The sequence below is a fragment of the Pleuronectes platessa genome, chromosome 12, assembly GCF_947347685.1.
Source record: "Pleuronectes platessa chromosome 12, fPlePla1.1, whole genome shotgun sequence".
Lineage (NCBI taxonomy): Eukaryota > Metazoa > Chordata > Actinopteri > Pleuronectiformes > Pleuronectidae > Pleuronectes > Pleuronectes platessa.
In genome coordinates this window covers 11712875-11956667 of record NC_070637.1, presented here as the reverse complement: position 1 = coordinate 11956667, position 243793 = coordinate 11712875, and the positions used below count along the sequence as shown (strand labels likewise).

At 42.8% G+C, this 243793-nt stretch overlaps 7 protein-coding genes and 1 long non-coding RNA gene across 15 annotated transcripts in view; 4 read left to right on the top strand and 4 right to left on the bottom strand.

The window, feature by feature from the left end:
• Nucleotides 1–222: 222 nt before the first annotated feature.
• mcu (mitochondrial calcium uniporter) lies at nucleotides 223–57345 on the bottom strand. Its single transcript, XM_053436038.1, has 9 exons — nucleotides 57178–57345; nucleotides 33022–33135; nucleotides 9572–9635; nucleotides 7264–7434; nucleotides 6768–6872; nucleotides 6510–6670; nucleotides 5806–6009; nucleotides 4600–4716; nucleotides 223–4430 (listed from the first exon to the last, which is right to left on the bottom strand). Exons 1-9 carry the CDS (start codon nucleotides 57292–57294, stop codon nucleotides 4350–4352), a joined length of 1134 nt encoding a protein of 377 aa, XP_053292013.1. The 5' UTR covers nucleotides 57295–57345; the 3' UTR covers nucleotides 223–4349.
• Nucleotides 57346–63910: 6565 nt separating this feature from the next.
• micu1 (mitochondrial calcium uptake 1) lies at nucleotides 63911–95405 on the top strand. Of its 3 annotated transcripts, XM_053437030.1 has the most exons (13): nucleotides 63911–64024; nucleotides 68922–69091; nucleotides 70702–70897; nucleotides 73634–73796; nucleotides 76342–76385; nucleotides 84965–85036; nucleotides 85699–85813; nucleotides 87360–87442; nucleotides 88038–88238; nucleotides 89498–89635; nucleotides 91097–91205; nucleotides 94229–94318; nucleotides 94527–95405. In XM_053437030.1, the coding sequence occupies exons 2-13, from the start codon at nucleotides 68928–68930 to the stop codon at nucleotides 94685–94687; spliced, it is 1536 nt and encodes a 511-aa protein (XP_053293005.1). In that variant the 5' UTR covers nucleotides 63911–64024; nucleotides 68922–68927; the 3' UTR covers nucleotides 94688–95405. The 3 variants fall into 3 exon arrangements, with proteins under 3 accessions (XP_053293005.1, XP_053293006.1, XP_053293007.1); XM_053437031.1 differs by lacking the exons at nucleotides 63911–64024; nucleotides 84965–85036; XM_053437032.1 differs by lacking the exons at nucleotides 63911–64024; nucleotides 68922–69091; nucleotides 70702–70897; ... (1 more) ...; nucleotides 76342–76385; nucleotides 84965–85036 and adding an exon at nucleotides 85049–85343.
• A 4903-nt stretch (nucleotides 95406–100308) lies between these two features.
• Nucleotides 100309–108562, bottom strand: nolc1 (nucleolar and coiled-body phosphoprotein 1). 2 transcript variants are annotated; one of them, XM_053437029.1, is made up of 15 exons: nucleotides 108421–108562; nucleotides 108071–108126; nucleotides 105922–106076; nucleotides 105714–105832; nucleotides 105463–105607; nucleotides 105238–105359; nucleotides 104983–105088; nucleotides 104443–104574; nucleotides 104261–104365; nucleotides 104135–104163; nucleotides 103147–104104; nucleotides 101782–102933; nucleotides 101565–101686; nucleotides 101385–101468; nucleotides 100309–101294 (listed from the first exon to the last, which is right to left on the bottom strand). In XM_053437029.1, exons 1-15 carry the CDS (start codon nucleotides 108529–108531, stop codon nucleotides 101136–101138), a joined length of 3555 nt encoding a protein of 1184 aa, XP_053293004.1. In that variant the 5' UTR covers nucleotides 108532–108562; the 3' UTR covers nucleotides 100309–101135. The 2 variants fall into 2 exon arrangements, with proteins under 2 accessions (XP_053293004.1, XP_053293003.1); XM_053437028.1 differs by having other exon boundaries at nucleotides 103147–104163.
• A 2452-nt stretch (nucleotides 108563–111014) lies between these two features.
• mrps6 (mitochondrial ribosomal protein S6) lies at nucleotides 111015–112959 on the top strand. 3 transcript variants are annotated; one of them, XR_008341564.1, is made up of 2 exons: nucleotides 111015–112136; nucleotides 112849–112959. XR_008341564.1 is itself a non-coding variant. In XM_053437025.1 (2 exons), the coding sequence occupies exon 1, from the start codon at nucleotides 111178–111180 to the stop codon at nucleotides 111508–111510; it is 333 nt and encodes a 110-aa protein (XP_053293000.1). In that variant the 5' UTR covers nucleotides 111015–111177; the 3' UTR covers nucleotides 111511–111516; nucleotides 112849–112959. The 3 variants fall into 3 exon arrangements, 2 of the variants coding, with proteins under 2 accessions (XP_053293000.1, XP_053293001.1); XM_053437025.1 differs by having other exon boundaries at nucleotides 111015–111516; XM_053437026.1 differs by having other exon boundaries at nucleotides 111015–111534.
• Nucleotides 112960–113942: 983 nt separating this feature from the next.
• On the top strand, nucleotides 113943–122051 carry psap (prosaposin). Its single transcript, XM_053435576.1, has 14 exons — nucleotides 113943–114103; nucleotides 116659–116792; nucleotides 116997–117071; nucleotides 117189–117314; nucleotides 118158–118376; nucleotides 118463–118606; nucleotides 118696–118752; nucleotides 119768–119926; nucleotides 120037–120129; nucleotides 120247–120430; nucleotides 120553–120716; nucleotides 120804–120884; nucleotides 121142–121249; nucleotides 121420–122051. The coding sequence occupies exons 1-14, from the start codon at nucleotides 114070–114072 to the stop codon at nucleotides 121453–121455; spliced, it is 1614 nt and encodes a 537-aa protein (XP_053291551.1). The 5' UTR covers nucleotides 113943–114069; the 3' UTR covers nucleotides 121456–122051.
• On the bottom strand, nucleotides 121631–129151 carry slc29a3 (solute carrier family 29 member 3). Its single transcript, XM_053435578.1, has 7 exons — nucleotides 129012–129151; nucleotides 127936–128046; nucleotides 127108–127542; nucleotides 126288–126370; nucleotides 125785–126011; nucleotides 124267–124429; nucleotides 121631–123660 (listed from the first exon to the last, which is right to left on the bottom strand). The coding sequence occupies exons 3-7, from the start codon at nucleotides 127429–127431 to the stop codon at nucleotides 123033–123035; spliced, it is 1425 nt and encodes a 474-aa protein (XP_053291553.1). The 5' UTR covers nucleotides 127432–127542; nucleotides 127936–128046; nucleotides 129012–129151; the 3' UTR covers nucleotides 121631–123032.
• Nucleotides 129152–174242: 45091 nt separating this feature from the next.
• unc5b (unc-5 netrin receptor B) lies at nucleotides 174243–223728 on the bottom strand. The gene is made up of 18 exons (XM_053436915.1): nucleotides 223678–223728; nucleotides 223265–223361; nucleotides 190732–190962; nucleotides 190225–190368; nucleotides 189629–189732; nucleotides 188508–188688; nucleotides 188233–188400; nucleotides 187679–187843; nucleotides 185067–185099; nucleotides 182563–182757; nucleotides 181794–182162; nucleotides 181590–181677; nucleotides 181184–181358; nucleotides 180861–181100; nucleotides 179084–179233; nucleotides 177808–177972; nucleotides 177531–177709; nucleotides 174243–176947 (listed from the first exon to the last, which is right to left on the bottom strand). Exons 1-18 carry the CDS (start codon nucleotides 223726–223728, stop codon nucleotides 176782–176784), a joined length of 2901 nt encoding a protein of 966 aa, XP_053292890.1. The 3' UTR covers nucleotides 174243–176781.
• Nucleotides 223729–241652: 17924 nt separating this feature from the next.
• Nucleotides 241653–243793, top strand: part of LOC128453001 (uncharacterized) — a 2806-nt gene continuing 665 nt past the window's right edge. For 2 of the 3 annotated variants that reach the window (XR_008341461.1, XR_008341460.1), the window contains exons 1-3: nucleotides 241653–241786; nucleotides 242195–242377; nucleotides 242997–243275. This is a non-coding gene — a long non-coding RNA (uncharacterized LOC128453001). Of the gene's footprint in view, nucleotides 241787–242194; nucleotides 242378–242996 lie in introns of all 3 variants that reach the window. The other variant, XR_008341459.1, reaches the window with a different exon arrangement.

Below are 243793 nucleotides of genomic sequence, written 5' to 3'. Positions count from 1 at the left end.
CCTATTTTTAGACTTTCAGATTTGCAGCCTGCCGCTTCACGTGGCTATTGTACACAGACAGTTTATCTCCACAGGTCTATCTTATAGGATGTCCTGTGCAGGGAGAGCTGGAGGCCAAGGAGAGACGGAGGAGGTGGTCAAGACCTTGAAAAGAAGCATGTTGTAAATATCTGCACTACGTCTATTAATCACAGAGAGAACAACAGAAAACTGCAAGTGGACCACTGTCTCCAAAAACTGGATAAGGATTTTATTGATAATTGAATTACATTTCTCTTTTATACATATTTCATAAATGATACAGGATTTTACATTTTTCTTTTTTGCCAACATTACAGCATCATATGTCAACAGAAGAAAAACTAAAAAGAAGGCGGAGCGAAACAAAAATAAAATAAGAGGTCAGGATGGAGTACAAGATCATTTCAATCCTATATTCAGCTTCACTCTTTAGGCATTTTCAAACATGTCTTAATGTAAGTGCACGCAAACAAGATATTCAAAACATAACACACATTAAAAACAGTAATAATGTGATTTTTGGAGAAGAAAAATAAAGGATGAGGGCGGGTGAAAATGACAGGAGAGGAGGTGTTCCCCGATAAGATGAGAGTGCACCTGACACTTTTCCTTTGGACCCAGATCCAGGACGATAGTAACGGGGGTCAAGGGGACGTAAAGCTTTCACCATCGCTCCTCCACAAGGACGAATAATGATCTTACTGGGGAGTTTAAACGTGCGCTGATGGCGGGTTCACAGGAGTAAATAAGGTGAAGATGGGACTGGGGTTGGATGAGGTTGGAGCAGTTGGTTGGCTGGGATTAATTCAGATTCGGCAGGGCAGCTTCTAAAGACGCCACCCTGTCCACTGCCCTTTATAACTAGGAATCTCTACAAACAACGTTCTTAAATTATCTTTGCAGCTTGTTTTTTTGTTCATTTTTTGGATAAATCATCTTTTTAATTTTTACATAGTTTCCCTTGTAAACATACATTCATGCAACACCCTCTTTATAATAAAGTTTCCCTATATTTGATATATTTTGTTTAAAAAAAAATAAAAGTGAAGAGAACAACAAAAGGAAAATAACGGTGGATTGCATAATGAAAAGGAAAAAGGAGAAGGTGGTGGTGATGGAGAGAAGTGTGGTGTGGAAACAGCAGAGGGGAGGATTGGACTCCAGAGAGAGGCCTCAACTCTCTCACCCGACACAGTACGTCTCCACGGAAACACTGCCGCTGTCGTGTGTGCAAGTTAGCCTGTGTGTATGTGTGTGTGTGTGTGTAAAGTGAATTTTGAGCTAATGATGGCTATGAAGTGGGATGGGCAGGGATTAGGGGCAAAGTATTCATTAATGTGGGAATCTGAATTTTGCCCCTCACCATTGGTCAACCTGGATCCTATATACATGTACGCACAGGCACACACACACACACACAAAGCAAGATTGATTTCCGGTTCCTAACATTCAGATTTAACCCTCCTTTTTATGATGGTGTCTTTTCAAATAAGAGATAACTTTCTTACTGTAGCTGTATTTTGCTATATCGTCGACACCACTTAAAAGGTCCAGTGTGTAAGACTAAAGGGATCTATAGACAGAAATGAAATATAAAATTATCCCAGTGATGTTTTCACTTTAAAAAATGTACGAATTGTTGTTTTCGTTACCCAAGAATGGGCCTTTTGGATTTACATTGGGATCTTCTCTCCATCGAGGCCGCCATTTTTCAAACACGCTTTGAGTTTGGAGTGATGGCTGCCACAGGTTCTCTGTCGTGTTTGGAAGTAGAATGTGATGTGAAAGAAATTCAGCAGCAACATGCAACTTCACCACTAGATCTCACTGAATTCTACCCACTGAACCTTTAAACCATTAATCATCCAAAAGGCACAGTTTCCCTTGGAGATAACACACATACACACAGTAAATGATCGGACCAAATCCTGCCGTGGCATAACTTCTGATTTGACCCCAAACCATGCATTTTATTACTAAAATAAATCCAGAGGTAAACACAAGGATCTCCTCAGCAGGACTCAGCCAACTACTCGCACACACAAACACACAAACACACACACGCGCATGCACACGATCTTGCGTCTGTGTGCAGGGGGGGGGCATCACGTTGTCGTGCTTCCCCTTTGCAGAGGTGATCTACAGCTGCATAACTGGCTTTGACACCATATTATTTTTTGGAGGGCAAATGGGGAGCGGAGCGAGGGCCACCAATCCTTACCCTGAACAGAACACTGAGTGAAGCCGACAACCCCCCCCAAAGAATGGACACCACAAATATATGCTTTGATTTAACTGATCAACGTGGGGGGGTGACACTTCAACTAGATGTGGCAAAGAAAAGTGTCCAATTAAGTACAAAATTGCAATAATGCTCCTACACATTCACAAATTTCTACTGAGGGCATACCACAGCATGCAGTCTACCCTGCCTTGCCATCAAGGGAGCAGGGGGGCATTACAGCAACAGTGGGAGGAGAAAGCTCTGGCTTTATTTTAGGATTGACAAAAAAAGAACCCCTCTATAAAATCAATGCAATGTCGCTTTTTGTTATAGATGTAGCCTTTTGTTATTTCATCTGAAATGAAGATATTGAACTGCAGGCGAATTCCGCTCCTCCTGTAGACTGCAGATTCTCTTTGCTTTTAAAGCCATTCAGTTCTTCAGACCTATTAAACCATAGCATGCCTGTAGGTTTGTCTGAAGCAATAATGTCATTATTTTAACCTCCTTATGGCAGCAGCTACAGACGGGTGACAAATTAAAGGAATTGACTGAAAAACTAGTGGAGAAAAAGGACAACGATGCCCCCGCCCATATGTGTTAGTAAGAAAATCATGTGCAGTGGCCTTCGTGGTCACCACATCTCCACGTCTTCTGAAATAATGGCAATGCACAGTTGCCATACACCTTACGAAGACACTTAATATTGTTTTTCTCTTTAATTTTCCTCCCGTCTATAGTCGTGAAATCACTGCAGGTGAGGTCAGGGATGGGATTGCAGTTCCAATCAAAGCCATTTTCACCCTGATTTGGCTTCGATATTGTTCGCCCCCTATTGGCGGCCATGCACAGGAGCCTGCTACTGTCAAATATATGATGTGTTTGTCAGAAAAGGATATGAAACAGCATACATTATAATGTTCTTCTTCAGTGTGCGTACGTGACGTAGCAAGATGTTTCTTCATGACAGGAGATGCAAACAAGTTTTCACATAAAATGACGTGCTTAAGAGAGCTCCTCCCCCCACTGAAAGAAACTAGCCTCTGGTCATTTGTTTATTTGATTGTATACATATATATATTTATATTCTTCTCATAACAAATATACTATGGCTTTCAAAATAAAAAGTGCCAAAATATTTTTTTCGGAATAAAAGAACACACAGTGATGTTGTTGTCGGTAGAACTTCTCATACTTGCGCAGACGGGGCCCGCTACAGGACGTCAACAGGAAGAGGAAACGAGGCGTGGCCGGGCCTACATCCTGCCGGGTCGAGACAAGCTCCTGACAAAGGTCACACGTGGAAGGACAGCTGTCCGTCACCTGGAGGAGGCTCGGCCCAGGGAGGGAGAGGCAGCAGTTCAGCTACAGGGAGATGATGGTCTCCCTGATGGTGCGACTGCAGTAAGGACGTTTGTGTAAACTTTAACATGTGGGACAGAGAGTCTCCCAGGAGCCTGCCCCGACAGTGAGTAGATGTGTGCGTGTTGACAGTTTGACTGCTCAAGGAAGCGGGGGGCTGTGTCGATCCGCAGCGTGGCCAGGGTCGGTGTCCCAGTGTACCCTGAAAGTCCGCCCTCCTCTCCACACACGCACACACACACACAAACACTCAACAATGCCCCTCTGCATGTCCTCTGTCCTGGAGTGTCTAGAGGTGTGATAATTCCCGATATCCCCCTTGAGTTCCTTACAGGCTGTCCCTCTGGAGACTTGAGGCATTTGGCCAGTTTTATTCCATTATCATCATCGTCGTCGTCCTTCTCGTTATCCTCGACAACCTTCGCCTGTACGAGACCTCACTTCCTTGTATTCTAATCATCCTTCTTTGTCATTTAGCGTTTTTTTTCCTTTACTTGCGATTCCAACTGGAGTTTTCAGTTAGGAAAGCAAAAAGATAAATCAAAAATAAAGAAACAAAAAAAAGAGAGAAAAAACGAACTCCCACAGTCGAGAAAGGGATGGGATTATTGGGTGTGGGAGGGATGGGAGTTAGAAGGGAGGGGGACGAGACTGAGAAATAGCTGAGGGTGAAAGGAGAGGGAGAAGGGTGTTGGACGGCAGGAGGGGGAGGGGCTTGTAGGAGCTGAGATAGGTCGCTCTATCAATTTTTACTGGCGGTGAGCTGCGGGACTGGGAGCTGGAGCTGGAGGGGGTCCCGAAGACGCTTCAGATCCAACTCAACCTGGAGAGGGTGGACAGGAAAGAAATATGAGATGATAATGTGTGTGTGTGTGTGTGTGTGTGTGTGTGTGTGTGTGGAATGGCATGAAAGTAGGTCCATGCGCGGCCGTAACAAATCTAAGTACTGCAATGAGAAATATGTGAATTGAGCTTTGGCCAAACGTCGGTACCTCAGCAATATCTTCCTTCAGCTTGTTGTACTTCTCAACGTCGAAGCGTGTCCTCTTCACCCCCTTGTGGAAGAACAGCAGATACTGTCTGTCTCTAGCGTCGGGGTAAACATACTCCTGCAGATTATAGACAGACACAGACAGAGCACATTGTAAGTGGAGGTAAGTTGATCAGAAAGCCTCGGGCCAAATCACACCGGTGACATCAATCGGTGATTCATAAATGCTGAACTGAATTTGGAAGGTCGACTGTGTCACCAGATCGGCCTTTAAAACAGCTAAAAATAACACAGTTTAGAGCAGGGTGTGGCAAAGAGGGTAACCATTAGATTTCATTACTGTGATGCTTCTTTCTCTGGATGCTACAAGAGATCCGCATAATGATCAATCACATTTTTTGGCACAAAAAAGCATTGAATACACAAGCAGTGTGCCCAAAGGCAGTAAGGTTATTTATGAGATTAATCTTTGAAAAAAAAAAAGAGTCTGCGGTGAAGTCGACAAATTATCTTTTTAATAACCCAAAGGTATTCTCTTTCCTCGGATTTGAGAGGCTGCTAGCAATGAATGTTTGGCCTTTTTGCTTGACTTAAACTGTTCATGGATTATAAAGATTCTTTTCAGTAAATCAGCTAATTCAACTAATCTTTTCAGCTGTAACAACAGCAGTAGATGCAGACTAACGCCACATTACTACGTTTTTGTTTGAGAAAGCGTCAATTATGTTACGGATACGCCTGCTGTCCCAACTGCTCCAGAGTTTTAAAGCCGCTAAAATGGAGAAGTTTGGAAACTCCTGCTGCTGGCCCCATTTTAGTTTGAAAAGGCCGGGGCTGTGTCTGACGTGGACACTCAGAGCTGGTTGCCATCGCTGATTCATAAGGGTCCTATCATGTGAGCCTCTTCTGGAAGAACACAACCGGCATTAGCCTTGACTACCCGTGTAGAACGCAACTTGGATAATCATTAACATGTGTTGCTGATCCTGTTGTCTTCGCTGACAGCTGTGGCCATTTTACAACTGCTTACATGCGCAGGAGACGAGGTGTTATTCGAACAATCTGCTTAAACATATGCCCAGTGTACCAGTAGCGTTTTCAGACTTGTTAATATGGCGGGGAATATAATCATGGACAAAATCATTCTTTTTTTTAAATGTAGGTATAGATAGCATAGATGTAGCTGCAGTATAAGGTTGTGTCTCACCTGACGTGTAAGCACAAAGTAGGCGTACATGGCCATGGCTGTACCATAAGTGATGAAGTAGGTGACGGGCTCCATGATATCCCAGGAGTATTCCCACCAGGTGAGCCGGGCCAGGATGCCAAACTGGGTGGCCATGTACGCCATGCCTCCCCACAGCACCCAGGTGGTACGCCGCTCTGCCCTCTTACCCAACTCTACCCTCACCTACACAAGTCAGGACGATAACAGACAGTCAGACAGAAATAAAGAGAAGGAAATTTGCATTCAGACCCTACATTACGTTTTTTCAGCACCAAAAAGCAGTTCAACCAACAACAGCTGACGACTCTTTTTTTGACTCGCATATTACAATTTAATTCAGCTCAAAATTAACTGTTTGATGTAATCACAAATTGATTTTCTCCTTACAGGGATTACAAATGCATTGTTATGCCGATTCCCCAACTCCATAGCCTCTTGACCATCTCGCCTGATGACTCAATCTGCTGTGACGTCTTTAACCAATAATTTGTAATGGCTAAATAGAACTGAAATCTCAAGATAATGCTGAAATGAACATATGCAGATTGTAAAAGACATTAAAAAGTCTTATCAACTTATCATTTGAAGTTACGTATTCTTTTCTGCATATGGTTGCATGTTTCACTTTTCAATTACGTGTCAAAGTTTCGTTTAACCAACAACAGAAATGCAAGTGGAAAGACCTGTTCTAGGGGGCGGATTTGTGAGTTGAGGTCCTCCAGTCGTCCAATCAGCTCGCGCTCTTTGCTAAGTTGGTGGTCCTCGATGCGCAGGGTGGTGTAGAGCTGCTGCACCAAGAACTTGACGTCATTCAGCCTTTCTCCCTCCTCGTGGGGCAGCAGCTCTGAGGAACAAACGCAAACAAATAATACAGATTTGAACACAATCCACATGTAAAAAATAAATAAATATGTCTGGCTCTGGCAACACTGGGACCTCACCTCTCCTCGGTGGCCGCACGAGGTGTGTGGTGTCATTGATGACGAGTTTAAAATCGTCCAGCAGCAGGATGTCTATTCCCGTGGAGGAGGCGACCCTCGCTCCATCTGGATGGAGAGGGAGGGGGACAAATGGGAGGAAAGGCGGTAAGAGAGATGGAGCGCTGGCGGGCATCCACTTCAAACACCCTTCAACCTCTCTCGATAATCAGGCTTGTTGCTGTCTGATTATCGTGAGAGGTCAAAGCAGATGCACTTAAACACTAAGAGCAAGATTTCAAGTACCAGTTGTTCCCGTATAATGAGCCCTCTGAGCAGAGTGGGGGCTGAGAAATAATTTCATGGTGCATGCATTGGTGTATGAATCTGAATAAAAGCCACAGCTGTGGGAACACCTCATAGCCTCGATATATAAAAACACTTGAAAGCATGTAGAGGAATGCATATGTATGACCTGCTTGGGTAAATGATTATAGTCTGTGAGTGTTTGTGTGCGTACCTATGGAGTAGATGGCTACCCGGTCGATGCCTCGGTCCTCTGCCTGGAGCTGTTGCAGGAAAACTCCCACACAGTCACTGAGAGGTTTGAGGGTGAACTGACAGCGCTCTCGCCTGGAAGGCAAACTGACTGAGATCACCGGCAGTCCGTTCTGATACACCACCGTCACCTCTGTGAGACGGGTCGCAGGCAGGAGGAAAACACAAGTCAAAACCAATGACAAGAAAGAGGAAAACGTAAAATGACAACCTGAGGTCTCAAATGAACCATGGAATCGTGTTTCCATGTACTGCTGCTCCCTCCGAGTATATAAGTATTTAGCATGAATGCATAAGCAGCAGTTTATTGTTTGTTTTGTTTGTGTCAATTTGTCTGGGCTTTTTCTGGATTATTACATTTTGAATATGCGCAGCAGAATCATGAATGGCTTCCAACTTGAACTCTGGAAACTGCCAACTAACCTGAAACGATCCACAACAACGTCACAACAGTTCTACTTCTGCAGCCAATCACAGCTGACATTGGGTGAGAGGCAGGGTCACACCCTGAACTCATCACCAGTCCACCACAGGACTGACATCAGGAGACAAACAATCATTCATGTTCACATTCACATCTAATGGTAGTTTCGAGTCTCCAAATAAACTCATGTGTTTTGACAGTGAATGGAAGCAGGACGGAAACACACAGGCACAGGGGGGACATGCTAACTCTGCACAGAAAGGTTTGAACCCAGAACCACCGTGCTGTGAGCTTATGGTGTCATGCTCAAGTTGACTTTTCTCCAGAAAAAATAAATCAGCTTTAAAGGAGGGTGGTTTGAGACCCAGCAGGGGGCAGTACAGCGGCAGCTCCACCTGCTGGAGGAGTTCAGTGACAGAACAACCAAACTAAGTGCAAGTTCTTAGTCAGCTTACTTTCCTGTCACTGATGTTACCCTGTTGTAAACACCACAAATATATATTCTACAACAAGGCAGGTTAAAACTGTTTCTAATTCAGGAGGTTTTTGTGAATCCTATATATTTATATATCTATATATATATATATATATCATGAGAGATATATATGAACTCTGATTTGTTTCAACTCTGTGTACTTGCTGACGGCATCAAAATAAGCCTTGAGAATACAGAGCAGCTATTTCGATTCGTTGAGCCAACTATTGATATATCTTATTCCGACAGAAAGACACAAAAAAGCTCTAAATAATGCTTTTGTTGTGGGACTTACAATCCAACAGACCTTGAGCTACACATAACAATCCATTCATTGCTTGAAAGGTTTTTCATAACAGCGAATAAAGGAAAAAGAAGGGAAGGACTCAGAGGAGGACAAACAGAAAACATTCCAGTCACGAATTTTGACGTCTACAGTGATTTAGATCTTTTATTTGTCCTTGCTGGGTTTTTTAGCGCCAACATAAGGGCTGTCACTTTGTAAAACCACACAGCAGAGCCAATGATTTGCTCGGTGGCACTTCATTTTTTCCTAGCATGGTAACAATGGTGTGCAATCCAGCTCTACTGGTTTGTAACCAAACAGGTTACAATGATCTTGTACAGCTTATACAATTATCGTGCTGAGTGGCCCCTAATGACAGGGCCATGCATCAACACCTGCGAGCCCACAGAGGAGCGAGATCCAAGCAGCCGCTGTTGCACTCAGCCACCTCTCCCTCCGGCTCAGGACCACTGCAGTGAATCAGCAGATCTCCTCTTGGGCTCGCACCAACAAGTGACGGATCATCGTGTAGCGCGGGCGGCTCAAGCGGGAGTTTCTGGATCGTGTTCAGAGACAAAGGGGCGCAGACATTTCATTGTGCACCGACTTCTTCATTCATTACACTGACAATTTGAAACATTAACCCGAGTGTCTGTGCTGTTCTCCTCCTGCACCTGCTCCCTTTGTCCGGCTTTATCCGAGCATCGCAGGCACACCGTTGAAGGTGTGAGGATATTGGGCCAATCTCGGCTCCAATGCTCCAGCTATTAATGCCCACTTTAAAATCCAATCAGCTTGTACTGTAATGCTGCAGCCGTCTCCTTCCATTCCTCCCCTACCTCTCTATTCCTCTCACTTTTCACACCTCCCCCATTCTCCTGCCTCTCACACAGACGAGCAGATGCTACCCCGAGACAGAGTTCATATAAATGACTACTGGCTGTTAACTCAAAGAGCTTATTCTGTCTGATCGATGCAGAATTCTTTTCTGGTGCAAAAAAGGTTTGTCTTTGATGGTGGCAGGGCCTGGACTTGGGGGTTTGATTTGAAAAGGGAGACACCTGATACGGCTCTTAAGGACTTACCTTCTGGAGCAGTGGAGGAACACAACAGTCTCTGGCCATGCCATGAGGAGCCGCCCCTCCAAACCTGCAGACAGGAAGAGAAACGTGGTAAATGCACTTGTACAGAGCTCCTGCTTATCTAACAGTTCTGTTCTGTCAGCCAGTATGTGACACCAGCCTTATCCATTTACCTCCCTCATTGTTTATGTGAGGCTGACCATTGATCATGTTACAAAATGGCTTACTCTGTTCCAATTTCCCCGAATGCAGATAGCAGCCACACCCAAGAGATTTTCAGATCTAACTGCAGTATAGTCACAGAAATATTCCACGATAGGCTCATGCAGAAACGACCACACACACAAACACACGCACGCACGCACGCATCCAAAAACAGAAACCAGGATGAAGACTCCACAGTGGGAGACACAAGAAGAAAGCAGCCAAATGCAGCTTCAATAACAACAGTGTGGTTAAGCATGAAGTCCCCACACATCTTCTTCACTCTAGACTAGGAGGAGGAGGAGGAGGAGGAGGAGGATGGGAAGAAGACCAACGGCGCAGCAGAGCTTGGGGAAACCCTCCTGTTGTTCATGTGCTTTGCGCATGTTTCGAATTACAGAGCTCGTCTTATTTTCCACTGAGCTGCGGTCGAGCCTTTTATGGCATCAGACACACTGTCACATCTTCTCAGACATCAGGAAATTAAATATGAAGAAAGTGCACGGGGGGGGGGGGGGGGCAAATACATAACTGTTCCGATTAAAGTTTTACTTGTGCGTTCACCTCATAGAACAAAAAAACTGCAACTGATAGATGCACTGTATGAATGTGTGTGTGAATGGGTGAACGGCAAACTGTAATTTAAGGCGCTATGAGTGGTCATCAAGCCCCCAAAAAAAGCCATGCAAACAGTTATCATGCACAAACAAAATATGTCTCTGTTCCTTTGCAGACTGGTTCTAATATTTAACAAGTGCTGCCCACAGCTATGCAACACTGTCTTATTTTGACACTATTCAATGCAGACACATTACTCTCTCCTTTGCGTACACAGCAGCACCACAGAATCACAGGCACGCGTACACGGTTAACCCTGCAGTTTCTGAAGAAATACATCGGACCGCTTTCTCACTATCAACAGACCTCACTGCGTTTTTCCCAGCATGCAGCAGGCCTCAGTGAGATGCACTCGCCCAGCGTACAACTGCTCTAATATCTGATTAATAATATTCACACACTCTCTGACCCTTACAGAGCTGAAGCACAGCAGCAGAGATTCATGAGTCTCACGACGATGATTGTGATTGTGTATTATTTATACACGCCATCACTGCAACCAGATGCTTTTCAATTCAATATCAATGAGATAAGCTACACTGTGGACACCCATCTACCAATCACAGCGTTCACATGCCGGACGGTCGCAAAATGGTCGAAATCAGAGAAGCGAGATCAAGGCGAGGCTGCCAGCGATAAAGTCAGTGGTGTGAATACTAAGAGAAGATTTTCATTTCTCAGGGGGACGGATATCCTGGTTAACAGCAGAAGAAGCTCAAGTATTCAGAAAGCAAAAAAAAATTCCACTGTGTGATTCATGAGACGACCCAGACACAAAGGTCAAGACCTGGGGAATTTGTGATTCATGCGTCATGTTTCAGAATAAAAAATCTCTACAATGCACAGATTTTTTTTAAGGTTAGTTTTGTCTTATACAGATAACTTTCTATAATAACCAGTCACTAACAAAAACCTTACAAGCCTGTATAAAGTTCAAATTTGGAGACTTTGAGTCTGATTTATGGTGAAGTAAAAGCTGTCTTAACTTAACTGCCACAGTCATACGTCATCAAAACAAACTCCGACTTCTTTTTGAAAGGACAGTGGGGGCACCACAGTTTGATTCCCTGTAAACCCAGCGTCAACCTGACAGACACTGCTGCCAATCAACCACTGCTGATTAAATGTCCCGGCTGTCAATAAGAGAATGTGACCGTCAATCAGATCAGTCGTCTAATCCAGCTTCCAGTCCGACAATCCAAACAAGTCTAACTTCTGCAAATGCACAAGGTAGTGATGATGTGGAAAGGGCAAATATTTGGATAAACAAAGTACGAAAGTTAACCACCACTGCAACATGTGACCCTAAAAATCGTAAATTGCAAAAAAGGTTCACACAGCAGAACAAGAGTGACATTAATTGGCAATGAGGTGCTAACCCCCTGTTGTCAGCTCTAGATATTATGAATAGATTACATCTAAATGCAACCCATCACAAGCTCAGTGATTGTCCATATACAGGCCGTGTTAACTTAACTTAACTTAAACCACATATTCAGCAGGTTCGGGTCTATATCTTGATCCGACCCAAATGGCACACTCATAAATATCAGTCCTCTAAACATGCCTGATTTTTTAATATTTCAAATGCCCTATCTCAAAGAGGTAAAGAAAATGAAAAACAAATTCTTAGAATCCATCCCATGATTCAGATACCTCTGGATTCAGATCTGCACTAAAATGTAACGGGTTCTTCCCAGACGCATACCACATCTTTTCCCCAAGTTCTGTGACTGTGACTTCTGCTGTGAACCATAAGGATCACAGGGGGGAAAAGCCTCATCTAAACACCGCCAGGCCAAAGATGACTGAATGTGACAGTAGCTCCATTTAGCGAGTGCTTGTGTCTGTGTGTGTGTGTGTGTCCTAAATGAGAATACTAATTACAGTGCCCTGGCACCAAGAAGAGCCGAAACAGTCGATCGGATGACGTGCTGAGAGAGGCGTTTTGGCTGGTCTGGAATAACTGCACAGTTTGCTGAGAGCGGTCCAGCAAAGCTTTGCCCATTCATTAACTTCAGCTGCTTGAAGCCGGGAGGAAAGATTTCATCGAGATACGCACACCCCACCAAGACGTGGGGCACCATCACAGACGCATGCTAAAGTGTGTGTGTGTACATCCATCTGTGGAGAGACATGTACGTGTGAATGTACCTTTGCAGGTGGTGGTTGCATATGTGTGTGTGTGTGCGTGTGTGTGTCCACCCGTCTGTTCGCCAGCTTGTTTGTCAGCAGTAGTTGCAGAGAGACTGAGAGACCCCCCCACCACCTCCTTTCCCCAACCCCTCCCTCGGCACACAGCCACTGAAACGCTGCCTGAAATATTTAACAGCGAAGCAGCAGTCAATAGCACAGCAACCTTGGAATCAATGTCATACCGCTAAGAGAGAGAGAGAGAGGGAGCGAGAAAAAGGAAGGAGAAGGGGGTATCGAGGATAGCTGGTGGAAGATGGACAGACCAGCCGGAGGAGAGAGAAAAGAGCTGGAGAAGGAGGAGGATGAATGCAAGGATATATGGTGGAGCAGCAGGCGAGCGATAGAGATAAATGAAGGCTGGAGTAAAGAGGTTGTGAGTCACGAGTGCGCTTGCGTTTCCAACCATGTGCTGCGTATACTGTACCCTGCAGCAGACCATCCCTCCCCACTGAAACGTGACTATCGTATGCGCGTGAGAGAGAGAGAGAGAGAGAGAGAGAGAGAGAGAGAGAGAGAGAGAAAAGAGAGAAAAGAGAGAACCGTGAGTATGAGGGGAAAGCAAGGGGGGAGGGCGGAGGGGAGAGGCAGACTTGCCGGGGGAGGATGGTGGGATGGAGGAGAGGGGGACTGCTGATCACTGCAGTAAAGGAATCCCTGGTCTAGAAAGGGGGGTTGCCCCTCAACTTCACCCTCCCCCTCCCCTCCCCTCTCCTCCATTTCTGTCTTCTACTCACAATGAATCCTGATGTGCCGCGTTTTGATCCTCTCTCAATTCTCATCTGCACTGCGCATTAACGTCCTCCGCATTTTACCACGAGCTCACGTGTGCATTTTCTCTTAAATTAATAAACTCCACACTCTCATTTCCAGTATGGTAAATGCACTGCTAGCGGGGACCCTGTAGATGATACGGGTATTATTGTGGGAGAGGAAACTAAATTGGAGATGAAAAAAAAATTGGAGTCCCGAGGGATAGCACAAGGCTTCTTCTTCACAGCTCTAATATAGTAACTGTCTCTCTCTCTATGCTCCAGGGAGAGGTTCTGTGCAGAAGTAACAGTCGGGCTACAAATGAAAGGAAAACCCAACTCCAAAGCCGTTTCTCCAGTGGTCACAAAACCGACTAACACCCACTAACATCTGGCTGGAGAATGGATACAATGTCCGATCACTCCCGGGTCAAATGTCTCTGCAGTGGACACGGACTTTTTTATCCGCTCCAGAATTTGAAGGATGACACACGGGTGAACGCGCTGCTTTGGCAAGACAGACAGTTGAAAGAGCACCTCAGTTTTGGTGCATCTGTGACGTGGAGGATGACGCATCAGGGAAAAGGGCAAACTCCTCTACTGGATATGGGAAAGGAGTCCATCATATTTTTTTAACAGGTTTAGCCATGCTTTAAAACAAACATGTACACCGGCTAATTTTGGGCTAAAAAGAGATAAACGTGTCCTCGTACAAGGTGTCTTATCCACGTGTCTCCAGAGCAGCAGTATCTGGAACGTCTTCCCTTATTTGGTGTTTTAAAGATGGTGGAGGAGAGCACTGTCTAACATGACAGTCCAAAATGTCCCTAGACGTTCAATTAAGTTGAGGTCTGGTGACTGCAAAGGCCAAAGCACATGATTCACCCTCGTGCCCTGTGGATGAGGACACTGTCATCCAGATCCTTCACTCTTTTTTTCAGATTTTCCCTTTAATCCTTCACTCGTCTGTGTATTGATCTTTTGTAAAGATGAATCCTTCTCATACATCACCGCTGCGACAATCCCACACAGACGTGACTGTCTTCATGTTAAAGGGAAGAAAAGGAAAAACCTCAGATTCATACAGTAGAGCCAGGGGAGGAGAGTGAAACTGCTGCATCTCTGTCTACCATCAGTAATCTCCCCTATGTGCCACCGTTTCCTTTTGCTTTGTTTCAGCAGCATAAGGACATTCTTGTCCTCATTTCAGTCCAGTTTACGGATTTTTGCAAGATATAATAGCCTCCTCTTCCTCATCCAAGACAGTCACAGAACCTACTGGTGCAGCTGCTTTGAGATTTGGTTAAAACAAATGTGTTCAGCACAACAAAAGCATAATGAAGTTATTTTTTAGGAGAGGTGTCCATGTGATCAAATGTATGAGATTTGAAAGTAGGGATGACTGAAATAATTAGAAGAGGCTTCGACTGTTGCCATGGTAACTGCCGTCCAACTGAGTGTTTCAAATGCTTCATCTTCGTAAAGAAGGTTATGTTTTCATCGCTGCACATTATGCAGTCAAATTACCAGCACTGACTCAATGAAGATGTTACAGGTTTACAGGTTTCAACAGCCCTACTAAGATGTTCAAAAGGAAAGCTAGGGAATGTGTTGGATAAAGTTGAACGCCAGATATGCTCAAAGGAAACAGATCTAATGAGTCTGGGCAAGTCATCAACTCCCCAAAGTAAAAGTTGAAATTCGATTTTTTTTTTTTACTTTGCAATATCTATTATACAGGCGCAACAGTCCTGACATGACATAGGCTACAGATATACATTTTCACATGCTCTCCCACAACTGGAGAAACCATGTGTCAACTGCTGCTTAGTTTTTTTTCAGCTTGGTTGTTAAGGCTGGATCTAAACGCGAAATGACACAGCAGTTTAAAAAGCTCCGAGCATGAAGTAAAGTGTGTGTGTGTGGGTGTGTGTGTGTGCATGAGGATTAAAGTCGCCGACACGATGTTCATCTTGCAGCGGGGTGAGGGAGGGGAAGCCTCTGTCTTTTATATACACAACGACTGCATCCATCTATGTGGTAATGTGCTGTCTTGGACTGCGGCTACGGACCAGATAATGTGGTTAGTCACACAAAGTCATTCATGAAATCATCCAGGGATAAACACGCTCATATACACCATGTCACTAGAGTGCATACTATATACATCCAATTCTAGGCATGACTGCACACATGCAGCGTAATTATCTTTTAATATTTTACCTACTTTTCAGACACGGTTGGAATGTTTTTTTTCCGCCATTTCATTTTGGGAGAAGTCGTAACGTGTGGAAAGATTTAACGTGAAGAGGCTTGAATCAAGTCCCCAGAGGCCCAGTCGTTTAGGGAAAAGCTACTGTGGAGGATCAGCGTGGCGCTCCATCATGCCACCATGACAGACAAAGGAGGGAGAGGAAGTCAAGATGGGGTCAGCGGGAGATCACTGTGTGAAGGCCGACAGAAGGGATAAATTAACGTGGGGCCAGTCTAGAGGCGGGGACAGACAGATGTGAACGATTCCTGCTTTCGCCCCAAGAAGTGATGGCTGCAGGGAAAGTCTGAATGTGCGATGCGAGAGTGGAAGCGTAAACAAGACACTGACAGCGCATTATATCGCACAACCAATCAGAGCCGTGTTTACTGTATATGACCAACAATTGGCCTTGAAATCCTGCTGACTCCGCTTTGAAGACTACTTCCATGTGGATGTCAGAGTTGGTGATTGAGGTTTATGAGCTATTAAATTGGAAATGCACTGCGTCGACCATCTCATCAGCTGCTGGGAGCAAAATGTGTGGACTACACTCTCGTTCATTAACCCAGTAAGATGTCTGAGCTTCTTCTTGTATCCTTGTGTTTTTATAGGAGATTAAAAGACTGCTGCCTGTGCAGTTTAAAATCTTTGACTCTAATTTACAGTGATGTGCTTTTTTTTCTCGTTTTTTTCCCCTGAGAAATAATTAAATAGCGACTAAATTTGCAAGATTTTATTGTTTACTTGAGACAAAAGCTTACTTTTTACTTCCTTGCATAATCACATATTCTCTTAAATATCTGTTTGGATTGCTGAATCCCCAAAAATGCTAAACATAAATGATTATTTTCAACAACCAGTTAATCTTGATTAAAAAATGTTTGTGTAACTGGTTCATTTTGTTGTTTCAGGGCTGATGCGGATACTGATTTTAGAGGGAAAAACAATTACAACATTGGTATTGGCTGACCCTCTCGATTTTTATTTACAGCTTTAAGCTCTATTGGCAGGATATTTGCATGTGTTACTCAAAGACCGATCTATTGTTTTATGTATTATTTCTCACAATATTCAACAATTCTGACACGAAGATGAATGCCAATTAACTGATTATCGAATTGTTTATTCTTTTTCTGTCGACTGATTTATCGAAAACTGTACTACTACTGTAAAAGCCTGAATTCCCTCACACTGAAGGTAAAGCACAGCAAATGGGACCAAAACCTTCTGGCTCACATCTTATTACTGATGCAGCTGCTATGTAAAGGGCATATTGTGTCAGTGTAGTGGAGCTGATGTCTCTCTCTCTCTCTCTCTCTCTCTCTCTCTCTCTCTCTCTCTCTCTCTCTCTCTCTCTCTCTCTCTCTCTCTCTCTCTCTCTCTCTCTCTCTCTCTCTCTCTCTCTCTCTCTCTCTCTCTCTCTCTCTCTCTCTCTCTCTCTCTCTCTCTCTCTCTCTCTCTCTCTCTCTCTCTCTCTCTCTCTCTCTCTCTCTCTCTCTCTCTCTCTCTCTCTCTCTCTCTCTCTCCCCTCCACTCAGCCTCCTGCAGCCCACACTTCCCCGCCGTGGGGTTAATAAGTTGAAAAGCACAGTAGCAAGCGTTCCGAGCGAGGCACTCCCAACCCCCGGCACCGACACACCCACACTGTCTGTCCCCTGCATTAATACAGACAAAAAAGCAGAAATTCGCCTAGATAAGGTGGGCACTCAGCAATTGCTAGAGAAGAAAGTGGACTTAAGTACAGTGTGACAGTAATCACTCTGTCATTTCTTCTGCCTCAGCCCCAACAAGCTTATGTAACAAAAGAGAGAATGCTGCCATTTCTTTCGACTGTGTTCCTCGCTTGGTAAAAGCCATTAAAAGATATGACATCTGCAGTCACATTCTTCAGCACCACAGTATTAAGTAATCTCTGCTCACAGACACATACTGAGGGGGAAGCCGTGACAGAGCACAGTGCACCCCACGAAAGCCCACACCAATCTGATCTCTCCACTGCAATGCAGAGTTGATAGTGAAAACAACCTTCCCCTGATCAGGCAATTTCAAACATCATGCAGAACCCCTACACCGGTTACATCGAGATATGAATACTTCCGGCTTCATCTTTCATTCCATTTCAGTGAATTGCCTTTCAGACTATGGTCATGCGTGGATTTATTAATGCTGGCTCATGTCTCGCTTAATCCATGGGATAAGACTGAATCCCATTACACGAAGGCTACTTCAGGAGGGCAGGTTTGAGCCCGCATACCCTCATCACCCCTGACACCGCCAACCCCCACCCCTCCCTTGGACCCAGCGACACTGGAACCTGATGCATTATTAAACAGCAGTGCAGGCTTTCACGCCTGAGTTTACAAGACAGCCACCGTGCTTCACAGCTCTGCTCCTCCAAGGATTCAAATCCAGCCGAGGAGCAGAATCTGCATTGCCCCACTGCTCTGGGTCACATTTGAGATCAGAGTGGTGTAGTGTATGTACAGTATGTGTGTGTGGGGTCACTGTGCAGGAACATACAGCTCATACAGCAGATGGCACTCACTGCTTGTGTCAGTGTTAATTTCAGTGCAGGTCACGCGATACTCTTTCCCTCAACTCTAGGAGACTGGATGAAAGTTCTTTTATGGCTGTAATTTTTTCGGTATCCTTCTCATCTTAACTTCCTCTAACCTTATCGTTTTTTTTCAGTCTTTTGAAAGTTATTGAGACCCTGCTGACATTCAGAGACATACAGTACATCTAAGACATGCATTGGTGAACAGCTCGTTGGCCAGCGATTGAGTTGACGGAACACAGAATCCATGCCTGAGATGGGACGTCATTGTGACTGTAGACTAGAGGCACACCCATGTGCTTCTGAGGGATCCTGAAATAAAACAAACTATGCAAATACCAATGGTCCGCCTGCTTCGGCGCAATAACATTTTGGACAGGATGCACGCCGAAATCGATTGTAATAAGCTGGACGCTTGAATATAATCATTTGAACATGTGAGCTAACGCTGGCTGTATCACGTTCTTTATGTGTGTAAGCTAACTGTTTACGTGTTCTCTAATTGGTGTATTACTAGTGAGTTTTTGAGGGTCCATCCATGGTGTACTTTGAAAAGTCTTTATACAGTTAAACAGTTATACTGTGGGGGTAGTCCTGTATTTTGGGATATCTTTCACACCAGATGAAAATAGTGGTGACATTTTTTAATTAGCCTGGTACCTTATATAACTAAATAGGGTTAGCCTGAAGAAATAGCGGCCTGGTGGTTTGCATGAACATGGTGACCTGGGACAGAGTCAAATTCCTGCCCTGAATTATTGTTTCATCCCCTGAAGGAATGCCTGGAAATCCAGCCTCACACACACACCGCCAACACATCAGCCTTGATCTAAGGGTAGAGGCCTGCAGCGCCCTCACATCACACATATTACACACCAATCAATACTGCTGAATAAGCACTGTTCAATGCTGATTATCCTCCCTTTCTTGCTATTCCGACCACCTGCAGCAGAACATGGAGAGACTTGCTGTCCGTCTACTTCCCAACATTAAAGTTATCCAATTTGCAAGGGAGCACAGCTACATTTTGCACCAGCACTTCCCACTGTTATTGGAAGCATTAATTATAGTATCTCACATTCATTCCGTCTAAATCGGTGCAGTGTCCCTCTGTGACCACTTTGCCTCTTGTCCTGCTGAATCTGCTTTTGGCAACTGAGAAAAGACAACATTCTTCCAAGGTTTGTTTTCCCCTTGGTGTCAGAAATAAATGGTCCTTTTTTCGAAGGATTCTTGGGGCCAAAACAATCCCTCGAGGATTCAAAGTCCATGATCATTTTTATCAAAACCCACACAGAAAAAACATTGTGTTCAGAGCAAATGCATCAGTACAAGGTCATCACCAATTTATCTCATCTGTGACGCTGAAGGGCACAAGATGCTCTACTTTCTCCCTTTCCTGCTTCATCTCTTGCCTTGCTTCCAAAATCTGAACCCCTGTTAAGTTCCAGGAAAGAGACAAGTAGACTGTACATAAAGATGGACAACATGACAGCTCGTCAAAGGGGAAGCCAACGAGGCTCGATCACCTCATTGCTGTCTGCGGTATATGTCATTAAACCCACCTCCTCCGTGTTAGTGGATGGGACATGGACATTTCTGTCATTTTAAGGTGTTCTTGTTCTGTTCCCATGTTCAAGGTTGGATATAATTGGTTATATGATGATACATAAATAGGGTGAAACCTCATGGTTGACAGCTAAGACTGACTCCTGGTTTGTTGAGTATGCGTGTCGCCAGCACGGACTCTCCAAAGGACAGCATTGGTGCAAGATACCAGTGTTCCAGTGCAGGATACTTCAGCTGTATTTCTGTATAGTGTGAGGAAGTGAAGATACCTTGTCTCTCTTTAAATAAAATCAATGGGGCAAATATATAAAGTTTGTGCCTTGTGAGTGACTCTTATAACTACTATGGTTAATCAAAATTAAACAAAAAATTTGCATTTGTCGTAGGCTTGGTAGCAAATTTGAGACATATTCAATAGATTGCTGTTAACTTCCATACATTTAAATTTACAATTCTACATCCTTTAAATTTACTGTAAAAAACTTTTTATAAAGACTTCTACAATTCCCAATCGACCACATTCACCTTCCAGCTATTCTCAAGTTTTGAGAATCCGAAAGCTACAAGAGGCGCAGAGATTTTCTCGGGGATAGTTCGCCTGAGAAATTCCCTAATTAACTGTCAGCTGAGACAAAACATGCAGTAAAACTCGATAGTGAAAATGTCAAATTTGAAATTCAAGGCAGCTAGATGACTATTAATCCTGATTGGGGAGCTGCTATTCTTTTGTCCCCACCTCCAAGCTTTTAGTGAGCAATGAGGTAGAGTGGAATTTGCAGTATTGTTTGAGTAATAGGTCAGACCCCTGGCAACACAATGCTTTGACCTGGAGGTATTAAAACTGTCCACCTGGTCAGGATGGATGAGAGGGCATACGGGAAATTGATAAATATCTGGATCGGCCTGGATTTACATTCAAAGGTAATTTGTAGGCGACTCTTTTCATAGAAAAACTTTAACATACTCACATCGTACTGAGAACCATTTGAGGCAGCTGTAATAACCTACAACTTGTTAGTTAATATGACAGCTGCTGCCTTAAATGGTCAAAAAGCAGCATGTTTTACTTAATGTTCCCCTGATGCAGAGCTGACCATGGATGTTTGAATCTCTGAGAGCGTGTATGGTGACATTCTGAGCAGCGATCAGTGTCTCACAGTCTATGAAGCAGCAGCTGTTATTTATGGACCCGAGCCTGGGAATGCTCCCTGTGAGAAACTTTGACAGAGTTCTCCCTCTCATCAAGATGTCTTTCCTCTGCCGCCCCCTCATGCTTTCAATATGACTCGGACTATTAAGTTACACGACTGATACATTCAGATAATGTCACCGAAAATAAGGCTTTCAAAAATGTAGCGGTGTCTGTGTTTATAATTTTCTATATGCCGCAATAATATGAGAAGAAACACTTTAATTTATGTTAACATTTTTGTATTTAAATTGTAAAAATAAATAAATACTTATTTACATTTAAAAAGGTTTGATAACGAGATCTCAGGAATTATTGCCATTTATTATGTGTAATGGCAAATATAAATATATCTATATTAATATATGACAATACATCTGTGTCATACATTTTTTACACTCCAATATCAATATGGGTTAATACACTCCCCAAAATCCTGTGCTCTACTGCAATGTCTACTGCACCATATACCGAGAATATTGGTGCTTTGTTCTCATGAGCTCAGTGGTGAGCTTTCAATGTGCAGCATTAGCCGTCCAGCCTTATGAGTGGATGGTCAGTGGAGAGGACTTGAAACTCTGGTAAACCCAATCAACAACACTTTGCCCTCTTGGCTGTTTCAGCAGGTCTGTCTGAGTTTGACTTTGCAGCGGTCCCCGTAGACATATGGCATGAAGACATGTCAGAGCTCGAACTGGGCGAATTAATGTGACTCAGACACACACTGAAGCAGACGCTGCTGAAGGGAGACTGCGGCACCACAACCGACTCGTACAGAACATTGCAACACACACCTTGTCGTCATGTGGGCATCTGTAGTGAGTCGGTTGATTTATAGCCTCAGATGATGAGGATTTAAAAAAAAAGCATTTAAAAAAAAGTGTATAGACTTTCAAAAATCTTTATGCATGACTAGTCATCGCCTCAACTTAGTCGTTTCCGGTCGCCACTGAGCACCACAGTCACTTTCCCTTCCCAGTGAGGGTGTAGACCGCCATATGCCTCCCCTACAGCAACCAGCTGCTCCTTTGACCTGACACCAAGGTGTTTCAATGGGAGAGCAAAACCAAAGCATGGGAACCAACACTGTGTGCCTAGCGGTGGTTTCTGAGCAGGTATGCAATTTCTGTGTACATGAAAGATGAGGGGAAAGAAAAATGAATGGAGCTGAAAGGGCAGCTGTTAGTTTGAAAAAAAGGAGTGAAAACTAGAGAAATGTTTTTACTTTTTAAGGGCACAGCAGTATAAATGTTCCTTCACAGCAACATTAAATCAATACTCACAGATCTGTGTCACTCCGACGTAGTAAAACCTATATTTATGGTGCCTCGCCGTGTAGAGTACCTTGACTTAGGACTTCAATTTCGCATTCTGACAGAAACTCCAGACAAAGCCATCCATCCATACACAAATAATTGAATTTGTATTTTTCCGTCTATCCTTCGGGAAGTAGCCGAAATAGAGTTGAACATAAATCACAGTAAGACAATTCTAACAGCAAAAACTAAAAAAAATGTTGCTAATACTACATTGTTGGGAACTATGCACACTGTAACATATGCTTCTTCTTTATGAAATGCTCTATATAAGTAAAAGACATGCACATGTAAGGAAATATCAGTGCATTGTCCCAGTTCTACTGACTAATGACAGAGGAAATCTGCACTCAGTGACAGTGTGGTAAAACAAGAAGACACAATTTGTTCATAATTTTTTTTTAAACATTAAGGGGGTAATATCACAAATCTTCTTAGTATTCATACAAATATTAGTCATAGGTAAGTAGAATCAAAAACTGTAGAAGACCAAGGAACCAAACACACTCTCCATGACATTTCATTTTGGTCCTCAGCCTTTTATAGTGTGTGTGTGTATGTGCGTGTGTAAATTTGTTAAGGGAGTTCAAGTGATTATAGTGGGCAGGACTATTTTCTTATAACTAAAGTTGGTAATCCTGGGTAAGCAAGCAAGAGCAGACAACACAATGAAAAACGTATTAAACTAATACATCTAACCCCCTCCCATCGGCCCTCTCATCAAAGCTACGCCCCCAAAACAAATGAACCAGCACTGACAACTGCCAGAAGCCGACTTTTGCAGTGACTCGCTGGCTGGCTCGTGGATATCGTCTCCGCTACGGCAGTTTTATGCCTCTACGGCTAGAGACCGTGGTCATGTGCAGTGAGAGCACCCCTAACCCAGTCACTCAAAAAATGAAATTAATGTTTTGTATCAAACTTTTCACAAGAAATGTGTATGAACACCTTGGACCACAGGAAACTGCCGGAGACGGAACTGAAGGCTGGAGAAAAAGCTAACATAACTTAATGAGACGTGCTGACCTTCCACTTTAATACCAACAGCATCAATAAAGGAGACATCATTTCTACACAGTTTTGAGACAGAGGGGATGGCTTGAATTAACAATAAGAGGAGTTATGAATGAGTTATGGAAGCACATTGCCAGCTGTGCTAGTTTTTAGAGTTCACCAAATTGTCCTGCAGGCAAGTTGCACCTTTCATCTCGTATTAAATGAGGATGCACAGATGAAGTCAATTGTGGACCAAGGCTAAAACCTCAGTTTGGCAAAGCTACAACCGTCTCCACAGCTCTCATTAAAATAGAATCATGTCAGTGTTAAAATAAGACAATGCTGCCTTTCAGTGTAGGGTACTGTATAAGAGTGACAGCCGGTCTCGGGTCCTGTTTGTCAGATTGTTGATAACAGCAAAAGCTTCCGTCCTTGCCAGTCACAACAGGCGTCGAAATTTCACAGATCCTGTGCCGGGGGGGCCGGGTGAGGAGAAGCTCGCTCTCACTCAGTCTGCAGGAACAAGGGCAGAGTCTGTGAACGTCTGTCATTGTGCCAAACTGCAGGGCCGGGGGAATGGAAGTCACTGCAGTCAGATGAGCAGACAGCCCAGCCTTCAGATCGCAAAGGGTTCTGGGAGGAATCTCGCACCCGCCCTGTTATGTGAAGCTCCCTGCTCCACCAAGTCTGGGAGTCATGACACCCACCGCCCTGACCCGCAGACCACACAAAGTCAGCTGATATTAATATTGGATCAGGCTGAATGGCTGATGATGACTTTGTTAAAGAACGTGCCCGTCCTCTAATCTCGCCTCCTGCTCCTCCTCTCATCTCTGCCCTTTCTTCTCCCCTAAATGACACCATGACCCAAAACTAAAGAGAGCCAGTCCGCCTCCGTAATACTCCGACAATGACTCGTCTTCATATCTCTTTGTCCTTGTGACCCCTTTCAAAATATCTTAATCCTCATCTTCATTGTGCCGCCATTCTTCTTCCGTCCCAATGTGAATGTGATTTGACTCTCCCATCTTTCTCGAGGGCCTCCTCCACGGCGCGACACCCCGCTGCCATTGTTTCCCTCTCCCCATCAGCTCAGATTTTGGCACATGAGCTCAGGCAAAGGCACCCAGGTCTCTCCATCACATCTCCTCCCACAGCAGACTAACCACTGCAGCTCTGCCTTCTTCCCGTGGTTTTGCTACCAAGATTATTCAAGTGGTTAAGTTACCTTGAAACAGAAGACATCATGTTCTGTTTTGCAAGAATTCTGAATAACATGAGTGATGATTTATTCAAAGGGTGACATGCTACAAACGAGGCGTCTGTCTGAAAGCAGCTCCTCACGGCGTCACCTCTGACAAGCTGCCAGACACAGCACGGCGCCGGCTTGACCGCGAATGTTAATTGGAACGAAGTGTTTTGATTGATGCATTTTCTTCAAAAAGCTATTTACTGATATACATTTTATTTTTACAGCTTGTCCTTGAAGACAATAACAAGACCTTCACAAAGTAAAAGGGAAATAACACAGCTGAATGTGGAATACGTTATTCGTTTACAAGGTGAAATAAAAATAAATGATGCAAATATACATCTGATAGACTATACTGCATAGATGCCATTAGCGCTACAAGTGTATTTATAGTAATTAGTTGCACTAATCAGAAATCATAAGCCTTGAACATCATCCCTGTGCTCCAATAAATGATATATGGACTTAAGAAGGTCAGACGGTTGACAAGGACGGTTATATTAATGAATGACCATCTTGTTAATAATTAAAATTAAGCTCTTGATTTTCTTGATCCGTCATTAAGAGCAAAAAAACCATTACTGATACAAATAATTGTCGATTATTCAACAGTATATTGATACTGTTAATGTTGAATCTACTGTCAATGTCAGTTTTATCTGCAAACTAAAAGCTGCGTAGTCCTGAATTTCAGCACAAACTGTACAGACAAACAAGCAAGACTCAACAACAAGTGTAAGAGGACCTGAGTGAGGACTTTAAAGTCAATCCACCAGATGCAGTTGATCATTCATTTTAAATTTGTTCTTTTCAGACTATAACTTTTACAAAGTTATGATGAGTTGCTAAACTTATGGCTGGTTACACTCAAATCATGGTTTAAGGCAGGGGTCTTCAATGTTTTTCAGGCCAAGGACCCCCAAACCGGTGGAGAGATGGAGCAGGGAACCCCTACTATATATAGATAGATAGATAGATAGATAGATAGATTACTTTATTCATCCCCGAGGGGAAATTAAGTCGTCATAGCAGCCGGTACATTTGAATACAATAAAATACAATATATTGTATACAATTGTGTTTTATATTAAACTGGGCCTAGTGCCATATATAAGCATAGCTACCCTGTTATTGTGCATTCAATACTAAGCTATTGAAATATTACACAGGTTCATATATTCATGTTTTTAATTTAAACATTTGCACGGTACAGGATGGCCATGCCACTGCCATTTAGAAACATAACTCTTGCATACAAAACTGAGCTATTAAAGTAATTCACAGATTCATGTTTTAATTTGAAACATACATGTAGAAGAGAGAGTGAATCCTCAAGCCATCTATGGATGCCACACATACTCCCACATTAGTGAGATGTCGGACCCTGATGGGTACCACACAACTTATCTAACCTTGGAAGGATGGAGGTTGTCAGGCAGAGGGTCATATCAGCCTCACAATATGTCCGATGCATGTTAATGTGTATTTAAACACATTTAAATTTGTGGGAAAAAAAATAGTTTGAAAATAAATCAAAAATTATAAAAAATATTTAAACAATTGTGTAATCAACCAAACATTTCGCGACCCCCCTGCAGTACCTCCGCGGACCCCTAGGGGTTGCGGACCCCCTGTTGAAGACCTCTGGTTTAAGGTGTAAACATAATCAATGGGTTTGATCAGACAGGAAACCGAGGGGCAGAAACTGTCAGTTAATGTCCTGAAAACTAAATCTGCATTTTTTATATTTATTATTTGATCAGGAAAAGCAAAGCACTGAGTTTGTTTAGTAAAGGAACGTTACTAGGAACTTCCTGCCATTGGTCTGATGGATTGAAAAATCCAAAAATGATACAAATTACTGTAATTTGATCCGGACAAAAAAACACATCTTGTGGTTGGACTTAATTTCGGTCAGTTTGTCCGTACACATGCTTTTATTTGCCTTCTGCCTCCCAACACATTCAACATCTAAGCAACATTGGAATCCAATATCAAATCCAGATCTCCTTTCACCGATATTTCATTTAATCAAAATCTGAGAAGGCTGACACTAGACACACACAAACAGATCAATAATGTAATTAGACACAGAGATGCTATCTGAGCCTCACAGGTAGTTTCGAGCTTTACTAAGCCTAAGCCGATCGTGCTCTGTGTGTCATGAAGGACTAACCGGTCGGATTATGAGGAAACAAACTAAAGGATTTCTTTGTTACTCTGCATCACTTCACTGAAACCCAGGAGGATTGTTCTCCCCACATCAGCAGACAAATGACACTTGAAATCAGACGTAGCGATCAAAACAGACAATGGCATCATAATTAAAAGCCGAGTTAATGAAACCAAAAAAAGTTTTGTTTGTGGTTTTAGACGTTGAGGTACAACAAGGTGATTGATGTTTGTGGAGGGAGAAAAAAAATTCTGTTAACTCCAGTTGTGTGATATTGTTAACAAAGAGTTAGAAAACCGGTTGTAGAAGTGTGTAATCTGTGTGTTTCCTCATTATTCCTCCTCGTCTTCTGTCTTACTTCCACCCATGAAAGATAAAGAAAACTAAAAGGTTCAAAGAAGCATGAAACAATCAGCTCCGTCCAGCTTTTATCCGCTCTGATTATTAGTCCCTGCTTGCGTGAGCCATTGACGTAAACTGTACACACAGGGTTCTTTTTACACATCGCTCATTCAAATAGAGAAGCGGTTACGCAACCTTTAAATGTTAATTACGTAAATGTGATTTCAGGCCGGTCTCAATTTCCAGTGAAAACCTGCCTGAGGTTAAGCAAGAGATATACGAGCTGTGTCGCAACTCGCATGTCAGATGTCCGAGGGTGTGTTTGCTGTGACATGGTTATAATAATAATCACTCAGGTTCAGTGTTCCCTTCAACAGGTACAGCTGAGGTGTGAGAAAGGACTTGTGATCAGATATTTTCCCCTTTGTTTTTATAGAAATCTCCTTCCAGGCGAGAACACAAAACGACTACAAATGCTCCAACAAGCGTGCTGGGCTAGTGGGAGGTTATAAACTGTATATCAACGATCAGACAAATACCAGAGGAGAACATTGTGAGCTCCCTCGATGAGGCATAATACCTTTAACAATACAAGCTTATCTCTTTTTAAATTGTAGCTTTGCTTAACATCTTTTCGTCAAATTATTCACTCTCCACAAACATCAATCACCACCAAACCTAATGATAAGCACAAAGCAAGAGTGGGCATGAAGTAGCGAAGTAAGTTGTGACCTCTTTGTTTCTCAGACGCTCCTTTTTACATGATTCTTTGAATATCTGCACGTTATATCTCTGTTTTGGTGACTTGAATACTTCCTACTGCTAATAGTCACTTTTATCGTTACATATTCAAACACTGGTCCTCTCTTTCGCATTATTACACTTGATATTTTTGCACTTATTTACTTACTCTTTTATATACTAGTATAATCTTTGTTGTTTAAACATTGGCAAGACCTGGCACAAGAATTTCTTTCAGGTTTGATAAAGGGCCATATTATTGTTCTCTTTGCAATGTTCCTATAAATATAAATCATAACTACAACTAGATTTGTTTAAAAAAAAAAAAAAAAAAAAAAAAAGTACAAATGTTATTATTCTAAGGCAAGTTCTGGGGTTATAAGAAGAGACTTTGGTTACTACAGTTTCCGAGCTTGATTTAAAGAGGTTTATTCGCAACTGACATTGTAGATAATGTTGTTTCAACAAGTGTATGACACACTAAATCTAAATATACGATCTTCTGCCTGTTTGAGCCGAATTTGCAGAGTTGTGACTCAGAGAAGAAGTGCGACGTTTGACTCAAATTGTGGCAATTAATGTCACACACTATCTGTGCCTCCTCTTCTACTCCCAAGGGAGTAGTGCCTCAGTTTGGAAACCTCTTAAAACTTGAAAACCTTGTTTCAGAGAATGAAAAGAGTGAAAAGACAGGATGTTACATAGCACTATTAAAAGAAGAATAGCTGCTGATTTGCTCGGAGTGGATATATAAAACACAGGGTGTTTTTATGCTTGACTAAAGCCTTTATGTTTTCGGTTAAGAGCATCTCTGAACTTTGTGGCCACATTACAAACAAGACAGGTTCTCTCCCACACTGTTTACAGTCAATCAGTGTAGATGGAAGACAGGGCACAAACTCTTGCTGACTTGACTCCATAAAAGGAAAAGAAGCGATGGAAACGTGCAGAAAGAGAGAGAGAGAGAGGGAGAGATAGAGGCACTCTGCAGGAAACGTTTACATTAGAACAAAACCGTTCGAGGGGTAAATGGTGTTTGTTAATTCTGCTTGGGCATTTAAATAGAGTTTCCATGGCCGTCTTCCTGGAGAAAACAGCAGCTATTCTTTTGAGAGATTAGCCATCTTAAAACTCCTCACCTCCTCGCCTGTGCACTGAGCTGTTTGCACAAAGCGGCTGACTCTGCTCTTGAACTACATCCACCTGCCAAAGATTAAACAATGTGTGCCGGGAGAGCGTAGATTACTGACAAAAATCACTCAACAGCGATGGAGAAGGGAGCAATAAACACTGGAAAGCTAACATTGTTCTTTCTTTACTTATCTGTGTCTGCTCTTTAAGAGAAACGTTACATGTCAGGGAGGATTCTTTCTCAGGAAGAGGGAGAGATCATCTTGACATGGACAGGCTTTCTGAAGACATGAGAAAGGGAACAGGTTCAAAGTGCCTGTCAAGGGAGACTTGCTTCAGTCTACTTACTGCAGACTGCAGTTGAAACCACCTTCCCTGCCCCTTCTTTGATAATAAATCTTTACCAACTCCCATGACAATTTTTCCTCATTTAATTCTGTCAATGTTATCTTCAGTCCATCCACCAGGGTACCCCGCAGTTTAAACTGCATGAATTTCCAATGAGGAGCCAGCATCTTGTTACCCCCCCATTTAGATTTCTCTCTTCATCCGTCAGCATGACATTTGACAACTTCTCTGCATCTCCACGGCTCCCATCTGTAGAAGCTGAGGCGCAGATGGGTCGAGAGGTCCATGCATGAACAGTGCTGCTGAGAAGGGTGCTGGTGTGTGTGTGTGTGTGTTTGCCCTCTGTGTTATGAGTGTGTGTGTGTGTGTGTGTGTGTGTGTGTGTGTGTGTGTGTGTGTGTGTGTGTGTGTGTGTGTGTGTGTGTGTGTGTGTGTGTGTGTGTGTGTGTGTAGCCATGACCCATCAGGCCTTGTGGGAAGCTGCAGCTAAACTGATGGATGCCAAGGAACAACAGAGGGAGGAGGGGAGAAAGGGAGGGAGTGCTGGCTTAGCTAAGTAGGAGACAAGTGCTTGTACTGCAGCAATGCAGACGTGAGGGAGGGAGATGTCAATGAGATGAAAAGTGTATAAGTGTCACATATCGCAGCGTGGCACATTTAGAGGCGACAAGTCTCGGCAACCTCATGTGAAATCTTCCAAAATATCTGTTCGCTGTCACCGCTCGCCGTGCTGTGGTTGTGACAGTACGCTCCTCGGCCTACCTGGGAGAGGAGAACAAACCCTGGCAGAAAAAACCCTGCTGAGCCTCCCACGCCCCCCCCCCCCTCCCTTGGCCTCTAAACAAACAGCTCTGCCTCCGGACGATCCGTGGCAGGGACTGGGACACTCGTGACTATCGACTGGCTCTCAGCTCCGTTGTTTCACCCCCATGTAAACATGATCTTGCTAGGACGACCCATGGCCCGTCTTATATATATTTCCTCTACACTCATTCCCCCAACCCTCCCTTCACTGCCTCTCAGAGCGGCCCGCTGAAGTAAAATGTAAACACAGTCCGAGGGAAGCCTCTTCTCATTTTTCACTGTACAACCACCACCCCCACCCTGTGCAAACATACGCCTGGCCTTCTCCATTTCATGCAGCCCAATGACACATAAATGCACGCGCACTAACACAATCAAAGCGCACTGAGCACACACTTGCTCCCATGCACGTAAACCACAGAGTACACACGAACACAGAAAGAAGAGGAGACGAGCTAATGCACGGCAGGAGGATTGCAAGCACTCAAGGAACAACTATCCTGTTCTCGTCATAAAATGTTCATCCCCAGAAAGCTTGTTGGTGGGCCAAGCGCATTTCCGGGTGAAAAATATACACACTTAACCTTGAGCTGATCGTTTTAACATAATGCGTCTCCTTTATTGGATTCGAGCTGGACCTTTCTCACAGGAATACCAAGTGCAAAGAGTTGATGTCTGAGGAAGAATCAAGTTGGGGCGGAGATGAAGGACGAAGACGAGTCGTTGTGCCAGATCTTATGACTGGACGTTATGTTCCACTGGAAGGACACTGAAACGACACCTTGAGCTGAGAACAGTGTGACTGTCTTGTTCTGACTCTCAAGAGCCACCATGTAGGAAGAGACTAAACTCACACGTGTGTGACTAGACTCTGATATGAATGTGTACCTTTTTTCATGCAACCTGTCATATGTTCTTTTGGAACAAAATTATGCTACTTTTCTTAATTCATTTTAAATTTTCTCTAATTTCTAAATTAATAAAATATATAAATATATCAAATATTAAGCCTAAATTGCATAATTTTGTCAGAAGTGTTTAACAGCGATACCTTAGCATTGAGAAAGCAATCTTCAGTGAAGATTGATGAAGATTAGGGTTACATCAAAAATCTCCTTCACCGTTTCAACTGCAACTCCAGGCCGAACATTTACTGTGAAATTCAGTCCTTGTCAACACTACTGCAGTAAGAGCATCTCCATCCACACAACACTCATCTTACAAAATGTCTCCTCTCAACACAAGAACACAATAACTACAGACGCTCAAACAATCATGCCAGTAGGTGGCGATAAAGTATGTATCGATAAACAATACATCAAATACCAGAAGAGAAAATTGTGAGCATGCTTGGTGAGCTCAGGCCCAAGTAATATTGGGAGACGCAGACGCCTGTGAATACCGGTAGTGTGGTGCAGTGATGCAAACTTAGCTGCAAATTTGTATGTATGCAAACATGCAGATAATAGAGATAACACAGAAACAATAACAATAAAGGTGTTTGGAAAATCTTACATCTCTCTGACTTAAAACTCTGTTTGTATGTGGACGAGAGCCTTATACACACTCACACAAAAGTGTTGCAAGGTGTCCGTAGCAGTGTGGGCAGGGATGCAATTCATCATAAATCTTGGAATAAGAATGTGACTGCAGATTCCAGGTGTGCTCTATGACGACGTTCGATTTGTCAGCATTACGATGTTCTTCTGTTACGTATCACAACAAATACTACATGACCTTCAAGAATCTGTATAAAAATGTAGAAACAGACAATGAGACAAATCTGGCGGGATCCAAAAACAGATGGCCACAGTCAATCAAATTAATAACTTAGGAAGAAATTCATATGGAATTGATGTCACCCGAATGGGCCCGGCAATGCGCAATAACCCAGAGTCATCTTTTATTTTGTCAGACAACCAAATTCACGCTCAGGGCGTTGAATACCAGACTGTGTAGCTAGTGCTTGCAACATCTGCCAGTCGATTAAGTATATTATGATAGCTTACATGACTCTAACTCAACTGAGCTAATGTTAACTCTCTCTGGCACTACTTGTAAATGTTTTTGGCGTACGCACATAGCTATTAGGTTTCTATTTCACACACACACACACACACACACCATAGTGTTGTGGTGAAAGTACTTGGGGGCATTCCTCTTAATACATTTTCTTTCGCACAGCTTATTTTTCAGTTTTACATTATACGCTTCATTCGCATAATTCCAAATCCATATTTGACGGTTCGGTGGTAGATCTGGCTTCATGTGCCCGCGCAAACAAACCATTTCATGTAAACAACAGCGAATCAAGGCCGCGACACCCCCGGTGGAGAGGTTGCTTTTGAACAGTGAGGCTGTTGGAATACATTTGAATAGATTTGGCTTCATCAAACGGCTGCCGTCCAGTGACCTAACTAATCGTCAAAGGATTCTCTTGCATGTTAATCACCGGTAAACTGAAAATAATAGAGACAACAACAGATTACTCTGGTTCAAAACAGGAAGTAGTGAGGGATGACAATTGGGAATTGGATGACAGCAGTTTTTATTAGAGGATATCAGTAGACAAACACATCTCAACTGAAGCTGCCAACAGAAGATATTCAAATTTATATGTGAGGTTAAGCACTGTTTTATTTTTTAGCTTTTAAAAAGATCACAAGGGAATGAAACTAATAGTTGCTTCTGACATTCTAATAGTAGTTGGGAGTTTCAAGCTACAATTATGCAGGGTTACACTGACTGCCAATAGTTAGTAGGCTGGTATCGATCTGATATATCTAAAACAAGTTGACTTTTAAGTCTGCATTTGGGTGATGAAGGAAGCCGACACTCGCCGCTGGCTATACATTAAGAAGCCCTGGATTCATAGGCCGTCTGAGCTTATAAATATGGATCTAGTTCTGACGCCGTTTGGCAAAGAACTCAATATTGCACAAATGAAACATTTGAAAAATGAATCCATCATTTTCTAAATCCTCTCAGATATACACACTCGCAGTCACACCAACCTGTGGAGACAGGGCCGTGGGAGGCTGGGTGAAGAGTGTGGAGTGGGGTGCTGATCGTAGGCCATGTGCTCTCCTGACGATCTGACGGCTGAGCGGAGCAGACAGTAGATCCTGCTGGAGAACACACACACACACACGTCAGGTTATAGCACATCATCATTAGGGTCAGAGTGGAAACAAAGTGTTCGGGATATCGCAGTGCAAAATGGAAAACGGCACTTAACAGCCACCAATAGGACAGACAGTACATTCCTATGAGCCAGAAAGGGGCTTAAAATAATGAGGCATGAAAGTGGTGATTGTGTTTTATTTTCTATTCCCCTTTAAAAACAGGCCAGTTTCCTCTGTGCAGCAATTCAAACACACCTTGTGGTCGGAGCCGTGCCAAGACCCTGCAAATTATGTGAAATCCTCCATGCCATTCGCTGGGGGGGAATACGTGAGGCGGCCCCTGCTGCTGCACAAGTCAATCGCTGATGAAAGAGCTGACCAGCCTGCTGCTGCTGCTCCACACCTCTACCAAGATCAGCAGGCTTTTTCAACCATCTACTACACCACTGTTTGGTTATCACAAACTGACTTGGTAGAGGAAAAAGAGAGAAATATATTGTGGATCTAATGTGTGCGGATGTAAGCTTTTCTGTGCTTGTTTGTGTGTGTGTGTGTGTGTGTGTGTGTGTGTGTGTGTGTGTGTGTGATTGTGTGTGTTTGTGTGTGATTGTGTGTGTGTGATTGTGTGTGTGTGTGTGTGTGTGTGTGTGTGTGTGTGTGTGTGTGTGTGTGTGTGTGTGTGTGTGTGTGTGTGTGTGTGTGTGTGTGTGGGCAGGTGCACGGCACAGGTCACGGTAGACTGGATTGCCTAAAATACTTTCACCTTCAAAGTTAGTGTGCACTCAGATATTCCCTGCCTCCCAGGGCCAAGGAAAGATTAGATGGAGATAAATTGGGTGACTCTTCCATTATAAACACTCAGAGTACCTTGACCGTTCACACTGAACAACAACCAGTGCACCACATTAACTCCTTGTATTAGACCCCAGTATATGCACTTGTTTAGCTCACAGGGGAGAGTCTCATCACAGACACCTTAACAATATAAGATTTGTACCGAAACACTTCCCAAACCCGCTGTCAGCATTATGCCGTCAGCAATTAAAGCCACAAAGGTCAGACATGAAGATTACGTTTTCAAAACCGTTCACCTTCACCGGCACAGTTAAGAGGCTACAGTGACAAATGAAACAGTTAGGAGCAGAGCTATTAAGACCTCAGGCAAGATATGATTAACTGAGTTTGAAAATGGGCAGGCCGAAAAAATGAAAGTTTTATTGTTTCCACCTTAACTTAAAAACTTTTGCAGATGCTCTTGAGTTTTGGGAGAACTCATGACTGTATTTGAGCTAGATTTTTTAACTCTCAAATTTTTTTACATTGGGATATTGGGTTTGTAACCTTTTCTCAAGAGAATAGTTCATGATCTTGATTGAAAGCAGGATTACACAAAAACAAACAAATAAAGAGTTTAGGAGTTAAAATGTTGGCCATGGCTAGAGAAAGAACCCATTCGATGTTGGAGTGTGCCTAATGGTTGGATGCAGGAAAGCATGCATTGGGCAAGAGGCACCAAAAGAGGCACCGTACATCAAGGAGAGGTCACAGGACTAATATATACACACAACATATATTGTTATAAAAACAGGGTATCGATTGACTATTTGTATTATATAACCAAACACTTAAAAGCACTTAAAATGTGTTGGGACAGTGGAGGGAAGCCCACACGGACATGAGGAGAACATGCAAACACCCACACAGAGGAGGCCCCATGTGGCTGGTGGATTCCAGCAGTGACACGAAGCAGCTAACCACGGAGCCACCGCTCCAGTAAATGTAAACTTTACATTAATTAATCAATGGTAATCTTTGAGAAAGCCTATAATAAGAAGGCTAGCATGAGAAGCACTGGTATGTCTTTAATGACATAACTGCTGTGTCCTTTCTGTGATCAGGGCTCCAATTTGCTGACTGCTTAATACCTTCCTCCTCTACATCTTATTACACACACGATTACCTTTCCTTTAACGACTTTCAGACTTGCTAAATTACATTACTAGCTAGGACACGGGTTGGATTGTGCCTGTGTGCGTTTTTGCCATTGGCAACAGTTAAGAATATATATCTTTACACTTTGGTAAATTAGGTCTGTAGCTTCTCTAAAACAAATAAATTCCATTTCATTCACGATCATCAGACCTGCAGAGGGTTAAGGACCAGTTAGGCTCAAGCACTGCCCATGTTGGAGAATGAATAAATAACCAGCCCTGATAACATTTTCTTTTATGACTCCAATTCTCGGGTTATACAACTATAAGCAAGCAGAAAATGTCTATTGAGGACAGCTAATGAAACAGACTTTCCATTCCCCACAATTATTTTTGACACAGTCTGTTCACCACAGACTGGAGCAGCCTATTATCCCCACAAGGGTCCAATATCACCAACTAACCACACTAATAGTCCCATAAAAGAATGTGCACTAAAGCTGATATCACAGTAAGACCTCGACATTAAGACAGGCATGGACCTTGGTACTCAGATAGCATGTTGCAACAGGATTATTCCACCTTTCCTTATCAATACCAGTCAGGCGTCGGCTCATAGGAGTGGCCGTGTGTGTCAGACTCCAAGGACTATAAAGAGTGTCCACGACCTGCCAAGACAATCTCCATGCGCTCCTGTGGAGGAGGAACAATGTTTGTGGAATTGTTGACGCTGTGACTGAGGCTCGGCCAAGCACCCAAACTGACTCCTTTTCATTCTGGCGGTGATCTCAAGCTGCAGCAATACAGTTACTGAATGATATGCCTGTGAGCTTGAGGTTTGCAGAATAAACTTCAGAACACTAGGAGGAAATCATGCAACTAATGGGGTTTAATGCTCAACCACTAACCCAACATAACGAGGCTCTACAGACAATTGAAACTACAGAACATGGCATTGTTCAGAATAATGAAATCCCCCCTGTTTGAAAGGGGACAGTTAAGCTCTAAGGACCTGTCAATACTGTAAGCACAGACGCACAGAGGAACAGACACACAGAGGAACAGACAGAAAAGTATGTTGCTATAAAAACAAAAAAAGATTTAATGCCATTGTCGTGAATGGTATGATATGGCACAGCCTTACTGGAAACTGAAAATGTTGCTTTTGAAAATTATTCAAGTGTTATGAAAAAAATGTGAGCCCAACCAATATGGATTTGCCAACAACAATAATAGAGAGCAAAATAATTCGCGAAACCAATCGGATCGATTGATAATATTTTTTTAAGAAGTCCTTACCAAATGTAAACAGAATAGGCTTTTTAATGAGATATTTTTCATTTAAACATACAATCTATCCTAAATAAACATAATATTTTGTTCAACATAAATACACATATTTTCTGCCTTGGTTGATCTGTAAAGAAAAGTTAACATATCAGAATATATTGGCAAACATAAGCCGTTACCAATATGTGTGCGAAAGGCTCATATCGGCCGAAATTTATTTTGGATGAATGAAAATAAGACTAATTGTTCTTCTAAACAGATCCCACCATCTGCACTGGTTTATAGGAGTAGTTTCTTAAAGAAGTAGCTGTGACCTCTGCGCACCACAGGGCCTCCGGTCCACTGAGGAAAGGCACCGTCTATTTCTGTTGATTAGATTGCCAGGGGAGAAAACAGCTGCTCGCTCTAGATACCAGCAACAACAAACGGGGCGTGATCATACAGAAAGTACTCCACTTTATTCCTCTGATACACAAAGACTGCAGCTGCTCAAGTCCCTACTAACAGCACCTTTCTTTTTGAATTAAACACACAAAAAAGCAACAAACAGGTGCAGAGACAGACAGACTTGTTTTTTGCATCTAAACCAGTCACTTAAGTGCAGTAAAAAGGGAAACATCCCATATTGTTTCCCATCCTGCAGCAAAACATCTCAAGAAGTCACTGCTGCAGGGTGAGACATGTGTAGCTCTGAGTAGCTCACAGCAGAGTTGGGGAATAAAGTGTTAACGAGAATTTGCAATATATTTTCTCAATTACAAAATAGTTCACTTGATAGCTTTTAATAAAATAAACGGCAACTTCGGTGCCAACACTAACTAATGTGAATGGATACACACTCTGAAGGAGAGCAGTGTGGGAAGGCTGCAAACCCAGAGTAGAGGGAAATGTGAGCACAGACCTTAATAAAAGACAGATTTTTCAAAGGAAAGTTGTGACTTATTAAATTACAAAAATTTGAATAAGAATCTCTGATATGAACATTTTTGCTGTGTGATTTAAAAAAGGAGATTTTTTATATTCATATTTTATTTCATTTATTCTCCAAAAGAATGCAACGGTAATATTGCAGTTTCAAGCTTCGTTAGGTATGAAAAGTCAACAAGATTCCAGTCGTCCAAAACAACACATGGACTCAGAAGAAAAGCATAAAAAACAACGACTGGGTTGAGTGGCAGATTTTTTTCATTTTAGATAAGTCAAGTTTCAAAAGTCCAGCCTTGTCATGCGTGACACATTCAGGGCTCAGGCAGAGAAGTGCTTCATACTCCTTGTCACAGTGAGAAAATAAACAACCTCAAGCTGTCAGCTATTGATTTGCTGATTGACTTAAAGCGCAGCGAGCTATGAGCTTGCTGCTGCTCTGGGACCAGTCCCCTCCAATCACAGACACTTCAAATCCGTGTGGTGCTCCATGCAGCTGGCGACATTCTCAGGTAACTCCGCTTTATCAGTCGTGCTTCACACGTCTGTAGTCTGCAGGATTGTTTTACATAAGCTCGGAGCAAGGGCCAGACTCCAGCTTTTTGTCACCTCTGCACATTTCCTCCACGGCTGAACTGACGAGATCCCCAGCAGCTTTAATTACTGGAAAACGGCTCATCAGCAAGAAGCGGCAGGACTCGGATGTCTCTTTATGCAAGATATCTTGCAGCACAGATTGGCTAATGGTTAAACTTAGATGTCACAGATGCCATTTTAAGTGGGCCTTCGCGGAGGATTGTTCAATTGAAAAGGCCTGTGGGTGTGCTCTGCTAAGGATGCCATCAGACTGTGTGTTTTCAGCCGCCTCCACCTAAGACCTGATTAGCCTCAGCAATTTGATTCTGTACATGATTCCCTACGTGGGAACAGTTGGTAATGTCTTGTATACTCGACAAGGCCGCTGCTCAAGTCAAGTATTTATACTCCATAGAGCAAGAGAGCCACCCAATAAACTACTTAAATGAATGATCCAATAGTCTAACAACACTACTCACCACAGCAATAGCTGAATAAAGTCCAATGGAAATCTGTGTGTAAGCCAAGAAAACAAATTCAAATTTTCTCCCTCATATTCTAAACACAAGTTGTTTACCACTCTATGATGGGCCATGAGATATATATATATAGTAAATTACCGTTATTAAACACGGGTTCCTCAGCGCGGCTTTAACATGCTACTCGGTAAAAGACATGACATGAGCAAAAAGTGAGGCAGATGTCGGAGCATGGCGTGGTTGTGTACGTGTGCGTGTGCATGCGTGTGAGTGCTCATCAAATCAAACCAGTGGAGGAACAAGCAGCTGAGAGATAATTGCAGACTAATTAATGGGAATGCTGTCTGTTCTCAGTTAAGCGAATTAACCACGACAGCTGATGGTAAGTGGAGGGCATCCTACAGAGAGAGGCACCTACGTCACATCCTTTGTGTTCAAACGTACACAGCTACTTAATATTGCATGTTGAACACATACAGAGAATCAGATGTAGAGTCTGTTGTCGAGACGCTTTGTCTTTGTACTGCATGAGGTCATGCCAGCGGGGGCTACAAAGCTTTGACCCTGTTCAGACCTGGTATTAACATCTGTCCTAAGACATCAGATCAATGGATGGGTCAGCATTAAGTTTCTCTGTTCTTATATACCCAGCATTAAAATGCATCATGAATATATCTCCTGTACCACTTGTGATCACTTCCCCATTAGTTTTGGAAATAATCATGGATTTGTTTCCGCAAAGACCAAAATGTGTTATTGAGTAGGCTGTCCTTCATTTGTGGCCCAGGACAGATTTGTGTTCACTGCAGCGAAAAGAATGTGGCCACATGCGTCCCACACCACCTCCCAATGTGGGCTGAGGGTACATGGCGCTGACCACTTGTGAACGTTCAGGGCAGATGTTGATACCACTTCTGCACTGGGTCTTTCTACAGACTTTGCACCAAAGTCACCAACATGTATTGCGTAACTTAAGCAATTCACATTCTGATCTGGCCATCTCTCCGCCTCATCATCCTCTCTCAGCTCTTCCTTCTGCCTTTGCTCATTCACCCTCTCTGCATCTCCCTCGCACAAGAGAGGCAGTCAGGGGTGAGAGGAAGAGAACGGGGGGAGGCTGCAGGCAATCACTGGCCACCAAGAGGATGGATGAAGAGAGTGAGATAGAAGATGGGGGAGAAGAGAGTTAAATCAAATTTCCAACACATTAAGCACACCCTGGTATCCAGTGCCTGCACTTGCAGGGCAGAGAGGAGGGGGGGCTGCTTGCCAATGATAGTCCTTTATAGCTAACGAGAATTGATCCAGTTGCAGGGGTTTCCCCCGACATTCCCAGATGATGAGCAGACAAATGAAGATGGAGGCTCAAGGATAAATAGAAAATAGCCTGTCCAGGTGAGTGAGAGGATAAAGGACTCACACTAATTACATCATAGGCCCAGTCGCACTCCCAGTGGACCAAACTGGCAGCTTCGTCTCTCACGGACATGCAGACATTGTGTGTGTGGATGTTCATGTGTGCAGCTTTTCTGCAGAGCTGGGCAGAGGAGCAACGATGAGCCCCACGCCAAGGTTCTGACAAACCAATATAACCCAGACAGAAGGAGTGAGGGCTGCACGGTCAGTATCGGTTTTTACCATAATTCAACGGGGAAATAAAGAAACACACGCACATGTACGTGACGCAAACACATACTAACCATTTCCCTGTCATGCACTGCTAATGTGGGATACACATAAACACACACGCGCACACACAAACAGGGTCATGAAGGCGAGGAGTGCAGAGAGTGGGGTTGACAGCTTGGCGTCTCCTGCTGCAGCAGAGATGAATGGGCGGGCTGAAAGCTGCCTTCATTCATAATAGAGTACGGCAACAAAGCAGCTTCATCCCCAGGTGTCTCAGGGACTGCAAGAACCGGACAACGGACAAAGAAACAAAAAGGAGAGAAAAGTCCTATATCTTCAATAGAAATATTTTATTTTTGATGTATTACTCTAGGTGTTACCCAAATAAAAGGTTAGAGGGGCAGAGAGAGCCAGACCAAAGTGTCGCTGGCATTGTCGGAGAGTCAGAGTGGCCTGGAAATGTCAGAACAAACACTGCAGAGTTTATCGAACAGTGAAAGCCTTTCGTACATCTAGCTTTTGAAAAAGGATGACCTAAAGCGTTTCACCCAAAAATAAAAATTCACTCTTTATCTACTCACCATTATGCCGATGGCAGTGGGGTGAAGTGTTAGAGTCTACCAAAAACTTTGAGTGTCAGGGGTAAACAGCATTACAGCCAAATCCAATACAATTGCAGTAAATGGCGACCACTTCCCCAAACGTAAAAATACTGCTCCTGTGGTGTCCGTAAGACCCGACATTCAAAACCAACTCAAAACGGCCACCATGTTTAAAACAGGTTTTTGCCTGACTGCAGGAGTTACTACAGGAGGAGGATAACAGCGGACATCTAGGCTAAAAACATAGGTAGATGACGCCGCTTCAAGACGAATTGCAGACTTCACCCACCCCTCCATCAGCATAGTGGTGAGGAGATGAGTGAATTTTCGTTTTTGGGTGAACCATCCCTTTAATAGCTCAAGTTAATGAGAATGAAATGAAGTAGCAATAAGGTATTTTGAAGCAGACAGCCGTGACAAGGTAATAGATGAAGGGTTAACATGAAACGTGAGGAATGTGCTGTTTGTTTTATGTCCTACAAAAGACAGACATCCTCTGAGCCATGGAGATGAAGCTGATGATCAGCAGTACAGAGAGTGGAAGCGTGGGCGTGAGGGGGGGAGAAGCACAGGCACAAAAGAGAGAGAAAGAGAGAGAGAGATGAAGAGAACAAGCGTTAGAAGGAGAGGAAGGACTGTGCAGTAGTGTATGTCTCTTTGTGTCTGTTGGCCTCTGCGTGTGTGTGCAATAATTTCAAAGCATTCGTTCAGATCAGTGAGATCCTCAAATAGCAACTAGCACCCACTGGCGCAGAGCTATATGAATATGTTAAGTTCCAGTATCGGGACAGAAATAGGACACACGTTCAAGAACAACATTCACTGTAAAATGCTACATCTATTTAGAAAAGTATGGCTCACACACTCACTCGGTATCTGAAGGGTCCTAAAGTGGCTCTAATTGTACTAAGGGGGCAACAATCAAAAGAGCATCACGCAGCACTGACAGCTTGACACTATTTTTAACGAGCGATGTCTCCATCTTACAAATATCTTCCTCAGGTACTCGCCATCTTAGGCAGTACAAAGAAATAAACAGACACAAATACATTCATTACTCAGGTGCTGCGTGATTCAGGGTCAATTTACTCTCTGGCTGGACCAGAGAGTAAATTGACAACAGAGTGTGCCACTATAAGCATGTGGGCTTAAACAACTTAAACCATCAATAATTACAGAGGCAATTCAAGGCTGATTGGACACATTATCACCATATTGCATATGCATGCATGTAGATCAGATACATGTATCATTTTCTGCTCACTATTTCGTCTCTTCGTAGATATTAGAGCTCTGCATGTGCTTGGCTTTTCTTCAGACATCTCTGCATCAATGATATCCAAATGTTAAATAATGCACATGAGACTTCAGATCCGCCCCTTCCACACCTGGCCCCGCCCACCAAGTTACAATAGATTAAGCTCCATTACAGATGCATCCTCCATGGCAGGAGTAACAAGGAGTTCAGCAAGTTCAGCATAGAAAATGCTGTGAGTGTTATTGCGTATGTGCGCCTGTGAATAGTAAGCAGCTGCTTACAACAGCCTGCAGCTGAATGAGCACATAGGTTGATGGGCGTGTCCACGCTGTGTTTGTGCAGGTTGACCATCACGCAGGGTTAAAAACTATGAATCCAGATCAATTCTGGAGAAACCGTACGAGTCTGCAGACATGGCATCACTATGCTGTAGCTCAGCTATGACGACAAGTGGAGCCTGTACTGTAACTCTAGCCACGCACATCAATCAAACTTTTATGGCCCTGTCATTTGCCCCTGCTGAAGCTGAGGCTTGCATAGAATACGGTTGCCTGGTTCCCTTACGAATAAGGTTCATATATATCCTATGTATGGTATATTGCTTGTGTATATAACAGGAGAATGAAAGAAGGCAGGTATTTTCCTCTTTTTTTTTTCAATTCATCTCAGCCCTTTTGCTAATTAGAAAACATCCTGCAAACACACAGAAACACAGCAGTCAAATTATGTATACCAGTGTATTCTGTCTTTATTCCTTTCCTAACTAACCATATAAAATCGATTTGCATTCAAGCAGCAATGACTACACTCAACTGGCTCTAGTCTTCGATATAAGGTGTGAAAATCAAAACGCAGTATCACAAGTCTAGTGTCAGTGCCACATGAGTGACGTCCCTACTAATGTTCTGACTGCTGACACTCAATGTTAAACTGCTTCCCCACTAATAGTACCCCTTTTTAAAATCAGATAATACAATAGGCAGATTGAACAAAGTATTTACATTTTAAGGATACAAGATTTTGTAGGTTACGGGGAAACAGGATTCCCACCACTTTCATTGAACGATTCTCCAATGTTATAGAACACGTATCACTTTCACTATGTACTCCTCATATCAGGAAGTGATCACACTGAGCCACAATACTATGGTTCTGTATCTTAGACACTATTAACGCTCTGTGATGCTTTCACTTTTAAAGTTCATCATACGCAAACCACTAAAAACAGCTATACCCTATCGTCACCAAGGATTATATAACATGAAAGCGGTGTAAATTTCCAATTTTGAAGATTATTTAAGTATATTATATTATTAAAAATTTAGTAAATGTATGTGCATGTATTTTATTGTTACACAGTGTTTTGTTTTACACAATTAGGAGAGCAATGATCAAAGGAAAGATCTCACACAGTGAGGCATACATCTTATTAAACATATACAGATTTTCAGTCGGACGCCTAAATGTATTACTGTTGGTATGGGGACTAAAGAAGTGGTGCATCCCTATTCCGGTCCTACACCTTACAATGTTCATGTCACAGGCCCTGATCACAGGTATGCAGGCATATAAAAAAAAAAGTTCCTCTTCCATTTGAAACTACAAAGGTAACCTTGTGGCTTTTGCTTTACCTAAATCATAAATAAACATCATCAACAGACACAACCCACTGCCACTGCCTTACACACACTACATCTCTTTTGATGTGAAGAAACATTTCAGGTGAGCCCAGAATTATAACAGAGTAACAAACACAAATGGCAAATAAGAAACAGATGGCAGAGTTAATGCAATTTCATGACAAATGCAAAATAAGCAAAGGAAAAGATCCAACTTGAACAGTAACAACTCAGTTCACATAATATTTGACTAAAAAATACTTCATATTCAATTTTACGTCAACGGTAAAGTATAAATGTGAAGGAACTCCTCAGAGGCAAATCAATAATTCAAGTCTGGAATGAAAACTGCCTCTCGTGCCATGTGCATCGTAGCATTACAGTTATTCTGAGGAGCGTGCTGAATGATAGAAGGTGAAGAGTGCAGGGCAGTGCAGTGAAGTAGCCTGATAGCTGACTTTCTACTAAGTGTTTGCACAGAGAAATGTGCTGCTTTATCCGGCTAGATAGAGACTGTCCTTAAAAAAAGAAAATTACCACACTGGGCGTTTGTGCACGCAGCTTATTACGACTCAATGTTGCATTTTATTGTTAGGCGGTAGTTGCAGTACTAAATATGACGGGAGGAAAGGAGGACGCCAGGTAATATAAAACCAACCAAAGTTGTTTTTGGGCCTGCAGCTAGAGGTGCACTATTTAAGGCGACGCTCCTATGGGTGGCAACTGAGGCTGTGAGGAAACAAACTGTGAGGTCGTTGAAGTAAAAGGACTTTGTGTAAAGAGCGGAGAAGTCATTTTTGCATAAGGAGCAGAGAACAGGACACAATGTAGTGGATAACCTTCAGTTCTGTTTGAAAAAAAGAACATGTTCAGTGTGAAACATGTTACCCAGGCAACAGCTGCACTAGGACTGCTGAAAAGCTCCAGAAACCTGTCTGTGTCCTTGTATATTTACTTTGAAATGTATCTTCTCAACAAGAAATCTGCATCTCTCCGCATTTCCCATCCCGCTCATATCCGGGTCGGGATATCCACAGAGTTCCCCTAGGACCCGGGCAGAGCCAGTGGAGCGCTCAGCTGATCCGCTCTGATGCTAACCTCAGCTCTTCTGCATCCTCCACACACAGCTTAAATATTTTCCAAGGAAAAACAACAGCCGGGCTTACAACCTGGTACTAGTTTGGCTGAATGAAGAATAACTCACAAACCTTTCTCTGACAGGAAGGTAATGGATTCTGTATATAAGAGAAAAGTTATGGAGCTCAGATGCAGGCAAGATACACAACACTAAGATCATAGAGATTTATATCAGCTTGGGGTTTTCCATACGCAAGTTACTGAGTTGAGTTATTCCAGTGCCACAGGTACAGCAAAGAGCACGTCCACTGTAAGGTCTATACCCTGGAGACAATATTTAAACTGTGTTGTGCACATTAGCAGAACAAGGAAACAAAAACATTCAAATAATTTAATAAAGTTGCCACAGGCTGGTAATGCAGCAACGTATAAATACCTTTAGAGGAACCTAATGGGGCCTGATTACATTGAGACAAACACACTCACATGTCTCATGCAGGCTGCCAGTGGTCCACGTGATTCCAGCATAATAAAAACCCAGAGACACTCTAACTCTCTATGAAAATAGGATTTAAATCTGCATGCGTGTGTCTGTCCACAGAAGTATTTTTACATCATCAGGGGAAGAACCAGTGCAGTGTTTGCTTTGCATGTAACGTGTGTGTAAGCGTGTGTGCGTGTGTCCAAAGCAGAATGTAGATGCTGCTGTATTTGGAGTCGAGTCAGACAGCTGCAGCCAGCAGAGAACAACAAACTTATTTTAATTTGGCTTCCCTGCACTGCTGTAGAAACACTATCCTGGCAACTGGATATGGAATGTAAATACATAGTTCTAGCTCAATCAGACCGGACTCCAGTCCTGCACAATGGCTCCCTGCTCACAGAAGCAGAAGAAGCCCATCGGAGACGGTCTCCATGGAAATGTGTTCTCCAACAAAGTCTCCTCTTCACCATCTCGACCACTCTATTTATAGAATGGTGGCGCTGGCGAGCTGGCAAAGGAGGACTAACAGTATAGTGAGATTGCAAATGTGGAGTATCTCAACCTCTCTGTGCTGCCTCTCAGTCTGCTTGCAGCTTCATTTCAAACCAGAGGCTTTGAACAAGTGTTCACACAAAACAGCTGACAAACAACTCTCCCCCCCCACCTCCTCCTGAGTGAAAGCAGGTTGTGTGTGTGAAGTCTTGGTGTGTATGTGTGTGTGTGTGTCAAGCTTATGCAAAGCCTGCAGGCTATGCGCACATGGCTTATATCAGTGTGAAGACAGCGGGCAGCAGGGTCATGGCTAACCCTCTCTGGCAGAAGGTCGTGGGACTCTGCGGCCCGCTGCTTTATAACTTCCGTGCGCGGAATGAGGATGAGACAACCACAGGCAATTCTGAGGTCAACAGCTTCCTCCTCAATGTCCGTCAACGGAACAGGCGTGAGGCGAGCATGTGCATGCACAATCTCTTGCACAAAAATGAATCAATGGAGATAAGATAGTTTTCATTCGCCTCACAGATCTGCCATAACAACGAAGATCCGGACTCTCATAGCTATAGTGCACCTGCAGCAAAGCCACAGCCTTTTAAATGAGCAAGAGCTGAGTGCACTGTCAGAAGTCAAGGTAAAGTCCTCTCCTGTCATGCTAATTTAGCTAATTAGCATTAGGCTACATGAATGCCATGCTTCTAAATGCCCCACGCCGTAGTTTCACCGTAAGTAGGAGCTCCAGCAAACAGCGCGGCGTTGATTCAATGGCCGAGAACATCTATGGCCTTCCGATTTGATTAGCAGACACACTCGCTCTCATTCATTTTTCATTGAAACACAACTGTATCCGTAAGTGCTGCTGTTGTTATCATTGACTAACCCCTAATTGAATTGATGATGTGATACCACTGTGAGTCAAATGTTTAGTGTCCATTCAATCCAAAAGGTAAGGAAATTTGGCGTCAAGTCAGAGACCTCATCAACAATGGATTAAAGCAGCAAAAGACATTTACATAAGCAATTTATTTATTGCCCCGCTTCCTGTAGGTGCCTTTGAGCCGAGAAGAGATTGTATCTCTCACACATTGTCCCATGTAAGTCCACACATGCAAGAAGACAGAACACCACATTGAAAATGGTCGACGCTGCAGATCCTAGTGTCTCGCGATGTACAGCTGCTTTATGACAAAAAAGAAAAAGTCACATAATGCTTGTAAAAGAATAAAGAAGCTAAATCGTTGTTAAATCATTAACAACGTCCTGTTTCCTATAAAGTCAGACATTTCGATATGATAATAAGGAAGTATGTCCCATGCTAAGCAACATCTTGCAGAGTACACCTCTAATAGGATTATCTGGTCAGAGCCTCCAGTCCACCCAGGAATATAAAACACCATTAAAATGACTGGTCGGTTTGAATGAGGCTCTGAAGCGCTGAGGCAGCAAAAGAAGAGCCCTATCCACCACTGCTGCCCCACCGCATAATATAAGAACCCCTCCCCACAGTCCTGCTCATTCCACATGTCTCCAGCCGTTGATCCACTTGCCCTGATACAGGAGTTAATTAAAAGAGACAAGACGCAAAGCTCAGACCCCTGATTCATTTAAAACTGGCAGTAAAGTAGTCAGAGGAGACGGGCCTCTAATCAACAGCAAAACCATGAGCATCAGACCAAAGACACTTTCCACACACACCAGAAAACTGCACTAAAATAGCATGAGCTTATGAATGGGCTTGTTGTGACCATGTGAGGCTTGTCCCTCTGGTCCAGTTCATCATTACAAATAACACAATGGAACTTGCGGGATTAAAGTCCATTGTTGGAGAAAGGTGTGCATCTCTGTTTTCCATGGTGACTCCCCTGTGTGTGTTTTTGTGTACCTAGGCACAGCTATAAACTGGGTAATTACAGTGCAAACAAATCAGGCGCCAGGCCGAACAGAGAGTCTTGCTTTTCTGGGGCTCATTGACTCGCTGGATGTGCTCAGAGTCTGATCAATCTCGGTTAAGGTTCAGTTCTTGACTTCTGTTTGTGTAATGAGGCTGCCACAAGCATCATTCAGAAAAATACTGACGGCTCATTTGAGACAGAGAGCCGAATGGTATTGGAAAAGCAAGGAAGAAAACAAAACAGAAATGGTGTAGTTTTGTGAGTCAGCATAAACGGTCCTTGAGGCTTCTGGATAATACAAATTTGAATGTACAATGTTGTTTGTGGGTGGCAGACATCCGGTTCTCTTTCATGACCTTTAAGACATCATTTCTCTGAGCAGCTGCCAGGCAACCACTGCTTTCTGTGTGCCTCCTGAGATACATAGGGATTGTGCGTTTAAAGGATGACTGGCATCATTAAAATCTGCTTTCAGACATGCTTTGAAGTCTGCACGTTTTTTCAGAAATTTTCCGGGGGGGGCTGCATGTGAGAGTGCAAATGTCCAAATTAGTCGCCTGTCCAAATCATTCATCCCGCATATTTTCTGGAACTTTTCCTTTCAGCCCCCTGGTTGAATGTCAAGAAAATGAGTGAGCCCATGAGAGAATACAGCAGAAGAATTAACAGCAATCGAGAGGGAGCTGGTGTCGATGTGCTATGCTCTACCCAGACGCCACCCCTCACTTGAATGTTCCGGATACTATCCTGTTGGTGTGAATGCTTATGACCCTGACAGTCTCCTGCTGCATTCTTCAGGTGTCAAAGGCTGTGTCATGTGTGGTGTCATGTCATGTCTGAACATTGCAACAGCTTAAGCAACTTCACCCCCATTATTTTATATATATTTAACCGTGTTTGTTGTACTGTGAAACAGAATGAAACCATGTAGCTTAGACGTTATCATGTGTGTCCTAAAGCGTGGGTACACGATACAAACAGAGCAGGGCCGCCGACTATTCTCCTTAGCAGAACAGAAGCTTGATATGACCTTTAAATTGCATTTGTAGAGAAAATAAGCAATTTTGACAATGTTTAAATATCAACAAATATATCTATTTTAAGTACATTTTATTTTGATATGAAGCATATGTGATGACAAGTTTAATTTCCTCCCATTTTCCTTTAAAGGGATATGTCGAATCTGCACACTTCTTTGACTTGCTACTAAATGAGTGCAACAGCAAAAATCAATGTATGGCGGTTTAAACGGGCTCTACTCTATTGCGATGGCTGTAACCCAAGGTAAAAGGAGCAAAGTGAACAGATGCTAAAGAAAAAACAACAAACGGCAACCTCCTCCGAACCACACCTCCCGGATCCACCACGGACAGAGAATTCCTCTGAAGACAAAATCAAACTCCCTGTAGCCACAATGACCTCCACGCAAGGATGATGTCACAGCTCCCCTGCCACACACCCTGTTTAACCATGACCAACCGAAGCCCACATTTCCCTGGTAACTGCAGATTTCCCTTCCAGCAGTGAAGGGCCCTCGTCTGTCCTCTGCAGCTCAGAGATCGACAGGCTTTGTCAGGGGAGACACTGGCCTGATTGCTCAAATCACCGGTACAAAAAAGGTGTAACCAACTTGAAAATGTCAAGCTCTCTTGCCATTAACCCAGTGCATTGTTCCAGTAGGAACAAAAGGACTACTTATAAATGTGTGTGTGTGTGTGTGTGTGTGTGTGTGTTTGTGGGGGGTATCCAAGCAATTAGAACGTGTAGGTCGGCAGGGGGCACGCTTTGAAAATAATCTGTTAAGTCTGTTAAGGACATTTTATTCTCCTTTCAATGCTTCTCTCAAAAGTCTGCATCTATCTTGTTTTGGTTAAACTGTAACCTAATGGGGCAGAATCGTGTCCTTGAACACCCAGTTATGTATCACTTTTTCCTCAGAGTTTCTAAATGACTTATAAGTAAGAGTTATATACTCATATTCAGTCGTCAGGGATCTTAAATGCTCCTGGTTCACCACCTTCCATGATGTGAATTGGATCATTCATTCAATTTTAGAGAGTGCTACCAAGCACAAAACGTTGAGTGAGCAACTCTATCCATACATCAACAAATTTTGCCTGAAAGAGTGCAATGGTAAGTAGAACTTCTATTTTGAGGAAAACTGTGTTTAACAACTCAACGTTTGCAATAATCCTTTCAGTTGGGCTGGCTGTGACATGGGACTGCTAATGAGAAGCAGATTTGCTCACTCCATCTCTCTTCAATGAAGAGGTGAGACACGACTCATTCATAAACAGTTAGAAGTGATTCCAATTAAGAGCTGCCTGTCTTGACAGCTTTCACTTTCTTCTCTCTTTTTACCCGTCTTACAGCGATGACTCTCCTCTTCCCTGATATGATTGTTTTCTGCTTTTCATGGCACAATCATAATTTATGGAACTGTCAGACTCAATACACTACATTGACTTCAATTCAATAAAACAGCACGATGTAGATAAGCGCACGCATGGTGTGAATACTGGGGAGTTAGGATCCGGAAAATACAGCTTTATCCTTGTATTGATACGAGATGCTCTACACACAATAATCTGATAATGGTTTTTTCTTTCATTAGAATACAAATTATATCTAATCCTGACTTTCCCAAGGCATGTATATCTGCAGTGCAATGGAGTTACATTGCACAGGGTGGCATAATGCATGAAAGACAGGAAAAATTGTCACTACCAACTGTCAATGTCCAAGCCCTCAGCCAGCATCTGACCTACAATCTTGCTTGTATTAATTCAACATGAACATGTATAAACAACAATTCATTGATTCCTTAAGGAGAGTTCAACTTCAGACCGCTCTAACACTTATTGGACAATCTTGTTATTTTTCAGTTCTTTCAAATTGAATTATATGAAAGCAAACAAGGTGTGATCGATAGACAACAGGAAGAAAAAGCTATCTTGAGGAGTAGGGATAATAATTTGGTATTGCTCTAACTTTAAATACAATAAGAGTTTTAAGATTTACAAGGTGTTACTTGAACGAGAGAAAAAGGAGTTTTTCTGTTATTGGTGAAGTTATGAGAGCTGCACCTTCTGCAATGACACTGTGTATTAGCGACGTCCTGTGTCAATATAAAAGATTGTGCATATTTGTATCACATTGTCAGAACCACTTCACCTATATTTAGGAGTGAAATTTGGAGATGCAGCACCTTTAGAGCAGCCAGTGGGTGGACGCCTCCGACAAAAGAAAGGTTGATAATCACACATGAACAGCTTCAGGTACTACATTAGCATATTCATTTGCAATTAGAGCTGCCCTATTTTAAGGCTGGTCTGGCCTGCAGATATTACTGACTCTTTCCCCCTCATGTGGTTCCTCCATTGTACTTTTACTGATTATCTTAAACTTGCCAAGGTTTTATGTAAATATAGATGTAAAAATGTGATAAACAAATATTGCAGTAAATCAAAGGAAGTCCTCAAACAAGAATGTTATGAAGCTGTTGAGATACTGCTAGTATCTGCAAGTTAATGTGTGTATTTGGACAAAATGATAATACCTATAACTGGAAATGCTTTCACATGACTGTCACATTTTTCGATAGATGTGGGCACAGCTGACCTTCTTACAAGCTGGACCTGCCCAGGCTAATTTACAATGCTTATTTGGCCCCAGCATTACAACAGATTTGCTTGGCTGTCATAATAATGAGCCCAATCCCAAACCTAATCCAAGGAAAGGCTGAGTTGCTGATGACCTTCAGATTCTAGCAGCAGACTCACCTGCCCCCCTGGCAGAGTACGCCACCAGCTCCATGTCCCAGAAATGAGAGGGGGTAACCAAGCGGTGCTGCCATCCATCATCACATTACACACATTGGCCTAGTTTAATGTCCTTTGCAGACTTGACTGGAGACACGCTGGGCCACACAGAAACATGGGAAGCAGCTAATTAGTCTATGCCAACAGCAGAGGTTCACCAGTCATTTGCCAAATCAAGGGTGAAATCCCTTCCAGAGTACTAATGAGGCCTTTGTCCATCACAGTAGTCTCATCCATAACAATGCTGCAGCATCTCACAGACCCATTTGGCCCCTTGAAGAAAGCAATAAAATGATAACCGCATATTCGAACAAGGGCACAGATTGTAGAATACTGCAACATTCAGCAAGAGTCTATTGAACCATTTCACCTTCTAGGAAAGTTTTTTTGACCAGAGGGTAAACAGCTGGTGAGCGTGAGAAAGGTTACTGTGCTGAGTAGGAGCTGTAGTGTGATGCACTCAGAGAGCTCGGGGAAATCAGAAGAAGAAAGCACAGGGCAAACAGGACACGCACCAGCATATGTGTGATGGAGGTATACAAGGAAGAACAAAAGGGAGGCTTTCTCCCCCTCTGTGCCAGTGAATTACTTTGAACGAACCTTGTATAGAAAAGTTATACAACAATATAACTATAAAACTCAAATCTGTTTTGGGGCAAGAGTCAAAATACCTGCAGTAGAAGATGCATTGCATACTGTTCAAATAGGACTTCCTTCAGTTGCAGCAATAGTCAAAGCAATTAAAAAGATGTTATGAGTGCCATGACTGTATCACTATACGTCGTCTACACTTTCCTTTGAGGGTCGCAAGGGGGCAGGAGCTAATCGCCATTGACATTGGGTAAGAAATGTGGTACATCCTCCACAGGTCGCCAGCTTATCGCGTAAGATAGATGAATAAGAACACGTTGGAAGAACAAACTTTAGGATAACTAGAGAAAGGTATAAAAAGAAGTATGTAAGGAAGACAATGGCATTAAAAACAGAAGATATCATATAAATACCGATAGGTCTTGTGTTGTTTCTTAAATCTATCAACAAAAGTAGGATGTCTGATGTGTGGTTGGAGTTTGTTCCAGAACGTTGGTGCATAGCAAGAAAAAGCTGCTTCCCCAATCAAATCAAGAGAAGTTGATTAGGGGAGCCAGGTAGTGGGAATTAATTTCCCAGTGATACAATGGCTGATGGGACTAGCATATCTCTCTGTAAAAAGGACAATACCTATTCATTGGGAAATGAAAATGAGACCCATACAAGTAGAGTTGACTGCTCAAAAAAGCAATCCGCACTCAGACATAGCAAGAATTACAAAGATGGAAGGAAAGAACAGCTGCTATTGCAAATGCAAAGAGAGGATAAAATTTACATTAAACTTTACATCAAATGTGCTGAATCATAATATGTATCATTTAACATCTCCAATAGTAGTCGAAACCCCCTGAAAGGTACTTTGCATGACAGAGGGTGCTGCCAGGACCACATTTTGCTATAATCACACACAGAAACACGTCGCACACAGACCCACAAAGTGCAAACAATACCAGCCCCACTGGCTGGTGATTATTCTTGCTACTGCTCACCAGGCTGATCACCATCTGAGCTGACAGGAACTCTGTCAGAAACACACCGACTAAAACCATCAGCATTTCTCATCCCTGCACCAAGACCACAACACACACGTTACTTTGTTTGGCAAGGCAATCCATGACGTTTTCACTTCTCCCTTAAATTTTAGGGAGTGAGAAACGTATTCCTCACCCTTGAGTGAGCATAGTGTTTTTGATTTCAATGTGAGAGTGCAAATATCATAATTGCTCTAGACAATTTCCGGACCTTTTCCTGCCAGCCCTCTAGCAAAAAAATTAATTTTTTTTGTATTAATCATTTGAGGATGAATTGGTGTATGTTTACTGTACGTCCCCAATTCACCTACATTTACACTGATCCTATGTTCACAAATGAGAGCAAACCGCAACACGACAGAGTCACTGCTTTTCTACTAACACACTAGCCTCATTTAGGACAAACCTATCCCCATAGAAACCACAAAAAAACATATCAGGGTCACAGTCTGTGATCCAGTTTTTATTTTAGCAGACACTGAAGTCTTTTCAGAGAGCAAATAAAGTAGATTTGTATCTAGACATTGATCTAACTAAGATAAGATGCCACTGAAAAAGAGTGGACCAACAAGCAAACTCGCCTGGCAACAGAAGATTGGTTGGTTCTCCTCTATTTCCTGTTCATTTCTCTGCAGCCCCCAATTTCAGACTCATTCAAACAGTGAAGTGGGCGCTCAGCAGTGAACTACTAAACTGTCAGTTTACTGGGTATAGATATCAGCTTGGCTTACAGCTGATTTACAATTAAGGATTTCTGAGTGATTATCTGTCTGACACCAGATAGCAAATTATTCATGTATTATTCAACCTTTTCAATAGCAGTATTCTAAATACTATAGGATATCAAATTGCTGATCTTTTTGGTAACTCCATCCCTGTAAGAGGGTTATCTTTTGTGTGATCCCTCTCCAAGTACTCTGAATTTTTTAACAGAGGGTTCTTTTTTTTCCCCCTTATCCACATTAGTTCTTTGTTTTATTTGCTGTGAAGCTACAAAGCGCCTCATAATTGTTCATTTAGCTATTCCAGGCCTAAACGTCCACTGTACTCAATTCAGTCAATATTGTATGCTAATGTGGAAAGTGTAAGCATTTAAGAAGCAGTAACACGGCATAATATATGGACTGAATGGAATGTCCAGGCTTACAAATCAATCATTTTTGTAACTTTACCTTTGACTGATTTTATTCTATCATATCACTTCGCCTCATATAGCCTAGCAAGAGCATATGAAACCCCACAGGAAAACTCAAATCAATTTTGTTACCCACTAAAAAAAACCCTCTAGATTGCACTTCGTGTCCATTAAAATTGCCTCTGTGTACAGATAGTAATCTAATATCTGTGAAAAGATGGAACAGTACAGCCGCGCTGACCAAAGATAATTAAGATTTCACTTCAGTTAAGGTACCAGACACTGTTTGATCAAATCTGGGGATAGACATGCAGGTCACCATTAGAGACCTCTAACATCAGTATTGAAATACCATAACATATTTTCCATACAGGAGGCAAGACTGTCAATCATCCGAATCCAGAGAGAAGAAAGCAATCTATGATGAGGCTAAACTGTATAAATGACAGCTAATAAAACCCGCCATTCATCATTTATTATGGAATGTTTTATCCTCCATAAAATTCAACCATTTAGATCAGAACTTGAGTCAGAAACAATTTTGCTCATATTTAGGATTTCATTAATGAACGTGCCTGTGTGGACCGGTTTACCGATCATTCAACCATCTTATCACCTTTAGCAGACAACAGCCCCAAGCAAACAGTCACTCTCTTATCGCACTAAGCCGGGTAACTTCAGCGGTGAGCCTGTCAAAGCAGCAGGGATAAATTAGTTTAGTCCTACACTGATTGGATTTAAAGCCAGGGGTGGGCTTTGAACTTGTGGCCCCAAAGACAAAAGCCCCCAACTGCTCAGCTTTAATGAACACGTCAGCTTAAATGGAAACAAATAAGTAAACGAAAACCTGATTCGATCTCCATTTCACTCCCAGGTTTGCCGTGAGACTCTGTGCTTTTAAAGCACCAGAGGGAAATGACGACAGTAAACCCAACTTCAGCCTGCAATTCATAAACCTTTTACAATAACTGTGTATTTGCAGTGACTCAACTCTTCCACCACACTTTCAGACAGCAGCATTTAATATGACAGCTGACTCAACAGTTATCTGGTTCAGGTTAAACGTGAGCCTCTGGAGCCCACTGTCTGTTCTGCATTCCTAAGGAGACAACCCATCCGGACTGCACCTTGTTAAAGAAGAAGCAGTGAGTCTGAGTCGCTTACTGCTGTAAATTGGCATATTTGTGCTTTTTGGTAAACATGTCCTACTAACCGGACACAAAATGCTTAGTGGCAACTCAATGGCTAGTGCCCCATTGCAGATGTATAGGCACATGTCTAGAAACAGAGATCCCCCACTGCAGTGAAGAACTCACAAATGAATATAGAGGTTTGGCTGTCACACAGTAACAGACAGGTTCAGGAGCTGCAGCAGCAACGCTCCGATGGACGGAGACACGATACAACACGCAAACAAAACTCCAACTTGAGCAGACTGAAATGAAATGAAAACCTATTAGGGGCAACTCTGCGGAGATACAGCTCACCCTGTTAAATCACTTAAGGTTTAAATAGGCCAAGTTATTTTAGAGAAGGGGAGAACATTTCCTCTCCTCAGGGGTAATGTGTTCTGTTGTAATAGTCCACAGTAGGCAACAGCTACGGGGCCGATGTGTAGACATGTGCACCAAACTGTGTGTCTATTTGGACAGCTGCTTAACCCCCAGACCAGCCTGTTACACAGGAAGGAGAAGCCTCATTTGGTTTCACAAAGTATTGGTGCAAGCACGCGCATGTGTTTGAGTAGGGGAGGGGTCGGAAAATTTCAACAATAGTGAAAGAAAAAGGACAACCAAGAGAAAAAACAGAGAGCAAGACAAAGTAAAACATAAAGGGAAGTGAGCCCTGTTGGCAAAAGAAGACCAAAAACTATCAGAATGACGTTCCTAGCTACAGAGAAAGAGTCATTCTGTTCTGGGCTGCTATGACTTCCTCATTCTTTCGTATTCAGGTCCATCCTGTGCTTCACCTCCCTCCTCAGGCAGCTGCTGTACAATAGCTGAGAGTTTACTCTGCCGAGGGAGCGGGTCACAGAGGCAGGAACGACGTGTGCAACCAGCATTGCGCCGTAGTGACAGTTCTGTATAACCTAATTACCTTGCTGTGATTGTGGGCAATTTTTTTTAGGCTGCGTCTATCGCTACAGTGGCTGTGTGTAAAAAACCTGAATTAGCTTGCAGGAAAACCCAGGATCCCCCCCCCCCCCCTCCCTCCTCCTGAATGGGGAAACACCCACAGGGAGGGGAGCAAAAAACGACAGGCTGGCTGGAGAGTCTGACATCATCCAAGTGTGGGTTTTCCATGTTACAGTGGGGGCACATGCGCGTGTGTGCGTGTGTGTGTGTGTGTGTGTGTGTGTGTGTGTGTGTGTGTGTGTGTGTGTGTGTGTGTGTGACTCTTCTGCTCTCACACAAACAAAACTGTAGTTTTCCTCTGGAGCTCTGCTGGGTAGACATTCATTATTCTGAGTTTCTGATGCTGCACCACACACAAGCACACAGACACACACACACACAGGCTGCAGTTCACACACTGTGTAGAGGCAGAGAGATGAGGGGAACCATCGGTCATGGACTGGCAACCAAACCATCCTGCAGCCCTCCTAAAAAAACAGAAGCCCATGCTCACACCAAACATCCTTATTGCAACAGCACACAAAAAAGAAGACACCCATCCACATCCGTCGGTGACCAGACCTCAAAGCCCATCATCTGCAGCAGACACAGTCCCATCAGCTACAATGGGATCGCATTCAAATGAACTCACAACAATGGGCTCGACAGGGGCTGGATTAATACCCCTGCAAAGTTGAAGGACGAGGGAGGGAACATGGGATGTGGGGCAGAGCTGTGTCTGGAGGCTGGTTACTGTACAGCGCCAGTGGGATGTTGATGGGCTCCAGAAAGCTCTCCACTGGAAAAAAAACTGCATTACCCGTGTGAAAGCTCCACGTCCCGCTGTGAATTAACACAACCACACGGCACCAGGCTGGCCTCATGACTCATCTCGGCGCCTCACCTCTCCGCCGGAGAAGGAAAAGACATGAACGGAGAGAAATCCTGAGGCTAGTTAGCTTTACTTCCTTAGCCAGCCCAGAATGAGGCGCCGCTCTCTGCCTCTCCTTCCCCCCCTGGTCCTGCCCGCCAGCCCGCCCGGTCCCCCACACCTCTCTCCGCCTGGTTGTCGGCGGGGCGCGCACCGTCCTGGGACTTACCGGTCGTATGTGCTGATGTCGCCGCTGTGACGAGACAACAAGTGCGGGGAGGCTGCCGGCCGCCGCTCCGCTGCTCCGGGACAACAGGAGGACCGATCTGCACACTTTCGCAGCCATCTCTGTAGTGAAAAGCTCGCCGGGAAGAAGACTGCTGCGGGCGGACCGAGACGCACCGAAGGGAAGAGGGGAGGGTGGTGGGCGGGTTTGCGGGGCTGGACTACGGCTTCATACACATGCCCAGTGTTGCACCAGTATGCACACAGAAAAAAAGACTTGTGTGCTGGCTGTTCCCAAAGAGCAAACACATGAGCAGACTGCGCTAGACTTACTAACACAGCTCACACCGCTCCAGTGGCTCTATTGAAGGTCACAAAAAGTGTCATCTCATTACAGATGTGTGCAGATGTGCTGTGACAGCTCAATGCAGCACTACTACGTTGTAGTTTGGGAGAAATTAGATAAAGACCCATTGAATCAAAGCTTTCTTTCTGAACAGTATCTCCTCTATAGTCTCTCTACTGACATAATACCAGTGGAAGAACACTGTGAGATAAAGAAATGCTAATGTCATGAACATGGGAGCAACAGAGATAGACTTGAGACCAAGATAACAGATTCCAGATCTGTCATAAAGGAATAAAGGTGAGGATGTTAATCCAACACTACGGACTCTGTATTGTGTTTTTATTGCATAACTAATGCTACAATTGAGAAAAATATATAAATCGTCTTTATTTAAGATAAACAAGTCTTACATTTATGACAATCCAAATATGGATAAGTTAGATAGATTTTAAAAATATAATCTTAGACCAATACACATATAACCAAATTCTACATTATATAACAGTAAGGTGCTGAGGTTCGAGCTCATGCAGCAGTGCAATACTGGTAGGAACAAATGATAGTCAAGGGTGAATATACCTTCTTAACCTTTTCTTTATTATTTGTTAATTTAGCTGAATTCATAAACATTGTCAGGGGTGTAAGTGTACAGTATCATAGTCAATATATTTAAAAAGCACTTTCCCAGTCTTATTGACCATTCAAAGTCACAGTCACCCATTCAGCTCTATCAAACAACATTGATTTCAGTCAGGGGCAATTCTGGGTCCAGCATATTACCTAATGATACCTTTGAATGCCTATTACTGAAAGAGTTCAAGTCAAGTCAACTGAAGGTTTATTTATACAGCATGCTGTCAACCGGCCTTCTGGTCAGTGGACAACCCTGCTGAGCATAGTGTTCATACCTGTCTGCAGCTGTCTGCTGACCTGCTAAGGTATTACTATAGAAAAACGTTGCACTTAGTGAAGAGCTGACATCACCTCAAAGATCTTCAGCTTTATTTGAAAAAGACAGACAAGATAAGACTGGTCTCTCTGATATTTGCCTGCTCCCTGGCCACAGCATCCGTTCCTCAATAACTAGGTCTAATATTAGCTTTGTCTTTCAGTCACTCATGTGACTACATTCCAACAGACCTACAGTATCAAATCAAATTGAACTGCTCTTCAACGACTTCTAAACTGCATGGGCTACTTCCCAATGCACAAGCCTTTTACAGCGATTTGTGTCCCCAAATGGCAGAACATAAGGGCAAGCAAGACAAGTATGAGGTGTTTAGTTTCCTCCAGATGCATTCAACCAGTGCAAATGTCGGTAATGGGTGCGGTAATGGGTATGTTTGGTCAATGAATGTCAAGGAGACTCCCCTCAGTGGAATGGAGCATGTTCCCTGTAATCTTTGACCAAGCCTGTCCTATGATACAGTTTGCAACACCTGTATTTGTCAATGGTGAAACCAGATAACTTTCATTGTAGTAATTCAGCTTCATATCTTAGCTCGAACTAGAAAACAGGAAAAAAATTGAACAAGGGGAATAAATTCAAACAGAGATTTATTTGTTTTGCTGTTGTAGAGTGTCTGCTGTTTGTTTGTGAAATCCAGTAGTAATGTGTCATCGCTACAACTCATCTCGGTTCCTTCTGTACTAGGTGCGGTGCATCTGGCCGAGTGGGCGATGCAATTTAAATGCAAATTCTCAGCCATGGACAAGGACCCGCTCAGGGATTCGAGGGTGCATTGATTCACAAAGGGAATCTTTAGTGTGATTCCAAATACTACCGAGCACCTGCTCACATAAACCTTTACACGCTCATTGTAACTGTACTGTGGGTAAATGGAACACGTCATCTGTCCGGGGTGCATTAGCACTGGAAACAATGTGAGCTGTGGTAAAGTGAAATCAATGAATTTATCAGTGCAATTTAGTTCATAGAGAGAGGCTATACAAATGGTAATTGCCAATACTTTTACAAATGTACATGAGACCTCAATATCTGAGTTATAATGAGAGCTATAGTATACTAGATCATAACAGTAACTGGATTTATCTTATCTACTCACTATCTTTTCATTATATCACCTTGGACTCAGAAAAAAATGTTTATCGAAGTATTAAAATGAAAGTGATCATACAGAATGCCAAAAAGATCTATCCATGTAGGAGCAAATACATGACTTTTAATTATAAAAGATTAAATCAGCAAGCTCACACCATCACAATGACTGGAAGCAGTTCATACTCAATAACAACTTCAAGTACTAGTGACACCCCTACTCTTAAATGAGTCCTTGAATATATTCAATACATGTTTGGGCTTAATTTCAGGCGAAGTTAAGATTCATACAATTCCAATATAATCTCTGCTAACTAGTCTATTCTAATAGTATTCTGCCAACTTAAAAAACTAAACATTATTTAAGAATTACACATTAGCTTTTCAAAACTCTCCAAATGCTTATATCTCAAGGTCAGAGATGGATCAATGGAGCAGAATACAAAAGAAGGCGTGTACACTATCCTTTGTGAGTATGTGTCTGCGTGTCTATGCATGACTGGAACGTTTCATAGCAGCATTCAAGATCCCCTCCCAAAGAGGGTATGCTGAAAACAGGCACGCATGGGTGTGTCGTCTATTTCATCACACCACCAATCAGGTACTACATAATGCAAACACAAACCTATTTAGACAGCATACGGCTCCATTCTTTTCATGCTTACTCATACACATGAAGGCTCACAGACTACACAGAGCAATATGACTGCTGAAACCGGAGCCTGCTTTTGTCTGCAGCTCTTCACCTGAGCCATCTTTCAACATTATATAGTCAGGTACAAGTGGGTCGAATTTCACCAAAGTTTCCCTTCTACACAGCAGTTCAGCTGCGAGCACAAATACTGCTGCTGTTGCTGTAAGGCCCCAAACTCTCCCAATGGATTTGTGTTCTCGATGGAACACTCAGCCGGGAGATGCTGTCATGAACCAAACACAAGTCACAGCAGTGGCATCCCTGTTGTTGTGCACTGAGGAGGCTCCTTTGCAGGCCCGTCTTATCTCCTGCTCCACCTTCGCACTGGCACAATAGCAGGTTTGCTTCAATCACTGTGTGTTGTTATTGTATGGTTTATTGTCACATTGAAACACAACGTCTACATGGTAAACATTTGACTTGTAAACCGAATCTTAAACACAGACTAACCCAAGTGCTGAAGTTAGGAAGTGGGTAGTAGAAACAAGGCATGTGATGTGCTTCAAGAAGGACGCTGCTACTGTTACCTGATCCCTATAGTTTCATGGGCCAGGACACAGAACTCTACACCATGACCTCAGTCACAGATCTAAAAAAAAAACACCTCTGGTTGTGAGCTATATAGTCAACATCTATTACTTCGCAACTATGTAAGAGGGAGTATTTTACATGTGTCATTTACATGTTTTTGAAGCATGTACTTAAAGACATCTGGGTATTGAGAGGCTGATTTGTTCCAGGCTCCAAACTTACAAAAATATTGGACAATTTAAAACAGGCAAAATGTGAACACATGTACATGAGAATGATAAAAGACTGACATGGCATTGTTGATTGAGAAAAACCTCTCTGCAACAGATACATCTCTACTTTCACTATGGATATGTAGCATAGGCTGACGTAACATTTGTTGAGGAGCTATTCAAATTCAATATATAATTTCAATAGTGGGCAATCTCATATTGTGGGGTGCTTGTGATAAATTGCTTGCATTAATGAACCCTGTGCTGGAGGCAGCAGGCACAGTTAAATGGTGTGCCTTATTAAAAAAGGGAGGGGGGGGGGGGGTGGCAGTGGATTGGGAGGGGTAATGGAAATTGCTTTAAGAAAGTATGATGGGAAAAGACAAAGAGATTAGTATAGATAATAATTTCTAACAGAGAAGGTAACCGGAGATATTAGTTGCAGTGTGTGTGTCTCTGTGTGTTTGGTATTAAAGCGGCACATTCGATTAAGCTTCACTTAAAACATTAACTCCTGTGACTTAGCTATGAAACAACTACAAACTGTCAACAAAGAGCTGCCAGAGAACTGACCATGACCCTCTGACCTTTCTGACGACAGGTTAATTTAGTATTGTGATAGTTATATTGATTATCAATATATATCGACAGACTACCCAGATGCTCAGAATGCCCGGATTCTGATCCTGAATACTTCAGGATCACTGAATTATATAATAGCCAACTAATATATCCTGAATTCCACAGGGAAAATCATTAGCAACCATTTGCATCAATTTATATTGCATGACTCATTTTTAATGTTGTGATACATCCCTTTATTATGCATCACACACCAAAAAAAGTTTCAAGATAATTTAATGATCTGTTGCATGGTATAACGCAGGATTGGTGTTTTTCACAATCTGTAGTTTTACATCAGTTAATATACCTCAGAGGGACGACAGTATAAATAATGTGTCTTTGTAAACAGCATGCAAACCAACACAATACACACTGAACAGGAGCCCCAGATACAATATGAGCAAAGAATCGAACCCCTACCTTTCTGACTACATGAATGTGAATTTTTTGGTGTGATTTTATTCATTTTGTTTTATTGTTCAATGCTACCAATAACCTTGAATTAATTTGTTGAAATTTGTTAGTGCACTCCATGTATGTTCTGTTTTTATGTCTGTGGAGCACTTTGTAAAAATGTTCCATTATTATTATTATTATTGTGGTTTCTGTTGTTGTTCTTATTAACAGAATATGTGTCTCCAGTCATTTCACTTTGTCTAAGAGGTCAATATTATCAGATTGGGTCTGAACAATGACAATGCAAATTAGATTTTTTTTTAGGTTCCTGTTAGTGGCTCTACATTAGAGCATTACCTAAATCATTAGGCCACACATCTATTTGAGAGGCTTTGCCACAGAGCTTATTTTGGGGTTTTTAAGGTTATGAATATGAGTGTAGGTATCATAGGTGCAAGAAATAATCATAAATCTATAAATTGATTAAACCATGATGTACTATAGAGGGGGAGCATGGTCCCTTTAGACCGAACTGGTGTTTATACTAAACGTAACAGTCAGTGCTGTGTAGCATTATGAGCAGTCTATCTTCACTTTATTCATAACCCCATTAACATCGATGTACAGTCAAATGAAGCTGAAATCTGAACTGTACTTTCAAAGGATGCGACAAGTCTCTATACTGACACATCCCCAGCCAGCTCAGCTTTTCCTTTTTACATTATGCATTCAGTCCAGCAAATGTATTCCCGCCAACAATTATAACTGGCACATTGCGAAGAGGCAATTTTGTTCTGATACATTTCATTTGGCTGGAGCTCAGTCAAGGCATGCATGACCGACAGCAGAGACTCCCTACGTCCCAGTTTAATTCTGTTATGCTACTGAACTCAGTTTTTTTTCAATCAGAAAGATAATCGCCAAAGCTGTAATCAAAGCATTTAGATTTCAAAATATGCAGATCATTATTAAACAGGGCAGAAAATATCAATAATTATTGCAATATCATTTTCATCAAATGCAATACAGTAAAGCTGCAGTATGTATTGCTTGTCCACTCTGTAAACACTGTGATTTATTAGCAAAGAAGAATGTATACCTTTGAATGTAAACAGTTTTAGTTAAATATGGTATTGTATTTGACTTGCTTTTAATAGTAAGCTCCCTCTACTTTTATTTTAATTGAATTATTGACCGGTTTCTTCTTGTCCTACACATTTCCTTGTTCTGTTGACCATGTGTTAACTGCATATGACAAATAAAAACGTGAAACTTAATAACCAATAATTGTTCAACCCTAGATTTGTCAAATGTTTTGTGTTTTCATTCACTGCTCAAGAAGAACAGTTTAAACGACAACCTTCACACAGGAGCCAAAATCAGCCTGTAAACTTAAATTTATTGTGATAATCATCAATATTGACTGCAGGTGTGAATTTATGTTTGTTTTGATGTAAGTTTTGTTGCCAAAAATACAAAGATGACAGCATTTGGAGATAATGTCAGGGTGCTTTATGAATGTTTTCTTGTAGTGGCTGAGTTTGGTTTCGGGTTTGATATTTTCCTTCTAACTTAGTCAGTAATAAACAATATAACCAGAGAGGACTGGTTTAGACTGAGGTGCTTTGAGGAAGCAATGGTTAATTTATAATACCCAAGTTTTTTTCTCCATATCCTATACAGATGTTTTATCTTTTGGTGAAGACTGATTTAAAACCTTTCTCTCTTATATGTGCTGATGGACGGGGCGTACGAAGTTCCTCATCGATGAGATAACAGAAAAAGAATAATTTCATAGTGTAATGCTCATTTTCTTTCTCCTAGCCAGCGGCTGAGCAGCGCGCGCCGGGCGTGGGGCGCAGATGTTGCCCCGCCCCGCTGCCGAACACGGAACTGCTGTCTGCGGCTCCATCTCTGCAGACTGACTCGCCAACGCAGAAGACGCAGCTACACATTTGGAGCGACGGCGTCTAAGTTGTCATTACTGTGAGTAACCGTGTCTCCTCTTTTCTAATATAGCAGTGCTTCGTCGATATGTAGCAGCTAACTGGGAGCTAACAGTTGTCATTTAATCCTGACGTCCACCACTAGTTCGCTGGCTAGCTAGCGTTAGCTGCCCCACGAACCGATACTGTGACGGCTGGACTCGATAGTCAAGTACGTCACATCATGATAATACGTCATACATGCTGAGGACTGACGGTGAAAACATGTCGGCTGCTGTCGGTGAGCAGACAGCTGACGACAGGCGTTGTTTTACAGAAGTCTGCTGTCAGTTAGCTTAACTTGAGGCTAAAAACAAAACACTGAGGCAGACATGACAACATCCGCATCTTAAACATTATATTTCTGACTTACACACATTCTCCGCTCAACGTTTAGTACTAACTTTTAACGACACTGTTAAATGTTGATGTGACACACGCCAACTCTCCCGAGAAGACTTATTTAATCATGTGTGGTCAGATGTATGAGTGAATGCTGCAAGAACACAAACTTTATCACTGTCTGACAGGTTAGTGTATATTTATTTCAATTTCAATATTTCATTTATTTATTCTGCTATAAAGTAAATTCACCCTGTGTATCTTTTGGAGTGGAAGAAAACCCGAAGACAAACCTTAATTTGTTTAATGACACTTATTATGGACGGTTGACATGATGTCCACACAAGACAATAACAAAAATTATTGTAATCATATGTAATATGTTTTTAATGAAAATTATAGGTAAAGTTGGCTACTTTTCACTGTTGCACTCATAACCTGCTCATATTAAATCTTATTTAAAAAATATCCATTAGAGGTGACACAAATATTTCACCTCACCCTTCTTCATGGTTACGCCCAGTGTCTGCATGTCAGGTATCGAGTGATTTTAAGAGGTGTGGACATTTCTCGATTCTTAGATGCATCATTACAACGACGCAACGCATGGTTTTAACTTCAGTGTTGCAGAAAAAGCTATGCCCAGTTTAACCAGGAAAAAAAATACGAATTCAGCAGGTTTTTTATAAAGATTCTTCAGTTCTAAGTGTGAGTGATTAGCAAACATCAGAGGAGCAGAGTCTCTTGTTGACCAGCGGAGTAATTCCCCTCAGTGCAGTGGCGCTGCCAAGGGGGGCCAGGCAGTACACCTTGAAACAGTAAAGGCTATAATCAGAGTTTGTCCTTTTAATTTTAAGATGCAGCACACAAGTCCAAACTGAATGAATGTCATAACATTACTGTTGTAGTCAGATTTTTGAATTGAAAACCTTATTTAGTAAATTAAGGTACAACAGTTACAATCCATAATACTTTTTAAATAAAAACAGAGTTCATGTTTGTCTGACTGATTGTATTAATTGATGAAAAAGCAGCCATGTGCAGTTAAATAGAAAATTGTGGATGTGAAACATTGAAATTCATCGTTGTGAATCGAATCGTTGACTGCTGAATCGTAATCAAATCGTGAGGCTGGTGAAGATGAACACGTCTTAACCCTAACCCTAACCCTTTACTGTAGAATTTCTGAGAAAATTTATGGTAAAGTTGGCCTCTTTTACATTATGGCACTCATAAACTTCCTCATATATTATTTCTGAAAAATCCTTGAGAGGTGACAGAGATATTTCATCTCACTATTGTTCATGATGACTCCCACTCTCTGCATGTCAGGTTTCAGGATCAATAAATGTATCTCTGTATCTCTTCAGCAGTGGAATCTATATTTTATGTCCCGCCTCCAGCATGCTCTACCCAGATGCCACCCCTCACCTGAACGCTCATGAGAGTTCCCTGTTGTATCCAACACGTCTGGCTGTGGGAATCTCTTGCTACGTTCTTTCTATGCAAAAGGCAAACTTCGTACTCAGTTGTATGGACACTTTCTGAGGTTCATGTCCGAAAGAGGTTTAATTTTCCAAATTGGTGAAGGTTGTTTTCATGAGACACTGAGGGTAGAAGGTTTACATACAAACTTTTCTTCTTCAGCGCTTCTGCTACCCCTGACAATAATACCCACTCTCTGTTTCTGTTTACCGCTCAGAGGCAGAAAACATCCCTGCGCAACGGAAGAACTGCAGAATTTAGCATCTTGGAACTGCCAAGTTTACTATTAGTTTAGAATAATGTATAAGACACAAATTATAATTTATTGGGCCCTTTGCTGTTGAGGTGGCACTCCTTATATTAGATGGGATAAGCCACACAACTGAAATACAGTATTACTGTAAAGTGGGGGAGATTGATAGAGCCGGCTATTGACTAGCTAGGTACCAGGTTAAAACCTGGTTCAATTGAACTTTGTAACCTGATTTTAAGGACTGAATGTGTGAAACGGAACAGCTTGAGACATCAATCTGTTTAATAAAGTTCCATGCCTTATTCTATCAGGAGAGCAGCCTTGTAGTTTAACTCAATTCCTACTTGGCTGATGTTGATGTAGGAGTATTCTTTTATAGAACTCAGTGATCTGTTTCTGTTTTTTACTGGTCCATTACAAAAAATTAAGCTTTTGTTTTCCTCAGCTGTAAAAAATATTTTCTGTACAAGCTACAGGCTCCCGAGCTGGGGATTTTACAGATCATAGGCAATTCTCACTTTGAAAATGATTCATTTAAACTCAATAAGCATATTTCAAAGCTCCAGGCAGACATTAATTGCACTATCCAAAGTTTGGCGGACCTCAGCTTGCAGCTCTGGGCCAAAGTGATCAAGAAAAGTCTATCTGTGTTTTGTGTTTATCCCTTTGCTTCTTGTGTATGATTTAGGCTTGTCTGGCATATGTGTTTGTGTCATGGTTTTGTTGTGGCAGTGATTAAACAAATCTTCTCAGTTGAACATAAAACCCCTAAAAACACTTCAAGCAGAAATTGGCAAATTCCCTTAGTGGTACATTTGAGAAATTATTAAGTAATTACGGCCTCATCCTATGCACTAATATGGGTCATTGTTCTTGTTGTTAGGTACTTTTATTATACAGCTGTATGGACCAATCACTGTCCTCATGTTCTACCATCGTTTGATCTTCTGGTTTGTGTAGTCTTCTTGCAGCTGTTTTTAGGACCAGGCTTCTCAGAAATGTGTAGTTGGTCTCCGTCTCAGTCTGTCAGTTTTCCATCCTGCTGAACAATCAAACATAGACTGACATCTTTTGTCTTTCTGTCGAGTAATTTTATCCAACAGTTTCTGGATTGTTGATAGCGTAAAGACATTTAGCACCTTCAGGCCTCAGTGAGATGAACTCCTCCATCCCGCAGTGTTTTAAAAGTGCACACACATGAGCCACAGATACACAGCAGTAACCCACTTTGCTTAATTGTTAATCATCTTCCCGTGACAATGATTAATTAAGTAACGGCCTGGTTAAAAACGAATTTCTGGAGCTTTACTGCAATGGCGGCAATTAGTTTTACCCTGGCCTTCTGTTGTTTGTTAATTGGGATGTGTGAGGATGTTAAGACATTAACACATAGAAAGTCAAGGGTGGATTTTTCTTTGCCCAAAGTGCAGGTTTGATGACAGGTCCAAAGAGTTAGCTGCAGTTGTTCTAAGCTTTGAGATAAGTGCTAATTAGTTATTGGTCATGTTCTCCAAATCCTTACTTGACAGCACTTCACTGGATTGTGTGCCTGTGTATATGTTATTTTGAGATGATGCATACAGTCCTGTCTGAGTATTGTATGTACTGCTTTAGAGTTTTCCTGATTTTCAGGCTCTGAGCTCTAGAATATTACATTTCCAATAAAATGATTGAGACTGTATTAAAGTGCCAAGTCTCAGCATTGATTGAAGTGAGTGAACATCAACATTGAAAGAACTGTATATGAGATATAGGCCCTTTTCACATATAGTACCCAAATTGCAACGGTTCAAAAGTAATTGGACACTTAACTGAATGTTTTTTGGACAGCTGTGTTTTGTGTTAGTTCATTCACTGAAAAGTGAGTTTTGCCATTTAGTTTGAGGTGGAGTTGTCTGTCAATCTGACAAGTAACTAAGGTAGCCATGCAAGTGAGGAAGAAAATAATGAGAAGTAAATAAACATTGTATTTTCAATTTTTTCCAATTAATCTTTCCAATCTCAGTCTTGTAGAGCCAGGATTTATTCTGTTCATTAAACACAGACCACTGGTGGCACAGGGACAGGTCACACACAGAGGCTTCAGTACATACTGAGAACCAACCAGGGATAACATCATTGATTTAACACAATGAGGAACAGGTGAAAACAGTGTTAGACCATGATCAGCTAATTACTAGAATAAGGTTACGGGGGGACAGGGACACAAATGACAAAAGCACACAGCTGTGCAAACAAAAGCCATAGCACAAAAAGAAAAAAGAAAACCTGTGAACATCATATTGATACTTAGTGCATTTTCAAATTTTTGTAATGATGTGATTTTTAGAGTAGACTTTGTTATTTTATTATCATGAAATAAAATTTCCACTGCGTCATAAATCTGAATGTCCGACATCTAGTTGCTATGTTTACCTATAACATGAATAAAACGTACAATAATACAAAATTGAAAAGATATGTGGTTCAGTTGGAAGAAATTTTGGGCCTCAAATCCCAAAATGATTTTAAACACAATTTCCAGCAAGCAATATCTGATCAAATATGAAACTACAGGCCAACCATTTAAAATGGAAATGCAACCCTGAAAATTTCAAGCGCGTATCATTCATAGTTGCCATTGTTTTCACAATTTTTATCCAACACTTGTTTATCAGGGCTGTAACCCTCCATGTTTCAGAAATTAAAGAAGATACAAGGTAAACAGTTTGCACATTAGTAGTTATACGAAGACAATATTTTTTTGACATGAAATTAACCTGTAGTGTTTTCTAATTGAATAGGGTGTCAGCTTTATGTCTTTTAATTCTTTTTTCAGTGCAGGATGTTCCGCTTGCGGCTGTTGTCCGCTGTTTCGGTGGGGCTAGCGCAGTTGTCCCGACGCTACCACAGTGGGGCAGTGCGAAGGCCTGGCCAGAGGAGGCTGATGCTGGCAGCCCTGGCTGGGGTAACTGGTGTGTCTGCTAGCGCTGGGCTGCTTTGGAAAAGGTAGGTCTTGTACCATGACTACATTTGTGCAATTCTACATACTGTTCAGAAAATAATATGACCTTCTGACACTTACTTTAAGAAATACAAATTGTATCCTTTATTCAGTTTAAGACGATCTGGTTTGCAAACATAAGAACACACACAGAATTATTGGTTGGAGCGTCCAATCCATGACTTCCTATGTCCTCATCTTGGAAATGTCCTTGGGGAAGACACTGACCCGCAAGTTCCCTTGCATGGCGGCTTCACTTCCATTGACGCGTGAGGCGTCCACTCTCATACGTTAAACGATCTCCGTCAAGACGAACATTTTCTGAAGGTTGATCATGGGGGATTGTCGAGTGAAAAACCATGCAGTGTGCTCTGATGCACATCCAAATGACCGGTACACATAGATACCAGGTGTTATGCAGAGGTCTGCCTGCCTGTTGAGAGCCCCTCACATGAACATGCACACTTAAAGCAGAAGGTACAGATGATATTCTGAGCTATGTCTGTCCAAAGAGGATGATTACAACTCTGATGTTTTTTTGACGATCCACTGGTTCATCGAGGCGGCTGGATTTGTCCCAGTCAACAACAGGTCAGAGCAGAGGGATTTTGAGGCAAAAAACACAAATTGAATGCAAAATGAAGAGAAATATGGAGTTTTTTCATATTTTCTGGAGGTTAAAATAAAATTCAGATTTGTAATGGAACCATGGCAGGCCACCGCAGCAGAGGTAATTAATGGGAAATACTTGATTGCTACTGGCTTGCCAGTAAAGCTTCAGTTTTTCACACAGACTAATTCTCCATCTTCAAATACAGTGTTCCTTGCAATAATGTCATGTGACTGTTTTCATTTCTCAGATTGCTTTTTATCTAATTTTTTTTGTATTTTACACTCCACTCTATTGTTTGAAGTGCAGTCTCTAACATTAGCTCAACTCTTGAGCACATACCAGATTCAATTTCCCAACATTACACAATTGTTAGTGAAATCTCCCATTGAAGTTGCTTACCTGCATTTCTGTTGACATCCGAAGCCACCACCCTAGGGGTGTCACATTGTTTTTATGACTATCCCTTACTAAGAAGGCTGGTGTTTAGTTAAGGGCGAAATGGTAAAGAGCGTGTTGACTTGAGGGCTCTATGGGGACACAGTGACTGTGCTGCAGTAGGCAGAGTGATGGATAGTACCTCAGGGCATTTGAGACTGATGGGACGAGACTGTTCCAGGCCTTCACCCCAGGCTTCCCCGTGTGTCTCATTAAACTGAATTATTCAGCCTGCTTCAGACAGACCCGGCTATTTATTATTATTATTACAATTTTCCATTTAGCCAGAAAAATAGTCAAGTTGGGGATGGCATGGTAAACCTCTGCGTATTGCACAGACAAGCAAAATGCAGTGCAGCAGATAATCTCTCTCATTCCTCTTCTTTATCTCTGCTTTGCATCTTACCCACAGCACACAAATACATACAAAATTCTATTCAGCGACCTACTCCCCCTGTTCTACTTGGTACCACTGCAAAACACAGAGACATTGCTATACTTAACCTTCTTGACAGTCAGTATTGAACTATTAATCTTTGTCTAATCTCTTTCTTTGTTTAAAAAAAGAGCTTACGCAGACGCTGGGTCTTCTGTTCGACACTCTGAGCAACCAGGAGGAGAGGAAGCTGATTTTATGAGGGATACAGAGTCTGAGACGGAGTCTGAGAAATCAGTGGAGGCCAGCAACGGAGATAAGGAAGTGAAGGATGAAGGGGCAGAGGGAAAAAAAAAGAAGCCACGCTCTGGATTCCGTGACCGCAAGGTAATCAATAAACAGTAAACATTCTGCCATTTAGACACTCCCCTATTTAATTCACATCCAGAATGGTGTTTTAACACCCTCCTAATCAATGCTAAAAATGCACACGTCAGTATATTTTGACAGAATATTTTACGAAGAAAAACAATTGTAATCAGCGCACGTTTCGCCTTCATAAATAACAGAAATGTACCACCCATACGATTTTATTGCTTTTAATTAGGCCTCGGATGACAGAGGACAAGCAGAGGGAAAAAAGGGTTTGAAAATGATGCCAAGTTTGTAACAACATGGTTTATCATTCTGCATATTGTTGTTGGAGAAGGAAAGGAGGGCATTGAACATTAGATTCATTTTTTTTTCCAAACAACATGATGCAATAGTAAGTCTTACAAATGGGTGCAGATGTTTAAATTGTGCAATCACTCTTGCTGCAGCAGCTATACAGCGCTGAAAGCATAATGTATGTCTAGGAAGCAAACTGTTTTACTGGTTCAAAGCAACATAGGGTTCAGTGGTGTGTTGGTAAAAATTGACTTTTTATGCCAGCTCACTCACTATATAAAAGAAAGAGTCTTGCCTTGCATGTGCTTAATGTGCATCCATACTTCAAACTGGTATTGCCATTGAATGTTCAAGTGTTGATAGAGGTTTGTAAACGCTGGACTCACACAAACAGGTTGCGTTAACGGTGGGCTGCCCGACTCTTGGTGCTGGCACGATCGTCATACAACAATTTCATGCTTGAGAAACATAACGTAGCTGGCTTTTGTGCTAACGTCCCATGCTAGCTATTAATGCAATTCTAAAGAGAAGTGCATGGGAAACAAAATCTGCAGATGAACACACAGCAGGTTAGCCATCTGTTTCTGTTTCCTCTTTCGTATTAATTGGATTTGATTGGATAGGGCTTGTGCTTTAGTGTTTGTTTAAACCCAATCTGATTGGTTGGTGCCTCAGCTGCCGCATGAAATTTGAGCTCTTTGCCAAGCGCAGCAAAAGCAGGGCCATGCATTGCAGTCTGGCAATGCATGAAGTCATCCACTTCAAACTTCAAACTTAAACATTAGCAAGTTTTTAGGATATTAACATTGAGTTTTTGGTTCATTTGTGTTTTTGCAACATTCAGAATCCAATGCAGTAAATGTTATATTCCCTGTGTGTGTTTTAAAATTCCGTGCTTCCACCTCCTTTCTTTTAAACTGATTTACCACTCTCGGGTAAATAACACACACACACACACACACACACACACACACACACAACACACAACAAACAGTTAATGCAATTTTTTTAATGGAAAGAGAGAGAAGGAGCATAAAATGCTGAAAGGTCAAAAGAACAAATTTCAGTCTCAATCATTGTGGTTTATGCCAAGTTTAGTAGCCTGTAAATCTCAGGAGATGAGAGATCATTTCCACAACTTCTCGCCCATACAATGATGGTTGCTTCTTTATCGAACACACTTGTGGGGATTTCTGTAAAGAGCAGGAAAAGCTCTTAATCATAGTTACAAGCTCAAGATAAAAATCTGGTTTGATCAGTCTGTATGGCATTCTCATTGAAGTGGGTGCATCAACTCAAAAAGTTGAAGCTGTAAAATAACGTACCTTTTCATAGGGAGTTTGTTTAGGGTACTCAATCATTCAGCGTCACATAATATAATCACCTGTGCAGACTGCTCGCAGACTGACTGTCAGTCTCCCAGTTATGCTACATTTACTTGAAACTTAATAAAACTGACATGGCTTATGAGTAACAAGGCTGAAAAATTTCGAAAATATTCAAGTACACTAGTGATTCAAATGCCAGTTTAAACATAAAGCAGATTACATAAGGCCGGTTGTTGAGGCCCTGCTCAGACCAGGTATTAAACGCTGCCTCAGGTGATCTGAGGCACAAGTAGAAAGCTCTGTGATTATCGATTCACACCTAACAATTAAAATTGTGTCTCCGCCTGTGTCTTGAGTGACCAATTGTGATAGTATCTCACGTCGTTGCTCTATGTGCAAATACTCATGTACATTGTTTCTATTCGCGGAGACCAGATTATGTTGTTTTTGGCCAGCTGACTATAAAGTTGGTCCTATTGTCAATGTGTTGGTGTGGGAGAGCAGAAGTGAGCAGGGCCCTACTATTTTAGAAACACTAGGCATTCAAACCTGAAATATCTGTCAAGTCTGATAAAACCCATCAGAGGGTGACTGTGTTAACATTTCCAAAAGTCCATATTTCCCCCCGTACATACTGAAACACAACCCTACAGTATTCAAACTTAAACAAATGTTAAAAAAGTCTCAGTTTAAAGGGCTCAAAACTTCTGAATTGTGTGGATGGCATACATAAACATAGCTTAAAAGATGTGTTTAAAATGTTGAAGTGGGAAGCTGTGAAAACTTGAAGTCTCCTTTTATGTTATCCCATCAGTCAGACGGCCCCTGGTAGTTTATTTCCTGTTTTCATAATGAGGTAGGCATATTGAGTCGGGGTTAATATACCTCCCCATCAGAACTGACAACTTGTTATGCTGCTTCCACCTTCTCTATTCTGGTCACTGCTTTTCCCACTCGGCCCTCTCTTTAATCTCTCTCAGGCCATTTTCCTTGCTGCTCACAGGATTTAAATTTTCTTGGATGTTGTTATTTTGGTACAGTGTAGTCCAAGTCTTTGGTCACTTTCTGCACCCTACTGTATATTAAAGTTCTGCTCAATTAATAATGCTTCCTCTCTGGTTTGCAGGTGATGGAGTATGAGAACAGGATAAGGGCTTATTCGACTCCAGACAAGATTTTCCGCTATTTTGCCACCCTGAAGGTCATTGGCGAGCATGGAGATGCTGAGGTATACATGACGCCCCAGGACTTCATACGCTCCATCACTCCAAATGAGAAGCAGCCTGAGAGTGAGTTTCTTTTCTTTCCTGCTACCTTTGCTCTATGATTTCTTAACATTCACTGGCATGGCCCTATATTCTAGTTTCACAATTTTTTAATTATTTCTTAAGAATAAAGTAAATATTTCAGCATATTTTGGCCTAATATGCGCCCTGGAGGCCTTGCATGTTTCATTGTACATGCATGCAGATAGTTTACAGTCATCTCTGTTCATGGTGCGGTGTTTCCAATTAGGAGTGCTGACAGAGATCATATTGCCCCACTGGAGGGGAGATATGACTCCGCTTTCACACGTACCACACACATCGCAGATAAGGACTTAGTATAGTTCATTATTTAACCATCCCACTGACTGTGTTCACAAGTATGCAGGGAGGTGGGGAGAGGGGGGGGGGGGGTCGACAAAACTGTCCAATCACATTGAGTTGAGGGAATCACGACACAGCAGTTGGTGTATCAATTAACAGCTTCAAAACAGAGCAGACCTAGGGCGTCACACATGAAGCAAGTGAGAGATATTTGATCTTGAGCCATGGGAGGATTGGGATGGCAGAGAGCTTAACTTGTCATACACATGTTTCAGTCCAAGTCTTGACTCTATCTGCCAAAATCTTGTTATTCAAAACCAAAATCAAGTTAGATTTATGTGTCATTTTATTATGTGAGTGTGTATTTGCCTCTATCACAGATCTGTGGTTGAATGCTCAGTGTGTAAGAAAGGTTTCATCCTGAGGATTCACAGTCATGGAAACGTAGTTAGCACTTAATACGGACTTAGCAGGGCCTGTCACATACAGGCCTGCCATTCCTGATCACCTCAGCACTTCCATCTGTTAACCAAGCTCATGACTTGGCCCCCATTGGCCTTCCATTCTAAGACCCACTTCATTTCATTGTCTTGTCTTTGACTTTCTACCTGAAATTAAAGTAAAGATCAGCTGAACTCTATTGGATAAGAGAAGCACAGTAAAGCAGATCAAAAAGCCAGGAGAACCTGCAGTCTACTTTATAGGCATGCAATTTTTTCTCCAAGTGGGGTTAACCCACAGACTCCCTGTTCGATTTTAAAAAGTGATGGTCTCAGCTGCTTTTGTTGCTTAAATACTCAGCAAATTGTTCTGTCTGATAAATGATGAATGACCTCCAGACCTGATAAATAACTCAGGAGTGTTGTTTTGAGTTGTCTGTCTGGAATGGATTGGGAGATACAGATATCAAGCACACGAAGCATTCCCCAAATCCAAAAGCCCAGCCTAACAGTGACTGATATTATTGCTGCTTTCAAGTGGTTGTTATGAACTTGTTAATCTAAAATGTGAATTTTATGACTGGGATGTTGCTCTTCACATAAAACATTGCAAAATAGTGAAGGCTAATGGGGATTGACCAGCTGGGCAAAAGTTGAATGCCCTTTTCATATGAAACAGCCTTGGAATTGGTACAGACCTTATTGGCATGGTATTTGTTTCAGGAATGTGGGTTTATGCTCAAAGTTCTAGGCCCAGAATCGCTGTTTATTGTAGTAACTAACATTAATGAATTATTTTTTCTGCAGAGGAATGTGATCGGCTGTTTGTGAAGGTCTTTGATTTGATTAAGTTTTCTATAATGTTGATGAAGCCCAGTTCAAACAGAATTATGATACTCACTAATTACCGTTCAGTTTATTGAGATTATACTCCAACTGTCACTAAATATTAAGACAGTCGGTTTGCGGTGTTGCTACTGCTTCTGTGTGATCAAGAGCCTGTATGATTTTTTTCTCTGAAGAATTACATGTGGATTTATTTTACGGATCCATTTCATAGATGAGAACTGCTGCGTCTCACAGTAGTTTAGGAAATGATCACCTCAACAAGGTTTATTAGCTCGTATTACTTTAGTTTGAGGGTATGGTGGTCTTTTTGAGGCAAAATTCACAACCTATCTTTGAGAGTATATTTGATTAAGTTAAGTAAAAAGTGTGAGTAATCACATTTCTATGTTTTCCTTGCAGGGAGTGGAATGTATTTAGCTAGGAAATAAATCCATGACATTTGCATAGAAAGACCTGCAGTAACACTAACTGGGCAGGAGCAGGAGCCTTAACTAAAAAACTAAACGTACACTTATGAACTGAGTCAGAACAGTTTTTGTTGTGTTAACAGTGGAATATTAATTCATGTTTGCGTACTGTATTTTGCAATGTTAACCTCAGGTGTGCATAAACTAGGCTATGAACTTCTTTTTAAGAAATGTGAAATTAATGTCAGTATCGGCCATGTGAAGCATGTGGTTATCGGTATTTGCCGGAAAAATCCTATCGTGCATCCCTAATTAGAAGAGTCAATTAGGAATGCTGCGGATTGTTTAAATTCAAAACCTGGCAAAATGGGAATGGATGGTTAATGAGTATTATTACTCTACGCCATTGATAACTAGAGGCTCAGTAATGACACCAACTATTTTCAGTGTTTCATGCTCAGCATAACTCTTGATGTCTGTGTAACTAGTCTATCTTTCATTTAATTTGTTATATTAAACCCCTAATCTGTTGGTCTTTCTCTTTTTCAGGTCTAGGTCTTGATCAGTTCATTGTGAAGCGCTATGATGGGAAGGTAAGAAGTGGTGGTTATGATGTTTGTAAAAGCACACATGGTCTATTTAGCAATGATGGAGTTCAGCTGTAGGGAGTTTTGTGATTTAGAGATGTTTTAATCCCAAAGTAAATAAAATGTACCACTTAGCTATTATCTTTTACGGTGTGTTGGAATGCCGATAATATTTTTTTTTGTTGATGTTTCTTAAGTTGACGATGTCTTAAGCTTCCTTCACCACAATATTACAATACCACTCAACTGTACCAATGTCGTTTCAGAAACAATGCTCTCACTTTTCAGCATTTTTCTTAAGCACATAATTTTAAAACTGATCATTTCAACTTAAAATAAAAAAAATTTGGTTGTTAAGTTATCATTTATGAATCTTATCAGAAATGTATCATTTAACTCTGAAATATTGATCTTTCTTTTATACGATTAAGATAATTGCATTTGGACTTGATAATTAGACTTGCTAATACCAGAATACACATCCCAGAGTTTTATCAGTTCTGGCCGTGGATTTCCAGGAAAGAATTAGAAAGTGAGGTTTTGAAGTCAGTTATGATCTATTAGGAAATCCAGTCAAAATCAGTAAACTCACAGTTAACTAACTTCTAAGTGGGCCTTACTTTTCAACACAAAACTAAAATTGAATTCCCTGAGATTGTTGTTAGTAATAAGTAAGTATGATATGTTTAAGTTTATTTTAAATGTTTCTTTTTCTGAATCTCATAGCATAATGAACTTCTTCTATGAAGTATAATATAAATCAAACTGCGAAATTCATTCATCTGTCTGGCTAGAGTGACATGTAAATATATGGATAGATAAAACAGAATCAATTTATGAATTGAAGCAATAACTCAATGTCATAGAAATAAATAAATACTAATCATGGACAGAGGGGTTACAGCAACATAAAAGATGAAAAGAAATTCAAATCATACTCTTAGAAACTTGTAAAAAGTGTAGTTGCCAAGCTGTGTATTTTACTGTCTATTTATTTTACTGTCTTTCTATCTGGAAAGTGAATAACCTGATACCACACTGTGATATTTCCACTACAGGTACAACTTTGATAGAAACAAATTTAATTATATATTATATCAACATTCAAAATTGAAGTGGAATGATGTCGTTTTTAACAGAACATACATTTTAGTTTAATTTTTTTGCAGTAGCTCCTGTTTCTGAACTATTAGTTACTATGAAAGAAAAATAATGAGATAAGTCAGTAATCAGAATATCTTGAATATTTTTTAAATATTGTTATGCTCAGAAAAAGGCTTAGAGAGTCACAAAGAGGGAGATCTTGTGTTATACTAATATATTTTTCTTATGTAAACATTACGATCTGTGGCGGCCTCAAATGGAATTGAAGCAGGGTGTAATTATGGCCCTTGTCTGCTTATGTAAATGTTGTTCCTATCTTCAGGCCTCGTGTTTCTTTTATTTGCCAGGCAAATCCCTGAACACGTGGTTTTCTCTGATACTGAGTTTAGCTTTGGTTGTCCCCTGAGATTTTCCTGCCATGGTCAGAGCGGCCTGAGAGCTCCCCTCCCACACAGGCTCCGTCCAACTCTTTTTGCCCAGAGACACATGCCTCCTCCTCATTGGCTTCATGGGCACCCCTAACTGGTTGGCGGAGGAACGAACCATTACAGTTTCCTGCCAAGAAGCCATGAAATCGAGTTCACATGAAACTTAAAACTGCAATGAATCAGACCTTAATGAAATGGCTGCGGCGAGTATAGTGGCGCAATCTCTGTAGTGTGTAAATCCTGAATTTGATGGAGGGTGTGGTGAAGTGCGAGGGGAGGGTTTCAGCTTGGAGTAAACTATGATGAGGCTAAGGTTTTCCTGCTGAAAGAAGAATAGTATTTATGTGAGCATGACACAAGCTGTCTTACAAGACCTCTATGTCTCACTTCCTGTGGTCTAATTTAAAAATAGCACAGCCAACTGAGAGATTTGTCACATGCATAATGTTTGTTCATAGTTGAGGGTAAGATAAAACTGTATGTGTTATAAACCTCTGGCTACTTCCCTCTCCTCACCCTCTGCTGCTCACACTATTGTTCCAGGTTCAGGTTGTATGTAGGCCAACTTTACATGCTCTGTTTGGTTGTTTAACAACTGTCCATTTTGACTCAACCGGTTTGTTTTATTTTTACTCTCCTGTCCATGGGAACACAGTTATTTAAGGAGCCTTAAATGGGATTTCTCTGACTGCTCAACCAGTTGTTTGACTGCATCTTTTCTCTGTTGTTAATTCACTCCATGTGAGTTCTCCTCCCCACCCTGATCATGATGCGGGCCTGCTTTTAGCTGCCGTAATCTTATGTTGATGTGACCTGACCTTACCATTGTTAACTGTTGATTAATTTGTATCAGCCATTCTCTCTCATTCACATAACAAGTAATCCCTCCATTTTCTCTCTCTTCTCTTCCTCGGTTATAACCATCATCGCCAACTACCCGCCTCCGAAATTCCCACTTTTTCTCCTCCCCCAATCATTTCATCTACTGAACCCCCATTCTTCCCACAAACTCCCGAATCCTCCTTCTCTCTTCCTCCTCTCCTCCCCTGCTGTATCCCTCCCTCTCCCTAATCCCCATCTCCTCCCTGGTTCTGCCCCTCCCTCTCTGCAGGACTTCTGGCAGGTATGGGGTGTGTTCTAAGCAGCATGTGTGCACTTGAATGACAAACTGCACTTCGTAGTCACGACCTACTCCCTCCCTCTCCTTTATATTTCTTACTCTTCCGTCTCTCTTCTTTTAATTTAATTTTAATTTTTTTGAACTTTCTTTATGTTACTCACTCTGTCGCTCTTCTCTTGAAGTATGGATGACCTAGCTATTCACTGTCGTTAGACCCGGGGAACAGCCAAGTAAATAGTTTCTCTGTGTTGACCACATCCCAAATTTAGCAAAGCTGAACCAGAGACATGGCCTCAGTTAACGTATTGTCTTAAAAGCAGATACATGGTTGATCAACGGTTTAGGGCTTAGTAGGTGGCCACTGATAAGCACAGTTATACACTGCCAGATGTCATAATTAAAAAAAGTAGTTGATGAAACGTTAGTGTTATTGTTTTTGTGGTGTTCTCCACCACTACCTTATCTGTTAATTCCATATACCAGAGCTGTTAAATCACTTGTGTCACTCACATATAGAAGTCAAATACCACCTAGACTTCTCTGAATGTGTTTGAGTTTGATTATTTTAGATTTGCTTGCTCCTAGTTTCCAGCGGTGCCCCTAAAGGTTTCTCCAGTGCACTGGAGAAACCTTCAGCGATCAATTGTTGTGATATTTACATTTATTTTGATGAGTGAAGATAAAGTAGCATTGACCTGTTATCTTTATCTACCATAGGATTTGATCTTTAAGCGCGTCTGAATGCTTCTTTCTGTCAACACAGCAAAGGGCAAGTAGAAACATATTCACTGTATAATGACGGGGAGCGTCAGAAACTGAAGTTGACATGCACTCCATTGTGAGCACAAAGAAATGCAAACACAACCTTTGCATTGTTATTGGACAGTGTGCTGGAGCTCTTTGCATAGCTTGTTTGAGGCAGCTGTATGCCATGCCGTCTCTGTTGAATTATTAACAGTGAATACTTTACCTGCACAGGGATAATTAAACACTGCAGCAATGTTACATAATTGACAAACTAGTCAGTGCCCCAAATTGCACTGGCTTACATTAATAGTGGAATTACAAGAAGACTGTAAAGTATTGCAAATCTAGCACTGCTAGAATGAGTCACTTGTCAGGAACTTTATAGGTCAATACTAAATCAGCAGCGCTGTTCCCCTTCCTTCCCTCTGGCTTTTAAATGCACCTTTTTTCCTCATCTGTTCATATCTTCTGAGAAATATCACCTCTAGCTTCCCACTTGCTTTGGCACTCAAGCCTTTACCCCAGCATGCACTGCTCTATTGCCTGTGTCTCACAGAGCAAGTTGTTGGTGGTGGCGCCCCCTCTCTGCGCATGGTGGCATCATAGGGTGGTTTTGGACCCAGGAGATGGCTCTTCTAGCTAACATTGAGGCTGTATTGATGTGCTTGATAGCCTTCACAAATCCATCCTCTGGATTGTTCGGATGTCAATGCTGCATGATTTCTGTAGAGCATGGTTTAGGTAGTACTTGATCTAATATGTGTCGAAACTGTTCCTACATGCTGTGGCCCTCTCTGTATAAAGTCACAGCCTCTGCCACATGACCTGATACGACTGAGAGCAGATACTGACGCTCAGAGCGTGGTGGGGGCTGCTTGAATGGAAACAACATCTTGTTACACCAACTGTTGTTATATTCACTCCTTCTGATTTCGCAGGAAGCTCCCAGAGGCGGCTGCTTGCGCTATTTCTCTTTCTTTTCACTCTGTCTTGTCTTCAACTGTCACAAGATTTATTTTCCCTCCCTGTCTCTTTTGGTGTTACTAAGAAAACTTGCACATAACAACACTTAGACACCAAATTCTTCTCTCCATTTCTTTCTCTCTTCCCTTTCTTCATCAAGAAGAGGTTGGCTTGTCTGTACACCCGGTCAGCAAATTTGGTTCCCCCCATTCCTCAGCGACAAAAATGTGTTTATTGAGCGTTCCACATCATGGCCCATTATTCTCAACGTGCTCCCAGAATAATTATGAGTTATTAAAAGTACACCTGCTCTGCAGCTACCCCTGGGACTAGAGGTGGGAAGCTAATACAATAATGTTCTATTCACCCACACACCTGCCCGCTCAACTACACACTGTGATGTTTTGGTCCCAAGGTGTCATCATGCAGGAGAAATAACTCGCCCATAACCATTCGGATGGTCTAGGATGTTAACTGTGGTGTTCAAGGCTGAGTATCTAGTATAGAATTATATGAAGTGGGAGATATTTTTTTTTAGGCTTGATGGAGGCTGTGTTGCAGTATAGGACAAGTGCACTGACAACTTTCAGCCGTCATTCATAAATGTCAGACACAGACCTGGGTTGACTTTTATCCTCAAGCAGGTTATTCTGAATTCCCTTTTCTTTTTATATGCACTTTTTTATTGTACCTGTCAAAGTGACTGTAACCCCACAGCTATCACATCACACAAAGCAGCACAAAGGACATAAAGCTAGTAGCTACTGATCCATTTGTAATGCATGTGTCTCACACCCCCGTCCCCCTCTCTTTATACAACCTCACTCGTCTCTTGCTTTTTTAAATCTGTATATCCCCACTGGTGTGATGCTCCAGCACACTGACTTCTACTGAGACTCACCTGTACAAGAGATGAGTGGTCGAGTGGGAACAGGCATCATGTAAACACTCACCACACACACACACACATGAATGCATAGACAGAGAGAATGGGAGCAGATTTCATCCCGTTGCTTCCTGAGCATTGGTGGCATCTCTTTGTTGTGCACTCAGAGGAGACTGTGCCGACAACAGACTCATGACAATATCCTAGAAAAGTCATTGTCTCTGTAGCATGAAAGCTTGAACACAAACTACATGGCTTATATCGTTCTTTCATCATCCACTTCTCTCTCTATCCTGTTATCGGGTTGTCTGCAGCCGCAGTGTTGGACAGAGTTTAATCAATAACAGAGCACTGCAGCCGGGACAGTGGTATTAGAGAGGGCCAAGACTGAACTGTCATCAGCTCCTTAGCCAAATGCCAGGCCGCACAGAGAGCTCACTGTAAATGCATGGGAGAGATTTTTTATATCTTAATCTCAATGTAAGAGGACTATAGGATAATGTGTTGAATTATGTCTCATCTCATATTCGCTTCAACAGTTTACTGCTTTTTATGACATGATGACACAGGGTTTCAGAAATGCTGTAGTGTCATTTAACCTGCCAGAAGAACAGTGCCTTGTGATTGATTTGATAATGTGAGGTTATATGTTTGTTTGGAAGTAAAAGAAAGCCAACAAAATGAAATCATTAATAAAATAAAACTTTTCATTTGCTGAGTTTCATGCCATCAGAGACGAGTTAACAGTGAAATGTGAGATTCCCAAAGAACTCCAAATTTTTAACACATTTCCAGTATTGTGCTTAGAAAGTGTCTCTTGCCTCTCATGTGAAATGAGCAGACGGAGATTTATACTCCGTTTGCATGCATGCTCCTGGCTGTGCTTTAACTTGTATGAGCCTCATTTGTTGGGCTGTTAAAGCTTGGGCGAGTTTAAATTTGGCCCAGGCAGCCATCGGGCTATAGCCTGATGGAGTGGAGAGATTACCCCTGACCGAACTCTTAACCCCATCTCTGTGTGTAATATGACTGCAGCACATTTGACTGCCCTGCCTTCAGCACCGTGCAGCCGGCAGCCCTGTCAGCACTGCGTTTCTGCCTCAGCTCACAGGCTAGTTGGGTGGTTCAGCCTGTCATCTGGACACAGCCCGTGGACTCGGCCCTAACGTTATCGACACATGAAGACATGTATGATCACATGAGTGGGCTCAAGGCAGAAGTTAAAAAAGAAGTCATGCTCCCATACACATGGGCATCTACCAAGTGATACACACTGACAGGAGAATGAACCTTAATTAACTTAATGATGAATTGAAACTGATGAAACACTAAACTAATAAGACACAGAGTCTAAGTATGTCTGGGGAATCAAATTACCTAATGGGTACCTCTTATAGATGAAACTTTTAACCATTTATCTTATATATGCACCTTTGTACTAGAGCCTGACCGATGTATTGGTTTATATGAGCTTTTCACAGATCTATCAGAATAGGCATTTGCTGATACATATTTTTTTGTATCGAGCAGAATAGAAAATGCAGAAAAGATGTGCATTTATGTTTATCTCCTTAATTTAAGTTTATATATTCTGTAATATTGCTGTTTTATTTGTAGCTTTTTTACATAACAGTTGTGGTTTAAGTGTAAAATATCAAGCCTGAATTTAATTTTCCTGTCAAAAAGGCTTGACAATGACATAGGAATCATTGCCAATTTTTCTTAATATATATATATATCGGATGATATGACTGTATCAGAGTTTGTTCTACTTTAATAACAAATCAACATGGGCGATATCAGTCTAACTACTCAGTACTGTTTTATTGCTGGAGCATCCAATATAGTTGGAAGCTATAGCTTACACCAATGACAGAAAAGACTCGGGGAAGATAAGATGTGATTTCAGTACGAGCCCTAACCCCTGAAAGATCCATGAAACCCACAGCACACCGTCGTGCCTGCATCATAAGTGCAGAAGTTTTCTGGAGAGAGTCACAGTGTAATAGCACACTGTATATTAGAAAGAGTACAAGCTACAGTATATTGTCAGCTCAGCAGGGGAGTCTGTGGCTAAAGAGTTGGGTCCTAAAAGAGAGAATCATGTTCTCTTCTAACTGGGACACAGGCTGCATCTGATTAGACAAGAAGCTCCGTGAATATTAGTGAGTGTTTCCCCACACTCTCTGAAACCTCTTCTTCAACCAGATGAATATCATATCTGGTTTCAGTCTTTGGCCACTGGATTTGTATTTGTTTTACTTAAATGTAATTTGGTCTGTTCGGCAAGGGTGTTTTTGTCCTTGACTGAGGACACAGAAAAATAATAGTGAGTTATTATGTCTAATGTTATTGTAACATTAGGACTCCGGTTCACCTCGTGCCCAGAAGGCGTTCTCTATTGGTCGTCATTCCAAACCAAGGAGGCAAATGCCAACCTTTTCTATTTTCACTTTATCAATCTGCTCTTCCTTCCTCTATGTACAAACTTTATCTGTCTTTCTATTCTTCTCTTCAACTTAGACTTCCACTTAGTAACACCTAAAAGCCTCAACACTTATGACGCCAAGAGTTTTAATTGTTTTGTTTTTTCTCAAACCAGTATCCTTGCTCCAAAATAACTTTTGTCTCACCTACACCTCTCACTCCCACTCCCTTCTCTGTTTATGCCGAAAAAAACAATTTGTGACTGCAACAGTAACAATTAACTGTATTTTCAGTATGTAAAAGTTAAGAAAGACACAAATTGATGATACATTTATAAGCTTACACTATTTGTCTTCAGCAGACATGATCAGTCTGGGTCTAATGAGGAGGGAGTGGGTTCATGAGGAAAGGATTGATAAGAATTTGCTCATGTTATGCTATAAAGGGGAGATCACCAAATTGAAGAATTCACATGTTTTCCCAGTTTATTTATTTCCTTTTATAAGATAATATGGGACAAATTTGGAAAGATGGAAAAAGGAGACACAGTAGGTTTAGATAAGAGCCTTGTTAGTGGAGTAGTATCATTTCCTACTTTGGGCAAATCACAGTCTTTGCCTTATTTTCTCCAGTTTTGGCCAGCACTGCTGTTGTTCATGGGTGACAATTGTAATTATAGACTACAGAGATGGCAAAACATAATTGCATTCTTAATTTGAGTGGTATCCCCCAATTATCTTGTTGTGAACAAGATGTTTTCCTGTGTGTGTTTATTTACTGCGTGCAACAAAGAAAAACAAGCAATGTGATTTTGTCGTTCAAGGCCCTGCTAAAGACAGCAGAGGCAGTGCTGCTCTCTAACAGTTTTTTTTCTCCTCCTTCCTCCTCCTCCGAAATGGAACCCTTGCAGATGGAGGTAACTCCACGCGGGCTTGTCGAGGCCCAACATCTCGCAGCCCCCCGTCCCCCCACCCCTCTTCAGGCATGCTCTGTCCGTCTTGTCCACTCTCTTAATTGGAGCGTCGTACTAGTCGGGAAACTGTCTTTCAAGTCTCTTATCACCGAGTTGTGTAGTGTGCATGTGATTAGGTCACTTTTTCATGCAATATTGTGAGTATGCACATGCTGGCAGAAAAATATCTGTGCGTTTGTGTGGGTGTGAAAGAGATAAAGTCACTTTGTGCATTTTAACGATTAATACTTTTCGGTTATGTTAAAGACGTGGTTAATCGATTGTGTGCGTCTGTGCTCTTGTGATGTTTTCCCTCTCTTTATGTCAGTTTCACACTGTGAGTACAACCTCTGGTGACTAATGTGTTTTGTATCTGAACTGACTATAAACATGTTACTACCACTCTCACCTGCCTGTATGGCTTCATGTGTATGCAGCACTTGCATGATTGTTATTGTGACTGTGTATACATACTCACACTGGTTCAACAATTTATTGTGCTTGCACGTGTGCTTTCCTGTGTTTGCGTGTCTCTAATTCTAAGACACACACATACACACACACTTGATTGCACACACACAAAAAGGCACACCTGGAGCTGTAAAGACGTATTAAGGCTTTTGCTGAATCATGTAAAATGTTTTTAATGTCACCTTTTCCTTTTTCCCCATTTTCCTGACCTGGATGAGCAGAAAATAGCCCAGGAGAGGGAGAAGTTTGCAGATGAGGGCAGCATATTTTACTCTCTGGGAGAATGTGGCCTTATCTCCTTCTCAGACTATATCTTTCTCACCACTGTGCTGTCCAGTAAGTACATTGTTCAACAACACAGTGTTCCCAGAGAACTAATGGTTCTTGTGACCCATCTCATTCTATCCCTCATCTTTAAAATCCACCATACGTATCACAAGTCAGTCCCAATCAGTGCCAAGACGCTCTCCTCTGTCTGCTTTCTTCCTGCATCAGGTCAAACTAAATTCCCAATATGATCTCATTAGTCAGGATACAAAGCTGGCTTTACAATTCAGAGTGATCTCAAATTCTGCCAAAGTTAATTACTTTGAGTCTGCTAGGCTAACTGCCTTTGAGATGCTTTGTATCAGAGACTCAGGTAACTTTAGCTGGATTTGCCACTGGTAGTAGATACATGGAGTCGATTCACACGAATACCTCATCTCTGAATGTGAAATGAAGCTCTGACTGACGGCACGCAAGTGTCTCCCTTCTAGCTTAGCTCGGCCATTTATTGTAATCCGTTCACAAGGAGAAAGTCTCTGGGGAAGTTTTCAAGGACAAATCATTTTAAGCAGGCAGGGTAGGGTCCCTTATGTTTGGTTTCAATCCATTTAACACGGCCACAAAAATAGTACAAATGGGGTCATATTTTGCCTAACGGACACACACATTGCTTTAAGCCTCAAAGTGTAACTGCCCATATTTACTGCTTTCCTATAGTCCAAATGATTTCTTACATAAGAAAAGAGTTACTCGCCACATTGTCTTTGTAAGTAGTTATGTTGTTAAAGCAATTCAGAGTTATAGTGCAGTACTCGGAAATATGAAGTATTGATGAGAATTAAACAACTGTATGAGCAATCCTACATATAATGGTATTGCGTGTTTGAATTTATAAGTGACTGAGGGAACTTTATTTGAGATGGAAATATGCTAGATAAGATATGATAAGATAACTTGAAATAATATTTTATCAGTTCCACTCAGAGGAAATTTACAGTGTTAAAGAGGCAAAGGGGATAGTAAAAATAGACACCCAGAAATGTAAATGTTATATATTAACACAAGGAAATATATAAACAGAAAATAGAAATTATCTATACAATGTCAACAAAGTGTAACAGGATTGCACATAAGGTATTGAATTACACAGATAGAATATGGAGTATTTCACATTCAAATCAAATGTATAATATAGTAGAATGAGCAAATGTGTAGCTCAATGAAACCTATGTAGTGTTTTATTTAATATGTGACTTTATAGTCTGTATATCTGACATGTGTTTAACAAGCGCATTATTTTTAAATTGCAACACTGCAGAGGGCTGATTTTATCTACTGAAAATATGCATTTTGACATGGGTAAATGTTGCAGCTGATTGTGAAGAATTCATTGTCAGTATGATGACTAAAAAAAACAACTTAATTGACTGATGTCGCACCACTGGGGACGAGCTTAAGGCTGAAGATGCTGGATAGTTGATGTGTAATGACTGAGTCAGTATTGAACTCTTTGGCTGTTTTCGGGGTCGATACAGTGCAGCATGGGCTTTTCATATGGTCTGTGCTGATGTGAGAATGTGTCTCTTTGTGTGTGTTTGTATCCTGTGGTGTCCAGCTCCCCAGAGAAACTTTGAAATTGCTTTCAAGATGTTTGATCTCAACGGAGATGGAGAGGTGGACCTGGAGGAGTTTGAACAGGTGAGCAGCTCATCTTGCAAACAGCTGTCACACACAAACATGCACAAATACAAAATATTAGAAGTGACGCAAGGTTAAAACGTCTGTGCTTTATTCTACAGTAGCTCCTAAATGCATTAGAGTAACCAGTAATAAAAACTGACAGCCAATAAAGACATATAAATGTATTTTATAGCAAGATCATCATACACAAAGCATTGTTTTATTATGGGTCATTGTCTGATGAAATGATTTTTGAATTCAATGAAATTGGCGGTTCAATCCTCATTTGCTCCAGTTACCATGCCGAATTATCCTTGGGCAAGATACTGAGCCCTAAAAGGCTGTGTTTAAATGATGTGTTAAATAAACGCTGGGTGTGAATGTGAATGTGTGTGTGAATGGGTGAATGTGACTTGCAGTGTAAAATGCTTTGAGTGATCAAATAGTCTGGAAAAAAGCATTAAAAAACAGCAGGACATAAAATGTATATAAATGTATATACGTTTAAAAATACAATTAATTTGCCATATACTCCAGAAATTGAAGAGCCACACTACTTCTAAAACATTGTCCACCATCTTCCTGGATGTCATTGGACTTTCTTCATCCTCAGGTCCAGAGCATCATTCGTTCTCAGACCAGCATGGGCATGCGACATCGCGACCGCTCCACCACAGGAAATACCCTGAAGACAGCCGGCTGCAGCTCGGCTCTCACCACGTACTTCTTTGGAGAAGACCTGAAGGGAAAACTCACCATCGGCAGCTTCCTGGAGTTTCAGAGGAAACTGCAGCACGATGTGCTCAAACTAGAGGTAATGAAAGAGGAATTTGAATGAGCAGAGAAAGAGAGTATTGTACTGAGAATTTTCATCCACTGGTTCACTGCTCTGTTGGGTGCAGTTGTAATGAGCTGATTTGAATTTTCTGGCTTTGCTCTGATCCATGTCTCCTCTCCATTACCTGTTCAAAAACTATACATTAACATTAGCAGCTCTACAACCCATGGTTTACATTTTACTGCCTTATTTCCAGAGTAAACAAACAACCAAAGAGACCAAACAATATTTAAAAGGAGGGAGTCACAGGAAAAAAAAGAGCTGCGGATGACAGACATACCATGTGTATTGTCCCCCTCCTCTCCTCAGTCTCTGCAGTAACAGTTACTCATCAGTGTTGTTGAGCATATGGTTCTTCTTTTTAATTTGTGTTGGTCGTGACTAAACGATACACAGAACCATAATGGGCAGCATCATCTGAAGCTCTAAGGATAGGACACGAGCCGAAGCATCTGCCAGAAAGAAAGCACCATCTATCAAGTGTTGATGGTACCACAATGTTCCAAAGGTGTGACCATAACGCCACAAATAAGGGCGACCCTCTTTTAATGTGGGTCAGCTTATGCATGTGCACATTTGTCTTTGATTGCTGAGGCTGCTCTTTGCCCCATGCCATATTTTATCAGCTGTATGTAATTTTTCTCCAGGTGTCAAACTCAATCTCTTCCGTATTTTCTCTTCTTCTCTGACCCGTTTTTTGTTTTCAGTTAACAGTTGGTGAATTCCCCTATGAGGCTGGTATCTCAATCTGAATTTGATAAATGATATATATTCTAAACGCAGAGGTTATCTTTAACAAATATATCATGTGTAAATACATAAAAGTCATAATAACCAGAAACTTCACCTCACAATCGTTGGATCCTCCAGAGCTGCATGAATAGGTCACCACTTAAAACATCAGGTTTATTCAGGCTTAGTCATGAGCTGCCTCTTGCAAGAGGAACAAATTTACATTTTGAGAGCTCGGCACATTCAGAGAAGAAGAAGGAGAGAGGAAATTAATCGAATGGATTGACCTGACACAGCCTACGCTCACTGCTGGAACATTGTAAAAAAGAAAAAGCACATGTAGAATTAATGTCACCAATGCAAGCTCCACGCGTGCTTCAACCTGAAGCCTGACACCAGTATTTACTGTTTCCATCTCACCGTGCCCTACTTCTCCTATTCATGTGTTTGTCCATCTGCATAGCAATCAATCTTCATCTTTGTCCCTCTCCCTCCTCCTCTAGTTTGAGAGGAACGATCCAATGGATGGCAAAATCTCAGAGAGACAGTTCGGAGGTATGTTGCTGGCCTACAGTGGCGTCCAATCTCGTAAACTCAAGCTGATGCAGAAGGGATTGAAGAAGATGTTTAAGGATGCACAGGTACATAAATCTCATGCTCGCACGGAGCTCAAAGTGATTGGTACTCGGGTTATATATGGTGCTCGATGTGGTGGTGTGTTGGCCTACATGCAAGGATGTGTGACGGACAAAGTGTGCCTGAGGAGAAAGGAGATTGTGCTGGGAAATGGTGAGTGTGTGAAAGAGATAGATGAGAGGTAATACATTACTGGGAGAGGACAACACATTCAGTTTCTGATCTCATCCATCTAACCAACAGTCACACTCCACCACCTTCCATTGTTTCTGTGTTGACCAAACCTGGAGCAGTCAGTGCTTGACAGTGGTACATCTCTGAGCGTCTCCTTCAACCTTTTTTCCGCTGTCTCCCCTGCCTCACATTCTGCCTCAGGCTACATGCACACCATGACATTTTCAAAGTAAAACGATCTCTGTCAAGACAAGTGTCAGTTTTAATCCCTGTCCGTATTAAAACACCTGAAAACGTATATTACATGACCACTTACGCGCAGTGGGCATGCATGTGCCAGTGCAGGTAGGAAGTATTTGGTGGTTAGTTGCAGAAGGAGCAAAGCTGCAAACAAAAGCAAACCATTGCTGAGCATGAATTTTGGGTCCATGCTGTTTCTGCTACACTGTAATGAGCCCTATAAGTCAATTGACTGCACTTACACCCATACATATTGTAACCTCAGAGGTGCTGTAGCAAAAAAACATTTAACTGTTGTTGTTTTTTTTAAGTTAACAAGAATCATGCAGTAGCTTGTTGGTATACTGCAAAGCACCTGTTAGACTGAGCAATGATAAGGCGATGGTTAAATGCAGTGATTAGCAGAGAAAAGGAAAAAGAGCCAGGATGCTGCCAGTCCTCCCAGGCATGAGAACAAGATGAGGCTGGAGTTGTCCCTCTCAAAGGAATTAAACTGCTGCAAATCTCTCTCTCTCTCTCTCTCTCTCTCTCTCTCTCTCTCTCTCTCTCTCTCTCTCTCTCTCTCTCTCTCTCTCTCTCTTCTCTCCCCCCCCCCCCCCCATAACCCTTTTCCCCTCATTCTGTGTTTAACCTCTTTTTCCATCCCACTATATGTCTCTCAGCCTTGGCATAACCTGCAACGTAAATGAGAAAAGTGTTATTTATTGCCTAAGACCAGCTGCTTACTTTACTTTGCAAATGAGCTCATCAGCAACGTGGCAGCTGTGTGTCTATGTGTCTATGTGTTTATGTGCATATGTGTCTAAGACCGTCTGTTCCCCTGTTTGTCGGCGGCTCAATGTTCATTCATGTGTGACGATTTCCTCGGCCCGCTTCCTCTTGTCAGTTTTATTACACTGCTGAGCTGCTCCAAAAAATTGCATTGTGCAGTAGGAGCTCTTGTCATGGCAGTAGTTGGCCCATTTATCACAGGAATGTCCCGGCTCAGGTAAAAGTGCATCAATGATTTGCTCCTGGCTCTATTTGTTTTCATATTTCCCCCACTTTTTCAGGGCATCACATTTGAGGAGGTGGAGAATTTCTTTACCTTCTTAAAGAACGTGAATGACGTGGACACAGCTCTGAGTTTCTACCACATGGCCGGAGCCTCCATAGATAAAGGTACACCGCATTTGCCCTTTTGTGCTGACATGCTTCTTTTTCTCCTAATTACTCTCCTTTAGAATTAACTGTTGTCCCTTTCAGACTCTCAGAGCAGTTAACACTCCATCCGGCCATATCCGCCTCCCATATCTCTCTTTGCCCTGGCTAGGGGTCCCAGTTATAGCTCAGCCATTCGTCATCTGTTTCTCCATCTATCTTTCCATCTGTTTGTATGCTTAAGGACAACAAACACCATATTTTTTACGCTAAAAGTTTGCCTGTTTCGGATTGGGTAGTACTCATTGCTTGTGTCATTTGGGTTGCTTAAATATAGGCACGGAGTGTGATGATTGGTTAGGGTTGCAGTAGGAGTATCAGGGTCAGCCTATCAGAGAAAGGGTGAGATGGGGTCTCAGTGCCTCAGGTTGAAAAAAAATGACGCATCACAAACATGCAAACATGACAGATCACTTCTCACATGACTGTGCAGGCTACTGATGCTCACTGATGCATTTCAACATCATGACTGAGGGAGAGAGAGGAGGGTTGACACCAGGTTTGACCCATCATAGCTACTAAAATGTATGAGACACCTAGTTCATCTGCTACACACAACATGAGTCGATCACAGCCAGGACATCAGGGTTGAAGTGACCAGGATTCATGATCCAACACCATCAATTAATAACTAAATACATCTGGTTTTTCTGAGCAACAGAGACGGGCAGAAGAAGCAACTTTTTAAAGCACCAGTCATGAGGCTAGCAAAGATGCAAACCTCTAGTAGTCACACAGGGATACAAAATTAATAATGTATAGAAATTAAATTCTTGGATGCATCGAGGTATAATACTTGTTTTACAATCGAATCACGCCCTCTGTATCTGAATCGATGCGTGAGTTGCCTGGAGATTCCCACCCCTACTTGCTATTTTATTTCATAGTGCCTGCCCCAAGTAAAGGAGTGAACTGTTCATAGATTGGAAGATTGACAACAGCGCAGCGTTTGGAGAAAGAAGCTACAGAACCAGACCGTTGTCATTATGAGGGAGATGAGTGAAGAAGGCAAAGTTTTTCAACGAACTAGCAGATATACATCTGACCCTCACCTCATGAGCTTTGGGTAGTGACTGAAATAATGCGATTGTAGATACGGGCTGCTGAATGTTCCTCTTCAAAGAAATTGGTTAGAGCTTTAGAGATATGGGAGAATTTTGGAGTAGAGCCGCTGCACCTTTGCTTCACAAGGAGCCCGTTTAGGTGGAACACACTAGCGATTACATATCTCGTCTGGCCATTGAACGCCCTTTGATCCCCCAGGAAGAGGTTGAAAACATCACTTTAGAGAGCAACGTTTGGAATACTTGTTATACACTGTTTGACCTGTGTCACCCCAACCCCAGATAAGTGGCAGAAAATGAATGGGTGACTATTATGAAAGAGAAAACTGAATATATAAGTATCACACCACTCTTTAAATTAGTCGTATTTCCTTTATCTTCCTCAGCACATTCATTTTAACTGAACTAATTAGTCTTTCAGATCCTAACAATGAAGTCAATTAAAGGCGAGGGCAGTGCAAGAAGTGGGCCTTTAATACATGTCAATCATTTGATGAGTCTGTGTTTCCTTCATTCACTGTAGTGATTCAGTCCTTCGATATGTCTCCATACCCGTATGTCTATTTGTTCTGATTCACAGATGAAGCAGCTAGTACAGGTCAACCCTGAGGTGCTTGTTTCTAGGATGAATGTCTACACACTAACAAGCTGTACATGCGTGTTTGTCCTTATTTGTGAGGGTATTGTAGAGAGATACAAACAACATTATGCTTCCCTGCGGTTCGTGGAGAGCTGCCAGGCATGTGACTGTAATTTATCTCCATCCTCCCCCTTGTCCATGCACTGAAACCCTCTTTCTTCGGCGAAAGACTAAAGGAGGTTTTGCATTTCTCTCTTCTCTTTATATCGTTTTCTGTTCTTTCTGTCATTTTTTGCCCAAATCCAATGATTTCCCACTAATTGAGCACAGTGCCTCATTTGTGTGTGTTTGTGTGTGTGTTATCTGGAACTGCGCATTGTCTTTCTTAAATGTAGCAAAGAAGCCCACTAATGAGATTCTTGCTGGACTGATTCAATTCTTCTTCAAATATTTAATCTCACCATTTGCAGAAATTTGTTTGACTGATGATCAATAATTCTGGTTAAGATTAAGTAGTTCTTTATCTTTTAATCATCTGTTTGTGGTTCTAATGGTGTTGTTTCTGCTCATTACTTCTCTTCCTTCACACTTTCTTACACTGTACTCATCCTCACACCCGCCATCCTTTTTGGCTGGATGGCAATAGAGTCCATCTCGGGTCGTATTCTTCTGTTCAAAGCTTTTTTTCTCTCCCTTTTTTGTGTTTGAATATGACCTGAGAGTGATGCAGTTAATATAAGCTGCACTGACCTTTGGTTACAAATGGTTATTGATTGTTTTTACCTATTACAGAAATGTGCTGTGTAAAAAAAAAAACGCCCAGACAACATTATCCAAAAGCGAATATCATTTCCAAATCTTTGTCCCACTACCAATCCGGCCCAGTCCTATAAACGCTGATGACTATCACTTACTGACTGAGTGATTAACTTGTTTCCCACAGTACTGGTATATATTAGTCGGCTAGTGACCATCGGTTGTACACTACTTTTCACAATGCATTGTGGGAAACAATGAGGGCACAATAAAGGGTATAAAAAAACTTCACTAAATATTAGGGCACCATTACAGAATGTTGAACTCACTATGTAGTATGTGAACATGGGTTTAGTGAGTGTTTTCGGACACAGCCCATGTCTCACTCAAGTGGCTGACATCAGCTGACCAAAGCATGAATGAGCTTCTAACTTTCTACATGTAGCTATAGCTCCAGTAAAAGCACATACTTTGTCTTTGAGTGACATGTATGGTGATTTTTTTAATTTTTTCAGATGACTTTGCAGAATCTGAATTTTATTAGTGCAAAAGATTCACTCTGTTTGTCTTTCTGTGTCTCCTAGTTACCATGAAGCAGGTGGCCCGCACCGTGGCCAAGGTGGAGCTGTCAGACCATGTGTGCGACGTGGTGTTCGCTCTGTTCGACTGTGATGGTAAGTAGCTGACAGCTTCATCATATCGCTCTCACTGCAAATATTTATGGGAAGAAAATAACCTCCCCACTGACAGATGGAAATCGTCAATAAATAGGAGTCCTCTCCCCTTGGAGCCTGCTCTTCCTCTATAATTTCCTCATCTCACGCAGTGTGTCCATCACTTTCCTTTTCTCCTTCTGCTCCCCGACCCGTCTGTCCTCCTCAGGGAACGGAGAGCTCAGTAATAAGGAGTTCATAGCCATTATGAAGCAGCGGCTGATGCGTGGGCTGGAGAAACCCAAGGACATGGGCTTCACTCGGCTGGTGCGGGCCATGTGCAAGTGTGCCCAGGACACTGCCTGGGACTTCGCCATACCCAAGACATAGGAAGAAAAGAGAAGGACACTGTGTGAATAAAGCAACAACACATAAAGCATCAAACGCATTCTCCTTCCACAGGTCTTGAGAATAACAACAAAAACCATTAGTGCAATGAACTCATAGGACAGCAGCTCTGAGGGGCATCATTAATCATTAGCGCATGCCGATGTAGTTCAAGCCATCAATAGAGTGACTGAAGCATGCTGACACAGTTCCGTGTCTCCCTAGACACCTCTCTGGTGTGCCTGTCCAAGGCATCATGGATATTTGTATATTTTAAAATATACACACTAACTTTGTATGTGTATTTTTGCCATATTCTAGAAGTGATATTCACAATTTTCTGTGTGACGCTAATAACAGCACTTTGATATCCATATTAAACACGTGTTACTGCAAAAGGGAAGAGGAGTGGAATCACATATTTGACCTTCAGCTGATAAACGCTGCAGTATGTCTGTTCTACTCTGACAACAGACCCTTAATTATGTCTTTGGTGGGACGCAGAGCAGAATCCTGTAATCTTGTTAGCACCTCTTCATTCAGGCTGATAGCTCCAACTGCAGCTTTACTTTTTGTCCCATGAATGATCAAAGATACTTGTCTCTGTTTTACAATGTCCTGTTCAAAGTGGTTATTCTTCAAATTATTGTTTCTCACTTAAATACTTTATAAGATGGATGGTTAAAGAAATGCTCTATTAAAGATGTTTTAATAAAGAAAAGCGGATTAAGCTTTATTTCTAAACGACTGCTCGGCTCCACTTCAAAGTTGGATTGTTCTGCCCCATTCTCATTTCCCCCTCTGTGTGGAGAGGGGAGTGGAGGATTAGCGAAACTATAGGGCACCATGAGGTCATTTTTGATGTAATGAAATGGCTTGTGACATTTTTAGGCAAAAATGCACTGCTGATTGTGTACTATAGGTTTGAATGCGTACCAGTAAAAGAGAAATGTGTGATAGTGTGGAAGAGTAGTCAGCAGTTTTGTTTAATTGAAATGGACAGGATGGGCAGGCCTCAGCCTCTGCTGCCCATTAAAAGATTGTCCTGCAGCACCTTCACTCTCTTTCACACACACACGCACACACACACACACACACACACACACACACACACACACACACACACACACACACACACACACACACTGTGCTGCAGTGGTCTGAAACAAGCTGCTCCCTCTCTTGCTTGCTCACATTGCAACTGACAAACAGGAAGTGGTACTCAGGACTAACTGCTCAACAGGAGATCAGGTTGAAGAGATTCATCGCTGGTCTTCACCCATGTTCTTTCTAGATCTCAATGTAAATCTGGCTCCACGGTCACACTGACCATAAAAACATCCTCTATCCTCACTGGTCATGAGTACTTTTCCTGAGCAAGGAAAACAACTCCTCTTCAGTTTTGTTAAAATGCACTTTTTAACTACTCCCTCTGGTATTAAACGATTCATTAGCTGAAGAGCAAAACACGAAGGAACATTGTCTAAACCTAATATCATTCATGCAAATTCAGAATCACCTAATGTGGAGATGTAGAGTTGTGTTTGGATATGGTTGTTTGCAACAATTTAATTCCATTACACAGCTTTACCCATTCACAGGTGCGTAACACTAACTAGAGCTGCAAGGTCCTCTCATGGACCATTGATCTGTTTAATTGTTAATAAACTGATCACAACATGACAGAACATGTTGAGGGATGCCGTCAGCTGGAGTTGGTGTCAGTCCAACCACCCAAATGATTTCGTTACATATTTAATAAGGCTTGGAAACAGAAAAGCAGCCGGCGTGCAGATAGAACCAGTGTTGAATTTATGTAATATTTCTAACGGTGATTTATAAAAGAAAAGATAACCTAGAATAAATGGCAATTTACTGCATCAGTGAATGAGCTATCCAATAAACGTTTATGAACTAGGATGGCACTTTGAGCTTGTACTTACAATCGGTCCACTAAATGTGACTGAATTTAAGTTGTCAAGATCCAGTAATTATTTCCAGGTAATTCAGTGAAAATGTCAAACAATGTTGAACAATGTTAAAGACAGTGATTACAAATAGAATTCCTGTATTCCCCCCCCCCCCCCCCCCCCCCCCCCCCGGTCGATATCCATAGCAACATGTTATGGTTTCTTTCTGGGTCCACTTCCCACCGTTCCACCAACTTTCAAAGAAATTGCTTCCTTGGATTTGTAATTATCAGTTTGAGCGTTCAATCAGAAAAGCAGCAATGAAAACACCACACAGTTGCTTGGTAACTATGTATTCAAAAGCTCAATGAAGGCTCATGTGGCCCAGAGTATCTTTGTAGACATGACACCAAGCAGCACAGTCTCCAAATGTGAGCAGTGTAAAATTGCCCAGTAACAGCTCTAGAGTCTCTCTACCCCCCCCCCCCCTCTCAGCAGCTCTACACCCCGAGCTGCACGCTCTGTCAGATTCCTCTGCAGCAACGCTCCATGGTTTACTGTTTCTCAGACTTGGGAGGGAAACTATATTTAGCGTGACAGCACATCTTTATGTGTAAGCTCAGAAACATACACAACATATCCTCAGTGTGTAACTGTTTGAACAGTACCCATGCTGTTTTATAAGGTATGCATAGGTATTAAAGATTCCCCTCACACTGAATGCAGAGTGTAGGCTTCATTGAACCATGTGTCATGTGTAGTCTGTCATGTATGATGAGCTTGTACTAGAATAATTAACTTATGTATGTACATTGATGGTAAATGGTATTTATCCAGGCCTGTTAAAGGGTGGTAAACTGTTAAGTTTGCTTTACTAGACATCGAGCTTGCATTACTTTCACTGTGAAGAAACACCTTTATGGGTTAGAGTTAGAACTCAGGCATTTGGGTTGGATGGTTAGGTTAAGGGGCTCGGGAATGCATTGTCCCAATGAGTGTCCTCTAGCCTGGAATGCTGACGAACTTAGCCCCGCCCACAACATTTGAGGTCGGGAAGTTCGGTCTGGCATCGCTCCGTCTTCGGGAAACTATGCCCGAACAGAAGCTGTTCGGACCAATCAAATTGTCAGGGCGTACTTTATACGATGATGGACAGATGATCAACAATTACGTAATCAACCACGTCACCAAAGAGCGTTTGGGCCCCGGTCTCTTTTCTTTGATGCCTCCGATGAACACGCTTCTTCAGCCTGGTCTGCTTCGTCGTCCGTCCATTTTTTAAACACGGGAATGTCGCGTTCCAACCGTGTTATTAGTTCTTACAGGACCGACAAATGCGATACGATTTGTTTGATGTGTTGTGGAGTTGTATTCCTAAACGGAGAACTTGTTCGTACGTGCATTCACCTTTTACTGTTTCTCTAAAAAATGCTGATATATTTTACTGATCTTCTTCTTCTACTTCTTCCAGCGTGCGTGCAGTTGAGTTCTGTTGACAACAACTATGCGTCGCTCAATATACGTCCCATACTATGGCGCTGTGATTGGTTGTAGGTCCATCCAATTGAGCGAAGAGGCATTTTTTTCCCTGGTTCGGTTGAAACACGCCCCATAATCACAGCCCAATAGAGCGGTATCAGACTCATATTCTGACTAGAATTATGAGTATGACAACGTCAGGCTAAGTGTCCTCACTAAGATAGAAGTATAAACGTATGTGTGTGTCAATCAAGTGATTTAATTGAACAGAGGACTCTGTGATGTTCAAGTTCAACATTTGGATTTGTAGCATTTTGTTGTATGAAATTGACACTTCTTTAAGTGGTAAAATACAACTTCACTTCCTAAAGAAACAATTTCATAAGGACACCTCGTACATCCCACTTTGTTGAGACAACCTCACAACCGACTTCCAACTCTTCACTACCTGCCACAAACCACAGCTGGTTTAAAAAAAGAAAAGAGACACAGCAGAAGAGAAACGTCAGCAACAACTCTAGTCGCACTGAAATGGCAACAAAACATTTTTTAGTCGGCTGTTTGACAGCATATAATGTATATGGTATGTATACCTCAACACAAAGTAAAGGGGGGGTGGTGGTAAATCAAGTACAGTACTAAGAATGCTTTAACTATAAGTTTAGATTTGTATTGCTTTATATAAGGAGCACTTTTTTTAACAACAATTTTAAAACATGTTTCATATTGAAAAAATACTCTGTGCAGTTACCTTCAGGTTTGCTTATTTCTAAACTGCCCTTCAACACCAAGGCAGTGACACTTCACGTGCTGCATTGCCACCTAGTGGTGAGGTATTCAAGTTTATTTTCTAACTGAATATACACTCCTGATCAAAATCTTAAGACCAGTTAAAAAATTGCATGAATTTGCATTTTGCACTGTTGAATCTTAGGAAGGTTCTAAGTAGAGTTTCAAAATGCAAAAAGAAGAAATGGGAACAATTCGTTTTGGCATGCTTGATGCAAGTGTTTCCAAAAGGCTAGTGCGAATGTTGCGCCAAGTGGTGAAGATGGCTTCACGAAGGGCTTCCACTGTCTGGAACTGAAGTCCATTTTTGTAAACTTCCCTTGCCATCCATCCCCAAATGTTCTCATTTGGATTAAGATCAGGGGAACACGCAGGATGGTCCAAAAGAGTGATGTTATTCTCCTGGAAAAAAGTCTTGGTCAGACGGGCATTGTGAATTGGAGCGTTGTCCTGCTGAAAAACCCAGTCGTTACCACACAGACGAGGGCCCTCAGTCATGAGGGATGCCCGCTGCAACATCTCCACATAGCCAGCTGCTGTTTGACGCCCCTGCACAACCTGGAGCTCCATTGTTCCATTGAAGGAAAAAGCACCCCAGATCATGATGGCGCCCCTCCACTGTGCCGCGTAGAAAACATCTCAGGTGGCATCTCCTTGTCATGCCAGTAACGTTGGAAGCCATCAGGACCATCAAGGTAAAAAAAAATCTCGTCAGAGAATAAAACTTTCTTCCACCTTTGAATGTCCCATGTTTGGTGCTCCCTTGCAAAGTCCAAACGGGCAATTTTGTGGCGTTGAAGGAGACGTGCCCTTCCTTCGCAGATGCCGTCTGATGGTTATTGGGCTGCAGTCAGCACCAGTAATGGCCTTAATTTGGCACGAGGATCGTCCCGTGTCTTGACGGACAGCCATTCAGATCCTCCGGCTCAGCGCCGGTGAGATTTTTTTGGGTCTACCACTTGATTTTTTTGTTCCATAACCCTGAGGATCTTTTAAGAAATGCAAAATGACTGTCTTACTGGTCCAACCTCAGCAGCGATGGCACGTTGTGAGAGGCCTCGTTTATGCAGTTCAACAATCCTACCACGTTCAAAGACTGTGAGCTTTTTTGCCTTTGCCATCAAGAGATCTTCAGTGTGATTACTTGACAGGAAATGACATGGAATCCACATTTTTGCACAGATTTTGGCTTTTAAAGGCTGTGGTCTTAAACTTTTGATCAGCTGATGAACAGCCTATTTGAGTTAAATTGTTGTTTTCAATAAATTGCCTGCTCACAACTTTTGGTCTCTTGTTCCCATTTCTTCTTTTTGCATTTTGACGCTCTACTTAGAATCTTCCTAAGATCAAACAGTGCAAATTCATGCAATTTTTCAACTGGTCTTAAGATTTTGATCAGGAGTGTATGTTCAAAGGAGAAATGGAATTATTCCAGTCACACCAACATTGAATCTGTTAAGTCTTTAATCACAGCTACAACAGGTAATAAAAAACAAGTATATAGAGTAAATGAAAATCATTGAAACAATTATGGCTGTTAAGTTTGTAACAATCCATTAATCCCATACCACAGGTGAACAGAATGAGGGGTAGACAGAGGCATCCTAACATCACAAGAAACCTCCTCAAAGCAAAATGGCTTGAAAACAGCATGAAAGAAATGTCTGAGGTCCTAAAGGTCAAATTGGAATAAAACGTAATAAATACAGTATAAAACTCATTTTTACTCTCTAAATGTTGTCATGTAATGTTAAGAGAAAAAAACCAAGAACACACCCTCGCCCCATTTAAATGTGGCCTCACGAAAAAGGAACAACCATTTGATCCATTAAAAATCAATATCACATAATGAAGATCCTGGTGGGATGGCAGGCTGTAATTCTGACACACAAAGGACGTGACAGGACATTTGTTATTTGAGAATAATACAGGTCAACAAAATCAAAACAAAAGAAGGGCCAAACACTCACATTGGCTTTTTATCATTACCAGGCGGCCTGCAGCCACCTAGTGGCTATAAGTGTAATGTCACGTAGATGTCAACCAGTACAGTCTGCAGCACAGCTGGGTCCATCCGTCTCCTGCTGCCTCAGACCAAACTAACTGTCTCAATTACAATCTTAGAGCAGCAAGTTGAATTGAAGTGCCAGCTCGGCTCTACAGGTTCACATTCCTCCATCGCTGATCTGCTGAGGACAGAGGGACTTGATACAGGGGAAGGGGGCAGGCAGTCCAAAGTCTTGATCGCATTAGGAACCAGGAAGAGAAGGTGCTCAATCACTGTCGAACTTAATGGAGTTGACAGTCTGGGAGATGGCTCCACCGCGGTAGCTTCCCCTCTTCTTCTTTGTCTTTTCATGACGGAATGACTTGCCTTTAGTGAACCTGAGCACATCGTTCGCTTTCTCTCCCCAGTCACCTCTGGATCCAGCCTGGAATAAAGACAAATGAGCGGAATGGTTAATTGTTTGGTGATCTCAGCAACCAATCAAAAAGCTGATGAGACAGATAACTGAACTCACCTTTGCATCAAAGGAGTTATCTGCAAGACGGGGATCCACTTCAACTCGTTCCTCCATTATTCTACGGAAAGGTACGTTGGAGGACTGAAAGACAAATTTATCAAATTTAGTCCATCATTTTTATCCAGTAACCATAAGCTGTATGTGTTTTACAGAGTGCCCATCCTGCTCAGCTCTTACCTTCTTGTTGGCTTTAGGGAAAGTCTGAGGTGTGGTGGATGCCTTCTTGTTTTTTGGTGTTGTGACCGCCGTCTCTTCGTCTTCACTGTCTGATTCATCTCTATTTCTCTTTCCATTGGTACCTGCATTAATTGGAGGAACCAGTAAACACTACAAAAGTTCAAAAAACGCTTAGATGCATGACATTACACAACAGACCAGTGAAACGGAGACGTACCGTTTGTTGTGGGGGTGGTGGGTGCTGTGGCAGCTTTCTGTGGTGCTTCCTCCTCATCTGATGAACTGTCTGAGGAGCTGCTCTCTTTAGCTTTAGCTGCTGGAGTTGTCTTTGGCGTTGTGGCGGGCGTCGCAGGTTTCTTTACTTTACTGGCCTCTTCCTCCTCCTCGGAGCTGCTGTCACTGGATGAAGACTCTTCTGGCTTTGCTGGGGTCTTTGCTGGAGACTTGGCTGGGGTCTTGGCTGGAGACTTGGCTGGGGTCTTGGGTGTTGCCACCTTACCGTTTGTGACTGCAGGTTTAGCAGGGGTGGACTTGGTCTCTGCCTCAGAGTCAGAGCTGTCTGAGCTGCTCTCCTCAGTCTTCTTTGGTGGAGCAGCTGCGGCCTTTGTGGCTGCAGGTTTGGGTGTCGGTGGTGCCGCCTTCTTGGGTTCCTCCTCATCACTGGAGCTATCATCACTGGAGTCTGCCGTGGCCTTTGCAGCAGCGGCAGGTTTCTTAGCCACTGTTTTAGCTGGAGCTGGCTTCTTGGCTGCAGGTTTTGAGGCCTCATTCTCAGAGTCTGAGCTACTCTCTGCTGCAGGCTTTGCCGTTGGGGTAGCAGGTTTAGTTACTGCTACTGGCTTGGATTTTGCTGGTTCTTCCTCGTCCTCAGAAGAGTCAGAACTGCTCTCTGCAGCAGCAGCAGGCTTTGCAGCAGGTGTGGCCGGCTTTGCGGCTGGGGTAGCTGGTTTAGTTGCTGCAGGTTTTGACTTAACTGGTTCTTCATCTTCAGAAGAGTCAGAGTCTGAGCTGCTCTCTGCTGCAACAGGCTTAGTTGCAGGGGTAGCAGGCTTAGTTGCAGGGGTAGCAGGCTTAGTTGCAGGGGTAGCAGGCTTAGCTTTAGCTGGTTCCTCCTCTTCCTCCGAGGAATCAGAACTGCTCTCTGCAGCAGCAGACTTTGCAGCTGGAGCGGCAGGCTTTGCTGCTGGGGTAGCTGGTTTAGTATTTGTAGGCTTGGCTTTAACTGCTTCTTCCTCATCCTCTGAGGAGTCATCTGAATCAGAGCTGCTCTCAGCTTTCTTGGCTGGGGGTTTGGAAGCAGCAGCAGGTTTCGGTGGGGATGCAGTTTTCGCAGCAGGTTTTGAAGGAGCCTCATCTTCAGAGCTTTCATCTGAATCCAAGATATAAGGAAAAACCTTCAGACAATTTTTTCACATAAACATGAAGATATGTGCCAGAAAGAAATTATATTTAATCTCAACCAACGGAAATTCTGGCCTTGGTCCAGAAAAAGCAACAAGATTTAATAAAGGGCAGCAAACTTGATATATATATATATATTGAAAATTACACACAATTAAACATTTCTTTTGGCATCCCTTACCTGAGCTTGACGACTCGTCTTTTTTAGCCGGTGTAGCCTTGGCCGGTGTAGCCTTGGCCGGTGTAGCTTTAGCTGGTGTAGCTGTGGGCTTCTTTGCTGCCGTCTCCTCCTCCTCTGAACTGGACTCTTCTGAGGAGGATTCTTTAGCAGGTGTAGCCTTGGCCGGTGTAGCCTTGGCCGGTGTAGCTGTGGGCTTCTTTGCTGCCGTCTCCTCCTCCTCTGAACTGGACTCTTCTGAGGAGGATTCTTTAGCAGGTGTAGCCTTAGCCGGAGTAGCCTTGGCCGGAGTAGCCTTGGCCGGTGTAGCTTTAGCCGGCGTAGCTGTGGGCTTCTTTGCTGCCGTCTCCTCCTCCTCTGAACTGGACTCTTCTGAGGAGGATTCTTTAGCAGGTGTAGCCTTGGCCGGTGTAGCCTTGGCCGGTGTAGCCTTGGCCGGTGTAGCCTTGGCCGGTGTAGCTGTGGGCTTCTTTGCTGCCGTCTCCTCCTCCTCTGAACTGGACTCTTCTGAGGAGGATTCTTTAGCAGGTGTAGCCTTGGCCGGTGTAGCCTTGGCCGCTGTAGCTGTGGGCTTTTTCGCTGCCGTCTCCTCCTCCTCTGAACTGGACTCTTCTGAGGAGGATTCTTTAGCAGGTGTAGCCTTAGCCGATGTAGCCTTGGCCAGTGTAGCCTTGGCCGGTGTAGCCTTGGCCGGTGTAGCCTTGGCCGGTGTAGCTGTGGGCTTCTTCGCTGCTGTCTCCTCCTCCTCTGAACTGGACTCTTCTGAGGAGGAGTCTTTAGCAGGTGTAGCCTTGGCCGGTGTAGCCTTGGCTGGTGTAGCTTTAGCTGCAGACGCCTTAGCAGGGGTCACTTTTGCTGCAGGTTTCTTCGCCTCCTCTTCATCCTCTGAACTTGATGAGTCAGAGTCTGAATCTTGCTTCTTAGCAGTTGCAGCCTTGGCTGGAGCCGCCTTGGCTGGGGCCTTCTTGGCTGGGGCCTTCTTGGCTGGGGCCTTCTTTGCCTCTTCATCTGAGCTTGAATCTAGAAAGACCATTGGCATGAATGAAAATGTTTATTGCGCATTCGTCATTAGGTCAGTAAAAAATAAAAAGCGACCATCTCAAATCCCAATCATTACCTGAGCTCTCGGAGCTGGATTCCTGCTTCTTTGCAGCAGGTTTGGCTGCAGCAGGTTTGGCTGCAGCAGGTTTGACAGCAGGGCTCTTTACAGCGGCAGGTTTTGCTGTGAGGATGGCGTTGCTGTTAGACAAGGATTAAAAATACGGACAGTTCATGCTGTAGAAGGAGGTCTCCTCTTACCAGCCACTTTCTTCTCTTCTTCCTCGTCACTGCTGTCATCACTGCTGTCTGAGGAGTCCTTGGCCTTGCTGGCTGCCGGTGTGGCTGGGGCTTTCTGGACTGATGCAGGAGGTGGTACAGCACTGTACGCTCCTAAAAGGGCAGAGGAAGTCAATCAGCATCATGACATAAGACAGGGCCTCAGAAAACTAATATTATCATCACTTATTTCAGTTTGGACAAGGTGATAAGTTCTTGACAAATTTGTCCCAGGAGACACACAAAGGCACTGGAGGAACAAAACAAGCTTGAGGAGGAATGGGCTGTATTTGTGAGGGGGTGGGGGCTAAATTATAGTCACGATGGAACTAGCAAGTACCAGTCTCATTTTTGGACTGTACAACTAAACAAAATAAACGAAAAGTAGGAAAGGATGCCTGGACCATTTTCAAGAAAAGAACAAATATGGCACTAACCTACATAATAAATACATTGTCACACATCTTTACTCGTAATCGTTAGATTGTGCCTTAATTATTAAAAAGGTAAATGAAAACACACCTGCTTTGGGCTTTTTACTGGGAGGAGCCTCGTCTTCAGATGAAGAGTCTTCACTGCTCGATTCCGCAGCAGCAGCAGCTTTTACTGGGGTGGGTTTGACGGGAGCCTATCAGGACACATGACGTAAGCAGTTAAAGTCTGCTGTGTCCACCAAAATCAACAACATCAATCAGTTTTTTATGGAGCACTGAGTCTGGAAAAAGATAATCAACACAATGAAATTATATTAAGATATAACCAGATTCTTTGGGATACCTTAGCCGGCTTCTCATCTTCAGAATCTGAGGAACTTTCTTCACTGCTGCTCTCCGTTTTTTTCTGAGCAACTTTAGCAGGAGCAGCAGGTTTGGATGTTGTGGCTGCACCCAGCTTGGGTTCTATTATTCAGAGTTAAATGAGGCAAATTAGATTTATCCGCTTTATTTTGGCTCCAATTAAAGTTGCATTACAGAGAATTAATGGCAGTGGCAATAAACTCACTTGGTGCAGGGGCTTTAGCCGGCTGCTCTTCCTCAGAGTCGGACTCTTCACTGCTTGAGCTGCTGTCTTTCTTCCTTGTGCTACCTGCAGCAGTGGCAGCAGCAACCTTCTTTACAGGAGCAACAGCAACCTGCTTCACAGCAGCCTACAAGCACAAACAATATTTAAAACAAGCATCGACCTCAATATGTTAAATATTGCTGCAACAGGAGGATGTAGATTGCATCTTTAATATGGATGTTTCCTCCAACCTTTACAGGAGCCTTCTCCTCCTCAGAGTCACTGGAGTCTTCACTGCTGCTGGATGCAGCTTTAGTAGCTGCTGCTGCTTTAGTAGCTGCTGCTGCTTTAGCAGGGATCACCTTAGCAGCTAAAACAAACACAAAATGGAATCAGATACTACAGAAGATTTCTAAATGGCTCAGTTAACACATAATCAACCAGCCTTTATGATATTACCGGCAGCAGCTGGTTTTGCAGCCGCTTCTTCATCCTCGCTGCTCGACTCTTCGCTGCTGGAGGCCTCTGTACTCGGCTTTGCTTTCTTGGCCGATGGAGCATTAGTAGCTTCAGCCTTGGTAGGAGGCACTTTTCGTTTCTTGGATTCAGGAGACCTACGAAGGGAAATCAAAGACTTAGTTTCACCTAGATAAAACTACAATTTTATTTTTCCTGGAAATCACTTCTTCACCGATCCAAAACAGCAGCTGCCATGTACTGCAACTGGCAAGTACTTCCTTTAGCGCACCGAAAACGAAGTGATTAACACTTGTGTAGCGTTAGCTAGAGCTAACTAAGATTTCAGTAGAAAGTCCAACAAGTTAAACTGGGATGTGTTCTTTATACAAGACTTCAGTTTCGAGGGGCGGCACTAGTGTTGCCAGTTACACTTGCAATCTCAAACATTTGACCAACCATCACAAATGCGAACGGAAAACTAGATAAAAGAAGTTCTATGGCCTCATTCTCTGAGCGCATTTGTTTTTCAAAGGGTTTAACCTGAACCAGGAGACACAACAATGACAGCAACCATCACAGCCATACAAGGAAAGTAAAGTCCTGGTATGGAATCTGAAAGGAAAATGGTACTGGAACAACTAAAATACAATTTACTTGTCAAGTGTAAGATACTTACAGTTGTACTTTAGTTTTGTACATGACCTGCTATTAACACATAGGACCTGGGACCGTAGCTGTGGTGGATGTCTGAATTGTTTTAATAGTGAAAATACAGCATCATAATATATCTTAATTCAAACTGCTAGTTTTTAAACTGTTGTCCATGTTAAACTACATATTCAAATACATTGTAATTAGATGATGGGATATTATTCTTTTCATAAATTTAAACTCCTTTAGCCCAAGACTCAATTACACATTTGAATGTTTGTGGATTCAGTGTCATCTCATTCTGATTATGTAAACTATAAACTTAAGCATTTGGAAGCTGTCGTTCCTCGGTGTCAACATGTCATTACATCATGGAAAGAAACAATCCTAACTCTCATATTCCAGAACAATGGGAAAATGATGAGGTCCCATTAATCAGACAAGTGGGACATGACTCTGTCCAGGGTTCATTCATCTAAATGCTCAAAAGATTACTTAATTCAGTTCAAAGTGCTACATGGCCCACACTAGCACAAGCATTTCCAAGCTAAGTGCTATTTATCACAGGTGTAAGAAGGATTCAGCGACGGTCTATCAGCTGTGGTCTTGCCAAACACCTTCTTCAACTAATGGTATTTTGGTTGGGTCATTGCATTCTCCTTGTTGTTAGCTCGATGCTTAATCTTGCTTAAAAGGAAAATGTGACCCCTCTAACAACCAGCAAGAGGATCCGAGATGTGAGGCAGAACAAAAAGCTGGGGGGGAAAATTCAGTTGCACTCTCAACAGCATTATGAAGCCATTTTTCAAAACCTGGGGTCCATTAATAAAACATGTTTATAGTCTACCTATCCTCAAGACCTCCCCCCTCCATATGTGGTCCATCTTATCTTACCTATCCTAACACTGTATTTATTTTTGTTTACAGTGTATAAGTCTTTTCTATTCCATTCATATTTGTATATTTTCCTACCAAACATCATTTTACACATTACTTTACTGTCTATTGTTTGCCTTGCCTCTTTGCTGCTGCAACATTGGCAAATATCCCTGTAGTGGGACTGATGGATTCTTGTATCTAGTTAGGGACCGAGGAGGCCCCATTGAATTTGTAATTATAATTTTTCAGGCAAATTAATTGGCTTTTAGAGGACCTGAATATGCTTAAAGACCTTAAAAGGTTCAAATTTACGTATTCTGGAGTAATCAATCATTCAAATATAATTTGATTAGCCCATATTTAAAAAAAATTATCATAGGGCTTTAACGAGGAGGGACATCCTCTGCCCTTAACCCCTCAACAAGAGTAAGGAAAAACTACTTTTAACTAACTTTTAACAGTCATTTGAAATCGGTTTGGCAAAATGGCTCAATGGCGTGTGTGTTTCCTTGGACATGTTCTGGTTGCAAAAGTCGTCATTTCGGATGATCGTTAATATCGTTTGAAGAACCTCAAGGAAATAAAGAAAAAACGTTGAAGAATAAAAACAACCACTCACTTCACCCAGAAGTTGTAGATGTTTAGGAGGTTTTCTTCATTTTCGTCTTGTGGGGCCTGTGGAGAGAGAAACACGTGAAGAATTTAACTAGGACACTTTGTACCGTTTGTCTTTCCTGCAGAGCACAAGACATTGATCTCCATTATTGATCATCTGCAACATTAAATCAGCCGATGATACACAACAAGAGGCGGCTGACACGCAACGTGCAGGTGAGAGCCTCCACGTGCTGACTCGATCTGTGTCTGCAGCCCCCTCGTGCGACATGCCTGGACTACATCTCCTCGCCGCATCTGCGGAGGAGAAGGCGCGCGGACGCGTCTGCGAACCGCTCTACGAGGGCCGCTTACCACTTGAGTCTGCTTCAGGAACTGCTCCGCCGCCTTGGCAAACTTGTTCTCTCGCAGAAATGAATAAACGCACTTGTAGAGATCACTCGGCACAGAACTCTTCTCCGCCATCTTTACCACGCTCCTTCTGGAAGGAAGGAAGTGAGCGCAGCTCCGGTGCATACTGATGACGTGGACATACTCCTAGAGACTTGAGAGGGTTCACTCCTCTGAGGGACACCGCACAGTTTCTGAAGAGGATTCGTGTGATCATTTAACCGACAGTTGACCGTTAAAGAAATGAAATGTAAATAATCAAGAATAAACACGAACCTCGATCGATAAGAATGTAATGGTTTGTCATGGTAATCGCTGCAGTGGACTTTATTTCTGTCCAGTGGCGTCAGGAAAACGAATCAGAGTGAGACCTCTACTTAATTGGGAACAAATGAGGTTTTGGGTTTTACACTTGTCGGTTTATTAAATCACTACAGGATCATAAGTATATTTAAAGTTTTACTGGTTTAACGACACATTACGTAACAATCCACCTTTATTGAAAAAGAAACATTTACTTACATGGCGTAAGAATCACATAAAAACCATCTACCATACAGGGTACATTGGAAAGCTTTAATAAAACATAATAAAAGATTGCAGGCAAGCAATATGAAAAGCAATAATAGTAGAAGTCACTAGACACGGGGCCGACGGTACCGAGCACTGAAGAAATGAAGGCGATTTTAAGTTGAAAAAGAAATTGCTAAGTCCAACCACAGACTACATTTATGTGAAGATATATATTTTTAACCAACCATATATTTAAAGTAAAACTGTGAGCTGATGTTAAGAGATCTCACAGAGGAGTTTGGTCTAACTGTCAATGCAGCAGTGTTGTGCAATCAAACATGAATAGTTCACGTTCATAGTTCACCATTTAAATTCTAGTTCATAGTTCAGTTCATGTCATAGTTTTAAGGTGGAAAGTGAAGGCTTGCTACAGGCAGCATGGAGAAATTATGATTATGAAAAGTTAGATACAAAAAAATTACATATAAATTTAAATATAACAAAATTAATTTAATTAAATTTAATATAAAAAAATCAATGAAATTAAATGAAATTAAATATATATAAAAAAAAGATTAAATGGAAAAGAAACCTCAACTGCGCACATCCTGCGCAGAAGCCCAATGCGCACATCCTGCGCAGAAGCCCAATGCGCACATCCTGCGCAGAACCGAACTGCGCACATCCTGCGCAGAAGCCCAATGCACACATCCTGCGCAGAAGTCCATTGCTTTTAATTTAATTAATATTGTTTTTAATATTTAATTTAATTTTTTTTATTTTATATGTAATTTAATTTAAAAAAAAATAATTTAATTTAGTGTAAGATATTTTGCAATTGATAGGGAAAATGCTGCCAATTTTAAGAGTTCAGTATATTGCCAGCTTGAAGATGGGAAAGAGTGGGGACTAAACCCGGGCCGCCTTGCTGGAGAACGGCCACTTTACCGACTAGGCCAACATGCCTACTGATTGCAATGAGGAACTAAGCACACTAAGAAGATGGACAAATTATTGTATGTTTGTGTCCGTGTCTTTTTATGCTGCTATTGATAAATACTTCAGAGAAAATATTTTCTACTTTACTACATATATTTGACAGCCTTACTTAAAAGTTAATTTTATATTTTTGGCTTTTAGATACTGGAAAGCCTGGAAAATGTTATTTTATGGACAACTTTAGTTAATCACAAGCTGCACAAACCAAGCAAGAGTAGCAGAGGAACCCAGCAGCCAGCAGGGGGCAGCCACAGGACATCACATGGAAACAAGCAGCAGCAGACTGCTTAGAAATTAAAGCAAAGATCCAGGGATTTGTTGTTGTAGATTCGTGCAATAGTGAGGCCTGTGCATGAAGTGGAAGTCAACCTGAGAAGCTAAACTTGAACGAGGACATCCAGAGGGGGACAGAGAGACAGATCACCTTCCAAGTAAAAGTTCAGGAGGCTGGAGGATTGATTTGATTAATGAGTAATGAGTGACCCTTACTCCTTGTGCTAGTTGATGGGAACGATATCTCATTTATTTGATCACACAATATAAACTAGAAGGTTTTGCATGAATTTTCAGGATTATATTAAATGAAATTTGTCCCAAACTGTGATTCTTGTAAGGCTTCAGAAGCCAAGGTTTTAAACTACTGGGTTATTCTCTAAGAATAGGTTTTAACAATTAAAAAAAAAAATCTAAATAATAATCCTTATCCACAGTTTTTCAACTGTCTGTCAGTGCTCGGGCCCTAATAAATAACTGAAACGAAATAAATTAAAGATAATAAAATGATTACAATTTATAATTGTACAATCATACTCAATTGTGAAAATCAAAACAAAGTGGCCACATTAAGTAAACATGACATGTTCTGATGTTTGTATTTCTGTTTTACTGAATGCAAATTCATGAGGTTCAACACTGAACAAGAGTTTCAAACATTCGTTACAGGTACAACTATCATCCACTATTGTGAAGTGCACATCTTTAGCTTTATGTTGAACAGAAAGCTGGATCAGCAGCACGTTATGTTCTCTCCTAGGTAGAGGAGTGGAGCCCTGTCGTGCTGCGCATGATTTATACGTCATCACCAAAGACCTTCGTTGTCCCTCATGTCTCAACATGGTCGTCTTCTGAGAGGAATAACAAGGCGATGACAGAGCTCCAGAGCCGGCAGAGTTAAACACGTGTGATTTGAGGGACTTCTTCTCCGGAGCCATGCCTCGCTACGAGCTTGCCCTGATCTTGAAGGCGATGCAGCGGCCGGAGACGGCGGCGGCTCTGCGGCGGACTGTGGAGAGTCTGATGGAGCGGGGCGCAGTGGTCAGGAGCCTGGAGAACCTGGGAGAGAGACTGCTGCCCTACAAGATCACCAAACACAACGAGAGGCACAGCCGAGGATCATACTTTCTGCTCGACTTCTACGCGGCCCCCGACGTCCTGCCGGGCGTCCTGAATCACCTGCAGCGGGATGTGGACGTGGTGAGGCCCACCATGCTGAAGAAGGACGACCAGACTCCAGGCAGCAGCTGCTGCGGCCCCCAACAGTGACTGAATGTAAGGAAGGAGTGACAGGTGTTGATAAAGTGCAGCAGCACCATGTATCTGATGAATGAAACTCTCAGCTGGTGTATGAGCAGGAGTGATGCTCTCATCCACGTGTGCACACGTCTCCAAAACGACAGGATTGTTGGAGACCAATAAGATCAACAAGCGTCCTTGCATTTGTGCTGCTGTGTAATTTCCAGATTTTTCGGTCCAAAGATATAATATATAGTTCCTGTCAGTCGACTAACAAGTTCATGACTGATACATCTTAGGTTAATGAGAAGAAATTTATTACAAAGCCCTACATGCACTATTTTTATGCAATATCTTTTTTTTAACATGAGCTTTAGGGATACATTATGGAAGATATTAGGAAGCAGTGGTCTCCCTAAAAAAAGAGGCTGTAAATGAACTATATGAACTGTAAATGTATTAACTGCGTTTTTTATGAACTGAGTTTGTGGATAAGTCTAAGCCAAATTGTTGAGTAGTATCGATTAAGCTGTTGGTTAAAATGCTGTAACCAGAAGTGATGTCCCAAAACTATAAAACTTATTCCAGTGTTGTAAAATGACAAGTCAATTACTCTTCAAAATTAAGAACAAAGTTTTAATAACACCCCTTCAAAAGTAAGGATCTATATTGATATTGGTTGACGTAGACTGGCAGTTATATTATAATAAATACAAACACTGCTCTGCCGTAACCTCGGGTCCTCTGTCTTCTTATATGTCAAAGTCAGCTTGAACCTAAAAGGTATGAAGGGTGTAAATCGGGTCACTGCTCAGAGGAACCTATAGGAAACAATAAGTACAGTGCTTGTATAACACATACGGTATTACTTATATAAGTAGCCCTTAGAGGTCAATAACATAAGTAACAGTGTATGATTTAAAGGTGCTGGCCTCCTTGTGGTTAACACAGGCGAGTAATTATCTAAAACTACAAGCGCTTACATAGTTTAGACTCGCTGCACCACCGGTGTTAGAAATACACATTTTGTTAGTGACAATTTGTATGTTTTAGTTGCGCATGTGGTGGAGATGGACCGATATGTTTGTCACACATTTTGAATTTATTTGATCGACAAGAAATTGACACATTGTAGAGTTTGTCCCCCAGAGAGCAGTGACAAGTTTATCTTTCAGTTTTTAAATGTTGTGATCAGTGCACAATTTTGTCACAAACAAGACACAGAAATTTGTATTGTTCTTGTCAGCTCTGACTTCATGAAATGTGTCCATGTAGTCTGTATCCTTGACCTTCTGTTTATTGAGCTCATACTGTGCTGACCCTGCTCTATCTTGACCCCATGTAACGGTTGTTCCCTTTGTTTTTCAGGTTTTCACCGCTCTTCTCCAGAAGACACACAGTTTCATGCTTCCATCTTTTATCTTTTTCACAATTGATTACCAGCATTTGGGTGTTGTGTTATAATAAATAACTTTTTTTCACTTGTACTTTTGAGTTTTTCATGACTTCTTGTGAAAACATTTTAGACGTTTTGCTGTTCAACTAAATGTTCAGTCTTTGCGGTGGTTTATTTGTTGGAACAAATGGCAGGATTAAGCAAGTGGGACATGACCCGGCAAGAACCCATGAAATGATCTGGTGATCTGGATCATTACTTCAACGAATAATTCAGGGATCTTGATGGGAAACAATCTGGCATGTTTAGGAGGCAGATTCTTAAGATTGTGTCCAATTTTCTGAGTTCATATATGGTCTGAATTTCACCAGTGGTCAGATTGAATGTGTGCTGTTGGTCAAACTTAAGATAGAAAACTCACCCGACTGATACCATAAAGCCTTGATCACTGTTATCTGACAAAGTTCTGTAAAACAAGGCCATGATGCTGCCAAATCCAGTTGCACTCACCTGATCATAGTAAAAAGCCCTGTTATAAGAGGTCAGGGTTAACGGTGCTATTCAAGGACCTCCTTGGCTGAAATGGTATTAATGTTGTTTACCTGTGCTTGTCCACATATCATGCAGAGACTGTATCTTAATCTTTATATCTGTATATACCATCTTTGATCCCAACATACAATAATGTTAATTTCATACAATTCCAGATCATTTAAAGAGTTATTTCGTCTAATCTGTAGAAATTAGCAATTAATCTTCACATCTTTCAGATATTTAATTAGATACTGAGAAAAGGTGATATAAGGAACAATAAGATAAACAGCCACCATTGTTTTGCAAAGTAAAAATCCCAGTGTTCAGTGTAGAAACACGAAGCTGTGGAATAATGAACCCACGGTTTTCTTTCCACACATACGAGTCCATTCTACATCTGAGTCAAACCTCCTGCATCCAGGTTGGATAATGTGATGCAGCTGAGTTTTAAAAACACCTATTTAAGTTTGGAAAGAGTCTCGGGGTGTTCGACGGCGACAGATGAGATCACACAGTCACATGTGTGGTTGAGTAGTCAGCTGACTGTGAGTCGACCATAAAGGCAACACGCAGCTCCGCCGCCTGCATTGCAGTGATCTCCACTCCCCCAGTCATCTTCACCCAGCGGAGGAACAGAAACACCTGAAAACAGCGCAGTCATGCTGCTTCTAACGCTGCTCTTCGTGTGCACAGGTAATGTCCGAGCAACAGCGAAGTGAACGGTGTTATTGTGAATATTGTGCGACAGCTGTCAGCTCCTAACAAAGACTCAGAGGTTGTGTAACTAAAGTGCGTTTCGTCAACACCCGAAGGCGGAAACGAATGAAGCGGAGCAGCTAATGCTAACTCTGGCTTGTACTGCGCATGTTTTTATCCACACAAGTCGGGCGTTTTGTCCTCTTTAAAACAATTGTGTACAGAATGGGTGCTAAATGAGTTAATTAAGACTGTTCAGTGAATCTTGGATTTTTGTCTTATCTGTTTATACGCGTTTTTGTTAGAAACAGACTCGGCCAACGTTGTTATTGAAGCGTTAGCCGGAAAGCTAGCAGCAGTGGGTTAGCTAAACACGGCTCAGACACTAGCACTGCGTCAGGACATGAATGGACATGTACACAAAGCCATTAGCTAACATGCACGTTAGGGCTCGTTTTTGATGATATTTTAAGTCGGTATAAAATAACTTTACTTTAAGAAACTCACTTGGGGCTGATAAGTGCAGCTTGCTTTGTGCTGAATGAGACCATGGTTTCGTTTGGTTACAAAGAAGTTAAGTAACTCCGATCAGGCATCAACCTTGAGTTCAGCTTTTCACTGAAATGTCAGTGGTTTCAGTTTTGTTCCCGTTCTCTTATTAAACCTGAATTTGTTTTAGGTGCACTTTAGTCACTCACAGCCTCACCCTCTTATCTTTCCTATTCAGCCAAATCAGTCAGAGAGAAATAAACACATGGGGTAATGCAATCAGGCTATTTCCATATGGCATGTTGCTGGCTTGGATTGGGGACATTGGATCAATATATTTAGTTTGCTTCTTAAGCTTTGTTTCTTGAAGCCCACCGGTGATATCAGTTCCTTCAAGTCACATCAGGACTTTGTGTATTTAGTCCTTATCATCTTATAATGATTTGCTCCTCCACATTCTTTGCTCCTGTTTGCTGCAGACACTCCTAAAGATTCCCTGTCCCAAGCGTTAGGACTTAAACTTATTGATCAAAGACTGTTGTGTATGCCCTCTACTTATCTTAAGTGGTTTTCCCGTCACATGTTGTTTTTGAACAATGCAAACTGAGTCTTATCTGCACAGCTTTTTGCTCTACATCGTGTCAGATTTAAGTTGATTCACTTACAGTAAATTTATGATCTCTGTTTCAGGGCCGGGGTCAAAGAAAGTTAATGTAAAAAAAGGCCAATTTATGCCACATCCCTTTTCTGGTCTTAAAATTGTATCTAGCCGGTGACAACAGGAACCTACAGCAGTTTGTTCCCTGCTATGTACTTCCCTGTTGACTGTAAATGGTTGACTACAGTGCTGAGCTTGTAGTATCCAGGAATGTCCTCATTGGTACAGTCTGTCTCTCCCGGAACAGCTTGTGATTTTGTTTGACTGCTCATGTGACTCCAGTCAGAGGGTGGGAGGGAGTGCCCTGCCTGTACTGTGGTGCTGAGAGAGGGAGGGGTTTCACAGGGCTCAGAGACCGAAGGTTTATCATTGTGCTTTGTTGTGACACCTCTTAGATGTTATCGCCAAAGGTTAGTCACTCATAATGGGATTGAGGAAACAGGGCTGCAGAGTAGAAGTTGCTTTCACTTCACCTTTTCACTTCAGTAAAATATAGTTTTTGTGGTTCCACTTCTTTCTCATTTGTGGAACTCTGATGCAAATTAAACACTACATTTCTCTCATGGTCTCTTCTTGTTCTGCTTTATGAGAACTGGTTATATCTGGTTTTCGGTGGTTGGTGAGAAACGAGGCTTGACTTCGAGGCACATACTTGAGGGAGTTCTATCCTCTCGAAGCACGACAACGGGTCTCAGCTATTTTCAATTGGCTTAGGGAGGCTGAAACAAACTGTCATGGGACAGGATTGAATCTGTCTTTATTTATTTCATAGTTGGCTGACATGTTCATTTTAATTGTCATAATGAAGAATTTCCAAACTGGAAAGACATGCATGAGAAATCACATTTATCCCCAGTTATGTCCGTTTCTGTACATTTGGGCTCCTCTATGCCTAATGCAAATAGTTAATAATCATTACATGGATCCGACAAGGCTCTGAGTTCATAATAAATGAAAAAACAACCCCTATTGTTGTCATGGACAAACTGTCCTGAAACTCTTTTTGTCTTTCTATAGTTCTCTTTCGAAACTTAGCATGCCACACAGTCACAATGATTAGAACACCCTTCCTCCAGTAAAGTTGCGAAACTTTTGAGTATTGAGTTTCCTCATGTGATCACCACTAGCTGACTTGTTCATTTTATTTCTATTTAAATTGATTAATATTGGGTGAAAGCACAAACTGCAGGACCTCCTTAGGGAGGTTATTGAATGCATTAGGTAAAACTAGACTAAATGAGATGATATCTAGTATATGTATCAGATATAATGTAAATATTCTTAACAGTAACAAGGTATCCTTGAATATGGTTTTGCCATGGGTCCTGCATTCTGATTTCTGTGGTAAAATTCTCTTAAGTGTGTTAAATCAGTATTTTTTTTTTTTTGTGTGTCCATTTTGCAGCTGCAGCAACACCTCTGCTGGGCACTGAGCAGTGTGCTCGTGGCCCCCTCTACTGGTGTCAGAATGTAAAGACTGCGTCTCTGTGTGGAGCTGTGACTCACTGCCAGCAGAACGTGTGGAACCAGCCTCAGATGGTGAGACTAAGACCGTGACAAGCGCCATCATTATGTTTATTCTAGAAATTCTAAATGTACTCTTATTTTTTTTCTGTATTGAAATGTATCACAGAACACACATGCTCTCCTTTCTCACAGTTTCATGTATTTTGTATTTGTGTTCTGTACACTTAGAAACGTGAGAGAAAAACCCATTTATTTATTTTACTATTTATTTTTCAGAAAACTGTGCCATGTGAGTTGTGTAAAGAGGTGTTGATGGTGGTGGAGCAGCTACTGAAGGACAATGCCACTGAGGTAAGATTTAACGACCAAAAATCATTGTGATTAGGAGATTTTTTTTATTTGACTATACTTAAATATATATATAAACTCATTTGAATGACTAATGTCTGGTTGTATCTGTGATTGCAGAGTGAGGTCCTTGGGTATCTGGAGAAGGCTTGCCAGCTCATCCCTGATAAAGCTTTGACTGCTGAGTGCAAGGAGATGGTGGATGACTATTATCCCATCATCATGGGAATCGTTACTGGAGAACTGGTGAGCACCGTCAACCTATTAACCTATTTTTTTAAAAGCAAGGATTCACTGGTTGAGTGTCCTTGATTGTAATAATTAGCTGAAATAATAGTAAATTAGTTTAAGGCCATGCCAAATTAGCCTTTTAATTTTGCCAGTACCTGTTAGTCCGGGTTTGAATTTAGAACGAGATCCAGCACATACAAATGAGCTACAACCAAGTTTAACCCGAGGTCTTATTCATGTTTGGTTTGTCAGTTTATTGTTCATCTTCATCTAAGACTCTTAAAAAGGTCCATCTGCCCCTTGGAGTCTGAAAAAGGAAAAAGTGCAGCAAGCTAAATGAGGGCTATTGATGGGGAAGTGAGTCTAAAGTCTAAATGGGAACAGACGAGTCATTGTATAAACCCCCTGACTGGGAGACCATTTAGTGTAGGCTTCTTTGTCTCAACTTTCACCTGCTCTAACCACGATGGGAGCAAACAAGGAACAATTTGTTCTAGATAGCGCTTCCCTTTTAAAATGTAGGGTTGGGTACAGAGAACCGGTTCCAATTCAACCGGTACCTAACCGGACTGAAATGCAACGCAGATTTCTGTGCTTCATTTCGGTGCCAGAGCCAATTGAAGACTGAGGTCTTCGTTCCTCCCGCCTTCCCCACTTCCACTCCTTCCTCTGCATGAGTCGGGCGCGGCTGTCGTTGGACAAACTCTTGTCTCCGTGCTGCCCGCGTTACGCATGCGTCAGGGCTTCCATTCAGGTGTGGGAGGATCTCCTCGCCAGACCTCTCCCCGGCGCTGGCTGGCCCCCGCAGCATTAAAATGTACCAGTTATTGAATTTAATATGATGATTTCTGTCTTTAGGAGGATCCCAGTGTAGTGTGTGGTGCCATGGGGCTGTGTAACTCTCAGCAGGCAGCTCTGGCCAAGGTTGAGGCCCAGCAGCAGCAGCTTATGTCCAATGACATCCCTCAGGTCGACCTTGCCCAGCCACTGACTCCTTTCCTCCTCAATGTGCCCGGGCTCCTCTATCCTCAGGAGAGTCCCAAGCAGGAGGTCGTCAAACAGGAGACTCCAAAACAGGTAATGAAATAACTTTCCTCTTCATCCACAGGGCCATTATGTTTTACTCTGTATTAATTTTGCTCTGATTCTTGTGTTTCTTGTAGAAAGACGATGAGGTGTGCCAAGACTGCATTAAGTTCCTCACTGATGCTCAAGCAGAAGCTAAGGCCAACTCCTCATTTACAGACTCTCTCATTGAGAATATTGAGAACCAGTGTGACAAGCTGGGGCCAGGCTTGTCTGAAATGGTAAGACTCACAAAACAGCAGGAGTTTTGGTCTTAAAAATAATTTATTTTCCTAAAAATGTTTTATATTAACTGTTTTCCTCATTGCAGTGCAAGCAGTATGTCTCGAGGTATGGCACCCTTGTTGTTGAGCAGCTCATGTCCATGGTGAGTCTTCTTACTTTCCCGATTCATGATGTGAAACCCAATTTTATTAAATTGTTTTTAACCTGAATGGCCGTTATATTCACACATTGAATAATGAGCTTATTAAACCGTCCATCAAAGCTAATGATTGATAAGTTATAATTGTTGGTGGTGCTGAGCTCAAATTCACCACCCCTTGGCTTGCTCACTGAATCTATTCATATCTTTTGGATTCCTTACTTTCCTACATTTTTTTTTTTTAAATTCTTATCTTTTTTTCATGTGTTTCTTCTATTCTTTCCTCCCCTCCATTCATGTTGTCATGCTCTTCTTTTTCCATCCCGCTCTGGGTTTTGTGTGCTGCTCCCCAGGAACAGGTAGGTCTCCTTTTGTGTTCAGCCTGTAGCCTCTTAACCACTAGCTCCTGCTTTTTGTGCTGTCCACTCCACTAAAGATACCCACCTCGCACAGTAGAGACGCATGTGCCACTATGTTCTAATTATGAGTGAGACCATTAGACACTACCTAAACACTGTTTGTTTGGCTAATGACTTGACAACAAAGTGCTGGTTGGAACACACTGCAGCAAAGGGCCTCATTAACATCCCCTCATGGTACACAACACTCATGTTAAGAGTATGCTTGGCGCTTTTGACTTAAAAGATGAATCGGTCAAATGAGAGATTCACTGAAGGGCCTATAACAAACGGCATGTTTTGAATGTCTAATCTTTTTTTTTTTTTTTTTTTTTAAATACTACGTTCTGAGCAGCAAAAGGAAACAATATTTTCCTGCTATTATAGTTAGCAGGAAAAGTGTTAACTGTTAACTTTAACTGTTTGGTACAGTTAAAAGAAAAGTGCTTGAGCTGTCTTTTTTTGAGGGGGGGGTTAAAATATATGTTTGCATGGGTGGTAATGCTGTGGTATGATATGCAGACTAGAAGCACATGGTTTATGGTAATGGCATGCAGTGTCGCCAGTTTTGTCAATGGGCCTTTTGCTGCGGATCCTAACGTTTCTGGTTCTGTCCTCAGCAACCCAAGGACATCTGTGTCCATGTTGGCTTCTGTACTGCTGCTCTGAAGAAGGTTATTCCCATGCTGAAGCTTCAGGCTGCCAAGACTCTGTCCGCGGCCAAGACTCTACCTGCTCTCAAGATGGTCCCTGCCACCAAGCTGGAGTCTGCTAAGTCTGTAAGTCATGGTGGGCTGACATATCAGTATTTATTGATGGAAGACAAAAATATACCATCTGTAGCTCAGTATTTCACACTTGTATGACACATTGCCTCTGTGTTTTCCAGTCCATGGTGCGTGTCAGCGAATCCCCAACCTGCACCATCTGTGAGTTTGTGATGAGGCAGCTGGAGGAAACGTTGAAGGATGAGAAAACAGAGGTGCGACACGTGAAACAAAATGCACACATTACCATAACTACAGCAACTGCTGTTAAGAAGCTAATGGTATTCAGACTTTGCTCTACTATCAGGCTGACTCATCTGTGTTTGTCTCAGGAGGAGGTGATTCACGCTGTGGAGAAGGTGTGCACATACCTGCCCCACACTCTGACTGCCCAGTGTAAGGACCTGATCGAGACCTACGGCCAGGCCATCATTGAGCTGCTGGTGCAGCAGGCTGACCCCAAAACTATCTGCACAGTGCTGGCTCTGTGCAATGAGGCCAAACGTGCATATGTCCGTAAGTCTTCACTCTTTAAAGGTTCAGTGTGTACGAATTAGGAGAGTGGGATCTATGTATTTAACCCAAGGTTTTTTCCACACATTAGTTCAACACTGATTTCTGTTTTTAATTCTTTCCAGCTGCACTCGACCAGACTCTCTTCAAGGCTGGTGGCTACTGCGATGTTTGCAAGATGGCCATTAATTACATTGACGGGATTCTGGAGAAGAATGCTACAGAGGAACAGATAAAGGAGGCTGTGAGGAAAGTGTGCAGCTTCCTGCCTGACTCTTTCCAGACTGAGGTAAAAAGTGGCACCTTCTTAGATTGAAACGATTACCCATCCTCGGGTGACAGACTTGTATTAACCCCTGTGTGGGTGTGTCTACAGTGTGATCAGATGATTGTACAGTACGAGCCAATGCTCGTCCAGCTGCTGCTCCAGATGCTCGACCCAGACTTTGTGTGCATGGTAAATATATATTTATTCATGACAAAAATATCAAGTGTTTATGTGTAATCTTCATTGTGAAGAGTCTGACTATTTTGGTTTTACGAAGACATTTTATTCCTCCTAATCCAGGAGATTTTCAAAGAATTAAGTTGTTCCTTACTATTATAACTAGTTTTATCTTTAAATTATTGGGAATAGACAGTAAATTGGATATTCAGCTTACACTACGTCCCTGCAGCCCAGTTTAATATTTGAGTTGTGTGTGTGTCTAACAGAAATTGGGAGCCTGTCCTGAAGCTGTGCGCAGGCTGTTGGGAACAGAGCAGTGCAGCTGGGGACCTGGATTCTGGTGCAAAAACATGGAGACAGCTTCACGGTGCAATGTGAGTAATTTAAGTTCTATTTGGAAACCAAAATATGCCTCCAGTCTGGTACTCTTAAGGTCTGCTTTGAAGATATGAAATATCGTAATTTAATTTCTTTCATGTAAACTATTAAGAAACAATTTTTTCTTTTAATAAGCACGTGCCAACCTCTTGTTTCTGTCTTTCAGGCTGTGGCTCACTGCAAACGTCATGTGTGGGTATAGAGGAAGACCAGCAATAACTCACCTGTAGGGAATAAAAGAGAAATAATATGGCAGTGCTGTTTCCCTGTTTTTAAATTTGTTTCTTTTTTAATAGACTTAAATTACTTCTGTTTAAACTTTTGATATTTTCAATGATGTCATGGAGAAAAGGGACTGAAATTAGTTTTTGGGGTGGGGGATGGGGAGGGAGTGATTTGTCTATAGTGGCCTGCAGCTCAAGCGTCTGAGCACATTTAGTTGTTATATTTCCCTACATTGCTTGTTGAAAGTTGTGTCTTTGTGTGTGTGTGTTTGTGTGTGAGAACACAAATTAAAGTTGTTGGCTACGCATCAGCTGTCCTGCTGTGTCTTCAGACCCCCCCCCAGCTGTTTTCTTATCCTTTTCCCTGGTGAAACCCCTCATGGAGAGATGGCTCAGTGTGTTAATAACGGGCATAACTTTTAGTAGGAAGTCTGATCTTTGAAATAAATTTCTATTTGCAGACAAAAATGCATTAATGCAAAAAGCATCTCAAATTTGATTTTTCTGCTTCAAATTCTGAGCAAACTGTCCATTAAATCTGTACATTTTTAACAATTAAAATGATCCCAATACACTTCAGTCTCATTTCCTTTACTGTAAACTGAATAAGTCTTGTATTGTTAAAATGAATCAATCTGCTTAATTATTTCTTCAGTCAGGTCACAACACCATGGTCGATACTGGACTAAACAACTCATACTAACAAGGGGCTCCATGACTGCAAATGTAACAGCTGACTTTTTCTAAAGATTACAGACAACTAGTGTCCGGGGGTCATTTGATTTCCTCCATTCCACTACAGGAGAATGACGTGTCGTTTTTGATAAAAGCACCAGTTTAAGTGCTACTTTTAGCCCAAGGTACAAAATACCCTTTTAACTTGGAGTGCAAGTGATCAATTGAGTCAATTAAAATAACTGAAATCCACAAGTTGTTGGAATTTTGTCGGTTTATAATGCATGATAAAGTAAATCCACAAGTTATTGGAAATGTTCAGTTTATCATGTGTGATCAAGTTCAGTTCAGTTACAGACAAATCAACATCCGGTTCATTGAGCACACTTGGACACATTTTCCCACCTCTGTCCCTCAGAAAGATGTGGTGTTTTCTTACCACTGGCAAGTTTGTTAATTTAAGTTGAACACCCCTTTCACAAAATCTGTATCACCTTGAGATATCTGTACAACATGCATTTCCAATATGAAATGACAAACTGTTTAATGAATTGTCCCTTATGGACTGCATAAATTGCAACTCTCGCTTTAGGACCCATTTCCTCATTCAGATATGTACAGATAATATGCTTGGCCCCTCTGGTTCATAATGAGCCACATCAGTGTAAACTCAGTACTTTTAATGAGGTATGAAGGAGTTAAGGCTTTTTAGACAAGAGGGACAATGAGAAGCATGTCAGTGTTTCCTCATAATACACCAGTCTGTACTGGTGTGCTTTGCGTTGAAGCCCTGGTGTTTCATCAGCACTGGGCCATCTACCTCATCCGTCGTGCTCCATTATACCGCTGCACATGACAGGGCTATTGCCTCACAGCCTGATCAGATGGAGTGCACGATGAGCACGGAGAATGCAGATCCAACCGCCAGTCCCAGAGTGAGGAAGAAGGACATGACTACTCCTGTGGCCTCTGCCAGCTCCCGAGGGACCACCTTGGGTCCATAGATCATTGGTAGAGTGCCTAAGTAGCCATTGGAGAGGCCTAACATGCAATTAAACAGCACAGGGAAAGCATCATGTCTGAATAGCACTGTGTGAATGTGGTCCCTTGGCTGGTAGTTACAGAATATGAGAAGTGGGACCATGATGGTGCGACATAGCACCAGCACCGGCAGGACTCGGCTGGTGGGGCCTGGGACCTGCAGCCAGGCGGTGGCCTGCCTGCCGCAGAAGTCTGCTAGATTGTACAGGAGGAAGCTGGTGAGGGGCACAAAGTAAGTGGTTGTCCAGGGGCTGCCGCTGTCCTTGTTGACAGACTGGATCCCTGAGGATACTGCAGGGAACACCGTTATAGAGATGCAGAAGACACAGAAGACACTGAAGCCCAGCACCCACGTCTTCCTCAGGATGGGACGCAGTGGGGGGGTAGAGACTCTGCTGACCGTGCCGTCACTTCCATCTTCTGTCATCACGCCTGCGCTGGTGCATGTTGCTGCCAGCATGTAGTGTCTAGGGGAAAGAAGCAGGATGCAGCATAAATGCTCCAATAACTTTTGAAGAGTGAGATGTCTTTCTGAATTTTATCTGTGAAGTCTCAACAGCTGCAACTAAGCTTTAAATTGCTCTTAATGTACTCAATCATTATTTTATAATATAGCTGCACTTGAACAAGATGTATTGAACTAGTCGTCTGACAGTTTAATTATAAGATCTTTATTACTCTGTCTCAAGGGGCAGGTCAAACTTAAAAAGAGTTCAATTTCATTATGTTTAATACATTAGAAAAATAGAATGTGTTTATTATGTTCACTGCTACTGATCTAAATCGTAGTTGTGTTTGGGATTTAAACTTGTTTAACCTTTGGCACCATCTAGTGGTAGTATGCAAAATTACACATTGGCTCTTTCTTGACCCCTACCACATAATTCAAACCAAGTTTTGTGGAAAGCTTTTCTGTGTACAAACACACAGAAAAAACGTGAGCGATGAAACATAATCTCCTTGGCAGAGGTAACTATCTAGAATCTATGATATTCATTATGATGAAAGTAACTTTGACAGGTTTGGTAGGTAGTATTATCTAAATGGGACCAACAATATCCTTGTCTGCTGACCTTGAATATGCCAGTTTTGGCAGCAGCAGATATGTGATGATACAGAGCAGAATGAAGAAGTCAGCCGTCAGGAAATAGGCCAGAGCGCTGTCTGTCACGTCATTCGTGAGCGCCAGGTCCATTACTGATGCTACTGCACTCAGCGTGCCGCCCATAGCCTGGCCTGAGAACAAAATAATAAGAATCAGCTTATTGTGCAGTTGTTTAAGAATAGAACTTTGAAATACCTGCCATAATTACCTCTATGTTAAAGCAACACTATGAAAGTTTTACCGAGCAACACAGGGTGATTTATTCTGTCGGGTTCCATGTCGAAGCGATTAATTGGTTTTCATGTAGATATTAAACAAAGACTATCAATGTGTTGAGTGGAGCTCCGCCTGCATAGTCTCACTCACTGAACTGAAACAACTCCCCGCCTGTAACAAATACATCAAACTCTGTTCATAATTCTTGATATTTTAAAAAGGTTCCTCTGTGAATATGGGAGATGAACACACACATGCACGTCCTCTGGAGAAACTGCGGAGAATCTGCAGAGTTCAGTGCATGTCTGCAGCAATTTTAAGGTAAAAGTTGTATAGTGTTGCTTTGAATCAATTTAAAACTATTAATTGATTGAAAAATAAGTCTAATTTGCTTAATACAAATATAAAAGACACTGAACCTAAAGTTTGAGGCAGTAGAGAAGTTTTTTCCCAGATAAATATGCATAAATATGCAAATGTTGAAAACAAGGTTCCAAAAACTGAATATTTATCTCTTTTTTCCAGAAAGGCATTTCCAGGGCCAGTGGCTTGTCTGGAATCAGTTCTTTGTGTTTCCACAGCCAAAGAACTCCCTCTCAGCCACTAAAACTGGTTCCAGAGTGGCACCAACTGATCTCGAAGTAAGAACCGCCTCCGTCAGAGGTTTGGCACAGGATTATCATGACTAACAAGATCAACCACAACTTTGATGTGACCACTTGTATTGATCTCACTTCACAGCTCTGTATGCACATCAACCGGACATTTGTGTTGACGAAGACCAGCATTTTTTGTTTTTACCTAGTCTGACTTTACGTAGGTGTATTATGACACTGTGTCTGTGTGTTGGTTTTTGTCAGCAGGAATGAATGTCCACAGCTATGAAAACAAGATTTGACCCATTTAAGAAAACTTTGGAACAATATGTTGGGATCAGTGTTGATACTGTGTATACCCAGTTGAATCGATTTCTGAGGAGGCAGACCATTATATCAGCAAAGTAAATGATGAATCACCCACTGGGAAATCAAAGATGTAGCCAGTGACTTATATGGTGACGTAATGGTGTGACTCTAAGCCGGCTCTAGCCAATGGAAAAGCAAACAGGTTCTTAAAAAGTGGGCGCACGTCTGAACCAGCGCTAGCACTCGATTTGTGTTCTGAGCCCTCTACAGCACATATTCTCCAGTTATCAAGATAACAGAAATAGTATTTTTACAACAAAAACACTGCAAACAAGAGATGTTCCCGACCTGAATGAGGACAGTACCTGATATAAGAGCCTGAGAGATCCTCATGGGGAAATGTCCACTGATGCCAAACACGCTGCCAGAGAAGAGGTTGGAGGCCCCACTGACGACAGCCACGCTGACTAGAGTCCCGACAAAGAACTCCACCCTGCTGTCTGACACGTCCACCTTCACCAGCACCGTGGTCACCGCAAACACCACCAGGATCACAAAGAGAGACGCCAGGATCCGGACATTCGAAGACAACCTACCAGCACAGGGATTAGAAAGAAATTCAAATTAAGATGAGATGTTTTGTGAAAGATAAGATATGAACTATATTGACTCCGCACAAAGCTGAGATTTGATTATCTACAAAAATAATATAAATATAAATAAAAAAATAAAGAAACATCAACGTTATCAACCCCTAAAATGATCTCAAACAAGAACAGACTCATCTAATTCCAGACAGAATGTAAAAAAACACAGAAGGAATAATGTGTGTGTGTGTGTGTGTGTGTGTGTGTGTGTGTGTGTTAACCTGTTAACTAGGATGTAGTTGAGTACCAGGGACAGCACAGAAGGAACCGTGGAGGCAATGACCAGATAACTTTCAAAGTAGTCCTGTGAACAGAAGAGTTTCTTGAACTTGAACACACTACTTGAACACAACAGCCCACACCCATACATTCAAATATCATCTCAAACAAAGAAGGAGGAAATGAGAGGAGAAGGAGAACAAAAACTTTTTTCTCATATTTGTAGTTTCACTCATATAAAGGCTGTTTTTTAATCCGAACATTGTATTGTTTTGTTTTTTTTATAGAAAAGCCAATCTTGACTAAAAGTATTTTGGCTGATGTTTACTCAACTATAACAACATAGTGCATGTTATCAATAAATTATCTCTGCATCCCATCAGGAAGTGGCAGTAGCTGTATTGTACAGATAGAGCGAAACAGAAGCCACATAATCAACCGTGGTAATTAACTGTGAAGACATTTAAATCAATCACTACTTGCTGTTTTCTTTCTTTCTGTGACACATATTGTTGTAAGTTCACTTTGATAGGAGAAACTGTTGCATGAACCCACATAGTATCAAAGCAAATTAAGAGTAACCTCTTCTGTGTTTACTATCCTAACTAATAGCATTTGGAGGGAAGATACTTTTCTTTGACCATTTCTGACTTTAACTTATCCCCCTTTGACAAGCTTCTGGCATTTCTAACAGTGTGATTGTGTTGGAATGGATGACAAATGTGGAAGGACACCGAGTCCTCACATCTGTCACATGATTCCTGTGTTCACACTTGAACAATAAAACCAATTTGTGTTTAGCTTGTCGTCCCATCCACTCACACTGAGATGTGAACGTTGATCCTCACTGCTGCTGGGATTAGTGTTGTTACTCAGTTTGTAGAGCCAGTAGTGTTTGGCTGTTATGAAGAAGTTCCAGGGCAGCAGGGAGCCGATACCCATCAGAAAGAAGATTATGTACACAAGACAATAGGAGTCCTCCGGACTGTAGCGCACGGCCAGAGGCACTGACGAAGGCTTGGGCAGGAGGGACGCAGAGGGACTCAGGTCCTCGTTGTCCTCGTCCTCAGATGTGTCGTGGTTGCCGAGAGCAGTCGGAACATAGGAGGAGTTGAGACTGGGCTGCACCGGCTCTGGGGCGTCCATTTTTACAGATAGAATGATACAGGAGATTTGGAAAGTAAAGATGAGAGAGAACAGGGAATTTTGAGGTAGTGTCAAGAACAGGAGACAAGACAGGAGGTGTTAAACAGAGACCTGGGAGAGAGAAGAAAAACCCACAAAATTAAGTAAGAAAATCACTGCAACATTATAATATTATAGCATATGGCTGTACAGTAAAACAAGGTTAATATATTATTATCATTAACAATATAACAAAGGTCAAATATATATCAATACATTACTTATGCATTGTGTATGCACAGTGAGGATGTACAACACTTAATTGATCGACCTCAGATTTCTAAAACACTTAGCTGTTAACTAAGCAGATTTCATTCTCTGCTCATAGACAATAGTTTAAAACCACAACCTTCCATCAGGAGCAAGAATCAGTCAAAGTAATGAGCATGTGGCATCTATCATGATAATTATAATTATATGATCATTGCTACTATTGCACTGACACAGGGTTTGGATTATACTCACGTTTACTTGTGCTTGTCCAGAGCAGACAGTGGTTGTTCTGAAGCCATCGTCTGGAAATACTTCCAACCCGTAGCTGGTAGAGATCAGTCCAGATGTTCAGATCCTGCGACGCTACAACGCAAGGATGATAATAAGCCTCTGGGGATACAGACTTTCTACAGACAAGTCCTTTTTCCAAACGTGTCCACGACAATGCAAGACTTGCATGCTCAGCACAAAACCGAGAACATGACACACTGCTGTTTGAATAGTGATCAGACAGTTACAGGATCAAACAGTGGCATCATCTCCATGGTGATGGAGCTGATGAGGAATGTGACATCACTCTGCCAACACTGCTCATCATTAGTAGCTGGCAGCAGTGGACGTGAACCCGCTGCTCCCGCACAGGTCACAGACTGTCCCTTCTCATACACCAGCTTATTCCTGGAAGTTAAATGCAACCACGCGTCCTTTTATTAAGCCACGCGCTTGTTCCACTCGTTACACGGACTTTGTGCGGTCACAGCAGTTTGATCGTCTCCTCTCCACAGCCTCACATGTTGGAAGTTAAGGGCTGGGGCGGTGCAGGCACGAGACGAGACAGAAAAAGAAACTCGAGACTCTCTTGCACAATGAGATGTCGAGAGTTTGCACTATTTAAGGCGGTGGAAGTTTGACTGACATGACAACAAAAACGCTGATCTGGCACCCCAACAGCCTCGCGTGCGTCACCAATGAGGAACCAGTGTTCACATGATGGTCAGCCAGAAACCCAGTGGAAGGACAAGTAGCAACGCGATGTGCAAACAATCTCACGACACAGGGACAGTTTGGATCGAGGAAGTCTGATCCTCATCCCCGCAGACAGCTGCTCTCACCGACTCGATTCACACCACGTCACGCAAAAAGAAAGGCGCCGATTCTGCAGCAGTCCGCGTTGTTATGATCCCCAGGCGAGACATGTGGAGGTTTCTTGTTTAGAGTGAAGTTCAAACTTCTTTTTCCAAATATTAGAAGCTAAGCTAACTTAGGCTTTGAGGAACCAGCCCACGTGACCGAGCTGCTGGAGTTAAACAAGTCAAGTATAAACGTACCTGTGTGTTGGGGGGGACCTGTCTGTTGTTTGTGTCTTTTCGTGAAGACTTACTCTGACATTTAAATCCATTTCACGACCTGACTCTATTTTATGGTCAGCTGACGCTCCAGCTCCGATAGTAACAACAGTGACACTTCCGGTAGGAGTATTTCAGATTAAAAGCGTCGTCTGCAAAAGTCTAAAGCAGACTGATTAAAAATGTATATTTTACAGAATTGAACCATAGTGTTTATCAAGTGATTTATATAGTTAGAGAATAATTGTATTTTGAAAATAAAAATAAAATAATAAAAGCAACCTACCTTCTATTAATCTGAAAGCCAGACCTACACACCGGAACTGCTGTTATTATCGTTAGAGTGCTAGATTTCCGGTACTTAAATAACTAAATAAATGCCATACCGGAAGCTTTTATTTTCAGCACAGCTGAAATTGAATATAAATGAGTTAATAAAATTATCGTTGCAGATTTTACTTAATGCTAAATTGTTATTTACAAAACACGCGGTTCCTAGTGATGCTACTAACGTACAGTTCTTAAATATCATGTTGAAAAGCAATACAAAACAACAACACCAAAATGGTTGTGATTTCAAAATCACCTACAACTAGGGCTACGTTGTAGCACTAACAGGCCCGAGCCCTGCACTAATATTAATATATGGAGCTGTTCAGGTCAAGATGGTGATCATAGGTCAGTTTTTTTTTAATTAGGGCCCGAGCACCGAATGGTGAGAGGCCCTATTGAATCTGTAAGGATTTTTATTATTATTATTAGGGCCCGAGCACCGAATGGTGAGAGGCCCTATTGAATCTGTAAGGATTTTTATTATTAGGGCCCGAGCACCGAATGGTGAGAGGCCCTATTGAATCTGTAAGGATTTTTATTATTAGGGCCCGAGCACCGAAATCGGTGGGAGGCCCTATTGAAATTGAAATGATTATTATTATTATTATTATTATTATTTTTCGGTGGGAGGCCCTATTGAAATTGAAATGATTATTATTATTATTATTATTATTATTTTTCTTAGCTTAAATGAATTGGCTTTTTGAGGGCTTTAATGTGCTCAAAAAGTTGTAGGAGTTTGCAGTAAATTCGAAGGCGGCGAAAATTTACGTATTCTGGAGTATTTTGAAAAGGGCGTGGCAAAATGGCTCAAGAGCGCCACCTACGGAAAAGCCCCTCATTTAGCATTCACCGATCTTCAAAAAAAACAAAGACTATTGTGTATCATGACTAGATGCACAAAAAAGTCCATCAGTGCATTATGAATAACGCAACAGGAAGCCCGCCAGTTTGACTTTAGTGGCCATTTTGGTCATATTCCATATTTTTTCTTTGATGTACTTGTCGTACAGCTTTCATCAGATCAACTTCAAATTTAGACGATCGTCATCACAACAAATTGGAGATCTAAAGTTATTGAAGGATTACGTTTTAGCAAAACCGTCTGACCGTGGTGTGGCGTTAAAGTTTGATGAAACGCCATCAAAACACAAGCTTCCATATTTCAGACATAGTTTGTCCAATTGAGTCCAAACTAGACACATACGACAAGAGTCGCGACCAGAAGACATCACTGCAGAAATTGTGACTTACAATCACAGCGCCCCCTGGTGGCAACAGGAAATGTCTTGTTTTTAAGACGTGTTATGTTTTTATGTACTACTCGGAGAGCTTTCATCAGATCAACTTAAAAATTAGATGAGACTCTACAAAACAAGATGAAGATCTAAAGTTATCAAAATTTAAACTTTTCATCAATCCGTGTGACCGTGGTGAGGCTTAAAATCTTGATGTGCAAAATGAAAAGACCTGTTTTCATTTCAACCATGTATGTGTTTCATGGTCTTATACTGATCTCTAGTGGCTTTATATTGCCGGCACAACCTACTTGTACCGCAATATTAAGTCACTAGAGGGCAGTGTAGGATCATGGTTTGACCAAGGCACAAATTGTGTCACCTAAGGCAGGGGTAGGCAACCTTTACTATTTCCTCCACTCTTCCCCCAATTTAAAGCTGTCTGTTGCCGCACAACATATTTGATAACACAGGTTATAAAGTTATATATATATATATATATATATATATATAGTCATGCAATATATATAAAAACTATAGTTTGTTGCATTTATTAAATAATAGAACGACAATAAATGCAACTGTTGACATTTAACTGCTATTTTTACCTGTTACAAAATAGGAAAACACCAAACTCTGACCATGGCGTGGAGTCAAAGTCTGATCACACGCCATCAAAACACGAGTGTCTGTATCTTGGACATATTTTGTCCAATCGAGTCCAAACTATACACATAAGACAAGAGTCGCGACCTGAAGACATCGGTACAGAAATCGTGACTTAAAATCACAGCGTCCCCTGGTGGCAACAGCAAATGTCTTGTTTTTCTATGTCTTACAGTTTGACTCACTTCTCGTAGGGCCTTCATCAAATCAACGTAAAAATTTGATGCATGTGTACAAAACAAGATGAAGATCTAAAGTTATCAAAATTTAAACTTTTCATCAATCTGTGTGACCGTGGTGAGGCTTATAAATTTGATAAACAAAATGAAAACACCATGTCTGTAGTTAATGGTCCAACACTGCTCTCTAGTGACTTAATATTGAATTACACCTGTAGTGCCAATATTAAGGCACCAGAGGTCAGTGTAACACCATGGTTTGATCAAGACACAAAATGTAACTATTGAAAAAGCCATTTCGTCCCCTCTTCCCCCAATTTAAATCTGTCTGGAGCCGCACAACATATTTGATAACACAGGTTATAAAGTTATATATATACATATATATATATATAGTTATACAATATATATAAAAACTATAGTTTGTTGCATTTATTAAATAACAGAACGACAATAAAGACAACTGTTGACATTTAACTGGTATTTTTACCTGCTACAAAATAGGAAAACACCATACTCTGACCATGGCGTGGAGTCAAAGTCTGATCACATGCCATCAAAACACGAGCGTCTGTATCTTGGACATATTTGGTCCAATCAACTCCAAACTAGACATGTAAGACAAGAGTCGCGATCTGATGACATCTACAAGGACACCATGACTTAAAATCCTAGCGCCACCTGCTGGCTACAGGAAGTGAAGCGTTTATTCTTGCTGCAGAGCTTAAAACGCACGCAAGGCAGAGACGTGCGCTTGGTCATCGATCGCTCTCTCTTCCCCGACCGCAACAGACTTGAAATTGCCTGTGCTCGGGCCCGTTAGTGCTACAACGTAGCCCTAGTTATTAGGGCCCGAGCACCGAATGGTGAGAGGCCCTATTGAATCTGTAAGGATTTTTATTATTAGGGCCCGAGCACCGAATGGTGAGAGGCCCTATTGAATCTGTAAGGATTTTTATTATTATTATTATTATTATTATTATTATTATTATTATTTCCCTTTGGGGGGCTTTTTCAGGGTCTAGACATGCTCAAAAAGTTATGAAACTTTGCAGGAAATTCAAGGTCAGCGGATATTTTAGTATTCTGGAGTAATTGGAATTGGGCGTGGCAAAATGGCTCTACAGCGCCCCCTGGAACCAGCCCCTAGGTTTCCACATAACGGATTTTCATCAAAATCTGGATATAGGTGTATCGTGACCAGTCATGAAAAAAAGTCTCATGGAGCATAATGAAAAACGCAACAGGAAGTCCGCCATTCTGCTTTTAGTGGCCATTTTGGCAATATCCCACATTTTTACTTTTACGTACTTGTCCCAGGGCTTTCATCAGATCAACTTCAAATTCAGATGAGTGTCATCACAACAAGATGGAGATAAAAAATGATTGAGGGATTTTTTTTTTATCACACCGTGTGACCGTGGCATGGCGTTAAAAATTGGTTACACGCCATCAAAACACGGGCATCTGTATCTCGGACATACATGTTCCAATCAAGTCCAAACTAGACATGTAAGACAATAGTCCCCGCTTGATGACATCTATGCATAAATGATGACTTAAAACCGCAGCGCCCCCTGGTGGCAACAGGAAATGTCTTGTTTTTTGCTTGTCTTACACTTGGATGAATTTCTCCTCATCCACTGACCTCAACCATGTCAAACTGTATCAAATGGGTCCCAAGACATTGACAATGAAGACATAAGATTACCGTGACTTTTCGTCAAACGCCATATGAATGGCGTGGCATTAAAGTTCATCAACTCGCCGTGAAACACGAAATTGCTGTAACTTCAGTGTTCATGATTCTATCTCTCTCAAACTACATGTGTGTAACAACAGCCCCCCCCTGAAGATATTCATATGGTTTTAAGAAATGGGCGTGGCAAAAAAACTGACCAGCGCCCCCTATAGGGCAACCCCGGCACTACGATGGCCGACATTTATACAAATCTATCGGGACATGTGTCGTTTCATAACAAACAAAAAAATATCTTGGATAGGTATGCTTGACCAAACAGGGAGGCCGCCATTTTGGATTAAGTGGCCATTTTTTTTCCATATTCCACATTTTTACTTGATGCACTTGTCCCAGGGCTTTCATCAGATTAACTTCAAATTAAGATCAGTGCCATCACAACAAGATGGAGATAAAAAGTGATTAAGAGATTGACCTTTCGTCACACCGTGTGACCGTGGCGTGGCGTCTTGAGTTTGATTAAACGCCATCAAAACACGAGGTTCTGTATCTCGGACATACATTGTCCAATCGAGTCCAAACTAGACATGTAAGACAAGGGTGCCATCCTGATGACATCTACACAGAAATTATGACTTGAAATTACAGCGCCCCCTGGTGGCTACAGGAAGTGACATGTTTTATACTTTGATGAACTGCTCCTGGCTGATTTACAATATACAGCTCAAATGAGCTCAGTCAAGTCATTAGATCATGGTCAGAATTGTGACGTTTCCTCAAACCGTGTAAACATTGATGTGCGGCGAAGGATTTTCCTTCGCCAAAGGACACGATGTTTTCATAACTCCACTGTGCATTGTCCTATCACTACCAAACTTCTGTCACATGATAAGAGTACAAGCCTGAACAGCTCTATGTGTCAATATTTCCTCAGTGTCATAGCGCCACCTACTGATTCGCCAGGAAACAAGAAGTACTTTGTTAATCCACTCTGCATTATCCAACCGGCTCCAAACTACTGACCTATGATCACAATACTAATCTGAACAGCTCCACATATAAATATTAGTTCAGGGTCATAGCGCCACCTACTGATCAGTGTGAATATTAAGTTGTGTTAACATTGTCCGATTGACACAAAATTGCTCACGCTACATCAGAGCGCCTACATGAACAGATAAATAGATGTCTGTGCGTAATAATAGTGATGGCGCCACCTACTGGCAATCCTACTGCCGCAGAGCGCAAAACGCATTTATTGTGGAGAAGTGCATGCTCGATCGATGATGTGCGCTTGGTCATCGATCGCTCTCTCCACCGACCGCAACAGGCTTCAACGTGCGGGTGCTCGGGCCCGCAAGTGCTACAACGTAGCCCTAGTTATTATTATTAGGGCCCGAGCACCGAATGGTGAGAGGCCCTATTGAATCTGTAAGGATTTTTATTATTATTATTAGGGCCCGAGCACCGAATGGTGAGAGGCCCTATTGAATCTGTAAGGATTTTTATTATTATTATTATTATTATTATTATTATTATTATTTCCCTTTGGGGGGCTTTTTCAGGGTCTAGACATGCTCAAAAAGTTATGAAACTTTGCAGGAAATTCAAGGTCTGCGGATATTTTAGTATTCTGGAGTAATTGGAATTGGGCGTGGCAAAATGGCTCTACAGCGCCCCCTGGAACCAGCCCCTAGGTTTCCACATAACGGATTTTCATCAAAATCTGGATATAGGTGTATCGTGACCAGTCATGAAAAAAAGTCTCATGGAGCATTATGAAAAACGCAACAGGAAGTCCGCCATTTTGCTTTTAGTGGCCATTTTGGCAATATCCCACATTTTTACTTTTACGTACTTGTCCCAGGGCTTTCATCAGATCAACTTCAAATTCAGATGAGTGTCATCACAACAAGATGGAGATAAAAAATGATTGAGGGATTTTTTTTTTATCACACCGTGTGACCGTGGCATGGCGTTAAAAATTGGTTACACGCCATCAAAACACGGGCATCTGTATCTCGGACATACATGTTCCAATCAAGTCCAAACTAGACATGTAAGACAATAGTCCCCGCCTGATGACATCTATGCATAAATGATGACTTAAAACCGCAGCGCCCCCTGGTGGCAACAGGAAATGTCTTGTTTTTTGCTTGTCTTACACTTGGATGAATTTCTCCTCATCCACTGACCTCAACCATGTCAAACTGTATCAAATGGGTCCCAAGACATTGACAATGAAGACATAAGATTACCGTGACTTTTCGTCAAACGCCATATGAATGGCGTGGCATTAAAGTTCATCAACTCGCCGTGAAACACGAAATTGCTGTAACTTCAGTGTTCATGATTCTATCTCTCTCAAACTACATGTGTGTAACAACAGCCCCCCCCTGAAGATATTCATATGGTTTTAAGAAATGGGCGTGGCAAAAAAACTGACCAGCGCCCCCTATAGGGCAACCCCGGCACTACGATGGCCGACATTTATACAAATCTATCGGGACATGTGTCGTTTCATAACAAACAAAAAAATATCTTGGATAGGTATGCTTGACCAAACAGGGAGGCCGCCATTTTGGATTAAGTGGCCATTTTTTTTCCATATTCCACATTTTTACTTGATGCACTTGTCCCAGGGCTTTCATCAGATTAACTTCAAATTAAGATCACTGCCATCACAACACGATGGAGATAAAAAGTGATTAAGAGATTGACCTTTCGTCACACCGTGTGACCGTGGCGTGGCGTCTTGAGTTTGATTAAACGCCATCAAAACACGAGGTTCTGTATCTCGGACATACATTGTCCAATCGAGTCCAAACTAGACATGTAAGACAAGGGTGCCATCCTGATGACATCTACACAGAAATTATGACTTGAAATTACAGCGCCCCCTGGTGGCTACAGGAAGTGACATGTTTTATACTTTGATGAACTGCTCCTGGCTGATTTACAATATACAGCTCAAATCAGATCAGTCAAGTCATTAGATCATGGTCAGAATTGTGACGTTTCCTCAAACCGTGTAAACATTGATGTGCGGCAAAGGATTTTCCTTCGCCAAAGGACACGATGTTATCATAACTCCACTGTGCATTGTCCTATCACTACAAAACTTCTGTCACATGGTCAGAGTCCAAGCCTGAACAGCTCTATGTGTCAATATTTCCTCAGTGTCATAGCGCCACCTACTGATTCGCCAGGAAACAGGAAGTACTTTGTTAATCCACTCTGCATTATCCAACCGGCTCCAAACTACTGACCTATGATCACAATACTATTCTGAACAGCTCCACATATAAATATTAGTTCAGGGTCATAGCGCCACCTACTGATCAGTGTGAAAATTAAGTTGTGTTAACATTGTCCAATTGACACAAAATTGCTCACGCTACATCAGAGCGCCTACATGAACAGATATATATGTCTGTGCGTAATAATAGTGATGGCGCCACCTACTGGCAAACCTACTGCCGCAGAGCGCAAAACGCATTTAATTAGGGCCCGAGCACCGAATGGTGAGAGGCCCTATTGAATCTGTAAGGATTTTTATTATTATTATTATTATTATTTCCCTTTGGGGGGCTTTTTCAGGGTCTAGACATGCTCAAAAAGTTATGAAACTTTGCAGGAAATTCAAGGTCTGCGGATATTTTAGTATTCTGGAGTAATTGGAATTGGGCGTGGCAAAATGGCTCTACAGCGCCCCCTGGAACCAGCCCCTAGGTTTCCACATAACGGATTTTCATCAAAATCTGGATATAGGTGTATCGTGACCAGTCATGAAAAAAAGTCTCATGGAGCATTATGAAAAACGCAACAGGAAGTCCGCCATTTTGCTTTTAGTGGCCATTTTGGCAATATCCCACATTTTTACTTTTACGTACTTGTCCCAGGGCTTTCATCAGATCAACTTCAAATTCAGATGAGTGTCATCACAACAAGATGGAGATAAAAAATGATTGAGGGATTTTTTTTTTATCACACCGTGTGACCGTGGCATGGCGTTAAAAATTGGTTACACGCCATCAAAACACGGGCATCTGTATCTCGGACATACATGTTCCAATCAAGTCCAAACTAGACATGTAAGACAATAGTCCCCGCCTGATGACATCTATGCATAAATGATGACTTAAAACCGCAGCGCCCCCTGGTGGCAACAGGAAATGTCTTGTTTTTTGCTTGTCTTACACTTGGATGAATTTCTCCTCATCCACTGACCTCAACCATGTCAAACTGTATCAAATGGGTCCCAAGACATTGACAATGAAGACATAAGATTACCGTGACTTTTCGTCAAACGCCATATGAATGGCGTGGCATTAAAGTTCATCAACTCGCCGTGAAACACGAAATTGCTGTAACTTCAGTGTTCATGATTCTATCTCTCTCAAACTACATGTGTGTAACAACAGCCCCCCCCTGAAGATATTCATATGGTTTTAAGAAATGGGCGTGGCAAAAAAACTGACCAGCGCCCCCTATAGGGCAACCCCGGCACTACGATGGCCGACATTTATACAAATCTATCGGGACATGTGTCGTTTCATAACAAACAAAAAAATATCTTGGATAGGTATGCTTGACCAAACAGGGAGGCCGCCATTTTGGATTAAGTGGCCATTTTTTTTCCATATTCCACATTTTTACTTGATGCACTTGTCCCAGGGCTTTCATCAGATTAACTTCAAATTAAGATCACTGCCATCACAACACGATGGAGATAAAAAGTGATTAAGAGATTGACCTTTCGTCACACCGTGTGACCGTGGCGTGGCGTCTTGAGTTTGATTAAACGCCATCAAAACACGAGGTTCTGTATCTCGGACATACATTGTCCAATCGAGTCCAAACTAGACATGTAAGACAAGGGTGCCATCCTGATGACATCTACACAGAAATTATGACTTTAAATTACAGCGCCCCCTGGTGGCTACAGGAAGTGACATGTTTTATACTTTGATGAACTGCTCCTGGCTGATTTACAATATACAGCTCAAATCAGATCAGTCAAGTCATTAGATCATGGTCAGAATTGTGACGTTTCCTCAAACCGTGTAAACATTGATGTGCGGCGAAGGATTTTCCTTCGCCAAAGGACACGATGTTATCATAACTCCACTGTGCATTGTCCTATCACTACCAAACTTCTGTCACATGATAAGAGTACAAGCCTGAACAGCTCTATGTGTCAATATTTCCTCAGTGTCATAGCGCCACCTACTGATTCGCCAGGAAACAGGAAGTACTTTGTTAATCCACTCTGCATTATCCAACCGGCTCCAAACTACTGACCTATGATCACAATACTATTCTGAACAGCTCCACATATAAATATTAGTTCAGGGTCATAGCGCCACCTACTGATCAGTGTGAAAATTAAGTTGTGTTAACATTGTCCAATTGACACAAAATTGCTCACGCTACATCAGAGCGCCTACATGAACAGATATATATGTCTGTGCGTAATAATAGTGATGGCGCCACCTACTGGCAAACCTACTGCCGCAGAGCGCAAAACGCATTTAACGTGGAGAAGTGCATGCTCGATCGATGATGTGCGCTTGGTCATCGATCGCTCTCTCCACCGACCGCAACAGGCTTCAACGTGCGGGTGCTCGGGCCCGCAAGTGCTACAACGTAGCCCTAGTTATTATTATTTCCCTTTGGGGGGCTTTTTCAGGGTCTAGACATGCTCAAAAAGTTATGAAACTTTGCAGGAAATTCAAGGTCTGCGGATATTTTAGTATTCTGGAGTAATTGGAATTGGGCGTGGCAAAATGGCTCTACAGCGCCCCCTGGAACCAGCCCCTAGGTTTCCACATAACGGATTTTCATCAAAATCTGGATATAGGTGTATCGTGACCAGTCATGAAAAAAAGTCTCATGGAGCATTATGAAAAACGCAACAGGAAGTCCGCCATTTTGCTTTTAGTGGCCATTTTGGCAATATCCCACATTTTTACTTTTACGTACTTGTCCCAGGGCTTTCATCAGATCAACTTCAAATTCAGATGAGTGTCATCACAACAAGATGGAGATAAAAAATGATTGAGGGATTTTTTTTTTATCACACCTTGTGACCGTGGCATGGCGTTAAAAATTGGTTACACGCCATCAAAACACGGGCATCTGTATCTCGGACATACATGTTCCAATCAAGTCCAAACTAGACATGTAAGACAATAGTCCCCGCCTGATGACATCTATGCATAAATGATGACTTAAAACCGCAGCGCCCCCTGGTGGCAACAGGAAATGTCTTGTTTTTTGCTTGTCTTACACTTGGATGAATTTCTCCTCATCCACTGACCTCAACCATGTCAAACTGTATCAAATGGGTCCCAAGACATTGACAATGAAGACATAAGATTACCGTGACTTTTCGTCAAACGCCATATGAATGGCGTGGCATTAAAGTTCATCAACTCGCCGTGAAACACGAAATTGCTGTAACTTCAGTGTTCATGATTCTATCTCTCTCAAACTACATGTGTGTAACAACAGCCCCCCCCTGAAGATATTCATATGGTTTTAAGAAATGGGCGTGGCAAAAAAACTGACCAGCGCCCCCTATAGGGCAACCCCGGCACTACGATGGCCGACATTTATACAAATCTATCGGGACATGTGTCGTTTCATAACAAACAAAAAAATATCTTGGATAGGTATGCTTGACCAAACAGGGAGGCCGCCATTTTGGATTAAGTGGCCATTTTTTTTCCATATTCCACATTTTTACTTGATGCACTTGTCCCAGGGCTTTCATCAGATTAACTTCAAATTAAGATCAGTGCCATCACAACAAGATGGAGATAAAAAGTGATTAAGAGATTGACCTTTCGTCACACCGTGTGACCGTGGCGTGGCGTCTTGAGTTTGATTAAACGCCATCAAAACACGAGGTTCTGTATCTCGGACATACATTGTCCAATCGAGTCCAAACTAGACATGTAAGACAAGGGTGCCATCCTGATGACATCTACACAGAAATTATGACTTTAAATTACAGCGCCCCCTGGTGGCTACAGGAAGTGACATGTTTTATACTTTGATGAACTGCTCCTGGCTGATTTACAATATACAGCTCAAATCAGATCAGTCAAGTCATTAGATCATGGTCAGAATTGTGACGTTTCCTCAAACCGTGTAAACATTGATGTGCGGCGAAGGATTTTCCTTCGCCAAAGGACACGATGTTATCATAACTCCACTGTGCATTGTCCTATCACTACCAAACTTCTGTCACATGATAAGAGTACAAGCCTGAACAGCTCTATGTGTCAATATTTCCTCAGTGTCATAGCGCCACCTACTGATTCGCCAGGAAACAGGAAGTACTTTGTTAATCCACTCTGCATTATCCAACCGGCTCCAAACTACTGACCTATGATCACAATACTGATCTGAACAGCTCCACATATAAATATTAGTTCAGGGTCATAGCGCCACCTACTGATCAGTGTGAAAATTAAGTTGTGTTAACATTGTCCAATTGACACAAAATTGCTCACGCTACATCAGAGCGCCTACATGAACAGATATATATGTCTGTGCGTAATAATGGTGATGGCGCCACCTACTGGCAAACCTACTGCCGCAGAGCGCAAAACGCATTTAACGTGGAGAAGTGCATGCTCGATCGATGATGTGCGCTTGGTCATCGATCGCTCTCTCCACCGACCGCAACAGGCTTCAACGTGCGGGTGCTCGGGCCCGCAAGTGCTACAACGTAGCCCTAGTTAGGGCCCGAGCACCGAATGGTGAGAGGCCCTATTGAATCTGTAAGGATTTTTATTATTATTATTATTATTATTTCCCTTTGGGGGGCTTTTTCAGGGTCTAGACATGCTCAAAAAGTTATGAAACTTTGCAGGAAATTCAAGGTCTGCGGATATTTTAGTATTCTGGAGTAATTGGAATTGGGCGTGGCAAAATGGCTCTACAGCGCCCCCTGGAACCAGCCCCTAGGTTTCCACATAACGGATTTTCATCAAAATCTGGATATAGGTGTATCGTGACCAGTCATGAAAAAAAGTCTCATGGAGCATTATGAAAAACGCAACAGGAAGTCCGCCATTTTGCTTTTAGTGGCCATTTTGGCAATATCCCACATTTTTACTTTTACGTACTTGTCCCAGGGCTTTCATCAGATCAACTTCAAATTCAGATGAGTGTCATCACAACAAGATGGAGATAAAAAATGATTGAGGGATTTTTTTTTTATCACACCGTGTGACCGTGGCATGGCGTTAAAAATTGGTTACACGCCATCAAAACACGGGCATCTGTATCTCGGACATACATGTTCCAATCAAGTCCAAACTAGACATGTAAGACAATAGTCCCCGCCTGATGACATCTATGCATAAATGATGACTTAAAACCGCAGCGCCCCCTGGTGGCAACAGGAAATGTCTTGTTTTTTGCTTGTCTTACACTTGGATGAATTTCTCCTCATCCACTGACCTCAACCATGTCAAACTGTATCAAATGGGTCCCAAGACATTGACAATGAAGACATAAGATTACCGTGACTTTTCGTCAAACGCCATATGAATGGCGTGGCATTAAAGTTCATCAACTCGCCGTGAAACACGAAATTGCTGTAACTTCAGTGTTCATGATTCTATCTCTCTCAAACTACATGTGTGTAACAACAGCCCCCCCCTGAAGATATTCATATGGTTTTAAGAAATGGGCGTGGCAAAAAAACTGACCAGCGCCCCCTATAGGGCAACCCCGGCACTACGATGGCCGACATTTATACAAATCTATCGGGACATGTGTCGTTTCATAACAAACAAAAAAATATCTTGGATAGGTATGCTTGACCAAACAGGGAGGCCGCCATTTTGGATTAAGTGGCCATTTTTTTTCCATATTCCACATTTTTACTTGATGCACTTGTCCCAGGGCTTTCATCAGATTAACTTCAAATTAAGATCAGTGCCATCACAACAAGATGGAGATAAAAAGTGATTAAGAGATTGACCTTTCGTCACACCGTGTGACCGTGGCGTGGCGTCTTGAGTTTGATTAAACGCCATCAAAACACGAGGTTCTGTATCTCGGACATACATTGTCCAATCGAGTCCAAACTAGACATGTAAGACAAGGGTGCCATCCTGATGACATCTACACAGAAATTATGACTTGAAATTACAGCGCCCCCTGGTGGCTACAGGAAGTGACATGTTTTATACTTTGATGAACTGCTCCTGGCTGCTTTAAGATATACAGCTCAAATGAGCTCAGTCAAGTCATTGAATCAAGGTCAGAATTGTGACATTTCCTCAAACCATGTAAACATTGATGTTTGGCGAAGGATCATCCTTCGCCAAAGGACACGATGTTTTCATAAGTCCACTGTGCATTGTCCTATCACTACCAAACTTCTGTCACATGATAAGAGTACAAGCCTGAACAGCTCTATGTGTCAATATTTCCTCAGTGTCATAGCGCCACCTACTGATTCGCCAGGAAACAGGAAGTACTTTGTTAATCCACTCTGCATTATCCAACCGGCTCCAAACTACTGACCTATGATCACAATACTAATCTGAACAGCTCCACATATAAATATTAGTTCAGGGTCATAGCGCCACCTACTGATCAGTGTGAATATTAAGTTGTGTTAACATTGTCCGATTGACACAAAATTGCTCACGCTACATCAGAGCGCCTACATGAACAGATAAATAGATGTCTGTGCGTAATAATAGTGATGGCGCCACCTACTGGCAATCCTACTGCCGCAGAGCGCAAAACGCATTTATTGTGGAGAAGTGCATGCTCGATCGATGATGTGCGCTTGGTCATCGATCGCTCTCTCCACCGACCGCAACAGGCTTCAACGTGCGGGTGCTCGGGCCCGCAAGTGCTACAACGTAGCCCTAGTTATTATTATTATTTCCCTTTGGGGGGCTTTTTCAGGGTCTAGACATGCTCAAAAAGTTATGAAACTTTGCAGGAAATTCAAGGTCTGCGGATATTTTAGTATTCTGGAGTAATTGGAATTGGGCGTGGCAAAATGGCTCTACAGCGCCCCCTGGAACCAGCCCCTAGGTTTCCACATTACGGATTTTCATCAAAATCTGGATATAGGTGTATCGTGACCAGTCATGAAAAAAAGTCTCATGGAGCATTATGAAAAACGCAACAGGAAGTCCGCCATTTTGCTTTTAGTGGCCATTTTGGCAATATCCCACATTTTTACTTTTACGTACTTGTCCCAGGGCTTTCATCAGATCAACTTCAAATTCAGATGAGTGTCATCACAACAAGATGGAGATAAAAAATGATTGAGGGATTTTTTTTTTATCACACCGTGTGACCGTGGCATGGCGTTAAAAATTGGTTACACGCCATCAAAACACGGGCATCTGTATCTCGGACATACATGTTCCAATCAAGTCCAAACTAGACATGTAAGACAATAGTCCCCGCCTGATGACATCTATGCATAAATGATGACTTAAAACCGCAGCGCCCCCTGGTGGCAACAGGAAATGTCTTGTTTTTTGCTTGTCTTACACTTGGATGAATTTCTCCTCATCCACTGACCTCAACCATGTCAAACTGTATCAAATGGGTCCCAAGACATTGACAATGAAGACATAAGATTACCGTGACTTTTCGTCAAACGCCATATGAATGGCGTGGCATTAAAGTTCATCAACTCGCCGTGAAACACGAAATTGCTGTAACTTCAGTGTTCATGATTCTATCTCTCTCAAACTACATGTGTGTAACAACAGCCCCCCCCCTGAAGATATTCATATGGTTTTAAGAAATGGGCGTGGCAAAAAAACTGACCAGCGCCCCCTATAGGGCAACCCCGGCACTACGATGGCCGACATTTATACAAATCTATCGGGACATGTGTCGTTTCATAACAAACAAAAAAATATCTTGGATAGGTATGCTTGACCAAACAGGGAGGCCGCCATTTTGGATTAAGTGGCCATTTTTTTTCCATATTCCACATTTTTACTTGATGCACTTGTCCCAGGGCTTTCATCAGATTAACTTCAAATTAAGATCAGTGCCATCACAACAAGATGGAGATAAAAAGTGATTAAGAGATTGACCTTTCGTCACACCGTGTGACCGTGGCGTGGCGTCTTGAGTTTGATTAAACGCCATCAAAACACGAGGTTCTGTATCTCGGACATACATTGTCCAATCGAGTCCAAACTAGACATGTAAGACAAGGGTGCCATCCTGATGACATCTACACAGAAATTATGACTTGAAATTACAGCGCCCCCTGGTGGCTACAGGAAGTGACATGTTTTATACTTTGATGAACTGCTCCTGGCTGATTTACAATATACAGCTCAAATCAGATCAGTCAAGTCATTAGATCATGGTCAGAATTGTGACGTTTCCTCAAACCGTGTAAACATTGATGTGCGGCGAAGGATTTTCCTTCGCCAAAGGACACGATGTTATCATAACTCCACTGTGCATTGTCCTATCACTACAAAACTTCTGTCACATGGTCAGAGTCCAAGCCTGAACAGCTCTATGTGTCAATATTTCCTCAGTGTCATAGCGCCACCTACTGATTCGCCAGGAAACAGGAAGTACTTTGTTAATCCACTCTGCATTATCCAACCGGCTCCAAACTACTGACCTATGATCACAATACTATTCTGAACAGCTCCACATATAAATATTAGTTCAGGGTCAGAGCGCCACCTACTGATCAGTGTGAAAATTAAGTTGTGTTAACATTGTCCGATTGACACAAAATTGCTCACGCTACATCAGAGCGCCTACATGAACAGATATATATGTCTGTGCGTAATAATAGTGATGGCGCCACCTACTGGCAAACCTACTGCCGCAGAGCGCAAAACCCATTTAACGTGGAGAAGTGCATGCTCGATCGATGATGTGCGCTTGGTCATCGATCGCTCTCTCCACCGACCGCAACAGGCTTCAACGTGCGGGTGCTCGGGCCCGCAAGTGCTACAACGTAGCCCTAGTTAGGGCCCGAGCACCGAATGGTGAGAGGCCCTATTGAATCTGTAAGGATTTTTATTATTATTATTATTATTATTATTATTATTATTATTTCCCTTTGGGGGGCTTTTTCAGGGTCTAGACATGCTCAAAAAGTTATGAAACTTTGCAGGAAATTCAAGGTCTGCGGATATTTTAGTATTCTGGAGTAATTGGAATTGGGCGTGGCAAAATGGCTCTACAGCGCCCCCTGGAACCAGCCCCTAGGTTTCCACATAACGGATTTTCATCAAAATCTGGATATAGGTGTATCGTGACCAGTCATGAAAAAAAGTCTCATGGAGCATTATGAAAAACGCAACAGGAAGTCCGCCATTTTGCTTTTAGTGGCCATTTTGGCAATATCCCACATTTTTACTTTTACGTACTTGTCCCAGGGCTTTCATCAGATCAACTTCAAATTCAGATGAGTGTCATCACAACAAGATGGAGATAAAAAATGATTGAGGGATTTTTTTTTTATCACACCGTGTGACCGTGGCATGGCGTTAAAAATTGGTTACACGCCATCAAAACACGGGCATCTGTATCTCGGACATACATGTTCCAATCAAGTCCAAACTAGACATGTAAGACAATAGTCCCCGCCTGATGACATCTATGCATAAATGATGACTTAAAACCGCAGCGCCCCCTGGTGGCAACAGGAAATGTCTTGTTTTTTGCTTGTCTTACACTTGGATGAATTTCTCCTCATCCACTGACCTCAACCATGTCAAACTGTATCAAATGGGTCCCAAGACATTGACAATGAAGACATAAGATTACCGTGACTTTTCGTCAAACGCCATATGAATGGCGTGGCATTAAAGTTCATCAACTCGCCGTGAAACACGAAATTGCTGTAACTTCAGTGTTCATGATTCTATCTCTCTCAAACTACATGTGTGTAACAACAGCCCCCCCCTGAAGATATTCATATGGTTTTAAGAAATGGGCGTGGCAAAAAAACTGACCAGCGCCCCCTATAGGGCAACCCCGGCACTACGATGGCCGACATTTATACAAATCTATCGGGACATGTGTCGTTTCATAACAAACAAAAAAATATCTTGGATAGGTATGCTTGACCAAACAGGGAGGCCGCCATTTTGGATTAAGTGGCCATTTTTTTTCCATATTCCACATTTTTACTTGATGCACTTGTCCCAGGGCTTTCATCAGATTAACTTCAAATTAAGATCAGTGCCATCACAACAAGATGGAGATAAAAAGTGATTAAGAGATTGACCTTTCGTCACACCGTGTGACCGTGGCGTGGCGTCTTGAGTTTGATTAAACGCCATCAAAACACGAGGTTCTGTATCTCGGACATACATTGTCCAATCGAGTCCAAACTAGACATGTAAGACAAGGGTGCCATCCTGATGACATCTACACAGAAATTATGACTTGAAATTACAGCGCCCCCTGGTGGCTACAGGAAGTGACATGTTTTATACTTTGATGAACTGCTCCTGGCTGATTTACAATATACAGCTCAAATCAGATCAGTCAAGTCATTAGATCATGGTCAGAATTGTGACGTTTCCTCAAACCATTTAAACATTGAGGTGCGGCGAAGGATTTTCCTTCGCCAAAGGACACGATGTTATCATAACTCCACTGTGCATTGTCCTATCACTACAAAACTTCTGTCACATGGTCAGAGTCCAAGCCTGAACAGCTCTATGTGTCAATATTTCCTCAGTGTCATAGCGCCACCTACTGATTCGCCAGGAAACAGGAAGTACTTTGTTAATCCACTCTGCATTATCCAACCGGCTCCAAACTACTGACCTATGATCACAATACTGATCTGAACAGCTCCACATAAAAAATATTAGTTCAGGGTCAGAGCGCCACCTACTGATCAGTGTGAAAATTAAGTTGTGTTAACATTGTCCGATTGACACAAAATTGCTCACGCTACATCAGAGCGCCTACATGAACAGATATATATGTGTGTGCGTAATAATAGTGATGGCGCCACCTACTGGCAAACCTACTGCCGCAGAGCGCAAAACGCATTTAACGTGGAGAAGAGCATGCTCGATCGATGATGTGCGCTTGGTCATCGATCGCTCTCTCCACCGACCGCAACAGGCTTCAACGTGCGGGTGCTCGGGCCCGCAAGTGCTACAACGTAGCCCTAGTTATTATTATTTCCCTTTGGGGGGCTTTTTCAGGGTCTAGACATGCTCAAAAAGTTATGAAACTTTGCAGGAAATTCAAGGTCTGCGGATATTTTAGTATTCTGGAGTAATTGGAATTGGGCGTGGCAAAATGGCTCTACAGCGCCCCCTGGAACCAGCCCCTAGGTTTCCACATAACGGATTTTCATCAAAATCTGGATATAGGTGTATCGTGACCAGTCATGAAAAAAAGTCTCATGGAGCATTATGAAAAACGCAACAGGAAGTCCGCCATTTTGCTTTTAGTGGCCATTTTGGCAATATCCCACATTTTTACTTTTACGTACTTGTCCCAGGGCTTTCATCAGATCAACTTCAAATTCAGATGAGTGTCATCACAACAAGATGGAGATAAAAAATGATTGAGGGATTTTTTTTTTATCACACCGTGTGACCGTGGCATGGCGTTAAAAATTGGTTACACGCCATCAAAACACGGGCATCTGTATCTCGGACATACATGTTCCAATCAAGTCCAAACTAGACATGTAAGACAATAGTCCCCGCCTGATGACATCTATGCATAAATGATGACTTAAAACCGCAGCGCCCCCTGGTGGCAACAGGAAATGTCTTGTTTTTTGCTTGTCTTACACTTGGATGAATTTCTCCTCATCCACTGACCTCAACCATGTCAAACTGTATCAAATGGGTCCCAAGACATTGACAATGAAGACATAAGATTACCGTGACTTTTCGTCAAACGCCATATGAATGGCGTGGCATTAAAGTTCATCAACTCGCCGTGAAACACGAAATTGCTGTAACTTCAGTGTTCATGATTCTATCTCTCTCAAACTACATGTGTGTAACAACAGCCCCCCCCTGAAGATATTCATATGGTTTTAAGAAATGGGCGTGGCAAAAAAACTGACCAGCGCCCCCTATAGGGCAACCCCGGCACTACGATGGCCGACATTTATACAAATCTATCGGGACATGTGTCGTTTCATAACAAACAAAAAAATATCTTGGATAGGTATGCTTGACCAAACAGGGAGGCCGCCATTTTGGATTAAGTGGCCATTTTTTTTCCATATTCCACATTTTTACTTGATGCACTTGTCCCAGGGCTTTCATCAGATTAACTTCAAATTAAGATCAGTGCCATCACAACAAGATGGAGATAAAAAGTGATTAAGAGATTGACCTTTCGTCACACCGTGTGACCGTGGCGTGGCGTCTTGAGTTTGATTAAACGCCATCAAAACACGAGGTTCTGTATCTCGGACATACATTGTCCAATCGAGTCCAAACTAGACATGTAAGACAAGGGTGCCATCCTGATGACATCTACACAGAAATTATGACTTGAAATTACAGCGCCCCCTGGTGGCTACAGGAAGTGACATGTTTTATACTTTGATGAACTGCTCCTGGCTGCTTTAAGATATACAGCTCAAATGAGCTCAGTCAAGTCATTGAATCAAGGTCAGAATTGTGACATTTCCTCAAACCATGTAAACATTGATGTTTGGCGAAGGATCATCCTTCGCCAAAGGACACGATGTTTTCATAAGTCCACTGTGCATTGTCCTATCACTACCAAACTTCTGTCACATGATAAGAGTACAAGCCTGAACAGCTCTATTTGTCAATATTTCCTCAGTGTCATAGCGCCACCTACTGATTATCCATGAAACAGGAAGTACTTTGTTAATCCACACTGCCTTATCCAACCGGCTCCAAACTTCTGTCCTATGATCACAATCCTGATCTGAACAGCTCCATATATAAACATTAGTTCAGGGTCATAGCGCCACCTACTGATCAGTGTGAAAATTACATTGTGGTAAAATGTTCCAATTGACACGAAACTGCTCACGCTACATCAGAGCGGCTACTTGAACAGATCTATAAGTCTGTGTGTAATAATAGTGATGGCGCCACCTACTGGCAAACCTACTGCCGCAGAGCGCAAAACGCATGCAACGTGGAGAAGTGCATGCTCGATCGATGATGTGCGCTTGGTCATCGATCGCTCTCTCCACCGACCGCAACAGGCTTCAACGTGCGGGTGCTCGGGCCCGCAAGTGCTACAACGTAGCCCTAGTTAGGGCCCGAGCACCGAATGGTGAGAGGCCCTATTGAATCTGTAAGGATTTTTATTATTATTATTATTAGGGCCCGAGCACCGAATGGTGAGAGGCCCTATTGAATCTGTAAGGATTTTTATTATTATTATTATTATTATTATTATTATTATTATTTCCCTTTGGGGGGCTTTTTCAGGGTCTAGACATGCTCAAAAAGTTATGAAACTTTGCAGGAAATTCAAGGTCTGCGGATATTTTAGTATTCTGGAGTAATTGGAATTGGGCGTGGCAAAATGGCTCTACAGCGCCCCCTGGAACCAGCCCCTAGGTTTCCACATAACGGATTTTCATCAAAATCTGGATATAGGTGTATCGTGACCAGTCATGAAAAAAAGTCTCATGGAGCATTATGAAAAACGTAACAGGAAGTCCGCCATTTTGCTTTTAGTGGCCATTTTGGCAATATCCCACATTTTTACTTTTACGTACTTGTCCCAGGGCTTTCATCAGATCAACTTCAAATTCAGATGAGTGTCATCACAACAAGATGGAGATAAAAAATGATTGAGGGATTTTTTTTTTATCACACCGTGTGACCGTGGCATGGCGTTAAAAATTGGTTACACGCCATCAAAACACGGGCATCTGTATCTCGGACATACATGTTCCAATCAAGTCCAAACTAGACATGTAAGACAATAGTCCCCGCCTGATGACATCTATGCATAAATGATGACTTAAAACCGCAGCGCCCCCTGGTGGCAACAGGAAATGTCTTGTTTTTTGCTTGTCTTACACTTGGATGAATTTCTCCTCATCCACTGACCTCAACCATGTCAAACTGTATCAAATGGGTCCCAAGACATTGACAATGAAGACATAAGATTACCGTGACTTTTCGTCAAACGCCATATCAATGGCGTGGCATTAAAGTTCATCAACTCGCCGTGAAACACGAAATTGCTGTAACTTCAGTGTTCATGATTCTATCTCTCTCAAACTACATGTGTGTAACAACAGCCCCCCCCTGAAGATATTCATATGGTTTTAAGAAATGGGCGTGGCAAAAAAACTGACAAGCGCCCCCTATAGGGCAACCCCGGCACTACGATGGCCGACATTTATACAAATCTATCGGGACATGTGTCGTTTCATAACAAACAAAAAAATATCTTGGATAGGTATGCTTGACCAAACAGGGAGGCCGCCATTTTGGATTAAGTGGCCATTTTTTTTCCATATTCCACATTTTTACTTGATGCACTTGTCCCAGGGCTTTCATCAGATTAACTTCAAATTAAGATCAGTGCCATCACAACAAGATGGAGATAAAAAGTGATTAAGAGATTGACCTTTCGTCACACCGTGTGACCGTGGCGTGGCGTCTTGAGTTTGATTAAACGCCATCAAAACACGAGGTTCTGTATCTCGGACATACATTGTCCAATCGAGTCCAAACTAGACATGTAAGACAAGGGTGCCATCCTGATGACATCTACACAGAAATTATGACTTGAAATTACAGCGCCCCCTGGTGGCTACAGGAAGTGACATGTTTTATACTTTGATGAACTGCTCCTGGCTGATTTACGATATACAGCTCAAATCAGATCAGTCAAGTCATTAGATCATGGTCAGAATTGTGACGTTTCCTCAAACCGTGTAAACATTGATGTGCGGCGAAGGATTTTCCTTCGCCAAAGGACACGATGTTATCATAACTCCACTGTGCATTGTCCTATCACTACCAAACTTCTGTCACATGATAAGAGTACAAGCCTGAACAGCTCTATGTGTCAATATTTCCTCAGTGTCATAGCGCCACCTACTGATTCGCCAGGAAACAGGAAGTACTTTGTTAATCCACTCTGCATTATCCAACCGGCTCCAAACTACTGACCTATGATCACAATACTGATCTGAACAGCTCCACATATAAATATTAGTTCAGGGTCATAGCGCCACCTACTGATCAGTGTGAAAATTAAGTTGTGTTAACATTGTCCAACTGACACAAAATTGCTCACGCTACATCAGAGCGCCTACATGAACAGATATATATATGTCTGTGCGTAATAATAGTGATGGCGCCACCTACTGGCAAACCTACTGCCGCAGAGCGCAAAACGCATTTAACGTGGAGAAGTGCATGCTCGATCGATGATGTGCGCTTGGTCATCGATCGCTCTCTCCACCGACCGCAACAGGCTTCAACGTGCGGGTGCTCGGGCCCGCAAGTGCTACAACGTAGCCCTAGTTATTATTATTTCCCTTTGGGGGGCTTTTTCAGGGTCTAGACATGCTCAAAAAGTTATGAAACTTTGCAGGAAATTCAAGGTCTGCGGATATTTTAGTATTCTGGAGTAATTGGAATTGGGCGTGGCAAAATGGCTCTACAGCGCCCCCTGGAACCAGCCCCTAGGTTTCCACATAACGGATTTTCATCAAAATCTGGATATAGGTGTACCGTGACCAGTCATGAAAAAAAGTCTCATGGAGCATTATGAAAAACGCAACAGGAAGTCCGCCATTTTGCTTTTAGTGGCCATTTTGGCAATATCCCACATTTTTACTTTTACGTACTTGTCCCAGGGCTTTCATCAGATCAACTTCAAATTCAGATGAGTGTCATCACAACAAGATGGAGATAAAAAATGATTGAGGGATTTTTTTTTTATCACACCGTGTGACCGTGGCATGGCGTTAAAAATTGGTTACACGCCATCAAAACACGGGCATCTGTATCTCGGACATACATGTTCCAATCAAGTCCAAACTAGACATGTAAGACAAAAGTCCCCGCCTGATGACATCTATGCATAAATGATGACTTAAAACCGCAGCGCCCCCTGGTGGCAACAGGAAATGTCTTGTTTTTTGCTTGTCTTACACTTGGATGAATTTCTCCTCATCCACTCACCTCAACCATGTCAAACTGTATCAAATGGGTCCCAAGACATTGACAATGAAGACATAAGATTACCGTGACTTTTCGTCAAACGCCATATGAATGGCGTGGCATTAAAGTTCATCAACTCGCCGTGAAACACGAAATTGCTGTAACTTCAGTGTTCATGATTCTATCTCTCTCAAACTACATGTGTGTAACAACAGCCCCCCCCTGAAGATATTCATATGGTTTTAAGAAATGGGCGTGGCAAAAAAACTGACCAGCGCCCCCTATAGGGCAACCCCGGCACTACGATGGCCGACATTTATACAAATCTATCGGGACATGTGTCGTTTCATAACAAACAAAAAAATATCTTGGATAGGTATGCTTGACCAAACAGGGAGGCCGCCATTTTGGATTAAGTGGCCATTTTTTTTCCATATTCCACATTTTTACTTGATGCACTTGTCCCAGGGCTTTCATCAGATTAACTTCAAATTAAGATCAGTGCCATCACAACAAGATGGAGATAAAAAGTGATTAAGAGATTGACCTTTCGTCACACCGTGTGACCGTGGCGTGGCGTCTTGAGTTTGATTAAACGCCATCAAAACACGAGGTTCTGTATCTCGGACATACATTGTCCAATCGAGTCCAAACTAGACATGTAAGACAAGGGTGCCATCCTGATGACATCTACACAGAAATTATGACTTGAAATTACAGCGCCCCCTGGTGGCTACAGGAAGTGACATGTTTTATACTTTGATGAACTGCTCCTGGCTGATTTACAATATACAGCTCAAATCAGATCAGTCAAGTCATTAGATCATGGTCAGAATTGTGACGTTTCCTCAAACCGTGTAAACATTGATGTGCGGCGAAGGATTTTCCTTCGCCAAAGGACACGATGTTATCATAACTCCACTGTGCATTGTCCTATCACTACAAAACTTCTGTCACATGGTCAGAGTCCAAGCCTGAACAGCTCTATGTGTCAATATTTCCTCAGTGTCATAGCGCCACCTACTGATTCGCCAGGAAACAGGAAGTACTTTGTTAATCCACTCTGCATTATCCAACCGGCTCCAAACTACTGACCTATGATCACAATCCTGATCTGAACAGCTCCATATATAAACATTAGTTCAGGGTCATAGCGCCACCTACTGATCAGTGTGAAAATGACATTGTGGTAAAATTTTCCAATTGACACGAAACTGCTCACGCTACATCAGAGCGTCTACTTGAACAGATCTATAAGTCTGTGTGTAATAATAGTGATGGCGCCACCTACTGGCAAACCTACTGCCGCAGAGCGCAAAACGCATGCAACGTGGAGAAGTGCATGCTCGATCGATGATGTGCGCTTGATCATCGATCGCTCTCTCCACCGACCGCAACAGGCTTCAACGTGCGGGTGCTCGTTATTATTATTTCCCTTTGGGGGGCTTTTTCAGGGTCTAGACATGCTCAAAAAGTTATGAAACTTTGCAGGAAATTCAAGGTCTGCGGATATTTTAGTATTCTGGAGTAATTGGAATTGGGCGTGGCAAAATGGCTCTACAGCGCCCCCTGGAACCAGCCCCTAGGTTTCCACATAACGGATTTTCATCAAAATCTGGATATAGGTGTATCGTGACCAGTCATGAAAAAAAGTCTCATGGAGCATTATGAAAAACGCAACAGGAAGTCCGCCATTTTGCTTTTAGTGGCCATTTTGGCAATATCCCACATTTTTACTTTTACGTACTTGTCCCAGGGCTTTCATCAGATCAACTTCAAATTCAGATGAGTGTCATCACAACAAGATGGAGATAAAAAATGATTGAGGGATTTTTTTTTTATCACACCGTGTGACCGTGGCATGGCGTTAAAAATTGGTTACACGCCATCAAAACACGGGCATCTGTATCTCGGACATACATGTTCCAATCAAGTCCAAACTAGACATGTAAGACAATAGTCCCCGCCTGATGACATCTATGCATAAATGATGACTTAAAACCGCAGCGCCCCCTGGTGGCAACAGGAAATGTCTTGTTTTTTGCTTGTCTTACACTTGGATGAATTTCTCCTCATCCACTGACCTCAACCATGTCAAACTGTATCAAATGGGTCCCAAGACATTGACAATGAAGACATAAGATTACCGTGACTTTTCGTCAAACGCCATATGAATGGCGTGGCATTAAAGTTCATCAACTCGCCGTGAAACACGAAATTGCTGTAACTTCAGTGTTCATGATTCTATCTCTCTCAAACTACATGTGTGTAACAACAGCCCCCCCCTGAAGATATTCATATGGTTTTAAGAAATGGGCGTGGCAAAAAAACTGACCAGCGCCCCCTATAGGGCAACCCCGGCACTACGATGGCCGACATTTATACAAATCTATCGGGACATGTGTCGTTTCATAACAAACAAAAAAATATCTTGGATAGGTATGCTTGACCAAACAGGGAGGCCGCCATTTTGGATTAAGTGGCCATTTTTTTTCCATATTCCACATTTTTACTTGATGCACTTGTCCCAGGGCTTTCATCAGATTAACTTCAAATTAAGATCAGTGCCATCACAACAAGATGGAGATAAAAAGTGATTAAGAGATTGACCTTTCGTCACACCGTGTGACCGTGGCGTGGCGTCTTGAGTTTGATTAAACGCCATCAAAACACGAGGTTCTGTATCTCGGACATACATTGTCCAATCGAGTCCAAACTAGACATGTAAGACAAGGGTGCCATCCTGATGACATCTACACAGAAATTATGACTTGAAATTACAGCGCCCCCTGGTGGCTACAGGAAGTGACATGTTTTATACTTTGATGAACTGCTCCTGGCTGATTTACAATATACAGCTCAAATCAGATCAGTCAAGTCATTAGATCATGGTCAGAATTGTGACGTTTCCTCAAACCGTGTAAACATTGATGTGCGGCGAAGGATTTTCCTTCGCCAAAGGACACGATGTTATCATAACTCCACTGTGCATTGTCCTATCACTACAAAACTTCTGTCACATGGTCAGAGTCCAAGCCTGAACAGCTCTATGTGTCAATATTTCCTCAGTGTCATAGCGCCACCTACTGATTCGCCAGGAAACAGGAAGTACTTTGTTAATCCACTCTGCATTATCCAACCGGCTCCAAACTACTGACCTATGATCACAATCCTGATCTGAACAGCTCCATATATAAACATTAGTTCAGGGTCATAGCGCCACCTACTGATCAGTGTGAAAATGACATTGTGGTAAAATTTTCCAATTGACACGAAACTGCTCACGCTACATCAGAGCGTCTACTTGAACAGATCTATAAGTCTGTGTGTAATAATAGTGATGGCGCCACCTACTGGCAAACCTACTGCCGCAGAGCGCAAAACGCATGCAACGTGGAGAAGTGCATGCTCGATCGATGATGTGCGCTTGATCATCGATCGCTCTCTCCACCGACCGCAACAGGCTTCAACGTGCGGGTGCTCGTTATTATTATTTCCCTTTGGGGGGCTTTTTCAGGGTCTAGACATGCTCAAAAAGTTATGAAACTTTGCAGGAAATTCAAGGTCTGCGGATATTTTAGTATTCTGGAGTAATTGGAATTGGGCGTGGCAAAATGGCTCTACAGCGCCCCCTGGAACCAGCCCCTAGGTTTCCACATAACGGATTTTCATCAAAATCTGGATATAGGTGTATCGTGACCAGTCATGAAAAAAAGTCTCATGGAGCATTATGAAAAACGCAACAGGAAGTCCGCCATTTTGCTTTTAGTGGCCATTTTGGCAATATCCCACATTTTTACTTTTACGTACTTGTCCCAGGGCTTTCATCAGATCAACTTCAAATTCAGATGAGTGTCATCACAACAAGATGGAGATAAAAAATGATTGAGGGATTTTTTTTTTATCACACCGTGTGACCGTGGCATGGCGTTAAAAATTGGTTACACGCCATCAAAACACGGGCATCTGTATCTCGGACATACATGTTCCAATCAAGTCCAAACTAGACATGTAAGACAATAGTCCCCGCCTGATGACATCTATGCATAAATGATGACTTAAAACCGCAGCGCCCCCTGGTGGCAACAGGAAATGTCTTGTTTTTTGCTTGTCTTACACTTGGATGAATTTCTCCTCATCCACTGACCTCAACCATGTCAAACTGTATCAAATGGGTCCCAAGACATTGACAATGAAGACATAAGATTACCGTGACTTTTCGTCAAACGCCATATGAATGGCGTGGCATTAAAGTTCATCAACTCGCCGTGAAACACGAAATTGCTGTAACTTCAGTGTTCATGATTCTATCTCTCTCAAACTACATGTGTGTAACAACAGCCCCCCCCTGAAGATATTCATATGGTTTTAAGAAATGGGCGTGGCAAAAAAACTGACCAGCGCCCCCTATAGGGCAACCCCGGCACTACGATGGCCGACATTTATACAAATCTATCGGGACATGTGTCGTTTCATAACAAACAAAAAAATATCTTGGATAGGTATGCTTGACCAAACAGGGAGGCCGCCATTTTGGATTAAGTGGCCATTTTTTTTCCATATTCCACATTTTTACTTGATGCACTTGTCCCAGGGCTTTCATCAGATTAACTTCAAATTAAGATCAGTGCCATCACAACAAGATGGAGATAAAAAGTGATTAAGAGATTGACCTTTCGTCACACCGTGTGACCGTGGCGTGGCGTCTTGAGTTTGATTAAACGCCATCAAAACACGAGGTTCTGTATCTCGGACATACATTGTCCAATCGAGTCCAAACTAGACATGTAAGACAAGGGTGCCATCCTGATGACATCTACACAGAAATTATGACTTGAAATTACAGCGCCCCCTGGTGGCTACAGGAAGTGACATGTTTTATACTTTGATGAACTGCTCCTGGCTGCTTTAAGATATACAGCTCAAATGAGCTCAGTCAAGTCATTGAATCAAGGTCAGAATTGTGACATTTCCTCAAACCATGTAAACATTGATGTTTGGCGAAGGATCATCCTTCGCCAAAGGACACGATGTTTTCATAAGTCCACTGTGCATTGTCCTATCACTACCAAACTTCTGTCACATGATAAGAGTACAAGCCTGAACAGCTCTATTTGTCAATATTTCCTCAGTGTCATAGCGCCACCTACTGATTATCCATGAAACAGGAAGTACTTTGTTAATCCACACTGCCTTATCCAACCGGCTCCAAACTTCTGTCCTATGATCACAATCCTGATCTGAACAGCTCCATATATAAACATTAGTTCAGGGTCATAGCGCCACCTACTGATCAGTGTGAAAATTACATTGTGGTAAAATGTTCCAATTGACACGAAACTGCTCACGCTACATCAGAGCGGCTACTTGAACAGATCTATAAGTCTGTGTGTAATAATAGTGATGGCGCCACCTACTGGCAAACCTACTGCCGCAGAGCGCAAAACGCATGCAACGTGGAGAAGTGCATGCTCGATCGATGATGTGCGCTTGGTCATCGATCGCTCTCTCCACCGACCGCAACAGGCTTCAACGTGCGGGTGCTCGGGCCCGCAAGTGCTACAACGTAGCCCTAGTTAGGGCCCGAGCACCGAATGGTGAGAGGCCCTATTGAATCTGTAAGGATTTTTATTATTATTATTATTATTATTATTATTTCCCTTTGGGGGGCTTTTTCAGGGTCTAGACATGCTCAAAAAGTTATGAAACTTTGCAGGAAATTCAAGGTCTGCGGATATTTTAGTATTCTGGAGTAATTGGAATTGGGCGTGGCAAAATGGCTCTACAGCGCCCCCTGGAACCAGCCCCTAGGTTTCCACATAACGGATTTTCATCAAAATCTGGATATAGGTGTATCGTGACCAGTCATGAAAAAAAGTCTCATGGAGCATTATGAAAAACGCAACAGGAAGTCCGCCATTTTGCTTTTAGTGGCCATTTTGGCAATATCCCACATTTTTACTTTTACGTACTTGTCCCAGGGCTTTCATCAGATCAACTTCAAATTCAGATGAGTGTCATCACAACAAGATGGAGATAAAAAATGATTGAGGGATTTTTTTTTTATCACACCGTGTGACCGTGGCATGGCGTTAAAAATTGGTTACACGCCATCAAAACACGGGCATCTGTATCTCGGACATACATGTTCCAATCAAGTCCAAACTAGACATGTAAGACAATAGTCCCCGCCTGATGACATCTATGCATAAATGATGACTTAAAACCGCAGCGCCCCCTGGTGGCAACAGGAAATGTCTTGTTTTTTGCTTGTCTTACACTTGGATGAATTTCTCCTCATCCACTGACCTCAACCATGTCAAACTGTATCAAATGGGTCCCAAGACATTGACAATGAAGACATAAGATTACCGTGACTTTTCGTCAAACGCCATATGAATGGCGTGGCATTAAAGTTCATCAACTCGCCGTGAAACACGAAATTGCTGTAACTTCAGTGTTCATGATTCTATCTCTCTCAAACTACATGTGTGTAACAACAGCCCCCCCCTGAAGATATTCATATGGTTTTAAGAAATGGGCGTGGCAAAAAAACTGACCAGCGCCCCCTATAGGGCAACCCCGGCACTACGATGGCCGACATTTATACAAATCTATCGGGACATGTGTCGTTTCATAACAAACAAAAAAATATCTTGGATAGGTATGCTTGACCAAACAGGGAGGCCGCCATTTTGGATTAAGTGGCCATTTTTTTTCCATATTCCACATTTTTACTTGATGCACTTGTCCCAGGGCTTTCATCAGATTAACTTCAAATTAAGATCAGTGCCATCACAACAAGATGGAGATAAAAAGTGATTAAGAGATTGACATTTCGTCACACCGTGTGACCGTGGCGTGGCGTCTTGAGTTTGATTAAACGCCATCAAAACACGAGGTTCTGTATCTCGGACATACATTGTCCAATCGAGTCCAAACTAGACATGTAAGACAAGGGTGCCATCCTGATGACATCTACACAGAAATTATGACTTGAAATTACAGCGCCCCCTGGTGGCTACAGGAAGTGACATGTTTTATACTTTGATGAACTGCTCCTGGCTGATTTACAATATACAGCTCAAATCAGATCAGTCAAGTCATTAGATCATGGTCAGGATTGTGACGTTTCCTCAAACCGTGTAAACATTGATGTGCGGCGAAGGATTTTCCTTCGCCAAAGGACACGATGTTATCATAACTCCACTGTGCATTGTCCTATCACTACAAAACTTCTGTCACATGGTCAGAGTCCAAGCCTGAACAGCTCTATGTGTCAATATTTCCTCAGTGTCATAGCGCCACCTACTGATTATCCATGAAACAGGAAGTACTTTGTTAATCCACTCTGCATTATCCAACCGGCTCCAAACTACTGACCTATGATCACAATACTGATCTGAACAGCTCCACATATAAATATTAGATCAGGGTCATAGCGCCACCTACTGATCAGTGTGAAAATTAAGTTGTGTTAACATTGTCCAATTGACACAAAATTGCTCACGCTACATTAGAGCGCCTACATGAACAGATATATATGTCTGTGCGTAATAATAGTGATGGCGCCACCTACTGGCAAACCTACTGCCGCAGAGCGCAAAACGCATGCAACGTGGAGAAGTGCATGCTCGATCGATGATGTGCGCTTGGTCATCGATCGCTCTCTCCACCGACCGCAACAGGCTTCAACGTGCGGGTGCTCGGGCCCGCAAGTGCTACAACGTAGCCCTAGTTATTATTATTTCCCTTTGGGGGGCTTTTTCAGGGTCTAGACATGCTCAAAAAGTTATGAAACTTTGCAGGAAATTCAAGGTCTGCGGATATTTTAGTATTCTGGAGTAATTGGAATTGGGCGTGGCAAAATGGCTCTACAGCGCCCCCTGGAACCAGCCCCTAGGTTTCCACATAACGGATTTTCATCAAAATCTGGATATAGGTGTACCGTGACCAGTCATGAAAAAAAGTCTCATGGAGCATTATGAAAAACGCAACAGGAAGTCCGCCATTTTGCTTTTAGTGGCCATTTTGGCAATATCCCACATTTTTACTTTTACGTACTTGTCCCAGGGCTTTCATCAGATCAACTTCAAATTCAGATGAGTGTCATCACAACAAGATGGAGATAAAAAATGATTGAGGGATTTTTTTTTTATCACACCGTGTGACCGTGGCATGGCGTTAAAAATTGGTTACACGCCATCAAAACACGGGCATCTGTATCTCGGACATACATGTTCCAATCAAGTCCAAACTAGACATGTAAGACAAAAGTCCCCGCCTGATGACATCTATGCATAAATGATGACTTAAAACCGCAGCGCCCCCTGGTGGCAACAGGAAATGTCTTGTTTTTTGCTTGTCTTACACTTGGATGAATTTCTCCTCATCCACTCACCTCAACCATGTCAAACTGTATCAAATGGGTCCCAAGACATTGACAATGAAGACATAAGATTACCGTGACTTTTCGTCAAACGCCATATGAATGGCGTGGCATTAAAGTTCATCAACTCGCCGTGAAACACGAAATTGCTGTAACTTCAGTGTTCATGATTCTATCTCTCTCAAACTACATGTGTGTAACAACAGCCCCCCCCTGAAGATATTCATATGGTTTTAAGAAATGGGCGTGGCAAAAAAACTGACCAGCGCCCCCTATAGGGCAACCCCGGCACTACGATGGCCGACATTTATACAAATCTATCGGGACATGTGTCGTTTCATAACAAACAAAAAAATATCTTGGATAGGTATGCTTGACCAAACAGGGAGGCCGCCATTTTGGATTAAGTGGCCATTTTTTTTCCATATTCCACATTTTTACTTGATGCACTTGTCCCAGGGCTTTCATCAGATTAACTTCAAATTAAGATCAGTGCCATCACAACAAGATGGAGATAAAAAGTGATTAAGAGATTGACCTTTCGTCACACCGTGTGACCGTGGCGTGGCGTCTTGAGTTTGATTAAACGCCATCAAAACACGAGGTTCTGTATCTCGGACATACATTGTCCAATCGAGTCCAAACTAGACATGTAAGACAAGGGTGCCATCCTGATGACATCTACACAGAAATTATGACTTGAAATTACAGCGCCCCCTGGTGGCTACAGGAAGTGACATGTTTTATACTTTGATGAACTGCTCCTGGCTGATTTACAATATACAGCTCAAATCAGATCAGTCAAGTCATTAGATCATGGTCAGAATTGTGGCGTTTCCTCAAACCGTGTAAACATTGATGTGCGGCGAAGGATTTTCCTTCGCCAAAGGACACGATGTTATCATAACTCCACTGTGCATTGTCCTATCACTACAAAACTTCTGTCACATGGTCAGAGTCCAAGCCTGAACAGCTCTATGTGTCAGTATTTCCTCAGTGTCATAGCGCCACCTACTGATTTGCCAGGAAACAGGAAGTACTTTGTTAATCCACTCTGCATTATCCAACCGGCTCCAAACTACTGACCTATGATCACAATCCTGAATAGAACAGCTCCATATATGAATATTAGTTCAGGATCATAGCGCCACCTATTGATCAGTGTGAAAATTAAGTTGCGGAAACATTGTCCAATTGACACAAAATTTCTCACGCTACATCAGAGCGCCTACATGAACAGATATATATGTCTGTGCGTAATAATAGTGATGGCGCCACCTACTGGCAAACCTACTGCCGCAGAGCGCAAAACGCATGCAACGTGGAGAAGTGCATGCTCGATCGATGATGTGCGCTTGGTCATCGATCGCTCTCTCCACCGACCGCAACAGGCTTCAACGTGCGGGTGCTCGGGCCCGCAAGTGCTACAACGTAGCCCTAGTTATTATTATTATTATATTATTATTATTATTATTATTATTATTTCCCTTTGGGGGGCTTTTTCAGGGTCTAGACATGCTCAAAAAGTTATGAAACTTTGCAGGAAATTCAAGGTCTGCGGATATTTTAGTATTCTGGAGTAATTGGAATTGGGCGTGGCAAAATGGCTCTACAGCGCCCCCTGGAACCAGCCCCTAGGTTTCCACATAACGGATTTTCATCAAAATCTGGATATAGGTGTATCGTGACCAGTCATGAAAAAAAGTCTCATGGAGCATTATGAAAAACGCAACAGGAAGTCCGCCATTTTGCTTTTAGTGGCCATTTTGGCAATATCCCACATTTTTACTTTTACGTACTTGTCCCAGGGCTTTCATCAGATCAACTTCAAATTCAGATGAGTGTCATCACAACAAGATGGAGATAAAAAATGATTGAGGGATTTTTTTTTTATCACACCGTGTGACCGTGGCATGGCGTTAAAAATTGGTTACACGCCATCAAAACACGGGCATCTGTATCTCGGACATACATGTTCCAATCAAGTCCAAACTAGACATGTAAGACAATAGTCCCCGCCTGATGACATCTATGCATAAATGATGACTTAAAACCGCAGCGCCCCCTGGTGGCAACAGGAAATGTCTTGTTTTTTGCTTGTCTTACACTTGGATGAATTTCTCCTCATCCACTGACCTCAACCATGTCAAACTGTATCAAATGGGTCCCAAGACATTGACAATGAAGACATAAGATTACCGTGACTTTTCGTCAAACGCCATATGAATGGCGTGGCATTAAAGTTCATCAACTCGCCGTGAAACACGAAATTGCTGTAACTTCAGTGTTCATGATTCTATCTCTCTCAAACTACATGTGTGTAACAACAGCCCCCCCCTGAAGATATTCATATGGTTTTAAGAAATGGGCGTGGCAAAAAAACTGACCAGCGCCCCCTATAGGGCAACCCCGGCACTACGATGGCCGACATTTATACAAATCTATCGGGACATGTGTCGTTTCATAACAAACAAAAAAATATCTTGGATAGGTATGCTTGACCAAACAGGGAGGCCGCCATTTTGGATTAAGTGGCCATTTTTTTTCCATATTCCACATTTTTACTTGATGCACTTGTCCCAGGGCTTTCATCAGATTAACTTCAAATTAAGATCAGTGCCATCACAACAAGATGGAGATAAAAAGTGATTAAGAGATTGACCTTTCGTCACACCGTGTGACCGTGGCGTGGCGTCTTGAGTTTGATTAAACGCCATCAAAACACGAGGTTCTGTATCTCGGACATACATTGTCCAATCGAGTCCAAACTAGACATGTAAGACAAGGGTGCCATCCTGATGACATCTACACAGAAATTATGACTTGAAATTACAGCGCCCCCTGGTGGCTACAGGAAGTGACATGTTTTATACTTTGATGAACTGCTCCTGGCTGCTTTAAGATATACAGCTCAAATGAGCTCAGTCAAGTCATTGAATCAAGGTCAGAATTGTGACATTTCCTCAAACCATGTAAACATTGATGTTTGGCGAAGGATCATCCTTCGCCAAAGGACACGATGTTTTCATAAGTCCACTGTGCATTGTCCTATCACTACCAAACTTCTGTCACATGATAAGAGTACAAGCCTGAACAGCTCTATTTGTCAATATTTCCTCAGTGTCATAGCGCCACCTACTGATTATCCATGAAACAGGAAGTACTTTGTTAATCCACACTGCCTTATCCAACCGGCTCCAAACTTCTGTCCTATGATCACAATCCTGATCTGAACAGCTCCATATATAAACATTAGTTCAGGGTCATAGCGCCACCTACTGATCAGTGTGAAAATTACATTGTGGTAAAATGTTCCAATTGACACGAAACTGCTCACGCTACATCAGAGCGGCTACTTGAACAGATCTATAAGTCTGTGTGTAATAATAGTGATGGCGCCACCTACTGGCAAACCTACTGCCGCAGAGCGCAAAACGCATGCAACGTGGAGAAGTGCATGCTCGATCGATGATGTGCGCTTGGTCATCGATCGCTCTCTCCACCGACCGCAACAGGCTTCAACGTGCGGGTGCTCGGGCCCGCAAGTGCTACAACGTAGCCCTAGTTATTATTATTTCCCTTTGGGGGGCTTTTTCAGGGTCTAGACATGCTCAAAAAGTTATGAAACTTTGCAGGAAATTCAAGGTCTGCGGATATTTTAGTATTCTGGAGTAATTGGAATTGGGCGTGGCAAAATGGCTCTACAGCGCCCCCTGGAACCAGCCCCTAGGTTTCCACATAACGGATTTTCATCAAAATCTGGATATAGGTGTACCGTGACCAGTCATGAAAAAAAGTCTCATGGAGCATTATGAAAAACGCAACAGGAAGTCCGCCATTTTGCTTTTAGTGGCCATTTTGGCAATATCCCACATTTTTACTTTTACGTACTTGTCCCAGGGCTTTCATCAGATCAACTTCAAATTCAGATGAGTGTCATCACAACAAGATGGAGATAAAAAATGATTGAGGGATTTTTTTTTTATCACACCGTGTGACCGTGGCATGGCGTTAAAAATTGGTTACACGCCATCAAAACACGGGCATCTGTATCTCGGACATACATGTTCCAATCAAGTCCAAACTAGACATGTAAGACAAAAGTCCCCGCCTGATGACATCTATGCATAAATGATGACTTAAAACCGCAGCGCCCCCTGGTGGCAACAGGAAATGTCTTGTTTTTTGCTTGTCTTACACTTGGATGAATTTCTCCTCATCCACTCACCTCAACCATGTCAAACTGTATCAAATGGGTCCCAAGACATTGACAATGAAGACATAAGATTACCGTGACTTTTCGTCAAACGCCATATGAATGGCGTGGCATTAAAGTTCATCAACTCGCCGTGAAACACGAAATTGCTGTAACTTCAGTGTTCATGATTCTATCTCTCTCAAACTACATGTGTGTAACAACAGCCCCCCCCTGAAGATATTCATATGGTTTTAAGAAATGGGCGTGGCAAAAAAACTGACCAGCGCCCCCTATAGGGCAACCCCGGCACTACGATGGCCGACATTTATACAAATCTATCGGGACATGTGTCGTTTCATAACAAACAAAAAAATATCTTGGATAGGTATGCTTGACCAAACAGGGAGGCCGCCATTTTGGATTAAGTGGCCATTTTTTTTCCATATTCCACATTTTTACTTGATGCACTTGTCCCAGGGCTTTCATCAGATTAACTTCAAATTAAGATCAGTGCCATCACAACAAGATGGAGATAAAAAGTGATTAAGAGATTGACCTTTCGTCACACCGTGTGACCGTGGCGTGGCGTCTTGAGTTTGATTAAACGCCATCAAAACACGAGGTTCTGTATCTCGGACATACATTGTCCAATCGAGTCCAAACTAGACATGTAAGACAAGGGTGCCATCCTGATGACATCTACACAGAAATTATGACTTGAAATTACAGCGCCCCCTGGTGGCTACAGGAAGTGACATGTTTTATACTTTGATGAACTGCTCCTGGCTGATTTACAATATACAGCTCAAATCAGATCAGTCAAGTCATTAGATCATGGTCAGAATTGTGACGTTTCCTCAAACCGTGTAAACATTGATGTGCGGCGAAGGATTTTCCTTCGCCAAAGGACACGATGTTATCATAACTCCACTGTGCATTGTCCTATCACTACAAAACTTCTGTCACATGGTCAGAGTCCAAGCCTGAACAGCTCTATGTGTCAATATTTCCTCAGTGTCATAGCGCCACCTACTGATTCGCCAGGAAACAGGAAGTACTTTGTTAATCCACTCTGCATTATCCAACCGGCTCCAAACTACTGACCTATGATCACAATCCTGATCTGAACAGCTCCATATATAAACATTAGTTCAGGGTCATAGCGCCACCTACTGATCAGTGTGAAAATGACATTGTGGTAAAATTTTCCAATTGACACGAAACTGCTCACGCTACATCAGAGCGTCTACTTGAACAGATCTATAAGTCTGTGTGTAATAATAGTGATGGCGCCACCTACTGGCAAACCTACTGCCGCAGAGCGCAAAACGCATGCAACGTGGAGAAGTGCATGCTCGATCGATGATGTGCGCTTGATCATCGATCGCTCTCTCCACCGACCGCAACAGGCTTCAACGTGCGGGTGCTCGTTATTATTATTTCCCTTTGGGGGGCTTTTTCAGGGTCTAGACATGCTCAAAAAGTTATGAAACTTTGCAGGAAATTCAAGGTCTGCGGATATTTTAGTATTCTGGAGTAATTGGAATTGGGCGTGGCAAAATGGCTCTACAGCGCCCCCTGGAACCAGCCCCTAGGTTTCCACATAACGGATTTTCATCAAAATCTGGATATAGGTGTATCGTGACCAGTCATGAAAAAAAGTCTCATGGAGCATTATGAAAAACGCAACAGGAAGTCCGCCATTTTGCTTTTAGTGGCCATTTTGGCAATATCCCACATTTTTACTTTTACGTACTTGTCCCAGGGCTTTCATCAGATCAACTTCAAATTCAGATGAGTGTCATCACAACAAGATGGAGATAAAAAATGATTGAGGGATTTTTTTTTTATCACACCGTGTGACCGTGGCATGGCGTTAAAAATTGGTTACACGCCATCAAAACACGGGCATCTGTATCTCGGACATACATGTTCCAATCAAGTCCAAACTAGACATGTAAGACAATAGTCCCCGCCTGATGACATCTATGCATAAATGATGACTTAAAACCGCAGCGCCCCCTGGTGGCAACAGGAAATGTCTTGTTTTTTGCTTGTCTTACACTTGGATGAATTTCTCCTCATCCACTGACCTCAACCATGTCAAACTGTATCAAATGGGTCCCAAGACATTGACAATGAAGACATAAGATTACCGTGACTTTTCGTCAAACGCCATATGAATGGCGTGGCATTAAAGTTCATCAACTCGCCGTGAAACACGAAATTGCTGTAACTTCAGTGTTCATGATTCTATCTCTCTCAAACTACATGTGTGTAACAACAGCCCCCCCTGAAGATATTCATATGGTTTTAAGAAATGGGCGTGGCAAAAAAACTGACCAGCGCCCCCTTTAGGGCAACCCCGGCACTACGATGGCCGACATTTATACAAATCTATCGGGACATGTGTCGTTTCATAACAAACAAAAAAATATCTTGGATAGGTATGCTTGACCAAACAGGGAGGCCGCCATTTTGGATTAAGTGGCCATTTTTTTTCCATATTCCACATTTTTACTTGATGCACTTGTCCCAGGGCTTTCATCAGATTAACTTCAAATTAAGATCAGTGCCATCACAACAAGATGGAGATAAAAAGTGATTAAGAGATTGACCTTTGGTCACACCGTGTGACCGTGGCGTGGCGTCTTGAGTTTGATTAAACGCCATCAAAACACGAGGTTCTGTATCTCGGACATACATTGTCCAATCGAGTCCAAACTAGACATGTAAGACAAGGGTGCCATCCTGATGACATCTACACAGAAATTATGACTTGAAATTACAGCGCCCCCTGGTGGCTACAGGAAGTGACATGTTTTATACTTTGATGAACTGCTCCTGGCTGATTTACAATATACAGCTCAAATCAGATCAGTCAAGTCATTAGATCATGGTCAGAATTGTGGCGTTTCCTCAAACCGTGTAAACATTGATGTGCGGCGAAGGATTTTCCTTCGCCAAAGGACACGATGTTATCATAACTCCACTGTGCATTGTCCTATCACTACAAAACTTCTGTCACATGGTCAGAGTCCAAGCCTGAACAGCTCTATGTGTCAGTATTTCCTCAGTGTCATAGCGCCACCTACTGATTTGCCAGGAAACAGGAAGTACTTTGTTAATCCACTCTGCATTATCCAACCGGCTCCAAACTACTGACCTATGATCACAATCCTGAATAGAACAGCTCCATATATGAATATTAGTTCAGGATCATAGCGCCACCTATTGATCAGTGTGAAAATTAAGTTGCGGAAACATTGTCCAATTGACACAAAATTTCTCACGCTACATCAGAGCGCCTACATGAACAGATATATATGTCTGTGCGTAATAATAGTGATGGCGCCACCTACTGGCAAACCTACTGCCGCAGAGCGCAAAACGCATGCAACGTGGAGAAGTGCATGCTCGATCGATGATGTGCGCTTGGTCATCGATCGCTCTCTCCACCGACCGCAACAGGCTTCAACGTGCGGGTGCTCGGGCCCGCAAGTGCTACAACGTAGCCCTAGTTATTATTATTATTATATTATTATTATTATTATTATTATTATTTCCCTTTGGGGGGCTTTTTCAGGGTCTAGACATGCTCAAAAAGTTATGAAACTTTGCAGGAAATTCAAGGTCTGCGGATATTTTAGTATTCTGGAGTAATTGGAATTGGGCGTGGCAAAATGGCTCTACAGCGCCCCCTGGAACCAGCCCCTAGGTTTCCACATAACGGATTTTCATCAAAATCTGGATATAGGTGTATCGTGACCAGTCATGAAAAAAAGTCTCATGGAGCATTATGAAAAACGCAACAGGAAGTCCGCCATTTTGCTTTTAGTGGCCATTTTGGCAATATCCCACATTTTTACTTTTACGTACTTGTCCCAGGGCTTTCATCAGATCAACTTCAAATTCAGATGAGTGTCATCACAACAAGATGGAGATAAAAAATGATTGAGGGATTTTTTTTTTATCACACCGTGTGACCGTGGCATGGCGTTAAAAATTGGTTACACGCCATCAAAACACGGGCATCTGTATCTCGGACATACATGTTCCAATCAAGTCCAAACTAGACATGTAAAACAATAGTCCCCGCCTGATGACATCTATGCATAAATGATGACTTAAAACCGCAGCGCCCCCTGGTGGCAACAGGAAATGTCTTGTTTTTTGCTTGTCTTACACTTGGATGAATTTCTCCTCATCCACTGACCTCAACCATGTCAAACTGTATCAAATGGGTCCCAAGACATTGACAATGAAGACATAAGATTACCGTGACTTTTCGTCAAACGCCATATGAATGGCGTGGCATTAAAGTTCATCAACTCGCCGTGAAACACGAAATTGCTGTAACTTCAGTGTTCATGATTCTATCTCTCTCAAACTACATGTGTGTAACAACAGCCCCCCCCTGAAGATATTCATATGGTTTTAAGAAATGGGCGTGGCAAAAAAACTGACCAGCGCCCCCTATAGGGCAACCCCGGCACTACGATGGCCGACATTTATACAAATCTATCGGGACATGTGTCGTTTCATAACAAACAAAAAAATATCTTGGATAGGTATGCTTGACCAAACAGGGAGGCCGCCATTTTGGATTAAGTGGCCATTTTTTTTCCATATTCCACATTTTTACTTGATGCACTTGTCCCAGGGCTTTCATCAGATTAACTTCAAATTAAGATCAGTGCCATCACAACAAGATGGAGATAAAAAGTGATTAAGAGATTGACCTTTCGTCACACCGTGTGACCGTGGCGTGGCGTCTTGAGTTTGATTAAACGCCATCAAAACACGAGGTTCTGTATCTCGGACATACATTGTCCAATCGAGTCCAAACTAGACATGTAAGACAAGGGTGCCATCCTGATGACATCTACACAGAAATTATGACTTGAAATTACAGCGCCCCCTGGTGGCTACAGGAAGTGACATGTTTTATACTTTGATGAACTGCTCCTGGCTGACTTACAATATACAGCTCAAATCAGATCAGTCAAGTCATTAGATCATGGTCAGAATTGTGACGTTTCCTCAAACCGTGTAAACATTGATGTGCGGCGAAGGATTTTCCTTCGCCAAAGGACACGATGTTATCATAAGTCCACTGTGCATTGTCCTATCACTACCAAACTTCTGTCACATGATAAGAGTACAAGCCTGAACAGCTCTATGTGTCAATATTTCCTCATTGTCATAGCGCCACCTACTGATTCGCCAGGAAACAGGAAGTACTTTGTTAATCCACTCTGCATTATCCAACCGGCTCCAAACTACTGACCTATGATCACAATACTGATCTGAACAGCTCCACATATAAATATTAGTTCAGGGTCAGAGCGCCACCTTCTGATCAGTGTGAAAATTAAGTTGTGTTAACATTGTCCGATTGACACAAAATTGCTCACGCTACATCAGAGCGCCTACATGAACAGATATATATGTCTGTGCGTAATAATAGTGATGGCGCCACCTACTGGCAAACCTACTGCCGCAGAGCGCAAAACGCATTTAACGTGGAGAAGTGCATGCTCGATCGATGATGTGCGCTTGGTCATCGATCGCTCTCTCCACCGACCGCAACTGGCTTCAACGTGCGGGTGCTCGGGCCCGCAAGTGCTACAACGTAGCCCTAGTTTTATTTAAATTTTGAAAAAAGGAAAGGAAAATCTAAAACCTGAAATCAGTTTGTCAATTAAAAAACAAATACATCAAGAATTTCAACATATAAAATAAATTCTTGAAGTGAAACTACTACAAAATATATCAGAATAGATGAAGCCACAATATTGAAAAATCGTAATATAAATGGCAAGTAGTCAATAACGGTTTAGTAATAACTACAGTACTAACTCTTATAAACTGTGCATTATCTCAATTGTGTGCATACTTAGTGCAATCTATATCTCTTAAGTGACATTCATTTGTATGCACTTTAACATCAAACAGATCTTTATTTCTAGGAAGTCCAGTGAGAGGATGTGATGTTTCCTCTCAGACATACACAGAGAAAAAAAACTTTTGGCTTTCAGTTAATCGCTGATGTAAGTTCACGCAAAGGCAGGATGGATTAAACCAAATCAGATCACCTTCTAAGATATCAAATGTGACTGTAAGGTAAAGTTGTAATTTGCTGTGGAGGATGATAAAAATATCTAACAAAAGAAGAGTCGTTCTCCAAAGGCCACTGAACTTCCAGCGTTCAAGAGGCAATTACTTAAGTGCTAATTGGTGCGGTTCAGAAGAGCGATAGTTGGGTCAGTCTGTTCGCTAATTGGCTGCTACTCCACCTCAGTGTTCTGGGTGGATGCAATATCAACAGTGTCCTCAGATAGCATCTCCACCTCCTCCTCTGTGACTGAGGTCTTCACATGAGGAGTGGAGTCAGTTTGGTTGCTGATTGGCTGCATCTCCTCTTCAGGGCTCTGGGTGGATGCAGCATCAACCGTGTCCTCATACAGCTTCTCCACCTCCTCCTCTGTGATTGAGGTCTTCACATGAGGAGTGAGAGTGAGGTTTGGTGCTAAACTTCCAGTTTCTCATTAAACTGTAGGTTATAAAAGTCCCCAAAACAATAAAAAATATAAACACGGACTTTCTAAAGATCATAGAAGACTCCAGTTTTGGACATTTAACATGTATGTTATTTTTATTATCTCACAAGTACACAGACCCTTCATGACTAGGACTGCATGAGACTACTCATCTAGTGAGAAAATAGATTTTGTTGATTGAAATGTCAGGAAGATGTAAATATATATTCATGTAAACATTGCGGTTAATTAAAGAGAAGAGCTGCATACAAGGAAAACCAAAAAGATTTGAACCGGCTAAATATGTGACAAAATAAGATGAAGGAGAATTAAGTTTGCACAGCTCTCCTTGTTAGTACACTGCAACCAAAACCTTATCCCAAACCTTAACCATGACCGATTTAAACCTAACTCTAACCTAAACTTAACCACAACTCACATCCTAACACTGATCTTAACCAGGAGCTCAGATAGGAGGTTCTGCCTAATTAGAACTAGGGCTGTGTTCAGAAAGTCCAATTCATCTCTTTTCCTAACCACTAAATCATCTCCTTTCCTAACCACTATTCCTTGAGACAGATGGAGTACATCACGTTTCACAGAAAATGTGAGCATTATTTACATTTGATATACATTTATATAGAAAGATATGTTGAGGATGTACGATACTCTGGACTCCCACAAAGCGCCGATCAACGGAGACGCCTATGGAGGCAGAGGGCGGATCACCTAAGTGAGGTACTGCCAGATGCTGGGCACCTCTTCATCAATGTCAACAGCTGCTCTATGATGTCTTCAAGCACTTTCACATGAGGAGTGAGAGTGAGGTCAGTCTGGCTGCTGATTGGCTGCGTCTCCTCCTCAGTGTTCTGGGTGGATGCAACATCAACTTCCACCTGTGGCTTCTCCTCAGAGGAGGCAGCGCCTGTTGCATCAAACCAGAACACTGAGGAGGAGATGCAGCCAATCACCACTTTCATAAATAGAAATGTAAATAATGGAGAAACTCACCTGAGCCAAACTAAGTTTTGTTTTGAGCTTTGGCTACTACAAAGCTCATGATAAACACACGTTTTTTATGGATGGCAATTTAAATCTAGCTATTGTATAAGAAAATCCCTCACGTTGTAAGTATTTTTCTGTGGATAATATTTGTTTTACCACTGTATGTACAGGCTTATTGACAGTGGAGAGGTGTGCAGTATTAATATGTACCAGTGGAGGGCACTAGAGGGCAGCATGTTAAATACCAATCACTGCACCCCTCTGGTTACGAAAAACATTTAATGAAAACCTGTGAGAGGTATTAAAAAAAATTATTCTGCACTGTGAAACATGACACCAAATGCTTTTGTGTTTGGCCGGAATGAAAAGCTGCAGACTCCCAGTTCTCTGAGTGACATGAGTGGACACCGCCGAACTAATCCCTCTTAAATGAGAGTCTGTCCAAACATGGAGCCATTTTCTAAATCACAGTTGCTTAAATGCTCTTTCCCCTCGGACACAACACAAGTGTTGTACTGTAAAATATATTTTTCCTTGCAGCCTTAGACCAAATACATCCTCCCTGAACGTGTATTGTAAGACAAAAACAGTACTTTCCCAAAGGGAATTCATAGCATTACAGTGCAAACCTTAGATACTTAAAGTGTAAGTGCAGACTTTTAGATGAGCTATATTGATTACCACTGTAAAGTCATAATGCAGAAGAAGGATTTGTGATGAAAATGTGTGTGTTTGCATAATCTGGCATCAATATGTTCTCAGTTTAAATTAAATTGTTCTCACAGTTGATTTATTCACGCGTAAAGTAACAGAAACATGCTGTGCAGGGGAGGGGCTAAAGCAGCTGTTATACAACCCCTGCAGGAATAAAAGGATGAATTCAGTCATGCACTGCAGGGTGGCACATCAGTCCTCAATTAGCAATGCATCTAATGGAGCAGGTGCAAAGTGTCGCCTGCCATTAAGAGCATAGTGCAGATCGCACTCGCTCCAGATAACTTACTGGGATGTTTGTCCTCGATATAAGAGCCTCATCTGATAAATCCCCACACAATCAGGACTCATAAAAAACCGGCTGAAGTCAGTTCTAAAGGCCCAGAGTCGATCCTCAAAGGCCACTATTAGTGTCTGTAAAACCTTGTTAATTTGAAGGCCGGACTGCTTGCCAGGGAAAAGCTTTCAAAGCTAAATGGACCTACGGGGAATTTTCCCAATGAGGTGTGAGAAAAAGAGGGGACAGGTTTAGCAGCTCTACATTTTCTGTGAAAATGTGGTGTAATTGATAAAAACACAGATTCTATTTAACGGTGACCTTGCCCTGATAAGGAGCAGGAAACACCGGAAGTTGGGTTTTCGTAAGAACAAGTTTTAGTTAAATGAAAGCAACTAGAATGGCACTCAGTAGAGGGCAAACCTCTGCCAAAGCCCAACAGTCACCTTAAAGTCAATCAAGCTGCACCAGATTTCACACACTAATAGATATCAGTTACCTGAAATGTGCCAGATTTGTTATTATTAATTACTAATAACAGGGAAAATTGTGAAAATGAGAGGTGCGATATTAATCAATGATAATGAACGTGACAAAAAAATTATAAATCTACCACCTGATCTGGATCCGCACCAAACCATAATGGTGTCCTTCCTGATTGATTTCGAATCCTTCCACCAAGTTTTATGGAAAACCGTTTTTTTTGTGTAATCTTTATCAAACAATAACCAACAAACAAACAGGGTTGAAAACATGACACACTGTGCAGCGGTAATAAAGCAAAACACTATTGTTAAACTAAGAAATATAATTTATTGCATAAAAATTGTATTTAGTTACAAGTAAGAAGGCTAGACGTTTATTTACAATTGGTACTTTACAGAGATAAAATAATGTCACTCATTCGATTCTGTTTTTTCTTTTTTTGTAAAAATGTCTGACTTCTTGAACAAAAGGCTGAAGTTTTCTCTTGCACGGGAACATGGTAGAATCCAGTCCTAGTTCCAGCACGAACGATCCAGAGCTATGGCTGAAAAATCCAACAGACACTCAAGAAATCTGGACGAATAAACACTGCGGTCTATAGCTAGCAAGTCTCTGTAACAAGATTCGAGGAAAGAAATAGTCCTGCAGAGTTCAGGGATCCAAAGAACTGATCTGGTTGAGTTCAGATGGATTTCCTCACAGGCAAAGATCTGCGGGGCTCGAGTTCATAGTGTTAGTCACAAACTTGTGTTGTGGCACAAGTTTTCTTCTTCCACGTGTGCTTTTTCTTTTCTCAGTAGTTGCTCTCTTCATCGGTTGATCCCGATGGAGGATTCTCACACAGACATTTACCATCAGCACTGTTCAACCATTTCACGATACAAAAACAAAACCCTGTCGTCGCCCTGGGCTGAAAAAATAGAATTACTCTTCCAGGAAACAAAAGAATTCAAAATGCTTTTCTTTTCTTTTGTACTTGCATAGCACTTACAAAGAGAAATGACAGTGCGCACACACTGTATTTGCACATCCACCTGCCCACACACACACTCTCTCACACACACACACACACACACACATGTATATTTTCGGTCCATTCACACTAAGCAGTGTTGTGACTCACTGCTGGAGAGGAGGGATACTGCCTGTGTTTTGGTTTTAGTGGTTTCAAAGACATGAACACTTTTTTTCTCTTTTGCTCTCCAGGGAGAAAAGGATTCAATAACACACACAAATTAACTAACGACGATGATGTCACGGACGACAGCGTTTTCAATTCCCGACCCAAGATAAACTGACAGAACGATATTGATAATGTGAGTAGCTTGAGGGGCCCTGACCACAAAGCAGGCGGTTTAGTAAAGAGGTTAACAATATGTTATCAGATTAAGAGGAGGGAGACATAATGAGCGTCATGTCGATGCGCTGACAGATGGACACGCTTAAATAAATGGCGTACAGAGAATAGATGGAAACATAATTCTGTTAGTGTTGAGGCAAATTTGATGGGCCCTTACTGCCTAGTTGATTCAAGGCGAGGCTAATCTATTCTGCAATATTCATCTCCGAGCACAGGAAACCGCCCTGAGTCACAGGAAAGCAACACGCCTATAAAATACAGTGACGTCTTTGACATTTGACCACCTCTAATCATGTTTTACAGTTCATATTTTTACCTTTTGAATACATACACATTTTTATTAATAACAAATGAACAAGAGACAGCCAGTGTGCCCCACGTCTCCCATTTGGCCAGCAGAAATAAAAATAACCCACAGCAGCTCAGTAGCCTAAAGGAGCACAAATGATAAAACCGCGTCTTTACGATCGTGACAGTAATGATAATGAAAAAAAAAAAATTCCACAAATGGATAATAACTTATAGAGCGTTCCCCAAAGGAAACTTTTAAGAGATGACCAGAATGCTCTCCCGCAGTTTATTCTCAACAGATCGGAGGAGTGTGGCGGCGCGATAGAGGAACGCAAGGAGAGATGAAAGAGGAACGCCCATGTGAGTCGGAAAGATGTGCCAAGGCTTTGAGGCATTTGTTGGTGCTGTACAATATATAGAGTCAGCCGGTCGAGTTATCCACCAATTCTTAAAGAACACTTCAAACAACAGAAGTCGCCCTCCAACCACAAAGAGGAGGCACCTGTTGTTAAACAAAAATAAAAAATCAGCCCAAAGCTTTAAGCTCGAGGTCTGGCACCTCGAGAACTCCGTGCCAGTTGAAGCGGTTAGACCGGAAATTCCCAGGATGTCTGATTTGAAGGCGATTAATGACCAGTTTGTCCACGTGCGTCTGTAGCCTGAGGAGGTTGTGGACGGGTCGGTGCTGCCCGTCCTCCACTGCTCACACAGAGCGACAGTGGAGAAAACAAAGGCCCCTGCCATGAGGTGAGATGGCGGATAAATCATGCACTTTCATGCTGCCCCTGAAACCTGGCTGATACCATGGTAGCATTTGTCTGACTGGGTTATTGTGCGTGCTGAATACATGGATTATTTTGTATTATATAAAAGAATAATGTCATTTTCAATCTTTGAAATAACACCAACAGGTTACTTCACACCTCTTCTATACCTTTGTTACCCGCGGACTTTCAACTCTTGCATATGCAACATTGCTTTGGTGGATTCAAGCTGAATCCGTTATCTGAGGACGGAGATGGATTATGGTGGATGCAGCTACGGTGGCTGATCAGGGGCCAGTGGAGAGAAAGCGAGATGAGACAGAGGTAACACAGTACGTGTGAAAACCAAAATGCTCAGGGTGTGCATATCCATAGGCAGGTATTCTTATTTTCATCACGATGGTTAAAAGAAAAGAAAGAAAAAAAATAAGTCTTGTTTGCTCTCTTGCTCCATGTCCAATCAACAATCCCCATCTGTTGTCATGACAACTAGCACTTCACTTTTGCCCATTTCCTCCAGCGCAGTCGCCAGAGAGACCAAGTCTGCGTCACCTTGGTGACAGGCTTCCCATAAGTCCAGGAGAACACCTGTGGGGCTGGGCTTTGTTGCAAAGTAGTTCAAGTACCTGAGGAGAAGAAAGACGAGAAGAGTTGCAATGGGCAAAGTGGAGGAGGCACGTTATGTTATTATACTGCTGGCTACACTTCATTTTTTAAACTATTATGTCTACCCCCCTAATTCCACAAACGTCTGTATGAGGAATGCATATCTTGCTACCTTCATCTTATCTGCTTCACATTAGGGCTGAGTGTTGTTAATGGTGCAAGGAAGTGAAGTGTAGAATTTGGTGCGATTTGAACATGAGATACATTAATACAATTTGAGTAATCAGGCAACCAGCAGTCTGCAGCTCTGTAGCTGAAAAGTTGTCAAATAACATCATATATCTTATATATAAGTCAAATATGTGGACAGTACTAAAACAAATTCAGTTTCATTTTATTAAAAACATTGATATTAAAATCTCTGTAGATAAACGAGGTGGGATTAACACAACGTTTTCAAACTTTAGACTGTTTATATAAATAAAAGTATTCAATGACTGATTTCAAGCCTCTATCCAAAACTTTAGACAAATGACACGGATCTATCACTGCTCGCCTGACCATGCTGCCTTTCACACATTAAACCTGTGAGGCTGATCTGACCTGTCAAAGCCCAGACTGCGTGCCAGTAGCCTCCAGTCACACCCGCGAGCGCTGGGTGCATCCAAACTGGCACAGATCTTCTGGCGGATGGAGTCAGGCAAGCGAAAGGCATAGGGTCCCACTTGGGAGGAGGGCAGGCAGGTGGCTCCTGAGGGGAGGGGCGAGTGCGGCGGTAGAGTCTGGAAACGAAAGGGAGGTTTGTTTTGTCTGGTCTTTGGCACGACTGTTTGGCTTCATACAGCGGTTATCTAGATCTGTGTTTAGCTGTCACCATTACCTCCTGGATGTCCGTATGCAGCTGGAATATCTGTCCCTCCCCTTCCACCTGTCGGACGCAGATCTTACAGGCGAGCTGCGACACAGCCAGGCTGCCTCTCTCCAGGCTGAAGGTGCAGTGCAGAGGTCTCTGACTGCCGCTCCAAATGTGATAGAATGGGATCTCCTGTCATATAAAGAAAAGCGGTAAAGTGATAATCAGGACGAAAAGGGTCGACGTGGTGATTAAAGTGCCTCCGTCCTGCGTGAACAGCACAATCAGTGACAATCTAGAACACCGTTTCCATTCGAGGAGCGTGCACTATTTTTATTTCGGTACTGGGAGCCTCCAGCAACTGGGTCTCGGAGTGTCAGAGCACAATTTATTTTCCAAAGCGCACTGTCCATAAATTACAAACACTATCAGATTGGCCGTTTGTTTATTCAGAGAAGGTTCCGACTGCAATCTCAGTTCTGCCGCCAAGAGAAAGCAGCAGAGAGTTTCCATGTTTACAACAGCAGTGACTTCTATAAAGTCCAGAGGCTGTTTTCTCTGAGAAAATAAACCATTCTGCTCCAGTGAAAACAGGATGTTTTGCTTGCTAATTTTAGAGAAACACTGATAATCCATTGGGACAAATTTTAAGCTTCTGATGATGTGTAATGTATTCAAATAGAGGCCATATGCTCGCTTCCAGACTCACAATACACATCAGCAGCACATCAGTCCTCACCCCTGTCTGTTTGTGTGAACAGATTTCCATGAATCTTGGTGGGTCAGGGAAGAACCCATTAAATTCAGGAAAATCTGGATCAGGGGGAGCATTCAGGGTTTTCCCCCCCACTACTTTTAACAGATGTTTTTAGATTTTTACATTTAAGGTATACCGCAGTGTGCATGGTGGCGTAGGTGAAAGAACCAGCTAATTCTAAAAAAGCTTGTTCTTTGTTACTGAAGTGCAAAGTTTTTACTCATTTGACACATTTAATACTCAAATAACATGTCACATATTACATGCAACATTCTCCGACCACATTTCTTGAATAAGAAGAAAAAAATATATAATTTTAACCTAAAAATAGCCACACACAAAAAACATGTGGCCTCTTTGTCACACAAAAAAAACTGGACATGAGCTGATTAATTAATTGAAGTGATTCAATTAACCAAACCACATTAAGGGAACTGATATCTTTGAGTATGTGAAATCTGGTGCAGCTCAAATTTGAGGCCTCGACGGACGAATATGAGCTCTACTGAGTGTCACTCTTGTGTTTCATCTGGTGCATTAGGTCACCTGGTACTTGGCCAGTAGTTTGCTCCTCCAGTGGGTGTGGGGAATGTCGTGGATGGACAGGCGCAGGTTGTGGTAGCTGTCTTTGAAGAGCAGCGGCTTGGGATCCTCCAGCAGAACTCCCCCCAGACTCCTTTCCAAATCCAGCACCTCCTGCACAGGGGCGGAGAGGAGAGGAGTAGACAGGCTTTTAGGAACACGCTCATTTGATCACTTTTATTATGAGTTTATAATTCAACACATTGGAGAGCGCCCTTTTAAAAAATTAATTAAAATGTGTCGTGCACTCTCGGAGTCGGCCTCCGCAAATGTGTATATGTGAGAGCTAACAGTCTGAAGGCTGTTTAAACTCCAGCAGCCAGGAACCATGTGATGTGATGCCAGTAAAACTGAACACAGCACGCTGGTGTTTACTACCCCGGCTGGTCTGTGAACGCTTCACACAAAAGGGACCGGGAGAGGGAAAATATTTAACGTCAGTCATTCCAACTTTGACTGGATGCTCATTTGCTGTTTGGTATGGAGCTTGTATTGTGCTGTGCTATTTTGAGGCGTCTGTTGGGACAGGAGAGATCCAATACGTGACGCCACCAGAATGTAATTTGAAGAATCTGCGGGATCCTCTATATCCCAGAACCACTATAGAACTAAGCTATATTAACTTTGACTGTTATTATCATGTGTCATGCTTCAATATCACCACACCTTGTTTCTGTTCTCTTCTATTTATACTTTGTTTTATTATATTTCATCTAGTACTTGATTTGTTTTGCATGTCCAGGACCTCTGCGTAGATTTATAATTATTTTGGGACATTGTAGAACCAAACCAGGCTTTTTATAGAGACACAGCTATAACAGATTATTTTAAAGGCAACATGCAGTGCAGCTTTGAATTCATCTAAGGTACTGCAGGTCAATTAAACCAATTTATGTCTGTGAACGCTCCCTTGATTGTGTCCAGAGCATGTGTGGAATAAAGATGTGTCGATGTGCTGTAAATAAAAGCATGTGATCTTTGCAGACTAATCCACGCTCACGTCCCCCCCCCCCCCCCCCCCCCCCCCCCGACACTTTCTATGTTGTTGTGAATGCGTCTTATTGGAGAATCTCCTGCTGCGATGTTGATGTTCCGTAGGATGGGTCGGGTATACGGCTACACACATTCTTACAATGCTTCTATACACACACTGCAGTAAAGCCTTCAGGGGCAAACTGGAGTTCAGTGTCTTGCCTAAGGACACTGCAGCACGGACTGGAGGAGCCGGGGATCAAACCACAGATCTACTGGTGGATAACCTGCAATACCTCCTGAGCCACAGACACCAGAGCCTTTGTGGCTCCAGACAGAGCAGTCAAAAAACGATCTGAATCAGCTTTAGTTAGGGGTACAAGTAAAAAAAAAATCTTTGTTTTGATCAATTCTTTTTGAGAATTGCTGCACAAAGATACATTAGCTGCCACTTGCTCAACGCACCTGAATCTCCACCAGAACTGTTGGCAGACGAGTTACACTGTGAGTAATGTAGGTGCCAAGTTTTGACAAGAAAGAAGAATGAGTGGAAGAAAAGAAGACAATATCGCTGGCCCTGCTGCTTTCATTCTGATCCTTTTTTCCTGTCCAATACTGTTACAGGAGTGCAATGCTGATTGAGTGGAGAAGCCTTTGAAATTTTTAACTACAGCTACAGAATTTGCAGCATCACACAAAAAAAAACAACGACCAGAGAGACACACTAGAAGAATAAAGGTTAAGAAACACACACACAAAATCAGTATACCTTGAGGGCATGTGGGGTTTCATGGATGCAGTAGATCCTGAGGCTGTAGTCCAGCGAGAGGCATGGTGCACGGGGGGCGAACAGAGCCAGCTGCAGGCGTTTGCAGGCGGGCTGAGGAGGACAGGACTGACCCACCAGGCCGTACGTCCCCAGCTGCTCCATGAGCACGTGACAGCACTCCTCCTCCAGTTGCAGGTAGCAAGGAGACGACAAAGTCTCTTCGCCCACCGTCAGCACCTCCTGAAGGAGAAGCAGGGTTCAGTGACTCAACATCAGCCTAAACCTGAACGCCATTATTTGATTCCAGTTTTAAGCTGTCTGACCTCCCACGCCCCCTGGTGCGTCTGTGTCTTTAGTGTGAGGGTCCAGTCGGGTGTGGGCGTGTCTAGCTGAGCACAGTGGGGCACCGTGAGGACCACAGGACGGTTCAGCAGCATGCCGGACGGACCGCAGCTCACCACAGGAGTCAGTACAGTCTGACTGCCCTCGGAGGGGAGCCTGTAAATGTCCCACGCACACACACAAGGAGAAAACAGTTGGAGAAAACATCACACTTCATTTACAAAAGAACAAAGGGAATATCAGACCTCCAGAGAATTGGCAAGACATTTATCTACTCAAATATCCGTTTAGAACTCGATTCAAGTGGGGTAACTTCCAAATAATTGTCATGTGATCTGCAGTATAAAAGAAGTTATAACAGAAATGAATGTTAAAGACGGCACTCACGTTGTTTTGTCCCACTTGTTGATAATGATGTACATCTCGTAGAACTTCCCCTGGGGGATTGTGCCAGGGGGGACCAGCAGACTCACACCTGAGGCAGAAGGCGTCATGACTTATCTTGTCTTACGTGTGACAAAGTGGACACGTCATTGCTCAACAACAGGAGCACACAAATCTTCCCATTTTTGCATTGACGACAGTTGTTACCTGTGTTGGGGATGGTGAGGCGTCCTCCCAGGTTACCCATGGTGGCGCTGGTGCTCAGCCCGGGCTCTCTGGACAGCGTGTGACTGTGGTAGTCTCGCTCTCTACCCACAGTGCCCACCGACTTCAGGCTGAGGATCTCCCCGTCGCTGATGACCATGTCGGCGGGGAGCTCCATGGAGGAGAGCGTGGAGGAGTTGTACACCTTGATTTTGAGACTGGGCAGGGGGTCCAGCAGGGGCGAGTTGGTCATAGGGATCTTGTGGGGGCTGTCGTTGACCACGTGCTGCAAGGAGAAGAGCGGCCCCCGGAAAGTCCCTGCTGTGGCTGTCAGATCCGGAGGAGCCGAGGGATGCAGATGGTGAAGGGTGTCTGCGGACACAGGAGAGGAGATGCCCACTTATCACCAGAAAGGACACAGGCAGGATGGAGAGCGCAGAGAGGGACGCGAGTGAAACGGATTAACGCTAATTAATATTTGATGGCAAGACCAAGTGGAGGGATACCATAGCAAAATGCTTCAAATGTAAAAAATGGAGACGTGTTGAAGCGAGAGGAGATAAAAGAGAATTAATTTATCGGCTGCTATAGATAGCCTTGTGATAATTAAATTAATTGTAGAGAAGTGAAGAAGATTAGTGAAAACAAGAAAAGTTGGTAAAATAAACACAATGATTAAAAAAGAATAATTGATTGAATGAATGTTGTGTGTGTGTGTGTGTGTGTGTGTGTGTGTGTGTGTGTGTGTGTGTGTGTGTGTGTGTGTGTTTACCTTGTCTGGGAGGCTTGTAGTTGCCGGGGTGGAAAGCACTGGTGAGGGCGGACGAGGAATCCGTGATGTCTCCGTGGAGATGGCGCCGGCGCCGGCGATAAGCGAGCCCCCCCACGCACAGCGCCAGGATCACGCACAACAGCAGGGCCACCACCAGACCAGCGTAAACTGCTACACCCATACCTGGAGCTAGCGCTGAAAAGAATGACAACAACGAGAGTTAGGAGACACATATGATAAAAACAGACGGACACAAATGCAATGGAAACACAAAGGAAAACCATTAAGGAAGGAAGCAAGGGGAAAGGAAAATTCATTTATAAGATGTCATCTAATTTGCTGCTGGTAATAGTATAAATCAGTTGTTAGGGTATTAGTTAGTGCTGACAATCAATTAATGAATTAGTCGATCAACAGGTTATAAATAGCTTTATTTCCAGCTTACACAAATTTAATCTCAATCAATGCTAAATCAATATATTTGAGCTGACAGATCAAGAGACGAGGACATCATCTTGCAAAATGGGAAATTTAGATTATCTATACTGTGTGACATGTCTGACTTCCTGATTAACCCCCCAAAATAACCAACAAATGAATCAGCGATGAAAACAGTTCCAGCCCTTATCTCACAGATAGGTTCACATTTTTCACGTCTATCTTGAGACATCACTGACAAGACCACTCGTGCATTAAATGAGATGTCGGTCGCTTTAATTTCTCGTCATGTCCACACCGAGTTCGAGGAGATCCGTCCTCCTACTTGATATCTATGTCGCAGAGGAAGGACAAAACTCAGAGTGCTTGTTCTATGTGAAAATACTCTCAGAAGTTCCTGCTGAAGCTGATGTAAGGCTTCAGCAGCCGGAGTAATTCGGATTAAGTGTGTATCTGCCAAAAATAAAGATTGTGTTGAATTTCATGCAGAGGGTAAACGTTACATACAATTTAAAAAGTTGTGGAAAAGGATCCCTGCTGAAGTCAGACCCCCTGTGATGAGCTATTGGCATAGGAAGTTAGAAAACGAGCTTCAGCTGAAACCTTATAATACATTTTCCCACAGAACTAGGACAGTGGACTTTGTCCAACCATCTGTTACATCGGAATTGCATTAGGGAGGAGATCGCTCCACCGCCAGCAGAGAGAGGAGCCACAATCACGGTGACGGATGACTCTTTCAGTGTACGTGTGGACGTGTGAGTGTTGTTTTAAGATAGACTGAAAATGTGAAGCTATTCTTTAACTATGGCAGCCGGCTCCATCCTTGTTTCTCTCTGCTGTGAGTGGTCAGCAGGAACCCCGCGGCCTCCTCTACCACACAAGCTGAAAGGTTGGCCGGAGACAAAGAGAAACTAAAAAAAGAGAGAGAGAGTGAGAGAGAGAGAGAGAGAGAGAGAGAGAGAGAGATGGAGTAGACAGGCTGGATAAAAAAAGAGGAGAAGAGAGCTAGAGGAGAGGCAATTTGGCAAAAGGGAGAGGAAGAAGCCCGATAAGACTGTGATTTGTTGAGAGGACAGAAGGATTATAAGTATGGTGAGGAGAAAGGAGATAAGGATAACAGTGCTTGAGGAAGAGGCCTGTTTTAACAGAGCACGGGAGAGTGATGAAGAAGTTGTAGGGACGCGTCGAGGAAGGGAGAACGGGCGGAGAGGCAGAGGAGGAGAGGAAAGCCAGAGGCAGACAGGCTGGCAGAGGAGAGCTCCCATGCTCACGTGGCGCGATGGAACCAAACCTGACAGCCGTCCGCACTTATTACCAGAAACGGAACAATGGCGAATTAGGTGCATTACCGTGGCTGCTCTCCCCTGAGCCCACGTCACATTGAGCAAGGGGAATTACCATCACTTCAAATGTAAACTATATCACAGATTAACGGAAAGTCACACAAAAATCAACTGCTTTTCTCCAGGAACTTACGACGCCTCCACTGCATAGCATGTGATTCACAGAGGCTCAGCTTATAGACGTGTCCTTAACTCCGTCCATGACAGAGCTTACAGCTTTTTCTCTGCGTCACGTTGGGTCAGAAGGAGCTGAACTGGTTCTCTTAGATTTAACAAATTAGAACATGTATTATTATTACTGTACGCCCCCCCCCCCCCCCCCATGCTACAGTTGCAGCCATCTGTTATGTAAATGAAGCAATGTGCAAATATGAAGCCAGCTCGGAAACCTATGCTACGCTTACGCAACGTAATGGACAGGATGGGTAAACAACGATTGTAAGCCAGCTGGACAAGAAGATGAACCGCGGCTTCTTGAGCTCGATCTGAGATGACAACAAAGTGTGGACGGGCAGACCCGACAAAAGTGATGCACACACTCACATCCACGTGCCAACACAGATGCTAGGACTCCTAACCTGTATGAGCACCCACACCCACACGCAAACACACACACACACACACACACACACACACTCACACCCCCCCACACACACACACACGTACAGTACAAACAGTATGAGGTAGAGAAAGAGTGAAGTCATGGGAAGGTGAACTTACGATGGGTTGCATGTTCAATAGAAATCTTTTTATCTGTTTGAAAAAAGCAAGAGAAGAAAGGAAGAAAAACATAAAAACATAAAAATGGATGGACTAGTCGTTATGCAAATGAAAGTTACAGTAACATAATGCAAAGCAGAAAGTAAACAATAGCTCGTCAATATGAAAGTACAAATGTTAACATAAAGGGGCATACAGAGAGCAAGAAAAACAGACTTTAAACCCACACAATAAATGGCCCATATCTGGGGAGGTGTTATAGAATGTGCAGCATTGTGGAATAATTGTTTACATAATGTAGAGTAGGTGTTGTGGTGATTAGCACTGTCGCCCTGTTCGAGTCCAGGTTTGGCCAGGGTCTCTCTATGTGGAGTTTGCTAATTCTCCCCAGTGTCTTCGAGGCTTTTCTCCAAGTACTAAAACTTCCTCCCGCAGTCCAACGCCATGCAGATTGCTTGTCTTTATTAAGTTAATTGAAGATTCTGAATTGATAGTAGGTGTGAATGGAAGTGTGAATGGTGGTTGGTCTGTGTATGTTGGCCCTGTGATATGCTGGCTGTGGTGGAAATTCTTGGTGAGAGAAATAAACTAAAAATTCCCACATCAAACTCTCTTTTGCTAATTTATTGAAGCGGGAAATACAACAGAAGATATTTAATACCACAATGTGATCCAGACACCTGACGGAGAGGAGTTCACTCCTTCGGATATTTATGATTTTCTAGTGATACAACTATCGTCAGACAGAGGAAACACTTTGGACAATGATTCTTCCGTTAAAGCAATCAGCACTGGATCATAGGCAGTTCTGCATCTTTGTTTCTTACAAGGTAAAGGAAGGTTCATGCACAAAAAAGGTAATGGAAAGTTCATGGAGTAGAAAGTCATTACATACAAGGTATAGCAGACAGTTTAAATTTCCTTTACACTGGTGACCTGTCCAAGGTTTACCCCGCCTCTTGCCCAATGTCTGCTGGGATTGGCTCCAGCTCCACCTGCGACACTCACACGATATAAGCAGTTTTGACAATGGATGGATGGGTGACGTTGAGTACGAGAGGAAATGAGATTGAAATACTATCAGAAATGGGTGTGAAAAAGTTTCGGATGTTTTGGATGAGAGTGTTTAAAGATAAAGACAGACGTGAACGTGCGGGGGCCCTGGTGATGTCTGGTACATGTGGCAACGACGTTGATTTTAAACCCTACATCTTTCTGATGTAAATCCTGCAGAGTACGTTATCACCCTCATCCTGACAGGAACAATCTCTTCCAACATAAGAGCAAAGCAAATCATCACTGAGTGAGGGTCGAAAAAACATCTCATCGCTCGAGCATCATCAAAACACCCAAATGTTTCCTCTCGGATCTCTCAAGCATCCAGCAGCAATTAAGACTCAGCCAGGATACAGTGGCGAGACGAGGAGGGTTTTGCGGTGTCTCCGAGTATTTTACATTTACGACTTTAGCAGATCCCCAGAGGGATTAACGACAAGTGAAACTCTTGATTGTCAGAGTCATTATGTCTCCAGGATGTTTGTGACCGCTGGATAATCACATTGAGTGTGGAAAATGAATAAGTCAGTCAGTAACCTGCAGGTTGCAGAGTGACACCTTCACAGATTTGTATCCAGCGCAGTGCCTCCCATCTCCCCCTTCTGTCGGAGCGACTCGAGCGCATGTTCTCCTGACGGCCTCCCGAGAACGCTGGGCTCTCTGCAGCCGAATCAGAAAATGCATTTGTCTAATCTGTCTGCTCCGTGGAAGCTGTTTATGTGAGGAGTCGCGTGTAGGTCTGATGGAGTTGAAGCCACGCCGCCGCACTTAATGTGGATATGATCCCCTCCACCGTCACTCGTGCATTTACAAGGTTTGTGTGTATGCTCGGATGTGCTGGTTTCTGTGCGTGCATAAGTGTGTACTTGAACGTATCTCACTGCCTCTGTGGATGTGCGTCTCTAAGATTCTAATGCGCTGTCAGTTGGATTCCTCTGAGCTCATCACAGGCTGCACACTGGGAGTCAGGGTGAGTCTGACTCACTCTCATATGCTCTTCCCTGTGCTAATTTCCGACTTGGCCGTGTCATGCTCACTTCCCACTCCATGCACTTCCTTACTGTGCACTCGCTCTCTATTTATCTCTGTCTCTCTCTCTCGTTCTCCTTTTCCATCTGTGCTTTTTAGATGTGGATCACTTTTTCTTTGTGAACCTAAATTCTCCCTTGTGAAACATCTGTCGGAGATTTCTTTTCATCTCACTCTACAACATGTGCGCTTTCACATTGCTGCAATTACTAAAGCACCTCGGGAATACAGTTCTACACAAAGTAGCTTTGAAAGGAAATCCACTGCATATAACTGAAGCATGAGCAAAGGAATCCCTGCCTCAAAAAAACGTACTATCATCTGAAGCAACAAATATGCTGTTAGGGAGCCGACCCCTATAGAAACACCACATTTATTTAGAAAGACAGCTCAAGTGAACTGAATTCACCAAAGGCAACTCAGGAAGTAGAAGACATTACATGAGGAATTATATATGAGCTAAATATTTACTCCCTTTTGACATTTAACATCCACCCTGGTTCAAATGAATTGATCTGGTGACTTACTACGTGTACACAGCCCCTCAGTGCAGTTTTTGCTCTCCATCATGCTGCCGCTGCAGTGCTTTCCTCCGTTCCTGGGAGGCGGAGCTTGGCACTCGCGGCTGCGCCAGTGGGTGCACTCTGTACCACAGGCAGACCACTTTGCCCACTCTGTCCAGCCTCCATCCACTGGAATGATACAGCGCAGATGTAAGTCATTTAATAGCTAGCCAACAGCTAAATCACTCCAGGTAGAGGGGGAATTGGGCGTGACATTACAGTGCAGCCAGTGCATATGTAATGACTGGAAGTGCAAAACTTTTTAGGACTTTGGAGTGAGGGTGGTAAGGGTGAACAAAGTGAGCAATAAGAACCAGAAGGGTGAATGACAGCAAATAATAACCCTGTGTGTCTGATCTATGTGACAAACATGAGGAAATGAGAGAATCTACATGACCGCATGAACAAATTATATTATGAAGTTTTCAAGTTCATTTAGCTATTTCTTTGGCCATTTGGCAAAAAATCACAATATTCAGTTTATGATTATTTAAAATGTAAATAGTGCAGATGTTCACCTGGACACAGTGTGGTGCAGGTCACCCTCTGGAAGGGCGGGCCCTCACAGAAGGCTCCACCGTTCAGAGGAGCAGGATTGGTGCAGCTGCGTGTCCGTCGCTGCCAGCCCCGCCCACACTGAGCATTGCACTCTGACCATTCAGTCCAAGAAGACCAACCTCCACTCACTGCCAGAGAGACGGATCAATTAATGGCTAATATACCCCATAACCATCATTTCATAGTTCTGTATCATGGCTGACATCCATGATGAATGGCAGGAGGTTTGTGTTACCGTAAACGATGAGAGTCGCCGTGCTGCTGCGCCTTCTGGCCCCCACGTTACGAGCCACGCACGTGTAGTTTGCCGTGTCTGAGAGTCTGGCCTGTTTTATGATCAGACCATGGTCTATGGTGATCAGGAAGTTGGAGTCCTGTGACGTATCAATGACGTCCTCGTTCTTCAGCCAGTCCACCTGTGAAGAAGCAGGAACAGACACATTCACCGGGATTAAAATGAGAAACTTTGTCGGAAGACTTTGTTTAGTTTAGACACACTCTCAACCGTCTGTGGTTTTTGTATGCGGACTGAGGGATGGACCAAATTCCTTTGGCAGATACTTCTTCCCATAAATCATTGTAGAAATTAGCAGGTGTGTATGCATAAACATGAGTCGGCACAACATACACAGACTGATTCAGTATAAACCTGCAGAGTGTAAAGCCACGTCTCAATATTTGACACCTCCTCCATAATAATGGAAATAATATCACAGAAAACAACCACAATTAGTGATCATGATTAAATCCCATTTATATCTTCCTATGGATCAAATAACACTTTCATGTGCCTTGCAGAGCATAAATATAAAAACCTGCATTTCTGACTAATTAGTTTTTTATTTTAATATATTGTTACACTGACTTTTATGAGAGAAGTAAAAATGTGTGATGCCTTGTCGTACAGTTGGAGAAGCTTAGTGTTAAAACCTGACACAAAGTGGATTTAAGTTCGGCCTTTTTTTTGCTTTGTTGCTCAAATAACTGAGCGTATTATTACTGATCGCGTCACGGTTTAAGGAGGTTTTTTTCTTGATGGTGTCACAGAGCTTGATTCTCTTAAATCTTTCAAACTTCAGTAGCTTGCCCTTTTCCTCGCTCTTGCTTTATGTTGCTGTAAACTGTAGAGCATACATTTGCACGATCAATTATTGATTAGGTAGCTCTCTGCTTTGTTGTCTCCCTAAAACACATGGACTCGCAAGACACAACAAGATATAAATCTATTTGATGTATTTATTGCCTATTTATATCTGGAGCATTCATTTAACCCCAATGGGGATGGAAGACTAACATCTGAAAGAGAAAATGAGAGCGCTTAAATGAGTGGATGGGGGTGAGGAGGTGGAGATCTACCTCAGCAGCTGGCATGCCCTCCGGGGGGCGACACTGCAGCAGCACCTCCTGCTCCAGCCGCACCTCCCGACCCAGTGGCTCCTGCTCAAAGTTCTTCCTAAGATCTGCAATGGGCAACACAAGTGGAGTCAGCGAATAGTGAAGCCTTCACGACAGCAGTGTGACACCCTGTTTACCTATGTGACAATGTTTGTCAGACACACACACACACACACAACACACACACACACACAAGAAAAAGCTACAAAAGGTCTCTGCTTCCCTGTCGTGTTTTTTCTTAACACCCTCATAAGCATTCACAGTGTCAATCACCCTGCACACATTACCACCAGGGACTAAGACGGAATGCAACAGCAATATCATTTGCATATATACTAAAGCTGACAAGAGAAAAGTCAGAAACATTTGCCCTTCTGCTGTCTCGCTTCCCACTTTTTTCTCTCTCTCTCTCTCTCTCTCTCTCTCTCTCTCTCTCTCTCTCACACACAAACACACACACACACACACACACACACACACACACACACACACACACACACACACACACACACACACACACACACACACACACACACACACACACACACAATACTGACATGCAATGCGAACATAGGCACGGTTGCTCTTGGTGGTGCCAGCCGAGCTCCAGGCCACACACTGGCACCAGTAGTCCTCCAGCCCAAACAGCTCCTCCACCTGGGTCCTCGACACAGAGATGTCCACTTCCCTTACCACCAGTCCTGAGCAGAGAGAGGGAGAGGGAGAAAGAGAGAGAAAGAGAGAGAGAGAGAGAGAGAGAGAGAGAGAGAGAGAGAGAGAGAGAGAGAGAGAGCGAGAGAGAGAGAGAGAGAGAGAGAGAGGGGTTCAGAGAGAGTAGTGGGCAGTATTTTTGACAGTGCATATAAATAATGCATTGGCTACAGGCCAAAAGCTGTTAATGTGCCCATAAAACCCTATAGGAGCTAATGGATTATGTAGTTGAAAATTATGTATGTAATTGAGTATGATGTTTATGTCTGTGAAATACAAGGTGACATTCGTGTGTGGGGTTGTGTTTACAGTACATATCTGTGTGTGTGTGTGTGTGTGTACATGTGTATTACCTGTGATCTGGTCCAGGTTCTCCCTGGTGACGTGATCGTTCTGATTGACCCATTCCCCGTTGCACTTGAAGTAGATCTGCGTGGCCGGCGACGCCCGGCACCGCAGCTGCACCGGCCGGTTCTTCACGATGAAAGCATCTTCTGGCTCCAGCAGAAATTCTGGGAGAGGCTCTGCCGGCGCTGACGGGAAGGAGTCGGGCAGCACCTCGGCCTCGCTGTAGTCGCTGCTTTCTGGAAACAGAGAAAAAAGAAGTGGTCAGGATGGAAAGGTTTGAGTTAAAGTGCCCTCCTGCTGGAGGCGGTGCAGCGAGTCTCCTTCAGTATTTGGACGCCTGCTCCCTGGCTGATCTTGCACTCTGACCTCCCCGACAGGGACGTCAGAGTTACACAAAATGACAAATGTATCTCAGGGCGATCAATCTGCTATCACATAACTGGAGGGGGTCGACTGTGCGGGTGTGTGACAGCTTGTCTTGTGCGTCTCAATCCAGCTTGAGGGTGTGTATGAACAGCTCTGTCAGCTGTGTTGCACTGCATACATTAAGACAACCCAAGTCGGTTTTATTTCAAGAAGACATTGAAGCAGCTGACAGTTTTTCACTATAAAATGCAGCGGCACAGTGAGATTTTCGCCTCCCTGTTTTGCCAGTAATCTGGTCAATGGCAGCCCCCTGCTCCGGTCTCCCTGGATGAGTCCACGCCTCTCAGCTGGAGAAGGAGCTCGCTGACCTTCCGTGGACAGGTCCCGTTGATCGCACATTTATCCCCTGACATTTACGATGTGACACTTCCCTCGCAGGGATGCCGCCAAGAGCTTCTCCTGGCAGGAAGGACACAATATTTCTGACCTCTTCACTCTGACTTGTTTCTCTAATAATGACGGATAGATCCCGGGCGGTATATCAATGCTACAGTGTGACTGGCTTCTATTGTTTTCACAGCAGCAGAGAGATTTATGTGTCCGCACTAATTACTTTGCTATGTGCTATGTTGTTTTTGTTAAATGTCATGGTTAGCACGATAAATACAGCTGACTATGAATTGACATAAGCTGTCAAAAACATTAGATCACTTATGATAAGAAGGCTATTGCAGAGTCGCGTGGAAAAGACTTCAGACATCCACCAAGTAACGGACATGACATGATTTCTCTTGGAAATTGTTGTTGTGTTTTTATTTTTATCGCACCCAAGGTCAACAGTAAATTCTCCAACACAAACGAGAGAGAGAGAGTTTGGGGCAACAGATGCTGGCATCGGACTTATCGTGTCCGTCAGACTGTCAGTCAGGCTGCAGGGCAACAGAATATGATGCAAGCTCAACCACAACTCATGTCTATCAACTGGATACCTGAGCAGAACACAGAGGCACCGACAGAGTGGAGAGAACCCTGTTGTATATCACATGCAGACAACGGGACTGCAGCCTCCTCTGCCCTGAAGAATGACGTGACTGCAATAGATCTATAGACCTGCGTGAACCCGGGCACATACACACTTTGTCAGGGTGTGAATGTTTCCTCTCATTTTAAGCAATGTTTTAACTATTTAACTCTTATCATCACTTTCAGACTTTGCATTTTGGGTAAATCCAACCTCTTATGAATTGTTAATGGGTCTGACCTCCTAATAAAAAACGTTATTATGCTTAGGAAAATGATCTGAATTCAAAATGCATCAAATGGAAGACTGGAGCGAAGAGCAGGGGATTGACAAGGGTCGGCTCCAGTCAGCGGCCTTGTGCACTTTCTTCATTTGACACGCACATGGGTAATTGTTCTTCTCTTACACAGGGAGTCTCTCGTAACGCTGCACTTTTTCTAATTTCGAGAGTGGGGGTGTGAGGGCAGCTGCAACGGCTTTTCCAGAATATTTAGAGATTTAAACCAGGCTAATTTGCACAGAGTTCAGTTTTCAAATCAGTTATGCCACAACCAAGGAACAGGGAAAACTACTTAGAAAGAAAGCATCGCCTATTTTAGGAACATGAGCACTTTGCCACCCCCATCCCGCTGTTCCCCTGATACACTCTGTCTGCGACATTATGGGAACGCAAAGAGGACACGGAGCATGAAGGAAGTCGGAGAGAAAGTCGTGGCAGGACTCAAACTGAGGCCAACAGAGAAGAGGCTGTGCCATCGTCAGGTATCGACGATGGCACAGCCTCATCCCCACTGGCCCTTTTTATACCTCCAGCATAAAAAGGGCCAGTGGGGATGAGAGTCTGAAGCGACGCTGCCCACAGCCTGGAGCCTGGCAGCGCTGTGGCCGCAGGATGGACAGAAAGAGCAACAGCTGCTCCCGGACTGACAGACACCCAGGATGCACCCGTCGTCCTCTGTCTGTCTCTGCCTGTCTGTGGCTCGACCCTTTCACAAACACATCCTTGTTCTTCTCCCGTCACTTCTCCTGCCGCTGACTATATTTACACTCTAACCCGTGACCCCAGACTGAACCCTCGTGTCTGCACACGCTCTCTCCCACCAGGCACTTCTACAAAGTCAGAACATTTTTTATTCTGGTGATGATAACAAATAAAATCACAAAATATCATGATGTCTCCCAAGTTGAAGAGAATATTTATTTTTGCTACTGTTAAGTGTTTTGCAATAGATATGCCACAACCAGAAACCCAATACAAACTTGCAAACACACAAAAACTAATAATGTATCATCAGCTGGTTAAACAAATCACAAGCACTGATTAGAATAACAGATGATAACGTCTTGGGGGAAATGAATGCATGACGTTCTGGTTCCATTTACATTTAATATCACACGGACAAACAAAATTGCAGAAACACAAAATTGTGATTCATGTTTTTGTTTAAATTTTTTTTTTAAACACAGTTTTAAAGTAGTTGTAACAGCAGCCCCCTCTTTAAGTCATGTGATCTCTGATTGCATTTATTACCTTTGCCAAGAAGGATGTTTCACTGCTGTTTGTGTGTTGGTTGTCTATTAGGATTACACAAAAACTACAGCACCAACTTCAATGACACTTTGCAGAGGGCTGGTGTCTGAGCCAAGGGAGAACCCGTACAATTTTGGAGTGGATCCAGATAAACAGGAGGTTCCAGGAAGCTTCTTTAACATTGTGAGATATGGCGTTTCCCTTGGTGCAGGTACGTGCTCATAGACAAACAACCATTCACACTCATTTTCAAACCGATTGGCAATTCCGAATCTCCAATTAACTGACGCTGCATGTCTTTGGACTGTGAGAGGAAATAGCAGTACCTGGAGAAAAGATGGGAGTGTTTATGAGAGCATCACTCAGCTACTGAATATGTTGCAAGAGTGGTTAGGAAATACATGAGTGCCCATCTTAGCATTGAGGCTCTGTGTATGGTGAAAGATAATAACAAACAAATCCATGCACACACACTGACACGCATGCACACACGCATAGACTCACAATACACACACACACGCTTGTTACTGCTCCCACAGTTTACACTCAGGCAGGCTCCACACTTAATGTCACTTGCATACACTTAATTAAGCATGCACTATACTGTGAGTGGGTACTCGCGCAGGTAAACAAAAACATGAATAATGAAAGTTAACACATCTCAAAGTGACGCTCCGCCGTGACCGTGAATCACACTCATCGTCGTGCCTCTCTCCCAATCCTCTCCTCCCAGCATCCCGCTTCCCCTCGCTCTCCTCTTACTAAGCTGTCGCCTCCAGTCTTTCAGACTTTAAATTCTCTGTCAATAACCAATTGTGTCGGTCCTCCCCGCCCCTCACCCCCGCTCCCTCCTTTGTCCGGCATTGATCGCCCGGTGTTCAAACATTGGCTGAAAAACACAGCCTGTCACTCCTCAGGCACGATGAGAGGGGGCACAGGGAGAGAGACGGAGGGAGGCAGGAGAAGAATGGCAGCGGAGACAGACAAACAGAGAGAGACAGCGGTGCAGACGGAGACAGAATGGGAGGAGAGCTCTGTGTGTTGGGATAAACCTCTCTCTCTTTCTCTCTTTGCAGTGTGTGTGTGCGCGTGTGTGTGTTCTGGGGACTGTGCACTTTAATTAAAACACTTTTGCATGACAGAGGTAGGAGACAGACAGCTTCTTTCTCTCCCCCTGTCTCCCTCCGAGATAATGGAGCTGGAGGTTTAAAGTGGAATCTGTGTTTTTGGGCCAGCATACAAACATCCATCAGAACTCAGCAGCCGGCAATTTGTGCGGAATGGAGGAACCTTATAGACAGAGAACTCCTCGCCGTGCAGCGCAGCAAGTCTTTTATTACTCTAATGATAGACATAAGACGGCTCGAAAGCAAACACAAGCGTCTGGGTATTCTTTTTCTGGAGCACACAACCGTGCCCGCGCAAACACGCGCACACGGGGGCCCAGAGACGAGATGGCAGTAAGCAGTGCTTTCTCCCCGTCTGGTGTGAATGTGTGTGCTAAGCTCAAACAGTGGACCTGAAGGAGGCAAGTCCTTTCAGTGACCGTGTGGCTGGAGTGCGAAGCTTCACGAAGTGTAACTGGGAGTCAGAGTGACAGTGGGGGAGCGGAGCGGGTTCACACTAGAAGGCAATAAAGTGTGGGAGAGGGAACGTGTAAAGAGGTGACAATATGGGACGACAGGAAGGCTGGACAAAGACAGGTCAAGAGACACTTGTAGACAAGTGGAGAGGAGGGAGACGAAGACACACACACACACACACACACAGAATACCGGTCTGCTATAATAACTGGGAAGGATAATGAATAACAGTCTTAGTCTAAAGCCTGTCTCTGTTGTTCTTTCTGCCCCCTGTCTTTTTCCACCCTCTCTTTTCTCTTGCCTCTCATTCTCTCTCTCTCTCTCTTACACACACACACACACACTGTAATTTTCTTAGCCCCAGTGCCTCTAGCCAGAGTGGAGTCTAAAGCGTCTGTACTTTATCATTACCTTTACAGGCTTAGTCATTACTGTCCCCTCTAGTGCCCTCACTGGCCCAACACAACTCTCAGAAGTGGGGTGAAAAAATAGTAGGAGAGCCAGAGAGAATAAAGCGTAGGGAGAAGTTTACTTTGAAGCAGCCGAACAACAGAGGAACACTCCAAAAGACACGGGGTCCAGCTGGGTTTGGCGAGATGGAGAACTGCTTTATTTTTCTTTGGCGTCCTATGAGGCCAAAAAACGAACAAACAACATAGCACCGCCTCCTCCCTTCCGCTCTCCAATTCAGTGTCTGACATGGAAGTGCTTTTCTTCTTGCCCTTCCCTGACTCCAGTCCTTCCTCCCTCCCGCCTCCTGGATACCAGGCACTTTGTACAGCTCCAGTCAACTTCAAATGACATCCAGCCTCGAACGCAAAGAGAGAGAACGATAGCCTGCGGCTCCGGAGCACAACCAGCTCGCAGAGCCCACTAGAGGACAGACAGCTGCAAGTCAGTCAAGCATAACAACTCTGCTGGTAATAGGAAACACTGCCAATAAATAGAGTGATCAGTTGCCATTATGTAACATTGAGCGGCTAACCATACATTCATCATCCTCACCCAATTTAGCTCGTTATCATCATTCTTGCGCGGAAGGAGGTATAGTCACGCACGCCACGCACACATACACACACAAGTACAGACACACACACTGAGGCAGGTCAAAAGAGAAGGGGATGGATGGAGAAAATCTCTCATTGCCTTCTTTAAAAGGACAATTACATCGAGTGATTGATATTCAGACTGACCTCATCCTCATCAGCATCGACTTGCTGCAGGAGGATGAAGAAGGACCCGGCGAGGAGGGAGAAGATGAAGTGCACAGACGTGCGATTTAGACATTTGATGTAAAATCACTGAATGTGTGAGTGGGACGTGTGTGTGGCCTTGTGATAATATATTAGTGGGGTCTGAACATCGGGAGTCCACAGTGTCTGTGGTGTCTGACAGCCATGTGTGCATCAAAATTCTGGATTCCATAAAATCCATGTTTGAGGGTTAAAGCTCTTTGCACACAAGTATATTTTTCTTGCCACATCATTGATAGGATTTCTCTGAGCGATATTACTACTTTTATTTTCGGACCGAGGTTTCACTTATGATATGGGCACATCTACCCAATCAACTGCTCAAAGTTTTTCAAACTGTCCCATGGACTTCCTGAAATGCATCGTGAAGCTGTCGTGGTTCCAATCAGTGAAACTTACCAAGTTCTCTTCTCCACGTCAATACTAGATGTACCCAGGTGTTTGCTTTTGTTCCTATTAAGAAAAAGGACCAGGTCATCATCTCTTAATGTTGATTCCATCTCTATATTCCTGAGGCTTGTTTTTCCTTTTTGTATTTTTTTGTCATTGTATGCCATTTATTTGCATTGCCATTGATGTGCAAAGGCCTTTAGTGTTAGAATTAAGTTTAATTTTGGGTTTCAGCTGTGTGTAAGGTTTAGCTCAGAGGCCAGGAATACATTAAGCCAATGACGAGTCCTGCACAAATACACTTAAACAATGTGTGTGAGTTGGCATTAGATTGGTATACAGGTCGAAGCGACACAGCATCACTTCTCACATCAACAAAAGCAGGCCGAGTGTGAAGAGTCATGCAGTTCACCCATCTGACTCACCACGCACACTGTCACAAACACCTCCAGAATACGCAGCGCGTTTCGAGCCCAGACCGAGGGGCCAAATTGGTCATCTTTTAAAGGGGGATGTCATTAATTCCCCAGTGACTAACAAAAGCCATTATTTTCATTTCTTTGTGGTAGCTTAGTGACAGGAGACAGGAAGCCAAATTTGATGTCCTGCTAGGAGCGACACGGATCCGACTCTGTGCGCTCTCTCATAAAGCCCCTGACACGGTCTCGAAATTTCCTGTTTGGATAAATTGATGCTACCACCCAGACGTGCACCTGCAGCGTCTCCACATGGCTCCGCAGCCTGTTTCATTGCACTCACCATGGTGACACTCTGAATAACAGATGTCGTCTCTCACACACATTCCTCTTCAGGTACCACTTCATTCTTACCTACTTTTTTTTTTCTCCCTTTTTTTTTCTCCCTTTTTTCAAGTTAATAACTAGCAACAGACGATGTTTGATATTTTTAAAGATGTACTGTGACAAGAGCAAATGAAAACTTTCATGATTTAAAAATCTTCTTGACTATTTGGCCTTGAGGCAAAAAAAAAAAGATTGTATGTCCAGCACATATACAAAGTATAAAGATTGATTATATGACTACTCCCAAACATGATGCAACAGGATCTGGATCGCCACTTGGTGGCTGGCTGCAATTAAGATCAGAAAACCAAACTAAAAGTCATAGTACTCGTTAAGTAAATTCTTCACAAAGAGGGTTTCTTACATGTAATATAACTGATGTATGTTCAAGTGATGTTTCCCGGTCAGGGAACTGTTCTAGAAGGAGAGGCGGTGGTCTAGTGGCAGAAACTTGGACTATGGGCAGAGAAGGTCTCTGGTTCGTCTCTGGTTCGACTCCACGGAGAGACAACAAAAGACGAACCTGGATTGATCTGTCCAAAAATCCAAGAGTCTCCCTACCCTGTCTAGTGCCCCTGAGCAAGGCACCTTACTCCCCCAACATCTGCTCCCCGAGCGCCTGTACGTGGCTGCTCACTGCTCTGTGTGTACTGCACAAGATGGGTCAAAAGCAGAGATTAAATTTTCCTACCTGCATGAGTGTGCCTTTGCATGACTGTGCATGTGTTTGGGATGAATAATGCATCTTAATCTTAAGTGTTCATTTACCAGGTACGTTTGGTTTTTATTAGTAATGTGATGCTTTAAAAACAATACCATTTTCGATACACAACCCAATTTGCTCAGCTCTTCAGAATTTAACTTCTTTAACAGTGCCAATTATTCTTAAAGATATTTCATTAATGACTGTGCTATGAAAGCTGCGATCTCCATCTGGACTGTTTACAAAATAAAACTAAACTGAATCCTAACCAAATGGTGTCGACTAAAAATCGCATAATCGCGTTTCTTGTGGAAACTTTCGATCTGCAACATGTTGGAAGTTGGTTACAGCAGTGTCACACATTTGATTGGTTCCAGTATGTGAGGACGCCTGCAGAGCAGCTATTTCTATGGAGTGTGAAGCCTCCCGTGCTACATCAAGATACAAGCGTGTATGATTGAGTGTATAATTGATTGTGCAAGCGAGAGAGAGAGAGCGAGAGAGAGAGAGAGAGAGAGAGAGAGAGAGAGAGAGAGAGAGAGTACGAGGTGACAGAAGACTGATTGGCAGAGGGGAAAGACTGAGCAGGTGATGGGGATGCAGAGTGACAGAAATGCTTCGCTTGTCCATCCAGCATGTCCAGTTGGCAGGAGGAGAGAAAGCAAGCCTGAGGACATGGTAAAACACATATATACAGACACACAAACACACAGACACACACACAGGGACACACAGGCATACACAACAAGTACAGACACTTGGGAATACCTCCTTCACAGATCGGGTCATAAATGGAGTGTTACCCCGCACTCTCAGCTGCAAAGTGTGTTACCCTCTAACCCTCTAATAGTAAATGAAGTGTAATGAAGGACTTATCTTTTTTCCCATTAGCCCATCAGATCATAATGACATTGAATCAGTCCAAATGTGGGAAAACACACACACACACACACACACACACACACACACACACACACACACACACACACACACACACACACACACACACACACACACACACGCACGTTATGTAAGTACATGGTTCCAGACATTAAGTAAGACCCAGTGACAGTCAGCAGTGTTTTCTACTGATAACTGGGTGAATCCTGGATTCTGTGGCTGTTTCACACGGACCCACACCATTTACAGTGTGTGTGTGAGAGGTAGGGCGGCTGTGTTTGTAGCAGACCATGGATTATATTTACCCACACTGTGTATGCAGGGGACAGCCTACTCCGAGTGAGATTCTGTGACTGTGTTTTTAAATGTGTGGGTGAGTGTGACTGAGAGTGGGAGCGCTAAGAGGATTTGCGCTTGTGTTGTAGCTGTGATCCCACTGCCGCTACTGGTGCATTTGAATAGACAAGAGGGGGGCCGATGAGTCGCGGGTGAAAGTGTGCTCTGTCGCAGCTAGGGGGCGCCACCCCCTGCGGTGCTCATTAATCATAGCCCATCAAAAAAGTGTCCCCTTGTTGCCTGTGTGTGCCCCGACGACCACCTACTGCATGGGAACACGGGCATATACAAGCACCACTATCAATCACTATCAGAGGGGAGAGAGAGAGAGAGAGAGAGAGAGAGAGAGAGAGAGAGAGAGAGAGAGAGAGAGAGAGAGAGAGAGAGACAGAGAGAGAGAGAGAGAGAGAGAGAGAGAGAGGAGACAGAGTGGGTGAGACAAAGTTGTTTTCCTATTATCTTCTTGAAATTACAGACCAATGTCACAACTATTACTTGGAGGAGGTCAAACTCATATGGCGGAGTGACATTTTTCCCCTTCCTTTGTGTGTGTGCATTCAGTGTGAATGCATGTGTGCATGTGCATGTGTGTTTGTGTAGACTAACTGTACGTTTGGAGTGTAGGGCGCCACTGCTTGTCTGCGCCACCACTGTGCAGCTGCTTCATGGATGTTGCGCAAATCTACGTGGAGTGACTGGTTGCCATGGCGGGTATTCACACGGAGCCGCACCTCTAGAGGACTGGAGTCTCCTCGACTATTAGCTGGGGTGCACACAGACACACACAGACACACACATTTTTTCTATAGTCTCTCTCTCTCTCTCTCTTTTGCTCTGTCCTTTGCCACCTCAACTCTACCATTTGAAAGTCTTATTGAAATTCTCTCCCTCTCTGTCGCTGATTGTGTCACTGTGACTGTGTGAATGTGTGTAGGTGTGTGTGTGTGTACACATACATCAAATATATAAAGTAAATAGGTGAGCAGTACAGTGGGATGAGTGTTTGGAGGCTGGGGCCGTTTAAATGGCAGTAATTACATGAGAAGATGAGCTGCATTCCTTCCTGAGGGCAGGCTGATTACAGGCCTCTCCTCTCTGGGCCCCTGTAATTACCTACTCTAGCCTGCTCGGCTTCAGCCTCGCCGGGGCTACAGGCAAGTTTACCCCCCCCCCCCCCTCTTCCGCTCTCTCCCCAACTTCTACAACACTCCACCTCCCGTTCCCCTCGCCAGGTCACTCTCCTGTCCTCTCTCATTGCTCTTCGAACTGATTACAACTCACTACACACATAACATACACACACACACACGCAAGTGCGCACACACACTCCACTCAGAGGACAAATAGCAGATGTGGCGTCATGAACAGAGTGCACAGGGCCATTAAATTATATCATGCATCTTGTCTTTGAACTTCTGAAAATAGGAGACAGGATCCTGCATTATGCATATAACCAGTCTACTTTGTGTTCAGTGCACATTAAACAGCCATATTGGTCAAATCTTTATGACAACTACTGCTACCACTACTGCCGTGTGTTTGTCTGTGTATAGATAAGGCGGTTAATGCAAAATGCCCCTCAGTCTCGACAGCTCTTGCCTTGCAGGTAAACCCCTGCTCTCTGTCACCATACTTCTTTTTCTCCCTCACACACACACAAATACACACACACACACACACTGACACACAAACATAGTATGGGTGGGGTTGCGCAGATGACCTCACACATAACATTAACCACAACAAAACCAGTAAGTCCATCCCAGACTGGAATTCCGGTAAAACTGGAGGCACAGAAACATTTAAATTACACGTCTCTCGCCCCAAACACCCTTTTGTTTCACAAAACAACAGTCTGAGTCCCGGCAACCCATTCATTTACATTCAAGCACATATTCAGCGTGCAACTCATTCCCAGTTGTATTTCCAGACGCTCATTGTGTAAAACTTTTTACTTGATGTTTGACATATTGTAGTTTGGTGCTGTCATGCGACTCTGTGTTATCTCATGAGACACGAACTGTGATCGTGAGAAGATTCAGCAAAAGGCGTCGTAACATGTGTTTTTTATTACTTGATATGACAACCCGGGCTCCCCGGAGACAGGAAGACGACCGGATCAAGCTTCCTGTAAAAATCCCATCAGACATCCAAAGCAGGTGATAATGAAGAGAGTGTTGAGGGGCTAAAAGAGCAGGAGAGAGAGAGAGCTTAAACATCACAGGAAGGAGAAGGATGGATTAAAAATGAAAAGTCTCTCTTCGAGCATTGCGAAGACAGAGAGCAGGAGGGAGCGAGACAGAAATAGAGCTAGTCGTGTAGAGAACTTGAACATGGGGAGAGATGGAGGGGTGAGCACAGGTGACTTAGATATGATGATGGAGGGCGAGGGAGGGAGGAAAAAGAAGGAAGTCAATGACATGGCTTTTGAGCTTTGCTGTGTGTGGGTAGCCAAGCTAAATGGGGAGGGGAGAGACAGAGGGAGGAAATGTGAACGGAAAGAGCAAGGCAGAAAGAAGAGATGGAGAGAGAGACAGAAACACTCCCTGAGTGCAGACCAAGTGCAACTCTTGATTAGTGCATGTGTGTGTGTTTGTGTGCAAGCATGCATGTGTGTGTGTGTGTGTGCGTAATGTGTGGCATTGGCTATGGTTGCCACCATTGCCAGTGCTATTAGAGATGCCTGCTGCTGTAATGTGTTATGACAGCGGCTGATTCTTGTGACTAACTGCTTTGGCAGGAGAGCTGCTCTGTCATGCTAATGAACGGACGAGGAGATGAGCCGGATTGACAGCAGATCGACGGGCCGTGCACAAGACTCCTCCTCGCACACTCAGACGACAGAGGGTTTACACGCCGGTGTACATGTTGATGACACGAGTAGACCTTGCTGTCATAAATGTGCCCACTGCACGACATACTGGTGCAGACGTCTCCGCTCAAATCACTTTCGACCCAGTCAGTGTGACAGAGGTGATGGCACATGGACAAACATAGTGAGAGGAGGAAAAAAATAGGATAATGCGGATGCACAGACGCATGATCACACCGCACACAAACAAAGAGAGCTTGGCGTCACTCTGCTCCTCCATTGCGTCCCCTTGCATCAGAGAAATCCCTAGATATGCAGTACATAACAAGCAACATGCTGTAGGCTAGCCTGTGTGTGTGTGTGTGTGTGTGTGTGTGCGTGTGTGTGTGTGTGCAAGGGAGAGAGAGAGATGGTTGGGGAGCTTTGGAAATTTGACAAATATTGAAATGTAGTTGCATTAATATTCTCGAAACAAACTACAAGCAAAAACATTTACAAAACATTTTCTTTTTCTCAAAATTTTAAATGTTGAAAATGTTTGTGAAATCAGGGTTTCGATAACAGCAACAGGAACGGTGTAAAGAACATGATTTTAACAAGATATCAAAAAAAAAAAAAAAACACGAGAAGGACAGAGATAGAAATGCGCAGATAGCAAGACAAGATGGAGAGGCAGGTAAGGACCAGGAAAGATTAGGGCACTAATAGGCAGAAAATCCATGTTGGAGGAGATAGATGAGGAGAGGTGATGTGGCGATAGCAGGGGAGGACAAATGGAGAGGCTGAAGATAGAGGTGCAATCCAATCTCTTCACCCTGCAAAATGTTTGCTTGTAAATAAAAGTAGTCCTGTGCAGAGGCTAATGGTTATTTTATCCTTTTGATCTCCCTTTAAACCTCCCTTCATCATTCTCTCAAAATAAATTGCCCTCCGTGCCTCGGCTCAAGCCAAAGGAGAAAGATGAAATTTCCATGCAAGCGTGTTCCACATCTCAATTTGAGTGTTGTGATAGTCATTCATTATTCCTTAAATTTTTTAAAACAGGATTTCATTTTGCTGCTTTACAATAGTTATAGAGTTGCCTTTTTTTCCCACTTCAACGGCAAGAAAGGGGAAGAAAAAAATCCTGAACCCAGAGGTTGTTAAACTTCAGAAGGAAATGTGCAGTTCAAGATAGGAAGGGAAAAACACACCATACTGTTTGACTGCCAGGTAATCTCAGCGCAGTGCAGCAACAAAACATAAAAGTATAATAACTGAAGCATAAGCATCTCACAGACTATCACTTTAGACCAGGCCAACTTCTCCATATCAGGCAATCTCTGCCGATAACAGATTGTGAAACACTGAGAACTGAAATCTCTCCATTGCACAAAGGGACTGGCACCATCACTGCAAAGACACACTACGTGCATCACTGCTTCACTCTGCAAACCTAAATCGTGTAATGTTTCATGTCAAAATATTGGTTCTCTCCCCAGTGTACTGAGTCAGCATTTCTGCATCAATCATTCATGATGCTATGGTTCCTCCCTGGTGTCAAAGTTGTTGTTTTAGCTGCTCTTCACTGAGCAGCAACCGGAACGTGTCCTTGACCCAGTGACAGGATGGGGACTGGCTCGGAACGCAAAGGAGGACATCCCAGAGCCTCAGGCCAGAACCAGTATGACTGGACTGGCAGGAATGGAATGGTGATGGAGAGCAGTGAGGAAGAGAGTATGACGAAATCCCCTCGGCATAGGCAAACAAAATTGTAGGCTGCGAATGAGAGAGAAAATTTGCTGGTGCATGTGTGAGAGCTGCAAAGAGGGAGAGATGGATGGATGGAAGGAGGGAGAGGCAGAGAGTCACCCGGCAGACGCCCGGGGCCAGCGCAGACTGATGGTGACACTGAGTGGCCAGAGTGTGTGACACTGTGACAATAATGATGAAAGACTCTTTCCCAATCTCTCCCTGAGTTCGTCTTCCTCCTCCTCCCTGCATCCCTCCTTCTGTCTCCCCCAGCAGAAGGCTCTTCCTTTCAGCCACACCCTTAAGCCTTAAACACAGATCCTGAAAACCCCACTGAGTAGAGAAAACCAAAAAAGTGTTCTCTATCTGATTGTTCAACTATCCAAAAGGTGATCCATACCTCCGCCAGTCCCCTGCTGAAATCCGCAACCAAATTGAATGGGTTCCCTGACGCATTCCAAATCCTGCCACCAAGTTTTATGGTAATCTGTCAAGTGGTTTTGTTTGATCTTGCTTACAATCATAGAAGCCTATCAGCTTTACCAATATCCTCTTGAGCTATCAGTAACATAAGCCAGTAATATAATGTTGTGTTGCCCTGAGCGGACAATCACAACTTCAAAATATCTGAGAGACAACTAGCACTAAAAAGAAAGGACAGTGTTTTTAGTGTTACAGACATATGGTCATAAACAGAAGCAACACAAAAATTAAGAATTTGACCCAATGACAATGCAACAGAATAAGTCAGGGAATGATCAAAAGTTGGAGTGATTGTAACGACCAAATTTCATGAAATTCAACGCAATAGTTATTTAATTCAAACAAATGTCAGCTTCATGAGGTTCATCCTCTGGGCACGTATTGACGTACTGTACTAGATGTCATGGCAATCTGTCCAACGGCTAGGATTCATTCTCTTGGGAACGTGGATGTCTATGATGATCCATCAAATTGCCTTTGAATTATTAAAGACATATTACAGAAATCCTGTGGATCACACAAGTGACGGATCACCTCACTGACCAGTGTTACCGTCCTTTCAGAATGGTCCGGAGAGCGATGGCCTAAGAAAAATGGGTCTCAGTATCTGAAGCTAAAGAAATGTGGTTGGGGAATATGAGAGAGCAGAACTTACCCTGCTCTCATTACTACTGAGCACGGCCCTTCACCCCCAACTGCCCCAGTGGAGCTGCTCAGAAGTCAGCAGATTACATTGTGAATTTATTGGGCAGCTTCCAGTTGTGAATCTGGTTCAGTAGAAAGTGCAGCTTTTAGAAACTGAGGAGAAATTGACCTAAATTCTTCATATATTTAGGTGTTGTTCTCTTTTATGGTGTTCCTATTTAGTTGTCTTTATATGTTAAACTCAAGTTCATCATGAAATAAAATGAACTGGCATAATCAAAAGTATAATTTGACATATTTCTGGTCCCTGCCCTCTTACGCTGGTTCGCTGCCAGTGAATAGAGGGGGCACATGGCTGTGGCTCCACTGGACAGAAGGGCATTAACACTCTGTCCCAGATCCTAATGACTCTGGCCCACTGAACCTCTCACAAACCCACGGCTGCCCGGAGCCACCACTACTCCTCTGCACCGTCTCCCATCCAGCGCTGTAGTGTTTACGCTGTGCGTTTTTCTGACCTGTGCACTTGTGTATATTATTTCACTGTGGTCCTGGGCGTGTGTGGCCCCGGCTAGTCACTCAGAGCTCTCTCTTCCTCTCTTCCTCTCTCCCACTCCCTACGTCTCGCTCCTCAGCTTCACCCAGCTGATGCCATGGCAGCGGTGCTGGTTAAGAGGTTTGTGTAGCCCATTAGGATGATGAAGAGGCCTTTCATCAGTACACTCCCTCAGGCCAGGCGCTGACAGGAGCTTTACCTCGACAAGCCTCTCAAACACACCGCTTGACGTGAGACAGCACCCAGCGAAGAGGTCCGCAGGCGGTACACACACACAGAAACACACACACACACACACACACACACACACACACACACACACACACACACACACACACACACACACACACACACACACACACACACACACACACACATACAGACTCAGAGCTGAGAAAAAGGTGGGAATGAGACTTTTTGTTGTTAACTTTTCACTTTCACTCTTAATAGCGGCCAATCACGTTATGTGCCAGAGGAGGGAAGACAAGAGGGGACTGGAGAGTCTGGACTAATTCTGACTCTGATCTATTTTTAATCACTGCCACACGAGGACTAATAGTGCAAGGCCGTGCGAGCCACCGTCCAGATGGGTAAAGTCATTTTTCAGGAGGGGAAGAGCGTGAGGAAGAGGACAGAACGTGAGGACGGAAGAGGAAAAAAAAAGAAGTGACAGGAATAGAGTACAAGTGAGAGAGAGAAAAAGGGAGAAAGAGAGACAGAGACTGATAAAGACAGTGCAGGAGAGAGAATTCGAGACAGAGAAGCCATAACAGCCAAGATGACCTGGATTCATAGGACCGGTATTGATTACTTAAGGATGAAACACAAAATAGAGAGTTCTGCTTAGAGACTAGATAAATTATCTCACACACAGAGACCTGAAAAGACAGAACTGGGTGAAGGTAAAAAACAAAAGGTGTGCACAGGGCGAGCACATTAATCAGGTACGCCGATTTGCCTTAAATCTGACAAGGTGGAAGCAAGTCAGCTCCTTAATCTATATTGCTATGATGGAAGATACAGTGTGATAGATAACAAAAAAGTCTGTGTGAAGGTCTGGAACTATCTGTGTGTAGGCACAAACCACATTAACAAGAGCACTCATGCAGCATACGGGAGACTACATGATCTGATTAAATTTTATTCTGAGAGGGATTTATGGGGCTATCTATGGAATGTGTATAGATGATGTATGGGAGAGTAAAGCTACACAAACACACACATTCATTTACACAACACAGAGGCCCATTTCCCTCAGAAGTCTGGATTATTTTTGCCCCACATAAATTGACTTTTTTATAGAGCTGTGAAAAATAACGCGTTAACGCGTTATGATTAAATTACAGGATTAATTCGTTTGTTTTTTTTAACGCATTTAACGCATGCGCAGAAGGACCTTCCAATTCCGCCGCCTCTGCACTAGTCGCCGCTCTAATGCAGTCAGACGGCAGCTGCCATTCAAACAAACAAACAACATGGATAATTCTGATGAACCTGAGGACCTTCTGGACGGGAAGATCGTGTTCCAAAAAAACAAAGATCGAACATTCAGTAAAACCAAGGTGATATGTAGCACCGTAGCAATACCCGCCTAACCACCGCAACGCGAAGCATGTGTTGGTTGGCGAGGGGCGTTCAAGTGGAATGCGCCAAACCAGACTCACTCGCCGGACACATTGTGCAAAAGAAGCGGTCAGCTTTACTGTCAGAGAATTTGAACAAGTTAGTTTGCCTCACCAACTGGCTAAAGACCGAGTAGCTAAGAGGGCCTTTAGAGGCATTAGATTGTATCATGGTGTGGTTAATGGTTGTGTGACCAAATTATTTGAGCTTGAGAAGCTCAAATAATTTCTGTTTAATTTTTAAAAAAAACCACACAATGGCTAAGGAGCCCGAATTCTGTTTAGGATGAAGATTATATTAATGTGTAAGAAAAGTTAAATGTCATAAATCTTGTTTTCACAAAAATATTCCGAAAAAATCGGTATTGTGATTAATCATGATTAATCCATAGAAACCTGTGATTAATTTGATTAAAAATTGTAATCATTTCACAGCCCTACTTTTTTATAATCGCTTTGGGAATTCTGAGCTTAAAGCAATAATGCAACCCATAGAAAATAAAACACAGGTAAAACGTAACTTCCTGCCAAATAGTGCACTCTCTTCAGTAACACATAGATAAGCATTCATGTTAACTTAAAGATATCTGGTATAAACCCTTACATAAAAGAGCTTTGCCGTACCAGCACTTCTGCTAATTCCCATTTAAGGTCTTTAGTCTCCCGGTTGACTGGTCGACTGGGGTTCTCTCATCTGTCCAAATTCTCATTGATTGGACAATCATCTGTGTACTTCCAATATTAATCTGTCTATTACAAAATCCTCCAAACAAATTCCTGTATGTTCACTGAACAGATTCTCATATTAATCCTGCATTAGCTGATTTGTTTGTTGTTGTGCCTTATTAGCAGCAACAAAAACTAATCACCAACAAACAGTTTCTTATTTACACATCCAACAGATGCAGAGCAATGTTTGTATTCATATAGAGTCACATCTAACCACCTAATGTTAAGTATAAATCCAATCCTAAATCTCCTATTAGCTCTGTTTTGGTTTTCACCAACTCCTGAAGAAAAGACCCGGATCTTTAGCTGTTTTGTTCCATTATGTACATGAAGCCAACGCTCACTAGCTAACAGTTAATTGCATTTTCTGCAATTTAGTGTTGAACATGTGGCGTACAGTGGATTCATCAGAGCTTCCTCACAGCTTCCTCTTGCAGCTGAAATTGTTGACAGTAATGCCGAGCAATTGTATTAAAGCAGTGGGGTGGAAAACCAAACCACTAAGCTTAAAGAATAAACAATGGTCTGTGGGGAGATAATGAGGATCTCCACTCAGGTGAATATTTCCTGTGGGTGTGTCATTATGAGAAACCCTGTCACTTTAAATAGATAAAGTTTTTAACTTCAGAGTTTGCAGGTGGTGCTGCTGATTCAGTTCTCAACTTTCTATTTTCTCTCTTGAGATGTCTCTTATAGTTCCAACTCCCCTAACGCTGATGGTCCACAGAGCAACAGCGGCTCTTGAATAGAACTGCTTGACCCTCATAAGGCTGCGGTCAGCCGGGTCATTTGTGAAGCACAATGGCAGCCTGCGAACAGAAAGGTGTTTATATCTCTCCCACGATTTACAATCTATTCAGCATGACTGACTTCACAACTTTCATTTTCCTCAACAACAATGGGCCGGCTTTTGCTGTGTACCGGTGTGTGCAGTGAGTGTTGAGAGGATGTGCTGGAGAACATGTCGGTGACTGATGCTTGGTATCGCAAATTACAGAATCCATGGGCGATATGTGGCATCCCATTCTGTTAATATTACAAAATACATCATGCACAATAATAAGACTGGGCCTGTTTCAATAGTTAACACTCCGGCTCCAGACTACAAAGCCAACAGAAAATGATTGATGTGAATAAAATGAGATGCTGTGTGTACATAGCTACCATGCAAATATGCATTCTGGAAAATTTATGCCACGACTTTATCAACTCGGAAACACACTGACGCTAGTTATTAACATTCAGGATTCATGTTGGGGCTTCTGTTATCATAACTCGTGCTAGTGCCCTCATAATTCAACACTCTAGTGCAAATCTGTGGGTCAGAGGTCACAGCCTTCCGCATCCCATGCTTCTTTGGTTCTGCTGCAGTAAGAACTACTACTGCCAACCTGTACAGCATTACGGCTTAATGCACTGGTCTATGTAGGGTCTAGCCTGTGCTATGGCCTCACCTTTCTGGGACTGATTGTTTTCTTTCGGATAGAGTTCATGTGATAGGTGCCTGACAAATCGATGAAGGCTACATCATGACAGAAAAGACTCGATCCGCAAGCTGCTGTGAGTCATCGACCAAACATCTCAGTTTCTGCCCGTCAAGACTTCAACGCCGACCCAGAGTTTTCAAACCAACATGGGGTGAGCAGCATTTACAAATATTTCCATTTTAGCAGCTCTAAATCTCCTGAGTAGTGTGGACACAAGGTGTATCCGTAGCAGGGTTGATGCAATTTCACACTAAAACATAGCAGTATATGAATGTAGCCGACCTCTGCTGCCAGACTTAAGGGGGAACAACAAGGCCCTTCCAATCTGTGTTTATAATGCACCATTTATACAAAACTACAAGGAGCAATAAAGGTGCAAAAAAGGTGAATAAATGTGAAATAAGGGCTAGAGACATCATGAATATTCTGCATGTAGAAAAACAACAGATCACAATCTCAATTTAATTACCCGACACAGAGGCTCCCTAAGTTTTGTCTCTCCCCATGAAATATTATGGCATGCACGGCGAAACTACTCTAAGTACAAGCCCATTAATATACATTACACAGTCTCCAATCATTTTAATGGCTGGTGAGACACTGAAAGCAATCAGTGGAGCAAATAAAAAAAAATCCAGAAAGCGGGATAGGAAGACCCAGGGAAGTAAAGTGGACAGCGTACAGCGAAGCTACCTGTGTACTTAAGGAGTGTGACGATGAAAAAGAGAAAGAGTTAGCTCAGCAGAAGAGGCAATTTGGTACAGCGTGAGATTCTACGCGCCGTCTTGTCTTGGTCTCATCATGTTCTTTGGGGTTCCATATAACAAGTTGTGGAGATCAATAGTATCCATTTACTGCAGCTCATCTAATCATATGACGTTTTTTCTGCCCACAGAAGCTGTGACACACACCTGGGGCCCCGGGAGGAGAACAGAGTAATGAAATGTACACTGCCGCCCGGGCTCTCTGCTATAGTCCCCAACAGCTAGTACAAACACAGCCTGCCCCCCTACGCCTCACCCGTCTCCCTCCTTCCTCTCCTCCATCAGCACATATGAGCAATAAAGCTAAACGTCAGCTCCTCCTCCCGCCCTCTCTCCTTCTTGCACACATGCATGGGCTCTCATATGTTTGGGGAAAGTTCCATATCCGTTAGGAATATGAAGGGTGTGATGCACAAAGACCAAAATATCGTAGACCAAAATATCCTCAACAATCTGTCCCCCTCTCTCTCTCTCTCTCTCTCTCTCTCTCTCTCTCTCTCTCTCTCTCTCTCTCTCTCTCTCTCTCTCTCTCTCTCTCCGCAGCTCATTGAGTGAGTGCCTGGGGGTAACATCATAGGGAGCGCTCCTTGTCCCTGCTCCCCTATGCGATTCTATAATTCATCTTAATTGAGGAAAACAAGTAAGCAAGGGGAGCACTGGTGGGAAGAAAAATGCAGGTTAAAGCCCTGAGGGATCTACTGTATGTTTTGTGTCTGTGGAAGGTGAACTCAGGTGCTTACTATTGCAAAAAATGTATTTTCCTCTAATGAGTTTTTAAAAACGAAGTTGTGGGACAACATATACAGAGGGGTTATTTCATCTCATGAGTCACTGTCATTTGGCTCAATAATTGAGGCTATATTTTACTCTCGTATCATTTTTCTAAAAAGGTATTTTGGAAAGAAAATAGAGAGAAATATTAGACCCCTTTGAACTGTAGGTACAGGGAATGTATTTTTTATTTTTCTGCACTGTGATTTTACCATATATACTGTAATTTATTCAAGGGTTCTCGGGGCCAAATTTTCTAACTTCGAGAAGGAGCTAAAAGGCAGATGGTGTTTAAAACTATCTTGAAAATGCAAACTAAACACATCAAATTGTTGAGCGACTTGTAGGCAGCTCGAATACAGATGGAGCCCCAGCTCTAATTGCACACATACAGACGCACGCTTCAGGTGATTAGCAGAGGATTCTGGGTGTGCTTTTTTGTTCTCTTTATAGCTATATGAAGTTCAAAGCAAACTCCTGGTAACTACTTGGTTGCGGCACAAGTTGTGTTTCAGTGTATTGTTAGAGTTTTAATCAGAGGGGGATTTCTGCATTGTCTGCCACCGTCTGAGTATGTCCTCCCGCTGTTCTATTAAGAGAGTACATGTTTTTTAGAAAATGCCGTAGTGTATCATTTGTGTTTGCTTCTATTTTATTTTCATCCACTTTCCCCAAGCCTACGCTATCTAGGGCAGTGGTCAGCAGTTTTAATCAATTTTCCAAACACAGGAGCACTAGAGCAGTCAGGAAATCCCAGCAGGACAGTGGGGGAATGGACACAGCAATAATAATAACACAAATCTAATCTGAATTATGCTCTAAAGAGATTAGATCAGAATAATCCAGAGAATAAACACAAACGGGGGCGGAGGGGGAGGCCGCTTGTGATCAAATGCAGGGAGCTGCGTCGCCCGTGTGTTATGTTTTTGTTCCCGACGGTGGGATTTGTGGAAAATTGTGTTAGATTGTGGGTGTAGGAGTGTTTATTTTGGGAAATGAAGCTGTCTGAAGCTCAAAGAGTTGCTATTATTAAAGTTGAGTAAAACGCTTCCCATTCCCTCCTCAAAGACATGGAGAGCTCCCCCTACGTGTGATGGATTCCAGAACATTTTCTTTCGTCTCACAGCCAAACCGAATGAAACAATTTCCAAATGGGATCCAGATTTATTCAAATGAACCATCACACGAAAGACAAAGACCTCAGAAGCTCATTGGGGTAGGTAAACTCTTCTCCTGCCCCATTAAGAAAAGAAAAGATAGAGTAAAGGGTGTTCGCCTGAGACTCAATTCTGATTGCACATCCAAATGCAAAATAAGTACATCAATGGATTCAGTTTAGCTAGAAAGTATAGACAATATTTTAGCACATACTGTAGAGTAGAGTCACTCTGATTTTATGCCCCAAGAAGAGGAGCCACAACTTTGTTTGAAATTAAAAGACTATTTTGACATTTTAGGGAAGTCAGTTTCAACTTCACTGTGACAAAACTCTGATAAATCAATGCCTGTGGCCTAATAATTCCCTGTCGTGTATGTAAAATACAAAAACGACACATAAAACCACAACTTTTCAATGTTACATCCCTGTCTGTGAATGGATTAGGCCAAAACAATTCTAATTAGTTAATTAGTAGCGCCAAGCTACCTGTATTCCTCTGCTTCCAGTGTTTGTGTTAAGCTAAACTAAACACCTGCTGCCTCTTCCTGCATATTTAGGGCACAGACATGACAGGGGTATTGATCTGCTCATCTAACTCTCTGCAAATAAAAGCGTATTTTCGATTGACGTCTTTACCGGTGACAACAAGCCATCTACTGCACAACCATGTGTACAGCTCTAATCTGTGATAACGCTTGATCTGCTCTGTTTACTGCAGGGTCTCTGCCGTGGCCTGTGCCGGTGCTGGCTCCGTGCGCCCGAGGGTTCAGGGATCAGAGCGGACAGGACCGGAGCAGACCTTGAGGTCAGCGTCAGCCTTTCTGCTGAGCAGGCTATTGTCCGGCAGCTGCGTGGCCGCAACACTACAGGTCTATTCAGAGTCTATTCAGCAGCTTCGGCTAAGTGCAATAGAAGACCCCGGCCTATTGTCTGGTGCCACGTCTGTTTGAGCTTCGCCAGAGAGCTCACTTCATCTCCCAGCGAGTTCAGAGAAACAGTTAAGTCTCCGTGAATGGGGGCGTATTTACAGCAGTAAAAAAGACACGTTGAACACATTCAGACCAACTCTTACTCTCAAACAGGGAGATGCTTGACCTCTGTGACCCCTGCAGAATGTCAAACCACACTGTATGACCTCTGTTTGCTTCCCAGCATGACCATGAAACATACAAAGATAGAAACAGAAACGTTCTAAAGGATGAGGCGGGGAAAGAAGAATCTCCACAACACTTGTCATCTAGATTCAAGGCAAACAACCTAGTAGCATTATCACCTTTCATTTATTTTAGGAAACATGTCTCTGTTTGCATTACTCTTCTGTCGCGATGATGTATGAAATAAGTCATGAACTAATTAAAACATTGTGATGCAAAAACAAGAGACAGGTGGCGCTGCTTGGAAGTTAGCTAGGTGCAAAGAATTGGGTGTAAGTGTATGATTATGCACAGAAAATGGCCATATCACACTCTCTATAAAAAAAGAAGCCATCTGGAGACATCATCACTTCTATGTGCAGAATTAAGTCAGAGTGCAATGACTTTCTCGTTTTAAGTGTCTCCAAAGAGCCCCGTTATTACCTAAGCAGAATGCAAATGTGCTTAGGGCCAATTAAAGGTTGAGCCAATACCAATGTAAGCCCATAAAAATCCGCCCTTCCACAATCATTCAGCAATATGACTCATGGGTGAGATTGGAACACCGGCCTGTAAATGTGTCACGATTATGACTTTGTGCTTAAAATGAACGCAGGAGCTGAGTATATCATTCCCACGGCGCTGGAGCTGAGCCACGCATATGTTAGTGTCAGCGCTTCTAATGAGATAAATAGACTTGTGATAGTACTTATTAGAGCACCATACGTGGCAGGTAAAAGCAAGGGCCCCAGGGTGGATGAAAGCCAGTTAAATGTCTCATTTTAGAGACCCCCACCCCCACACCCCCCACCCCCTCCTATCAAGAGGTATTTAGGAGAGAGGGGGGGATTGCTTTTTTTTTTGTTTGTGGAGACAGACGCCCTCATCCAGGATGTCTCTGTGTAATTACACGCCACAGAAGACCTTCATTCCTCTCCTCTTCACGGGGAGAAGATGAAAGACAAGAGAGATAGAGGCATGTAATCGCTCCTCTGACTCTGAGAGGGAGAGAGGAGGTGAGGGACACAGAGAATAGGAGGACAAAAGGATGTTGAGAGGTGGTGGGGTATTAATAAACCTCCTCCGTCTCTTGTTTACAGAGTCTCTCCCTCTCTCTCACACACACACACACACACACTGGAAGAGGCTTTCATTATTCTCAGAGTTGCCCGCACTTTGCCTCGGGACAGATGTGTAAATTGTTGTGCTAATGTAAGGTCCACTGCTGAGAGCTTTAGAGGGAAGGAGATTTACACACTCCGCACCACTGTATAACTGTCACTCACAAGCTCATGCCCACAGGAGCATGAAGAGGGCGGCGGGAGCGACGGCATCTCAGCGCACACACACACACACACACACACACACACTTGCACACACACAAACTCTGGTGCTGACAGAGGTGTGGGTGGAGCTTGACATCCACCTAAAAACGTAACATTTCCTGTTGCGGTTCATAGTGTCCTTGTTAAAATCAAACTAAACCCCCCCTCACCTCGTCACTAAGGGCTTAAGAGCAGCAGTGAAGTTACAATCTATCACTGCTCCACTGCTCAACTCCCATATCTTTCCATTACAGGCCTTATTTACTCTCAAGGGCACAGAGTTGAGCACCAGAAAGGTACCAGGCTGCTAATGATCTCCTGTTGCTTCTGAGGATATGTTGACCTAATAATCTTTGTGTTGTCTTTATTCGTTTGGTAACATCTGTTGTTCCAAAGCAGCAAAGTGCTCGTCATACGTCTGAGAGTCATGTGAGAACAGATCAAGACGCAAAAGGATATATCATGAGATAGAAAACACACGCTACCACAGGGAAAACACGGGAATATTTATGGTATGCCGCCCCAGTAATCATGATGATAATAATAATACATATATTAGCTGATAATGAAAATACTCAATATTTTATATATTCTTCTTTTGTTTTTTATTTCTTTTTGTTTTATGGTCACATCCCTACCAAGCCGCCATGACACCAGGTGACAGACCGTTTCCTGTCTGTCTGTCTGTCGAATGGCGCCAAAGGCCTCTGAGGGCTACAAACCACCCATCTGCCCAGGAATCTGCCGGCCCGTCTGTCAGTCTGTCTCTCCACAGGTTCGTCTGTCGGTCCCTACGTGATCCATGTTTCTTTTAATAAGCAGTTGAAGAGGAGGGCAGGGGCTGGCTTCAGCGTGAAGGTTGAAGCTATACAGAGAGACACCGCTCAGTGTTTAATGACCCACTATAACTATACCTATTCATCTCCCATGGCAGAGCAGTGAAACGCCATGTGAACGGCACACTGCTGAAGATATTGCATAACGCTCTATGCCTAATCCAGTTTGAAAACATACTACATGAAACATGTTGCCTCTCATGTATGAAAGCCTCCCTCTGACACAAAATGGCTCAGGGATCCTTCAGTGCAAGTGACGTAATCTGGAAGGAAATGGCAGAGAGTGCAAAAACAAAAATGCGGCAATCACCGTCTCCGCTTAAAATAATCACGCACAAATTTTAAGCTCTCTATCGATCTATTCGTGATCGATAAACATCTATAATGCCTCCCTTTGTTTTTGCAACACGCTTTCCACTCCTGCTGTATTTACACACACACACAAACACACATCTTGCCGCTGAGAGGATTGTAGGCAAGTGAAGCTGTGCTACAGCAGCGACGGAGTCAGAGCAGAGACACCCAGAGTTAATGAACCCTCACCAGTCAGCATGGCTGTCCATCTGCTTTCATAATCCCCATAAACAGCAGGCCAGGGGCTCTGCCCAACCAGCTAGACACACACACACACACACAAAACACTGTATATCGTCATCCCAAATATTCTGTATGACAAATGAGGACTGTACATGTCCCTGTGTATGTGTGTGTCTGTGTGTGTAAAGCATTGGGTGTTGTCCGGTGGAGGAGGGCGGGGGCTGATGTGTCCATTATAGTGCCTGTGTGCCTTAACCCAGCTCACCAGCTAATCTAAGCGGAATGGCGGGGTGAGGTGAGCATGAGGTCGGCTGTTGAGCCCATCTGGTCAGCAGCAGGTAAGAGGCTTGAAACGTACACCCGCTGACACACTTGATGTACGCGTGAGCTCATACACTTAAATCTAACCTTAATTACATGCAGGTACATCTGCCACATTAGACCAGACCTCGTCCCACTACTTTGCACATGGCACTCATTTAAAGCGACTCCTAACTCTTCAGCGACTTGTGTCGCCACATACACCTGGCATGGCGGACGTACCAGGTGGACAAAACAGGTTTTCCTTTTGTGCAATCAGTATGGCTGCCAGAGAGAGAGAGAGAGAGAGAGAGAGGGTCCTGTACGAGGGCTGTTTGCTGAATGAGACTGGGAGTGTGACCCAACTGTGACCCATGCAGAAAAGGGAGTAATACCTATACGGCTGACTTCCCATCAGCGTGCACCCATCACACACCCATGCCAAGCGGAGACTGCGCCAAGAGGAGCCTGTCAGCCCTTAATTAAGACCCGCATCCAAGGCAGAAAGAGAGAATCTTTACTTGTGTGTTTGTATGCTCCTAGTCAAAGCCTCTGGAGGGGAAACAAGAATTAAGTCCTGGAGCTGGAGACGGGCAGAGGAATTAAAGGGTGGACGAGGGCAGATCTCATTCTTGCACTCTTCTCTTTGCTGTGTTTGCAATCCAGGAGGGTACAAGCATAAACTGGGATTATGGCCCCTACTGTGCGTGTTTGTATGTGTCTGCATGTGTTTTCGGGATGAAGCTTGATAATGAGCCGCAGAACCATTTCCTTTAGCGCGATCTTTGAAGCTCAAACTGGAAAGGAAAGGCAAAGCAACAAATGAGAGGGTGGAAGAGGAATAGAAAGAGAAGGTACAGAGAGGAGAAGGACAGAATAGGTCAGGACTTGACCTGGTTGACCTCTGAATAAGTGGCTCAGTTACTGACGAGGGACAATGAGCTTAAGAGACAAACATGGGGATTTAACTTAGCGACAGTAACTACATTAAATAACACTGCATCACACTGCTGACATGCAGCCAAGCACTCACTTAACCCCCCCCCCCCCCCCCCCCCCAAAATCAACACAAACTCACAGATATGCTCATTAAGCATCAATCGGCTTGATTTAAAACACAGGGAAAAAAAGAAGAGTGCACGTTGTTTGAGGGTCCTGCTGTTGCCTAGCTGCCTGCCATGCAAACAGAAGGAAGCGGGATCATTTCCGTCTCCTCTCTCTCTCCGGCAGAGATACGTGCACGTATACGCTCAATACGCCCGCATCTCCGGGGAGGTCCGTGTGTCATTCCCCTACTTTAGACACACCAGCTGCTCCGTGTGTGTGCTCTGCAATGTTAAGGGCCCCTTCCCACCTCGCACAAGCCCCCGGTGGCACCCACATCCACTTACACGCAGGCATGACAAAGCTTCCCCTCGCTCCCCTCCTTTACCTACCCCTCGACAACCCAAACACCCCCCACATTCATGAGTACCCCGAGGACAGATGGGACCCTAATAAGCGTTACACTCAGAGGGATAGGATTCTTCACAGTGGCTTCTAAAGAGCAATTCCCAAACTCCACCGGAGAGCTGGCTGGGAGACGGGGAAAAAATGATGGACTGAATAAGATATGGATGACAGAGGTTGGCATAAGCGAAACTATGAAGCTATAAATACGCCTGATGAGACTATCAAGAGATTGAAGGAAGGGGAAATAGAGGCAAGTGGAGGCAATTTATTAATGATGATGTGGGGGCATGTAGCTTTATGCACCAAATTCATAAAAATAAGACAGAATAACGCCGTCGTCTGCTCCAATGCAGTACATCCCTTCTCCTGGTGGGAAAGTATATTATTGACACACTTTGGGGGAGAATCTTCCGCTGGTTAGGCAGGCCCACATGACCCTGCACTCAGATACAAACACACACAAACACAGGCATTAACAGATCGGCTGCGGTCTAAGCTGAGTGGACTTGGCTCAACTGCCTTTTGAAGACAAAAAAGCCTCCGCTAAGAAGATGAGGGGGAATCTACATGGCCTGAAAAACCTCCCTTTTAAGACGAGGACACACGCAGAGTGCTGGACCACGGCACAGCCAATCAAGTGCTGACACTGCCTCTGATCCACGGGCCTCGCCGCAACTACTTTTACTAAGTGTGTGTGTGTGTGTGTGTGTGTGTGTGTGTGTGTGTGTGTGTGTGTGTGTGTGTGTGTGTGTGTGTGTGTGTGTGTGTGTGTGTGTGTGTGTGTGTGTGGGTGTGTGTGCGCGTCTATAGGGGGGTTTATTCAGGATCTGGCTTGACCCCCTGTAGTGAATCCTGATCCTATTGGTCACGATTGCTCAGAGTGCTGCTGAGATCTTAAATGAAAATTCCTTCACTCGCTCACTCCTCCCAAGTCACCCAGCAGGTCTTCAGCCATTATACACGGGAATTCTACCTCTTCATCAGAGGATGTGGCCGCACTTTGCATTTCTGTGATTGTGAGAGTGTGTGGGTGGGTGTGGGTGTGTGTGCGTGTGTGTGTATGATGTCACTGAGCATCTTAGCACATCAATCATCAAGTGATTTTTAAGCTAAAACAAGCAGATGTGATCTTTTCCTATTCATGGGTGGTTATGCAACAGTAACACACCTCTGAAGAAGCAAACACACACACTTGTGTAAGTTTGGACGGTGTAAATGAGTGAGTGTGTGTGTGTTCTGCTGCTACCACCCCCCTTACCACAACACAAAAGGGGAAGAAAAAGCTCCTTTTCATCTAAAGCACAATGGAACCCCACTGAGGTTTTCTTCCTGTTTCCCTGTCTGCTCCACCCATCTCCCCCCAAAGGGGCAGGATGGAGGGGCAGGGGGTACCCCGTCCTGCAGGCCCAGCAGCAACTTCAGCTCCCATCTGCCACCGAAACTCTCCCTCCTCCACCACGGGTTTATCCATCTATCCATCCCCCTTCTCTCACTCCAGACTCCGGCTTCTTTCTTTAACTTGTTAGCCATTTCAAAACCCAAGCCAAAACTCTGTATTCATTCGGAAGCATCGCCTTCAAGGGAATTAAATGAATTATATAATTATTACAAAAAACTGACTTTGACCTTGGTATAAACAGCTTGGTCAAAAAAAAAAAAATTCCGAACCTCAATGGCTTTAAATTATTGGATTAAATTGAAATATTCCTTTACTTTATTTCATGCAGGCAGCAGAGACCATCTGGTGTGAGTTTAACAAAACATTTTTAACCAGAGTCGCTGATGATAATTATGTACAGATTTTTTTGTTATATTCCTTTTGAATAACATTCACACTGAAATAGCTGCCGTGCTCTGCAGTATTGATTAAATCATTATCCACCTGCATTCTGAACACCTCGGGAGCAGATTTTCTTTGCAGAAAGAAAATAATGACCGGTGCTAAAAATGATATTCATCTCAGGTCTGCCAATCTCCGCTCGAAACTTTCTGCTGCTGCTAATTCCTCTTTCCATTCTTCTACAGTCAGCGCCCTCCTCCATTTACCTTGCTGTTTGGCGCAGATTTATGGTCCAATCTAACATGAACAATATTGGCAAAGCATTAAACATGTCTACTCTTAATACTGTTAGCTCTCTCCATCGATAAGAGCCTTAATAAAAACATCCCCCAAGTGGATTTGTGTCTCTTTTCACTTTCCACCCTCTGCCTCCCTCCTCCAGAATATCCTTCTCTAACCACTGTTTCTTCTGCTGCTTTGCGAGTTTTAACCACGGCTCCTGCAGCACACATCGCTTGCCTTCTTCTCAGACTTTTCCACCTTTTTCTCCACCCATTCGCCATCTCATTCTCTGGCCTGTGCCAGAGGTTTTAATGATGCTTGAATGCCACTGACACTTGGAGTTTTTCTCTTCCCTCTTTTCTCATAAAGAATATTCAAAAGCCATGCCCTGAGATCAATCTGTCTGAAAGTGTCCCTCATGGATTCATTTCTCTTCCATCTTCTCTTTCTGGTCTCATTTTGCCTTCACTATCAGATGGATAACACTACCCTGTGTAACCCCTCTCCTTGTTTGGTGCACACACATCCTCTGCAACAGCCCCCAGCTGCAATTGTCACACTTGCTCTAACTGCCACTCTTTTATCTAGTCTATAAATGCCTATCTTTGCCCTAAAATCCTCCACTAACCCCAACAGCCACCCGGGTGAGTTACGCCAATGAGTGCCGAGCAGCTGTTCCCCTCCCACCTCCTTCTCCTCTGCTGTCAAGAATTTGAGCATCATAAGCACATTTTAAATATTAACAAAGACCACTTTGCACGTATGAATAATACAGCAGAGAGGGCAGTGGCTGGCCAGCGATCCCATCCCCTGCCGCCTGACGGCCATAAAACTAATGCACTGCTCCGGGACAGAATGTTGCCTGGTCGGGTCTGCCAGCAGGACCTGCCCGGGGAACTTGTCTGGCCCGTGGCCTTGCCCAAAGAGAGCTGCCTGTGTGTTTATTTATCACGGTGCCCAACCACCTGTCCACATCTCTGCAGATGCAACAGCCTGGCAGCACTTATGTTATGACTACATGTTTCAGAGCCACTTTAATCTAATCTGACATCTCAATCTGTTAAGGGTCTTTGAAGCCAAATCTGCTTTGTTGTTTGTTTGAGGCTAGCTTTGTCGCCACATTCCTTTCTTTCCGCGCATCGAAGAATCATATTTAATCCGTCCCATCTTCTGAGCGTGTCAGGAAAAGGGAAAATAATATTTCAGCAGCCTTTTACTTGTGTACACACATAATATTGAAAGATGTGAGCCTCCTTGAAGCCGCTGCACTGTTATACGGTAGTGAGGAGGATTCCCACACTTAACACAAATGAGACAAGAGTGTCCCCTTTCATCCAATCCTCACTGGGAGTGTCTGACATGCTATGCTCCCTAACTCTGAACACTCCGCTGCCTCTTCGCTACCCTCACCCTTACTCGGCTCCTGTCTTGACCTTCTGCTCAGGACCGTAGTGACCCCTTCCACACACACACACACATGCACCGAGTTCACTGGGCACCTGATGTTTTACAAACAGTGCACACACACACACACACACACACACTTCTCGTATATGTTGGTTTTCTCTCATTCCGAAGAAGTCATTAATAATGACACATGCCGAGACCGATAGTGGACGGCGGGATGGTTACTCCAGACAAGTGTTCCTGGCAGTCCTGGTAATTAATGTGTACATCAACACAGAAAAAGGAGCTCCACATTAGAAATGTGAGCTCAGCACATCCACAACACAGGCACAGACCGAGGCAGGAAGGTTGGGAGCGAGTGGGATACACAATGAGAGAGAGAGAGAGAGAGAGAGAGAGAGAGAGAGAGAGAGAGAGAGAGAGAGAGAGAGAGAGAGAGAGAGAGAAAGAAGATAAATGCAATCTGTCTGTCCCATCATGGATTTCCTAAATATATCTCTACTTTCTTCTCCTCGCCCAGACTGAAACTTTACTGGGGCACACTGAGCCATTGTCCCCGGGTGTCCCCCTCCTCCCTGTTTAACCCTGTTTATATCAACGTTTCTCATTTCTCATGCAAGGATTTCAGAGCAGTCCACAATTTTAATAAACGTAAGCTGCTTTTCTGCTCTGACTGTTTGGGGAATAATACATATAGGCTACACAAGGACCTTAGGTGGGGGGGGGGGGGTCTCATTGGCATTTGAAGAAGTGACCACCCAGACTAGGACAGAGGGTCCAGGTCCTTAAGTAAGATACAAAATGAGGTTCTGATTTATTTACTGGAGTGGCCTTTTAGCAGGGTTCGTGTGCTCAGTGTTGTCCACATTGTTCTCCTTTTCCTACTGTAAACAGACCTTAATCCACAATCCACTAAACCCTCAGATTTCTGCCTTGTATTTCATTCTGATCAGGAAGGGGGGGTTGTCCACGCTGGCCTGACACAGGGTCACACTAAGGCAAATCATTAATCTAACACTAGAGATGGGCAGTGTTACCTTGGTTGCCTGCAGGTCCTGCATAACATGGTCCATGTGTGCCAAGTGATTTCATGTGTTTGAGGGCTGCTGCCGGCTTTGATGGCATTAACACTGAGCAATCTACTGATAAAAGTCTGCTCTCATCAAAGCCTGCTCTCTTCAAACCAAAAACACTATGTGGAACAAAAATAATGATTTGAAAAAACGCATGAATGGTTTATGATCCACTGAGAGAGTTGACAAACAACGCGCACACCCACGCTTAAACCAAGCGGCGTTAGACGCTGTATCTCGCGTTGAGAAGAAAAATGAGAAGAATCTGTGGCGCCCTTGAAATGCTCTGTATTACTCTTAGCAAGACTTTGGCTTCTTCTGTTTTTGGAGAGGCCAAAAAGGCATGGGGCAAAACCTTAATTACTCCCTGCAGTAGAAAGGAGTGCTCAGAGCTCGGGTCTCCTCAAACGATGAAGACTTTGCTGACAGTAAAATAAGAGAAAAGCGCTGGTCAGCAGGTCAGCACTGTTACAGGTATATAGACCCACTGGTGCAATCCGAGGCTATTAAAAATTCCCATGGATCAAAAGTTATAGGATCTGATGGTAACTTCAAGACTGGATAATAAAAGTAAAAGTCCGATTTTTTATTTTTACTTGAGCTGGTCATGAATAAATAAATATATAAATAAATTCATAAATAACAGGTACTCTCCGTGCGTATGAGCGCACGCGTAATGTTTGTGTTTTGATAATATTGTGCCATGTCACACACGCGTAAAGTGTTTTCTTTGTACTCAACATTCATCTTTAATTTCCCGAAACTTACCACTGCCAGAGACGACATATCCGCCGACCAGGAGGAGGAGAACCAGAGGACCGACACCTGGGTCGCGCTGCATCCGAGCAGGAAGCATCTTTTCCGGCTACGCCGTTGCGAAAGGTCCCGGGGTTGGTCCGCACAGGGAAACCTGCGCTGCTCCTGACCCACCAAGGTGGCTCTCGTCCCCAAAATTACAATGTCTTTATCCCTGAATGGTTTTCCCAGGTCAGGCTTGAATACTAACGAGTCCAGTGATTGTTTTTCGTATGACGCTGTTCTGGTAAATAGTTCACTCTTCTGACTGTTGACGCAAACAGGCTCACAGCACATCCATCCCTGAGCGACTTGTCAGAGAACGATGAGACGGGCTGTAATTTCCGCCAGTAATCAAAGTTTGAAGAGGTCCGTGGGTGTCACACCGTGTGGATGTACAGGAACAAGTTGTCGGGACTATTCCTGGTGGATTTCATGTCCAGCTCGACTTGTGCCGCGCTTGACCGGGAACCATGAGCGCAAATAAAAGGTGTCACAAAAAGTCACCAAAAAGTTCCACGCATCGCTGCCGTTGAGGGATTCAATTAGACGCGGGAGTTCGATCCCCAGCAAACACAAACTTGACCATATAAAAGGCAGTAAACCACGGGGTGATGGTGTGAGAGAGAGCCGCGCACACTGCACACTGGACTCCCGAGTCCTGGTCTGCATGGGCCCCTGAGTGTCCTGTCTCGTCCCCCCTCCGTCCGCAAGGTGTAAACAAGAATCAACGCGGAGCACAACGCCAGCCTCCGGACTACCAGTCCCCGCCCGGCCAATCATACACCATCCTCCTCCTCTCTTCAGAGTGAGGGATGAACTAGAGAAGGTAAACTAGAGGCAAGCGAGGAGGAAATAGATGGGAGGGGAGAGACAGAAAACCCGGACCATAGATCGCCCAGCACCGCTGTGGATTCAGCAGGAACAGCCAAGGCTGATCTATAATCGTCTGGGAACAATGTCTATGTATAAATCTAGGAACTATCTAGGAACAAGGTTTATATATATTCACCTGAGAATAATCTAGAAATCTATAAAGTATCTCGGAACAAGTTTTAAATGATCTATCAATCTATCTATCTATCTATCTATCTATCTATCTATCTATCTATCTATCTATCTATCTATCTATCTATCTATCTATCTATCTATCTATCTATCTATCTATCTATCTATCTCTCTATCTGTTTATATCTATCTATCTATCTATCTATCTATCTATCTATCTATCTATCTATCTATCTATCTATCTATCTATCTATCTATCTATCCATATATACCTAGACATTCAATATAGCAACTGACATTGTCTTTCCTGCAGTTATATGCAGTCTGTGGACGGCTGTCTTGAGTGTGTAAAAGGAGTCCGTGCAGCACCAGTCTTTCTTTACGAGAGCATATTATTTCCTGTCAATCCATCCTCCCCTCACCCCTGGAACATATTTTTTACTCCAGGTGGCCACAAGAGAGCACCCTTTCATAAACGAGCCTGTCTCCAGTGAGGACACGAGCTGACTGGGTCTCCTGCAGCAAGTCTTCATTAACAAAGTCGTTTCCTGTCTGCCTGGATGGGGCTGATGGTTTGTGATTGGCGAGCGGACACCACAGGGGGCCATGATGGAGAGGTGATTATTGCTCTGGAGGTCAGGTGCTTTAATGTTGAATTGAGCAGATAAGAACAACTTTGAAAGTTCTCTATTAGTTTGACATTGGAAAGCCAGTGGTTTTAGATTTATTCTAATGCTGACTGAGTCATTGATTGCTCCACATTTCCAAATTAAAACAGCGCCTGAATGTATTCGATGTCGCCAAAGTTCCCTTCTCCTCAGGTGACCGTCCTTTATGTGTGTTGAGCCGTGGAGAAAATCACTAATCCTGCTAACTGCTAATTTCGTCTGCAGTTTATTACAAACACTGTTCTGTGAGCTGGGAAAGCGCCACTTCCCCTGCACCTAAGATTTCCCCCCATGAGACGCCTACACAGCATTAGATTATAGAGCAACAAATCTATGTTAATGCTTTCACTAAATGGGCATATGATGTGCTGATGGGTGACAAATGAAAGACCAAATACATGCGTGGAGAATCATTACAAGTGCAGATGCTTGCATACGCAGCACACAAGGGCTCATTAGAGGGTTTGATGAGGACAGAAAAATGTAAATGGTGTGCCTCCATAGTCGACAGACCTCGAGCCAGGGGAACACGTAGGGGAGAATTTGGGACAACAGCCCACTCAATCATCAAAACATCAGAGGATTGAACATCTTTTTTGGGATGTAGGCCGTTCATCATCCTGGTAGAACTCAAAAGACTGAGAATCTATAGCAGTGAAGCTAATTTTGGAAATGCAATGTTGGCTTCGGGCGGCACAGCAAGAAAGTTGTCGGTTTAAATCCCGGTTGGTCAGGACCTTCCTGTTTGGAGTGCATGTTATTCCAGCAACTGTGTGGGTTTTCTCCTGATACTCTGGATTCCTCCCACAGTCCAAAGACCTGCAGATTGTGGTTCGATTAATTGGAGACTCTAGATTGTCCGTAGGTGAGAATGTGAGTGTGTGTCTGCATAGGCCATTTTCCACTGGTCAAAAAACTCACAAACACCCACTAACATCTGGCTTTTGTCTGCAATGGAACTGGATTCAAATAGCATTCACTTCTGGGTCAAATGACTCCGCTGTAGTCACAGGTTATTATCAGCTTTGGCTCTGGAAACGTGATCGCAATAATTTAGCGAGACAGCGAGGTGAGAGTTCCTCGTTTTCTGGTACATTCGTACATGATGCAACATGACGGAAAAAAACTGAATGGCAAACTCTGCTACTGGAAATAGGAAATGAGTCAATTACCTTTTTTTACCATTTAAATAACCTGCATATAGACCTTAGTTTCGGTTTAATAGAGGTGTTTGTTGGCCCTGGGATATAATGATGACCTGCAACCCGCCTCTTATACACTGTCAGCTGGGATTGGTTCCAATTCCCCTTGTGACCCTCAAAGAATAAGCGTTATAGATAATGGATGGTTGGATGCTTTCCTATATGTCACCAACAGTAGCCAATTCATTTTGTATAATTGGGCGACAAATATTATAAAAACAGACATTTTTTTTCCCGAAAGGAAATGTCACTCATTATTACTTCCTGCCTTTTTCCCGATGTTACTCTCCATGGAAATGATCACTCCCGAGCTCATACCGACTCTCACATGTATTCCTTCTGATGCTGAGTCACATTGATGGTCAGGGAGGGAAAGGTTTATCCTTGTGTGACTTGTGATTTGAGATAGTGTTCACACTTAAGTGTAAAATCGTTAATAAGATACTTAGGAGTAAAACAGATTGAAGCATGGATTTTTGAGCGTGGGGCAAGCTAGACAGAGAGCCAGTATATGTATATGCATGAGTGCTGCTGAGCTAAAAGCGAGGCCCTTTCCTAAGATGTGACAGTATCTGGCAACAGAACAGCATTGCTACACTTTGCTCAAATCCAACTTCAAAGGTTATAATCCATCTGGACAAGTGATGACTCCCTGTGCCTCCCTCCTCCGACAACAATTATGCTGCTTCTTGGAGCACAGAACACACTGTGGATTATTTATTTATTCTCCCAGTCTTTATTGTGACTGGCGAGGGAGCAGGAGAGGTAAGGGGGAGAGTGACAGAGACGAGAGACACTGATGGAGACAGTGAGAGCGAGACAAGTAATGCGTGAAATGGAGTTCGCAGGTTGTGTTTGAGACAGATTTGCCTCCTGAAGCTGCAAATGCATTTTCTGTTTACATGTCTGTGCATGCCGTACTCCCTGATTGTGTTCCTGAGCCATTTTAACTTGTCTGTTCCTCCACATAATAGCCCTGTACTCGACATTATAACTACATTGAGTCTATGCATGACACCATCCCCCAGTCATTTTCAAATCTTGTCACTTAGCAATTATTCTGAACATTTTGGGGCGAGGACCTTATCCGACAGTTTTTATCTGACACATCTACTGTGATGAGGTCGTACAGGATGTTAACACTCTGCAAGCTCTAATTAGACGATTTGCCCTCTCTTCCTTCTCTCCTGTACAAATTCCCAATTATCACTGAGATGATGACAACGTTGAACTTGCCATAAGTTATTATTTTTGTTCTGCCCTTTGAAAGAATAATTGAAGATATAAGTCAAGGGCATCCAATGGAAAATTGGAGGGAAGCAGGGGGAAAAGGAGAGTCATAATCAAGTGGGAGGGGACTCATACGTGATGCGCCATACACAGGAAGACACAAGCTGAAAAGCAGAAAGCTGGGGCCTTTATTAAGGCATAACAGTTTATCCAGTGAAGACTGTTTAGCCCTGCTGACTCTCCGCTGCTTTGTGTTGCAGGCGTGACATAAAAAAGATCAAGCTGCCTATCTCTGTAAAACAGAGGGGGGGCTAAAAATAGGAGCCATGCTCTAGAAGTTTCTGTGGAGATAATTGAATATTATTTTCAGGAATGATTAAGTTGACCTATCCAGTAGACTAATTATTTCTTGCAGGCCAGTGAAGAACTTGTTTAATAGATCTTGGTTAGCAGTGAATAAAGCAAAATAAAGCAGCCAACATACAGGCTTTCTGCTGACCGTGAACACAGCGTGCATGTTATGGAAAAATTAATGAAATCAATCATTACAGTTTGGCATGGGGGGTGATTGCATATTAATCATGCAGTTTTTTATGAATTGTGTCACTTTCTTTCTTCCCTTAAATTTGTTCAGGTCTTCCCAAGCACGTACATTTCTCCAATTTTTCTAACATATTTCCTTAGACATGCAAAAATACTGAATACATTTTTTTAGTAATCTCCCTCCACCGCCAATTGAGGTGAATGGAATTGGAATTTTGCACTGCTCTGTAAAAAAAAGAAGCAATTGTTTATTTTTAGTAGTTTGGTAAGAAATGTATGCATGTTTTACTTCACTTAATATATGACAGCTGCAGTTGTTACTTTACATTTTAACATTTTACTTACAAAAACATAAATTTACCATATAAAAATTGTCAATTGTCAATTATCATGCACAAATACCCTTTCCACCAATGCTTTAATTGATATATAACAATACACATTAGCTTTCCTCAGCTTGTCAACAATTCAGTAAAAATGAAATTGGCCAATATTCAGCTGATTAAGATAACACGTAACCATGTGCAGATAGAGGGGTTGTGTCCAAGTTTGTACTTGTATGTGTATTTGGACACACTGTCTGGCCATGTGTGTGTGTCCCTGTCAGTGTGCATTGACTTCACCTGTCCTCCACCGTTGTAATCCCTGGGTACACCTGGGCCTTTGGGCTTCAGGGCTTTTAGCAGATTGCATGTGTCAGACTTAGGACAATTACACTGATTGTTGCCCTAGAAACCCTGCTCACCCTCTGCTTCAGGGGTGGAAAAAGTTAACGAAATGAAAGGTGTCAGAACAATGTGGTAAATGTGACAATATGTCTGCAAGCAGATTTGAACATCTTTTAGAACTGTGGCACACTTTACAGAAACAGCACTTAAAAAAAAAAAAAATCTAAATCAAAAAGATCTGTTACATCCAAATCATTAAAAAACTATTTACTTTTAAATTTGGTAGAGTGACCGTGACCTCTCACTCCTGACACAGGTTTCATTCATAAGCAGCGGACCAATGCGCAACACAGGGGCGAGAGTGAAGGAAGAGAAACCAGTCCCAGGCGGCAACAGTTTTGCATCTCCACTCATATTAAGATGAGGGATTTGACTATGGGCAGTATGGTGGTGCGGGGGATGGCCCTTTTGCTTTCCATGAATACTGGGTTGGCCGGGATCTTTCTCTGTGGAGTATCATGCTCTCCCCATGTCTTCCTGGGTTGTCTGCATTTACTCCGGCTTCCTCCCACATCCAAAGACATGCAGATTGGGGTTAGATCGATTGGAGACTTTAAATTGACCCTAGGTGAGAGTGTGAGCATGAATGGTCGATTGTCTCTATATGTGTCAGCTGGGACACATAAGTAGTTTCCCCCCCAGTGACCCTAGATAGTGTTTAGGACCACAAGTCGCACACACGAGGGGTCCTTCACTAGAAAGTGAGCAATGCATGTTGAGAAGTATGGATCAACATGTATTTTTCACCACCCACAGCTGACATCTGTTCTGTTTGTGTTACTTTACACATAGTCTTTTTGAAACACCCATAAGGGATTGAGAGTGTCTGATATCATGTACGTGTTTATAAAGCGTGGGCTGTGAGGAACAGAGAGAGGGGAAGATGTGTGTAAACGGAAGTGTTATGAGGTGCTGAGACTTGGTGCCACAGTGAGGAGTGGGTGTAAACACTAATTAAATACAACATCTGTTGGAAGTCAAGGCACTGGCAGCCATGGAGCTGATGATCAAATCATCAGCTATTAGGAATCACAATGTTACTGTCGTTTCATATTAAACTAACTACTTTAATTAGATTGATCAAGGGGGGAAAAGACATCCTGTACACCAGTCTAGCCTCCAGTTTGCTTCACATGTGGGAGTTTGCTACCCTCTGTGGGCCTTGGTCAGTTCATCATTCCTGATGTGAACTATAAACCTAAATTTTGCTTTTGATGAGGGGCGTCGGGGCACTGTTGAGTGATGATATTTCACGGGGGAAGCATTATGCACACTTCATAATATTGGTGGTTCAGCACATTCACTGTGCGAGATGAGTCCAGACTTCAGAGCAACATTATAGCTTAATTTCTGTATGCACTTGGATGCGTGTGTAGGCGTGTGCATTTATGTGTCCAGATTAATGACCACCGACACAGGAGATGCCACCAACTGGCGTCGTACACAAACACCTTCTAGTTTTGTGACAATGCGAGGGGAAATGCCTCGGGACGGAGACATGACTTTTGTTGTCCTCTGCTCCTCCCTCCATCCCTCCCTCTCTCCATCATCCATTGCTGCTGCTCACCTGAGTCACCTCACTAATGATTGCTCAGTGGCTGGGAGTCTGCCATGCATCAATTACCTTGAGTGCCAGAGAGGCAGCAAAACAGACGCAAGTAAAGCGAGGAAAGGGTCGAAAAAAGAGAAATTCCCTATTCATGCAGATGGGGAAGGCTGACAGGGAGCAACCAGTGATAACCAGAAGGAGAGAATGAGAATAAGGAAAGGAGGTGACGGAGGTGCAGACACTAGGAGACATGTGCTACAAAGGCACTGTAAAGGGAGAAGGTGAGAATAGGCTGCAGGGGAACAGGAGGCCCATTTTATTAATCACAGCCTTGATCTGGTGGGAAACGCTGACAGCTCTGGATGGAAATAAGACTCGAGAGTTGCCGCCACTGCACTTCTCTCTGCCATGGTGAACGGGTGGAGGCTGAGACTAAACATCCCCCTGGAAACAAAACACCGCCTTGGCATTATATGTATGTCATTGGTGATTAATATAATTGCGCGAGCGGATAATTGTTAGTGAGACAGAGCAGGGGGTGGTTAGCATGCTAGATACAAACTGCTCAGTGCTGGGAGGTGTGAGATCTTTGTCAATCTGGAGCGACACTTCTCAAAAAGTTTCTAGCAGCTATACACAAAACAAAAGCAGTGTTATCGTGTTTGAGAAAACTGCAAGATTTGCTGACAAAAATAGGAAATATCACCCTCACTCACACATCCCCACAGTGAATTGTTTGATTGCACAACGTGTTGTTTGGCTCATCACATGTATAGGCCTGACAGGATTCGGTGGCATCCCACGATGCAACACAGCATAAAGGGGTGGCTCAAAACCCAGTAGCTGTGTCTCAATTCAAGGCCATCCTTCGGAGGCTGCATTTGAAGACCGATTGCATCACAGCGGCGCGACTAGACTGTCCAATTTTGAAGGCTCCTCCAAGTGCTGTAGACAAATGCGTGCTTCTATCGCCGAGAACCGAAGGCTCCAACGAGTGGATCCCGTGGCGTTGTCAAGCCAAAATCTTTTCGATTGCTCACACATCAGGCTTCAACTCACAGCTAAAGGTGGGCATGTGGAAAAAAACAAGGACGGTTAAAACTTTCTCATCGTGTCCAACTGCAAGTCTGTTGCTAGGCGACCTCCTCTGTAGACGAGATCGTCTCATTTCGTTTTTGCGGGCTACCTGGCCCGCGAATTCCGCATCTTACGTGGGCCACAATTACTGCGTCCTCTGAAGGAGGCGACCCCTTAATTGGGACACAGCCAACTCCAGTCAGTCAAAAAGACTTTAATACTATGATTTACCACTCAGCGATAAGGACAGTTAGAAGCCAACAGAGCCAGGTGACCGTTTTTCCACATTCCTCATGTGAGCTGAATAGACACTATCATTAGGTGTCTGACTAGACAACCAATCAAGTTGATAATAATAGGTTGGATTTCTGCAGGCAGAGGATGGATAACACAGGAGCTGACCCTGCAGTGTGGCCAGCTGGTGGTCATCTTATTAGCCTATAAAAGGCTCAGGTGTGGGCGTGCTTTGTTTGCCTGGACATGCTCTCTCATCTTACCAATATCACCTCATATCTGGAGGAGGGAGCCAGCACTGGCGGGGAGGGGGAGACAGGGAGAGAGAGGGGAAGTGAGGAGGAGGGAAAGAGATGGAAAAAAGGCAGCAGGGAAATAATAGTTTTTTCCAGCACTAATAAACTGACGAGTATGATTGCACTCGGCAGTGATATTACACGTTCGTTATTAAATAAAATGAAATGAATGAAAGGAAATCATCCATTAGAACAGTGCATCCTGCAGCGTTCTGCCTTTCCACAAACTGCAACCGACCAACAACTGCACATGGAGGGTGTAATCAATGTATTGGCAGGTTGTTGGAGTAAACAGCAGCAACAGGGACAATCATGAGTTTATCTTCTTTCCATGCTCAGGTTTTTTTTCTTCTGACCTTTGTGCTCTGACAGAGTTTTTTATTTATTTTTTCATTTTGTGGGATGCAAATCCGTTTGTGGTGCAGGCAAATCCTTGCAGAGCAGTCGAATCCACAAAAACCTCATATCAGGAAGCAGAGATTAGACAGCGTTGAATAAGGTCAAATTGTTGTGATGATAAATGATGTGATATAAACAGCCCAAATACAAACTGTGGTTATTGATTTATTTTTTTATTATCTTCTTAACCCATGTTAAGGCCTTTACACCACTGATTTGACTGTAATAGCATAGTAAATGAGAAATGAGTAGGACCAAGTTGGCTTTTGAGAAAATATACATAGCATCTATTTAAAAAAATTCAATAAAAAGCACTTCTCATGCCACATGGAGATTATTAAATTATTATCTTTAAGATGGTATCTCTCGAAAAAATTCTACAGTGTAGCACAGACAGAACAAAATGGCTGTCAGTATAGTGTAAGACAGGTCAAAACCCACGAGGAAATTAATGAGCAAGTATCGCACCTGCTTATATGGAACAGACAGGGGTTGAAAAGGTGGACATCTGTTACCAGTGCTGCACCTGCTCCTCTCATCCTCTACATGATTGGTATTTGAAGGATCACAAGGCAGTGTAGGTGTTAGTTGGGCAAAAAAACAGGGGGAAAAAAACAGAAACCCCATCTCTATGAATTCTGACCCCCTCTGCAAAACAAGCTGACAAAGTTCAACAACACAAAGTTGAAGAAAGTAATCCCACAATGAGACGAGCAGCAGGAAACTGAAGAGACGAGACCTGCGCTATTTCTCCTGTCACATCTCCCGTGTTCAGGCGTCAAAGCTGCTCCGATCTGCGACTTAATAAGACAAAGGAACAATCTCACAACTACCGCTGTAGAGTAAGTGTTCTCCCGGGCTCCCAGGTTCCCTTCGGAGGGCACACGGCAGCCCTTCATCTCTGCTCCCCTCTGTATCCACCCTCTCATCTCTCTGCTTTATATGTTCTGCCTTCTGAGCAGAGTTCAAACACACGGGACCAGTTTCAAAACTGCAGGTTCCCTCTGCAACAGCTCCAGCGAACTAGAGCGTATGGTGAAACATAAAAAAGCTCAGGTTTATTTTAAGGTTAGCCTCACTTTTATACGAATACTCTCCCTTTCTTTTTAATTAAAGCATATTAAAGGCAACGCTGATACACTTAATTTAATAAGAGACCAACAAAGACTGGGGAAGTGCTGAATGGATGCAAAGGCTGAAACCTAGGACATGATATTCAAGCTTGGTGTGATGCAGCTTACCAAATAAGTCGACGAACAAATCAATACATGAAAAAAAACTAAATAAATGAAAGGTGGAGGCAACTGGATCGATAGACTTGCCTCCTTGTGCCTTGTGTGCATGTGTGCGTGCGTGTTTACATCGCATGCATGTTTGCGGTTACATTTAAGACCTGTATTGCTGCACACGTGCGCTGAGAGTGCAACAGTCTTTCCTTTGGCGTATCCTGTGTCGACTGATCTCTTGCTTGCTATTGAGTTTTCTACAGGAAGTATTTTTCAGGAGAACGGGGCGGGGGGGGGGGGGGGGGGGGGCTTTGCTGCACGCACATCTTCAACTCCATCAATAAAGAGAAAATGGAGACAGGCAGTGAAACAGAAACCCCTGTGGCATCCAGAGACACCGAAAGACTTTTCTGCTTTTCACATTCCAGATGAATTCCGGAGTGAAACACGTGCGTAATCAATCTCTTCTTTTTTTTATTATTATCAATTATTGGATGCTGACATATTAATCTCATGCCTCTAGAAATACAATTATTTGGATTAGGAGAGAAGATATAATCTGCTGTTCAGTCCTCGTTACTCTGGTGATTAATCCACACTGATTAGTACATTTTAATTAACATAATGAAATACTCAAACTACCCATTCTGCCAGCAGTGAGTGTGATCTTTGGTTTCGTATAAGCAATATTGTTCTGTGTGTAGTAGCATGTGTGTGTGTGTGTGTGTGTGTGTGTGTGTGTTCTACCTGGCTGACAAGGACGGTCTGCTGGTTGAAATTAGATTACACAATCACAAAAGTCCCAATCAAGGCTCATGCATATTTCATCCTGCCGCCTGGCTGTCATAATTACTTAATTAATTCCCAGCTCTAAAGAGATAGGCCGCCACTAATCCCCCCCGGCCTCCCCCGGGGGCCTCTGCTATAGATGTCCTGTCCCAGGATGCACCACAGCAACGTAGAGTGAGACATCCCGAGCAGTTGTGCGGACGATCACCTCTCGTCGTCCTTCTCCTTTCTCAGCCAGTCAGCATCTGTTGGGATCAGGAGTCAGAATTTCCCGGTGAAGCTCACTTCTTCGTCTGTGAGACACGTTCAGAGCCAAGAATCTGACTGATCCGACACATGGAGAAATAGGGGACGTACCTACTCGCAACCTGTGCTCAGCTTGTTTACGTCTTCATCCCTTGTTCTTCCAGCGAGAGGAACCCGACGTCTCCCGCACTCAGTTTGAACTGGAGGCAGATAAGGAAACAAAAGGGAAGCTTTTTACACACTCTCATATAGACACAATTCAAATATCCAAATTTAAACTCCTGTCGTGTGCCTTCTGATATAAACCACGTCGGCTCACATTGTCGGAATAAATGACTCTCAGTTCCAAACAGAAGCGTAATTTCTGCGAGCATATCAGGTTTAGAATGATTACGCAGAATTCAACAAGTTTACCGCTGGGGAAGAAAAAAAAAGAAAATGCAGCCGCATTAACAGTCATGACTAATGCCAACGCTCATAAGCTGCACAGCATATGTACTCCCTTTGGCTTTTAAAGTAAAGGTGAATGAACCTGTCACGAGATCCCAATCGGACCAAGCGCTACTTAATCACTGATGAATGAATATAACCAAACATAACAACACTTATGTAATTACACCTCCTTTGTGGTGAAGGCAAATTACATCTATTACTGGAATTATGTCGACCCAGGATGAGTGAGACTGTGGCCTTTCTTCCCTTGTTCCCATTTGAAAAATGTTCTGTCAGTTATTAGGCTGTGATAAGCAATTATCTGTAGAGTCAAATCATTTCTTTTTGAGCACTTAACACATTAATTATGTGTCCACGGGGGTATGAAATCACCGCAGTTGAGGCCATGTGTCAACACTGCAGAAGGACCGGTCACCTGCTGCTGCTGTGCTGCTGCTGTGCCGCGCGTCCCCGCAGTGGGACTCCTGGTGTTTCCACGGAGGGAGCGCGATAGGAAGGAGAGACAGCGAGAGACCAGAGAGAGATTTAGAGCACTCCAATCAATCAGTGATTTGACTCTGGGCTAAATCTATGATGATAATTAGCCAATCAGAGAAGGCTGGGCTGGTGGGAGCTGGCCGGGCAGGTGCCTCGGGGCCCATGGGGGACTTGAACCGTCTCTCCCCTTCATTAACTCCACTCGTCCTCTCCCCTTGTCCGCCTGATCCTGCGAGCGTCCGGGGCTGGTGGGTAATTCAGTCTCCAGTCTCTGAGGTGACCCCATGCCGCAGGGCTGAGGAAGCCGAGGATACGACACTTCTTTTTAACCTCTCTCTAGCTCCCTATTCTCTCCTTTTCCAGGACCACTATTGCTGCCTGTTGTTAGCTCTTTGTTACCAGGGTTGTGCTCGGATGGTCCAAATACCACAACCTTTATATATTTGTCTGACCTTCCACTCAGTCTTTAGATACAGGGGTCAAGGAAAAAAAGATTATAGTTCTTCCTTTGGTATATTTTGCTGCCTTCTTCTCCTCTCTCTCTTTCTGTCCATCTGTCTGTGCTGAAATGCAATTTCCTCCCATCGCACTGTTTGCAGCACTTTATGGGCTCTTTATTGCCGTTCTTAGCTGATTGCTCATATTTATTTACAACGAATGCAGTTATGAGGTGGGGATTTGAATGCAGTGGGCATATAAATGCAACACTCATCTCCTGTTAGCTCATTAGAATGTATTGCATCGCTTTCGTCTAAACATTTTTTTCTCCCTTTTGTCTTCAGTGCAATTTTGCACCTCCAAGGATCCTCTCTTGGATTAAGATCGTCAGGAACAGTAACTTTGATCCACGGAGAAAAATAGAAACAACCCAACCCAAAAACACAAAGGGCCTTTAAAGATGAGATACCGTCTTTAATATGTGTCAAAAAACTGAGTTGTCATAATATCCAACTTTAATAAGGGATGTGCAGAGATCCTTGTCTCGCGGAAATTCACCCACCCACGCATGCACGCACACATGCGCAGACAGTAATCAGTATGAATTCACATTATGGTTCTGCACATCACCATTAAAGCTGAGTTACAATGTGATTATTGCCTGTGACAAATGAAGAGGTTATATTCAAACTATTAAACAGCTCATAGCCTTTGATAGGAGACATATATGATCAGTTAAGGTGCTTCAGGCAGAGAAATGCTGTGTGTCCTTCTCTGTCTCTTTTCCTCTCGCAGTAACACCACAGATACTGTAGGTATATTTATTTGAATTATGTTAATCCACAGTTTTTGAAGTAGGGAGGAAAGAATGCTACAAACAATGTCATCGATTGTTCGCTTCCCCGCATAAATGTAAATACACACACCAATACATAACCAGTCGGAAAATGTTGTTCAAGAGTATGTTAATCTGTAGGTTTTTAAGTGACACAAAACAAGGCATCAATTGAAATGATTATGCAGGAATTCAAACACGCACGTCATTACTTTTCACTGTGGTTCATGCGAAAGAGCAGCACACAACCGAAGGAGTGTGGTTCCTCCGAAAGCGGCACAGGGATGACCCGAGCACCTCTTTTGAGAAGATATACATTAGGCTACATCCATCAGCATAGATGCAGGTGAGATGGCATAAAGAGCCAGACGTGCACCCTGAAAGTCTCCGCACATGTACACACACACACACACATGCAAGCTGTGACGCGCACTAACTGCTGACAGGTGCAGTACGCTTCAATGAGCAGATTTGGTTACTGACAGTTTGTGGCAGGTGAGCAGGTCTAAGCAAAGCGATGACTGTCACCTTTAATCTCCCAAATACACACACACACACACACACACACACACACACACACACACACACACACACTGGGACTACAACATTTCCTTCCTGCCCCACACCCTGCGTGTCTGATTGCTATCCTGTCTGCTGGGGACTGGGACTACCCCAGGGGGAACTAGAGCATTGCCAGTAACTAAAGCGATCGAGTGCTCCCCGGAGATTCCTCTTTTTCTTCCCCCCTGCGAATACACAACCAAAGTGCCGCTGCCCATCTCACCCAGCCCAGGCCCAGGCAGACTCCTGCAGGGTATGCATTAATGACTTCCTCTTGCCTCCCCCTTCTCTGCATCTAGGTGTGGCCGCCATCAAAAGGGATGTGCGGGGCTGGAGCGTAGGGGTGGAGGCATATTAGCATATCAGGGGTAGAGATTAGTGCCTCTGTGGCGTGAACGTGCGCTGACAGTGGGTTGTGATGAGAAAAAAAAAGGACCTCCCTCACCCCAGCCTGAATCCTGTGCCCTGGTTTAATGGGGGGAGTTCAAATGGAACCACAGATAACGACGCACGGCTTCTTTATCAGTTCTTTACAGGTAGAGGGAGTGACCATGTTTTCTTCAGTTTTAGGAACAATGGTCAGAAGCACAGTTAGGGATTAATGGGATCAAAATGCCAGGCAACCAATACAAGAACATAAAATATCATGCTCATAATGTAATATATATATAGTTTATTGTGGGAGTCCCCGTGTTGTCACAATTTTACATTTGCTATTATAATATTTATCATTCTTAAAGAAGGCTAACACTATTATTTTTTTGTGAATAAATAAATATAATGTATATAAAATATAAAATAATGTTTATGTATGTACAGTATATACTGATAATAATGACAACAAAGAAACAAAAAAGGAGTGAAAGAAATATTATTAAGTTGTTATGATCGTGCATGCACATACATACATACATGTACTGCATCATCATACATTTTGCATATTTATAAATTTAGAATAAAACAGACAGAACTTCAGAATTCTGTTTCATCACTTAGTTGTGTTTCATATTTAATGAATTTACTAAATCAATTCATATATTTCAGTTCTTGATTTATGATTTTATAGGTTATTCTTTTCTCAAATAACGTGTTATTTGACATCCAGTTGTTGAATGTAGAACTGCAACTTTAAGTATCCTGTGTAGGTATCTGTCTTTTTCTAAAATGAGCACAAATTGTGTTATGCCTAAAATAGTACATTTAGTTTCAGATGCCTTTAGTTTGGAGAATTTTCATTATAAAGATTATGATTTATTGCCAGTATGTTACATTTTTTGTTGTCCTAAATTGTCTTAAATACATTTTCCCCAAATTACGTCACTAATTTGGTTTCATTCAAACAACACAAAGACAATTTCTGTTTTAATTCTTCTCGAAGCCCCAAACTGAATGTTCCTCTATATATCTTGTTCTCAGCAGGCGTCCTGCTGGTTTGGTTGGTTTTGGCCCCAGTCCAGCTGATCCAGCACTGTCCACTGCCACCATGTGAGAGGCCCGGGCTCAGTGTCAGTTGCGATACAAGAACCTGACCGCCGGTGCCCTGTCTCTGCCGCAGGACCGAAGAGTTCCTTACCCCCATGGATTTTTCATTTGAGGATCTTGCAGAATCAATGTTCTGTTTCTGCCTTCCCAGACAGGGAGCATGGATCAGCATTTTCTTTCACCGCTCCTTATCTCTCTCTTCATGTTTTTGTGTGAGTGTGTTTGTACCTGTGTGTTCTTGTGTTTCCTATTTTCCTTAACCTTTATCCGCGCTGTCTGCCCTTACGAAACCACATCCCCTTTTGTCATTGTGTTCATCCTTCTCCTCTTCATCTCCCGTCTTTTGATTTATTATTTTTTTTCAAATCCCTGCTAGGCCTGTAAGATTCGTCGTGAAGAAGAAGAAGAAGTTGTGACAATATGATAATCACATGTTTTTAAAAAATGAACAGGTAATTTAAACACAGGGGTATTTATTTATATGGACACATTTCTGTCTCTGGAGCCGTTCTCATCCCAGCAAAGGTCTGCAGGCAGCGTTTGTAATAGCTGAGAATTCAGAGAAAGCTGGAGAAAGTAGGGCAGGAGTCTCCCTTTGATAAACTAAATTGTTTTGAACCATTCTTTAAAGCACAGCATGGGGCAGTTAGACAGTGTTGCGCTCCCAACTGTTCTCAGTTGGATAGTGTAGTTTGGTAGCAGGTATTTCTTCATCACTACCCATGGCACCCATGGCCAAACTCACCAATCTTGGTATTTTTCAGAGGTTTATACGGTAATTATTGTGAAGTACTTGGCTTAAAACCCTATAAATGATGTTGTTGTTTCGACAAAATCTTTACTCAACACAATGAGGCTTTGATAATGTCAGCTAACTGAACAGGCACTAGCAGACTGCTTGTACTTCAATGCCTTTCAGCCCCAGACATCAGCTGACAAATAGCCCCTGTGCAGTCACGCTACATTAAACAGTGGCCATCCATCACAATGCCACATAGTTAGCTTCACTGTATAAGTGTTTATAATAAATGGATGATGTAACAGCTCCCCCAAAAGTGAATCCCAAGACATCCTGGTCGCAACCTGGTGGCTGGCTGCGGTATAATTCATAAACCTGACCAGCTTATAACCTGTTTATGACCAATACTGCTGCCAGCCATCAGCCGACCAAGTACAATCTATGGGTGAGATGTAATGACTGACAGGTGGCTCTGACTTTTTATTGGTTGAGTAAGTGACTTTGATACCTAAGCTACATTCGCTATTCACCTCTGTGAATACACTGGCTCCAAATGACATCACCGGTGCAAGATGGCAGCCCCTGAATGTGGGGGTCGGCTTAATCTTTTTTTTTTTTTTCAATTAATTTGGTGTAAAGAGTTGAAATGCATGTTAAGATGAGGTACATATTTTCTGCTCTATATTTTTACTTTACTTGCTAGAATTTCCTAGTGGAGGCTGCTAACGTTTGCATATAAATATCAATTGAGCCTGTCATTACTTTCCTCACTGACAGTGGCGGAAAATGAAACCGCATCAATCAAAGCTCGGCTTTGGGAAGTGAAGAGACATAGGACAAGATGAGGAGATGGAAAGAAAAGAGAGAAGTTGATGCAGACAGGAGAGGAAGAGCAGGTACACTGCAAAAACATATCAAAGTAAGATGAAATACCTCAAATAATGAAAATATATAAGCTTTTCGTGCAGTTGTTATCTTTGTAATTGTCAAATAAAATGTTCCTCATCGGCTGGCAGACAATTTAGCTTATTCAGTTAACATTTTCTCTGTTTTTGTCTTGTTTTTAGAGCTGCATGGGCCCAGGAAAGGAGGAGCTCTTAAAACAAAGCAGGCTTGATTACCACTGAGATATATGTTCTTCGGTAATTACAGTGGAACTTATAGGCCCAACTTAATTGGAACATTTAACCTGAATCTCATGGATTACTGACCTCCAAACCTCTTAAAATGCACATATGGAGATCAGGGACATTAATTTGTTTCCCGAGGGGGGGGGGTACATTCTCATATTCTCCATGTTGTTGTCTCGCTTCCTAAGAGGCTCATAGGACTGAAGTCGTTAGCGATGTCACACCTCAATATGACAATGACTGCGTGACAAGGAGTCTGGCTGAGCCTGGCTACCTTGAGTGCTTCACTGCACACGATGTAAATGATTCCTCTCTTGTTCTCTCAGAACTGCTCCCTCAGTTCTGCAGTCCGGTGGACCATTGGAAACACATAATGAGCCACATTTTACGCTTCCAGAGCTGCGGAGTGGAGAAGTAAAAGTACAGCTTGACAAAACAGCCTCTCCAACACGTGCACCCACCAGAAGTTCAACCCAGTCTCATCAGAAAATGTTCAATGGTAACGTTGGTCCACTTGGACCGACGTTACCATCTCACAATCTGGCCTCTCAGATTGTGAGATGGTAACATTTAGTCCTCCCATTGTTTTGCATTGGCGTGTTCTCACGTCACGTGACTCTCAAGCTCCCGTCTGCGGAGAGGAAAACATGGCGGAGGTTCCTTGTTTTTTCAGATAAAAATATAATTTTGTAACTTAGTTTGGGCATAAAAATACATTCTGACACCATTTCTAGCGAGAAATGTGGTCTTTGCTTCCACAGTCTTTAGCCAGTTCGTGCTTATGATAAATATTTGAATAGTTATCACGCATGTTTTTATCGTTGCTATGATGGTTGCCATGGCACCACGGGCGCAGCTTGGTGTTTAAATCACAGTCCCTGCGTGGTGTCCTTCAGTGATCGTGAATGTTATTCATGTTATATAATAGTAATATTTGAGGCTAGATTACATCTCTAATGAGAAGGATCATGCGAGTCTGTTTATACCGAGGCCGGCCCGAGTGCGCGACCGGCCCGAGCGGCGCGAGCCGAGCGGCCCGAGTGCGCGAGCGGACCGAGTGCGCGAGCGGACATGACGTGTGGCTGTCGTAAAAACCCTATTTGTAAACAACCAGCCCTTTAACTCGGGGCTGCGTCATAAACACGGCGCGCTTGGAAGACCACGATGTCATCTTCCTTCTGTCAGGTAAGTAGTTTATTGTTTTTAAAGATCGTTACGATCTAGGTTTACAGTCCGAGTGCGGAGAGAGTCCGTCAATCCACACTATGGACGCTGTTCATCAGCTAATACGCCATTGTTAGCCACATGCTTCAGCCCACGGTAGCCTGTGCTACCTGGGAGGTGAATACATGGTTGTTGAAAGCAGTTCAAGACGCTTAGCTCATCATTGAGGGACGCTACAATATCAATATAAACATGAATTTGATTTATGAATGCTTTAGATTAATAAGGAGTGTATTTGTCTACCATTACTCCACAATATCAGGTCAATTTGGTTTAATGTATAGTATGCACTATGACAATAATGTTTCCATGTTATGGAGTTGCGATTCATTTTATAAAACAATTGCTATGTTCTGTTTTTTAATCAAGGAGGATCCAAGTGAAGCTACAGGAGTTTCATTAACGTCAACAACTTGGACCAAACAGTTTGTTTTGCTTGATGAAGAGCAGGAAGGGCAGCCTGGAGAGAAAGAGAAGCCGGGTTGAGCCCACTACCATCATCCACGTACCACGAGGAAGATGAGGGAGAGAAATGATCCTACCATTAAAGAGGTACTTTTAAGTTACATACCAGAAAAAACATTTTATATAATTTGCCAAATATACATTTTTATTAAATCCCCAAAGTACACTTGCTGAAATACAAGTTAATATCACACTGAAAGAATTTTGATCAATCATGCTTCCCTGCTGTGATTGTTTAACTAGGAAAACAACTTTTTCCACAGGAAGGCAAGTAAATTTAAGGAATACATGTGCAAAGTTTTCCTCTGTTATGTATAATGATGACCCCCATCAAACATAATGTTAGCAATATTTACACCTTTTAATTTATACTGTTTATTTCTGTCTACATGTGTGAATTTGCCTTCATTAGTTTCAGAAAAGAGCGATGATGTATCGGTCAGTGGGCGGCAGCACGAGACTCCGCAAACTAGTCTGTAAGCAAAGCAGACGAAGGCATCGAGGTTGCGGCCTGCCATCATTGTTATTTTGCTTAAGGGACTGAATATGTTTCATGTAGAAATATTAGCATTTCCCTTATATCTACCAAAACTGCTTGTTTCACAGACTGCAGTTTTGTTTTGATCCGATGTGGTGTGCAAATACAACCGTATCTGCAATGGGTTGTGGGGCATTAACATTTGTAACTCTAATTTTGTTTTGACAGACTGTGAAAAGAACGTTGAGAACATCACCACTCTACAGGAAGACACAGTCCAGTAATGGGTGTCAGAAGTTCAGTAGTGAACGACAGGTACTGTGGAAAAATATGTGTCATTGTTGTACAATGTCCTTTGACTCTGTTTAAACAAGGTTAACACAAAAAGGTTTGATTGTAAACTGATATCGGTATGAATTCATGTTATTCTCCTCGTCAAAAGAAACAAACAATCCAAATTACCTGCAGAAAGCCCTTGATGGACGCTTCAGCTGCATCGTCAGACTGGTGAGACAGCAAGATGCCAACTTTAATGCCAATTTATTTGTGTAACATTCTGTGACCAAATGTATAGATAACTTTTTGTAGATTGTAAAAATAGATAACCCATTTATTACAAAAAAACTACACTAGAATTATCGCACTGCGTTGTATGACTCCACTAACCAGAGCAGTGTCCGTCTACATATTTCTACATATTTTCTCTCATATAAATGACACTGTATCTCTTGACAACTGAAACCATAAGATGAGGTCAGTGTGGCCTTGACCTTTTTACTTTAAGACAAATACAAAGTTAGACAATCCGAAAACATGCAGTTATGCCTCCGGCGACTCGCTATTGCAGAGGCATTAAAACCGTAGTGTAGTAGATTGGATTTTATTGGTGTTACATTGGACATCTTGTATGGGTACACCAAAAAATATATTTGGTTTCACATTCTAGATGGCAATAAGCAGAGTCATCAACTCAGGAAAAATATTTCTGTAGAAAAGAAAGCCTTGTATGTGTGTATGTATACATA

What these genes read in the sequence shown, in the direction of transcription:
- mcu (XM_053436038.1), bottom strand. Translation starts at nt 57,294, where the DNA reads ATGGCTGCGAAAGTGTGCAGATCGGTCCTCCTGTTGTCCCGGAGCAGC. An exon ending in AAATCCGCCCCCTAGAACAG is followed by an intron (nt 6,010 to 6,509) that starts GTCTTTCCACTT and finishes TGACTTGTGTAG; the next exon opens with GTGAGGGTAGAGTTGGGTAA. An exon ending in TGAAGGAAGATATTGCTGAG is followed by an intron (nt 4,431 to 4,599) that starts GTACCGACGTTT and finishes CACCCTCTCCAG; the next exon opens with GTTGAGTTGGATCTGAAGCG.
- micu1 (XM_053437030.1), top strand. Translation starts at nt 68,928, where the DNA reads ATGTTCCGCTTGCGGCTGTTGTCCGCTGTTTCGGTGGGGCTAGCGCAG. An exon ending in GCTGGGCTGCTTTGGAAAAG is followed by an intron (nt 69,092 to 70,701) that starts GTAGGTCTTGTA and finishes GTTTAAAAAAAG; the next exon opens with AGCTTACGCAGACGCTGGGT. An exon ending in AGATGTTTAAGGATGCACAG is followed by an intron (nt 89,636 to 91,096) that starts GTACATAAATCT and finishes CCACTTTTTCAG; the next exon opens with GGCATCACATTTGAGGAGGT.
- nolc1 (XM_053437028.1), bottom strand. Translation starts at nt 108,531, where the DNA reads ATGGCGGAGAAGAGTTCTGTGCCGAGTGATCTCTACAAGTGCGTTTAT. An exon ending in TCCTGAAGCAGACTCAAGTG is followed by an intron (nt 108,127 to 108,420) that starts GTAAGCGGCCCT and finishes CTCTCTCCACAG; the next exon opens with GCCCCACAAGACGAAAATGA. An exon ending in AAGATGAGAAGCCGGCTAAG is followed by an intron (nt 105,089 to 105,237) that starts GTATCCCAAAGA and finishes GTGTCCTGATAG; the next exon opens with GCTCCCGTCAAACCCACCCC.
- mrps6 (XM_053437025.1), top strand. Translation starts at nt 111,178, where the DNA reads ATGCCTCGCTACGAGCTTGCCCTGATCTTGAAGGCGATGCAGCGGCCG.
- psap (XM_053435576.1), top strand. Translation starts at nt 114,070, where the DNA reads ATGCTGCTTCTAACGCTGCTCTTCGTGTGCACAG. An exon ending in TGTGGAACCAGCCTCAGATG is followed by an intron (nt 116,793 to 116,996) that starts GTGAGACTAAGA and finishes TTTATTTTTCAG; the next exon opens with AAAACTGTGCCATGTGAGTT. An exon ending in ACCCAGACTTTGTGTGCATG is followed by an intron (nt 120,885 to 121,141) that starts GTAAATATATAT and finishes TGTGTCTAACAG; the next exon opens with AAATTGGGAGCCTGTCCTGA.
- slc29a3 (XM_053435578.1), bottom strand. Translation starts at nt 127,431, where the DNA reads ATGGACGCCCCAGAGCCGGTGCAGCCCAGTCTCAACTCCTCCTATGTT. An exon ending in ATCAACGTTCACATCTCAGT is followed by an intron (nt 126,371 to 127,107) that starts GTGAGTGGATGG and finishes TTCTGTTCACAG; the next exon opens with GACTACTTTGAAAGTTATCT. An exon ending in AACTACATCCTAGTTAACAG is followed by an intron (nt 126,012 to 126,287) that starts GTTAACACACAC and finishes CTGTGCTGGTAG; the next exon opens with GTTGTCTTCGAATGTCCGGA.
- unc5b (XM_053436915.1), bottom strand. Translation starts at nt 223,728, where the DNA reads ATGAAATCCACCAGGAATAGTCCCGACAACTTGTTCCTGTACATCCAC. An exon ending in TGTTCCTGTACATCCACACG is followed by an intron (nt 223,362 to 223,677) that starts GTGTGACACCCA and finishes GCAACGGCGTAG; the next exon opens with CCGGAAAAGATGCTTCCTGC. An exon ending in GGCGACTCTCATCGTTTACG is followed by an intron (nt 188,401 to 188,507) that starts GTAACACAAACC and finishes TCTCTCTGGCAG; the next exon opens with TGAGTGGAGGTTGGTCTTCT.